At 39.4% G+C, this 288358-nt stretch overlaps 1 protein-coding gene across 1 annotated transcript; it reads left to right on the top strand.

The window, feature by feature from the left end:
* Positions 1 to 48646: 48646 nt before the first annotated feature.
* GUCY1A2 (guanylate cyclase 1 soluble subunit alpha 2) lies at positions 48647 to 184813 on the top strand. Its single transcript, XM_066313002.1, has 8 exons — positions 48647 to 48907; positions 63084 to 63145; positions 63628 to 63749; positions 75835 to 76553; positions 125293 to 125778; positions 143669 to 143812; positions 172891 to 173045; positions 183863 to 184813. Exons 1-8 carry the CDS (start codon positions 48647 to 48649, stop codon positions 184068 to 184070), a joined length of 2157 nt encoding a protein of 718 aa, XP_066169099.1. The 3' UTR covers positions 184071 to 184813.
* The last annotated feature ends 103545 nt before the right edge of the window (positions 184814 to 288358 follow it).

Genomic DNA, 288358 nt, shown 5'->3' with positions numbered 1-288358 from the left:
AGGTAGTGAAGTTGCACATCTCTGAAGTAGGGGATAAGTAAGAAAGACATAAACTTAGGAATCATTACTGCAGAAAAAAACCTGATGAAAAATTTCCTTTCAAGTCCAACCAAATGACTGCAACTTTCCATGTGAGATTATAACACCCATGCTACAGTGTTAAGTAGTTATCCAGCAGTACCTGCTGAGTCTCACTCCTATTAGAGGTGTAAGAAATCCACTGGTGTCCTCCCAGACTCTAAAACCCAGCTGGAAGTTTATCAATGAGTTACCTCAGAGGTGGCTCACCTTGAATGAGGTACAGTGTCACACTCTTGCTTGTTAAGCAGGCTTTTATATAAGTGTTATGGTTTCCATAGAAACATAACTAAATCTTTCCTCCAGCATAATCCCCAAAAGCTTTCACAGACCTGGAAAATACACAGTGAACAGTCAAATCATTTTTTTATGCTGACAAAAAGAATGCCACGGTTGTCACCCTGTCAGGTTTCCCACATGGGGCAAAATAAGTTTAAATCCCACACAGCAGAATTGCCTTGCAGCATTCAGAAGTTTTTCTGGAATCCCATTTCCCTGCAAGTTCAGTTTTAAAAAGCTCTAGAGAAACCTTACAGAACTATCCAAGCTATAGGTGTGAAAGACCTTAATTGGGTTCCCAAAGCATCTTGGTGAGTGCAAAACCCACGGGAACAGAAACAATAATTGTGCTGATGATCTCTTCCCCAGGCCCAAATTGCTTCCAGATGTGCATTTTCAAGTGTTCTTCATGATGAGTTTTAAATGTTCTCCTTAATAGCTGGGACTACCAGCATGTAACAGGGATTCTCTAGGCAGAAAGATTTCCCCCTAACAGTCTCTTTCCTCTTGTGCAGTTTCACCCCACTTCTCTTAACAGTTTAGGACCCCATTCACTTTTCCTTGGTCATGGCTGAAGATTTCCTTCAGCTTGGAGAAAAGGAGACTCAGGAGGGACATTATTGCTCTCTGAAAGGAGGTTATAGCCAACTGGGGATCAGTCATTTCTCCCAGGCAACCAGGGACAGGACAAGAGGAAATGCCCTCAGGTTGTGCCAGGGGATCTTCAAGTTAAACATCAGGAAATTTTTTTTCCAAAGGGTGGTCAGGGAGGTGGTGGAGTCACCAACCCCGGAAGTGCTCAAGAAATGACTGGGCATGGTACTTAGTGCTGTGGTTATTTGGATGATGGTGTTTGGTCAAAGGTTGGACTTGATGATCTTGGAGGCCTTTTCCAACCTTAATGATTCGGTGAATTCTCTAGGAGGATGACTTCTTACAGATCTGTGTTTAAACCTGCCTACTCTTTTAGTGTCTTCAAGAATGTGAGCAGAGCAAGTTGAAACAAAATCCAGACAAAACTAAAATGATTCATCTAATTAATACTGTATAAAGTTCTTTTTTTTTTTAAGTTTAAATATACAATGCTGCTGCTATTCATTTAAGCAACTGAACTTAAGTTTAATGCAGGTGCATGAATAGTTTTGCCACTTTCAAAGCTTAAAATTAAACAGAAGCAGGTGTTGGGCTGACTTTGCTTGCTAGAATTATTTACTATGAATGACAGATATATGAACTGCAGTGCCCTCAGGTGGAACTTACCTGAGTGAATATGGACACTTGTAATTTATAGTCCATCAGTGACAACGTCCTTGTCTTCTGCTTCTGTTACAGAAAGAGATCTGATGTTTAGCAATAACCTAACCCTGCTTGTTCTCTGTGTAAAGGGTGAAATGCAGTTCTTTCAGCTTGGAGTTAAGTTATACATTCCAGGCAGAGAAAGAAAAATCTTCCAAGGAGCTGATTCAGGGCTGCTGGTTGTGGGTGACCAATGAGTATTAATGGCAACTGATGGCTTAGTGACAGCCCCTCCGACACTGGGGGCTCTCTGTGCACACAGTCCCTTCTGCAGAGCAGATGGCCTCGTCCACAGCCAGGAGCCAGGTGGGTATCAAGAGCCAGACACAAAACTCCCAGACTCTGCATAATCTCCTCTTCATGAGGGAGCACAGAACAGTTGTCAGCTCTCATTACATCCCTCTGAGTGAACTCAGTGCCTTCCCAGCTGGGCTAAAGCAGGACTGGCTGGTAGAGACCTGAGGAATGGCAGCTGCTCTGGGAACTCTACTTCCATGGGGAAAAATCCCTCCCTGGTTCATTGGCTGTCCTGCACGCTTTCCTTGGGGCAGAGCAGACAGGGAAGGAGAAGGGCTGTCCCTTTCATGCTCCTGGCATGGGGAGAGAAGGAGGGGGGGTGAGCAGCTCTTATTAGAGCTGTCCTCCTTCATCCTGGGGTGACACCCAGCTCATGAGGACTCAGCTTAGGGGGAGTGAGGAAGGCTTGAGAGGTGACACAAACACTCAAAGCTAAAACATATTGAAAAACAGCTGAGATGAGCTATTGTTTCATGTCCTTATGGTTACCTCAAATAATAAGAGTTACTTCCTGAAACTTTGGGGGTTCTTTTTTAAATCAATTAATTCAAACTGTAGTTCAATATGCCTAATGTCAGAAAGTCTCAGGCAGACTGGCAGTTGATACAGATTTACTCTGGCAAGGCCAGGGTATCCTAGGAGCTGGTTGGGAACTCTACAGGAATGATCTACACATCTCTGCCAGGGTTATGTTCCAGTCAAACTGTTGAACCTCCAGATGAAGGGACTGACGGAGGAGCTGAACCCACTACACAGCATCAGGTAGGGTGAAGGGAACCTGTCCCTTGAGGCAAGATCCCAAGCCCCGCGTTGCATGGAAGGATGTATGGCAAAGAGCAACCCCTGAAAAACTAGGGGATGAGGAGTCCTGTGGTGGGATAGACTGAATGCTTGTGAGATATGGCAGCAGGAGAAAAGCATCTTCATCACCTGGGCAGGCCCTCAGTAGGTGAGACTAGAGGTTGTATTGGGGTAGGAGTCCAAGCTGGTTGAGCGTGATCCATACTCTGGACCAGTGTGAGTCTCTGAAGTGGCATTTGTCACTTCCTATGAGTTTCCTGCTGCTCTGGTTCTGCTCCTTTACACTGGGCTTTTCCAAGAAGAAGCTGATCTGGGTGCATGTTCCTGAGCTGCAGGTGTCAGAAGGTAGCTGCAGGAAGCACTATTAAATGTGTTGTGTGTGTTCCCACTGTGAGAAACCATCCTAATCTCAAATAGCCTAGAATCAATCAATGCAGGAAAAACATGTTTAGGCAATTGTGGGTAGTGAGGCAGTGTCTTTGATGATGTCCAAAAAATCAGTGGAAGAAACTGGCATAAAAGCTGCAGGAAAACCAGGAGTGAATAGGCAATTACAGTTCAAACTCCTCTTCCCAAGGAGACCTGTGGTCTTTTTGCATAGATATTTATAGTATGCAGTCTGCATTATAATCCTCCTTTGAGGGACTAAGCTTCATGAGCTGAATAAAGAACAGTAATGCAATGATGTAATTTAATTAGAGCGTATTTCATATAACAACATGACAAGTGTGTCCTGTTTCCATTCACCCTGGAAGCTGTGTCCTTGATTTCAGCACTGATAGTGATGCTGCAGGAAGAGCATCAAACTGGTGGTGATATGGAGAGCCAGGCTCTCTGCTGTGCTGGGATGGATGCAGCAGCTAGGAATGGCACTGCCAGACACCATCACCTCTGGATGCAGACAAATGCAGGCCACAGCCATGGATTTTGATGGCTTTGTCTGATGAAAAGTGGGTCTCTGAGACATGCTTTTATGAACCTTTCTCCCAATTTCTGCTAGAGACTGTTAAATTAGAAGAGCCACTGTCATGTAGGATACATATCTCAATTAAACAAGGAACAGAGAGCTCAGCAGAAAGAAAGTGCTTCTCTAGCATTACTGCAAGTGCATGCCACCTCCTGGGATTGTGAAAGAAAGAAAAATACATCACAAAATTCCACGAGCAGAAGTTAAATCCTTACTAAAGACCTGAGGCATGCAAATGCCAATGTCTCCCTTTCAAGTTTTAGAGCTACCTACGAAGATAAACCTATTAATCAGGGAAGCTGCGAGTCGGGTCTCATCCTTTGGTTGATCCAAATGGCCAAAGCTGGATGAGACTTAATTTCATTTGAGGTGAGGTGATGCCACCAGCTCTCCCAAGACATAGGACTGCAGAGGCATTCCTGATCTGGTGAGGAGCCCTAGTCAGATTTTTCAGATGTGAAAAGAGTGGAGCAACAAGAGAAAATCTTGATCCACCTTAGAAGGGAAGTTCACTGTCCCTAAGACAAAGCAGACCAGTCATTGCCTGCAGCACTTGTCATCTTCCTTAAAGACGCTAGACACACCGGGGCACGCCTAACATACCAACAACTTCCAGAGTGCTAAGAATGTGTACTTTCCTTCTTTGTAGCAACATTAACCACAAAGAAGTCCAATTTCTGGTTAAAGGACAAAGGCCCCCTAGGAATCCAGCATCTTGGGAAAGAACTGTTTAGAGCCACGTAACAGCAGCTTAGATGACTATTTACTCTGATGTTGCAGTCTGAAGTGAATATTGCTTTTATGACCAAATTTTGATTTGGCACCAAGTGCCTCTTTGTTAAGTGAGCCACGGACCAGTTTGGGTTAGAACTTGATTTGGGGATGCTTTAAACCCCACTTTTTCTGGGCTTCTACTAAGGAAAAGTAGAGCTCTTTTCATGAGTTCTTTCTATCAGTTATCATGAGGGTACCAAGTGCTTTCTACAGCATTTTTCTCTTGTGGACCCTGAGAATCACCTTCAGGTGATCTTCAAAAGAAGTACTGGTTGGTGTATTCCCAGTCCTTTTAAGCACTCAGAGAAAAGGAATCATTTACTCATGACTGGAGTTTGAGATATGTCATCCGTGTGCTCACTTACCCTGTACCCTCTTTACTCTGTCTCTGGGAGCCCTGAATCATGCAGATGATGGCTGTGTGCCAACACTGGCAGCAGTCCAGCCATTAGTCACCGTGTGGAGCACTGAGGCCATAAGATTCATCTGAACTCACCAAGGCGCAGCAAAAGCAGAAGGCCTCCAAATGCAGGAGTCTCCTTCTGCATGCTGTTGCAGGGAAGGAGGAGGAGTTTCTGGGAAGGGCAAGAAACCTCCTGAAAACCTCCCTCACCTGCAGAAGCACCTCTGTGACATCTTGGCTCTGCCAGGTTGTTGCCTTCACCCCCACAAAGTGTCATTTTGAGGAGAGGAGCACTGGATCCCCGGTGGCAACCACTGTCCCCTCGTGAGCTGATTCATTTGTCAGCAGTGGCTCTGACTACAGAGCACAGCTGTGACCTCTGAGCTGCCTTGCCAACGTGCAAACCCTGGCTGTCTAAATGGACAGAAGAAAAGCAGCAAACATCTAACTTCCCAGCCCGGAGGGAGATTCCTCTCTATTGAGCTTTTAGCTGGGGCTGGGGGATCATGAAAAAGGATGTGCAAACACAGTGTGCGACACAGTGTCCTTCACAATCCCTGACCTGTCTTGAAGTGGTTTGCCTTGTTTTAGCTGATAGCACGAGTCACGTGCTATCACAGACACTGACCATGTACAAGGTGCATGACCCCTGCAAACAGCAATCCTGCTGGACTCACCAGCTGGACAATACCTAGGAAAGGGCTGCAGCAGCTTCTCCTCAGTATTTTATACTACACTACTACACTTTATGTACGTTCAGCAGGTGATTCTGAGCAGGGATGATGTGCTGCAGATTGCTATCACTGTCTCTCAACACAGAGCTCTTCTGCAGAAGGATGTTGATGTGAAATAGGCCTGGGAGATGGGGCTGGAGGAAAAAAGTTGAAGGAATGCAAATTGTATGGAAATGTATGATTTGGACGTGATGGGGCCTAATAAGCACTACGCAAGGATTTATAGGCTACTCTCTATGCCCAGCTCTGCAAAATGCACTGTCACTTACCTGTCACTAGTACCACTGGGTGCTCTTCACTTCTCACCTCTTTATCCCTTTAATGAGGATCCATCTTCTCTTCTGGCCATTCCAGCCAAAAATGATAGCAAGGGACATAAAATGGTATCTGCTGTTGGTCTCCACTGAGTGGTCAACTGTGTTTCAGCCCCTCTCCTGCTCCTCCAGACAGCTCTGGCATGCTGCTCTTCACCTTTGCTCTTCACAATATCTGTGATCTGCTCTGCTTAGGCTTCCCTGCACACCCAGCCCAGCAGGAAATCGCTGCCAGAGATCAGATATCAAGGCATGGCCCCGATATCAGAGATGAAGATGTGGAGCAACCAAAATATCTGGTAATACTCTGTCTGTGTTTCACAGCCCTGTTCCTCAGTTGCTGGTGTTTTACCAGACATTATCCCATCCAGGGATTGTAATAGCATGTAGGAATATGTGTCCTCTAACAGCTCAAACTTTAATTTATCTTAGTAAACAATTGTGCTCATCTCGTTCTAAGCTAAATATTTGGCTTAAAGAACTTAACTGCACAAATATAGCAAAATCTTACAAGAATGCTGGAGAGGAACTTTTTAGAAGAACATATAGTGAGAAGACAATGAGCAATGGATTTAAAGTGAAAGAAGAATGTTTAGATTAGATGTTAGGGAAAAATTCTTCACTGTGAGGCTGGTAGTCATCTGAGTCAGGATCTTCTGCTGTTGTTTTAGTCTCTGAAGGTGCTTTCAGGAAGCAGCATGTTGCAGTTTAAAGCATGGTCTCATAAAGGGTGTAGAAAGGCTCCTGAAAACACAGAAAGCAAAAAAACCTAAAAAACCCAAACCTCCAAACGAAAAACCAACCAACCAACCAACAAACAGACAACCCCCCCCCAAACCAAAACCAAAACACACCCCCCTCCCCCCCCCCCCCCCCCAAAAAAAAAAAACCCAAACAAAAACCCAAGATGTAATATGTAGAGGAAATGCTGAAATGTGGGAGCTTCAAAGGTTTTAGGATGTTCAGACTGCTGGAAACTGAAACATCATTTGATTGTGACTTGGAAAAACGTGATAGGAAGAAAATATCAGTTAGTGAATGGCTCGTTAAACCCAGGGCAGAGGAAGGTATGATGAGTTTCAGTAGCTGGATGCTCAAGATGGAAAATTTGAGTAGGAAAAAATAAAGTGCTGATAGGAACTTTGCATGAATAGCTATAAGAGCAGGCAGACAGGGAAAGAGCAGGGTCTCCACCTGTGGAGGACTCCCAACATCAGCAGGATTACTTCTCTGGAAGACTCTGGTTGAACACAGATTGCCAGGCTTGAGGAGGAGAACAAGAATATTCTGTAGTAACTGTGACATCTCTGGTGAGGTGAGGGAACTCCCTGTTTCAAAAAGGACTTAAACTCTCTGGATCAGTGGGCAAAAGGAGTGGGATCTCATTTCATCTTGCTGCAGTCATCAATTGTGTTGGAAGCCCAGTTTAGACACATGCATCAAGCAGAGGCACATGCAAGAAGGCTGGTTGAGTGTACTGCCTGTCACGGCACTGAGCTTGATACCTATGGGAGCTACAGAAATGCAAAATCTACTTATTAAATCAAATTAGTACCACTAAGGTGTGGATAGATAGACTGGTCAGTTTTCCAGAAGGATGGTTTGCTGCCAGAGGTGCCATTTTCTTTTAAAATTAACCATTATGCACCAAGTAAGCCTTTTACAACAAATACTGAGGAGTGGTTTGAGAGGAAGATGCAGAAAATAGGGCAGCCTAATCAGAGGCAGGCTGAAATCAATCTCCTGCTGTCCCTGACCCAGAGACTCTCTGTGCTGAAATCTCTGCTGCATAAAGACAAGGCACGTCCTTGCCGGTGCATTGCAAGGAAGGTCATCAGGGATTTACAGGAGTGACACAGGAGACTCTGAGATCTTACATTTGCATTCTCAGATTCACCCCAGCATTAACCAGTACCCTAGCAGAATGCACTAGTTTCATCTTTATGCCACAGGTTCCCCTGCAATACCAAAGCCAGGTAAGGGATTAAATTAACTGTGCAAAAAACCTGCATCTGTGCATTCAGACATTGATTTGGTGCATGCCCTAATTTTAACACTAACAGGATGAATGAAATAATTTTAGTATAAGAAAGAAATAGTAAAATTTGCAGGACCATAATGAACAAACCCTTTTGAAGTGGTCTGACTTTCTCTCAAATAAAAAGCTATTTTTGTCTATTTTTTAAAGAAATAAAAGTATTTTGGGTGACCAGCCAGTTCAGAAAATAAACTGCCAGTGTTATGCTGAACTGGTCTCTTCGTATGGATACCAAGAGGCACTCTGCTCTTCGTTTACATTGTGAAGGAATGGGTTTCCATGCTAATGCCCTCTTTCCATTTGTGTCCTACAAATGGAATCATAACAGCATCTTGCAGTCTTGCCTGGATGCTTGCAATTGTGTAAGAATCTCAGCAGAAATCCATGCTAAGTCCTCACCCTTGCCTCCTGAGAATGGGGCAGCTTTTTAAAAAAGATCACAAACAACCTCTGAGCACAGCAACCCCTGGAAGATGCATTATTTGTGTTCAATAATATTATTTTTGATAGGCTTCATGCCAATTTGAAAGAGCATTTTAAAAAGACAGCCGTTCCTTCCATAATTATTGCTACACCAGCTTAATTTACAAACTCCTGTAAATCTGTTGACACATGGTAATTGTGGTATTTAGTCTTTGTTCTAATATCAGATTTAATACTGGTTTGGTACACTCAGTGCCTTTCATTGCCAAATTCATCCCAAGAGCCCTTCATTTTTCAAAGTTGGGTAGAGGAAAAATTTCTCTAAGACTTGAGTGTCTGGAAATGCACCATGGTGGAGGTATTTATTCTCCTAGGTGAGTAAAATAGTTGTGTCAAAAGCTAGGGAAGGGAAGGGAAGGGAAGGGAAGGGAAGGGAAGGGAAGGGAAGGGAAGGGAAGGGAAGGGAAGGGAAGGGAAGGGAAGGGAAGGGAAGGGAAGGGAAGGGAAGGGAAGGGAAGGGAAGGGAAGGGAAGGGAAGGGAAGGGAAGGGAAGGGAAGGGAAGGGAGATGGCACTTAATTGACAACTGCTCAGAAACTTAGACTGGCCAAAAAATGCTGTCTCAACTATATAAAAACACAGACTTGTTTCCCCCTGTGATCCAGAGGAGTTAGTCATTCTTAGACACCCTTGAGAATCTGGGCCTGAAATTCTAATTTGAGAAACAAAATACTGAAAATGTACTCTCTTTTGCACCACAGTTTGCCCATGGAGGAACCAACAGATGCACTTTTGAGAGCAACAGAGTGCAGGCAGGTCTCTTAGTACTAAGTGAGAGCCATAAGTCAACTACTTCTGTTCTTGATGCTGCAGTTATTCAATGCATTCTTCAAACTATCATTTGCCCCAGAACGGATCATATTATAATCTCTAAAATTCAATCCCCAAATTCACTTATTAAAAAAAAAAACAAAACTAATAACCATCCCCACATAGCATTGCTTTCTCTCTTGCAAGCAATAATTCTTTTATCAAGAGGAGTAATAAGGTAAAGTATACATGGCTTTTCTTCCCATGATGAAATTCTTAGTTAGCCCAGAGCACTCACAGTGAGCCAGTGGGTGATGCTGGGTTTCGGACTAGTGAGCCTGATGTCAGCTGAGTTTGGCTCCCCAGGACTGAGAGAGAGCCCTAGGATCAGTAAGAAGTCAGGAGCAGTGGTGGGTGATTGGATGTGCAGCACAGTCCTGGGGTGCTTCTTGCCCCCTGGACTCACTCCAGGCAAACCTGGCCCTGGTGCAGCCGTATATTTGCATGGGTCTGGCACCCACTGCAGAAGTGACAGGTCTCCACCCTTGGGCTGAAGCAGGGTTAGTGAAACCTTGCTGAGAGTAATATGAATAATAAAGAAAAAAATCATACATCTAAGAAATTAAATACATGGTCTGAAATATTTTGAATATAATTAAATTGCACTTGGAGTTTTCTCTCACATCAATCAAGCTGCTATTAAATATTTTTTATGTGGGCCTTAAGAAGATTTGATGCTATAAACCATTAAACCCAGATATTATAATTTCCCCCATGGCCAGTATGAACATTGTATTAATCATGCAGCACCCATTGCAAGCTTTTTCTACCATACTGCTTTTGTCCAGTCCCCTGTACTATTACCATCCATCTACTACATAAATTTCCTGTAATGGATTGTAAGAAGTCCTCTGTGCAGCACGCTGACTGAGTGATCAAAAGAATTGGATTTTTTCCTTCCTTTTCAACATTTTCATGCACTATCTTTAGTGACTCATAGGCTTCAGTTTTTTCCAGGTGTGCTTTAGGGAAATATGAAAATAACCCACCTCCTGCATAGGCTCAGCCTCTTAGGAGAAACTGCAAGTTTTTGTTATTACTCTAAACAAGATTTTCTGTTGCAGAAGATCCAGTTAGAGCCATTACTGTTCCCTGTATCCTCTGGGCAGGAAGTCTCTTCTCAGGCTATTAATCGCTTGCTATTTTTTTCCTATGGAAAAACAATAAACGAAAAACCAAGGGATCCTCATTGGTAATGCTGTTCATAATACAGATTAAATTGTCAGAGGAAATATACAGTTTGTCATATGAAAATTTTTCTATGAATCTATATGTAAACATATAGATTTTCATTGCTGTCAGTGCAGCCATTTCCAGGTCTGCATTAAACAATGAATTTCAATGCCAGTGCTGTAAAAGTGTCACTCAGCAGCTCTGTTTCTCATGGGTCTGATGGTAATTGTCTAAGAAATCTGGACACGTTCATTTTGCCAAGGGATCGTGTGTTGCTGGAGGTAATGCACATCAGATGAGATGTCACACTCTCAGAAGAACTGCAGAGGCATTAAGACAAGCCAAATTCTCAGCTGTTTATATTCTTCTTTACCAATCAGGGTATCAGGATGCAGACTGAATTTATAAATACAGGAACAGGATTTGCTGCATGACAGAAGCTCTTGGAGAGAGAGATATAGGTTAGACTTTTTGCCTTATTATGTCTCAAAGAAAAATGATTATCTGTGTTCACAGTTTAAATAAAATAAATGTGTTTGGTTGTGGATTGATAGAGAGATTTCGGAAGAAGAGTGCTTCAGATAGCACATGCTGGGGGTTGACGGGGGGAGGCAGAGAACGGCAGCCGGCTGTGTTTTGTGCTGCACAGGTTTCTGAATGTTTCAGAGCAGCCCTGAGAAATGCTGCAAGTGTTTTAGAAACAACTGTCTCCAATGAACACTAGTTCTTGGCTCCCATCTGAAAGCCGGTTTAGGGTCACTAGTAACTTCCCTGGAGAAAGACTGAGGAGAGAAAAAACCCTCTGTTGGGGATTAGATGAGAGCCAGACACACGGCTGTAATTTCATTGAGGCTGTGGAGGCACTAGTGGAGCAGGGAGGGAGGATTGTGGTGGGATATTTTATTGGGTTTAGCTGGGGACAGCAAGAGCAGCCGCAAGAAGACAGAGTTTAACAGCATCTCCTTAGCCTTTTGCCTTTCAGTGTTTTTGCCTGTCAGGGTTTGACTAATCCTTTAAATATATTTTGCGTTCATTTCTCAAATAACCAGCAGACATATGGTGCTAATGAGAACTAGAGAGGGTTTGTTTTTTTTAATGAGCAAGAGCAGCTGGTAAGCAGAACATAAAATTAAAAATGGAGGGAAAAATAAGCTCAAGGGGATAGATATGGTTATTAATAACAGCAGAATTCCTCAACTCGCTCCTCTGATGAGAAGCATCAGGTGGAGTGGGACACTGGTGACCTTGAGACAAGTATGTGACAGCCTTTTGCACTAGGTGAAGAAAAAGTGTCTGATACATTCAGCTGTGTCACAGCTCTCCACGGCAGCAGAGATGCTCTGCCCTGTCCCCGTGCATGCAGTCTGGCTGGTGGCAGCCCCTCCAGCTGCCCCAGACTGTCACAGCATGGTCCTTCATTAGGGAGGGTGGCCTGAGACACCTCGTGGGTGCCATCCTCAGAGGGACAGGGGAGCACGGACCAGCAGTGATGCATCTAGAAAGGAAATAATTGGAAAATTCAGAAAAATTGCTCCAGTACATCGAGGGGTAAATTTGCCATTTCTGAGTGGAGCTGCATTGCTGGGAGGATTTGTGGCAGATGCTCACAGCTTTCTTTGAATGAAACCCACTTCATTTTCTGCTATTTAAACATGTCATCCTAAGCAATACAGAACAATAAGGGAGCTTCCCAGGATGCACCTCTGTCTGACAGAGAGGCTCAAAGTAACACAAAGAGCCATCCTGCCCAGCAGCTCAACGTTTCTGCTGCACTACACTGCTGTTTCCTAAAATCAAATCTATTTCATTTAATGACTTGAGGCAGACAGAGCCCAGCTCACAGCTTCAGTGCTAACTTATATTCACCAGGAAAAACACACTTTTCAAGACTGCTGAATCAATCTGCCCTTTCCACTCAAGAGAACTTTTCTGAATTGTCTTGAAGACTGTTCTTGCCAGAAGCCTCCTGCTCACCTGGTTACTGCTGGCCTGCAGTCAGGGTACATCCTAACCCATGCTAGACAACATCTGAGTCACAGGCATTATCCATCCTGTGATGTGGGGAGCTCCAGGCTCTCATGGGCCCTGAGCACCTCCAGTTGCACTGGTTCCATGGCTGAGGTTGTCCCTGTCTATCACACCCTGTGCTTTTTCCAGAGAAACGTGCTTTTCGTAGATATGTCTGACTCATAAAGTCAGGTTGTCCTCTGGTCTCTGCACATGCCTGGCCATGAAAGATAGAAATTATCTGGTCTAGTTCTTCATGTCTATATGTGAGCCAGTATGTTCCTGCAATCCAAGGACAGAGAAAGAAGGTGGGATTTGTCTCTCCTAATACAGACAAGCAGTTTGGACAGGTTAGTAGCTGTAGAGACTTTTCCCTGCTGTGGCCATGTCAAGGACAAAGGATAGTCCTATCCCTCCCTATGCTTGCTGGAGGACACTTTGATCCCATTAACTGTGGGACAGAAATACAATTGTGGTCTCAATTCCTTGCTCCTCTCAGCAGGCTAAGGGCATTTATGGGCACCAGTGTTGCTTTCAGTGTTGGTCTTTTCAGTGGTGACAATGGTGGGGAGGGACAGGCACGGCCCTCTAGCTAACCTTTATTTGAATGGATCCAGTTTGTATCTCCTGAGACACACTTTATGATGTGCAGAAAAAGTGTGTGGCTGCAGGGTGTGTTCTAGATCTGAACTGCAGCACTGGTGTGGATGTACCTTAACAGCATTTAACAGACTGCAGTATGAACCTTACCCATTGCTGGCTTCTGTGGCATTACTGATCTCATAGTTATTATGGTGAGGGATGATGATGATGATTTACACAAAACAAAAGCAGCCTCTTTTCTGGAAAGAATATTTGGCAAATTATTCATCCCTCAAATTTTGCCTACAACATGCCCTTAATTTCCAGAGTCATATGCATGCTGCAGCAAAGTGACTACTCTGAGCCTTCCCTTTTCCTCCTTGAGCAGTGTAGTCACCTTTTACTCCACTGAGGTGTACTGAAAATTGCTTTTTCTTATAATTGAGCAAGATGAAAGGTAGCACACTAGCCATTGTAACAAAGGATTATGACTTCTTTACAAGGTGAAGTAAGAATCTGGCTATATGAGAGAAAGTTCTTGTTTGAACATGTAATTTGAACAAGTAGCAAAGAGAATCCTCACACCTAAATGACACTAAGGGGCATTTTCTGTTTAATAAATATTAAAAATACCTGTCTAGATCAGTTGGATGAATAATGGAAGCACTCAAACTGTTTAGGGACACTTTTGCTGTCTTGCAGGATTGGATTCCTTTTGTATCTAGGATGAGAAGAATGGAAAGGGCAACAGTGGGAGATGACTGCTGCAGATAGAAGCAGTGAGGAATGAGTGTGGATGCATAGGGTTTTGTCCCCTACATGGCAGCAACCTTTCTAGGAACAAAGAGGTGCTGTGTGCCATGGGATTTGATGGAAAAGCTGGGTGTGAAACTTCAGGGACATAGCTGAACATGCTGGGTTCAGAGACAGGGGAAATAATTCCAAGTTCATTTGCTTCTTATGTCAACCTGTAAAGCCTTTGGTGAACATAAGCATCAGGCATGCTGTGGCAGCCCAGCTCTGTGCCTAGAAAATGCTCTCCTGCTGCATGCTCAGTCCCAGCAATCTCTTCAGGAAAAGACTCCACGTGGCTCACCCTCACCAGGACTGACAAGTGCTATTTGAGCTGTTTGTGCTGTGAGATTCCCACAAGCCCATTGTGGGGGATGAACATTTTCAAGATCAGGCTAAGGCAGCTCTCTCTTATTCACTCCCCTATGATAATTATAGTGATATTTTTTGCTACATACTGTGCTGAGAGGGAAGGGTCCCGTGGTGTGCCTGAATGTTGCACAGTGTAAAGCAACACAGTGCTCCCTCCTGCCTCTCCCAGACCCCCCTCAATCTCTCAGAAGGGAGAAAAAGGCTCACGTAAGAAGGATGTTTATGCTGATGTTATTCAAATGAGCAGTGAACAAATAAAATGTTATTTAGTCATTGCCTTTGCTTCTCAATACATTTCTTCAGGCAAAAAAAATACCCACAGTGGTACTTAAGCCTCCTTGGGGGTCTGTAGCTCTTGACAGTGTTTTCTTTCCTGCCTGCTTCAGTTTGAGGAGAAAAAAAATCCTTATTGTACTAGCACAGCCCACAAACTTACTGAGGCCCAGATGTGAAACTCTCAGAAAGAGCAAGGAGGAAAAAGAAATCTGAAAATAGGGAAAAATGTCAAGGGAAACATTGGCAGTTATACAAAGTTCTTCCTTGTGATTTAAATATTTCTGTAGCTTCTTATGAAATCCAATGTTTGTAAGTAAGAATAAAAACTCTTTGTATGGAACAGTTACTGGATAACATACTTGTCCAGAACAGAAATATTTCAGGGTTAAAAATATCAGTACTCAGAGGGGACTGAATGGCTCAAACTATGGGTACGCGAATGGAAGCTGCTATGAAGAGCTTAGCACTTTGAAATTCGCCCTGGTCAGTAGAAATGGAAACTAATTTCCGGCTAGCACCTTTTCTGAGGCCATTTTTTAGGACCTGTCAAGTTGATATGACCTCTCTTTCCAATCTCAAGAGGGCAAATGCTTCTATTTCCTATTTACAGGGTGTTTATCACCAGGGCAAAAAAGAGTCTTAGCCATTAGACTGGAAAAAACCCCACTAGCCACAAAAATAGATACAGTTCCTGCAAGGCAGGGCAACAGCATGTTGTAGGAAACTTGCACAGCCATCGATCATGCATTGGAGGACAGTTCTGGCTGTAGTCAAACTTCCATGAGCTTATGCAAGTACATGGCTTGGTTGATTTTGTGTGAGAGTCAAATTAGTAAATGAGAGGTGTCACAAATCACAGTCAGGAGAGGGGTTGCCTATTTGACTTTTGAGTCCACTTTGGTGTGAGGGATACAGGAAAGGCATTGAGCCTCACCACCTGAGCCAAGGATAAAGTACTCATCAAGGCAAGGTGACTGATTTGATTGATTACAGGATAGAAAGGGAGGAGAACAGTATTGACAAAAGATATTTTAAGGAAATGAAATTATTACAGAAGAGTTTTTTCTTTTACTGATTAAAAACTGAAGGGCTGCTGAGCATGGATTTATCTCAACCACGTTAATGTCTCCAGCATAGTGGACTGGCTTCAAAGAAAAGAAAAACCCCACTACTAAAATCCAGACAACTGTAATCTATCAACCATGATAATTTCACCATATGTTGGAACCAGGAAATTTTAGCTAACTGTATCTGGGAACTGTCTGAGTTGGTGAGGAGGTCTGTCTTTGCCTGTGGAGAAAAGCTCCTTTCTATCCTTCTGCAGCATGATTTTTATATCCCCCAAATAATATCTTCCTCTCAGAAGATCAGTTGGAATGTGCTGGCTGGGAGCAAGTCTATAGACCCGCAGGTAGCTGTGCTCTTACCTGTGCAAGCCAGAAGCGGCAGAGCAGGCAGAATCACAGCTGTGACTCCTCCGGTGACGTTCTGGAAGAAACCCTGTTGTGAGAGGGCTTGGTGGCTGTCAGCCCCTGTGAACTGCAGGACCACTGGGAGCAGGAAGTGTGAAACATCCCTCACCAAGTTCACAGAATCACAATCATAGAACATGCTGAGCTGGACAGGACCCATCAGCAGCCCCTGAGTCCAACTTCTGGTCCTGCACAGGACCACCCATCTCACACCATGTGCCTGAGACCACTGTCCAAATATTCCTTGAACTCTGTCAGACTTGGTGCTGTGACCACTGTCCTGGGGAGCCTGTTCCAGTGCCCACCCACCTTCTTCACCAAGGGTGAAGAACCTTTTCCTGATGTCTAATCTACACCTTCCCTGAAACCATTTTAGGCCACTCCCTCAGGTCCTGTCATTGGTCATGAAAGTGAAGAGAGCAGTGTCTACCCCTCCCCTTCCCCACATGAGGAAGCTGCAGACTGTAATGAAGTCTCTCCTCTTCTCCAGGCTGAACAGACAAAGTGACCTCAGCAGCTCCTCATAAGGTTCCTCCTCAAGGCTCTTCACCATCCTCGTTGCCCTCCTTTGGGCACTCTCCGACAGTTTAATGTTTTCCTTATATTGTGGCACTCAGAACTGTCCCCAGCACTTGAGGTGAGGCTGCCCCAGCTCAGAGCAGAGCAGGACAATCCCCTCCCTTTCCCAGCTGGCCATGCTGTGCCTGATGCCCCCCAGGACATGCTTGGCTCTCCTGGCTGCCCAGTTCCAGTGAGAAAATGTCCATGCCTGTGCAGTTATGGCTGCACTCACAGGCAGTGTAAGGTCACTGGCACATCCCATCTTGACATCAGTGACCCTGTTCTCAGTCATTGTGAGGCACAGGTAATGCAGAGCACAGAAATTTTTGAGATTGTGCAAGACTTCTCTGGAGTGGCTTCCTTCTCCTATGGAGACAAACTTGTAGTTTCAGATCCAGCAAGAGGTTTCTACATGTCAGATCACTTGGTTTCACTACAAATTGATGGGAATAAAGATGTCAAATTCTCTTTGCATGACCCACTTAGGAGAATACCATACCCTGAAAGTTCAAGGATCTATAGATTTAGTGGTTGCTATTCCTCTTTTCCCACTGAGGAGGTGCTTTTGATTCTGTAGCTCTCTCATTGCCTTCAGCCTGACCCACCTGAGACTGTGGGCAGCCTGTACCCTAGCTGCTACTTGAGCCTTACCATAAGTCATTCTCATTTACCTAGTGACCCACTTTCAGCTGGTTTTACCTGCAACACATGAGAAGTGGCCCGTGCCCCTTCCCTGCCTGAGATGAAGCCCTGAGTGTGTGCTGAAGGGCAGTGGGCTGTGCTCCCCTAGAGACTCCAAGCTGTCTGACAGATTCCCACCCTCCCTGTGTGCTCCTGGTAGGAGGTGACACTGCACCCACCACAGCACAGTCCCTTGGCAAGGCACAGCCTGCACAGGGTGAGACTAGTATCAGCTCATTGTGTTTGTTTCTTTCCTGAGCAAGAAGGAAAAAATACCTTCCTTTCTTTGCAAACTGACTGTATGTGCTGTAGATTGTTTCCATCATGCTCTTTGTCTGTATTACCTGCATTAATCTAGTACAGCGTGGGATGAAAATGTGCCCCTGAGACTAAGCACGTATGTGACTTTAACTACCAGCTGCCAACATGAGTGCAAAGTTGTCTCTTCAAACTATGCATAAAACCCTGTGGATAGTGACATTAAGTAGCTCTCTTTTATGCAATGCAGGCATTACATTTTTTTTACTGTGTTGACACATCATTATATTTCTCAACAAGGCAAATTAGAGCAATGATATGAAGTTTTGTCTTGAGAGCCTGAGCATTTTTTATGTTTCTGGGAGCCTGCATTAAGACAGACTGTAAAATAGGGTGTAAATATTATAACGATGAGTTATTTCTTCCTGCTTGCTAAGAAGCAGCAGAACCACTGGTAGAAGCCAGCATATCCCATATGGATTACGTCTATTATATTTTAACAACTGCTGCATGTGCTAATTGCTTTTAGTTCATAGGGAACAAAGATAATGTTATGAATACTCAAAGGAGAACTTGCATTTTGTACATGATAACCATGGCTAACCATCTCCTCATCTCCTTTCTCCTGCTCTTGCTGAGAAGACACCCAGGTGGGATCTTCCTTTTTTATTTTTTCTTTTTTCTTTTTTTTCTTTTGTTTTGTTTTGTTTTGTTCCTGTCACCAGTTTTGATGTCACTGTGAAGATGTGCAATAGTTTTGAAATACTTGTTCTAGCTGCATGACAACCTATCCCAGAGGTACCTACAAGGCTGGATTGTCCATGTCCCTCTGATTAGGGGCAGATGGGGTGTGGGTTGCCAGAGTAACTGTGGTACAACCTTGGAACTGCACACCCCTTTCTTCTCAACCCCAAGAGCTATGGGCATCATTTAGTCTGTGACAGCACAGTGTTTATCAAGAAAGAGGACTGGGATTGGGGAAGAGTGCAACCACCATGCCATGTTACTGTTACCTGTTTTGAGCACCACTTCTCCCTGCTAAGCACCTGTTAGCCCATCTACTTTGACTAGCTAACTGGTATACAGACAGACCTACTTTGACACTCCCCACAGAAAGGACATTTCCACACAAAAGCTGACCAAGAAAATGTAGAAATTAATATTCCACAGGACCCCTCATTCCCTGTGTAGAAACCTGCTTGGTTTCCCTTTTCTTGTTTCAAAGAGGTATAATTAAATACAGAAATAATCAGGGCTGGAGCCCCTGAGATCTTCTCCCACAAATTCACTGTGTCATGGACATTTGTAGTTTAAACTTGCATGCTGCTGGATGCTGGCATTTGCTTGGGCTGCACCGCACCTCCTCTTCAGGGGAAGGGATGGGTGAGCACAACTGCTCCCTGATTTTCCTATGGAGAAAGCCTGACCACAGCAGCAGGGCACAGTGCTGTGTGCTCCTAGCTCAGGAGGAAACTAGAGATAATCTCCTTGCATACATACATACTTAGCAGGAGTTGCTGTTCAATAAGTGCTGCTGATATATCATCCAACCTTCTGCAAACCACAGGGCACATCATTCTGCTTTGCACTCAGCAGTTCGCTTTTGATCACAGTAGGACTTGATTTTGCCACACATAATGTTCAAAAAAGCCATCCAGCCTTCATGTGACACTACAAAGGGGGAGAGAACATACCATTTTCTATGGTCATGTGTTCTGTTTGTTAACCATCTGTGTTATTATAATTGCATGCCTTATTTCTAATTTAAATACGTCTGACTTCTGTTTCTTGCTGCTGCAACTAATTTTTTTCTCTGCAAGATGAGGAAGGAATGTGGTACTGAGCATCTCTGCAGCCAGGTCACTCTCCAGCCTCCTCTTTGATACAGCAACAACAATGAGTGCTTTGAGCCTTGCGAGGTTTTTCCCGTAGTCCTCAAATAATTTTAATTTAATATTTTAAAAAGCCTCCTTTTTTTTTTTTTTTTTTTTTTTTTTTTTTTTTTTTTTTTTTTTTTTTTTGTCAGATCCCTGAGTTGAGCAAATTATTCTAGTAATAGTCTCTGGAAACAGGAATGATCTGAGTGGCCAGCCACTGCCTGCTTCTTTGAGCTGCTCCTGCCATCCCCAGTGAGACCTCACAGCTCTCAATCTTGTCCATTTTGACCCTTGCCCCTGGTGTTTCAAAAACCATAGATGCTGCATTGCTTGCTCTAAATGCAGAGCTTGATGTTTGACTGTTCCCAACACTTGATTTTGAATTTCAGGTGCTGTAGTTTAAGGTAAAGCCAGATAAACCTCTGAAGAATCAGACCTTGAAATCCAGGTTTCTCTCTGTGTTCCCTACTTTTATTAGTGGGCTACAAAGGCTTCTTTTTTTAATTTAGTTTTTGATTCTTCAAATGTACCCTCACAACTGGGAGGACAGAGCCATCAAGAGGAGTGAAAACTGGTTTTGTGGGAGCCCAGGTGCTATCCCAGGGGTTTGGGTATTCCCTCGACAAGAGAGCAATCAGTCCCAATTCATCCAGCTTGAGGAGGACTGAAATTTGTGTCTCCCCCTCCCTGGGTGATTGCTCTGATCACCAGCCTTTTCTACCACCTTCAGCATAAAAACAAGGACAAGGGCAGTGTTGTGTACCCAGAAGGAAGGTAACAACTTGGGAACAGAAGTTTTTTTCAGAAAATGCATCTCAGGCTCCCTTAAGTACAACAGTAGAAAGGCAATAAACTTAAATTTGTTCCAGACCAGACCTTAACATTTGAATCTCAGGAGGCTAGTCCAGGTTTGAAATCCTTAGTTGGGTGGCCAGAGGTGCTATTTAAGCCCTTTCATACAGCTAGCTGCTGCATGAAAGATCCCCAGCTTATCACACCCCAAAGACTGTCATATTGAAGCACCCGAGATGTGCAGACAGTGAGTGCCAATTATGCTTTCTTAAAGAACTTTTTCTTTTTAAATGGAGAACATTTCATCAACAATATCAAATTCCCCCAAATAGCAAGCATTTTCTCACTTAATACAACTATTAGTGATAATAAATCCCTACCTAACTAATGGTAGATACAATTGTAAACCCAACACAAAATTCTTCTCTTGTGGGCATCAGTGTCATTCTGGGGAGAAGGTAGTTCAGTGCTGTAAATGTACAAAATTTGGGCCATAGTTATTTGATCTTGGGTTTGAAATGTTTTATTTGATCTTCTTGTTGAGAGACAGACAACAGCTCCAAATGGGAAAATGGGAGGACATATGATCAAATAAATAATGGCCAAGAGCACACAGAATTCAAGCATTCATGCATTAAAGTATAATACTGTGCACACTGGCATGTCTCAGAAACACCTTTGGATAGAATGCTAAGTCAGCTCACAGCAAAGCCTGAAAGGTGAACCATTTGTGTTGAGTGCCTTTTCCTTAAAACAGCTTAGTTTTATAATTTGATTGTGTAATGTAACAGTGCTCTGGAGTTGACGAGGCTGAACTGTATTTCAGGAAAAAAAGAAACAGAGAGAATGCAGACTAGATTCCTAGATCACAGCATGTAAGTACAGCAGGTATCAGCTGTGGGTGCAAATTTTTTGTATTAAGAGAAGTTCAATAGGGAGGTCTTTCCTTTGTGTGCTGGGCAACTTTTGACTGCCATCTCCTTATAGTTCAATTATTTTTTTAAAATCTAGTGAGTTAAGACACAAAACACTGGTTCCTCGTCTCTCTTTGAAGCATTTCCTAGTGTTGTACACATCTCTGACTCAGCCAAGGTGTTCTCAATGAGAAGCTAAAATGAGTCTGCATTGATTTAATTAGTTCAAAGCAGCCTGCAATGTTTATCTACAACTGTGAATGGGCACTGGGGCTGGTTACTAAACTTGGGTGAAAATGAGTGTGCTGTAAATGAGATTGCTTATAAGCATTTGACTGACTTGAAGTAAAATCTATTTAGTTTGTGCAAGTTTTGTGCTATTTCCCTCTTTGGAAGGGAAAGTTTGGATATTCTTGAGCATTGCCTTTACTTTCCAAGCAGCACAACTGGACATTTAATGATCTGCAGAATATGATGCATGAAAAGAAAGCAGTCATTGACACCGAACGTTTATAAGAATGCTTCGAACAGAAAATCATAACAGAAAATCCCATGTTTTATTTCATGTGTCTTGTAATTCTGGAATATCCATCTCACCATTTATGGTCCATCTGGCCCTTCACTCCTGATAACTTCCCAAATGCATCCAGGGGCAGAGATAAATAAAAGTAAAAATAATTCCAAGTAAAGAGAGATTTGATTTTACCATTGCTTTTTTTTTTTTTTTCCAAAATGAAAGCATTTAGTTTAAAATTCTCATTAAAACCAAAGACAAGACTTCTGCTATCACTTGTCATCCAAAAGAGAAATTCTTCAGCTCCTACTGAAAGTCAGAACAGTATATAAAGGCTATTGGTCACCTATTTCTATTTCTGTCGAGTTAGTGGGACCAGAAGGAACTTGGATCTGCCCTAGAGTGGAAGTTGTTGTATTTTGATTTACTCTGAAGTTGCATTGAGGACATCAAGAATTGTGTGTGGTTTTTTTGTATTTCTGCAGATGAAGAAATGTAGGTTTCAGCTGTTAGGTCTTTATAATTTTCCATTAAATGTAAGAAATTGCTGTAGCATGCTTTAAAAGAAAGCATCTGCGTATGTCCTTTGTATATTATATGAAAGTAAGAAAATCCATTATTGAAGAATATTTGCTTCTTTGTATGCATAAGTTCATTATTCACTCTTCTCCTTTCCCTTGTGTCATGCGGATCATGTTTGGCTTCACATAACCTACACAGTCCATCACGCAGTCCAAAAATGCATTGGCACACATCACAGATGATCAGCTGGCTAAAAGTCACTCCGAAATAATGGATTCTATGGATTGCTTCACAAAACTTCTAAGATAAGGCCCAGATTCTTTAGGAGCATCCAATTTTTTGGTCATGAAAAACCACTGTTCCTGGGGAAATCTTCTCCAGCTGCTGCATTTGGGTTACAGCAGGCTGGGTCCATATTCCCTTTAGTTTTTCCTCATTTGAATGGATTGTGGTTTGTTTTATCCTTTTGGCTTCTCTGCCCAGAACAAGGTCTTTGCCTTTCTCCATCTCATCAGATGAAGATTTGCAGCCCAGCAGCCCCAGACTGCCTCTACTGAAGAGGTGTCTTCAGATTGCAAATGTTTAAATACATTTTTTTTCCAAGATATTCTACCACAAACAGTCTGAATTTACAATTTAGTCTCCAGGGACAGATGCATAAGAGCAAACTGTGCCCAAGTTTTGTAGATTCTTTCAAAAAACCAGTCTTGCTTTTAACTCAGAGTTGTACAGATTGCTGCTCAGCCATAGAACACCTGTACACAATTCAGTGCCTCATTTCCCTCCTTCATGAGTTGTCTGGGAAATACAGTGCACTTCTGCAGATGGCTTCTTCCTCGACATGTCTTCTGCAGCCCATCTCCTCCCTCTTTAGCTGTTTCCACGATGGAAATAACCTCATTTCTGCAAAAGTGGATCCCTCAGCTCTTCTCTCCTGCTCAGTTGCCATTTACTGAATCCCTCATCAAGTGACTTGTTCCCTACTAGACCAGTCAGTTAGTGACTAGTTAGTGAAATCCAGCTTTTAGCAAATTATTTGCTGAACCAAGGCTTTTCCCTTCCTCTCCTCACTCCATAATGTAGGGTCTCTTAAATGGTCAGTCTCCAAATTTCATTCAGTTTTCTCTGCTGGTCACAGACAGGTGCAAGCACTACTCCTGCCATCTTCTGGGGATTTTCCTCTGTGTGAGGCACCCCACTGAGAACACACAGCATCCCCTGAAAATACTGCCATGTAAAATGCCAAGAACTCAGAAAATTCCTCGGTTTTGGTAACTTAAGTGCTCTGTGTATAATGTCCAGTATGTTTTAAGCAGCTAGTTCAAGCCAGCCCTTTGGGACTGTTTGGAGTGTTCCGTTCTTTAAAGCTTTGTCTTTCTGAGGAGGAATGAGGGCAGTTTTCAATTTTTAATCTTTGTGACAGTTTTCAGTGAAATAAGTGTGATAATATTTCTGACTTTTCCTAAATCTGCTTTCAATCCTCCTTTAATAAACATATGTCAAGAGCAGCTGAGGCTGTGTTTGGAACATAATTTCTTCTTCCTTTACCTGTAGCATGACTGACTGCTGTAATGTCCTTGATTTGCACATGACTGCTAACTGTCATTCTGCAAAAGGCAAGGTCTGACCAAATGATGCCCTTGTACCTTCCTGTTGGCAAGCACAGTCACCAAATACCTGCTTGTTTTGTATGTGCCAGGTTAATTTGTTATGCATATATGACTTTGCTTCAGAATCCCTACAAAATATAAATTCCTTTTACCACACAGGCATAATTTTCTCATGCTTTAGCACCATCTGTTAACAAGCTGCTAAATAATGAATAAATTAATAATCAATTTAGAAAAACCACACAGAAAAGTAAGCAGCAAAAGAATGGGTGATGCTCCCCAGCAATCTCAGCTTTTTCATACTGCACAGGCTTTTTCTTGTCTTTTTCTTCCCAAGTCAACTTTCAGAACTATTTCAGACAGATGCCCTAGTAATCTCTGATGTTCCCTACAGATCTCTCCTTGAAACAGAGATTATAAAAGCCGTACTCTCAAAGAAATTGGAAACCTTGTATTCTGCAAAAGCTCAGTTCTTGGTCGTCTCCAAGGAAATAGAGTATACTCTAAGTGTCTACTCTAGATATAACAAAAAGACCAGAAAGTGACAGATAATTTGTTTTCTATACTACCTAACGTTATTCCTATATTTATAAATCCTCCTTTGTTAGTATCTGCACAATGTAAAAAGTGAATGGAGGTGGTAAGAGTTATGTTTTGTTCATGTCAGATGAGCTCTGAGAAAAATGTGAGAGAGGTCATGGTCACTCAATAGAAGATGAACAAGAGGCTTGGATTCCCTTGGATGTCTGCCAGTGGATATTGGCTGATGGTCTTTGGACAATTCACTTGTATAAACAACTTTCTTCTTGCAGCAGGTGCTTTGAGGCTGTTGACACCCACAAAGTGGTCAGGACCTCAACTACGCATCTCTTGTGAGGGTGGACCCTTGTTTGGCTCTGTAACCAACGGTGTACGGAAGCATTGGTTCATAGTGCCACCTACAGAATCAACACTTCCACTTGATGATGAATTGCATTGCCTCTCTCTCCTTTCTTTGTTAAGACTTACAACTTCATTTAAAATTATGAGGAAATTGTGAAAGAGAAGCCTCAAACTTTAAGTGTTAAATTACCAAAGATTTTCAATTATCCAATGTAACAGGGTATTTTTAAGCATCTCCCTTTAATCTAGGCTGTGATGTGGATATTCCTACCCTGGAAAGCAGAATAAAATTGAACTCAATTTCAAGTGGAAAAAAGAAAGATCTGGAACATTAAGAAAAAGATAACCCCCGAGAGAGATGTGCAGATATTGAATGACATAGGAAAACAAGTAACTTATTAGACTTGAAAATGTGGAATCTAGTTTTCAAATCAAAATATTGAAGGATATTTTTATTTTTAAATATCAGAATCTGACTAACGTACCTGTTTCCAAAAATGAAAATGCACCCTTTATAAATGGAATCGTATGTGTAGGATAGGATTATGTGTAGCAATATGTGTACAGAGATGATATGTGCACTTGGAGAGGGGCTTTCTAGAGCTACAGTGTAAAGGATATTCATGACAAAAGCTACAAACACCAGGCTAGACCTTGAAGAAGTGAGACCTGTCATTGGCACATAAGATAATGAAAGCTATTTTAAAGAGGGCTATCCAAATAATATATTGGTATGATGAAATCTTCTGGAATGGCTTACTTTCTTAAAGGTTAATGCATATAAATATATATAAATATATATAATATAATATAATATATAATATATGTAAATCAAGACAAGTAAATGGGAAAATATGGAAAATTTGGATTCCAGACCTCTCTGGATTCCTTTTGTGTTAACTTATGCTTGCAAAATTGAAGGTCACTGTGAAAAATATAAAGATCCATCAACTGAGTTTGAGAAACCCACTGACATCTCCAACAGAACATTCATATTCATCCCTTGTGTGACCAGTTTTTTTGTATCAAGCAGGAAAGAGATGCTTTTGTTAAGATAGGATGATGCATGGTATAGAATGATTTCAGTTTCAGACTTGTTCTCACAACGACTGTTTTCAGCAAAAACTTACACACAGGTGATTGCACAGCAGCAAACACACTGTATGGACAGTGAGGCAACACTAACTGCTTCTTGTTCCAGGTCAGGCCAGGTGCTGGAAAAGAGGCAAGCTCTAGTTTATCTTTATTTCCTCTTCCCTGGTGCACACCACATGCTGGAGTAAGTCCTCCTGTGTTTGAGTCCTGGGTACCTGTCCCGAGGACATTTGCCTGCCTCTGGTGTGTATGATGACAAAGCCCTGGGAAAAACCAATTGACTGCATCTAAAGGGGATGAATTGAAAACAACAATATGTGAAGTCATAGCATATAAGCGTTTGAGTGTTCCTGTTATGCCAAGCATTAGAGTTGGAGAAAATTTTAAAAGTGATTGTGGAGTGAATAGAGTGAATTAATCAGTGTATGATTCCTTCCCCCATTGAGAGTACTACTTGAGTGGGAAATCATTTAAAACAGGTGGAATAGAGTAGGTGTTATCAGTCTGACTGTCATTCTGTTCAGATTGGGGAATCTTACTGGTCCCTAAGGAAAGAGAAATCACATTCCTTGACTCATGCTGTGCTGGTAAGGGATGATATGTTCAGATTACTGGGAACATGTGTTGTATTCAATAGATAGCAGAGAAAATGAAGAGCTCCCTTAATTAGCATCCCACTTTCTGAAGTACATATTGGTACAAACTGGGCTGAAAATTTATGAAATAGGAAAGAAAGAAGGAAAGAACAAATAACTGACAGAGAATTTTTTCAGCCCCTCTGTGAGTAGCTACAAGCTGCATTTCTACTAGGTTATCAATTCTTGCACCTTTTATGCGTGATCTTTTTAATAATGAAGGCCAAGATCAGTTCCTTCCATTCACTTAATGTATGACAAGCTGTAAAATCAAAATACAGAAGGAAAAACTGAATTTAAAACACCCTTTTATTGCTATAAAGCAGACTGAAGTTGTATATCTTTTCTCATGCTTGCCCTTTAGCTTTTGATGCTCTTTAGATTTATGGTGAAGTGCTGAGTGAAAATGATAAATGGGATATAGATACTGGAAAATGAAAATATTGGTTCCCAGCCTGAATAACATGAGCATCCATTCATTCACTGGAAGATATTCCAGGTTTAAATGTACTTTTCGATGCTTCTTCTAGCCCTACATTTTTTATTTTTTAATGCTTCTTAAGAGATACCATCTTGCCATGAGATACTTGCTCTAACTAGCAAACCAGAAGCTCAGTTGTGGAAATTACTTTCCATTGCTCCCCTGGAGATGTGTACCTCTCTGTAAGAAAGCACTGCAGCCTAATTGGAACAAAACCTTGGAGCATGAATATGAGGATGGCTTTGTTGCTAAATAGTCAGATCATTAACATAGAGAGGAGCCATAAATGATACTTTTTTTGCACTAATTTGGGTTTGTACAATTTACCCAGTGATTGGGTACTTATTAATTACCCAGTAGCTCAATAAATGTGTGATAATGCAGTACAAACTGAGAGCTCCATGGTGCAAAGACCAGGACTCACATTCTTCCAGTCCTAGGTTAAGTCCCATGATCCTTTGCAGTCATGGAAATAAAATATAGAAATTTAACTCAATCATATATCTTTTAAAAATGGAGTGCCCTAACATGTCAAGGATAGCAATAGCTTAGAGTGAGGAAGTCTGGGATCAAGTCTCCTTTCTGTTTGAGCCAGAACACATTTGCAGTGAAGGTCAACTACATCTCTAAGATATGTCAGACATGTCATGGGGATGAATTTTTCTTATCTGTTTTGTTGAAGCTGTTCCAATTTATGTCAGAACTTAAATACTCTGGGGCCAGAGAACAAATGAGAATATACAACTCACTAAACTTCATACATAGGGCACTCAGATGAGGGAAAGGGAATGCTAATTTGTATTCACTCTGTTTTCGAGGAATATGTCTACATACAAGAAAAAACATCCCAAAACATCTGTGGTTGAACATTCCACAATGTCTGTCTTCAGAAAGCTGATTCTCAGTGCAGCTGTTTCTCACAATTCATGAAGGAAGAAGTCTGGTGCTAATCTAAGACAATAAAAAAGAGATCAGTTATGTGGTATTCAGATGATTATATATCAAACTTCCTGTGTATTTTATGTATCAAATTTCCTGTGTATTTTAGGTACCAAAGGCCCTGAAATGCAAGGGTGCTTGGGAAAGAAAAGTGACTATAAGAAGTTTTAGTTTTGTTTTTTTTTTCTTCCGTAGTGTTGAATCTCAACAAGTGCTCAGTTACTTCCACACTCCCAGAAACATGAAGTTTTTCCTTTTAAAATACCATCTACAAAATACTGATATTTCCAAAACATTTTCCTTCTCCTGGAGGAAAAGAGGGCGTGTAGAGTAAGGGAAATGTGAATAAATTCCACCATACCCACACCACACATCAGTTTGAATATAATTCATGGAATCATAGAATTATTTGAGTTGGAAGGGACCTTAAAGATCATCTAGTTCCAACTCCTCTTTTATGAGCAAGGACACTAGACCAGATTGATCAGAGCATTCCCAAGGACAGGGCATTCACATGTTTTTCTGGGCAACTTGTTACAGTGTCTCATCACCCTTATTAGTGTAAAGATAGTGAAAATTTTCTTCTTTAAAAAAAAAAAAAGATTGGTAAAACCAAAAAACATAGTTTTGGTAAATAGCTTACTGATAGCCTTTTCCTCTTTCCTCCCTTTCCCCGAAGTTAAGAATTCCACAAACTCACAGATAATGTAAGAAGACTATAATCAGGAATGCCAAACTAGACTTTAAAACAATGATGACTCGCAATCAGTGATTAATGGGCTCCTTTTATTTGCCTTCAGTTTTTCTTTTGTGAATTTCTTTAAAAAGAACTTTGCTGAAAACAAGTTGACCAATGACTCCTCAGATTCTGTAAGAGAAACCCTACACTTAAGCCAATGGAGAAATTTCATTATTTCTCTCAAAATAAAAGGGTGATGAACACTGGGGAAATTACTATTAATCATTTGTCAGCTTCAGCAGCGATATAATTTATTTTTATCAGACATTTAACCATATGAGGACAAGAAGAGCAAAGGGCAAATTTCACCAGGACAGACTGCTTAGTCTTTCACATAGTTTCTCACATGAAGTCTTCACTGGTCTGACAGAGGGGAGTTTGCCTTGGGGAATCACTGGTGATGGCTATGCCTGTGTGCCAGGTGGGTTATCAGTGAACAATGTCAATACTGGAGTTAAGGTTAGTGCCTGGGAAATGTGAATCTTACATACAGGAGGGTGGCAATGCCTCTGCTTTCCAAGAGAAGGCAGGAGAGACCAGCTAGATGGCTGGAGGTCAGAAGGGATTAATTGTTTCAACACAATTGCCCTGAGGAGAGGACTGAATGTCTTTCAAAGAAAAGGGGAAAAAAGAAGGTAATTTGCATATCAGAGGAATCCAGTAATGAAGACTGATCTTAATGTGTTAACTTAGTAAATGTGAGAAAGGTGGGTGTGGGGTTGTCCAATGGGAAGCAAAGATCTGAGAGAAATGACCAATTTTGTCCCATAACAGTTACCTCCATGGTTAGCAGTTAGGAGGCTTGACAAGCATACATCTTCCCCCAAATCCCTGACTTCTCCCACTGCAAACAGTCTTCTTCGTTGTTCATGAGAATAACCAAGGTCTACTGAAACTTACTACACCTGCAAATACCCCTGAGCTGGTAATATTTTCAGGATATTTTTCACCATGGAACCACCAGAAACATTCACTAATAACAAGTTTCCTTGACTTGTAACAAGTGTGACTTGATTTTCATCAAGCTTTCATCAAACCCTCATGGAGAAGTTTGAGTTAGAAGTGTACTGAAAAGAATCACAGGCTCTATCCATACTACATAATTGGTAGGATCAGGGATTTCTGCAACCGTATTTCACTGAGTTCCTGAGGAGAAGGCAGTATGCTCAAACTCTTCTCCTAAGGTATTTTTTTGCCTCTTGGAGCATCAAACTTAAACATTTCTTGAAAATGGCCTTTTTGTACAGAAGTCATCATTTGATACAGGCATGGTAGCAATTCTCTTTTTGTAGCAGCCCTTACTGTTATTTCACAGGAATGGTCTTCTGTTCCCTTGAGGGCCTGCAGAGCTCTTAGCAATTGTGTGGGATATTTCTCAGTGGGATGCAGAATCACAGAATGACAGAATTACCTAGGCTGGAAAGCACCTTTGAGGTCATCAAGTCTGACCTATGACCTAATACCACCTTATCGACTAAACCATGGTACTGAGTGCCATTCAATCTTTTTTTAAACACCTCCAGGGACAGTGACTCCACCACCTCCCTGAGCAGCTCATTCTAATCACTTTTTCTGTGAATTTTTTTTCTAATGTCCAGCCTAAACTTCCCCTGGTGCAGCTTATGACTGTGTCTTCCCATTCTGTTGCTAGTTGCTTGGAGAAGAGACCAACCCCCATCTGGCTACACCCTCCTTCCAGGCAGTTGTACAGAGTGATAAGGTCTCTCCTGAGCCTCCTTTTCTTCAGGCTAAGCAGCCTCAGCTCCCTCAGCCATTTTTCACAGGGCTTGTGTTCCAGACTCTTCAGTAGCCTTGTTGCCCTTCTCTGTATGCGTTTGAGCATCTCAACACCCTTCCTAAACTGAGGGGCCCAGAACTGGACACTGCACTCAAGATGTGGCCTCACCAGTGCTGAGCTGAGGGGAAGAATCACTTCCCTGCTCCTGCTGGCCACACCATGGCTGATCCAGGTCAGGATGCCATTTGTCTTCTTGGCCACCTGGGCAGACACTGGATCATGTCCAACCCCTCAGGTCCCTTTCTGCCTGATCCCTTTCCAGCCACTCTGTGCCCAGCCTGTAGCACTACAAGGGGTTGTTGCAGCCAAAGTGTAAGACCCAGTGCAATAACGCTCATGTTTTCTGTGCAGCAGCAGCACTGGGACATATTCAGAAAAAAAAATACTGCTCTAAGGAAAGCTAAGAATTCATCTTCTCTAGCCTACTGCCCCAGTTAGTGTGTCTTGCTGTGCCTAAAACTTTGCCTGGCTTCTGGACTTTCAGCCTACTCTTAAAAATCTTCCCTGATGGAGACCCTGGTGTCTCCCTAGACAGGCTGTTTTGGTGCTTAACAAGAGCTTGACATTTCTTGCCTTGCTGCAACCATGGAGTCTACCCACTCTCCACACAGGTATGGTGGAACAGCCCACGGTCATGGCACCCAACCCCAGGCCTCCAGTCACAGCTCCCTGAGCAGCCATGGCTTGATGATGCAGGACAGTAAGCTGTTTGAAATGACACATTAGAGTCCTAATCTTCCTCTCTGAACAGATGAGTAGTCCAAGTGAGTTGCTTAGCTGCTGTGAGCTCTGACACCTCATTGCAGCATGCATGACTAAAGAAGGAGTGTGGCAAAAGTTTAAAATATTAGAACATATTTTTACCCTAATTTAGGCATGACTACACTGTTATTTCCAGCCTGTGAGCAGCCTCTCACATGGGGTCAAGGCACACTGGCACTGTTATTAATTGTGGGCCTTCATTTCTGGGTTTGCAAGGGAATGACCTGGGTTTTGTGACAGATGCCCTGCCTCTCGTGGGCTGAGCCCACCTTGTTGTGCATCTGACTAACACAAGGCTTATTGGTGACTGCAAGCCATTTCCTCCTTCCTTTCCTCAGCTGCTTGTTCTCCTTAAACTTGATCCTTACAGCAAACCACTCCCTCATCCCAAATTACCACTAAATCTGTTTAAATCCAGACAACAAAAATGACCTTTTAAAGTATTCTATTTGTCAAAATATGATTAATTGGGGGTGAGTTCTTTTATTTCTGAATAGTTTAAATACTTATAAATGAAAATTTAAATAATTACAGCCTTGTCCGGATATTTTAAAGAAAGAGCTATGAAGTATAAAGTTGAATTTTCAATGCCTCATTTAGCATGCTGCAAAGAAGGAAAAGAAGAATATTAAAATATTTTGTATCAGAGGTGTAGAACTGAAAAGATAGGCCTAGCATTCTGATTACTAATTAAGTTCACATTTAACACAAATAAAACATATAGGGTTGTAAGAAAGTTTGACAAAAAAAAGGCTACAGAGATCTGTACTTTCTGTGCTATAATTATATTGGTACTTCTATATTATTATAGTCATTATCTTGCCAGTACCCAAGACAAAAAGCCAGTATTAAATCCTCTGAAGTGGATAGTAGCTGCATATGTATGTCTGTATGTGTGTGAAAGTGTGAAGAGTTGTAAAAATATTGAGTGGGGTTCTGAAAATACTCCCAATTTATGCAACTACTTATCTGCAGCTACTGCAGCTTGAGTTTCACTTTGTGTCTGTGAGAAATCCAACACAGACTGACTTGAGAAGAACCTTGCTCAAGTCATGCATGGCTAACTACCCATGAGTTTGCAGGAATTCCACTGAGCCATGTGCCAAGAGGAGGCAGGTGAATCACTGGCTGCAAACCCAAAGCCCGATCCAGATATTGAATCCTACAGTTCTTTAAGGATGCTGGCTTGGCTCTCAGCCCTTCAACCACTGACTGTGAGCAATGTATCTCCAGAGAGTTTCTTGAGCATTGCTCTTAGCTGCAGGAAATGAACAACTGAGCATGAGGTGACAGAACAAAGTGATACTGCTCACTGTCCCTTGCCTGCAAAATGTGTGCAGCCACAGACAAATGAGGCCTTAGACTGCAGAAGCAGCCCAGTCTTACCAGTCAACCCCACTGGTTCCAACAGGGGTGTTCCAAGGTTACTTTCCTTCAGCTGAGGTGAGAACAGAGTCCAGTACATCTTACGTGCTCCTCTTCAACAGTCTCCATCATTCTTGTTATGTTGATTTTTATAAGTGTAGAAATATTTAATTTACTGAAGAGGGTAGAAATTATTTTCAAGTAAGACATGTAACCATTTTTAAGAACGGAGTAAGAGGGATTTTTAACAAATACGTTTGGCTTTTTCTGGAAAGTCCGTTTTTCTATTCACATTTAGATGCATTAAATTTCTTATGGAGGACATCATCATAAGTTGCAATGACATGAATTAGGGATGATGACTTTTTTAAACCGTAAAGTTGAATAGGATTGATCAATTATTCAAATGGCAGTTAAAGCTAACTGGAGTTAGGAGATTAATTTGAAAATGGTTTATGTATTTTATTTTCAGGTACCTTTATGCATTCAAAGTGTGAACAAACACTGGAAAATCAAGAGGAAAAGCGGCAGCTTGGGAAGACAACTTTTTGTTATTAGCATTATGTTTTCAGAATGAGATTGTGTGCAGACCTCTCCAGCTGTAGTTGGTGAGTTTGTTCATTTAGGCCAAACCTCATGTGACCTCATTTACAGAAGATTCTCCACAGTAGCAGGCTTCCTTTATTGAAGTTGCAGGAGGGACTCCCCCTTTCCAAACCCACTCTGTCCATCTCTGACAAAGAAGTCAGTCAAGCTGTGCTGATCATTCTGCACATCAGGAGAGCAGGGAAGGCCTGCAGTGAGGAGGGGATCAGAGTTACTGAGTGATTGTCTAATATTGGCCATGAGGTTCAGGTGCCACAGGGAGGCCTAGAGAGGTTCAGATCCCCACACAGACACTGCAGTAGCCTACATGCAACCACAGAATGGTTTGGACTGGAAGGAGTAAAAGATCATGCAGTTCCAACCCTCCTGCCATGGGCAGGGACACCTTCCACAAGAGCAGGTTTCTCAAAGGTGCTTGGACACTTCCAATGACAGGGTATCCACAGCTTCTCTGGAAAACAGCTTTTGTAGCATCTTCTATGAAAATCAGAATAAAAAAATGCTATTGCTATATCAAGCAAAGGTCCCAGACAGGTTTCCAGATGGAAGATTCCAGTTTAGTAGTTTTTCTTCCTTAACACTCAAATTGACAATACTTTGGTCATATGTGGCTAGCAGTTGGTAGATATCTCCACTTTGAAATCCATAGTATTTGCCTTCTAATCTGCCATCATTAATTGGCTTGAAGAGCCAGAGCCCACCTATGTGTGTGACCAAGACATACTTTGTCACACTGCTGCTGTGATCTGTGCTCCTTCTCTCTCCAACCCTTCCTGACCCAACACTTGCTTTATAAAATGCTACTGCTGGGTGGATTAGCTACAGAGCAGTTTCCTCACTGATAACAGAGTTCATGCCAGGCACACAGCCCTGTGCACCATTTGGGGCTTCTCCTACAGCAGATAAAGAATATCCCCCTTGATATTGTCCATGTTTTGTTAATGTGTCAGCAAAGAAGCCAAATAACAGCACATTTTTTGTCTTTTAGGACATTTAAACACCCAAGAGACAGAGAAAAGTGTGCTATTCTAGAGACTAGTCCATGCTTGTCGAGTCCATAAAAGGAAAATTAGAGTGAGAGGTGAATGCTGCAGCTTGCGTTCCTGCTGCCATGCACTCACAAAATGCATTTTCCATGTGAAGGCCTCCTGAAGGGATCTTTGCTGAAGCTATTAGTAGCAAAATGGCACTGTCAGTGTTTGTTTCACCGAGATGGCCAGTAGTTTGAATGGTAATAGCCTTTCCACCCTTTGTGCAGCCCTTGGCAGGCAGAGCCCTCCTTTCTTCCCCTCACCTGCCCCTCAGCCCTGCAAGCAGAGGGGAAGAGCCTGGGTTGCTGGCAGGAGATAGGGGAGCAACAGCAGGACTTTGGGCAAGCAGCAGCATCTCAATGCAAAGGGAATTGAGGTGGGAAGAGAGGACAGAATCATAGAATACAGTGAGTTGGAAGGGATCCATCAGGATCATCGTGTCCAACTCCTGGCCCTGCACAGGACACCCCAAGGATCACACCATGTGCCTGAGAGTATTTTCCAAATGCTTCTTGAACTCTGCCAGGCTGGTGCAGTGACCACTTCGCTGGGGAGCCTGTTCCAGTGTTCACCTCTTTCCTGGGTGAAAAATCTTTTCCTGATACCCAACCCAAAACTCCCCTGACACAGCTTCAGGCCATTCCCTTGGGTCCTGTCACTGCCACCAAAGAGAAGAGATCAGTGCCTGCCCCTCCTCTTCCCCTAGTGAGGAAGTTGCAGACTGCTATGAGGTCTCTCCTCAGTCTCCTCTTCTCCAGACTGAGCAAACTAAGCAAACTCAACAACTCCTCATAAGGCTTCCCTTTCAAACCTTTCATCATCCTTTGTATACCCTCTAATAAGCTTAATATTTTTTTATATTGTGGTGCCCAAAACTGCACACAGGAACAAGAAGGACAGAAAATCTGTACAGAGTATCCTGAGGGGAACCAACTATGAAGACTAGAGGAAGAAAAAAGGAACAGTGAGAAGGGAAACCACAGAGGAGAGAATATTTCATCAATTTTTGTCCAGGGAAGAAGAATTCCCCCAGCACAGAGCGAAACCAGAATAATTGTAATGAATGGCAGCTCATGTGCATTGGCCAGCAGGGCTGACCCAGACTGTGTTGGGGTTCTGACCACTTCCCACAGGTCTCACACCCTGTCAAAGAGTGCCTCAGATTCACAGCAAGGCACTAAATTGTTAAAGGTTACCTGGGAACTTTTCACACTCCGTTGGATATACTGCATGCAGAGGACATCTGCTTTCACCTGGCATTCTCTTTCTCAAAAGCATGACATCAGCCTAATGCATGGTTGTGAGCTGCATGGTATCTCCCTCACTATTAATGTTTCCCTCTGTACTGGTACATTTGCCCTTAGCTCATTGCCAGTTACAGTTTGCTGATTTCTGTTGGTCATTGTTTGGATTTTTTTTTCAGTAGTTTTGTGACAAAAACCCAGACACAGGTGAAAGCTGCTGTGCAAAAAGCAGCCAAGCACAAAGGGGGAAAAAACGCATTCTCCTCAGTGGCAGGGAGCTTCACTGTGATTCACTGTGCTGCTGCTGAGCTCACAGCTCTCTGCTGGGTTTTTAACTGCTGCAGGCAAAAGCCAGATCAATCTGTTTTAGGTGTTTGTTTCATTGTTGTTATTCTGTGCCGTCAGTCACAAAGGCAAGGGACACTCACCCAGAGACAAACAGATGATGGCAATTTTTGTTGTGCCAGATGGGGGTGTGCAATTCAACACTGAGAGAAGCTGCCAACCAGAAAGGCCATCATACATCATAGTATCCACATTTTCCAAATGATTAAGGTCTGTCAGGTCTCTGCCAGGCACAAATATCTTCAAGCATGCTATCATTTGAATTTCGGAGCACTTTTCTGCCCAATAAGTTACCATTTTATACCTGAGTACTCCTTGGAGACTAAAATGTTATCTGGGAGAACCCCTGTGAATACATGTGAACTGTACCTCCTGTTCTTCCAGGAAATATCAGCTGACAAGACAAATGAAAATTCTGCCATTGTTGCAGGTATTTATGAAATAGAAAATTGACCTTTGTCTTTAAAATTCAGACAAACATTGGCAGAATGGTTTTTTACACCACAGTCCTACCTAGTATAAAAGTCCATCTGACTCCCCTTTGACCCAGATATAGTGGCCTTGATTTGCTCTTCACGCTGTCATTGTACAAGAGAAATGTCAGTCTTACAGAGAGTTTGCCCACAGCTGACACTTAGGGAAAGGTGAGATATCTGTGCCCTAGGGGCTGGAGTCAATGGGCTGCCATCCTCTTGGACCCTGCAAAAGACAGATCCCTTTGGTATGGCCCAACACTAAAGATGTGACTCCCTAGTAGGGACCAGTTGTCAAGGTCACCCACCATTGTGACTTTCCCATGACTCTCTGTGCCTGAGTCTTACTCCAGCAGCTCTGCCACTCAGGAAGATGACAGTGGATATGACACAACAATGCAACACATCTGGCCCTAAAATATATTTGAGTTGTAGGTAGGGTTTCTGTCAAATAGGAAATTACCTCCAGGTTTGTTAAGATCCCAAATCTTATCCTCTTTCAATAATATCAATCACAAAAATTCTGTGTGTGTTTGTAGTGCTAGTATTAAACTCATGTGTGCAGGACTGGGTAGTTGTATTTGTAATGTTATTTAACATTTTTGGAGGCATTATACTGACTATTTCAGGTTCTAATTTAGTATGTTACTGAAGAAAATACAGTTTTGTGTTACCTATTAAACATCCTTATTAAAATCTGTTTGCTGAAGGGAACCAAAATCCAGTCTGTGAGCTGCAATAGGAGTTTACAGAGGAACTTCCACTGTCTTTATGAAAGATGCATGTAAAGATGAAGTGAAGCATCTTGTCTTTGCATTGTAGCTGGGGAGTAGGATCATCACATACAATTACAGCTATCTCTGGTATGAGTGTAAGTCACCCTAGGTTCCTTTCAGAGTCAATTGAGAGAAGTAGGTATTTTCAAGAAGTGGTTTCACTTGACCTATTTGTAGCCATCTATTTTAGAAAGAAATGATCATCCCCCCACCCTACAAGTACCTACTTCTGTGCATTGATTGTAAAGAACAGTAAAGGCACTACCTGAAGGGTAAAACATTGCAGGTTTTTGCTTTTGGCCAAGTGAATTAGTGTATCTTTAGATTTTATCTTTACTTATTCTTGGCTCGGTCACTAATGTTATAGTAATGGGTAGTTTTGGGACAATATAATCACACCAAGGACTGCTCTTTTTCTGCTCCTTTTGTCTCTGCCTTTCATATCTTCATTTTCTGTTTCTCTTTTCTCACTGTTGTCTTTCTATCCTCCCTGCAGCAGTTTCTAGTCCTTGTTTCCTGAAATTGTGTTTAATTAAATAAATAATACAATTTCTTAAAATATTATTAAGGCTTTTAAGGTAGTATGCCAGTAGGCATAATGGGAAGCAAGAGAGTCTATAACTCTCAGAACTGCTGTGCTGGTCAGATTTCAAGGTTATCTGGTTATCTTCCCAATCAGAGGGATGGAAATATGCATTGTAAAATAAAAGCTTAAGCTGTTCCAAACGTGGACATTGCAGAACCAGAATATTACACCAAATACACTGCATTCAGTCAAACATATTCCAGAGAAGCTCAGTGTGTTATTTCCATAATGTCAATTCCTGAAAATCATATTTCACTCCTGTGTTTTTACAGTTGCTATAGTTTGGGTATACTTCCTCCTTTCCCCTTTGTTGAACTGACTGCAGTGAGCCTGGCAGTGTGCAGGACATTCCAGCAGGACACTTGGGGTTTGCAGCACCTGCAGGGCTGTGGGTGGTGGCTGGAGGGTGACGGGTGCTGGGGCTGGCATTGGCACGCTTGCATCCCAGGAGCCCAATGAAAACAGGGACAGCTCTGTGTGTCTCACTGAGTCCTGGCTCCAAACTGCATTCCCAGTCCTGGGCTGTGATGCCAAGGTAAGTAGTGGAGCTCCCTGATATTTTTGGAGTGGGATCTCTCTCCACTAACTCTACTCACTTCTCCATGATGGAAGATGACTATTTCTGCCTCTGATTTTTTTTTCTTGCAAGCATAGTGGCTTATGCTTTTCTCATTTCCAACAAAATTATGCAAAACCCAGCATCAAGAGATTTATCACCTCATCTTTACAAAATTCTGTTTCTTTCATGCCTATGGTTCAGTTGTTCTCAGTAGTGCCTGATTTTCTTCCTGTTAGTCATGTTTGTTTTCTTAGCTGGAAAAAAACCACTTGAACTTCATAAATTTGGGTCCTCTAAAAGAATGAAACTCTATTATTTGTGTTGTCTTTGATGCAGAGTTGTATACACGCATTATGCATGTTGCTCTCTCAGCAACAGTAAAAGAACCCAAAGTATTTCAGAAGAAGAAATTAAGAATACAAATGTTGCAGCCCTTTATAACATCTCTTTTAAATCAAAGAAAATTAAGGAAGAGTTGCAAAGCTGGTGGAAGTTCACAGGAAACCCATTTCTGTTCCAGAATATGCTAGCAAAAATAATTTTAGATTGTTAATTTTTTTAATGCTGAATTATTGACAGATAGTCAGCTTCTGGTTAGGCTCATAGAAGATAATGGGCTGTCTATAGGAAATAGAGATTTCCTTGGAGTGGCTTCTTGTTTCATGGAAAGCCTTAACTGGTATCTTTGAAAAACCTCCAAAGAGGAAAAGAGAAGTTTACTCACGATTGACAAGTTTAAATTGGCAGAACTTTCCATTTGATAAAGTATATATGAGTACCTACCAGTTTCTAATTTCTCCCTTGCAACATCAAATCTGCTTCTCTGCCTGTCTCTCACACTTACATTTCTGTTCTACCAGACATGAGACTTTGCTCAGTAGAGACACTCCTCAGAAGACCTTTCACACTATTTAAAATCCAATTACCCTGAAAATCCTTCTCTTCCCAGCTATGTCTCAAGTGTTCAGGTTATGATGAAATTGCTCTGCTTGATTGTAACAGGTACACTTACCTTACTAATAGAAGAAGAGCTTTTGCTTGTTTTATATATATCTGTACATTTATACAAGTCTTCTTGAACCAAAACATTGCTGTTTTCAATATTTAATGGGCTGTATTTTTTTATAAATAACAGTGAACAAGACAGGAGAAAATGGGAAGGAAGAAGAGAACAAATAATTTTGAAACATTAAATATTTAGGAATTACTGGCAGCTGTGGACAAGGAGGAAGCTACCACAGAGAGTAGCACCGTGCTTCTGTTACTTATTCACAGACTTCCTCAAAGGAGTTCTGTATTTAGGAACTTACTGGTTGTATAAATTTTCAGATTCTTGATTTTAATACCAGTGGCAATAAATTCAGTGTTTCTTTTTCCTATCTCTATAATTTTCAATGTGATTTCACATTTTTTCTCTTTCTTTTTCAAACCTTGTCTGCATTAAGTCATTTTAATGCTTTTGCAGTAAAAAAAATTAATTTCTGCTATATGATGAACTGAATGGGGTAGTGCACGTCTTAGTTTTCACATGCAAAGAGTTCAAAATTCTTCTTAAAATCCAGGGAAGTGCTTGGCATTTGAGGTACTATGGGTGTTTTAAAGTTAACCTGCTTCTTTCTGCTGCAACGCATTTGCTTTGTGTTGCCTTTGTGTCCAACCAACAAAGCAATTGCTCTTTAACATTTTTGACACCTCGTTCATGTTGAGTCACGTTGTTAGGGGATGGAAAATATCACACTTGAAGACATAGCATGTGCATCACGGAAAAGCCATGCCATCAATTTGAGATTATACAGCAGGAGTACATTTTACTTCATGGTAAAAACCAGACAAGATACTTTGCAGAAACTTTGTATCATGCACAGATTAGTACTAAAAATTGTTTGAACCAACTGTATCAGCACTTTCACCTCTCTGGAATCAAATTCTCATTGCTTTGCAGAAGCATCTGTGGTTTAGCTTTAGCTGAATCTTATTACTAAAGAAGGAAGGGAAAATCTGATTGTATAGAAAACTGTACTAGTGACCTGAACTACAGGACTCACTCTCTTTAAAACCAGGCACTTGGCTGCACCACTGCAGTGAGAGAAAAGATTTACTTTGTCTTTTTAGAAGACATATTCCAGAAGTATTATTTACTTATTGGTCTTAATAGAAAAATGTCCAATTCTTTCAGGATTTTATTGGTATTTTTCTGTAAAAATCCTTTGCATATTTGTTTATCTATCTGAAGAGAAAGTTTTTTTTTAAACATTACTCCACTAGCAGCAAATGTTGGTAGATAGAATTTATTTCTGCATTGCTACAAGCAGACAAATTCCCATTATGTCAGTAAGTACCTCACATGTGGATTTTTTCCTTGTAAAAGATTTTGAGGTTGATTCACTGAGAGCTGAATTCAAAGAAGTCCTGAGGATTTCTACAAGGTGCTGAGCATCTTGGCCTGTATCAGCAGGGATGGAAAGTACAGGATTTGGCCACATTACTCTCAACTCCCCACTGAAACCATTCTTTGTTCAAGCTTATTCACATTGCATATATTTGCTTTGTAATTACTTGCAAATCACCTTGGGAAGTTTGAATGAAACATGCTGCAAAAGTGAAATATTCAGGTTATGGCAAGCATGGCAAGCACATTGCAATCCCTCCCAACCTTCCCTTGCTTCCCCAAGGTGTGTGATTCCCTCACAGTACTCTACCTTTTTTGGACTTTTTTTGCATAAAATATGTTGACATGAAAGAGAATCCATTAAGAGTCTTCCATAGAGAAAAGAATTGGCCTTTCTTTCCTGTATTTTCCATCTTTTGTTTGTTCATTTCCTCCCACTCCCGCTCAACAGAACATTTTAGAAATGTTCCAACTCAGATTCAGAAGCTGAAATGACACATATAGATATATTTGTTTCTAGTTATGTCACCATTACAAAATACATTTATTTAATAACTCTCAGTGCACAGCTTTCCTATTAGTATTCACACTAACCTCTGCATGGAAACATTCCTCTGGGAACCAACTGTCTGTTTTGCAAAGAGCACAAGAAACTGTGGAACAGGAAATTATGGTATCCTGATGCTGAGTAACATCAGCAAGAGTGACAGTGTTGAGTAGCAGAAGCACTCATATTTGAAAGTTGTGGTCCTTCACCAAAATAAAGTGACAAGAACTAATTTGACAGGAAAATAATTTACATTTATATTTGCCTGCAGCCTTTTTTCAAGGAGCCAAGTGAAAGCGAAGGATGAGGTTAAATGATCAATTAAATTTTCAAGGACTAAAGGTACAACAGAATGGAAGCAACAGAAAAGTGGTTCTGATCTGGTGCTAAAACTCAAGTCACCACATTTTGCAATGCTTTCAAATATTTCTCTAGAATATTAGGAATGTTTTAACACAAGTACCCACAAACATCAGCAGGTTGAACACCTGGAAAGGGTTCTGAAAACTATTAAGTACATAAAACTGCTATGCACTACTAGGCAGAGACAGACTGAAGTTCATATTGAAGATACATGTGATGAAAGAGGCTGGAACAGTCATTGTAAGCAGCCACGTACATTATATTTTACTGTGTGAAGAAGTTGCTTTCACAAGATCATTTGCTGCTTTTTGGAGAAATAGAGTAGATTTTATTACAGTAGATTTTATCTGGATGTTCAATAGGATCTTTCATTTGGACAGCATTTTGGCTGACTCAGTGTTCATGAATAATATCCTGTAGGTAGATATGGTAGATAATTTTTCATTTGTTCAGGTACTATCTTAATGTTTTTTTTATAATCTGCATCTATAGGTATGAGCATGTTCTTTCTCTCCCTCTCCTGTTGCTGAAACTATAAAAGTAAAACCTCATTATTCCTTTTTGGCCTTCATGGAAGCAAGTCTTTAGGACAATTAAAATAATTCAAAGAAGTTTCCAAGAGAAAATCTTCCCAGTCCCTACATAATACAAAGTTTAATTTTTCAACAAGTCTGGGTTAGATATAGTGGGATTTCCTGTCATTAAGGTAAAATACAAAAAGGTAATCTAATCAGACAAGATGTCAGTGTGGATTAATCTTAGACCAGTTGGTAAGGTGGTATTGCCACATTGGTGGCAGCAATTTACATTTTCAAACTTTTAAATTGGAAAATATCTGGTGTTTCTGGGAAGGAGCAGCTTCCTCAGACAAGACAAAAGGGGCTGCCTGGTGCTTCTGGGAACCACAAGGCTGCCTAGAGTGTGTTGTGTGAGAGACCACCAAAGGGAATTTCTACAGGCAAGCCAGAGGACTGGGAGACACATGAGGGGCACCCTGACTCATGGGCATCAACTCTGCCTCTCCTCAGGAGAAAAGGCAGTCCTACCAGATAGCTCAGGATTTTTGGGAGTCCTGGTTTAATTCAGTATCTGTATGGAGCAGAAGAAGCTCTTAAAGCTCTTTCCATTTTGGATTCTTGCCTTGTATGAAGAGTGGAAGGAGTTTCTTCAGAAGTCTGGAAAACGTGTCTATTTGAACTCCTGCTATGATCCAGAGGGTGCTTGAAAGCAAATTTGGTTTAATTTCATATGTATGTACATACCATTGAATTTTCTTTGGATTAGACTTGCTAATGACATTGATATCCTTACAGAAAACCTGCTTATAGCAGGAAGTATGTTTCAAAACTATGAAAATATGTTTGCAAGACTGGAAACAAACTGGCTTTCTGTAGGGAGCTATTATAAAAACAGTGGCTTGACAAAACTGCAAAGAGTGCTGAGGTGAGGTTGCTCTAGACCATAAAAGATGCTCATCAGCATCTTCTTCCTGTTTGAGTGTTTTAAATGAATTTGGATGGGGTTTATAGGTGACTCTGAGGCAGAACTTATGCTACCCCTGCTACCTGGCATCCTCAGGGTGAAATACTCAGGACACAGAAGAAATGCTGATCAAGAAATGCTGATCAAGAAAAGGTTTAGTTTATCTCACCCAGTGCTGAATTCAGTAAATCTGCCTCTCTGTGCAAGTGGAGTGGAAATAGGAAATTTTGAGTGTTGTGCTACAGTTTTTATTTTGCAGTTTATAATTTTTAGGTCTGAATGTTTAGCCAGCTGACTGTTCATTCTAGACAATTAGTTAAAATTGTATGTCATCACTTCTTCCTGAGATTTGCAATCTCAATTTGACCTACTCATCTAGGTCAAAACAGTTATTTGGGCATTCTTATTTTCCTCAATCCATCAGTGATTTTCTTCACGTTTTTTTTTTGGGGGGGGGGGTGTGGGGGTGGGGGGTGGGAGCATGGGGGAGAGCCTGTGTGAAATATACCTTAGCTCTTTCCACAGCCCTGACATCTAGTTTTGATCCTATTTTGGCAAGTCAGTATAGTGAAATCCCTGAATTTACAAATGGATCTGATGCTGCCCATTCATGTTTCCAACCAATTGATCCTAAATAAAGTTGTCTTGAAGTTAGATTAGGCAACAAGGAATTCCTGATTCTGCTATTGTTCTGCTAGGTGGTGTGAGTCTTGTGACATGCCATGAATGCTTTGCTTTGCTTGCTTTTCTCATCTACGAGAAAGAAGTCCTAATAGTGTGCTGAGGGTCACAGATTAAAGGTATTTTATGAGCATTAAGACTCAGATTCTTCTGCTTTCATCACACAATATCTCATCTTGCAGTGTAAAACAGATTCATTACTGCTTCAGTAATAAGCTGGATGCAAACATAACCTGATGACTAGAACAACAACTTAGACCAATGTCAATTTGCTGCACCTTGCACATAAACTATATTTCTGAGTAGCTGAAATATAGAATTGATTTGTTCTTTAAGCCAGTTGTAATTCAACAGATCATTAATGATGAATGGCAGAACGCCCCAGCCATCCTTCCAGGCACTACTCCAGATGGAAGTCATTGGATAAAGAACAGGAAGGTTTGGCAGAACTTGAAAAAAGAATAAATTTGCTACACATCATTCATTTTGCCTGACTGCAATAAAGTAATTGTAACACAATGTTGTCACAGGATAACAGTCTCCTGCTGCTTTAGAAATGCTTTGCAAAACAGATGTTTACTTTCTCTGTGGGGAGACATTGATCCCGTGACAACAATCTTTTCTATTAAAGGAAAATTAAGTACTTATAGATTCAGCAGTACTATAAAAATGATTATTATAAAAAGCCATATAATGTAATAGGTGAAGTGATACAAACAATATATGTGACATATGTGATATGTGCAACTAATGCCTAAGAGGGATTAGTTCAAATACTTTCTTTTAGCAGCTTTGCAATCAACATTTTTTTTAACAAAGGCAGATAGGACAATGCAAAGCACTATGATGAAGTTGTTTTTGTTATTTTAATCTTCCAAGGCTGTGTGAGCTGCAGAAAAACAGCATTTGTGAATAAAAATAATATCAAAACTCCAACATATAATGTTTGATGAGAAATGCATAGTTAATAGTGAATAAATAAAAATAATGAATAATTACCAATAAACTAACACACTGTAAATAATGGAAATTAAAGATCATGTATTTTCTGTCAGGACTTTGCGAATCTTGCTCATTAGCACTAAGACAAAAATATAACAATAGATTAAAAAATGAGATAACATTTGTAATTTTCATAATATTTTCCCTAGAATCACAGAGACACAGAATCATTTAGGTTGGAAAACACCTCTAAGATCATCACGTCCAATCTTTGACTGATCATAATCTTGTCAACTAAACCACAGCGCTAATCCATCACCTCTCTGGGCAGTCCAATCCAATGCTTAACCACCCTTTCTGTGAAAAAAAATTCTTCCTGATGTCCAGCCTGGATCTCTCCTGGCACAACTTTAGGCTATGTCCTCTTGTCCTGTCACTTGTTACCTGGGAGGAGAGATTGACCTTCACCTGCTACACCCTCCTTTCAGACAGTTACAGAGAGTGATGAGGTCCCCCTGAGCCTCCTTTTCTCCAGGCTGAACACCCCCAGCTCCCTCAGCTGCTCCTCACAGCACTTGTGCTCCAGACCCTTCCCCAGCTCCGCTGCCCTTCTCTGGACACGCTCCAGCCCCTCAATGTCTTTCTTGCAGGGAGGGGCCCAGAACTGACCCCAGGATTTGAGGTGTGGCCTCAGCAGTGCCCAGTACAGGGGGATGGTCCCTGCCCTGGTCCTGCTGGCCACACCATGGCTGATCCAGGCCAGGATGCCATCGGCCTTCTTGGCCACCTGGGCACACCCTGGATCATGTTCAGTTGCTGTCCAATGAGAAGAGTAATTATGCATTAGAAATTGTAATGGAATTAAAAGTACTCAATTTTTTTTTTTTCTGAAGTGTCTGCAATGTATGTAGGACACATACATTGTACTCTGTTGTAGTATGAGAGAAAAGCTGCATTGGCATTCTTTTAGTGAACCTTATTAATTTTACAGACATTCTGCTATTCATCCAATAATGTGCCAACTACAAGTTTGGGCTGATAAGACACGTAAAAAATAAGAATATTTGTTCTCTTATATGAAGTAAATGTCTATGTCAATAGGCTCTCAAAGGCATTTGATTGTCAGATGAAGCAACCCTTGTGGTATTTAGCTTTTGCCAAGGTTGTGTCTGGATCAAGAGAAGGAAAACGAGAAAATCAACTGGGGACTGAATGACTTGTTTGCTCACTAGACTCACCTCCAGGATCTGCATCACCTTGGATCTTCTGCTGTCCACTTTCATTTAGCTTCAGACAACTTACAAGGGTGTTTGGTAGTTTTCCAGCTGGTTCCTCTATTCCATTCTGTGCACTTCCTATCATGAATCCCAAACAGTTGCAGTATGCAGACTACTGATATCTTTAGTGCTGGATTGGGCAGGTATGAGGCTTATTTTCACAAGCTTTAAAGGTTGTATCTAGTCAGACCAGCCAACACTGTGTCTGGATTTACTCAAAGCTCTGCTTCATCTGAAGAAAAGCATACTTAAAGAACCTAATGGCATTTTTTGCTGAGTTGTGAACTTCACTATCTACATGTTGAAGGAAAATGCTTTTCACATTCTTGAAAAGAGCTGATTCAGTACACAAGTACATTTGGTTATGATGTCCTGACCTCAGAAATAGACACTGAGGCAGAGAATTTTCCTTTCCACTTCAGTATCACTATATTATAGACATAAAAGGAGTATGACCATGAGGAGCATGAGGAAAGTAATTTTTAAAGCTGTAAGGGTAACTCAGAACCAGTTTCAAATGCTACTAATAAGTTGCATTGGGAAGTGTTACTTTAAACTTCAAGAAAAGGAGGAAACTGAAGACCTAAAAGGTGTCCTTTTTGTCATATTGAAACCCTTCTTCTTAGTGCAGAATAAAATGCAAAATGCCTCCAAGCAAGTTGCTTACCCTACAGCTGAAGTGCTGCACATGGAACCAGTTGACACTTTGGTATTTTAGCAGTTTAGAACTTATAAATATGTATTTGCCTCTTCTGTGCTAAACTATGTGGCTCTTACCCAGTTGTCACTGTCACTGCAGCAGCCAGGAAACCAGTGGTAATTTGCTTCACTGAGGACTGTATGAAATGGTCTATGAGAAGGAAGTAAATTTAATGGAAACCGGAGCATGTGAAGAATGTTAACGTCTTCACACTGATGTGTTAAAACATTAACATCCTGTGCTAGGGATGATGTTTAGCACCAAAGGGCACCTTCCAGACCCCTAAGCTCCTGAGTCCCCTCAATGGTGGGAGCTTGGCCTGCAGCCTAGCAAGGGCTTCTGCAGCAGGTCTCAAAGAATCTGTGGAAATGAGGATTTCTTCAGAGGGAAGAAGACAAAAGGCAGAGTGACTCTTTTGCTTCCCTACACTCAGGTTAAGTTTTTTGTTGATCTCTCGAGGAGGAAACACAGAGGAGGACAACAGATCGGAAGGTTCCTGTGTGAATTACTTGTGAAGTCATGCCTGATTCACGTCCTAGGACTGCTGAGGGCATCACCAGGACTGCAAAAAGAGTCTGTGTAATACTTCCTATGGCAAGAAAAGGTAGCATGGAGCACTCTGGCTCTACTACAAACCCATTCAAGACACAGGCTTCAATCATCAGACTCCATATCTATTTCTATTAAAAAAAAAAAAAGGAAAAAAAAAGACAAGAAAAAGACACTACATGAGTCAAGGGAAGCAAGGATGACACACTGAAAGCAATGTCCTGGCAAAGGCTGTCGTGCCCCAGATAAAAGCAGCATGCTCAGCCACAGACCTGTGCTCCCTCTAGCCTGTGCTACCTGGGGCCACGCTCAAAAGCTCCTTCATACCTGTGGAAATCTCCCTAGTCCCTGCAGGCCTTGTTTAGGTTGCATTCAGACGTTTAAAAGCATAAGGTTGTAAAACATGTCATAATACTGTGAAAAGGTAGAGTAAAAACTATCTTAAAATCATTGCCTTTTAAAATAAGTTTTGTTTGAACAAAGGGAAAGTAATGACAAGCTGTCTTCATTGATGGTAGGACGAACTACTTCAGCTGAAATCACATTTCCTTGGAGCATTTTTGCTGAAGAGAACTTCATGGGGTTATCACTATTGGAATGAATCTCTAAAGGTGTCTTCAAACTGACAGCGAGGGTAGGGAAAGCTGGGAAGGAGACACCTTTGTGTGTCATCCGGGATCGAAGCTCCTCTGCTTCGGGTTGGTCCTCCAGCCCAGTCTTTTCTCCCCTCGTCAGGGCTGTAACATGGGAATTAATTTAGTTTCTTTGCTGCTATGGACATGACCTACAGTGTTAACGGGAGCAGCGCTTGCACAAAGACGCCAACTTTTGCTTCTGAAAGCTGATGGCTGGCATCCTGTCTCCCCAGCTTTTAAAATTATTTTTTTTTCTTTAGCTTCAGCTTCCCTAATGCCATTTCAAAAGTTCTCTGGCGGGGAAGGCTGGCAGCGAGCGCGTACCGGCTTTCCCGGCCGCTGGACCTGCCAGGGAGCTGTCCAGCACCGCGGCGGGACCAGCGGCGGCGGCGGGGCCGGGGCGGCAGCCACGGGAGGGCCCCGGCATCACCCCCGGTGCCCGCGCCGGTACCGCCGGGCCCCGCGGAGCCGTGCGGGGGTACCGGGCCACCTCCCCGCCTCCCCTTCATCCAGCTCCAAAGCGCCGGGCGCGGAGCGGAGCGCCCTTGCCGCCCTCCCGGCAGCCGGCAGCGGCTGAGCGCCGGCCCTGCCCCGGGCCCGGCCCGCCGGCGCTGAGGGCAGCTCCCGGCGCGGGGCAGCGCGGCCGCGGCGAGCGGGGCCGGGCGCCACAGGCGGCGAGCGGGGCGGGGGAGGCGGGAGGAGGAGGAGGAGGGGGAAAGGGCTCCAAACAACACGTGATCCCCGCGGAGCAGCGAGGGAGCCGGGGGAGGGGAGAGCGGGGCGGGCGGCCGAGGCAGAGGAGGGCAGCAGCCGCCGCGGTTGCCGCCGCCGCGGCTTTAAAGGCTCCCGGCGCGGCGCGGCGCGGCACCCGCGCTCCCGGCCCGGCGCGGACAGCCGCGGAGCGGGGCAGCGCCGCGCTCTGCGCCGGCCCCGGCGCGGCGGCTCCGCCGCTGCCTCCCGCCCGCCCAGGGGCACCCGCGGCCATGCGAGGCGGCCGCCCCCGCGCCCGCCCCGCTCGGCGCTGCCCGCCGCCGCTGCCCGCCGCCCCGCGCTGAGCCCGCCGCCGCCCCGCGCCCAGCCCGCGGCACCATGTCCCGCCGCAAGATCTCGTCAGAGTCCTTCAGCTCGCTGGGCTCCGACTGCCCGGAGACGAGCCCCGAGGAGGAGGGCGAGTGTCCCCTGTCCCGCCTCTGCTGGAACGGCAGCCGCAGCCCCCCCGGCCCCGCCGACACCCCCTTCGCCGCCGCCGCCGCCGCCGCGGCCAGCGCCGGGGCGCGCCGCGCTCCGCGCCGCCGGCGGGTCAACCTGGACTCGCTGGGCGAGAGCATCCGCCGCCTGACGGCCCCCGCGGTGAGTGCCCCGAGCCCGGTCCCCGTCGGGAAAGAGGCGGCGGTGCCCGCGCCCCCCTCCCGGCTGGTTCCGCGGGGTCGCTGGCGCCCGCTGCCTCTCCGTGCCCGCTCCGGCTGCCGGCTGCCGTCCCCGCAAACCTGCGGGAGTACAGCTCCCCGCAGCCCGGTGCTGGAAATCGGGTCGGGAGTCACGCTTAGGCGCAGCTGCCGCTTTGGCTGGGTTTGTCATTTCTGCCGAGTCTCTTTCTGAATGAAAACAAAGTCATACAGTGCTTATCACTGGTACTAGCAACGGTTTGAGATTTTTTGTTTTTTAAAAAAATATGTAAAAAGTTGTATCTGTATGATGCATGGCGTGCACATTGTTCCTGGACAATGAGGGGATGTGAACTTCTTACGTTTGTAGGGCTTCTCTGTACTGAATAGGGTAAAACAAAGTTCCGACTATGCGTTCGGAAATATTTCAGCAACAGATTTCCCTGTGCCTCCTGGATGAGCAGACATTCCTGACAGATCAGGTTCTTTAAAGTAGACTTCGAAATCCACGACTTAATGATTGTCTGGATAGCTACACCAGTAGCTGAGAGTCAGGGACCCATTGTCTGTATGCTATTAACATCAGGAGTGAATTCAGGTAGAGCCCGTAATATATGCTGGTATAATTTTGTAAGACTGTAATCAGTGTCTCAGGAGTTCTCGTAGATTAGTGTAAAAAGGAAGATTTTTCTCCAGCCTTTTTGTTATGATTGTGCTATGCTCCTGTGCATACATCTGTGATCGTTGCTAAAATTTCCTCCTAAAGTTTCAGCTGCAACTGAATGTTTGTTTGGTCTCTGAGATATTTTAATGCATTAAAGCCTAAAACATTGATGGCAACAAGTAGTCTTAATCTGCAGTACAACTGTATCTGCTATTGTGGCATCAGATCATCTTTTTTCATATTATTAGGCAGCTCTGGAAATTCCTTATGAGTCTCATCACCATCAACTCTCAGTTTGCATTGGTTTTAATATACTCTTTCTGTTTGGCGTTTAAGTGCTGGACAGGAGTAGACAAGCTTTTTAATGTGAGAAGTTTCAGTGCATTTAATAGCTAATAGTCATCCAGGTGAAGTGAAGACTTTTCTTTCCCATTGATTTTTTCCCTCTCCACTGGGGATCTGGTCTTGTAATGCGGATATTAATAGATGATATTTCGGGTGACCTGTCTTGTTTTAGTATATTAAAAAAAAGAGAAGCTATTTAATTTTATAGTAATGCAATGGTATAATTAGAGCATATGTTACCCCAAATATTTGAGGTATTCAGAAGTAGTTCAGTGCAGTATTTTGAGATAACCTTAGCATTTGTGTTTTCTAAGCTTTACTGTTAACCTCCTGTATTTTGTTGCTGTAAAAGACAATTACAGTTTACACATAAGTTGAAATTGTTTTCAAAATAAGCACATTCCTTGAAGTAAGACATGAATAAAACTCCAATAGATCCAAGTCCACTTTCTTCCCTGCTCACAGAGAAATTTTGTTTAAGAATGCAAAAATTCCCCCTGACTTGGTTTTGATGTCCCAAACAACAGCTTTTATGGTTTCTCTGGGAGGTAATTATAGCAACCCTTGTTGCCAAAAATATAGGTTATTTTAAAATTTTAATGTGATACACATTACTTAAATTTTCCCTTTTTATCTTGGCAGCTACAGCTTCATTCCCATCTTACACATTTTGGCATAAATTAATGTCATTAAGTTGAAGAAGTCTTGTTGTCCTGGTCTTGGTTTAAGAAAAGAACCAGGTCCCCTGCCTTTTCATTTTTCACTCAGAGGAACCACTGTTGAGATGCTTTCTTATTTTGGTGCTTTCTTACTGAGTTCTGTGATACTGAATATATACCTTCATGCAACAAGTCAAGTTGCCATCTGTCTAACACTTTGGATCTGATTATTTTTTCACATCTACAGATGTAAGTCAGGAATAACTTGAATTAGAAGTAAACCCCCCCCCCCATTTTGCCTATAAAATTGATTTAATAGGATTCATTTATGTCGTTTGTTAAATTAGAAGGGAAATCTGTAGAGAGCACTGACAGATGTTCTTTCTAAACAAAAAGCTCTAATACTTTCTTATAGATGTAGATAGATCTTCATTCCATAATGCTAAAGATAGGGGTCTCTGTTAAGTATAAAACCAGATTTATTTACATACAGATGTACATACTATATATCTAGCCTGCAAGGTTTAATGTTGTCTCTTCAAACATGAATTGCAGCAGTTATTTGTCCTCACCCCGACTTTCAAAGTTGAAGGATGCTACAGGTTCCTGTTGTTTATACTTAGCCATAGTTTTTCGTGATTTCCTTCACCTGTGACTAGAATTGGATTACTCAGTAAAATATTGTTTTCTGTTTCCACTGAAGAAAAACTCTGTGTGTGTATTTAACACTATTGTACCATGCAGAGAGCATTCAGTGGTAGCTGGAGCTACTGAGAGCTGCTCTGGGCATGTGGAGCGCCTTGAGCAGAGCAGGAAGGAGCATCCAAGGGGCAAAAGAGCATTAGGTACCCAAGAGGAGTGTCCATAGGGCAAAGCGGCAAGAAAGCTCTGCAAGGAGTGCTGTGTCTTAGGAGTGGTAGTCCAAAAATATATGTGAAATGTATCTCCTGTGCAATTCATTCATGAATTAGTACAGCTGTAGTGTCAACTGTACAAGATTCTGTAGAATGAAATGCAGTAATGTAGTATTTGAGATACATTACACTAAAATATAGCGAAAATAATGCTTTTTTATCACTTGTAGTCTTGGTCTCAGTTTTAGCTGAGTATGACTTTGCACAAACATTACTTTTTGTGGAACTGTGGGAAAATATCAAAAAGTTAACCCTGCTGTGTTGCAGCATTGAATCCACCCCATTCTCCTTGCTCCCGGACAACAACTTCTGTGGTGGCATGATATTCCACCTTTCTCTTACACTGGCTGTTGGAAATTTTTTTTGCTGCAGTAGTTATACTAGAGGATGTAAGGACCTGATCCTCAGTCAGCGCTGGTTCCTTTTATGTTCCTGTGGGTTGGTAAATGTTTCCCTACATGCCTGGATGGGAGAAGGATTGCTACTGTTCTTCTGGAATGTGCTCACTGCAAAGTGTCTGTTTTTTGAGCCCCAGAACTAGAAGGATGGTAGGGCTCACCTCCCAGCAAAGCAGCTGTGTATTTTGGGGAAAAGTGTGTGGTGATGAGACCTCCATCCACATCCCAGCACTGGCATTTGTGACTAGGCTGTGCTGGGGAAGCAGGGTGCGCTGGGCAGGGAGACAGAGCAGCAGCAATGCAAGGAGAGGCAGCTCTTCAGTCACAGCTGCCCTCAGCAGACTGCCTGTGCATGTACTGAACATTTCATGCAGTTGCTGCCCTGCTGCCTCCCCCAGTACCAGTTTGCTGCCTGGCCAAGCGTCCTGACATCAGAAGGGTGTAGGCACACCCCGGTGCCTCAGCCCGTGGGGTCGGGGAGCTGTGCTCAGCACCTGACTGTGAAGAGGATGGTGGTGGGACCAAACTTAGCTGCCCAGGGCTCTTGTGGCTCCATGGGCTCACGAGATCCTGGCAAGAGTGCTCCCTGCATATTGCCCTGTGACTGCCTCTGCCCTCTCACAGCCTTTGATCCCTGTGATGTTCCCACAGGGCTGAGTAATTGTGAAGGCAGCTCCTATCCATTCTAACATGTTCCTAAATCATGTTCCTGACAGAACACAGATGTCCTTCTGTCCTCCTTCATCTGAACCGTTGTCGAATGGTCTTTGGTTATGCGCTCTGATCAGAGAAATCTGGAGCCAGATCCAGCTGCTCTCAAAACAAACAGTTGCTGTTGTCACCAGGGTGGGTTCGGTTTATTGGAGATAAATAATAAAATGTTGGGAACTTAATAGGGACACTGATTTATGACTTTGTTTTCAAGAAATAACTTGATAATTATATGCACATCATAAGCAAATTTAATGAAACATTCTCCATTTGATTCCAGCTTTGTTATTGTGTTCCATTTTAAAGGATGAATTTTACACCCACAAGGACATAAGTTTTGATTAATTTTAAGTAGAGAACATGATACTATATCCTGTTCATTATCAAAATAATATTTTCTCTCCTTAAGAACTCAGCTATAAGGGAATGGTATCCTGGCACCAGTTGACGTAGCTTGATTCTTTAAAAGTGCAGTTTAGTATCTTACTGAATTCTAGTTCCTTGCAGCAATTTTCACATTTGCTCCAGTTCTATCTTGACTTGTATCCAATACCAGGCTGAAAATAGAATCAAAATCAGAAAAACATAATTTGTCACTGATTTGAAAAGTCAAATATTCTGCTCCCATATAAGAGGCATAGGCTGTCCCTAAAAGAGCTGGGAGTGACTGGGCATGCATTCAGAGGAGTCTGTGTACCCTTAAGCACTGCACTGATCTTTCTGAAGCACAAATTACAGCATAAGACACCATTAAACTGACTAACACTTCCATTTGATTTTATTTTCTGAAAGGCCAATGTAACGCATCACTTACAAAACTGTTAAGTGAAAATCATTTCTGTTATACTTTCCTGTTCATTTAGGATTATTTCTGCTATTCTTTAAAGGCCCAGTTCAAAACACATTAAAGTAAGAACACTTTTTCCCTGTGTTATTTAGGAAGCTGCTGCTGGCTGCCGCCAAATAGTTTGAATTTAATAACTGTCTTTTTGAATACAGCCCTTTCCCTGGCAGTGGAAGAAAAGTGAATCTAAAGGCAGTCATTTATGTTAGTGTGTAGGCTATGACTTATGTCACAGAACTACTGTAACTTCAGATTGCTTAATTGCAAGTGAACCCTTCAGTGAGCGGAGGTGGGGTTTTGGCAGAAAAGTTGCAGTGTAGCAGCTTATATCAAACGTGGCTCCATTATAAACCTCTACCACTCACTGTCCATGCATACTACTCCTTTTACTAGCTTTTTACTTCTGCTCTCTTAACAAGTTGCTGCCACTAGCAGGAGAGCTAGCAAATCGATTTTTTCGTAAGATTTTGGGAAAAATTTGTACAAGTAGTCCGAGTTCCTAATATCTTACATTAACATGTTGTGTATAGCTAAGCCCTACTGTTGTAGAAACAACTTCTGCCTGTCTTTCTGAATGGAATAAGGTAATGTCAAACGATACCCGTATCAGTGCTGTGATGAGCTTATTCACTTAGTAGCCCAGGCTGGATGAGCTTTACATGAGTAACATCCTTCTCAAGAATGTGGGTGTGAAGCATGAAAATGGTGAAGAGAGGCACATTCTATGAGAAACTTCTGATTTCTAATTTCCACAGCCAAACAGAATGATTTTATTTTTTTTCAGAAAGTATAATAAAACCAGACTCTTGCTGAGTATCTTTCAACTTAACATAGACAAAAGTCAGCTATGCAGAAGGTCACACAAGCAGTCTGTGGTCAATCAGTCTGTTATTTCATAGCCTGAAATAGAGCTGTGATGTCTTAAACTAGAACATTCAGGAAAATGTCATCAATATGAGCATCACAGTGGGTTTTAGTTGTTTGTCTTGTTCAGTAGTGTAATATCTCATGCAATGGAAATTCAGCTTCATCAAATAAAATACTAGAATAATTATCTGCACCCAAGGGCTTGCGGCATTCTATTGACCTTGATAAAATTTTATTGAGTCTGAGTTTAAGCATTTGACATCTAATTCTTAGACCAGTCACAGTAATACTGGCTGTCTTAATGTTTGTGCGGTTCCAGGCTGAATCTGAAGTTCCTCACAGTGTTGGAGAAAACGTGTCTCAGAAACATTCATACGTTGCAGACATGTTTGCTGCCTGGAAGCAGCGAGCATATCCCTGTTGGGGAAAAGGCTTGCCCACAGGCACATCTGACCCCCTGGCTGGTAGAGCAAAATGTGGCAGCACTAGTGGTGATCCTACAAAATTGATCTAAATAGCTTTGCACTTCTCTGCTTCTTCCCTGGCCAGGGTGTGCAGGTGCAAATAGAGAAAGACATAAGGGAGACGAGAACGTCATGATCATTAATATATGCCCCAGCGAAAGCAGTGAGCCCTTGTGGCTCCATCAAAATGACTGTGAATGTCCTTCATCTGAAACTGTTTGAGCAGAGCCAGTTACCACCTCACAGCAGTTGGTTGTACTCTGATCAAATGCGTAATGTTAATGCAGAAGAAAGCCTTCTCTTGCCTTCTACCTCGTGTGCTAATGTTAAAGGCTGCTGTGAAGTGCTTTGAGTAAAGGAAATTATTCCGTCTTGTATCCAGATTCTTTCTACATCTGTCTGTTTGCCAACTCTCAAACTAAGTTTCAGAATGAAGATGAAAAACATTTGTGGTTTGTCCATAGGTTTCAAAGAGATAAATACCTATATAGAGCTACGTATGAAATTACGTCCAGTTACACTGGGGAAATTGGTTCTTCTTCTATCTCAGCAAAAAAAAATCCTAGAGAAGGACCGACATATAAAGCTTTTCATTTCCTATCAGTCTGCTGGACTTGCAGTGATTATTTTATGTAGTAGGTATCAGTTGCACTAGAAGATGAACAGATAGTATTTGCAATAGATGATCTATTATATTCTTACCTACTGAACACGTTCTCTTTGCAGCATAGGATAGACCTTCTGTCCATTCCAGACAAGGCTGAAATGCAAAGATTAACAAAGTGATCACAGCTGGTGTTATAAAGGATAGCACCCTGAGATATTTATCCTTCACTGTCAAGGAGTTAGGCTAGATGATCTAATAGGCAATTTCCATCTGTAATGTCTGTGATTCTTCTAGCTAAAAGGCAGCTAGGGATGCAGAACTTATAATTTCTAATCATTATTTAGCTCTGCTTTATTTCTTCACAGTGCTTGCATTGTTGCCATGAAATAGTATTGGGTAAAATTCTTAATCTCCATGTTATTTATTAAATTAAGGCAATTCTCTGATGTGCACAAGTACTTCTCTGTGAAGAGGGCCCCAGTTTGTATGAACTGAGGAGCAGAATGGTCTCAGGTTTATCTGCCAGCGGCACTGAGCTCGGGCGCTGCAGCCTCGCGCGGTCCCGATCATCGTGAGCTGTTGCAGGCAGCTTGTTTTGCCTCCAGCTGTCAGTCACCCTGCCCTGGATCCCCAGACAGTCCACTCCTGGGGATTATGCATCTTCCTCTCTTGATACCATATCTGCTCCTAGTCATGGATGTCTGCAAGCAGGGTCTGCTTTTATCTGAAGTACAAACATCTGGAATTGGGAAGCTGGTCTTCATGAAGAAAATATATTTTTAGCTCAAATAGAAGCAGTTAAAGAATGAATGCATCTTAAAACATTCAGAGTCTAGAGAGCAAACCTGTATTTTTTCCTGATTACGTTATCAAAAGCAGTATTAAACCCCCGAAGATTATTTATTTTTTAAAATTTCAGATGGTTGCTTATGTTGTGACTGTGTTTCTCTGTTTCTGATTTCTGTCTGTTCCCTTTCATTCCATTCTTCAGCTATTGGGAATGGGACAGGGAGGGATGCTGGCTGTGCAGGACCTGCTAGGGAATCTTCCTCTTTTCTGCATTATCAGAACACTGCTGGATGCCAAAGGAGCCTTCCTTTTCTTTTTCAGTTCTGCTTTTCCCTAGCTGCAGCAATTTCAATGCTTATCTCTCCACTCCTGGCACTTGGGAGTGTTGATAAATGTTTGTCTTCAGCAGGAGCCTTGATTCTTTGTTTACAGTCTCTTTAATTCAATATTTTGCTGACCAGAAGGACAGGGAGGGAACAGTTTTTCACTGCTTACATGATCATGGGGTAAATATTAAAAATACCCAGACTGAAAATGACTGTTTTGCCATTTATCTTCTTTTGGATGGGCCAGATGCACACTTGCTTGTGTGTGCTTAGAGATCTGCAATCACCTGAGCACAAAGACTTGACTAAAATTGGTTTTGAAATATGAAAAAAGAAATGTTTTTCGTTAATGAATGATCACCAGCAGTGAATCTAGTAATTAAAATCATATGCATCTGCTGAGTTTGTGATTGAACACTTGAAATTTGAAGCATTTAAAACTTCCAGTGTCACAGTGCTGATTTGGCTGAGGTCCACAGGCTCTCCTGCATGCAGGGGTGTGGATTCCTCTGGGAAGGACTTTGCAACTCCCCAGGGCGCAGCAGTGTGGGGGAGCCCCCTGACCCGATGTACATAATTGAAGAAATTCTGATAGAAGTGAAGTGGCTTCTAGCAGAGCCTGTTATACTCTTCAGTGCTTCAACTTCCACGTTTAAAATTTTAAGCATTCCAGTTTTTAACAGCATGACCGCTGAAACCCTTCTGAAGCTCAGCTAGGAGCCACTTAGGTTTTCCAAGGAAAAATCTTTGAAACCTTGTTAGGGTTAAGGAGGAGCTGTCTGTGTACCTGGCTGCTCTCTTTGCAGCATCCTATATAGCCCTTTACTTTCCTGATTGTAGCTAGGTATCTTAGGATGCAAAAGGAATGGCATGGAGAATTTGAAACTGCATTTATGTAAATTTAGACTGAGTCATCTGGGATACTGTGTGCAGTTCTGTCACCTCAGTGTGGGGTTTGTCTGTCCTTACTTAAACATTTTAAGATGTCGAAGTCTGTAGCAATCACTCAATGTCGCTTCTAGACAAAAGAATGAAATGGGTATTTATAAAGACTGAATCCTCAAGCATGTATTAGATGCCAACCAGAGGATGAAATGAATCACTGTGGGTGCCTGCAGTTGGGCAGATGAGCTCTACCATTTATTTCCAAAGGTGCTGCAATCAAATGAAAGTAATTTTAGAGGCAACAGAAAATGGCTAGAGAATAGGCTAAAATCTCTGTCCTCTGAGAAGATTGGAAAGGTTATGTTTTATTGCCTTAAGAAAGACATTTGTAAGAAGGGATGCAGTTCAAGCGGAAGTTCTTTCCCCTTCGCCTTGAAAACTGAGGCAGTGAAGCTGCGAGAAGAGAAAACTGAACTCAGCAAAATAAAAAAAAAACAAACCACAGTTTAAACTAGAACCCTTTTCCAAAATAAGTTGTACGAGTTTAAAAACCAGGAATATTTCAAGTTCATTTAGACAAATGTCTTCATAAACACTTTCTCAAGTTAGTCATAAAAGGAGTTTTGAGGAACTATTACTCCTCTGTCTTCTTGAGCTGAACCAGTTTTGTGGTAGCCCTGGAGAGCAGGACGAGGTCTAGCAGGACGAGGTCTAGCAGGAAGGGCACATTTCTCTAGGAGTGCATCCTGTAAACAGTGGTGGCTGGGAGAGCAGCAGTGGCTGCTGGCAGGATTACTGTCTGGTGGTGCCAAAAGCTGGGTGCTCTGCTCAGAGAGCAGTGAGGTACCAGGGGGAAGAGCTGTTGTAGGTATTGAGCAGCCTGTACACATCAGGGAGGATGGACAGATCTTTCCAGAGGCCCTGTAGAGCCAAGAACCTGGGATCCACGTTGAGAGAAAGGAGAGAAAAATAGAGATAAGCTTTGAGAGTCAAGGGTGGCAACTTTCAAGATGGAGGAGGCAGGAGGTTGGTTACTGCTGACAGCATAACTAAGGCCTGTTCCACCTGTGATTAATCAGGTACAGAGAAGGTAAAATGCCCTGTTGAAGAGGTGGGAGAGATGACCCCCCTCCCTTCGGATGGGGCAGTAGATCCAGCAGAGCCTCAACCTTAGAAGCTTCCAGAAGAGGAGGGCGGTAGGTATCGGGAGCTCTCTCCTGAGGAGACAGAAGGCCTCACGTGCCAGCCTGCCATGCTGGCACAGAAGGTTTGCTGCTTGCCAAGAGCTCACACATAAGCATTGCAAAGAGGCTGCCAAAGCTTGTTTGTCTCCTGGACTATGACCACTGCTGCTCATCCCTGTGGGCACCAGTGACGAAGCCAGGGGAGACCTCGGTTATGTCAGGAGCGACCACACGGCCTTGGGCGCAAGGGGGAAGAGTGCACGTGCCCAGCTGGGCTCTCCTCCATCCTGCTGGCGGAGGGGGAAACGCTCTGGTTGGTGCAGGCACATCTAGAAGGCAGTCTGCAGCTGTGTTGGTGGTGTTGCTGGCAGGGCTGTGATCTCCATGGGCATGGGCTATGCTCTGAGGTATAAGGGCTGCTGAGCAAGAACCCAACCAAGTGAGCTGAGGTCATCTCTAATTGGCTGCACAGCCTTGTGAAGGGGGCTTTAAATGATGCTTATTGGGGAAGGGGGTTCATTCTCTGAAGAAAAAGATGAGCAGAAAGATGCAGTCTACAGCTAAACTGAACAGTGTGTAGGCTTTCCATGGGGTTAAAGGGTGGAAGAAGGATGAGAGGCTAAAAAGCTGAAAGATGGGAGTTTAAAATTAAAATTTTAGAAATGAAAGAAATGAGATGTCATGAGAGTGTTCAGACGGTGGCACAGGTTTCCCAGAGAGGTTGTGAGGCTGTCATCCTTGGAGACACTCTAGACTTTTCTGAAGAATGACCTGAGCAACCAGTTATAACTCAAATTACTTTGAGTAGGATGTTGGTTTAGAAGACCTCCAGAGGTTCTTTAAAACCTATATGACTCATTGTTCAGTCATTTTTTACAAACTATTCTGACACGTTAGGGTTAGCCGTGGCCTGATGTCTGAATTCAGAGTTATTTTAGGGAAGTCCTCTATTCTCTGCCATGCAAGAGATCAGTCTGAGTGTCTCCAGTGTTCCCTTATACCTTATAGATCATCATCCCATATGGAGCTTCGATGTGATCTGGTATGGCAATCCTTGAATTAATTTACAGTTAGGAATAACAATAATTTGTTTTACTTTGATTTGTCCTTAGGCATGTAAACTGACATGACTAATTGTGATGCATACAAATATTAGTCAATCATCATAATCAAAAGGAACTGTTGACATTTAATTTTTTAGATAATATTCACTGGCTTACATTTACATTAAATCCTTTAATTTTAAATAGCCATGAAGCTTTACAATCTCCTCAGTAAATTAGTGGCACTGAACACCTAAATGGCGTTACAGTGGAGGAGGAGTGTGGTTAAAGGCTGTCTTTTACCTCCTTGGGTGGTAGAACTCTGCTTTTGGGAGAGGTCATGTATGCCATGCTGCTAGGAGAAGGCTTTGCTATTTTGCCTCCATCCAGTCTTGTTACTGGATACAGAAAGGAGGTGGAAATGTTTTCCTGCTCTTTCTCTGTATCATGGGCAATACATTATCAGTAGTGGAAGAAGCAGTGCACCAAACTGCCCTTGTGGGCAGCTGTAAACAGGTGTCATATCTCTTCTCACTGTTTTGTTTAGACATGGCCCTGGTTACAGAAGTACATCTGTAGCAAAATGACATTCACCAGTGATGAAACACAGCAAACTGAGAAGGTGAGCATAGCGGCTATTTAACGATGCGCAGCAATGTGCCATAATAATTCTTGTCAGAGATGAAGAAAGACTTCGTGACTCCCTGGATCAGTTTTCATTCTGGCTCTGAGCTCATTATATTGAGCTCTGTTTATGATCTGTGTTTTAATAGTAAAAGCTATTTTTGCCTGTACTTAATTTTTAAGATTTGATAGGAGTTTCCAGTGAAAAGGGCTGTGAGTTCATGGGGTTTTTTAGAATCATCTGACAACATCAAGGCAACTGACTTAACTTTCAGGAGAGAAAGTTGACATGGGATTTTTTTTTTTTTTTCCATTCAGCACTGCAGAAGGGATGTTTACTAACGAAATAAGTTCAGGACTAGGAGATTGGTTGTATTGTCAAATATCGAGGTAGTCAAAATGATTTTTCTCTGGTTAAAGAGTGCAGTATGTGTGCCAGGCATGAGAAGGACAAAGACAATCTGCTCAGGTCTTCTAAACTGCAAAACTTTTCGAGGAGACATAAACCACTTTTTCTTCTTCTTTGCAGTGATACCAAACACTGCTGCATTCTTGCTGTAATTCATGTGCATTGCTGCACATGTTAGCTGTAAAAGCACTTTGGGACAACCAGAATGGAGATTTAATTTGGCAGTCAAACATTTCTATTATTCCCTTTTTCATGTCAGAGGAGTTACTGGTAGAGTGCTGCATGTAGGGAGTGAGGGAAATGCTGTATGAGGATGGGAAATGGCAGCACTCACTTCCTTGCTTGAAGCTATTCTGCTTTGCTTTGTTGGTGGTGTGAGAAAATACATCTCTTCCATATGTAAAGAGTGGATTTTTCTGCCTGCTGAGCACAGGAAATCTTCTGAGTCTCTGTGAGAACATGCCATTAAATATATTTGTAGCCCATTAGGCCTAAGGACTTCAGCACCTGCTGTATCACTGAGAAGGGGATGATTTTTTTATATGTGATGGTTTCACTCATATGGTGCTTCTGTTGTGTTTTACAAGAGAACATGCATCTTTTAAAGCCTTTTGGTATGGGTAACTTAGCTCCCGCAGAGAAGTAAAGCAATTATCTGATAATAGAGTTAACAAGAAAAATGTCTTTCAAGGTTTTTGTCTATGTGGAGCTTATTTTTTGTTCATAGGATCATAGAATAGTTTGGGTTGAAGGGACCTTTAAAGGTCCTCTAGTCCACCCTCCCTGGAATAAGCAGGGGTATCTTCAGCTAAACCAGGTTGCCCAGAGCCCCATCTGACTTGACTTTGAATGCTTCCAGGAATGGGTCACCTAACACTTCTCTGGAAAACCTGTTGCAGTGTTTCACTACCCTTGCTGTAAAAATCTTCTTTCTTATATCTAGTCTAATCCTCTTCTAGTTTTAAACCATTGCCCTTGTCCTACTGCAAAAGGCCCTGCTAAAAAGTTTTTCCCCGTCTTTCCTATAAGCCCCATTATGCTCTTGTTGAGTGCACACATTTCAGTTTTAATTTTTTACAATATAATTTATTTTTTTAATTCTAAAGTGTAGATGCTTTCTTGTAGTTTGGTATTAGAAAATAATTTTTTTGCAGTCGCACAAATCTAGTGTAGCCTGATACACAGTTTTCTCTTCCTACTGTCATCAGGACAGAGGACTCCTCCTGCAAACTCATGAACAAGAGTTTGAGCAAGGTAGAAAGCTCTTGAACTGCTGAATCTGTAGGTTGGTAAGCAAATTTTGAGACTTTCAAAGGTAATTGGTTTTTTTAGAATGAAATTCCTCTAATTAGAGGCATTTTGACTATTACTTTCTAACACAATTAGATGTCTATTCCAAAAGGCAGGAAAAGACCAAACATCTCTAAAGTTTCAGTATGTGTTGCTGTGAGTGTGATCAAAATATCCATGTGTGCTTTTGATACAGAAGAAAAGCTTATAAATCTCATTTATTTATGTCTGTCTGACTTCTGGCATCGGGTCAAAATACACAGGTGAAGAATCTCAGATTTGATACAAACCAGTAATTTTGGAGGAATAACATTTTGCCATAAGTGACTCGGAAAATTCAAAAGAGAAAATTGCATGGATATCACATGTGCTTTATTTGCCCAAAGATCTCTCATGAATTCATTCAAAAGAACAATAGCCTCAGCAGCAGTAATAGTAAAAAAATAAACATTTATGTGCATAAGTATTTTTGTGAACGCTGTAGAAGTGGTAATAATGCAAATAAAGACGATTATGCACATATGTATTTTGGTGAACACCTATTAAAATGAAATAGCATAGAAGTGCTTGAAGCATGTAATGATTTTCTTTTGATGAACTTGATTATCCTGGTAATCTGAAAGATGAATGAAAAGTTATAGCTTGTCAGGAAAATAAGCCAAAATAAATTGCATCTTCATAATATTCTTTATTAGAAAATGCTCTAGGGAGCATATAGAGTTTAAAAACTCAGTGCATTTTCCTAGTGATACTTTCATTACAAAATAATGGCTTTTTCTTGCAGACTATTTCAAATTATTAATTTAAATTAGTGAGATAGTTGGTAGGTGATAGTTTTTGAGAGCTGTTTTTGAGAGTGAAGTGGCTCCTTTGTTATGTGCAACTAGCCTTATAAGCAGTATTAATTATGACGCATTGTAAAACTCTTCCTGTTTAAACGGTAAAGTAAGATACAAGGAATGAATAATAATATTTCATATCTGTTGTTGAAATGGGCATATGGCTGGTAGAAGATAAAGAAGAGTAAAACTGGAGAAAAACAGTGTGTTAAAAGATCTGTTAATTGAACTGTGCTACAATTTCCTAATCTCACAATTTTTAAAATTATTCTTCCATAGCCCCAGACCATTCGGCAGACTCTTCAAAAGACCCTGCAGTATTTTGAGCATCAAGTTATTGGGTAAGTGTTAATGTAAGGTAGCAAAAGGTGCACGGTAATGTTTTGCTCTGTGCTTTCCAATTCACAGCCTTACATGATAAGCTCTTAAATTTAATTTTTAATTTTTCCTCTCAAATTCTTAGAGATGCTTTGGAATAGCAATACGTAATCTGGATGTAAATGGCAAACTGCTGTTCAGTCCTGCTTCTTTACAATCCCATCAGACGATGACTGCTTAATGAAATCTAATGTTTCTTATAAAAAGAGAATAGGAAATCTTTTTCAGTCACAGAATATCAAGTTGGAAAGGGACCTCAAAGCTCATCTAGTCCAACCTTTCTTGACAGAAGCCGTGGTCTAGACAAGATGGCTCAGCACTCTGTCGAGCTGAATCTTGAAATTGCCCATCTTTGGGAGGTCTTAATCCTTTGCCACCACTTTTGAAAGACATTTGTTGACTTTGCATTTGTATAAGGAGTTGTTATAACTCTTTTTTCCTGTAGTTACAGAGATGCAGAGAAGAATTTTCACAATATAGCAAACAGATGCTCCTATACAGACTGCTCTGGCAATGAGGAAACTGAAGATGTCTCAGGAATTCTCCAGTGTACGGCTAATGTACTTGGTATGTGTTTTTTTCGAGGGAATTTGTTTCCTTTAGTTGGAAGGAAAGTTTACTGACCATCCTAATGCCATTAATGAAACCAGAAATTTTTGCTCCAGCCACAGAAATTTAGGATCTAGGCATCAACATACCAGTGCACTGTTACTACATTTGTCTCCTTTTCTACATACATTTTGAGCTTTTAAGACAATCCAGACTTGATTGTCAGTGGAGACGGTGAATGTGTATTGTGCAATACCCAGTGATTTGAGAAGTTTCAAAGGCTTTTGGCAAGTGAACTTGTTTCTGTGCAGGCCTTGGAATTATCTCCAGTGTTTTTATTAGGGTTTTGCAGAACAACAGACACTTTTATCATCAGTGGGCCTAGTGGATAGAGGGCCTGAGAAACAACAGCAGGGTGTACCTGAGACATGAAACATTCTGGAAACTTAGATTTTCTTCAGCAAGAAACACAACACTGGAATCTGACTGTGTATGAAAACTGAAGATAAGTTTTAACTTCTATGTCAGGGGAGTTTGGTGAGGTGATAGTCTGCTCATGTTCTTTACCCTTGTATCCTGCTGACTTAAAATACTTTTGGAGGATATGCACTGTGTATCTGTCTTTTCTGCTGCAAACAGTTAAACAGACTTGTTGTGCTCTGTGAAACAGCAAACACAAGATCTAGTTTAGAGATGACTGTGTTTCACGGACGCTTAAAATGCCTTTTTTTTTTTTTGCTATCCAGTGCCTTATTCTGTAAAATGCTAGGTGTTGTCAGGGGTGTTCTGTGTGCCTTTAACTACTGCTAGAAGGTGATGGCATTTTGTATTTTGCACGTGTGGTCATGGACAGAATTCAGAACAATTTAAATTCTAAATGTGTCCAGTGTTAATTACTTTTTTTTAATTTTAAAATATTTGCATACTAGCTCTCTGAAACAAATGCTATGAGTGATAAGGCAGGACTCATGCAAAGAAGAGACTTTTCATGTTATCAGGTGCATATTAGTATTTTAAAAAGCCAGACTAGACATTCAGTGCTTGTTTCACCAAGACATAAAGTATGTGTTCTAAGAAAACAGTTATGAATAATTTTTCACCTTCATAGTGCTTTTAAAGAAATATGTTAGTCTTAGTACTTCAGTATGGCTGTGTAATGTGCAACCTGTTTCTTCAGTAGTATCCCCACAATGCATGTTTTTTAGGGCCAGATTGGACTTTTGGGACCAAAGTATAGGGATAACATCTAAGCATTACTATCTTGAGGAACTATTAAAGTGTCTTCGTTGAAAATTAGATTGCAGAGACTTTGTCTTGGACAAGTTCACCTCTTAAAGAATGAGTTCTTAGCAATAAAACCCCCTTCAGTATGAGCAAAACACTGAGAAAATTTAAAAGTAATCCTTCTCCCCATCTGGGATAGGAACATAAGGGAATGAGGAGTAAACTCAGCTTCTTTATTTTAATTGTGGCTCCCATCACAACAGGTAAACAATTAATGGAAGCTGTGTAATTAATTCTCACATACACAGTGATTTTTCATGTTGAATAAGGACTGGAAAGAGCTGCCTCTGTGAAAGAGAGATGTAACCACTGGGGTGTGCACCCTAGAGCAACTGGCATTGCTGAGGCAGGAGGCAAGCATGAATATGACTGTGATGAAGGCTAGAGAAACTGTTGAACCAAATCTGGCTCTTAGTTTATTTACATGAGCAATAAGGGGCACTTGCTGTCCAGGGTGGAAGAAAATCCTTCCTTAAAGATGCCTGGAAGCATCTTCCTGCTCTCTGACCTTAGATACTGCAAACACAATTCACCTCTTCCAGTCTTCTGACAACCTCTATAATAGTCATTTGGCATTCCTTATTCATCAGAGGAGTGCAAATTGGTATGCTTGGAAGACTGTGAGCAGATGCTTCACGCTGTGGTCCTGGTGCTTACACTGCTCACAGGGAAGTGCTGACTACAAGCTGTTCACTCAGCTCGATGCATGTGATTTATCATGTATGAATACTGCAATTTTCCTCTTGTCAAGTCAGCACTAAAGTGTGTCACCATCTTCCTGCAGTGCAAAGACCTGATTCTCCTTGTCTCCTTGCTGAGTTGCTCTGCAACAAGTCTAGACATCAATAGAAGTCTCCCTGCTTTAAAGCACTGTAATTAAAGGAACCTATGTCCATCATGTTCACATGCTGTAAACCGTGTATGGTACCAGATCAGTCACATCGTTTTCCTTTGCAATGACAGCTTCTGAGGCTGGAGTACTTAATTTAACTTTCAATCCTTTCAAAAATAGTCTGGACGGCTTCCTGATGGACTCTGCTTTCATTAATTGGTGCTTTTACACTGTCCTTCATAAGCATATAGAAACAGAGAATCCTTTAGTTTGAAAAATACCTTTAAGATCATGAAGTCCAATTGCTAATGCAGCACTGCCAAGTCCACCACTAAACTATGTTCAGAGGAGATTGACAGAGTTGGTTTGAACTTATTTTAGGAATAATGATAAGAGAAAGATATCCACGATGAAGTATGTTACATGGATTACTACCTCATTTCTTTCTTAGGTGACTATAAACTTACACTGAGGTATGTTAGAGGGAAAACTTGTATCTGAAGAGATTTCTTATTTGACCTTGGGCGAGATTTTATTCTTTCTGTGCCTCAATTTCCCATCTGTATAATGGAGATAACAGGATTTTTTTAAATCCTTTAAACCATATGTCAGTGCTATTCAAATTTCAACCTTCTCGAGGTAAAGACATTTTCATGCCCTTTGTACATTCAGCATTTTGAGCAATAACAGCAAATCTTGTTTGGGACTGCTTTTGTCCTCATGATTTAAAATAATTTGATTTCAAATAAGATTAGAGTGTGCATTTTTATTTAAATGCTGCCAGAATAAAGCAGAAGACCTTCATATAGCTGCAAATTAGAACTTTGGCCACAGGAAATTACAGATCAAAACTTTTCTTGTTGTTTTGTAACTGCTATTGTAAGGAATTTATTCTGGGACCTAAAGCCTTCATGACCTATCTCCTGTTTCTTTTTTTGGCAGATATTCAAAGGGAGTCTGTGCTATCAAGCTTTACAAAGCAGTGGAGAAATTCTCAGTTTTCCTTTTTGAACCCCACTCAGTACTTCCAAAATATCGCATGATATTTCTCACATCCCAAATTCACGAGTCAGATAAGAATTGTACAACCTTCCCCTGACCTCCTCCAACCACTCTTTTCAGACACTGCAAACCATTAATTTAGCCTTTGTGAACATGAACTATTTTTCACTCTTCAGTCCTTCACAGGGAAGAAGAAGAAAGGAATATTTGTTAAGTCACTTAACTTTCTCTTAAATGGCATCGGTGTTTCCTTTGGAGCCTCTTTGCATCTTGCTTACAGGAACTCTGTAATCCATCCTCACTTTGATAGTAAAACTAATGCAAAGTAACCTAAATTCATAAAATCATATAAAAAGAGCTGTTGTGCCAGCTCTGCAAAGTAGCAGTAGCTCTTCATACCCAGTGTCTAACGACATGGAAGAAGTGTTGTCTTTGAAAGCCTATTTGTTTGTTTTAGACTGCAATAGCTAAATTTCATGGACTGCAGCACTGTGTTAGATACACTGTATAAATAATACTTGGTCACACAGTCTGAAGTTACAAATATATTTGTATCAGATCACTATTTCAGCAGAAAGGCCTGGAGAAGTAATTTTACGTAGCTGACTTTCCATTGCTTGAGGAGAAAAAAAATTCTCCACTTTTTTTTTATTTCAAGCAAATAATTTATACAACAGAATTATTTTTTGTTTAATAAAAATTCAGTTCCTAAAATTTTACTGCAGTTATCTCATTTCTTTAAAAAGTGCACAGCCCATATCAATGGCTAAGTCGCTTCTGCATGTGGACTCAAGTGTATTGCAACATTTTTTCCTATTAGGCGTTTGTAACTTATGGGATAACAATGCTCTTTCTTTTGAATTTCCTTCAGAGAATGGTGTGAAGAATTTGCTTGCCTGTCTATCTATTTGGACATCTTCTGTTTGTAGGATAATTGGGTGCAGTTGAAATTTTCTAGGGATTCCCCAGTACTCTGGTGATAAGTTGTATGGAATCCTGGCCCAGAGCCCTGTCCTGTCAGGGAGATAAATCACATTTCTGGATTCAGCCTCCCCAAAACACTGAGGGGGAGGTGGAATCCATTGTTAGTGTAAGGTTTTACAGAGCTCTTGCTCTGGGTGACATTTGCTTGTCACTACCAAAGAGAACATGTGCTGCAGGCTGCTTTATATAGGGCAAATCACTTCATGCCTAAAAATATCTCGCAGGGCTGATCCTTCATTTAGTACAAAGGGCATAATTCTATAAAAGTCATTTGTTCTCTGTACATTTGTCAAAGTTAAAGATCTGTGTTTCCTTTATGAAACTAAGAAACTCTTAGGTCTTACATGGGGCAATGGCATGAAGGTGTGTCAGGGCAGGTTTAGACTGGCTGTTAGGAAAAGATTCTTCACCCAGAGGGTGGCTGAGAGCTTCGCTGAGGTGAAGGCTGTTCAATTTTTATTGCTCCACTGCTGAGCACGTGGAAAGTAGTCACAGCACCAGCCTGACAGAATTCAAGGAGTGCTTGGACAATGCTCTCCGGCATATGGTGTGATTCTTGGGGGTGTCCTGTGCAGGGCCAGCAGTTGGATTTTGATGATCCTTGTGGATGCCTTCCAGCTCAAATTATTCTATGATTCTATGATACTCTGTTGTTAAAGAGGAATAAATTTGGGATCAATCTGATAGCTATTAAATCACTACTGAGAAATACTATATTTGAAGAGGCAGGAAATAATTCAAAAGGAGGTTCCAGGACAGATCTTCGCTTACCATGAGATTAGACCAGGTGTAGCATTTGGAAAAGGTAAACAAGGGTTTGGTACACTGACTGCTTGGGAGGTGTCTAAAAACTGTAAATGCTTAGATATTGAAAGTATATAAATTTCTATCACTTCCTTTTGCAGTAAGAACTGCATATAGTCATTAGGATGCAACTAATTTAGGATACACAGCCTGATTTATAATTAAAGTTGTTGGTTTACAAAAGGCGTAAAAGGAAATGTTACATGGCCCAGAGGATTGGCAATACTAATGGATTCTAATAATACTTTATCCTGGAGGGTCTAAGTTATACACACAGGACTCCTGTTATTTAGCAGATGTTACAGTGCACTGGCAACACAAAACTAATCTAAACAGAAAGCACATAATTCATGTGATCTCAAAACTGCGATGAGTACATCTCAATTAGAAAAGGACGAACGTTTATACCAAATGGCCTTAGACATCCCACACTTCTCAAATCAGAGCTATTTATTGTTAGAAAGCAGATGAACTACTAGCAGATAATGAGTGGTTTGAAATGATGATGTACAATAGCATCTTGTAGAAGTCTATTTATAAAGAACATATTCTGGCCATGATTCATTGACTAAATGTAGGTGTTTGTCATTATCTGAGGTGCTGTGGGCTATCTTGTGGCCTCTGTCAAACCTTCAAAAATGTGTAAGTCTCCCTTAGGTCCCTCATCTTGGCAGATACAGTAACTATCTCTTTTGGTTCTTTTGTAGATGTCTTGGATGCCTTCTAGAAGACTCAAGGAGCACTAGATTTCTATATATAGTCAGATGAGTTGAGTCCTTTATATATGTGAGGAGTTATGAGAGATGATTTTGCGTTTCATGGAAAGAGTTTTTAGATTTCATTGTAATTTTATTCGTTCCGGGAAGTGCAGTTCTGCTCCCTATGTTAATTCAAAGACATATATATTTATTTTAATGAAAAAAAAAAAATCTTTATTACCTTGAAACAAACCTGGTCTGCCTGATTTATGGGAACTACCAATCTAGTGATTGCAGTTTTCATTTAATAAGCCCTGCACAAATATAAGAAATGAGCTTCCCAGGTTGAGGTGAGGGACATAAAATCATGATAGTCTTGCTTGACATAGCTTGGCTTTGCTTGCAGAATTGGCTGCTACTGAGAGCACTATATGGGGGCAAAACCCCCTTCTGCTGCCTCTTCTTAATATCTCATGTGAGCTTCCTGTGTCAACAGTTTTGAGCAGAATCTTTTATATTTATGTTGAGAACTGGTGATCAGCTCCTCACCAAGAGGCAGTAATTACAATGATATTTCTATCATTGGTCAGAGGACAAGGTAAGAAACCACCTCATTAAAAGCAGATAAAAGGAAATATTATAGGTGAACAAGTGTCAGGAATTCTTTTTAACAGTAGTTCTCATTTATATTCTGTGAAGTCTTGAACAATATGCAGGGGCTGCATGTCATTGTAAGAGAGTGTTGTAAAGATTTTTCAGCTGTGTCACAACCATAAAGGCATAAAATAGTGTTACTGTATTTATAAAAACCATCAAAAAGGTAATATAAAAATGCTTTCTGGATTCCCAGGATGATATAAATTCACAATCATAATGAAGTAAAATCAAAGTAATTTATATAGTAATTAGATACTGGTACTAGGCTCGCTTACAAGCCAAGTGATTAATCTAATGTACCTTCAGCATTAGTCTATACACAAGAAAGCCTTTTTTAATCACAGACTGAATGTTGCTTTCCTTACCATCTGAAATAATTCTTTGGAATTCTGAACTGCCACCTGTCTTTCTGTCCACAGATCTGTTTAAGGAAAAGACATTACTGATGCCAAAAATTTGATAATCCAAAAACATTTAGGAGATACTTGTTTTAACTGAAGGTGGCAAATTCTGCTTCTGTTCACAGTAGGAGGTCTGGAATTGCATATTTAATTGTTCCAGATCCTTAAGGTTTGATATTTACAGATTCTGAATGATATCTCAGAAAAAAAAAAGATATTTTTCAGTGCCAAATGAGTCAGATGCTGGCCACTCTGCAGCCATTGTCTTCATTATTTACTTTTGGGAAAAACTGGATGGCTTCTAACTGCTTCTGCATGCTGTACCAGTTAATGAATTATACTGGTTTTTTTATCATGTCAGATTTTTTAATCTTCTGATTGTTTCTCAAAAGCCTATGATTTGCAGTTTTCTTTATGGGAACAGATTCTTACCTAATTTCTCCACTTTGTAATGTACAAAATACTTAAAAATATCATGTTAATTCCTTGACATTTTGTAGTGTGTTTCAGTTTACATTAACTGCTGAAAAGAAAGTGAAGACCTTTTGCTAGCATGTTATTACAGGATGAAGTCATCTATTTCCGCCCCTGTTCAGTGAAGTACTTGATTTGTACTTTGAACCTGTGCTTAAAGACTTTGGTAATTTTGGATCTGGCCAGCAAATATAGGATCCCTTCTCTTAGTGTCTTTGAGACATGTTTTCAAAGAATAATAATTTTTCACACATCCAAAAGTGCTTTTTAGTGGAGGTCTATAGCAATATTTTCCTTCTGTGGTTGCTTTGCCTCAATTTCCAATGTGTTTATTTAATTTTTCTCCGATAAGGATTAGAATAAAAGTAAATGACATTGTAAGGAAAAGCAACAAAAAGAAACTACTAAGAAAATACATTAAACTTAAGACATAATTTGTTCTCCTGACATAAAGAAGTAGGAATGCAGTAGATCCCTCTCCATGACAAAAACAAATTGAGACTAAGGAATTTTTAGAACTTCATTCACCATATTAGTAGAAAGTTGGTAAAGAGCAGGAGCTCAAAATAATGAGTTACTTCAGCTGTGGAGCAGCAGAGAGTGTTGAGATGGGTTTTGGTTTATTTGGTATTACTACCATTTATTGGGATGTCATGGTGAAACCAAGGAAGACCTTTTCCTCTGTTTAAGTTGCAAGCCAGTGCTCGTTAGGAAGCCGTGTTGGGGTCATACGTGAGGTGATAAGGGAGTGCAATGGTCTCTGCATTTGGAACTGCTGGGCCCTCATACAGGTATCAGTTTTTTTTTTTTCTGGGAAGCTGAAAGAAAATTTTGCTTAGAGGTCCACAGCAAAACGGAAAGAATGGAAATGCTGGCTTTTCAGAATGGAATAGCAAATTGTCAGTTTTGATGAACAGAAGTTGACTCACATTTTCAGTGCCATATTCAGTCTGAATTATTCCACTGCAAAATCAAACAGAAAAACAATTGAATAGTTGTTCAACAATTGAATGTGAGATGAGTTTGAAAAGATTGGAATTTTCATGTAGATGCAGAATCTGAAGGTTATAAGAAGATTATTTTGATTTTTCTCTTTTCTCAGCATAAAAGAAAACAACCAGGAAGTACCATATATGTTGAAATTGGAAATCATACTGCATGCAGTATTTAAAGATAAGAACTAGCCTGTGCAAGTGTCCAAATGTAATAAAGTATCCACTACAGAGACAATGAATTCCGGGATGGTTTTTTTTTAGCATGAAGGTTTTTCGACTTGTAATAAAACAGTTTCCCAGTCTAATATTGTCCTGGATTTATCTAACACTATCTGGGATAGAGTTAATTTCTCCTCAGTAGTCGGTACATTGCTGTGTTTTGGATTCAGTATGAGAATAATGTTGATAACATATTGATGTTTTGGTTGTTGCTAAGTAGTGTTTATCCGAAGCCAAGGACTTTTTTGTGTCTCTTGCTCTGCCAATGGGGAGGGGCATAAGAAAGCTGTAATGGAGCACAGCTGAGACCCAAGCTGGTCAAAGGGACATTCCACACCATTAGAAGGTCACGTCCAGTATATAAACTGGGAGAGTGACCTGGATGAGGACAGGGACTGGCATTGGTGGTCAGCAATTGCACTGCGCATCACTTGTCTTACCATGCGGGTTTTTATTTTTGTCTCATTATCATTATTACTATTTACTATTATTATATTTTCCTTTTCTTTCAATTATTAAACTGTTCTTATCTCAACCTACAAGTTTTACTTTTGATTCTCCTCCTTGTTCCACCAGGGTGGGGTGCTGAGCAAGTGGCTGTGTGGTGTTTACTTGACAGCTGGGCTTAAACCACAGCAGCTATGTGTAGAAATAGGGGTAGGGAGAAAATCCACAGAAGATACACAAAAGATTGGGATCATTTATATGGTGGTAGGTGAAAACGTTACACTGAAGTATATACAGAATTAGTGCTAGGTGAGCATCTGTTCATAATTTGTTTCAGTGAGAGAGGCAGGAATAATTCAGTAAAAATACATACCAAATATTTTGTGCAACTGTACACGAAGACATCACTGAACCCAATAGCTTTGCAGAGGAATACGGAAAAATTTAGTCTGTGTGCATTTGTGTATAGGAATTTATTAAATAAATACTTTTAATTCAAAGATAAACATAATTTTTCATGCAAAAAATAATGTCTTATTGGTAAGACTAAGGAAGACACTTCCTTGATAGGAACATTACGATTTATGATTTTAAAGGTTGCTTGACTTGGATTAATTTTCTTAGTATATCATAGTCTGTTATTGTGGAGAAAATTCATGACTAACACAGACCAGCAGTTTGGTTGAGTTTGGTCATATCCATTTTTCTATTTTTCTGTTAGAGGTGATCTGATTTTCTGCTGGCACTGTGTGTAACTCAATTCAAAGCTCAAATGTTTTTAAAAGTAATGGCACGTCTTTGAGCCAGGTCATTTACCTGAATATCATGGTATAATTCATGTTGCTTGGAGTCAGTATGTTGCATCCAGACTGAATGGTCAGTTTTCCTGAGTGGACAACAAGACCAGTCTAAGACAATCAGCAAAATCTCAGGCCACATACTGAGATAGAGTTCGCAGTAATGATAATGAGGCGAGGCTCACATGCATAGCAGCAGAGTCCAGGAGTGATCAGTTCTGCAAACCTCATTTCCAGTCCGTGGTGCCAGGGCAGCTGCTTCTCTGTATTTGTATAATATACTTGAAAGGAGAGTTCACCTGTGCTGTCTTTTGGGCAGTTTTGTGGGATGTATTTGGCCATTTGTACGAATAGCCCAGGGGTTTCTGATGCTGTCCCGTTCCCCTCTGCAATCTTACAGCCTTGGGTGCCCCTGCTAGACTGTCACTTTTACACACAGACTGCTAACATTGGTCACGCTTCACTATACACAACAATGAGATTTAAAAGTATGAATATCTGTTTGTGTATATGTATGAATATGATGAATTCTTAGCTATTTGCTATTAATATCCAGTTATGACATTATTGGTACAGGTTATAATTTAATTATTTTTGGGTTATAGTGAGTATTTTTGGGTGAGATATTATCATACCATGTTATGCAGACGTAATATATAATGGTAATGAGTCAGGAATTGGCACACAGTCTTCTGAGTCAGGATATTAGGGGGCATTGTGTACCAGAGGTACTTTCTTTTGGCTTAGCTGCAGAGCTGACCATCTGTGGTCATAAAAGATCCTGTGAATATTTTTGTAATAACCTAGTTTAATGACCAAATTTCTTTATGAGTAATGGCATTTGAATGAACTTTCCCAAATTATTGCTATTACTTCTTTTATAAAATATGCTTTGTCATGTTCTTGTGTTGTCATATTTATATATATAATTTTATGCATTTTAATTTGCTATTAATCATATGTCATTGCAGACTGTAAAGCTGGGGAACACTGAACTCCCTTGTGAATATTGATTGTGTTAACTATGCCTGTGTACATAGGCAGTTCAGACACTGCCTTGAGATTATTAAAGGTTATTGTCTGCAAACAACATGACTTCTGTCCCTGTTGTGCTTCAGGTATAAAGTCACTAACCACTCTGTTTTTCCCAAATTAAAAGCCTAGAAACAGTCTAAACAATGAGATGTTCAGTGATCTGCTGGGATATTACCAGTGTTATAAAGCATGCTGAATACACATTAAAATAAAGGGCCTGTTGTGCCCTCAGGAAAGAAATAACTGACCTTCATTTCTGTTCAAATTCAAGATAAATGTTAAGGTGTTCGGCTAGTTAACTGATAGGTAATTCTACATGTAGTGAAGAAACTATGTTGTTAATTCCTATATTAATTTCTTTTGAAAACTCTGGATATTTGTAATTCACGTAGCGCTGATTCGTACTTCTTTTTATTCTGTTACATCTTAAAACAATGCAAACCTTGATTAATTTTATAATTCTACTATGATATGGGGATTATATCATAGTAGAGTTGAAACAATAGAGTGTATCTTCCTTGAAATAAGACAGAGGAAAATGCTTAGTAGCCATCTCAAAAAATATTTTTTGTAGGTTATTGTTAAAAGTGTCAATAACAAACTGGAATAGGATATGATGCAAATTTCCATTACTGGTATTTTTTCATCCCCTCAGCAATGCCAGCCTTATCACCTCTGTAAATCAAAACCTTCTGAATTTTTGTGGCAGAAACTTGAAGTGACATTGTGAGATATCACAGAGCTGTCCCATCTACTACTAGCTGTGTAGACTGCTCTTAAGAGGCAGGGGGTTGTTAAAGATGGGTGAGTGTAGGTAGAAGCTTAAAATGAAAAGGCTTTGCTCTCCTTTGCAGGCAACAAAAAAGGAAGTAATGATTTTTTGTATCTTGTGGCAGTGCCCAATGCTTATAATGAAAAAAGTATTTTGTCTAGAAAACCCTTGCAAAACTCACAGTCCTCCTTCGCCAGCTGTTTAAAAGTATAATCTGACTGCAGGGCTTTACATTGTGGATGGAAAGCCAAACAACTGACTTTGAGTCACAGTATCTTAGTCTTCAAGCAGCTGGGGAGAGCTGGTTGCTTTACAGAGGGAGTGAACAGAGGGGCTGTAAGAGTGGAAGCCTCTTTTGTCCCCAGGTCAGCAGTGGAAGGGATGCAGCCATGCCTGGGTGCCTTCACACAGTGGCCTGGATGTGACATGCAGAGGTCTGGGAAATTGTAATGAGACTGGCTGTCAGTGGGGAAAAGGAAACAGACCCACTAATAACTTGCTGGGACAGTTATTAGCTGAAAGAATGAGGACTTAAAAAAATGGCTTCTAGGGTTACTCCCAACCACCACAGAAACCTGTGGATAGGTATCTAGTGAAAAAGCTGCTCTTACTGCTTTGGAAAAATACTGGGCAAATAAGAGGAAAAAGGGAAACACAGTAACAATACTATGTTGTTGATATCTGTGTCTCGTTGTCCTATAGGTCTGAAGTTTGAGGAAATGCAAGAAAAGTTTGGGGAGGAATTCTTCAATATCTGCTTTGATGAGAACGAAAGAGTTCTTCGAGCTGTAGGTGGGACCCTTCAAGACTTCTTCAATGGCTTTGATGCTTTGCTGGAGCATATTAGAACTTCATTTGGAAGACAGGCTACCCTGGAATCTCCTTCTTTCCTATGCAAAGAACTCCCTGAAGGAAATCTCATGCTTCATTATTTTCACCCACATCAGATTGTGGGATTTGCAATGACAGGAATGATAAAAGCAGCAGCAAAGAAGATTTACCGCTTGGAAGTAGAAGTAGAACAGGTCACAAATGATAAGTTGTGTTCAGAGGGGACAAACCCAGGTAACTGCAGTTGTTTGACTTTCCTTATCAAAGAACATGAAAATGCAAATACCACAAAAGCACTTCCACCAGGAACTTCCCAGTCTCCCTTAGACCTGAGGATTAGTATCAGCACCTTTTGCAGAGCTTTCCCCTTTCACCTGATGTTTGATCCAAACATGCTGGTTCTCCAGCTTGGAGAAGGTCTTAGGAAGCAGCTCAGATGTGACGCTCATAAAACCCTGAAATTCCAAGACTGCTTTGACATAGTCTCTCCTAAAATTAGTGCCACATTTGAAAGAGTTCTCCTGAGGTTATCTACACCCTTTGTCATTCGGACCAAACTTGAGGATTCTGATTCTGAAAGTAAAGATAAGGTAAGAATATTAATTTGGAAGTGGATGTGCTTATATGTGTGTTGTGGGAGAGAATTTTTTGCTCAGAGAAAAGCAGCTCAAGTCCTGTGTTCTCTGGAAAGCCCACTCACGCCTTGCAAATGGGCTAAGTGATAGTCCCCAGCCAAGTGAATATTGTCCTAGATCATTTATAAGCTTTGCCAGTGCAGTTGTAGCAAATTGTGACATTTCCATTCAGAAAATTCTGCACAGTGGGGTTGAATAGTATAGCTTGAATAAAAGGGCGAGGAATTTTACAAAATACCTGTATCTAATCCATAAGTTCATTCCAGCTATATTATGATAAGAATAGTTTTAAAGGCATTTACTAGGGGCTTACTTATTCTGAAAGATTCTCACTTCAGGTTTCTCATTACCGCCTTACTGTATCTTATTTTCCTATTTTGGAATGCTGTTTTTCTATAGGTTTCTTCTTACCTCTCACCCTGCACTCAAGAAAACCTGAGCTGTAAGTGGTACTGAGTATCACTTCTGCCAGTTTTGTTGTGTTCCAGTCATTCAAACAGGCGCTTGTCCTCCTGCCTCTTTCCTCAGTGTTTTAGGAGAGAGCTACCTTAGCCACTGAGCCCTGTGCTGAGTTCAGTGCATTCAGCTGAGTAGCCTGAGAGACATGTCTTTAGTGTGGAGTTCTCTAGTGGCTGGATGGAATTTGTCTTAATGCCTATCCTTGAATTGCAGGAAAGTTTTTTGATGTGAAGAAGGGTTTCAGGTTTTATGCAGCAAAGTACTTGTACTTAATGCTAACATTAAAACTTGCTCGAAGACTGGAAAGACTGTGTGTGGAAATACTTTGGAAATACTGCTGCCCTAAGTAGATCTGGGTGATCTTTAAGGTCCCTTCCAACCCAAACCATTCTATGGTTTTATGATCTTATGATGATTCAAAATATAGTTACTTCTTACAGCAGCAATATTTCCAACTCCTCTTTGGCCCTATACTTTAGCACCAAAAAGCATATGTCTTGTCCATTTTCCTCTGGAAAATGTTTCCTGTTGGAAACAACATGTTGCCCCAGGAGAAATAAACTACTGCTTTTCATTTTGTATTAGTTGATGTAATTCAACCTTCTTAAAACCAAAAGGGAGTTTATTTTTCAGAATCTGTCCTCAGTGTCACCATAGCCTTTAACTACAAGAAGGAAAAGAGGTGTGAAAGGGCTGGAGGTGCTGGCTCTGAGCTACCTTAGGACACACTTGTTTCTCCTTTGAAAGTCTAGTTTCATGATGCTTCATGCAGAACACACCTATGCCTCTCAAAAACCTTCCCCTCCCCTGGGACAGAGGCTCTCTTCTGCTCTTCATGAATCTGCTGTAAATCACTCTGAAGAGGAAGAAGGTTTAGGTGGGGGAAGGTTACTTTCAAAGCCTTTTTCCCTACTTTAATTAAACACAGAAAATATTCTCTTACTTGGGCAGGTTTCATATGCTTGTGGCTTGCTCGTAGGAGAAGTGGCAGGAGAGGGGCTTGCTGGAGGCAGGATTTTAGATTAGACAGTACTAGCACCAGAGAAGCAGGTGGAAGGGGGTGGCAGCAAAGGAAATCCTTTGCCTGCCAGCAGTTGGGAGAAAGATTGTATCTTGAAGAGTAAGGTGAGGCAAAAGGGTCATGGTGAGGTGCAGGGGAGCTGTTGTGCTGAAGGCATGGGAATTAATTGGAGAACATTAGTTTATCTGAAGAGGTATTTTCTTCTGACTCACCCATTTGATAAGCATTTAATTTTTTTTTTTTGCATGTGAATAGTTAAAAATAAGCTCAGCATATGATGCATTTTGCTAGATACTCTCTCTCTTTTTTTTTTTTTATAATAAATTGCACAGATTCATAGCCTGTAGTTGGCTTGCTTGCATAGATTTTGAGAGGACGAACATAGCAATACAGTTTATGTCATGCTCAAGTCCTTTATGGATAAAAAAAGTAGACTGAGCCTTGGGAACTACATGCTGTATTATTTTCCCATAGCTCATGTCACTCATTTAGCTCATTTTGGAATTCTTTTCAGTTTGCCAACTTGTTTGGAAGTTGAAAATTAGGCAGGTAGATCAGTGGCTATAAGCATGCTTAAAAGTTGCCAATGTCCACTGATGTAGACATTTCCCTATTTCTCTGCCACACACTTTTATTCAGTTCATAGTGGAATTGCATCTCACTTAGAGCCATTTATCTTTTTTTAAAAAATTAATCTGACTCTGCAATAACTGACACTTTTCAGGCTTGGTTACCTTAAGTGGCAGCTGTAGGCATGTGACCTGGACAACTCTGCTGCCATGTTGGAGCTGTTTGGATGTCTTATTACATTTAAAAAAAAAAAAAATTCAAAACCTTTGCAATGAACAGAGGATATTCCAGCCTCTCTTCAAAAGATACTTATTTTCATTTCAATGCATAAATCATGTATTTTTTTCAGATTGGCAGTGAGAAAGATAGAGTAAGGAAATGGTTTTCATTTAGTCCTGACACCAGCTCTGTGTTCAGATAAAAGTAAGTCACAAATCATGATCTTTCCCTAACTAAACACCTAGAAGCAAAAAAAACCCCAAAAACCAAATGCCACTTGTCCTGGCTTTCAGAGTGTTTAGTGCTTGTCCAGTTCATTTAAGGACTCATTTGTGTTTCAATTTACTGGTATTTGAATCACTGGAATAACTAACACTATCCTAAATTTCTGATACAAGGCCTGTGAGGTCTGGGTGATAGGTAGCACTTCCTGCAGAGCTGTGGGTGCACCTTTGCAGAAGCACAGCCTCATGCATTAATATTTCAGCAAAGTTTTGTTAATTTGGTATGTTACCAGCTGTTCCTTGGAGCTCAGAACATTTACAGGATCCCGTTGTTCTAGGGACCAAATGAAAGAAAAAGAACTCCCCATCTGAAGAAGATGGACACCTAACTTTAAATGTGATGTCCAACACCATGTTTCCTTTTCCCATGCAGCTAAATGCTTGTTACTGGGTTTTTTCTTACGCTGTGGTACTACCCAGATCTCGAAGGGCCCTGTTGCTCTACTTCTTATACAAACATTCTGTTGTTTTTCACATTTCACTTAATTTTTTTTTAACCTTCACTAGCATCCAGTCAGATTTTCCAAATTTTGTATACTGTCTCAAAATAACAAGGTCACAATGCTTGCTGTCTAACCTCTCTAAGGAAACTCATTCTGTACCTCTCTGTGGGAACAATTATTTATTGCAACGATAAAAAAGAAATTTATTGTGACAATTAACCATTTGGGAATCGATATCTTATGGCTTCACACGTGGTTAATGCAACTGTATTTCACAGAAGCTCATTGAATGTTAGTGGAGTCACATATGGGAAAAGAAATAAAATTGAGAGGGCTGAGTGTGAACTCGTGGGATGGAGAGCTCTGAAATCCATGCCAGGCCCCTCCATTGAGGTGAAGGTGCTGGCACAGGAGGGAGCTGATAACCCAGCAGTGAGTTGTGCATGCAGGGCAGGTTGGTGTCCCCCACCATTTCCTCACCAGACAGGGGCTGGACGCTCCCGACAGGTACATCCTGAGTGCAGTGATTTTCAGACTGTACTAGTGAACAAGGCCATCTGTCACATGATATAAATACTCATCTCCTTGACAGTGCAGTGAGGTGGCTGGAGCTGCTTCAATTTTTAGCTGAATGGGAGCACAAGGAATGACTCTTCTGGCACGTTCTCCTCACGTGCTCCTCATGAGCCATCAGTGCTGGGCAGGCTGAGAGGGGATGGGGCTGCCCTCACAGGACCCTCTGGCCCTGAGACCTTCATCCAGACCCAGCCCTCTTGGAGCATGGACGGACGGGACGAGCCCTGCCAGCACTTTCGGTGCCCACCAGTTTGTGGGCTCACATTTCTGAAACTGGGTTTCAGGTTCCCTGCCATATGCTGTGCAGCTGTATTTTCCTTGTACTGCTGCTCTTCAGTTCAGACTAACAGCCCTTTTCCACATTTGAAAGTAATCAGTTTTTGTGAGGATACTCAGAGGCCTTTGACTTAGGCCTCTGAGTGCTTTAGAAATTGTCTAAGAATAAAGCTGGCACCTAAAACTGCATTACTGAGGTGTCCAGACTTTTTTTTCTGATGGAATGTATTTGCTTTGAATATTTTATTAAAAGCATAACTTCCCAGTTAAGAGTTCATCAAAATGTGTTCTGGCAAAAAAAATACTCATATACGTGAGTTGATTTTTTTCAGTAATTTTAGACACAAAATATTTTTATTAAGGAAAAAGGTTTACTTACCTTACAAATTATAGTACAACATTTAAAAAATAAAACACTGGGTTTGACAAAAAAGACCCTCTGAAATTTTTATATTGGAAGAAATTCCAAATCCCACATATAATTGAGATTTATGAATGGCTTGAAGCTGTGTCAGCAGATCTTTAGGTTGGATAAATTGAGGAAAGGTGCTTCACCCAGACAGCGTTTAGGCACTGGAACAGGCTCCTCAGGGCAGTGGTCACAGCACCAGCCTGGCAGAGTTCAAGAAGCATTTGGACAATGCTCTCAGGCACATGGTGTGACTCTTGGGGATGGTGCTGTGCAGGAGTTGGACTTTGCCGATCCTTGTGGGTCCCTTACAACTCAGCATATTCAATGATTCAATGATGAAAAGTCCATCCAGATCCTCATGCTGACTCTCACAGTGACCGACAGGCAATCCTTTATGGAACAGGTAAGACAAAGTTTAAGCCTGCAGCGTTCTTTTCTGTGAAACACTCTCCTCGCTTCCAGCTCTCATGAGATGAAAGCATGTCCTTGCAGTGGTATCCAGGATGTGGCATGGGATAGCCCCTCAGGACCAAGCCTCCATAATTTTCTCCAGCACCTCGTAAACCAGGGAAGGTTCATACTGTCAGCTTCTGTGGCATCCTGTGGACGTAAGGTCTACTGTTTACTAGCAACTTTCAGCCAGGTGTGGACATTGAGTATGGAATCAGACAGCTGGCAAAGAAGCCTGCTTGCCCCTTGCTTCAGCAAAGCACTTTCCCAGTGTGTTTACCCAAGTGTGTTTGTTCATCACTGGAAACTGTAAAAAAGTAATGCTTTTTAAGAGCTGGAAGTATGCTGTCTCCCTTTTTATACTGACAGTCAATTTTTTGTCTCCTTCTTTTGTGTTTTTAGTCTGGACCAACTGATGAAGCAAGCAGTCCTGACACTAGCAGATTAATTTAAAACCCACTGTACACAATCTTGTGTTTTGCTTTTGCTGTGTAACTGTTTTTCCTCCTCTCCTAATAAAATTAAAATGAAATGGCCTGAAAGTCATTCCGGCATAAGGGACATCTGTCACTTATGATCTAGGAATTCTAATTTTTTTCCTAGAGCTGATTTATTCGCAGTCAGCCAGCTTTTGACACTAAGCTCCCGTTGCTTTGCAGGCTCATGGAGCTCTTGGAATCCAATTTGTGTCTTCTGTTTCTACTAATGCTAATATCCCACCCATTTGCTTGTCAAAATGTGTATGGACTTAGATGGTTTTTGAGATGAACTGGATTGGCTGGCTTGGCTGCTTCTAGAGATTGTGGTGGGTTACGAGAAACAATAGATGGCACAACTATTTTATCTCACAAACAGCTGTGCATTGGAGAACTTCAATAACATTGTGAAATGGGCCCAGAATTGTTAGTGTTTCTGCTTTAAGACAGGCCAATGAAAATGCCATTTTGAAAGTGTTTTCAGTGATAGGACTGAAAAGGTGTAGCAATCTAAAGTTAAAATATTTCCTTCTTATTTGCATTAGCTGAAAAACAAAGGAGATGCTTGGAAAAATGTTCTGTCAAGTGAAGTGGCTATTAAAACAGTATGACTACATGATAAACTCTTCCCTCTTATGATTTGTATAATGTTTTGATAAGGAATTTGGTTGGACATAAAAATGTCCTTACTTCTCTATTTGCTGCAAAACTTTTGAATGGTTGTCTAAACTACACTATGTCATAACTGGAACAAAATGCATTTAATTAATTTTCACATTACAATATGGGAATACTTAGACACAACTCAGTTTGATTTTCAGGAATGCATTTTTTCCTACCGCTTTGTTTCACTGACTAAAATTAAGTGTTGGTTATTCAGAATACATTTTCATGCTTTTTCTCATTGCTTATCTGAGTTCTTAAATGACTTCATGGCATTTGATCTGAATGGGTGTGATGTCAGTAAAAAGCCCTTTACCTTGGGATGGTTGAATTAAAGCAGACACATTCAGTCACTCTTTGCCTTACTTCTTCCTGTCCTGGCACCTCCAGCTTGAATGCATGAAGTCAGGCTAAAGTTTTATTGATGTGTCTCTTTGCAGAGGCTGAGTGGACTTAGAAGGAAGGGGAACAGCTGGAGTGTCTCCCTGTGGATTGAGTGGCTTTGTGCAGGAGCTCTCTCAAGTGCATGGGTGGGAAATCAGAGCCTTGAAAACACCTAGCTGTGCCTCTGAGCATAAATCTTGGGTTTATTGCAGTGAGGGGCAGCGAATGCAAGTGCTGGCACTACTTGTGTTGTCAGCTTTCAGTATTAAGGCCACTTCTACCCAACAATTGCCAAATCTCCTGCTGACCCTACTCCTGTAACATGCTCTGTACCTGAAGGCAAGCCTGAGTTACTCCAGGCCGCTTGCAGAACTGTCTTACATGGTCAAAGAGCCTACACAAAAGAGGAAGCTTATCACTTTCTCCCTTCACCTTAAATTTTGTCTTCAAACCTCAGATTGAGACCATAGGATTCCCTTCCTGTTTGCTTTTGAGTGTAGCTTAGTGGTTTTAGACTGGCTTTCGACTACTTAGTTTGTTTCATCCAATCATGTCTCATAAATATCTAGTCTTTTGAATTTAAATTATAGTTGACAGCATGATTTGACTCTATGTTAATTTATTCATGCTCACTGGGCGTGCAACTTGTTTTGAATTTTTCACGCTTTATTTCCACAGAAGCAAAGCTCTGAAGTTTTGAGATTCTCTATGAAACAAAAACTTTGTTGATGTTTTGCTGGGCCATAGACCCAGATGGAATAGGCATTTAACAGAAAATTACTTTGCCTGAGACTTGTACCTGCATTTGAGGTGTTTATATTCTGGGAATGCAGCTGAATCAGACCTTGTAGATTTTGTAGGTTGTAAAACTCTAATCAAGGGGAATACTACTATTAAATAACACTTAGCTGGGTTTGCATTATGAATAGTTAGCAGTAGTATGAAAGAATGAGATAATCGTGATTTGCAGAAGTCAGGACTCCAGAGCAGGTGCTGATCTGCTAATACCTAGCCAGGTGCAGTGTTTTTGCTATTTCTAGGTGGTATTGGAGGTAAGTTTGACTAGGTAATGTTTTCTTGCCTTTTACTCTTGCCAAGGATGTGTGATACTCACCCTGCTCTGCTCCAAAGTCTTCCAAGAGACTGACACTGTCAGTAACAACAGATCACCTATAGTCAGGCAGGTGGTCCATGACCAATCTTTGTTTCAGGATGTGTTTTGCAATGATGAAATGGTTGAGGAGGCCAGAGTACTCATTCAGAAAGGATGAGCCTTTCCTTTGCAATTCTTTACAATGTTGAGGACTTTAGGCCTGGTCCGTGCCTGAGATGTTTGGTTTTCTGAAATTCCTTTCACAGAGAATTTTCTGTAAACAAGAGACATGTTTTTGTAATGGCAAAATTGTTTACATATTTTTCCCTAGGAGAGGCTCCTCTTGATGTCCTTCTGGTCTGACCAATGTGATTGAAGAGGTTTGTCTTCTTGTCACCAATCAAATTGTTCTGTGTAGAGTAGTATAAAAAGATAAACACTTCCCGAGAATAAAGGAATCACTTTTTCAGCCTTCTGAAGTCGGAATCTTTGTGTCGTTGTAGTGTACTACAGCGTCAGAGGACAGAGTCACAGTTCAAGTGTACAGCCCAGCCAGGCAGACCCAGTGGCTGGATTACTGGATTTGCTACTCTGGGAATATTCCTTTACTACTGGAGGGTTTTTAGGTCATGCTAAGGTAGAAGTTATCTCACTAAGCAATATATTAGATGTAGAAGTCACATAAACCACAAAGGTACTGCTTAGAGGGAACACAGGAATGAGCCCAGGTTCTTTTGCCTATGCTAAGCAATCACAAAGAAAAAAAAATAGAGATTTGTAATGTGCTGTTGTGAGGATTCCCCAAATTTTGTAATTTTTTTATTCTTCATTTTTTGAATATGTCTTTTATAACCATATATATTCATAGTCTCTCCAGCTAGAATATCTACAATACATTTCCTTTAAAAAATATAGCTTTTTTAATAGTACCCCCCTCATTTTGGCATGATTAAAGAGAGTGAAACAACTTAACCCATAAAATAATATTTATATTGTTTGCTCCTGTCACTAACCTTTGGCTTTTATAAGTGAGGACTTAGATTGAGTATCTGAGAAAAAAAATAAATGTTCTTTTTCCACAAACACAGGACACACATGCAAGATATTCTCAACACATAATTTTCCTCTTAAAAATAATAAAATTTTTTTTCTTTGCAGATTGCAAACAAATAATAAACATTTGGTACTTTAACGCCTCAGAGAGATGTAAACATTTTAAAATTTAGTCCTAGATGAAAACATATTTAAATGTTATTTTCAACATTTTGATCAGTGTAGTTTCTGTCTGCCTTGTGAGTTTTATATATATTAAGGTATACTCTTTTTCTTTCTTTCTTTCTAAGAACAGAAATTGATCTTCTTCAAACAAACTGGCCAGCAGCTTTTTTTCTGTAATGATTCTCATTCTGCTGTGGGCTCACTGGACGAGCAGCCTTTATGAAACTGTAACAGGAATAATAACATATTTCATTTTCATTTTCACATTACCTTTCTTTTTCTTTGACACTTTAGAGATTTAGTCCTTTTTTTTTCCCTTCTTAGAAGGGGCTGTTATGAAGTTATTGTGTGATCTTCATAAAAAACAATTTCAGGTATTATTTTCTGTATCTATCTGACAGCATCTTCATAAGAATATTCCAGTGGGGTTGCTTTAGTGGATTGCTGTCGACACTGGAGTTGGTAGGATCTGATCATGTCATGTCTCAGTACTTCAGTCTTGTACTTCCTTCCTCAAATGTTGGGCTGGTAGCTTTAGAAATGTCTGTTCTGATGAAAATGCAAGTCAAAAGGATCCTGATTGAGACAGGGCACATAATATATTGAAGTGTTTAGTAAAAAGATGGCTCACATTGACAGGTTGCAAAGATAACTGCCTCTGAAAATTCAGAAAATAAAAGCTTAGAGCATAAAAATGTTTGGGCTGTGATGTATTTGGAAGAGTTCGAAGGATGACCCCAAATTTGCAAATAGTCTATTAATAAATCAATTTCTTAAGCAGATATTTTAATGGGCAAAGATACTCAGACTGAGATAACTTTGAAGTCCTCATTCACGGCTGTTGAAGGGCAGAGACGCCTGTCCCAAAATGGAAGTGAAGTCGTGCCCAGTGGCTAGGAGAAGAAAATAAAAACAGGACAGACTTGTTTTTTGTTCTGTGTGTGATGGGGGTAGGCCCTCAGCTCCCAGCACCTCGGCACATGGTGCTGTTTTGGCTCTGTTTGAGCAGGGAGGTTCATTGGCTGTGAGACATGGGCTGCAGCATGGGCCCATGTGTGGGCCCTGTGAGGTGTGGATCAGGGCATGCATATGTTCCCTCCTTCCACTAATGCTAATGGTCTTTGCATCTTAAATTCTCCTTTTTATACCCCCCTAGAAGGAGTGCTGTATTACTTCAATTGTCAAGTAGTTTCTCCTTGTCAGGACAATCTTGCCTAGAAAAGGATGATATTAAAACTGGTCTCATACAATACAGCACAGGCTGATTTCTTGTATTAATGTAACACTTTTCAGTGAATGCTAAATTAATTAAATTTTAAGTACTTAACTTAAAATAATTGTTACTTTTTTTTTTTTTTTTTTTTTTTTTTTTTTTTTTTTAATAAAAACTGTTGGTATTTTCTGCTTGGTTACCTTAAAGGCACCCAACAGAGGGAATGTTTGAATGGATTAACATAGCCTGGGGATTGTTTGGCTGTGCTTGCTGTGGCTCAGAGTCCTTTGCTGTGCACTTCTGGATGACTCCTCTGTGAAAGTACATTCTGCCTGCATGGACATTGCACCTGGTAGAAGTCAGGCAAAAGTAATGAAGAGCTCCTGTATTCTCAGAGTTCTGTTACTGCCAGTAAAGGAGAACTACTAAGAAAAGAACAGATGAGGCTGTGTTAATTCCAGCTCTGCTGAGACCCAAGGGGAAAAATACCAGTGCTTGGCAGGTGTTAAAGGAGATTCTTCATATTGAAAGAACTGTGATTTTTAAGCTTCACTGAATTGTGTTTAGTTTTTAATTTTAAAGGAAAAATTGCTATAAAAATATTGTCTACAGCAGTGATGTGAGTGCAGTGCAGACAAGCAGTGTTGTTTAATTTTCATGTGAAAGAAGCATGGAACATATCATTAAGAGGGCATCAAATTTTCTCACTCATCTCAGAGGACTGCTGATTCAGTCTATTTCCTCTTTGCTCAGGAAGGCTTCAAATTCAGTTATTAGATAACTTCTGTTCTGTGGCTTGAACATTCAGTTTCTGGCATTTGTTCCTGGGAATAGGAGCATAAAATAACAGAGAATATTTTCTGTCAGCCAAAAATGCAGAAACATCTGAGAGGTTTCCTAGTTATGTTCAGCAGCATCACAGGGTCCTGAAAGGCTTTTGGAACCATTTTGGGTTTGGATGGGGAACTCCACAGAGAATTCCAAGGACATGGGAATAACACTAACAAATACATAAACAGTATTTAAAAATAACTGACTTACTGCTCCAGTTCTGTTTTTTTCCCATGGTGTCATATAATTATACTTGGGCTCACTGAATGTGTTGAACCCACCAGGGTGCCACACTGGACTAGCAGGACTTGAAGAACCATCTAAGCAACCCACTGTTTGCATTGTCCAGAAGTTACATATTTTTTTAGTAGAATGTTACCAGTTCATTCGGTGTAGTCAGGCGTGCAAAACCAAAGAATTTAAAAATGACAGCATAAAACCAAAGAGAAATACCAGTGACTGTGATCAGGACCTCCTGACCCGTAATTGATAACTGAAGTCAAATTACAATTCTAGACTAAGTGTATTGTGCTGCTGCTGTGGGTACTGGTACCTTTGCTCAGGGCGAGTAAGATGTTACATCTTGATTTGCCCTACTAGTTGTCATCAGCCCAGTTTGAAGAAGATTACTTTTGAAGAAACTATGTATTTTGAGTAAGGAGAAGAAAGTAAAGTCTCGTTTGACATTGAGAGAGCTGGGGGTGTTCAGCCTGGAGCAGAAAAGGCTCTGGGGAGACCTTATATCAGCCTTCCAGTACCTAAAGGGGGTTATGAGAGAGCTGGAGAGGGAATTTTTACAAGGAGATGTAGAGACAGGACAAGGGGTAATGGCTTTAAAATGAGAGAGAATAGGTTTAAAATAGATATTTGTGCCCATGAGGATGGTGGGGCACAGGTTTCCCAGGGAAGCTGTGGATGCTCCACCCCTAGAAATGTTCAAGACTGGCTTCAATGGGGCTCTGAGCAACCGGGTCTAGTGAAGGTGTCCCTTCCAATGGCAGGCTAGGTGGAATTAGATAATCCTTAGGGCCCCTTCCAACCCAAAACTTTCAATGATGATGATGGAGTGCAGAAAATGCATTTGGTGACTGCTCATACAAATGCTTTGAGTATGAAACTTTTGGTAACAGAGGCAGTCCATATGGCATGTTCTGGGAATTAGACTTTTGTTTCTAAATAGGAGTCGTTAATGTCGTCAATACTCTATTGCTGATTTTTTTTAGTTCAAGAGAGATGCAAGCGTAAATAATCCTCTTCTTTTCTTTTTTAGAAAAAAAAGACTTTGTCTAAAAACAGAATTTACCATTCAACAAATTGTGACTTAAAATGTTGTATAGGCTTCATATTTTTAAATGTGTTAATTTAAATGACATTTTAAGACTTCTTTCTATAGCCACTGTAGAAGTAGAGATTGTAGCATTAATTATGGGAAATGTCCAAAAAATCACCAATTAATAATCAGAAGTGACTAACATGTTGTTTTGCACTTATGCCAAGGTACAGCTCTACAAAATTATGAGGTGAAAGAACTGATTGATCACCCACCCAAATGTTTATTTCTGGATTTGTTTTAAGCTACAAATGGCTTTTGTAGGCTACACCCAAGGCTCCTTTCACTAAGGGATCTTAAAGTGAAGTTGTCAAATGCTGCTCTGAGTGATTACTAGGTAAGGATATAAGTTACATGTGAACTCAAGTATAATTTGACCAAGGAATATCTAAGAAAATAGGACAGATCCAGGATACTGTTTTAAGATATTTGAATTGAAATATTTGTTATAATGAATCCTAATATACCTTAATGCAGGCAATATTTTGCAAATTCATAATATACCATGAATTAACATGCAGCCTGCTAATGGAAGCAGTATCTGGGTGAGGTGTTTGAGATGAAATGAAAAGCTTCATCTGTTGGCTTTTTTGTGGCACAGATAAAAATGTTCTCTATGAAATATCCTATCAGCAAAGCTCTTGGCATTGAATGTTCACTCAAAGAAGGTGAACTCTGTGGGAACAGTCTTGCTGGGTGAAACTTTGAAGGACGTGTTAGCCCATTGCTGTGGCACACTGAGCTCCAGCCATTGGCAGGGCTGGCCGGGAGCATGGTGGGCACACAAAGAACTCTAAAATACACCACGTAGTGTTTTGCTGGAATTTGTGGGTGAGCTCTGTCGACGTGGAAGCTGGTGCCACGTGGCTAGTGACTGAGGAGCCAAGTCATGGCTGGTAAAGTGACGTGGTGCCTGAGCCATGCTGATCCCAGGGGTTGTTGGCTGAGCAGTGCTGCAGCTTTCCCCAACAGTGGGTCAACAGCCGAGTCAGTATCACTAGGAAAGCAACCTCAGGAGTGTCCTTGGCCATGGAAAGTGTCCAGGTTTCTCCCAGAGTGTGAGGGGCTGGTTAAGAGCTAATGATCTTGCAGAAGTGTGTCTGTCTCCAGGCTGATTCCATCGAAGAAGGGATGTTGTTTCTAGCTGGAAGCTCCGTTTCAAACCTCAGGCTTCTTCCATATCTCAGCTGAGTGAGGATGGCTGCTGCATGCCTGAGTCTTGCAGAACTGCTGTTGCTTTTTGAAATTATTACAGATACCCTTTTGTCCCATTCGGCCCATCCCAGTCTTGTTGCAGGTGAGCATCACTGAGTCAGATCAGTCAAATTCTGTATTAGCAGACAGCTAACACTACTTTATCTCAAAGGAAAGAGCCATGATGAACAATAAATGTGTTTTAAAATTATGTTGCAAATTAACTGTATCAATGAGTAGTTAAATGAGCTGACTGTATGTAAAGCAAAGAGCATATCTGCCTTCTCTGACCCTTTCACTCATTTTCATACTCCCCACTTTGCTTGACCAGCTCTCTAAACCAGGACGCTGGCTCTTCACTTGCTGTGAAGACTGGATGTTTTTGAAAAAGTATTCTGGGACATGTACCTCTCCATTGGTACACTGGTACCTTCTAATACCTTTGTAATTCCTTCTAGTTTATCTGTGTTTCATGAGAAGTTTGGAGCAGAGGGAATCCTTGTCCCTTCTCTTTGGGCAAGGCTTACATATGCAATATGCTTCTCCTTGAACAAAGCACAGCTGGGGTTCTTCAGGGTTTCCAGGTCCTTACCTGGTGAGAAGCTTCAGTGCTTTAGCTGTGATAGCCCTGGAATCTGGAAATAGTTGTGTCAGTTGGTCATCCAAATGAATGGAAACACCACTACAAATGTTTATGCCCTTGAATAGTCTTCACAGAAGCCAATACTCGGGAGTCTTCTTTCAGCAGATGCAAGAGTATTTTGGTACTGAGGGTCCTTTCCTGGAAGGAGACTCTTTTGTAACACTTTTCCCAGTTATGCAATATACAAATTTATGACAGAAATAGCTAGTTGCCAGGTTAGAGATGGCCTTAAGCTTCCCTCTGTTAATGGCCTTATCTGGTGGATTATGTGGGCAGCGTTAGTGGTTCAAGCAGAGCTTTCACACATGACTGGGGAAGCAGAGGGATTGCACGTGAAGGAAAAACAGATTCCATTTTTTAACCGGCTGAAGAGTTATTAACCTTTATAGAGTATCTGCATGTGTTTCTGAACTGTGTCTGCTGAAGTGAAAATTATACAGATGATCAGTGTTTGATAATGTGTTGTGGAATTGGAAAAAAAGAGATTGTTTTTGATTGCTGCATAGATTAAAAAAAATGAGGCTTACTTCTTTGAAAGAAGTGATGTGTGAATCACAAAAAACAATGCCTGGGGTGTTTAAGCTTAACAGATCTTTTCCTGTAATTTTTCAAGCATTTGTAATTTTTCAAGCATTTGTATTTGTCTGTAGTAATCTACCTAAAGGCTGCCTGGTTCTTTCCCCCTTGAGTTAGAGAAAATTAACAGAAATAAGGCATTGTGTTGAACAGGACTGATATCTCACAGGAGATTATAAAGGCCATGAGTAAACATATCTTCCCCTTTGCAGAATTAAGACTGAAAAATTAATTTAATTTGTAGGTTTATGGCCTTTGAAGAAATGTATCAGTAAAGGGTATTTCTCAATCTGCTACTGCAGATCTGTGAGAAGAACCTAATAATATAACTCAGTGTTCTTGTTCATGAAAGTGATCTAGATTTAAAATAATCTCTCCCAGAGGAGAGGGAGTGGAAGGTTTGTTTTAAACTGGGGTCAGAAACATCTTGAAAAGTTTACCTGAGTGCCCTAATTACTGGGACCCATTTACTAGTAGCAAGTTTGTTACAGATATATTTTTGCAAAAGGTGGGATTTGGAAAAAGCTAAAAAGCTGTAGGGAACAAATGAGTTCTTACATAGGCAAACAACAAGCAGAGACAGCCAGAGAGATTCTTGTACTTTACACTTCACTTGCACAAGATCTTGGTTCAGAAATGCTTAAAAATGCTGATCTTTGTTGGAAGAAATGTCCTGTCTCCACTATTTCAACAGGATTTGTGCAGATAACTATAAAAGAGAAAGGCAGGATTATAGATAAGATGAAAACAGACAAAAATATATTCCTTCAAATGCCCTTTTGTTGGAATTACAGACCACCATGCTGTACAACTAAAATCGAATTGTAATTCAGAAAGTCTGATTTCCTGTTACCTTGCATTTTGTTTAAGTGAGAATGACCAGAGTCTGAAAAGAAGAGGTGAAGAAATATATATTTTTACTTACACAGTTTAATGCAGTTGATAATCCACCAATGTCTTACTTTTAAGAGTACCAGTTGCTCGATTATTTTAAAAAATTCTCATTGAAGAGTTTTCAGTTTCTGTTTAAAGATTACTGCTAAGTAAATAGGAACACATGAGTAAAATCACCAGCACGTATTTTGGCTATACCAGTGTTGATATTTAAAAATTCAGAATTTTCTTTCTTCTGAGTTTTTTATTCATATAATATTTTAAAATTATATCTTAATTGATTTTAAATATGGCATGTATCCATGCTTGCATTCAGAAAAGCATAATGTGTGTAATCCTTGTGTATACCATGGATCACAACGTGTACATTTTAACACAGTGCACCTTCCGTAGACACTCTGGCAGTAGATGGAAAAACAGTAGTGAGGCCTTATATATCATTATTTACATATGCTTGTATCAGGAAAAACACCAAGAAATGAAAAATGGACATAAATTTTAGGAGTTCACATTGCAATAGTGTGTAGTGTACCTGTGTACTGTCTGGAATTTGCAAAAATTTTCTTTTCAAGAGTTTGCCTACCAGTGTCAAATGAAACAGTTCCTTCCTCCATCTTACCAAATAAAATCTTATTTATTTCCTGTTCGTGTAGGACATGTAAAGCAATTTGACATGCACTGCATTAAAAGTCTTCTTAGATGAAAGATAATACTACCTCTCAGTAATTTAGATTTTTTTTTCAGGACAGTTGGCATTGGAGGAAGCACCTATGAGGGGTAGAATTGCTCTTCAATTGCCCTTGTTACTTATTTGGCATCCCTGGTTTGTGATGCTACTGTTACTGGCTGAGAAATTCCCCTAATGCTTTTACTACCTAGCTTTTAATTAGAGTTTTAAAATTTTCTTCTCTCTTATTTTTGAGAATACAGATCTCTTGAATCATGTATAGTCCACTTGGCGTGTGATTTTCTTGTAGAATTAAGTGTGCAAAGTCTGTACGGCATTCTGTGTAAATCGTAAGAGTCTGTATATGTTAGACACTGCACAGGACTGAATAGAGTGGAGCTATTACAACTCTATATTCAAATCTGAAACAAGATATGAACAAATATGGTTTGTATGAAAAGAAAGTTCTGAATCCTTTTTATACATCTAGCAATCCTGCCATCTTCTCCTTCAGGACTGGAGGGAGAAAAGCCCTAAGCTTTTGGGCTCACTCATGAAGCTCAGCACCCAGGCTCCCAGTTCCGTAAGGCAGCAGGTGTCATGAATTGTTTAAGTGGGAAATATTTTTGTTTTCCGTTCCTTATGTCCATAAAGGGGCTGGTCTGCCACAAACCACCTCCATGGACTATGCAAGTCAGAAGTTTCATTGTTTCTTTAACTAAATGAAGTCATCAATGCTGGAAATAGGAAGGGAGAAAGGAACAGAGAAAAAACGTTTTAAAAGGTCTAAATTTTTCTCATATAACTTGATGACTAGAGTGTGGTTATAACATTTGACATTTTCTGTGGATTTTTTCAGTTATGATGTGACTGTCTAAATATTATTTGTTTATTAATGGAGTCTTTCGCAGGGGAGATAAGCTATAGTAATAAATACGATACTGGGATTTGAGAAAGTTGATGTGTTTGGCCATTTCAAATATCCATTAAGAACAAAATGTTTTCTTTGTTTTGGTATGAAACTGTTGGCTAAATACAACATCACATGATAAGCCGTGCTATGTGTTGATACAAGGCCAACCAGCAGTCCTAATATCATTTTCACAGCCCCAACCATTTATAGTTTGTTCTCAGATCCAGTCAACAAAGACCTTGAGCTGAATCCATCTGCACGGACAGCAGACAGCTCTTCCAATTAAAAGCCCTTAAGAATATCTAAGAAAATTATACCATATCAAACCCAGTAAGTTTCTTGGTTTTTTATTTTTCGATAAGTAAGATTTAATGGCAAATGAGCATCAGGAAAAAAGCTGTTGTAAGACAGTGCTAGGATGCTAGGAAGCACAAGTGTAAAGCAGTAACAAATAGAAAATTGCTTCAGCCTAAGGGAGACATGGCAATGCAGGACACATTCTGGACAGTCAGGGTAGCAGTGGCAGGTCTTAACAGTCTTTAGAGCTGAATCTGTCAGGAGAAAATAGAAAACTCAATAAAACTGTTAAAAAGTTGTGTTGGCTGTCTTTTGAAACCAAAGCAAAAATGGCCTCTGTGTTTTGCATTTGGAGGTTTGTATGCAAGGGCAAGCCTTTAGAACTAGGGACAGTATCTGAAATCGTGGTCAGCACAGCAGCCAGTGTGCCATGCTGTGTTCTTGCTCTGCTGTGAGGCACTCAGTACCTGGAGTGGCACGAGTGTGCATCTTTCATTTTGCCCCTGTTACAGTTTAGCTCATAATTCACTGTCTAGATACGCTGCTTTTTAGATTAACCACTTCTGCAGTATGGAACTATTACCATAACCCACATTTAGATTGGATCTTGGAATTTTCCTAGAATATCATATCTTTTGATGGGCATGAGGGAGACAAGGAAACAGAAATACCTTTTTGTTTATGGCTTAAGGTGGCTTAAATTTCAGTTACACTGGGGATACAAAGTGTCTGGGCTAATTCTGTCTCCTTCCAGGTTTTATGGAAAGGGACCTCCTGGGATGTAGCCCCCATGTACTACTCCTCCTCAGGAAGATCTGTGTAGTTTTCATAGTGAAGTTGAGTCTTAGAGGCACACACAAAAACTCTGCTTTATAGCTATCAGCAGGATAAGTATGCAGTGCTGCAACCAAAATCTGTCCTTTAATTCTTTGTTAAATTTGAATTGCTTTAATGAAGTAAAAGATATTTATGAATGGTAATTAATGACTGCATGAAGCACAATCCATTTAAGACAGAGTACAAAGGAAGAAATGGAATTTTAGATGAAAGTTTGACCTTCATGTCTGACAGAGAAAAAAACTTCCAACTTAATATGGACTTTATACTGTTTGAGGCAGGATCGTCTTTTTTCTCTGTTACATAGCACAACAAAGTACCAGTCTAATTAATTAGTTTCCTAGGCACACTAAAATGTTAAAAAATAGACTTAACTGATAAAACCACCAGAATCAAGGAATGTATAATTAATGGACTATGTTCTTCAGAATTTACGTCAACATAACAAAATTTATAAATAATAGGCACACCCCCAAATTTGTAAATAATAGGCACACAAGCTGTTTTTTCTAGGCTCCTGGGTCAGGAAGCCGTGTTCCTGGGTGCTTAGTGGGGTGGCTCTCTCTGGGGAAGACCATGAGGGTGGTGCTGCTCTGCTGAGTGCACCTATTCTGATTTCATTTCACAACACATGTGCCTGCATTTTAATCTGTTTTTATAACACTTGTTATGACTTCTTCGTGGCCTCATCTAAGGGGCTTTAGAGCCTTGAAAACATTTTAAAAGTTTCTGTTTTCCTCCTTATCCCTTCACATTTTTACAGTAGTACCTTAGTTTTAATAATATCAGTTAATGTAGTAAGTGTTTTATCTCCCTCCTTGGTAAAACACACAGCAATCTTTCTATGGAAATCTTTATGACTTAAATTGCATTTAATGTTTGGTAATGTCACTGTATTTCTGCTTTGCAGAAAAAAAGTAAAACCAGTTGTTTTGAAAGTTCATGACAAATAATACTTCCTTTTCAAATACAGAGTTTTGCTTTAGAGTCATTCTGTAGCAAATTAGAGACTGATGGGACACATTAGAGACATTAACTATGTTTCAGATCAGTTCTGTCTAGTAAAATGGGCATTTGTCCCATTTGTAATTAACGAGGATATAATTTGGAAAGAATAAATTAATTGCTCACAGCTATTAGGTAAGTAAACTATCTAAAGGACTGTAGTTATGTTCAGCTCATTTCTTCATTGCTTTAGATATATTCAACTGTTTTAAAACCTCTGTCTAATCTTCCTAATATACTGATCTGTAATTTACTCCTTTTCCAATATTCTAGGTATTTTCGTTTTCCATTTTATCCTCTGTAACAGTTCTTTTTGGGTTTTTTTCAGCTCTTCTGATTTTACTAAACAAAATTTTTATTGTGTTGACTGTTTTTCATTATAATCCCAGTAACAGCATATTTTTAGGACCCTAAAGGCTCCAATTTCCCATGACTGCAGCTAGATTTTTCATAGAATGAACAAGTACCATTTTAAATTGTTCAGATTGTATTTTTTCACCAGTTCTCGTACTTGCAAGAATGTCCCAGTACATAATAACTCCCCTGATGGTTGGAGTCATTCTTGTCCTTTTAAAATGTATTTGTTGTTATCTTGTGTGTGTTTGTTGTGCAGTGTTAAAGGTATTCCTAAGGCTCAGTAATCTAGGTCCTGATGGTTTCTTACAAGATGCACAATATAGATGACCATGGCCTAGGCAGAGGAGGATTTCATTAATGTAAAAGACTCACAGGTGATATATGAGATCAGTGGGAATAGTCATGTTCTTTATCCCCTTCAGCTATAATTGTAGCTTAGCTTATAATAGTTCTTCTATTCCAATCCAGTAAGCCTGTTGAAAGCTCAGAGTTTTGAGGTGGCATGTATGGAAAGCTGATGCTCACTACATGAGTTTGCATGTCTTGGAGCTTTATTTTAAGTGTGTGATGATTATGCTGGTTTTCTGGATGCTGTGTTTTTCAAAAGCCACATTTCAACAGAGGGCTTTCTATTAATAAAGAATTAGCTTAAACATTTTGCACTGCCATTTTACATCTATGACGTTCAGGGTTGCTCAGAACCGAACGTATTTGAATTAACATGCTATTAATGTGTGTTGAAAATCCCACATTAGATTTGTGTCACAATTATCGACAATTCAGAATCATAGCAGACCTATTTTCAAATAATAATCAAATCTTTGTGAATAAAACTAACACCATATTTGAAAAACAAGTTCCTCCTTTTGCAGCAGAATTATTCTACTCATTTCAGAGCAATTACTCCGGTTTACATAAAATGTATGTAATACTAAGATCAAACTTTTAATGCAGGTCCTAATTCTGTCTCAGGAAATACTGCTGACTGAAAGTCGCATAACTTTTGTTTTGGTGTTTCCAAGGAAACGTAGCTTGCTTCAATTGCCATGTGTGGAAGATATGTATTTTTTTCTCATTGTCTGGTTCTCTGGATTGCTTTAAAATTCCCTTCTGTGATTACTGCATATTTTACTCTGCATCTGCAGTGTCTTTGCATTGCATTGAACCAGGCTTCTATTCTAATCTTGGTTTACTCAGGCGCCGCATGGATTCAGCTGTCTTCCAGCCGCAGTACGTTGTAGCTGATTTTACATTTCGGATTTTTGTTACTGGTTGGTTGGGTTTTTTTTCCCCATCACTAAGTGCTTCCATCACTCAAGCTTTTTTGTTCCTACACACTTCTGCAAAACAGTTCCTATGGTGACATAGCTAAATACCTCTCTGCCTTACATTGCCCTCTGTCATCTTTGCCTTCAGAAGAAAAGGTGGCATCGTGACATCCCATCCACACTGCTTTTATAACAAAGCTAAATTAACCTTTTTGGTATTTCATTTTTTACACAGAGCATTTTCAGTAACATATTTATTCGTAGATGTTCTTCATTAAATAGCAGTATGCATGAACTTTCAGTTCTTGTTCACTCTCTTTGTGGCTTTGCCCATATTTTTTCACCTCTGTAGAACTCACTTGCATAATTGCTCTCTGACTGCAACGCCTGACATCTCTAATGCAGAGGACACCCTCCAGAAGATGGCCATGCTCTTGACTTTTAAAGTGCTTCAAAGGCTTTATTACAATTTGAGTAAATGGTCTCATGCTTGTGAGTGTTGCACTCATGCATATTTCTGTTACTTTAGAGGCACTGGTGTTATTTATAGGGTGTGCACTATGCCAACCTAACAGTTCACCTGCACACTCTCTGGGAAATATAAAGTAGCTTGGACAGCTTTTGATGATACCTTAGAATTATTGTGAAGTAAAGCATGCCCTGTAGCACAGGTTGTATTAGATTACAGCTGCTTTCTTCATGGTTTCTTCATGGTGTATTTTTCCTGTACCATTCCTAAACCTGACTTGGTTCCAAATCTAATGTTTCTGTGACTTTGTATACATTTTATGAATATTCCTCCAGCAACATGCCAGTTTTTTCTACCTATAGCTTGTTAAATGCGAATATGCTATAGACCTGAGAATTATTACAGGGTACTTTGGTTTCTTGCATGGAAAAGTTCACCTTTGCTGTATTTATCCCGATTAGAGATTTTTAATTTTCTTTTCATTTGTTATTTGGTATCTCTGACAAGATCTTCTTTACTTATGCAGTCAGTTGAAGTCTGAAATTTTTATTATTTCCATGATTCAGAAGTGAGCATAGGGAAAATCTTCTCCAGAAATACTGGAGAATTTTTAAAATTATTAAATATTGTCATTGATTTGGTATTTTCAGCAGGGTTTTTGCTGTACACAAAGTCTATTACCCTAACTTCTTTGCAAATTGAAGTTAAAAGCTTGAAAGTCACATAGGTACTTACTGCATCTTCAGTAATATGCTTAATAGTTCTCAGTTTTTAACTTTATACTGCTAGGAATTCTTGGGAGTTTTTGGTTGTATGGTCAATAAATTACTCAAGTGTGAGTGGGATTTTTTTGTGATATGGCAGAGTCTTGAAAGCTAGAGCTTTGCATTGTTAACTACTGAAAATATCAATAGTATTTCTGTATTGTAAGAAGAGTAGCTTAGTAGCTTTGCTGTTGAGCAAATACAAGGTAACTGTGCTCCCAAAAAGTGAGAAATATGCCTGAAAATACATACTTGGGAAAAGGTAGATTTTATATTATCTATCTATATATCTAGCTCTCTACCTTTCTCAATCTATATCAATATATCTATCTTATCTATTTTATCTTATAAATATTCTGATAAAGCATTCTGTTTGCATTTTATCTTTTTTTTTTTTTTTTTTGTTCCAGAAAGGTGGTAATTGTAGTATATGCTAAGCCATCTCTTCACACTGAGTTCCTGTGTTTTCATCCAGCAGTGCACATAGTATCTAAAGTCTGAAATTGTCTGTCCAGACAATAGCAACATAGGCCATATATCTGAGGAAATGTGCTACCAGCTATCTGATAAACACATTTTTAAAGGGTCTCTGCATCTGTTCATTTGGATGAGTTGACAGAATGGCATAACCACATGCCTGATACAGATGGTAAATTTCAAATCCATGCTCTTATGCACAAAAGTACTGGAAATCACCAATGTAAGGGCTGTTATTTTCTACTATATTAGTATGATTTGCTTTAACCATGAGGACTTTTCTGTTTGTTTGATGGGGTTTTTTTTAATGGCCCAAACCATTTTGGTTCAAATTCTCTAATGTCATGACAACCTGAGGGGATACTGGAAATGGAAAAATTCAGCCTGAATGGTTCAAATATGACAAATTTATGAGCAATGGAAAATGAGCTCTGTTAATTGGAAATGTTTGTCACCTTTAGTAGTAAAACAGGCTTGTAATTGCTTATGATGCAGATAGAGCAGCTTTTAGTCACTGTTTTTTAACTTTCTCAGCATGTGAAAGGTAATGCATTTGAAATGATGAGTTTGTTTTAGCTTATGACATGCAACAGTTCATTACAAGTGTAATTAATAAAATAGATGATGACCTTTACCATCTACTTAAGTTTGGTTTACAAGAAAAACACTTTCCCCACAGTGTAAGGACACAGGTCATTATGTGTTGGCAGCTTGATTACCTGTGAACATTTATACCTAAAATTCTTCATTCAACCCCCCCACCCCCACCCTCTACCTCCCAAAGGACCCCCAGGAGCAATAAAACATCATAAGTGTGCACGTGTCATGTATATTTGATGTATTCACTGAGATGCCTTAATCCTTTGAAGATATTCAGTGAGCCCCACACCTGAGCCAGTGGTGGCTTTGTCAGTGCTCCTGAGCTTTGTGTCTATCTGAAATAGGACATATGGGTTAGAAGATGATACTGAGGAGAAAAAAAGGCGAATAAACAGAGGCCAAAGGTGATGACTCCATCTCTATTACTCTTTTCCTGTGAGAGTGTGGATTTTAGGAAATACCCAAGACCCAGACACAATAAGTCTGTTGTCTGATGTTAAGGAATGTCATGGGGTGCCTAGTTTGAGGTGGGTCCTTTGGGCCCCTTTGAATTATGCAGCTATCACACAGGTCTCTGTAGTTGTGAGATCTGGATTCCTGGCAGTCCTGAACCACTCTGAGGTTCCTGGGATTTGTCCCCTTCTGTTGCAATCAGGACGTGAAAAGAGCCACTCTCCCATTAAGTTGAGAAGTGAGGAGAGAAAGTTTCTTAAGATTTGGGGTTTATATAGGGTTTGGAAATTGTCCAGGGATATGGGGATGAGAGGAACACCTCTCTCACCCCAGTGGTCAACTTGGAAGTCTATCAATCTGTCTTTCCCCCTGGAAGGAATGTGTATTTACAAAATATTAGTTCTTATTTATGTTACTTGTGTGAGAAAGCTCCAATCCAAGACTGAAAACACATTAAAAGGTTGAAAATCAGGGTGACACCCTTCTGTAAGGTTAACACCAAAGTTGCCTTAAATCTCTTCTGCCAGGAAGATGCCTGAAGATGTCTGAGTTACTGAGACATAAAGATTACCAGGCATTTGTATTTTCAGCTTGCATTACCATTTTCCAGGAGAATGTAATGGTCTGAAGAACAGCAAGATGTGTATTTCTGAATCATTTGTCTGTACCATATGACTGGCTGATTTAATCCAGGATGTTGTCTCTCTCAGTGACTGGCAGAATATAACTGGAGGCAGTTAAATGGAGGAATGCACACTAACTTATTTGGTGGGGAATTTTTTCTGACTTTCTGTCTAGTGTGAGGTGTGAAGGCAGTCTTTTATGGATTAACTTGCGATGTTTTATTATCCATATAAAGGATGAATGTTTTCTAGTGATTACAAAATCCTTTGCTTGGATGAATCTTTCCAATAGTTGGACAAGGTTATTTTTCAGTGTTAATTAAAAAGAATATTCCCTATCCTGCTTTTAACTCTCTTTCTTCTTTCATTGAATGTTGCCTTTCTCATTCATTATGACAGGCTCATTAAACTTAAAAGCTCAGTACCTTTAATATCTATATTACAGATCCCCTCCAGCCTTTCTGGCTGCTGCCTTTATAGTTGTAAACTCTTAAGTTTTGCCATCCCAATATCGCTGTGGGTTTTTTTTTTTTTTTAAAGATAATTGAGGGAAAACCAAATGCAATTCCTTTAAATATCATCATCCTAACATACCTCCTCTGAAAACCTGGGTAACTCTGTGTTCTCCATTCCATCCCTTACCCTACTTCTGAAATGACAGAATACCATCCTATCCAACAGATACATTTCCTTTCTATAATCTTATGAAAAACTTTGCCACAAGCTTTCTAAGTGTTGTACATGCTGTCACCTTTTGCTGACTGTTCCTTTCAATAGGATCCCATTCTTCGGAATGAAATACTTTGGAAAAATCATCATATTTGGATTCTTGTATGTGTGTCAAGGTGTGAAGTAGTTCTATTTCAGTAATTTCATAATGAACGACCTGGTTAGGTCTGAGCAAATGTTCTGCTCGCCTACAGTTCACATGATCAAACATGAAGCTTTTTAGCTGACTGAGCTGCTAAGGAAAACAGGAAGAAAACAATGCAATGTCTTCTTGAACTCAGCTGAACATTGGTGTCTTAAGAGTTCACAGACCTTAAGAGCACTCAGTACCTTCCCAGGCTGGTGGCTGTGATTATGTGGTGAATACACCTGTTTTCTTCCAGTAGCAGCTCTTCTGACATCTTTTTCAAACTATTCCTCTTTAATTAGAACTTCCTAACTTCCTGTTTATGAGGGAAATTATGATAAAGGCATCATCTTGCCTCCATGAAAATATCCTTAGTCTCCTTAGTGGAGAGTTCTACACCATGTGTTGGTTTGGTAGATCTGTAAATTCATTGCTCCTTCCACAAATAGAAGTGTGAGAGGATAAAAGAACTCACCTAAGTGATTTGGAAAGCTGCCTACCATCTGTACCTACCTTGCTGTGATGGGATTGTCTCCCACAAGGAACTGGGCAAAATCAGGTGGGAGATCTGTAATGATCCTCTGAAGAAAACTAATGAAAAGGATAGAAAAATGTACACAAAATGCCATGAGCATTTTATATTCACTCTGCTTTAGTGAACTATATGGTGAAGTGCAAGGTCTTGGTTTAAGTCTGAGACTTCATACCCATGCAAAAAAAGCATGTGAGACTGATAACAGACTATAACTTCTGTTCTATAAGTAACTTTTTAAAAACTTAGATAGATTACGATTACTAAAAAATATACCTATATGGGGGCTGGAAAAATACTCTGCTGTGTCTCAATGCCTTGCTAAAGGGCTGACATATTAAATATTGAATACCAGTTTTATAATGGATTTTATTGAAATTCAGGAATGGAAGAGCTAGGTGGCTTTGAAGACATAATGCTAACTCAGTTTATTATTTGCAACCACATAACATGGTGTGAAAAATTGATACTTGAAGTAAGACCAAACCTTAAGTGCAGTGGTAATCCAACAGCATTTTTGGTAGCTGTTTAGAATAAAGGCCAGACTGATACTTAATATGACTCCAGAACACTACACTTTGGATGGTTTTGAAAATCCTATGTTGTAGTCTTACGTTGTAAAACAAATAGAAATCCATGGTCACAGAAATGTAATGTTTTCTGAAGCAGTTATGTATTTGTGATAGATAAGCAGCACCTGCTAGTGGCAACAGGCAGTGTGGTTATTTGAGAAACAGAAATGACTCAGGGGCTGATCCTCTGCTGTGGCAGATCTCGGCTTCATGGACACTTAAACCTGGGTAAAGTGACATTTAGCCTGTCAGGAGTGTGCTGCATTCATTTACAATTTCCAGGATGACTGCTTGAGTTTCAAGGCAAGGAGGAGTTGAGGTCATGACAATTTCATAGCTGGTTTCCAAGCTTAGCTTTAGATACATATGCTAGCAAATTGGCATAAATTTGAACTGGCATAATGCAAGAGGCCTAAACTGCATGTCATAAAGGGCATGTTAGACAGATTAGCCTACACTAAATTAGCTCCTAAAATTATTCAAGAATTTTACTTTATATAAACACTGGATTAGAATTAGTCAGTCACGAGAGCTGACTGTATCTACACTGGCAAGCGTTGTTGAGTGCTAGGAACAGACCTGGAGGGCAAAACAGCAACTGTTGAGTACTCAGCACTGACATTACTTGTATTTCTGTGATTTTGACTGTGGATGGGCTCTCATCTGGTTCTGTGGGCTGGCTGCCCTTTGCAATGTGGAGTTCAGAAGGGAAACTCCCAGAGAGCAGTCTGCTCTCTAAGCCTGCTCTGCCAGGCTTTGCTTCTGGAGTGAGATCTCAGTCCAAATTAAAACACTATAATAGATAAGTAGCACCTGAATCTGCAATTTTACTGAAACAATTAAGCGTTTCAATCATAAGTATTGTGCTATGACCTACAGAAACTATTCAATCTTTTCTGTGCAGCCTCCAAGGTGAATTTGAAAGTTGCAGCTAGTTAGTTCAAATGAACCCTGATCTTTAAAGACAACCTTTGAGTAGATAGTTTTGAATCCTGAAACCAACTCGTTGGAATATCTGCAAATAGGAAAAATCTTAAACTTCAGATTTACCACTGTTTTATTACTGTTCTAGACACTCTGTCTGTCTGCTGAACAGACAGGCTTTTTAGTTATCTTCTTGAGGCACACATATCTCCCCAGGCAGTGCACAGGAAAACAGATACCCGAGGCTCAATTCAGTTTTCTAGTCTGAATTCATTTTGGTGTGACTGAGATGCCCTACAGCACATGAGAAGGTCTCGTAGGGCTGGTGGAACTGTGGGAGACCTGTGCTCTTTTGGAGCAGCAGTAGGAAGCCAAGAGCAATACCACAGAACACGTCAAATGCTGTTAATGCAAATGTGTCAGCCAGTGAATTTAATACCCACATTTTATGCTTTGTTGCACCATGCTTATTAGATGTAGAAATTGTTACTTGTGTCTAACCCCCAAATTCATGCAATTAGCAATGCCGAAAGCTGTGATGCTCCACTGCGAAATGATAAGACACATGATTGTATCATAGAATAACACCTCGTGACGATGATGGTTCAGCATGCATTTGAATGAGTAGTTAGCAGGGATTTGTCACAGTCATGACTATAGAAGTGTCCTTTTCATTCACTATTAGTGGACATCAGCTTGTTTTCTTTTGTGCTGTTTTGAGTTTTTTAAGGAAAATTCTTCTCCATTAGTTTGTTTCAGATTTACTAAGTTGTAAGTTTATGAAGTCTTACTTCGGCACAGCACAGCAGCACAGTTCTAGTGCAAGATTCTTAATCTCATCTACATCTTCTGTTGCCTTTTTTTTTTTTCCGGTTGTCAGCAGCTTAGTGTTTTAAGAAAGTATTTATTCCATTATAAATCTGTGGTTTGATATAGTTTGTTACTATCCCTTTAAAATTAGACTATATCTATTCCCTTTCTAAGACATTTGTTTCATAATTCAGCCAATTGGACTTTATGATCTTGGGGGTTTCTTCTAAACATGATGATTCTATGATTCTACAATAAGATATTGAGCTTTTAAATTTTTTTTTAAAACATGCTGGATCTTTAAATGTGTTTTCTAAGAATAGAACATCCATTCATTAGCTTCAGTTGGCTTTCCCTCAGTTTAATATTGATTTTAGTCAAGTACTGCTACCCATCAGTAGACCAGTTAGATTTAAGGATTTAAGGGCATTCTTGAAGGTTGGAGTATGCTTGAAATGGTTCTCTAAAAGGAGATTAATTGCCACAAATATACCAAATTTCAAGGATTTGACCACAAATAATGCTGTTTCTTCTCAAAAGATGTATTTGGTACAGAAAGGAGGTGTATTGACTCTCTCCTCATCTGGACAAATCAGAACACATTTAAATTATTTCCTGCAGAAAAGATAATACAATTTTTGTTATGAGTAGCAGATGATAAGCTTAAATTCCTAGTCAATCTTAGTTATTAGTGACAGAATCAAATACCTACTGCATGTTTGGAAACTGTCCGCCTGGCATGTTTCATTTTCTGTGAAGAGCAACTGGAATGAGACACTTATTTGCAGCATACTTCACTTTCATAGCAAATCCTAATGATGGTGACATTTAAAAAAATGTATTTTTGCAATAATGCTATTACAAAGCCATTTAGGCTTGATATGAGTAGCAGAGGTTATTGTTTTCTGTAGAAATATCAGATTTCTTCTGGAGGAGAAAACTGGTGTACATTTGTTAAATGTACCATAAAAGCACAGTTACCCAAGGTTTTTAATTTTCTTTTTTGGCAGTCCAGTTTGATGAATTGTCCTGATTACCTCTGAGGAAATTAATTTAAAAATTAGGTGGGACTCAGAAGGAGGAAAATAGTGACATGCTTGGGAATCGTTCCGACTGAATCATGTGAAGAATATGCGTCAGCTAGGAAGAGGCACATTTATTTAGTTTGTGTTATTTACCTCACACCCAGGATCCTGATAACTGGTTTATTAGTGAATTCAGAAGCAGAGCATCATTGCCTAACCCATGCAGTGGCCCAGATTGTATTGTCTTGTGTCCCATGCTCCCCGAAATATTTCCTCAGCTCATATGGGAGCAGTGCCAGCGAGTCTCTCATGGGACTGGGCTGGCAGCACATGCCAGGAGGTAGCAAAGTGGGCTCTGCCAGCCGTGACCTGCTCTTGGCTGCTGGACAGGACTAAAATCACAGGCCTGATCTGGAAGGAGAGTCAAGCGGGAACCTGGCTGCTGGAGACCCCACTGGGGCACCTCTGGGCATGGGTACAGCTTGTTTAGGGTCAGCAGGCAGATGCTCGGGGAACCCACATGTCCCAGACTGGTGTATGAGCCTTGCACTGTTTAGGACTTGTGCAGAAAGGCTGCTGCAGTGCTGTTTAAGTTGCCTGCATCCTTTATTTGGAGCTACCTCTTGGTTCCCTCTGGCTAACCAGCAGTAATAATTGAGATAACAGAGATAATGACTTTGTGTAGCTTTCTTCTCAAGCTGCACATTTTGAAGAAAGGAAAGAAAATGTATTTTGATGAAAAACAGCCTCCTGGTTCAGTTCTGTAAATCAGTAACAACAAAACAACTAAGGGAGTTTACAATAAAATCAGAATGTACGCTTTAATGTAGGTCCCTTCATGCACTCTGATCTGCAAATGACAGGCTGCTGGAAGACATTCTCCGTGTTGTCATGCATTTTAGCTCCTTAATTTGGCTATTCAGTTTGAACTACAAGTGCCACCCACAGTCTCTGGATTTTCAAGCCTCTTGACTAATCTAATCGATGGCTTCAGCATTGTCCTGTGCCAAAAAGGCATGCTAGAGGGTATGCCAAATTAACTTCATTTCTTTAATTTAAGAGACACACACTTGCTGCTGGATGACAACTAGTGTGAAATTCGACATGGCTGGCTAATACTAATGATGTAATTTCTTACTTTTGCTTTATTATATCTGCTAAGTACAAATTTACCTGCAGAGTTCAGCCAAGAGGAAAAATATCAAAAATATTAGTATTCAACAAAAAAGGCTTTTTTTCTTTTAACAGTTCTTTTTCTTCATAAGTAGTTTTTTAAGAGACTTATTTAAATAAATATAACTAGTTCTTTTCTATGACTCCAGAGATTGTATTTTATAAGTGTCCTTTGAACATTTTTAATCTTTTAATAGCTGGGTTTTTTCCTCGACAACATGACAATTGCTAATTGCTAGATTTAAAAAAAGAGCAGTTTGATGAAGCTTGAACGCTGGCTTGATCCCATTTCTATTGAAGTCAGGGAGGCTTCTTCAGTAAAAAGAGAGCTGGAATTTGCTTCATGTTTCTTTTCTTCTGCCAAATCCTCTTTCACTCATCCAAGACAGAAAAGAGTTCTGCTTTCAGTCACAGTGCTGTAAATCTGATCTAACTGCATTGACTCAATGGGCTTATTTTTGTAGATATCAGTATAAGTGAGAGAAGGATTTATCTCAGTTGGATTCATGCTTCTTGTTAGTCAGGCAATGTACTATATAATTGGTGCTATCAATAAGAGTTTCCCAGTATTGATTTCTTTTTCAGTATGGAAACAGATGGACGATATAATAGGGTGAAACTGATATGAAATATACAGTATCTTGCAATAAAAGAGAGTTTTTATTTGGCTGGGGCTTTTAATCTTTTGTCCTGAGATTTAAAAACAGCAACAAAATGACATGTTATCACCATCCATTGATAATTCTTCTTTTTCAGCTGTCCTAGAAGTTGCTGACAGAATTGTAGCTGTTTGAAGGGTTGGATCCTAAAGGAGGAAGTGCACAAGATGCTACTTATTATTTATAGCATCCACAAGGTGTTATGGATAGAATATCAGAAAACTCATAATTTGAATGTTAGTCAATTCACAGTTAATGAAAGAGAAGACAATGAAGATAACAACAAAATCTGACAAAACTCTCATGCTCATAGCTTCACTGAGAATGGAATTTTAGCTCGAAAAAGTTAGAGTTGAGATAAAAAATGTTCTCAAATATAGCTATAAGAAAACAGGGAAGGAGAGAGTGTTTTCTAGGCAGATGGGAGAGCTTTAATACAAAATCTTAGAAGGAGCCTTATATTCATTAACTTTGTCGAAAAACAGTTTTGAGTGGTTGCTTTGATAATCTGGGAGCTCTCAGGCGATCTCAGTTATTACATTTTAAAGCCAAGACTTCTTTGGCATGGATTTTTATATGGCCTTTGACATATTTATTTTTGCTGCAGTTTTTCCAAACCAGCAGGGACCATGCTTAGACTGTGCTTAGAAATCTGGAATATGTTCAAACAATAAAAGAGGGAAAAAGATAATTTTTGTTCTTGTAAGTACTGATATACAGAATAGCTGAAGGGGTCACTGACTGATGTGCTTGGAACGTCCTTTATATTTTGGAAGATTTATATATATATGTATGTTTATTTTAACTATCTGTTTTCCATCTGTGTACATGTTACAAGAATTCATGCAACATAAATTAGTATGTATGTGTGTGATATGTGTGTGATATGTTGTTTGTGAAGCAAGAGCCATTACACCATGTCATTTAGAGATTATAACACATTCAGGAAGTTTAAATTACTCATCTTTACAAAAGGAATACAAAATTAAATCCTGATTCGAGTGTGCCATTTCAGATCACCTTGGTTCTCATTAGGGTTCTGATAATCTAATGTTAGATTCATTACCATCTAAAATTGTTGCAATCTGCTGCCTTTTGTTTTGATTCAATGTCCATAATTGTTCCATGTGATGTCAGTAATTACTGAGGCTGCTTTAGGAAGATACGCAAAGATATGGCAAGAAAAGCTGATCAAGCCAAGTTTAGATTTGTTATGTGGTTGTACATGTGCGTCAGAAACTACATTTTAGTAGTGTATCTGTTTACACTTCATGTTGCATAGGTTCCAGAAAAGGAGGAATTATGCTGCAAGATAAGGCAAACAAATTAAATATAGTCTTGAATCATTCAAGATTGAAAGGAATGACTCCTAGCTGTATGAGGATCAAACTTCTGTTGTATTGAATAATTTTTTACTTTGATTTCTTATAAAGACAATATATGCTCTTTACTTTGTAGAACCTACTTCTCTTCGGTGCAAAACAGAATAAAACAAACACTCATACCTGCTGAAAAAGAATGTTACTGATCCCAAATTACATTGCAGTTTACAGAATTTGAAACACAAAAATATTTACTCTCAATATATTTACTATAGTAATCTGTTCTGCTAAGTTTTTCTTCTTTTTTGTAAATCAATAAGGCTGTTTTTGCACCCCTTATGAATAGGTGGAGGAAGAGCAAGGATGGAGTGAACTTCATTTCTCCTGTTTACTTTCATACAGTTTATTATGAACATTTATAGTAGTTAAATGAGATACTGCAAAGAATATAAGCATGAAATAGACATCCGGAGTAGTTTTCTGTAATAATGTAACACTACATCACAAACTGATCCATCATAAAAAAGTTACAGCGTCGAGGCAGCCTGAGTCCACTAAAGGAACACAACACTGTGGGTAATGTTGTGTCTCAGTTGTGTTTGGCAATGTTTAAGAAAAAGTGGATAAGAGAACTAAGACATGCAGATGTGATGGTGGGTGCTAAATGTGAAGTATTTGAAAGATATTTTTCATCACATAATTTTCTTTCTCTTAAAAATTCCAATTTTGGTTGGCAGAAGCAGATGCTTTTGAGAATTTTGATAATTTCCTCACTTTGTTCATTTGCTTGTTTGTGGTGTGAGGTTTGATTTTTGTTTGTTTGTTTGTTCTTTTCCCAGTACACATACCCACCTTTCTTTTAGAAGCTTGTATTCTTTTAGAGACAGATGAGACTTATTTCAAGTAAATCAAAACAGAATGTCTGGCTAGATGTACAATAGATTCAACAAATCTTCTGTGTTTTAGTTCTGATCCATCCAATTAAAGAACCTTTTATATTCTGTGGTTGGAATTAGAAGAAAGTAGCAGAAACCTGTGACATGTCAGAGTTCTCAAATATATGTGTATTTACTGGACTACTTAAAACAAGAATGACTAAGAAAAATCAAAACCTATGAAAAAAAGCTGTTAATTTTGGCTTTTGCATGAAGAAATGAAAAAGCATCAAGTTTGATGCCAGTAAACTGTCAATTTGTAGAAGCAGCTGTAAATGAAGTACTGCTTTATTATATTGCTGCACATTTGGAATAAGTTGTATTACTGCAGTGGGAATTATTTTACATTTATACTACTGAAAATGAGAACATGATGTTTCCTGAAATCACAAGCCAAAGTTTATGACAAAAGCCAGGATTTACTAAGGAGAAGAAATAAAGTAGAGAAAAAAAAAATCAGTGTTAAAATCAAATGTTAAGAGATTACAGTAAATAGCCTTGTACTTTTACTTAGTTCTTAGTCTTATTTTGTTAGGTTTAAGTGCTACCATTTATTTCAGATGATATGGAAGACGAAGAACCAGAATCAAAGTATGCTAGAGACAAGTATGACATCTGAACTGTGTTAGAAAAGCAAGCTCCCTTTCCAGATTAAAGATGTTTTTGCCAGATGATACAAATAGCAGATTGTTGTTGATTATCAGTAAGTATGATGAGAGAGATCTTTGGAAATTTGCCTCCAATCACCTAGAAAATTCAGTAACCAAATAGATGAAACCAGATTCTCTGGAGTCATTAAAACTTTTTTCTCCCACTGTAGACTAATGACAGTCATCCCATCAAAGAGTTTTCCATCTGTTTTTATAAGAAAGAGAAAGGAATTAGTGGCTAAGTAAAAAACAGATTACAGAACACCAAAAATTAGCTGCATTGAAACAAAGCCTAGAGCTTCTTACAGCAAAGCTGCTTAAATGGGAGGGAAGTTCTGCTTTTGCTGACTCTGAGCTCCCACGGGCACTTTGTCATTAGTGAGGGTTCTGAGCTTTCTAGCTTAGGTCAGTTTGTAATCCTGGTAACTTCCTCCTCACCTTGAGCAGCGGCTGCTTAGACTTCTTTAGGATAGCTCTCAGGGGAAAAAAGCCCCACAACACAACAGCAAAACTAAACAAAACCCTCAAAACACTTGCAAAACCCCCATAGGGGCAAACATGTCTCCTGAGCACAAAGTACATCGGCCGCCCTGGTGATTCAGTCTGGACTGCCTGGTGTTGGTCAACAGCAGACAGAGAACAGGAGAATAGAAGGACCATAGATTAGATTGATACAGCAAATCTAGTGCTGTAATTGTAGTGTTATCACAGTGCCAGTCAAAAATACATTATTAACCTCCTTTTGAAAAGAACACATTCTAATCCAAGGTTGATGTATGAATAAGCATAGGTAGATCATTACTACTGTGTAAAGAATTGAGTCTGGTTAATCAGTAAATGTGTGAAGCTGATACTGTTTGCCAAATACAGGCTGTTCATGGAATTGGTTGTTTAATGAGAGTAATAGCACAGCAGCATCAGCGTGAGAAAACACAGCATGTACTGTTTGCTAGTCTAACTAAGAAAAATATGGTCTGATATTACCTGGGTTGGTGTACAGAAAGTCAAAATGAAGACAAAGAGGAGGAAATAACTTTGGCATTATATAGCCTAAGCAAAGGAATCAATCTCTGTTAGCAGAATGCCAGCTAGGTTTGATAAAGAATATTCAGTGGAAAGGTATTTCCAGAATTCATCTGCAGTGTATTTTTAGATGTCTGCCGGGTTGCATCAGGACAGAGATTTTTTTATTCTTATTGTCCCAAATATCACTAAGTGAAATGTAATTAAAATATTTATAACCTGAACCTAACTTCAATCTGATAGAATTGATAGATCTGAAAATATGATTTTCTTTATCTGTTTATAGTAAGAGATACTCCTTCCAGTTATACAACCTTACCACCTTTTTTGATTGAAAGTGCCTGTTTCAATAAAACCATAACTTTTATATTTTATTACTTTATTTACTCATTGTAGGATTGAAGAGTTTAGAATTTGAGTCCACATGGATACATATTTTGTTTTATCCTTTGGCTTAAGTAATGTATACCTGTGAAATATGTCTCTTTCCTTGAATTATCATTTCGTGACACAAAAAGATATTTTCCTAGACATTTTTTTTTTTTTTTTACCAGCTACTGTCAGTGTCTTCTGTAGCTATTAAGAATGCATCTCCCAGTCTTACCTTAGGGAAGGATTATTTTTGAGGGTGACTGAAGAGCTAGCTAAAGTTGGAACATTGTTGGAACTGTGTGGCCACAACAGCCATGAATATGAAACTGTCACCAACTATGAAAACCAGTAATGTTTAAAATACATTTCTCAGATATATTGCCAGTTCGAAGTGTCACTCCAGAAGAAATAATTTTTTTCACTGATTAATTTCACCCTTAAGGTTATTTCTAGAATATTTATTTTGGTACAAACTAAAATATTTGGAGTAATCTTGCTTCTCCAATATTTTTCATTTCTTGTGGGATCTGATTTTAATACAAAATCAGAAATTTTAAGTTCTGTAATGGGAATGTCCTGATATAACAGATTACATGTTAAGGCACTGTGAGACAGCAATGTTGTAATTTCATCTTGTGTGAATCCAAGACAGTTTTCCTGATGTTGTTGATTTACACAGATGAAACTCAGAGGTTTGATTATCTTTGCAGAATTTAGGGATTTAGTGATTTGAAAGTGAGCAAGATAGCATATGGAAGCTGATCTCTGGAAACCTTTTACAGAATGAGCTTTGATTTCATTTTTCTTCTGACTTCAGTCGTTAACTGCTTTTGCGAAATACGGGCATTAAGATGTTGTGAACCTTTGCCATCAGCAGAGAATGTATTTTATTTATATGGTCATCCATGTCCAAATAGTATATGATTTCAAAGCACAGGGAAAAGCTGCAGTGGAGATCTCTCCGTAGTTAAGTTGGCTGTTTATCCATTTCACTGTGTCAGGATTTTTACTCTGGGGACTTAAAAGCGATTGAAACGCCTTGGTAATCTGTGATCATTTAACATACTTCAGCTGGGTTATTGTGTATGAAATACAGTGGTGCTTTCAATTGACTGAGAGGCCATCAGCCAAAAGAAGTTTGAAAGAAAGAAAGAAGTTTCATTGTTCCATCTTTTCATAAGTCGCTAATACATCATAATGACTTTTGATAAACAGTATCTTATTTTCTTGCCTGTTGAGCAAAGGGTGTTATTTCTTTTCACAAACATGTGTGGGAAGAAATTGGAGAAAATGGCTAGTTACACTGTTTAGCTATGACTGACAAATCACAAATGTCATCAGAGAGTTGTTTGTGCCAGGCTTTCCATTTATTTCCACTGATGCAACATATACTTGTATGTATGTAGATATGACCTAGAATGTTTTGTGCACTGCAATAAAAGGTGAACATATTTTGATCATTTGATAAAGGGAGGATTTTCTACTTAATTTGTGACCCTGTGTCCTAGAGCATACTGCTCTCCAAAACAGCCTCCCCATTAATTTCAAATTACTTCAGAGTAGGCCTTTTCACTGCTGTAGTTCAAGAGCATCCCTTCTGGGGATTTTGAAAGCAATTGGAAAATTTGCTTAAACAAAAGCTCTCATACTATCTTGTGAGAAAATTTGTGTCTTAACACAGAAATAGGCAATCATCAGTCTGCTTTTCTGTGTCATTTCTTCTTACCTGAAGCTGGGTAATCATCATCATTTTCTCTTATGTCCTCGACAGATATAAGAGTAGTTTCTTATTTTTAAGAAATCAACTGATCTGTGAATAATGCCATTGATTTAAATCAAAAGACTGTTGCAGTGTGATTAAGGACTACTAAATTTTACTGTCTTCTTAAAAAATAATTACTATTATTATTATTATTATGGAATATTGTGCAAGAATATAGTATTTGAGAGAATTAGTTTAACTTATTTTAACTTTATGAATAAATCATACGATCACACTTGAGAAGTCCGATATTCTGTATTCTCAGTACATCAAGCAGTGTTCTATTTCATGGGATCATCAGCCTGATAATGCAATAACATTTAATATTCCTTTAATTGTTTTCTATAGTCTTAATACTTCATTAAAATATTGTGAAAAATAATACAATTACAAAAATTAGGCATTCTGGAGGACACCATGCCTAGCCAAATATTGCAAGTTATATTTGAAAACTAGGGAAAGATTCCTTGATTTTGCATTTGTGTTAATTTGAGTACAACGAAATATAAACTGCTAATGTTCAGAGAATAGAGGATTTCCAGTGTAAATATGTAGGAAAAATCTACTTATTATAGGATATTACAGCACTCTAGCAATGGCTGGTGTCAATGCAAAATAATTTTAATGTAACACACAGCTGGGTGTGAGTAGGCCTCACACTAGTTCTTACTGCTTTTTGAATCCAAGTAGATCCTGACTTGTGCTGAAGGAAAATATTCACATTTATGAGAGCCAGCACATGAGTCAACAACAGGCCATGTAAACCCAAATAAACAAAAAATGCAGAACAGCTACTTGAGAACACAAGTATTCCAGACGCTCAGTAAAACTTATCCCAAAGTTTTAGCCAAAAAGGCTGCAGATTTACAGGTAGAGCCTGAAGAAAATAAGGTAGACTAATTTCCACAAAGAGAATGTTTTCTTTTTGGGTCTTCTCATGGGAGACTTTCGGGCAGGGTTCCCCTCCTCAGCTGCACTGGGGAGAGAAAGTTGTGGGTCAAAATAAGGATGGGGAGAATTCACTCACCAATTACTGCCATGGCCAAAACTGACTTGACTTAGGGAAATAAGTTTAATTTATTACTAATCAAATCAGAGTAGGATAATGATAACGAAATCTTAAAACCTTCCCTGCTGCTTCTTCCTGGGTTTAACCACTCTCGAATTCCCTGCCTCTTCCCCTCCTTCTGACTCTTCCAAAGGGAGTAAGTATCTGAAGCGTGAAATTTCTAGGTCTTAAAACTGACTTTTGGAATACAGGCTTTAGGCTTAAAGGCTTTAACAGTCAAAAGAATTGTAGGAATCAAAATGCTGAAAATGGGGAGGCTCATCAAATGCTCTGCTCTTTAGGGAATTCCCACCTCCAAATTAGCTGCAGGTCAGTATTTGCATTGGTTATGAATTGGTCCTGTGGATGTGTGTACAGACAGCTTTTCATTAGCTCCACTCAGCCTCTCAGCCTGTCCTGGGTAAGCTGGCCGTGCTCCAGAAGCGAGGTGGCTGCCTTAGTATCGTGCTGTGCCTGAGCAAATGTTTTCTGCTCCTCGGCAGGGTGCTTCAGCTGAGGCAGAGCACTGCTAGGGAAGTCCTGTGATTGCTGGGGCTGGCTGGCCTGTGAGCTGCCTACCCACAGACAGTCCTGGGAAGCTGTGCAAAGCTCTCCTGACAGGAGATCCAAGGACAGGAATCTGCAAGCTGAGGGGGGAGCTTCATGAGACAGCATTTCTCAATATTTTTAGACTGATCTCTTCTGTTGTCCTGCTTCACTGTGAAGGCTGGGTCTCCCTTTTCCATCCATACTCACACTTGCCCCATCCCACCAAGCTCCCTCCAGGCTTCAGTGGCCTCCATCCAGCAGTGGGGAGCAGCTAAGACCCTGGGAACATCTTATTTCTTGTCAGCCTATGCCATTGAAACAATTTGCTTAACTGCTTTCTTCAATTTGTGCTAGAAAAGTCAAGGAAATAGAGACTGACCATGTTTTGGTTTTAAAATATCACCTTAAACATTTTTTTTCCATTTTCTTTATTACCATATCAAGGAAAAATCAGTTAGGTGCAATGAAGAAAATGGAAGCTAAGCAGATACTTTAATGTGCCTAGAAACGTGAATATTCACTACATCTGACTGTTCGCTCTCACACTATGTTCTATTTATAGTTAGGTTAAAGGCATTTTAATGTCTTCATTTGCTTTTCATTTCTTGATGGGTTGTAAAATAAGTACTTTGTGGAAAATGACACCCTAAACTTGAGACTACTAAATCAGGCCAATGCATTCTTCCCAAATTTGTTAATGCAGCATGTAAGAGACTCCACATGAAGACTGTGTTTTACTGGTACTTCTCAAGTATGCTACTTAGAGCAGGTTATGGATGAAGGGTCTCCTGATGATGTGGAGGATTATGTTGAACACACTAAAAGAAATTCAACCTTTTTAAGAAATATAGAGAAAATGTAATTTTAAAGGCCTGGTACAGTTCTCACGAAAATCAGCTTGATACATTTACAGTGACTTCAGTGAGAGGTAGAATGAGTCTTTCTTATTCTATCTAGCTTAAGAAAGATTGGACTGGGAATAGAAGAAATTTCTTCTCCTCATGTTCTGAAAATTTATACTGCACCAAGAGAGCAGAATTGATTAATCGCAATATCAAATTCTCTAATGATAGAGTCTTCTATCAAAGCTGCAGAAGTACTTGATATGTGGGGTAATAAAAATCAAAGCAAAGTAAAAATACCAACAGAGGACTCCAGTTCTCATCAGTTCCCTTGGTGTTGTGCTGGCAGGAGTTTCGAGCAGATTTATATACTTAAGATAAATTAGGGGGAGAGTCAGATTCTCTAAGTCCTAAAGGTGAAAAATTCTGCAAGCTAGCTAGTGCATGGGCTAAGAGATCTTTTAATCACAGGAATTTTAAGATACCTAGGTTGGTGGTGAAATGTCATATCTCCTAATGGTTGCTATATATATATATCTGTTCTCATGGATCAAAGGGGAAAGCTGCTTCTGCTGCTCCTTGCCTACTGTTTTCATGAATAAACATATGCACTTGTTTAACCATTTCACTGCTTTTTGCTAAAATAAAATTTCCACAAAGGAACAAGTGAGCCTGAATCTGAGAAAGAAAAGTACTTAGCAAGAAGTATCACATAAGTAAGAGTACTTTCTGCTGGTAGGTCACCTCAGGCAGCTGGGACAGATCATGTTCAAAGGAGAAGCTCTTGTTAGAAGGTGAACTCTGCTAGTGGATTAGGTGAAGGACTGATTCATGAACCTGCACAAATCTTGGGCTGAAGACAGTAGGAACTAACCCAATAAGTAACAACAGTGTGAAAAAGGGCAACATCTCCACTCCCTAAAGTGTACTGACACATTTCTCCATAATCCTGCTTGGTTGACATTGACAAAAATACCTGTCTTTAACAAACTGACATATAATATTTGTCAGTTATAAAGCTTTTCACAGGCATGAGATAATTAGAGATTTAGTTATGTAAATATATATAGCATTTGCTTTTAACCCGATGTTTAACAAATATTAATTGGAAATGTAAGTCTTCCATTTGTCTTTCATAGAGAGGGAATATTAAATATGGGAAATTTCCCTTATACTTTGATTGATCTGTTGTAATTAAACTGTGGTGGGTTTGTAAGTACAAAAATGCATTTTGCTTTGAAATGCAAAATTAATGCAAGTGTATGGCTTGGAGCATGTTTATTGCTACCACCACTTTCACAGTTCACACATCTTGAGCTTGTTAACCAGAGGGGCTGTGGATGCCCCATCCCTGGAATTCTCCAAGGCCAGGCTGGATGGGGCCCTGAATAAGATGGTCTAGAGAAAGATGTCCCTGCCTTTGGTGGGGGGAGTCAGAACTTGATGATCTTTACTTGCCCCTTCCAGCCTAAGCCATTCTGTGATTCTGCTATTCTAAACAAATGTGCATAGCATGTGCATGTCTCTGAAAATTGTTTACACTCCTCCTTACCAAAGCAGACTTTTTTAACACTGATACTGCACATTTGTAACTGTGTTGTTGCAGTAAGATGGGGCAGCTGATATCTGCACAGGGTATCGTGGCTTTTAATAAAGTAGCAGAGACCTGTATTGTTGATAGGTAAAACTCTAGCATGCTAGATTTTTACCTATTAACAATAATTAAGGTATGTGCAACCTGAAAGCAATCATAGGGGATGAAATAGATTTTGCAGGGCCAGGGGTGTCTTGGGAGGCTGGACTGGAGCTGTGAGGCCAGTGGTGCCTTTGGGACTTACACAGGTCATGTTTAAGCATTTGAAGATCTTTATTCATGGAAAAAAATTCAATCTGTTCTCAGTGTGTTGATGTTCAAAGGGATTTTGAAATTCTCTTGGAAGCACTGGTGAGTTTCTTCTTGTTTTGGCAACTGTCTGTGTTGCCCATGCCATGTTCTGCCTGTCTGCTGTGCTGAATTCACCCACTCCTCTGCTTTGAGAGTATCTGTAAGGGAAGCTGACCAGGGAGCTCATTGGGTTCCATTCTGACTCTTTGCTGTCTTGTGAAGATAGATGTTCCTTTGAGGGAATCCTTTTCCCATTGTTTTTATTCCACAGGGCTAGATTTATCTTGGACTTATCCAAGTAGCAGTCAGGAGTACCTTCTTAAAAGCAATTTCTGTGTCTTGAAGCAAGAGAAGATAAACTGTAAATCGTCGTGACCTTTTTCAGGTGGAATCCACCGTTGCCTTTTGTTTATCTAGTCGGTTTGGCAGACTAATGTGTTAAGGATAAAGTCATCTTCTTTGCCTCTTCCCCTTTCCCCCTTTCATGTGTTCTTACAGATGGCTCCATGCTTTTGATATGTCATGCATTCCTATGCTTCTTGTGGAGCAGATCCCATCTGACCCTAATTTATTTGCTTTTAATCTGCCACACTTACTGTTTTGATACCAAGAAATTATTTTAGAGTTTCATATTAATGTTTCTCTCATTATCACTTTCTCTCTCTTTTACATTATAGAAAATGAATGTATTCCCACCAAAATTTTGGATTTCGTAAAGGTACAATATTTTTACTGCCAGTCTGAATTCAGGAGGTGTCTGTGGCATACAGAAAATGTTACTTTTGGTCACTTTGGTCTGAAGACTGTTGCGTGTTATGAAACACTCCAGGGTTTGCTATAAATAATGATAAATTTTTAACAGTCACTGCTGCTCTGTGGAATAATATTCTTTTGACAGTGCAGTGAGCTGGAAATACAAACTTGCAAGCAAATGCTGAGGGTTACAATTTCACAAGAACCCAAGCACATCCTGAGTTGTGCTGAGCAAACCTAGTCTAGTTTATTCAATTGTATCAGTCATCGATTGAAAAGTTTTTTTTTCATTTCTTTGAAGATGATATGTATTCCTCTTAGTTTTGGGGTTTTTTTTCAATAGAACAGAGATGTAATGGAAGAGGGTATTTTGTTATTTTTGTCTACAGATAAAATAGCAAATCAAGGTTTCATTAGAAAATGATTTTTTCTTATTTTCATGGATCTTTCTCCACAGCTAGTTCTGCTGGCTGTGGCTCTGACTTAGCCCACTCTACAAGCAGAGCAGGAGTATTGGAGAGGTTTTAATAGCTGTTCCTTTTTCTGTCTTAAGGGTCAGAGTCATGCTATACTTAACTGCTTTTCAGCAAGCCACAGAGATACAGTAATTTTAGAGGCATACCCAGTCTTCATTTTATTGAACTGAGGTTTGGAGCATTTAAAATAGACATTTGTTAGACCGATAGAGAACTCATATTTCCCTTAATGTACTTAATATATTGGCATTTGGGTATCTTTCAATACACAGCAGTTCATTCACTCTTAGGAATTAAGTTTATTCTGATAGGAGGTAGACTTAACTGACCTGTGCAGGCATGTATGTCCAAGCCTTTTGCTCCATTCACAACAGAGAAATGTGAGTATTTCTACACTTGGGGCATGACTTATTTGACTGTGACTTTGATGTCCCACATAGATCACACAGCTTTTATTCCAGAAGAACCTGTTTCTGTTGTTGCCTGTAGAAAGAGTCATAAACGGCTGAAACAATGAATTCCACACTGACACTACATTAATTACCCCGGAAATAACTTGTGTAGTTTTTATTTGAATGCAAAATGATACCCTACTATCTCTCTCCTTCCTGTTTCCATGTAGATTTCTGTTAAGTCACTGGTTCATTCCTCTGCTTTCCAGACAGACTGATCACCTTTGACAGGTTTCACAAATCTCCATTAAAGCATAATCCAACTCCTCCCCATAATCCAACTTTCTACCAATGATGTTTCCATTCTCACTCTCCCTGTGAATACAAGAATATCACATATTAACTAATTTTTTTCCAATTGAGCCTTTTACTTTTTGTTCATTTCATAGTCTGAGGTTGGAAGGAACCTCTGGAGGTCATCTGGTTCAGTCCTCTGGTTCAATGACTCTGGCTCAAACAGGGTCACCTAGAGTCAGTTTCCCAGGACCACATCCATGTGACTTTTAAATATCTCCAAGGATGGAAACACCACAATCTCTGAAGGCAACTTGTAGCAGTGCTTGGTCACTTTATATAAAAAACTGTTCTCTGATGTCCAGAGAGAGCCTCCTTTGGGTGGTTTATACCTGTAGCCTCTGGTCCTGTCTCTGAGCACACTGGAAAGAGTCTTTGTCATCCCTGATCCCTTCAGCTACTTATATACCTGTATAATATCATCCTGAACCTTCTCATTTCCAGGTCGAACAGTCCCAGCTCTCTCAGCCTTTCTTCATAGGGAAGGTGTCCCAGGTTCCTATCATCTTTGGTGACCTTTGTTGGGTGCTCTTCAGCATGTCCACATGTCTCCTGTACTGTGGATCCCAGAGCTGGACATAGTACTCCAGGTGTGGCCTCACCAGTTCTGAGCAGAGGGGAAGGATCACTTCCCTCCACCAGCTGCAACACCCCTCCTAATGGAGCCCAGAGTACTTCTAGCCTTTTATGCAAGCGCTCATTGCTGGATCATGTTCAATTTGGTGTCCACCACGGTCTTCAGGGCCTTCTCTGCAAAACTTTTGCCACTGGATTTGTAGAAGAGCTTGACCTCTGCATTGGCACTAAGTATTTTTGAAGAGTTTCACGTGCCCACCCTTTTTCTTTATGGCCCCCTCCCTCCTCCCCCCCCCCCCCCCCCGATTTTTTTTCTTTGGGGTAAACCATCAAATGTTTTCAAATTTTTTTTGTAGGTCATATTTTTTGAGACCTTTCATTGCCTTCATTGATTTTCACCATACTCTCCAATCGATCCACCTCTTTGTTACACTTTAAAAAGAATAGATTTGCCTCTCTGGTGTCTAAAATTTGTGGTCACAGCATAAGGATTACTTCCTGTGCTTTGCAAACTGTATTTTTGTTTACATAGTCCTGTATAGTGTTTTCTTTCCGAATGACAGCATGACATGTTGGCTTACATTCATTTGTTCCACTCTGTGCACTCTAGGCCATCTTCTTAGAAACAGTTAACATGCCTATACTTTCTGCATTTGATTATGTCTGCCTAAACATATTTATTGCCCTCATTTTGAATTCCAACTTTAGCCCATTTTTCCAATTTAAGAGATTTTTTTTTTTTAATTCCAGTGTTGTCTGTCATACTTTCAGCCCTTCTAGATGTGTCATGGAAGCATAGCAAGGAAGTAATTACATTTCTTTCTGCAAGTGTACTGTTGCCTTGTCCAGTGTTCACAAAATCCTATAAGCCTCTAAGTGAACAAATACTATGAGATACCTCACTGTAAATGTTCCTGAGGCACTGCCATGTACCCTATAGGACATTCAGTTTTAAAATTTAGATTAGCAGCTGGACCTTCTTTCTGAAAGTCACTGTATACTCTTTGTGCCTTGAAGTGATGATGGTGATGGTGTTCAGGTTCAAGCTGATTTTGCCTGAGTCTTTCCATCCTCTAAATAGCCATGAGATGGATAAGGAAGCAGCTTAATTATCTCTTACTGATTTTGTTTGTTGTATGAAATCAAGCATGCATGTGCAACTGTGTATGAAAGCATGGCCTAGCACTGTAAGTTTCTAACCTAATCCCTATAAATAAAACTAAAAAAGAAGACTATAATGACAGTTTGGGAGGGTTTGTGCATTGATGAAAATCAAAGGAGCAGCTCCATTGAAGTTTGTGGATTGCAGAGGGTGCAGAAAAGGTCTGGCCAATTAGAAAGAAAATCCTGTGTAGCTCCCCTTGTTATTTCTCAAGAATACCATCCTGTATTTCCTTAAGCTTTTTGAAGACATGTGCACACCATCTCTCAGTCACTATTCCAAAACACACATCTTTGTGCTGAGTAGCGTCCCTCTTCAGTGCAACCAGTGAACCTTTTCCCTGTGCTTTTCCTTAAAGATTAGGCAGTGGATTTGGCATTTGATTCAACAGCTTTTTGGTCCTGGAGTGGTTTGCATCCAGAGTATGCAGAGGGCGTGGAGAAGGTTGGGTATTGTGTACCTAATGAAGTAGCTGATGGTGCACTGTTCAGTAGGAGACTCTCCACGTTCTTGAAAAGCAGCTTGAGTATCTGTCAGTATGTCCGAGCTGGGTCTTCGGTGAGAGAGGCTGAATGAGTTCCTTAGAATCAGGAGCTGTTTGCTCCCTTTCTTTGCAGTGGGTCTGTGGTGGAAGTAAAATTCAGCGATACGTTTGTGGTTTTTCATCCTGCAGCTTCTTAGGCTGCACTGTGTCATTTCACAGCAACATAAGACTGTAAAATATGATCTATAATTGCTCTTTTCAAAATATTCTCTTACACCAGTGTAAATCAGGAAAATATCCTCTGAAAATGGTAGAATTATTATCATTTTATTCAGTGAGAATATATAATTAAAGAGACAAGAAGGCAATGAAATATGTAGCAGTAAATGAAATACAGCTGATGACAGAAATGTTCCCATCTTTCCCTGCTTAAAAGAAAGATGGATGATGCCATCTTGGTTGCCTGTAGGCTTATGGTCTAGGTGTAAAGCTGTCCATCTTTGGGGAGGTGCCCAGAAGTGTGACTTACTATGGCAAGCTTCAGGCAAACCTGATATCATATAATATCAGTTATATTTTAAGATATAAAGAAGAATATAAGAAGCAAGAAAAATCAAAGAAAAGAGATGGAGATCATGCTGGATCACAGTTGCAGACTGAAGTCAGCTAGAAAGTGTCTGAATCATCTCTGAAACTTCTTAGGAAAGGAAAGAGTTTTGCAAAAACTGAGAAGAATGATGCAGTCTTAACTCTTCTCTACTGTTGTTTACAAGACCTGAGTGTTTCTCCCCAGGAAAGCTGGGGCATTTTTTTGTCTGCTGTCCTGTTCCCTGATTTGGCAGCTTGAAAAGACTGGCAGGCCGTTTTCTAAAACATCCATCAGTCACCAAGAGAGAGCAGAGTCACTAACGTAACATGAAGGAAGCTATAGGAAACATCAACAATCCCTGTAAAGCAGAACAAGTGATAATAATATTCAGGGGATAAAGCTGAAATATCACTGAACCTTTGACAGTTTTAGGAAGCTAATCAGTTGTGAAGGGAGGATATGTTTGCAAAAGTTTCTATAAATGCTCTGGAAACACTCAGCCTTGTTGAAGCAAGGGGTCAGCTCACTTGGTTATTATTAGTTAAGTATTTCACAGGATTGTCTGTCTTTTATTGCTTTTCACACGTAAGTCTCAAACCGTGTTACAGGATGGTCAGTAACATTGTTCCTGCTGTGCTGAAAGGCCAAATAAGAAGTCAGGGTTGATAATTTGCCTGGGGTTACCCAGAAGCAGAGCAGAGGATTCCTGAGTGCCTGTTTAGTACATTATTTACTCAGTCAGTGTTTCCTGAGAAAAGTCCACCCGGGGAAGGTTGGCACAATATATTAACACAGACCGAGATCACATCAAAGAGTTTAACACCTCAAATTGACAGAGACGACATGGGAGCACAGGGGGATGCACTAATTTTCTTCAAGTTTCACAGCAGGTTAACAGGAGAAACACAGCTCCAAGCCAGGTGCCTTGCCTTGCTGACAAGCAGCTCAACCCCAGGCCAGGCTGGCTCAGCCAGGGTCTGTGGTCACACTGTCTCCTCCTGAGCTGAAAACACTGTTTTCACCTGGAAATGGAAGAGGCAAATGATAATATGAGGTACTTTTATTTTGTACAAGAGCAAAATTCTACAAACAGAAAACTCTCTGGCATGGGGGAACAAAGTAGGAAGAGAATTTAGAAATGCTGTATCATGTATTTCATATTTGGCGGTTTGTACTTTGGAGTTCAAACCATTGTACGTGTGCCCTTTTAAAAACATGAGGCTGCATACGTGAAGAAAGCATCCCATTTCCCAGGGAGACATGTTTCAAAAGTAGGAGAAAACCACTTGGCCATGGAGCATTAAATTAGCTCATGTAGGTAGCTGACTAGCCTTCTCACAGAGATGAATGTCCCAGAGTGAAGCTGAGGAAGCAAGGCTTAGAAATGTAAATATTAGTAGGTGTGCAGGAACATAAATTAGAAAATTTGACAATTTTAATGACTTGCATTTATTTCTACTTGCTGAGTTCCCTGGCTGACGTCAGAATCTGCATGTTAGGTTGCTAGCAGAGAAGGCAGAGGGCAATAGGGACAGGATAGGCTCAATTCCCAAGTTGCCATAGAGTTTGCAATGACAGCATATTACCTAATGTAAAAAAACTAATAGAAAGAGGAGCTTCCTAAAATCTCCCCCAAACATGGAAGTACCATGTAGGATTACCTGTCACCTCAGCAGGAGCTTTCAGACTGCTAGACACTTAAATCACATCATTATTACAGACACCTCTGGATTCCCTGATGGAGGTTTTTCTATTTTGCTTGGTAGGATTATGGATGGAAGGAGGATTAAATGGTAAGTGAATCATGTGACAGCAAGTAAGTGCCTACATGATGAAAGAAATGGTGACTGGAGGAGGCCTTTTCATTTCAAAAGATTATGCGGAATAGAAAACACAGATACAAGGAATTAGGGTGCCTAATAATGCTTAGATGCACAAGGTTTGTGTGTTGTGCCTGTGTTGACTATGAGATGCCATGAGTAAGAACTCTGAGTATTTTAGATCACCTAGCACAGTGTTGTCCTGGTCTTTGTGCATCCTGGAATGGAAATATTAATGGGGTTGTTTTTCATGACAGAGGCTATGGCAAGCTGTATTTACAAAGAGATACAGTTTGTCTGATTTAATTTAGTTTTCAGGGTCCATTTCAGTCTGGTGGTTTTATGCTCTACTGCCATCATGGAGCAGGAGGTAACAATCCAGGGCCTCAGTGATTATCAACCCTTGGACAGCGCTCAAAACATCTAGCCATTTAACAGGCAAATGCAAAAGCTATAAACCAGTGTGATCAACCACCTGATGCTCTTTCCCTACTGTACCTTCTGCTATTCCACAAATACAAATTGGATGAATCTCTATTACCAAGAAATCTGCAGATTTTAACTGAGTGTCAGCCTTCAACTCTGCTGCATGTATGAGAAGGAAAACAAGAAACAGGGAGACTACTATGATATTTCCATGCTGTTTGATATTTTATAGAGCTGTTTTTCACATCTCTTTTTATTTGATTCCTCTATAAAATCCCACAATTGACTTGTATTAGATATTTTGCTGCAAAAGAACAGAAGGCACTTAATTTTGCTAACCTGCTGTCAGACAGTTGCAATTTCTCTTTACTTTTTTCTTTTTTGTAATTTATAGCTAAGTAACAGAGAAAGAACAACTCTGACATTTGCTTCTAAGGCCAGGTACATTCCAGGAGCATTATTTAGATGGCACTCTGAGAATACATCTTAATGCTTTCTTATTTAATTGGGTACAAATAAAATCCAGCGTCTGATTTGGGAATACTTTTGTGTCAGTTTAGGTTATTTTCTGACTCAATTTGGTGAGCAGACTGTGAGTCTCATTAATTGAGTAGGTGAGTGCAAGAGGCTTCTGTATAAAAGGCTACAGTTAATTGTTTTAGCTGAAAAGACGGAGAAAGTAGAATGAGGATCCACATCTAAAGGCTGATTTTTCCTGTTGTCTGAACCCCCTCTTTTTTTTTTTTTTTTTTTTATTTTATTTTACAGGTGATGGAAATTAAAGGACAAATGATTCACGTGCCAGAATCAAACTCGATATTGTTTCTGGGTTCCCCCTGTGTGGACAAGCTGGATGAGCTGATGGGCCGAGGCCTCCATCTTTCGGATATCCCTATCCATGATGCTACTCGTGATGTCATACTGGTTGGGGAACAAGCAAAGGCACAGGATGGCTTGAAAAAACGAATGGATAAGCTGAAGGCAACTCTGGAATGTACACACCAAGCCCTGGAAGAGGAGAAAAAGAAGACTGTAGATCTCCTTATTTCTATTTTCCCTGAAGAGGTGGCCCAGCAGCTGTGGCAGGGGCAGCAGGTTCAGGCCAGGAAGTTTGATGATGTCACCATGCTCTTCTCGGACATTGTTGGCTTCACTGCCATCTGTGCTCAGTGCACCCCCATGCAGGTCATCAGCATGCTCAACGAGCTCTACACACGCTTCGACCACCAGTGTGGATTCCTTGACATCTACAAGGTAATAACTCAAGTCCTAACCTAGCAAAAGATAACTGAAATGAAGGCAGAAAAAATCCCAGTAGCTTTCTTCCTAAATTGCAGACCTTTCTTAAAACAAAAATATTGCCTTCATATTTTTCTATGTGCAAAAAGCCCCCAGATCTGAAATATGACCATTGAAACTCAAATGTTTCAATATGAAACTGTCATCATGGTACTCCCATGGGAATAAAGGCCTCATATTCCCTTTTTCCTACAGAAATATACATCTCCTGTATGATACCCTGGTTTCCTTTAGATGACACACACTAATAATGAAGAAGTGCACAGTGATGAATCCTAGCCCAAGCTGCAGCTCCTGGAAGGAACTTGCTTTCAACTTGAATGGCTTAGGGTTAAGGCATTTATCTTTCCATAGAAAGGACTAAAATTTTCCATAAGGAACTGACAGTTTGCTAAAAAAGTTATTATGAGAAACTTCAACTTCCAGTGAAAAACAGGAAGAGGACAGCAGATGTCTGTGCATAGTAAATGTAATGAATGGGACATGGCACTGGTTGCCATGCTCCAAAGGAAATGTCACACATGCTTGTGCCATTAGACAAGTCATCTTCACTCCTCTTAAATGGATATGGTGTCCAGTATGTGTTTGAGAGAAAAAGCAGGGGAGGTAGAATTTAATAAATGCACTGAAGATATTAGCAGTGTAATTATCATGTGAAACCTACAGACTGTTTTGTATGTGGAATGCCTTTAATTTCGTGATAGAAGCAATAGAGTGAGTTTCTTTTTATATGTTAATGCACAAGAGAAAAGAGATGTGGTTGTAAAATTATATGTTGACTTTATTATATGCCTGAGGTTTGCAAACTAACAGTTTTCAAACTATTTCGTATAGTATTCGTTGATAGGCTGTAGAGAAAAAGGTCTCACAAGTGTCCTGCCCCTTTCATTTCTATGCACCTTAATGCACTTTAAAAGGAATTGAAAAGTAATTACTACCCACCTAAATAATAATCATGGCTGAAAAGTTACAGCATGTATCACAGAGAGAACTGAAAATGGTATGGCTAAAGGTTGGTAGGGCAGTTTATCAAGTAAACAAGCATGCTGTAAAGAAGTTTTGGGCTTCCGGTTTAGGGGTTTGTTTTACTAATGCTCATCAAAGGCCATCTTAGGACATAAATGCAGTGGAAGGTACCAGCCTCATTTGAAAATTGTTAAGGTGATACTGTCAGAGAAGATGGTGAGTGTGATCTCAGTTTGTGTTAGTCTAATGTGGCTGCACTGGTTTATGACCCAGCTTCAAAAACAGGACTTGAGGAACTTCTAACCCAGAGTCAGGAGGGATACCTAGTGACCTGCTTCACGTGCTGTGAGTTCACATGGGCATACTCACTGTGCTCCCAGGTGATTAATGTCAGCTGTTTTGAAGCATTCAGAATATCCTTCGTTGCAAATTGTGGTTGCATGGGAATAGGATATAAAGTATGCAGAACTCTATGATCTAACTGTAAAGAAGGTTGGTTGAGTCCTGTGAGAACACTCAAGAAGGAATATTTACGCAGAGGTTATGACTGTTGTAACATTTAGACCATAGCTTTCTGCCTTTCACCTAGCTTTGGGCTACTGTGGCTTTTCTTTATGAAAAAACTGTCCTGACCAGTGAAATAAAGCCTGTTGAGGTAGGCAAGATGAGATTTATGAGTTTGTCAAAAGGAAAGCACTTCCATGTCAAGACTCCCATGTAATTCTGTGAGCAAAGATATGAATAAAACCTGAGGCTGACTACAGCTCTAACACCCTTTCTCTGCTGCTGCTGCTTCCATAATACAGGCAGTTCCCTCTCAGATCTTTTCCTCCTGGATTTCCCGTATCTCCCTACTCCCCTTGTCCCTGGATTCTTCCTACATGTCCCTTGATTCCCACCACCTCTGACTCATGAGCAAGGCAGTGCGCACTTTGGCTGTTTTGGAGCTGTATGTACCTTTTTTCTCCCCTACAAATGTTTTTTACTTTTTTTTTTAATCCAGAAGTCTAAAAAAATTTCTGAGGCGTTAAGTAAAAATTGTACACTTTAGGAGTACAGAATGAAAAATCTCAAGCAATGAACCCTTTTTTGTTTAACTAGAGAATCAGGCTTAAAATAAAATAGCAATCCTTTTGAAAGAAAATATTTGCATTTTAAAATGAAAGTAGCTTGTGTGTTTATATCTTTTTCATTTGTCTCAGGTGATACTCTGGAAGCAAATTCTGTTGCTAGGAATGATCACCACCACAACAATTATGATTTTAGAAGTTATTTTCAGGTAGTGAATTTTAGATACTTAATCATTGCTATTTGTACCCAGCCTGCCTCAAAGATATACTCGTGTAACTAGGCTACAGAAATTTATCATGTGACCTAAATACATCAGTTTTTAAAATTGCTTGTTTTAGGCAGCATGGCAAGAATAATTTGCAAGGATTATCACTTCCTTACAAACTACCACATTAGTGCATCTGAATATCAAATTCACCATTTTTTAAACAGAAAATGAAGTAAAATACAATAAATAAATTCCATGCTGTAAATTATTTACCCAGCTTTACTGTTACAGAATTTGGTACTCAGAACCTCCCTGCTTCTAATCTGACGATGAACCTGATATTTTGTCTCATGCTATTCATCCAGGGATGTTTATAGAGACATATGGCACAGAAAAAAAACAAAGATCTTCACATTTAACTAGTCAGACATAGAGTACAAGCAAAATGAGCTCTTTGATACAGACTGAAATACTTGGAGAGAGCTGAAGGGTAATGAGTTAAACTTTGAAATTTCTTGGAAATCAAAGTCGCTATAACTGATGAGGTAAGGAAAGCTTATCCAATGGATGGAGGCGCAGGTAAGCATGACACAGACAAGTAATGGGCTCAGAAAATGAATTTTACAGCAGCATTTGGAATGGATAGCGATGATGACAGATTACATTTGTCCAGGCTGAGGGAGAACATTGCTGTAATTGAGATGCACGGTGTTATGAGCCCGGGTGACAGTTCTAGAAGAATCTGTGTTTTAGAGAGTGAAACCTGGGAAAGAATCTGCTGACATACAGCCTTGTTGAAAAGATTAGGAGGGACATGTTCGTGATAATCCCAGAACAACAAAGATGTGAAAGAACTGAGACCTGGTGATGCATTTGGAAACTGGTGCTGCTGACTATCAGAGCTAGTTATATTTGGCTTGGAGTTGAGGAGTGGGAGAAAAAGTCAAGCAGGGAGTGCATTTCACATCAGTGTAGCTGCAGATGCTTGGCAAGCTGGTGTTTGTGGACATACAAGTAGAAGCATGGACTCCAGGAGCAGAAGTCATGGGAGAGATATCTTGGTAAATTTTGAAATCTGAGGCTTTAGGTTAAGTATGTACTTGTTTGCCTTACTGTTTTGACCTGTTCTCCTCTGGATCTGAGTTCCTGTTGTTTATCAGCCAAGTACTGGGAAATGAGGCTTCAGTTAAGCCATCTCTTTATCAAATAAGCTATTTAGATATGCTGCAGCCATGTCTTCTGGCATTTAAAACTTAACCCTGCAGTCTGAAATCTTCCCTGCTTAAGATTCCCACAGCTTCTGTTTCTCCTTCATGTAATGCATATTTGACACTGGCTCATTTAAAATATTTGTTTCCTGTTGAGTCCTTCTGCCTTTGTAGACCTGCTTTCTCAGCTCTTTCCCCCTCAGCTTCCTTTCTGAAATATTTCCCTCTTGCACCCTTTAACTACTGTGTAAAGGCAGCATTTATTATGCCTGTGGTTTTGACTGCATGGTCTTATATGTTGGCTGGGTAATCTCAAGCCAATCAGAGCAGAACCAGGCCTGATCCTGTAGGTGTTAGTTTCTTTGTCCTTTCTCTAAACGGGGCAGAATTTGTTCTTGAAGATATTGCAGATTTTCCCTGACACTTTATTTCATTTTCTGTGAAGTCCCACTTGCTTTCTCTAAGCAGAGAGTCCTAAACGTTTTTTGAAGATGAACTGGGGTCAGCTGCCAGCATTTCTTTGCTCTACATGTTCATCATAAAAGGTTTAATTGAAAGTTTATTGAGTATTTGTATAAGGCAATATAATGACATACATTCATTTCACAGTCAGAATCCACAATTTTGTTATATGAATTCCTGCTTTCTTTTTGGTTTCAGTATTTGGCTAAACTGGCATTCGCTCTGAGTGGTGCCACACACCTTCTTTGGGCTTTTATTTCTGGCAACATGATATACTTATCAACATGATATACTTAGTAAGTTAGATCTTTATTTTCTGATTTTATTTGCTAATACTGTATACAGCTTTAATGTTTGGTAAAGACCCAAGTTTTAAAGACCCAAGACTAAAAAATGGTGGGAAATCTGGACTGCCTTGCAATCATTTGAGACTGATACTCACCAGTTTTGAAAAGTATTGTTTATATTTAGGTTGTGATATAATGCCTTTAGAAACATAATTTTAGATTCCCATTTTCTGTGAATATCACATTACATTTCTGTACTGGTAGTTTAAGTTGCAGAAATCTGTATTCATTTTACAGAAAATGCCAGTACATTCTCAGTGCCATGATGTTCCCCTCTTGAGAACTAATACATCCCGTACTCAAATACATGTTCTCAACATTACTATCGGTACTATAATGACTAAGGAATACTGCAATAAGCAGGGTCATGAGCTTCAGACTATTCTGAAGTTTTCCATGCTTTATGTTTCGTAAGTTAAAAAACATAGTCTCCAAGTTTTCATGTAAAATCTGTGGCCACTATTTTTGCCATCTTTCCATCCAGTTTTAACCTTTTAAGTTCTGGGCAAATACAAGGCTGTTCTGAGAAGTTTTGAAATTCTAAATTTCAGCCTAGGCATTTGCAAAATGCAGGAAATGCAATTAAAATATGTAAAGTGATAGTGATAATCTTACATGAGCAATACAATACACATACAGTATTACGTGATATCTTTTTTAAAAAATTGAATGGTGCAGTTGTGAGGATTACCAGTGCATTAGGTGTTTCTTCTTCCTGATAATTTAAAGGCAGTGGGTTTTGAATGTGTAACAGATAAAAATGGGCAGTAGAAAAAATTTCCATTGCCCAGAAGCTTGCTCCCTCGTCGTTGCCACTCAGCCTGGCAGAGCTGCCTTCAGCACACTGCTCTGATTGGGTCCCACTACAGAGGGTTCCTGAACCTTCTTTCTCCTGTCTTTGAGCTGGCTACGACACTTTCTCCTCCTTGGAGTCTTTTCCCGTGCTTGGACGTGCTGGCACAATGGCCTGTCTCACTCCAGTGTGAAGTTAGAGCAAAGCCAGGGCAGCTCTCTCTTTGGGTAACTCAGAAGTGTTCTTGGGTCAACTTAAGAAAAAAAAAAAGAAAACCAACAAAAAAACAAAACAAACAAAAAAAAAAAAACCCTAAGAAAAAAAGGAAACACAAAATGTTCCACGTATTTTTCCTGCAGATCTGGTGCTACACTACCCAAGAACTCAAGAATATTTTAAGACTTCCCATTACTTTAAACATATATTTTTCTGCAGTCTTGTGGACGATTTACACTTTCTGTCTTGAGGGAGATCTGCAAGTGGAGCAAACAGACACTCAGGCTCCAGAAGAGTTATTCTTTGCTTTATAAACATACAGCCCTGCACAAAGCACTAAAACATCTGGGCATGTTCTTCTGCAATACATCACCCAAGAATCCTCTAAAGAGCCTAGGACTTCTGTTTCTGTATATAACTACTTGTCTGCTACTTCAGGAATACCATACTTGTATATAATTCTATAATTTTTTTCTCTCTCTCTTTTCGCTTTTCTCTCACCTGGAATGCACACATTTGTTTGTAACTGCCCTGGTCCATTTCTCTCAAGTTGCATGGGAGCCTTGGAGTCTATGTCCAGCTTGCAGGTCCTAGGAGCACTTTCCAAGTCCTCAGTTTGTACGTGAAGCCTGGCTATAACCTGACCTTTAACTGGAATAGGACCAAGAAGGGTGTCCTCCCTGCTGCAAATTGAGGAGCAAGCCCACATACTGTGGCCAGACAGGAACCATGACTAGGTTTTTATCTTGCAGCACATAGGTCTCTGTGATGCTATGTCCTTTGTTTTATTCTGGCCAGTTTTGCCACCTTCTAAATTTTAGTACTTCTGAGGGACTGGAGAAAACTAATTTCACTTTCCATCTGCTTTGGCTCTTTTCATTTTTAAGCAGGCTGAACTTTCATGTACCAAGATGCAGCATTTTCATTCCTGCAAATAGCTTTCATAACTGTACCTTAATTTATTAAATTATTTGAGTGAACATGAAGGATATTTAAGTCAACTTAATAGAAAATAGATAACATACAAATTTCAGGACATATAAATTAAAGCTTGTATAACCTTGAGGAAGATGTTCTGGTTTACTAGGAATTGAAATACTGGGCATACCTGTATGAAAATAAGACCCCACTCACATCGGGAGGAGGACAGTCACATTAAATGGAAATGTGTGTCTTGGGTCACACATGATTATTTTAATATTTTCTTATTTTGTTGAACAGTTCTGCACTTTGACATTGCAATAAGGCAGAATGCCAGCCAGGAAGTCTTCTGTTCATCAGAGATAACTGGCCTGATTTTTTCAATTTCATATTTTTGCAATTTTTTTGCAATTTCATATTTTCCTACAGAAGAGAGAAGTCATGTATACACTATGAATTTTTTATTCCATGGCTGATGGAATAAAAACAAACCTGATGCTGATGTCATGTAGACTGCACGTCTTCTACCACGACTCTTTACTGAAAAAAAACCCTCTTTAAAGATAATATGTAGTTAATTCTACACAGCAAGTACTATTTGTCTTTTTTCTTCTGTAAAGGAAGTAGCACTCTGAATTACAGTGTAGATGAAAAAGTTTCTCCATATATTGCACACTGAAAGATCTGTGCTTAAGACTGCTAAGTAGGTGCTGTAGAAAGAATTCAAATACAGCTTTCCCTGCAAAATGCTCCTGAACTTGCCAGTATGTAACATCATTCACTAAAAATAAGATGCCCTCAGGCCTGGTAAGAGCAATTGCTTCTTAATTAGGCTCCTGAGAAAGGAGCTTGGTTTTATAGGAAGTCACTTCTTTTAAAAAATGAGCTTTACAAGAAGACCAGACTTCTTAACTTCATAGGTGGATGCCTCTAATCCATCCCTTCTCACATGGGAGGAGTTTTCCTGAAGTATTTCTAAAAGCCGGTTGTCATGTAATAGAAGTGTTGCAAAGTTACCTTGAAACTTGGGCAAAAGATTTCACTGCCTAGGAGTTGATTTTGAAAACATTAGAGACAGAAGCTAAGAGAAACTGAAGGACATTCTTTGAAAACAAGTGCATTCTCAGATCTTATCTTGAAAACTTTATAATCCTTTCCAAAGCAGAAGGGTTTTTATAATATACCAGAGATTTGGAAATCTATAAATAGTGCTTTACTGCTGACTAATATTGTTAAGCTTCAATAGTTTTGCAAAATTCAACTGTTTCAAAGCTTTGCTGATAAATCTTTGCAGTAGAAAAAACTCAAAATATAAACAGAATCGATTTGTATTCACACAACAGCAAGAAAACCAAACAGGTTTTATTTAATTTCAAAAATGACAGTATTCACTCTTTGCATTGTAGACGGAAATGTGGATCTAGACCTATCTCAGGGTCAGGAATTCCTAGGCCAAGCTCAGAGGAGGCTTTTCTGAACTGCACTTACACCACCTTCAGAGACAGAGCACACACACTTATTAATGTCTCAGGGAAATAACCTTCACTGGTTTCCCTCTGGCATGTTTATTTGTTTTTTCTTTCCTTGGAATCTGTGTTTTACATTAAATGACTTGTTCAAATCTCTGTACCGTAAGCTGCCCAAAATACCTCAAATCTGCTCTCTCTCCCTAGAGATTAATAACATCCAATGACCTGCATGCCAAAATATGCATGGCAAGATCCAGGACATTTTGAGCTAAACAGGATCTTGCTGTTGTGCTGACAAATGGTATCGTAGCACCAGCAGTCAGCCCACTCATGCTGTCTTTTTCCTGGCTTGGGCTACTTCATGGGAGCAGGAACATGCCCACTCTGATGCACTTTAAAAAACACAGAGCTCCCCTAGAGTCTTTCAAGAGTTTCACAAACTAAGCCTGTGGCCCACATAAACCTGTTTTTCAGTCAGTGCCCAGAAAAGCATGCTGATCACAATGACATGGGAGGGGTCTTTCATGTGTCATCAAATGACAGGCTGGGCGTGGATGCAGGCAACTGAGCAAAGATGCACACATTTGCATCCTGCTGTACTAAATGGGATAAAAGGAGGTTTACAGAATTTAGGATTGGAATATGTCATGCCTTGAAAATCTGTTTTTCTCTTTCGTTACTATAGAAAGAGTATAGATGACGAGGTTGAATTGAAGCTTCATTTTTGTGTGACTGACACTTGGTAATGTGAGTTCCATCATGAACGAGAATGTTGTAAGGTCATTACTGTTCTGCAGAGATACTCTGAGAACAGCTTAGGTAGAAGGAAATATGGGAGATGTCAATGACGTCTTGAAGTGGAATATGAATATCAAATAAGTTCCTGTGATGAGTGCTGAGATTGCTGACTTAAAACTAAAATGGACAAAATCTCCATTTTCTTCAGTCTTTGTCCCATACCAATTAAAAGCTGTCCTGTTTGCTGCTGGACTAGAAGTAATGGACGGGAATAATGATAAGTCTGAAGCACCATTTTGCCATCCACCACAGCCTTTTCCTTATTCTCCTGCTGTACAACTTAGGGCAGAAAACAGATGAAAGAAAAGCCTTTTGGGAGACACTAATAACTTCAAAGGTTTTCTTTACAGTTATACTTGCAAGAATTTCCTCTTAAGGCTGAATTTCACTGTATTCCTTTGGAGAGAAAACTTTTCAGCTTTCCTAAAAGAAATACATCATTTTGAGGTACTGTCTAGTTCAGTCTTGCAGATGGAATGAAATATGGATAAACAGCATAATGAATATTTTGTGAAAGAATAGGACTTTACTGTAGTTCCTGATAATTTCCAGTGCCATGTCCATTCACATCCTGAATTTTGGCCTCATGCTGGGATGAAACTTATAGAACCATCTCCTTTAATATTTATATGGTACTGTGGAAATGCAGGCTGGGTGTGCAGGAAGCTAAGATGTGCTCATAGGCTGAGGAGTACGTATAGAACTTACTCTGACTTTGCTTTTTAAGAAACGAAATCCAGGTCTTCAAAACAAAATTAATATGCTAGAAGGCATTGGTTTTGTTATGATTATGATGGCAAAGGTCATCCTAAGAATCACTTAAGGTTCATACCTCCAATAAATGCTGTTCTGGATTAATCTTGAAGACTGGAAAGGTAACTGATCTATGGAGTGTAGAAAGTTTTTCCACTGGTTCATCTGACAATCTAGAGATCAGCTTTCCTAAAGGACTATTTGATTTTGCAGAACATGCCATGTTCTTTTAAAATTGACCTGCCTCTGTGACCTTCCAGGTTCAATCTGGCCTTCTGCCTCTTCACATCATTTTGTTAATTCTTTGCTTTTCTGGAGTTCTGAGATAGAGGTGAAAATATGCTACTTTTAGCATAGAGTTAATAATTTAGACTTACCCTCACAGTTGACAGAGGAAAGTTTGATTTTATAGGGTAAGTGTGAATTTTTTCAAGTGTGATTTTTTTTCCTGAAAGAGGTTCTTAGCACAAGTTAGATGCAAGAATTCCCATTCAGTTTGTTGATTATGTAGAGAAATGCGAGTTAATAACTCAAATTCAAATTGCTATACTAGACATATTTCTGGTTAGGTAAACTGAATCTCACCTGTGTAGATTACAGCTGCTACATCTTAGCAGCTTGCAGTCTGTAAGATGCAGCTGCAGCTGAAATATTACTTCTTCCCTGCTAGTGTCATCTACTCTTCATATGTTTTATTGTTATTTAATAATGTTATAGTTGGATGCCATGTTATGGTTAGTGCACAGAGTGTATTTTAACTGGGCAAAAGGAATTTTTACTGCATTTTCATTTCTCTCATACAATCAGCAGCCACTCAAGTTATTTCTTCCTACTTTCTTTGATTTTTGTTATAGTGCCAATGGAGTAACTCCCATCACCAGTGAGCATGGATATTCTGTCGTCTCTCAAGAGGGTCCCTTAGAACACTTGGGAGATTAATTCTGACTTTCTATAAGTTATACAAAAAAATGTGATGACTTTTGTCAAAACATCCCATCATTGCTCAATCCCATTGAAACAATTAGTAACATGATTAATATCCGTATTTGGGAGCAGGGTATACCATATAGTTAAAGCTTGGATTACCTTAGAATGTGCCAAAATAGTGTATAATGCTCTATGCTTCATAGTACTGAATGTGGCTGCTTAAAGAAGTACAACAGGCCTTGTGAGCTATTTATGAAAGGTCAGGCAGATAGAGCCAGTTTCTTTCTAGCATTTTCATTTTGAGATTTACCCCTGAAATAAAAAGATTATGTTCCTTATCCCTATATTTGCTAAAGCATCTTTGAAAATCTCCACTGTCTGCAGATGTTTGATTGCTTTAAAAAGCTTCTTCTTATTTAAGTAAGACCTTGTTTTCAGTAAGTTTCAGAGGTTTCCCTGTTTCCCAATTCATAAGGATGCTGATGTAATCTTCATCTCTTGCTCTCTTACCCTCTACCCATTGGAGAGCCCACTTCTATCCCCTCAAGTGCCATGAAACCGTCTCTGCTCCAGTCTGGACAAGCTCAGCTCTCCCAGCCTTTTTTTCCAGGTGCTTCAGCCCCCACCATCTTGCTTGCCCCTAGTGAGTTGGATCCAGTTTACCCATCTCTGTTTAGCACTGAGGCCCCCCAGGGTGGATGTGGTATCTGAGTAGGGGTTGACTGGCGCTTCCCTGGTCTCTGTCCGTATATCCAGATGTCACTGGCTGTCTTTGTTCCCAGGACTCATTGCTGGCCCCTCTGACATTTACTGCCCAGCAGGACCCCCAGGGTCTCTTCCAAAGTGCCGCTCTTCAGGAAGTTGGCTGTCTCAGTTCCAGAGAAATTCTTTCCCAGGAACAGCACTTTGCACATGTCCTTACTGAATTTCATAAGTTTCCAGTTTGTCCTGCCTGTACATGTCACCCAGGATGGCAGCCCAGCCCTAGAGCAAACTGACAAGTGACCTGTCTCCCCAGTTTGCTGTCAACTGTAGGTTGATGCAGGGCAGATAATGTTATTATCAGGAAAAACACCCCACAGATTTTGCTATAAAAGACAGATTTTAAAATCCTATATTTTTTTTTACATGCTGTGTTTTGACAAGTGTTAACTGCTCAGTACACATTTTATGCACTGAGAACACTGTGTCTGTATTATGGTGGGAGAAGGTTAACATGCACAGGCCACAGGAAAAAGGAGAGGCAGGTTAAGATGGAGAATAATGCTCTTTAGTGCAGGTAAAAAAAATGACCCACAAACGAACTAGAAAAGTCAGTTTTCTCAGAGAAAATGGTTAAATGATGAACAGAAGAGCATTAAACTGCAATTAGCTAAACCATTACCCCTTTCCCTGCTCGTTATTCTTGTCTTCTTCACTTTCAAGCTCTTTAAGAGGGAACCAATGTAATTGCAACTGCTGTTTGTTATTATTTCAGTTTTATAAAACAAAGTTTTATAGAGTATCTCCCAGCAGTAGGATAGTTTCAGGCTATTGGCAGATTACTCATATGTGATAAGAAACAATTTAGTAATGATCTTTTCTTCAGCTAAATATAGCATATACACTTTGTACACTGTGTCTGCAAACAGGGTGTGGAGCATAGAGAAATTGTTTAATATTCCAAGTTTCCTTGCCAACATAAAATTACAGTGATTATGAACACATACTTACTTAAGCAGAAATAAATATTTCTGGTGATTAAAATAGCAGAAGGGGGGGGAACCACAAGCAGGATTTGATGCATATGGAAATTCAATTCAGTTGGAAGAAACATCTGTTACTCTATAAAAAGAAGGGTAAGAAATCAAGACATGGCTGGAGACTGGTTATTCTGTCTAAACTTCTTGTGTATGTCACACTTGTAAAGATTACGTATATATGTCAGTGGAAAACACACACAAAAAATTGAAGCAGCATAATATATTTTTCCTCAAACATGACCCTTTTCTTGAGGAAGAGAAGCCCCGAACAAACATTTGATATGCAATTCTTACATATTTGCTTTGCAAAGTAATCCTGTATTCTGGTCATCTGTGTGTAACAGAAGTATCCTGTAGTTCTTTATCCTGAACTGGAAGGCAGTCTCACTTTTTATTTCCAAGTTATTTTGAGAAAAACACAGTTGAACAGGCTATAAGGGACAGTGATATAAATTATTTTAGGTTAAATGGGTACTAAATATTACAACCCTTGCGAGTGAAATAATAAATACGTATTCAGCCCTGTAAGTATTTTGGAGATGAAAACAATACTACACAAGTACCCTTCAGAGGAAGGTAAGGATCTACAAAAGACATACGAAGATCTGCAAGAGGTAGGCTTTCTTCCTGAAAAAAGACATAAACTTTTAAATTTTCAGACCCATTTTTGTATGCATTTTATTTGGATTTTAAACAAGGAAGCCTTATTAATATGAATATAATTTAACCCATTAAAAATACACAAACTACACTCAGTGAGTACTCCATTGTAATAATTCTAATACAAGCTATATATTAGGCTTTCACAGGAAACCTGCTGAGAGAGACAGGACTTAAACTAGAGCAAATTCTCCCTCCAGCTACTTCTTTCAATTTATTTAATATTTCTGTTTGCAGTAGGAATTTCAGATTAGAATTGCCATAGAATAACCCTTTCTATTATAGTTTTTTTTTTGTTTATTTCCAAGCTGTGCTTTGAAAAGGGTTCAAAGAAGGACTCATTAGAAGGTTTGAATTTCTGAGTATTTTAGATTAAAAATCTTTAGCCTGCCATTTCAGGTTTCACTTCAAAATTGTATCTCTGCCCCATGTATGTCACTCTGTGAAATGAAGTATGACACTTCAGTTCCTTTGTTTCTTCTAGAAGTTCAGAAACTTAATGGCTGGTGCATATTCATGAATTTGGGATGAAGGATACAGGGCAGGGATAGTACTTCAATGCTCCACATTTTCCTATAAAAACTGTCACTGAAACAACACCCTGACTTTATATCCACAGAATATAATTTGGCTAAAACTTCCGATTTCTCAGTTTAATAAGGAAAGACAACACAAAGTTTAGCTTCTGGTAGTTGGAAGAGACTTGCTGGAACAGCCCAGGGATCAGGTTATTAATCTCTGTTCTCTGAACAGTTTGTAATTGGATAAATTACATTCTGACCTCTGTGCTATCAAATTGATCTGCAAATCATATTCCATCTCAAATGGTTATGAATTAAGGATAAGTGACTGTAAGAAGATTACTATAGGGTTTATTTTCTGTAAAAATTACTGTTCACATCTAGAGCAGACATACAGTATCTACCGAGGACTAACAGAAGCTGGTTATATAGAAAATGACTTCTCAAAAGCAGAAGATATTTGCTTCAATCAGAAGATATAATGCATCAAGTGTCATGCATTATCACTCTTCAGTGTTCAGCAGTGTTGGAATAACTGTCTAGAAAGTTTTCCTGAACTGTAGAGTACACACAATCACTTCAACTAAATATTATCTTTAATACGGGATTTGTTGAGGGCCTGTCTGGAAAACATTTAGACAGTTCCAATGACTTGAGAGTTACAGAGGGCTTTAGAGGAGGCTTCTGTATAACAGTGTAAGGAGCAGCAGTATTTCCTGAATTCTTCATCTGTTAGTTAAGAATAAAAAATTCTATTATGCAGATTTTAGAGTTTTGTGAAATTTTGAAATCCAAGTTCAACTTCTCTTCTGTGGTGCTGTGTATTAATTCCCAATTAATGAAAACTCCAGTGAAGCTGGCTATGGTAAGCGTAAGTCAGTGAAAAGGGATGAAAAGTTGGTAACAGTAGGACTGGCAAACAGTGAGTAGCTAGAACTACTAGGAGCAGTAAGAAACTTTAATTTAATTAGGAAAAAAATATACTAAGTGTTATTAGTGGTAAACTGTCGGTCATATGCAAAGACAGCTTTAATATTCAGCACAGAAAATAGTTAACTCTTTTAAAGAAGCAGGATAAGGCATTTCAGTCTTACAAGATTGAAAGCAAAATATCTTTTCCTGTATATGTATCTAGGAAGGATATAAAAATGGAATATGCTACTACTAATGAATCTTAAAAGTCACACCACAAGGTCAAAAACTCAGAATCTAGTTTATCGCATGGTAGAGATTTCCTCTGGAGTTTCATTGCTGTATATCGTCATCTTGAAGAGTATCAAATAGATCTGAGTGCAGCAATTTTCAGACACTTTGAGTAGTGCATTCCTTTTCTTTTAATCCTATTGACATTGAATATTTATGGACTAGGTTGCTCTCTGATGCACACAGTTTCAGGATCTACCCAGAGGATACTCTGAAGCAAGCTATAAGCAGTGCTTTGTGTTTCTAGTCCAACTGCTACTCCTCAGCTGAGACAAGAAAATTCCCTCCTTCCCTGTGTGCATATGACTCACTCGGGGGCCCAGCCTGAAATTCTGAAGTGTGATGTATCACTCTTGTTGCATTCTCTATTTTAATGTCCTCATATACCCTTGTGAAGTTCAGCAAGGCCAAGTGAAGGTTCTGCAGCTGGGCCAGGGCAATACCCTTTATTAATACAGACTGGTGGATAAAGGGATTGAGACCACCCCTCTGAAAAAGGGCTTGGGAATATTGGTAGGTGAAAAATTAAACATGAGCCAGCAATCTGTACTTGCAGCCCAGACAGCCAACCACACTCTGGGGTGCATCAGAAAACTGGCCAGCAGACAAGGCAGGTGATTCCTGCTCTGCCCTGGTGAGACTCCCATCTGCAGTGCTGGATCCAGCTCTGGTGTCCTAAGCACAAAAAGGACATGGATGTCTTGGAGTGAGTCCAGAGGAGGGCCACAAAAATTACCAGATGGCTGGAGCACCTCTCTTGTGAAGACAGGCTGAGAGAGTTGGGTTGTTCTGCCTAGAAAAGTGAAGATCTTGTTGTGACCTTTGATGTGTAAATGTAAAATTTCTTATTTCTTATAAGAAAGATGGAAAGAGGCATTTTACCAAAGCCTGTTGTTACAAGACAACAGTCCTGGGTTATGAACCAAAAGTGGCTGTATTTGATATAGGAAAGAAATTCTTCATAGTGAAGCTGTGGATGACCCATCACTGGAAATGTTCAAGCCCAGGCTGGGTGGGGCTTTCTGCAGCCTGGTCTAGTGGAAGGTATCTCTGTCCTTGATAGGGGAGCTGAAACTAGATAGTTTTGAAATGTCCCAAACAAAACCACTCCATGATTTTATGACTTCTATACAAGTGGACCAAATGAAAATGCCATGAACAATCTGAAATACTAGAACTCCTGGAAGTTTTGGAAGATTTGTCAAATCTGATTTTGAAGAAGGATGGAACCAAGGTTAAAATTTGGTGGAGGTACTCATAATGAAAATTTCAGCTTAAATGCTTAGCTGGGGAAAATCCTAGTGTGTGACTGAAAATAAGGGTTACAGAATGGTAAATCATTAGGCAGGTCTGTCAGTGCTCATCACATCAGTTGAAGCTATCAGGTTAGTCTAAGCAGTTGTAGTCCTTCCCCTGGTTCTCCAGTGTTGCTGGCAGATGAACTCCATAGGAACCAGCACTTTAAAGAGTAATGGCATTATTATAATTTTTATTTTTATATAAAGATTATTATGAGACAGCTTCAGTCCCATTTTTCTGGTGGTAGAGTACATTCTGTGTGTGGAATTTAGCTGTTAAATTACAGCTATGGAGGTTTCCAAGGGGGAAGAAGCTAACAAAGTAAGTAGTTTTGTCTGAACACTGCAGGAACAGTATATGATCCCACATCTATGCAACCAACTTTAGTAGAAAAGTAATTCTGAAATTAGGTCATTCAACGGGGAGCAGAATTTGTATTTAATTTTTGTATTTGACATCATAGACTCAGCTCTTTCTGTAGCAACACCTTTGAGTCTATTCCTATTGAGGTTTGTTCATGATTTTGAAGAATGACAATGGATTTCTGCTAATACATCCTTCCAATTTAGAACATTTTAAAACATCTGTTTCTTCCAGACTCTTTTTAACTTCTGATACTTCTCACTGTGCTTTTTTTTTTTTATTTTGTGGGGTTTTTGTTTGTTTGGTTGGTTGGTTTTGTTTTTTGTTTTCCAGTTTCTACATTTTTTCATCAGCCATTGCAATATTCTTGCCCCTCTATTTGTCTTTGGAGAAACAAACTCCTAAACTGTAGGGCATTGGTAGTGTCTGCTTCTTGTGGACAGACATCCTGAGATACGGCTTGGGTAAAACAGGCCAGCACACAGCAGTATTGGTTGCTCCCACATGTTGTTTTTTTTCTATATACAAGTACTATTAGGAGCTTTCAAAGGTGTTGAAGGAGCTCTAATGGTTGTCTCAGCTCATGAGAAACCCTCAGCTTCCTATCTATGTTTAGCTCCTTCTGCACAATCAGCCGGAAAGGTTGAGGTGGCAGACTTTGCAGTGGGCTTGCAGCAGGTTAGATTGGTGGTGGGAAGTATTTGCTCATACTTCTGTTCTAGGTTCATGCTCTGGGTACATTTACATGTAATGTTTACCTTTTCCAGGTACTATTTGTATTGAGATACTATTTCCAGTTTATCAAGACAGGAAATTCAGCCGAGAAGATCCAGTCCCACTACTTAGTAGATTCTCTGCAGAGAGAAGAATCAGCTATATTTATTCTCTGAATAACTCCTTTCTCAGTCCTTGTTTTCTTCTCACCCTAGTCTTTGTGCTGAAGCATTTTCTGGCATTCCTGTAGTGTTGCGTGCAGGGTGAAAGCCAGATTAGTTATGTCACAAAACCTAAACTAATCCTTGAGGTCTGTTTGGGCTCGTGTTAATGGATTTTGTCCGAGAATGTTACAGATGTGTGAGCAAACAGACTGCAAAACACAATGCTGTAAATAAAGCTTCAGACCTTGAGGGCTGCACTGTTTCTCAGGCTGCCTTTACCCAGAGCTAGAAGGCTTCTGCAATTCATTTTGCTCCCACTTCCTCCTGGAGGCCAGCTCTTTTTAAAGCAAATCAGGATAAAAGAGCAGTAAGGCCTGCCTGAAGAGACCAGAGGGCTCAGTCTGCTGAATTTCATGCCTGCAGGTAGGGAAGGCAGAGTAAGATGGCCTGCCTGGTAGAGAGAGACATCAATTCTTATTTGAAAATAAGGGATGAAGGTGCAGTCAAAAGTCTGTAGCAATATTTGTAAATTATACTAGGAAGAGCTACCCACTAATGAGAAGTTAGGTAGTCCTCACTGTTTTTTGTGGTGATGTTTTGCTTTTGCTAATTCTCTTCCTGATATAATTTTCTAGCATATCAAATACTAATTACAAATTATAATTATGTAGCGCTATTCTTACCCAACAGCAAACCTCAGCCAGGATAGTATGTAATGAAGCTGCAAGCAATTTCTCATTAAGGAAAATGCAATTTTCTGTGTTACTGCTGTGGGAGAATGTTGCTATATCTCAGCTGATGCCATACACTGTTCTAGACAATCTTCATTGGTTATAATGGTGATAAACCACTGTGCTGTTGCATGTGGGGTTTTGACTACACCTGTTTGCAGACTCAGGTAATTATGCTTTTTTGTCTAATTGCTTATTTATGGATGTTTTGCTCACATGTTTTCAGCAACACTCTTTGATTGCAAGCCTAATGGCAGGATTCCCCTCTCATAATCACTGTGTAACACTGGGTTTGTCTGATTGCTGCAGGTGGAAACAATAGGTGATGCGTACTGTGTTGCAGCAGGGCTCCATAAGAAAAGCCTTAGTCATGCCAAAGCCATTGCCCTGATGGCACTGAAGATGATGGAGCTTTCAGAAGAGGTTCTCACTCCAGACGGAAGCCCTATTAAGGTAACTCCTTTTGCCCTTTGTTCGGACCAGATTCATTTCCTTGTGTTCTGTTGGTAGAAATCTGTTTATTGCTAGAGAATTTACACTTGCATCACCATGTCTGCAGCTCTGATGGGCCATGGGCCTCTTTTCCAAATTGGTGTAAACCTGCATAAAAGAAGGATCTGTAGACTGCCTGCTCTTTCTCACCATTGTCTGTCTCACCGCTATGTCATTTCCATCCCCTACTTTGATGCAGGAGGTAGCAGGAGGGGGAAAACCAGATGTCTTTTTGTAACATTTTTAAGTTCCTCTGCTGTTCTGCTTCTTTTGGTTCTATACCAACATATTGAAAAGAATACCATTCTGAAAAAATATGTCGGACTATGTGGATCTTGAAGAAAATTATTTTAAAGCTTCCTGTGAATATTCATTGAACACGAAATAAGCATTGAAAGACTGAAGATATTGAAGATGTGGCGTTTTCAGTTTCGATGTAAGACTATTTCCAACATATATTAATTTAATCCTACTAAAGTATGTGGTTTTTTGATTGATTGTATTTGTTTTTCCAATAACTATAGCAAATTAATATGTGCCGACTACACTGGTACCTGCTGGGAGAGCTGTCTTTCAGACTCTCTTCATATTTTCACTTTCTTTTGCGTCATTGCTTCAGATGTAGGGAAATTTTGAAGGTGCATGTTTTACTCTGAGGCTCACTGTTTTCATTACCACTCATTATTTTTCAGAGAATTCTTCTTATTTTCACTGTCTGCATAAGAAAACCTGTAAAAGAAAGACTATAAAGACATTGCAGAGGAAATATGTATAGAATAAAATGCTGGGAATAACCAAATACTTTCAAAAAATGCCAATAAACCTCCTTTAGAATTCAGAAGAAAAAGATCAGTTTGTCATAGTTAAACTGAAAGTAGAGGTACTGAGAAGCTCAGCATCATTTCTTAATTGTTCTGCCTTCAGTTTTAGGTGTAATAGATTTCTGGGCAGGAGGGGTGGTGATATTGTGGGATTTTGTTACCTTTGTACCTAACCTGGAAATTGTGCTTAAAAATAAAGCTTTTCTTTCATAGAGACATAATCTGATTTGTTTTGAAATTTATTAAGATTAGAATTCCTCTCATGTGGATATATTTACCCTGTAAACTATTGCAATAAGGACTTTTGGAGAAGTCTACTTTAGTTTGTCCTAGTTTAGATGTCTACTCTAAGATGAGATGAATAACACCCTAAAAATGTGTGGGTTTTCAGTTGTTTGTGAGGGAAATCTGTGGACTTAACCTAAATGTGGAAGTCTGCTGTGAGCATCTACACTGTCACATGAGTCCTCCTACAAATGGCAAGGAATGAATAGTTTTTCCTAGTGGCTATGTCAATGAATGACCATCACAGTTAAAAACATGCACATATTTATGACTTTTGCCTTCCAGACAATGTTCAATTGGCTAGAGTGATCCCTATTTTTATTAGTTTACAGGTTTTTACTTAAAAAAACCCATAAATCTTTGGCCCATTGTGCAACAGATTCTTATTAGTAAATGTTGCATGTGCATAAAAATGTCTTAAAGCAGCATGAGGAGAAGTTCAGATTGGATATAAGGAACATGTGGTCAGGCACTCGAACAAGGTTCTCAGGAAAGTGGTCATGGCCCCAAGCCTGTACATGTTTAAGCACTTGGACAGTGCTTCTTAAATATATGACTTAACTTTTAGGTTGCCCTGTGTGAAGGTTTATGGAATATATGTATTTTCTAAACAACTTTGCTGGATATATTTTGTTGTCGTCTCAAGGCTGAATTTGCCAGAAGGCAATAACTTACTTTTTGTGGTTCTTGAAATGTTCATCCCTATGATAGCAGTGGACAACTTATTAAGTGGCACTTAAAACCTCAAAAAGTTAGGATGAGAAAGTAAGTGAATTATTTTAGAAAATACCATATCACATAAACAGGAAATTAGCATAAGACTTTCACCTGTTAAGTGGATTAGCAGATGATCAAATGAGGTTTATTATCTGGGTACACAGTTATCATATGAAGGTATTCATTGTAGTGATCACAAAAATAACTTATTTGTACACCCATGTAGACTTCATGACAAGTGTGCCCCTTAGAGCAATGCTAGTGCAGGCGGTGAGCAGTGATGGACCTTGGGATGGTGACCAGGTGTATGAAGCAGGTCTGGTTTATATCCAGACGCTGTTCCTTTCTCCGAGTCAGAGCTCATAGCATGCTGATGAGAGCACCATGGTGTGCAGATGACACACACTCAGGCATTTGGCACTTCCCGCAGAGCCAGAGGCAGCACAGATGCAGAAGCAGGATGGAGACTCTGTGCCAGCACTCCCTGTACCTGTGTGAACAGCCTGGGACTAGAGGGGTAATGATAAATAAATAAAACTGTTATTTTGCAGAAAGAGAGAGTGAGCTGTATTATAGCAGCACCCACAAATCCTATCATCTGTGTTGTAACACAGCCTGCTGTCTTAGAAAGACATATTTGTAACAGAAAATGAGCTGATTATTCCCCTGTGAGTGATGGAGAAGGCTTCAGGTCCCCGTGTGATTTTTTTTAAACTCAATTCTACTAGAGGCAAAATGTCATTATTTTAGAATGACCTAAGGCCTTAGTACAGTAGAGGGACTTCTGCTGCAGACACTGCATGTGGAATTTAATATACATTTTTGTCCTTTCAGCATAGAATTTTACTTTGGAGGCACTCTTTTGATTTATATTCTGCACTACTCATTATATGTAGGGCTTTATGACTTTAGTCTGAAAATATTGATTTAAAATTGCCTCATACATTTAAGTGAGTGTTGCTTGAGTTTAGGATGTGCTTTGTATTTTACTATTCTTCTTTTTAGATGAAGTGGAATTATGTTAATATTAATAGCTAGAGATAATACTGTAAGAAGAATTCTCCAGGGCATTGACCTTCACTGAAAGGTTGCAATGCAGATATGGAATTCCTGGAGAATATTATTACTCCAATAACTTTTTATCGTGCTTCAAACTTACCTAATTAATCACTGGGTGGTGTATATCCCAAAGAAAGAGAAAGACCTCCTTTTCAGGCTTTTTTTTTCCCAAAGGGATGTTGTGACAGAACATACTAGTTTCCACTAATGAGATTTCCCATGAGAAAATTATCTGCTTATTTTTGTAGTGTATGAATTTTTATGTCATAGGGTCATGAAGAGATAAGAACTGGGAACTCACAGAGGAAAAGTAAACGATTTACATGAAGCTGCTGAAATCAACTGCAGTTATTTAGATTAATTGTGTGCAGGTGTTCTTGGCTAAAACATAAAGGTTGAGCCCTGCCACAGCAATTCAAAACACATTGCAAAATGTTCTGCTACAGCAGAAAAATGTCATGTATCTTTGAAATTATTTGTTACCATAATGTGAGAATTAGACCTGTAAATACTGTAATCCCAAACTGAAGCAAATACATACCCTCACTTTTCTTTTTTGCTCACTTTCTAATGACTGGTTTGTGAAATACTCTAAACAGAGTAGTGCAGAAAAATTCTAGCTGATACTGGGTTCTATTTAATTGATTTCTTCCCAGGTGAGGTAGGTGGGACCTTGCATTTGCACGGCACATAATCAGGTACTCGGCTCAATTGTTTCTTTATTATCAAGATAGAGTACTTGACACACTTGAACCTTCTAACCTTCAGATGAGCATTTCGAAGGCTATTTTATTGTTGGGTTTGTAGGCTGCACTCGAACAGTGTAGGCATTAACATTATCTAATTTCAAACACTGACAGTGTGAACAGGTGTGTTGAATTTGTTACTGTATTTCCCTCTTAAATGAAGAGAGTAAATTTAGTGTGTGTTCATCTGACATGCTTGCAGTGTCTACTTTATAATGAAATATATGAATTAATATTTGTCAGGTAGCTCCACCTCAGCAGTGAACAGGTTAATGACCTCTCAGAGTGGATGATCCCACTGGAAGGAGATGAAGTGAGAGGTTTACAACTTCAGTCAATCTCAGCTTTTCCATTTGAATTTTAGTTGTGATCCAGACTTTCTATACTTCATCTTTCCATGTATGGGTGACAAATAAACCTTTATGAGTAGAACCATTAGTTTAGCATGTCTAAGATGTATGATCTAAACTTGCAGCTGCATTAGTTTTGGTTTATGTTACCTATTTGAATACCTGTGATCATGATGACTGAAACAATGAAAGTCTGAGGTCGATAAATCTCTAATCTCTACTTGCCAAGTGGTAAAATTTAACTAGCATGAACTCTGACTCGTGACTAAGGGCACAGAAGAGTCAGAAGGACTCTGTGGATTGTAATGGTCACAGTGAGTGACACACTTTTCTAAATGACATGGGAATGGGCAATGAATTTTAGAGTGCAAAGCATCATCTGCTGGTTCATTAAGTATTCCCCTTTGTATTTCAGTGGTTTACCACTTGGGTCCAGGACACAAGTAGGAAGTGCCAACATTTATTTGTATAAACAGGATTTTTATTTTTTAAGTGAAGGGGCCATTCCCAAAAGAAAAGAGAGAGAGTCGCAAGTGTTGTCTGTGTAATCCTTTTCAGTGTTTCTTGCCTTGCTTATTATTCAGGTTATGGTATGCTGGTTTTATAGCAGTTTTGGTTCTATCCAAATGTACATCTTTACATAAGCAGCAAAAGGTTGTCTGGTTTGGTTTAAGTTGTGAAGGGCTGACTGCTGATGCAGGCATTCTCATCAGCCCTGTGTGAAAAGCTGCTGCGTTACTGCGATGCTCCTTGCTCCATCTGTGGTCTCCTAGCAACTTTGCCTTGTACCTAATGTCTACATCAGACTCTAGGAGGTATATAATATCCTACTTCAGCCTGCAGAAATTGAAATTAGAAATACCCTTGTGTTGAAAGAAAAAGTCAGAAACAGTTCCAAAAGAAACCTTTGGATTAAGAGACTTTCAAGAGCTCAGAGTTTCACAGGTTTACCAGCGTTAGAGCATCACAACAGCTTTGGGGAGCATGCAGAGCTGCATGTCAGGGAGTCTTGGGACTTTTTCTTGACAGCATGCTTGGGAGATGGTGAGGCAAAATCAGCCCTGGATGTGGGATAGTTCATGACTGTACTTCCTCAGTTTGGCCCAGTGCCTCTGGAAATGCAAAACTAGAGGAGCTGATTGAAGCACATTTCTCCAGGAATATGGGAAATTGTGAGGTTTTTTAGACTACTCTAAGAGAAAATTCACTCTCCTCAGCCCTCCAGTCATATTCACTCAACTGCTTCCTTTTGTGTGATTTTAATAATAGTCTTTAAAAGCTCCAAACTACACTCATTATTTGCAACTTCTTTTCTTTTGAAGGGACTTCAAATACAGTGTATGTTATAACCACTGTAGGACAGTGTTACTGCCTGTGTTGCAGTAATAATGCAAAGTGGGGTTTATATGACTACTGGGTCTGCACAGCAGCAGCTTTGTGTAAGAATCTCATCTGAAATATTAATATTAGACTGGCACTTAGTCTGCTGAAGAGGGAAGTTTCCCAAAGGGTTGGTCATTCATTCAGATGGTACACATTTCAGTTCTTAGGTGAAGTTCGCAGTAGATGCTAAAAGTAGATTTTCAAAGCTATGAAGACTTGATTCTGCACAGTGTAAGGATCTGCCTGCCCATGATAACTAGGATTGGCAACCTAGCATAAGCCCAGCTTGAGTAAACTTGAAAGCTATGAAGATTTTTTTTTTTAATGACTGCTGGGAGAGAGAGACATAAAAGACAAGCAAGGAGCTAATTAATAACATGAGGATCCTGGCCATTCTCCTCCCATGCCATTTGTTCTCTGACATTTCATCTCTGGCAAGTAGGAAACACAAGTGTTGTTTCACCTATTCTTGTCCCTGTGGCAGAGATTAAAGCACACTTGTAGAAGCCAGGGTAGTTACCTAGGGCACCTAGTGAACTTCCCCACAGTTGATTAGTTCACAGTGATTACTACATGTTCACAGCTCTTTGACTCACAGCACGTAGATCTGGCTGCGTGTGGAGCTGCCTCTGTAATTCAGTCATACTTCTGTGCCGTAAGGGAGACTAAACCTTGCTGTGATGGCTGCAGCTGCCTTCTAACTTTGTCCCGGTGCCTCAGAGTGGGCAGATACTTTCATTTCCTTCTCTAGGCGCTATAAGTACATGCAGAGGGAAAACCAGCAAGGATTTCAAGGTTTAGATCCCTGCAGGGGCCACAGGATATGCAGCTGGGTCGTGGGGTTAGCTTTAAGGTCGCGGTGTGACATCTCTCACGGTTCAGCAGTCATTCCAAACGCCTCCAACTATTGCTCCAGATGTCTGGCTAGTAGTAGAACTGGTTGGGAATTTTCCGTAGAAAACACTTTTTGGCTGAGAACCCTTTATGATAAAAAACAAATTATCTGGCATATCTACCAGATTTTGTTAAATCACTGATCAAAATTCTCTTCAGAGTACTAAATACCAGTATTTACTGGGACAATGACCTGGGGGGAAAAACTCCAGAACTTTTAAGAGAGTAAAGCATTGAACTTATGTTCTTTATGAGGAAAAAGGCCTCTGCATTCTCATTTGTCTAGGGTGGAAGATATCCTATGATACAGTTTGGCCCCTGAGCTTGGGTTGGGACATTTTTTTGCAGCTGCCAGAACTTCGCATTCTGGCTTTTACTGTTACAGCCAGTGAAGGACTCCACGCTGAAGCTGAAATTTTCTGTTGTTATTGTTTTACATTGACTCTTTATTCTGGCAAAAGTAAGCAGTAGTAACAATAGAAACACAACTCATCAGGTGAATAAATAATTAAATCTGTGGTGTATACAGCATTTCAAAAGGTTGATACTGTTGCATCTTTATGAAGGGAAGATTAGACAAAAAATCTAAAGTTAGAATTGCAACATGTACAACGATGTTATATGTTTATATATAATAGAGAGATAAAATTTGAAGTAATTCATGAATATTTAAAGTATCAGGCTAGGGAATCCAGGCTAGCTGAGTGCTGAAATTTTATTTCTCCTAAGTCCTAAATATATGTTCTCTTCTTCCATTGATATGTTTCTTGTCATATAAAAATTAAAAAGTCAGGTTTCCACTATACTACAAGAGTATTTTTTCTTATCTCCTGAGATGGAGAAGAAATGAAAATCATTACACAAAAATTGAAAAAAGTATGAGAATACACAAAATGCAAGGACTCAGAGAACATAAGCAGTAATACACTGAGAAACAACACAGACTATGCATAAAAATAGTGCTTGATTGGCTTTTATGCAGTAAGCATGACAGAAAATGCTAGGCTTAAATTGCTGCCTCACTGGGTTAATATACACAGGTGATCCCAGAGGCCTCAGAAGGAGGTGCAGAGATAAAAATGCCATGCCCTTTGAAGCTGTAGAGGTGTTTGCAGCTGCTGAGATGCTGTCAGGCAACTGCTGCCCTGTGCTGTGTTGTGTCTGCCTCTCCCTTAGGTGACTGAGCTGTCAGCCCCTGCTTTGTGGTTTGCCTGCCTGAAAAGCCTGTTCTGTCCAGTGCTGGTGATATTTATTTACTGTTATAATCCCAGTTATGTACATTGGCTTTTCTAAACTGGACAATATGTTGCTTTGGAACTACCATTAAATCACTGAAACCCTGTTTCTGTGTCTCTTCCATGGGTCTCTAGTTACCTAATCTGAATGGTTTACTTCACCTGGAGTTACAGTGTACCACAAATTGTACATTTCAGCAGTGATAGGGCAAATCTAGTTCATCCTTTGGTCTGAATCTCCCCTAGAAGAAAGAGGTGGTATTATACCTGCAGCAGCCTTACAGTGTGCAAAAGTTACACATCCTCCTGGATAATGCGGCTTGAGTGTCCATGGGCCAGGTGACAGTGCTAAGATAGCTTTTAGCTATCTTCTTTCTAAGCTCCTTCTTTCATCCAGATGCAGCCTGGAGGAAACGATTCAAGAAAGAGCCTCATCCCATCTAGTCCTTCTCCCCTCTCCCTTGTCTGCTACTGCTTGAGCAGTTTGGATAAGGTGCAGCTGGAAATAACCAAAAAAAGTAGAGCTGAGCTGCGTGCTGGGTTTTATACTGCATGAGTTCCATTACACATTTGAAGGGCATTTTTCCCCTCTCCATGACCTATTAGCTCTCTTGTCCCTTTAATGTAATTTTTCTGGGAGGATTATGCTCACTGGTAGAAAGATGCAAAGGTTTTTCACATTGCAAGGTTGCACCTGGGTTCTCCTTCTCTTTCCTGAATCTGGATTACAAGCAGAGCCTTGCGCTGGGTCCCAGAGGAGCTGCCTGTGGGTTGTCTCATGGAGATCAATGTCTTTCTCAGCCCCACTGGGTAATCCTGCAGAAATGTTAACCTTTATGCAGATCTGGCTCAGTACTCTGGCATCCACATTTAGAGCAGTTTTAGGAGCAGCTGCCAGCAGTTGCTCTGCAAGCTTAAGAAGAAGAAAGTACATTTGTTAGTGGCAGTTTGCTACTTGGCTTCCCCCATTCTCTCCAACGTGCACAGTTCAGAGAAGAAAAGTCAAAGTCTGCAGTTTTAAGCACCAGTTAAAAAACTCTATGGCATAACTGTTGTCATTATTCTGAGCTAAACAGTGAGTCATTACATTGTGCTATATTTGAGTGAACAGATAGGGGGTGGGTGCTGCAGGGTTATACTTGGCCTCCCGTTTGAAGCTGACAAGTTCAGCAACATTGTTCAACAGTTTCAGAATAGTTTAGTTCCCTGAGGAAGAATGCATTTCCTGTCATAAGTAAATCCATAAACTAAATGTTTCATGGTATTTCAGCTTCCTTTCATATGAGACATAGAGTATTTTGGAAAAAATGCCAGTACTTCTGAGGGATTTGCAACAGCCTTTTCTGTTCAAATGCCTCCTTTAAATCTAAACTAGGGTAAAAGTAATTCAATGCAAATAATTTTCTTCAGAGACTTCATGTTAAATAATTTGAACTTTTAAAGCTTTTTTTTTTAGTAAAACAATCTCCATATTTATATTGAATTTTGGTTTTGCTTTAGTATTTTAAAAAGAGAGGAGAGGCAAAAACTTTAGTTTTTAATGGAGGAAGAGGGAAAACAAGGCTCAAATAATCTGAGGTTATTCAGTCCTACCATGTTACCTATTTGATTGCATCAATAAAAAGAGAGGGAAAAGTGGCATAAGGAAAAGTGGGTTAAAATATACAGGGATTTTTCCACCTGACAGAACTTGGAGGGGTCAAAGTGATCACTATCCTGAAGGAAGACTTGATTTTTGTCTAGTATTGGAACTTCATTCCATGAAAGTAATCAACCCTGAGAAGGAAGATGGGAAGAGATATATTTCTGAGATCTCATTGTACCCTCCTGCAAAATCTCCAAAGCAGAAGCACTGGCAAATTTCTTGCTGAGATATAGTTTTCCTAAGTGGATAATTCTTGACATTTAGCTAAATATTCTAATACATTATTTTAGTATTTAAAATGCCAAAAACTGATTAGAACAAAGTTATCAAAAAATCACAGAACAACCTTTAAGGTTGGAAAGGATTTCAGAAGATCAGCCGGTCCAACTTTTTGTGCGCAGATGACATTATTAAGCACCCTGTTCAATGATAGCTTGAGCCCCTCCACTGATGGGGACTTGGCCACATCCCTAGGGATGTTGTTCCAGTGATTATTCTCACTGTAGAAAAATTTCTTTCATATGTTGAAATGAAACTTTGGTTGGTGCAAGTTGTACCTGTCACCCCTTGTCATGTCCATTTGTCCTCTTGAAACTTTTTCTGTCTTATTTGTATTGGCCTTTAAGTACTGGGATACTGTGATGAGTTTCTTCCCTTAAGTGTCTCTTCTGTGGGGAGAAAAGCCCAACTCATTCAAGTATCCCTCACAGGGCAGATTCTCCAGCCTCATGATCATCTTTGTGTGTTTCCTTCAGACACTCCAGTTTGTCTGTGTCTTTCCTGAGCAGTGGTGATGTCTTAGGAGGGCTGACTTGAAACAGAGACTGGACAGAGCTAAAGTAGGTATTTATTGAAAGGCCTTTAGGACACCTTGGGCAGGACAAGAGCCTGACCAGGGCTACACCCAAGGTGGACTTAAAATGGTCACAAAATGGATGACTGGTCACAAGGTCTTACATTTTTATAAGGTTTGGTTCATTTGCATATTGGGGTTTAATTGTCCAATTACAGCTTTAGGTTGTGAGGTCCCATCCTCCTTGTTCATTCCTTCAGTCCACCGTTTTTTATGCTTTTGGGCTTGAAAGTTGTTCTTGTTGTCCTTGGTCTTCAGCAAAGAAGGGATTTGTTTTGTCTACCTGCTCTGTGAAGAGAGCTCACCAGCACATAATACGAGGCACAGAACTACATCCCTAGGCAGCACTGAATCTGAAAAACACGAAAGCCAAAGCTTAAGGCATCAGTGGGGCCAGCACTGGGCACGGTGCTGTGGTGCAGCCTGACAAAGGCCGAGCAGAGTGGTATGGGGATATCTCCATCTCTGCTGGCGATGCCCCTGCAGATGCAGCCCAGGATCCAGTGCCATTCTTGCTGCAGCAGTGCACTGCTGACCCTGCCAGCTTGTCCCGCAGAGCCCTTTTAGCAAGGCTGCTTCCCAGCCATGCAGATCCAGACTTTACTGAGCTCTTTAGTTATTCTGGCCCAGGTACTGTGATGATAGGTTTACATTGTTAAAATTTGACATAACATGTTCTTTGCAACAGCGTGTGTTTTCACTTTACTGTAGAAGTAGTGACACTTCTTACAAAAATTTTAATGGAAAGTGAGTAATTAAATCCCTATGTGCCTTTCTGAAAATTTGTCTTTTCTATCATCTCTCTGCAGAATACCTGTTTTACTTTCTGTGACAACTTACTTTGTAGTAGGTCCATTTGTGCTGCATTTTAAAAAATGGATGAAGAAAAATTAGTAAAAACCTCTACCAGAAGAAAAAGGAGCCTAAAAATAGGGCGGTGTTTTAACTGCCATACAGTTGTTTAGAAAAGGGACTAACTGCTGTTGTTACTGCTTTACTACAGTCATTTCTGCATAGTGGCGCCCACTCTGTAGCCACAAAAAACACTTTGCAGAATTAGAGTTATTGTTTCCTTTGGGAGCATCAATATGATTTACTTAAAAGAAGCAGACTGTTACAAAACCTTAACTTGAAGAAGTCTTTTCTTTTTCTTGACTGTGACAACAAATACATAATATGAAATTACGCATGTATCTCCTTGTTATTCCAATAAGTTTTTCTGGTTGTTTTTTTTTTGTTTGGTTTTTTTTTGTGTTTTGGGTTTTTTTTGTGGTTTTTTTTTGTTTTTTTAATAAATGCTGTGATGTCAAGGTGTTATGATAGTAAGAAAATTATTGAGCTTTCTGATCTGAAAATCAGGCATCTGAGGGGCTTTTCAAGTAGGACAATGAAAACCACTGCACACTCCAACCTTTAGACAGTATACTCAAAAAGTTGTATTTATAGTCCATGGTTATAGGACTTTGATCTTTTATTTATTTGCTATTTCAGTTTGCATCTGTGTATTTTTTTTATCTTTTCCAGTTTACAGACCTGGTTGTATAGGCCATCTTGGTTACTGCACCTTCCCTATAATGCTTTAAAAATGTGATCATCCCACAGCACACTGGTTGCTTAAACTTAGAGAACAGCTTCATTGTTCAGATTTCTTTTTGACCAAAATGCATATTTATTTAATCAAATACGGTCCAGTGTTCGTAGATAGTTTCACACCTGATTTAGCTTAACTACACATTTGTACATGTTAGTGGTTTGGGAGCTGAACTCAGGCCCTTTTACTTGAGTATAAAATCTTTTGCATTTAGCTACCTTTGTTCAGACTTGTGTTTTCTGAGGAGAAACGTCATATCTGACCATTGCTTCATAGATACTGAAAGGAATATAAATATAGAAAGACTGAGCAGTTTCTTCTCTATGTTACAAGTCTATTTGTCTTCAAGAATTTGCTCATGGTGGTTAGCCTTAACTTATATTCACCAAGGCAACATGAAAATTAGTGACCCTTTTCCTATATAAACTCTGAAACACTAATTAATTTAATTTCAATACATGCTAATTTTAGCATGGACAAGGTATTTTTGTAGGATGAAGATAATTTCATTATTTCTAACTCCAAAATATCAGTCTCCTTTCGCCATGAATAATGACTTTTTCAAAGGTAAAAATTAAAGATGACATGGAGTTCAAACTTAGGATGTTTGTTTCTGTATGTGTTTATCACCAAACTTCACATCCCTTAGGAAGCTATTTGATGTTCAAATTTGCAGTCGCACTTAAACTTCAATGAGAACAAAGCATGATTGCATCCTGTTTGGCACTCCCTGGAACCTCTTCTCTATCATAACTAGAAAACAATCTTCAAGGGCTTCAGTGAATCCTTCATTTAAGCTCATTTGTCTCCAGGGTACCATCCATTGCATACTGGGCTCTCTGTTATGTCTGCTTCCAAGGCCACAGCACTGGACTAGATGGTCTTTTGGTGTGATTCAGTACAGTTGTTCTTACATTCTTATCTGATTTATTGCCTGTTCCTAGTCACAGATCTCTGCAGCTAAATGTCAACTCCTTTTACTGAAGGAATGACATATTTAATAGCTAGGATAGCTCAGATAACAAAAGCAACAAAAATTCTGTCTGCTGTAGCTGAGATCATGGTATCTATTTTCAGTGTGGTTACCCTACAGATTTTTATAGAATAGACTCATAGAATTATAGAATTGTTTATGTAGGGAAAAACTTTTAAGATGATCAAATCCAACCATTATCCCGGCACTGCCAAGTCCAGCACTAGACCGTGTCCTCATGGTTTGTTTATACATTGCCATTTCCTCCTCAACAGACTCGTAGGAAGCTTATGAAATTGCTAGTCATAAAAACATTGAAGACACTATAACATCCTTCTTCTGTTCTCAGAGCTTTCATGACTTTTGAGCATTTGCCAAAGAATTTTCAGCCTTTTTGTTTTTCATGAGCTCTTCCTTGATGTTTGCCATTTGTTGCATTGTGTGTATTGGTTACCTAAATTATGTGATGTTCTTGCACTCTGGACAGAAGAAAAGCTTTTGAGGCATGAGAATGAATGGGAAATAGCTGAATAATAAAGCCTACTCTTGTTCACACATGAAGGCTATTGTTTACAGGAGATGAGATTAATTTTGCTAAGACCTTTTCCCTTGTGAACACATTGAATAAGTTTTTTGGTCAAACTACTGACGACTAAAAATAGATGGACAGCCATTCAGAATCAGTGTGATTGTTTGCAAATGGACCTTCTGCTGAATGGAGAAACCTGTTCCCATAATAGAACTGTCTCTCCAGTTATGTCTTCATAAACTTAGGGAGCCACGCTCTGCAAACTGCAATCTTTAAGACAGTTCAGAGTTTCGTGTCTGGTTTTCAGTTGGGCTAAGCATTGCATCCTGGATAGTGGTAATGTAGGGTTCCACTTCACTAAGAAGTGTGAGGTAGGTGTATTTCATACCTGTTGTTGGTTTTAACAGCTCTCTAAGAAGAACCACCTGAGGTTTCTTTTTCCATTTGTTTTTGGTGAAATATTTTGCTCATGTTAAGCCAAGATTTACTTGTAAAATGCCTTTTTTTTTTTAATGTTTCGGGGTTTTTTTTTTAATAGATTAGGATATCTGGTAAGACAAAAAGTTATTAAGAGCAGCCAGTGTTTAAGGGGAATGAGGAAAACCAAGCTAAGCCTCTATGGCTTCCATTAGAAAAATGTGAGCATCCCACACTCCATCTGAGGGAGTACCATTAAGCCCCAAATAGGATAATGGCTGTTCTTGAGCCTGTGATTGTTTTGTCATTGCAGTTTTGTGCCTCAGAAAATACGTTTAAAAAATGTGATGTGTATGAAACTGAATGTTTTTCTTGCTAACCCTAACAGCAAGAATCATTATTGCACAGCCCACGTAAAACTAATACTAGAATGAAATCTAAGCTTTGAACAATGTTTTCCAAGAAGAATCAAAATTTTTTTGGGGAAATTGGAAAGTGGGAAATAAATGCATGTTTTAGAATCTCTTGTATGCTCAGTGGGCATTTGAACCCCAAAAAATTACCTTGTAAATGCCTCTGTTGGGGCTATGACCAAATTGCACCAGATGACTGCTTTTAGTTTGGTCTTCTGAAGACCAGAAAGCAATATGGAACCCTGTTGGCTTCCTGAAAGTTCTTCCTCTCTCCCTCACAGAAATGGAAAACAAGCAAAAAGCCAATAGGAAAAACAATTCTGGCCATCAAATCTACATAAATAAGAACTGAATAGCAGGTTTCCAGGCTATAGAAAGCACTGAATTTTGTGGAAATTTCTGAAATATCTGTAATACCAGTTTTTCTGTTGCTTCCATTCCAAGAACACCAGCAAAGAGCAAATCTTAACTGGAATTGTGGCTTCCTCAGTAAGATATATGTCCTACACATATGTGAATATGGGGTTGCCATCTATGTGAAGCATTCACTTGAATTCACTCTGTTTGCAAACATTGCTAAGCCCATCTCCTGATGTGTCTTAGACTCCCATGACAGTGTTATTATGAATTATCCACATGCAACTACTTCCTGAGCATATTGACAATTCAGTTGGACAAGGTTCCAAAATGACAGCATGACTTGTGTTCTCTCGTTAGTTTGGATTACCAGAAGTTGATACCTTTATAACTCAGTATGATTACAGGAATTACAGTTTTCTTATGGATACTGTGACACATCTGGGATTCTTACTGGTGCATGAAAAACAGATGTGCATCTTTTTCTGTTCCAACCAGGTTTCAATATGGGCTTAGCATACCAAAACTTAACTGTCACTGGTCCCCTTGTTCCACAGTCCTTCTCTTGCCTTCCTTTTGTTTTTCATTGAATTTTGTTTTTAAGTAGTTTTCTATAAGTGAGATTCTCTTTTGCTTCATGTGGTTATGCTCCATGAGGTGGCCTTAGGATTTGATAGCTACAGCATTTAAGATCACTGTGGATCAGTATGGATAAACAGGTATGGTTGTCTTTGCCATGAATGCCTGGAAGAAGGCCTGTGTTTTGTCTCATGTCACAGTCTGAACTGCCACAGGTCCTGCTTCCCTTCCCAGTTGCTGTTCTCCTTAAACCCAGACATGCTAAGCATCCCACAGCACACTGTCCACCCACCAGCTTGCGTTGCCCTCTGCTGTCCTACACTGCCTTTGACCCAAATCCTTTTACAGGCATCTTTTGTGTCAGTGGGAGTTCACTAGCGAGGTTTGAGCACTGCTCTGTGTGTAATCCAGATCTGCTGCAGCGTGCTGTCAGCTGTGGGTGTCAGCACAGGGTAGCTGGGTGGAAAAGCAGTGAGCTAAATCATGTGCTTTGATGCTACCTTCTGTTTTAAACTCTCTAGGACTGCGCTGAGGTGACGTCAGAAGCACCACTTGTGACCTCCACAGAAATGGCACATTTTGGGGAAGGTTTCAGATGTCTCCAGGCTGAGCAGAACTGATTCCATTCTTATGAAAATTATTTAAAAATTCATTGTATGCTAATTGCGTAATGAATTACTTCATTTAAATAAAGTCAAGGGTATGTAGAGGGAAAAAGGGACTCTTACTGTGGAGTTAGAGGTCAGGTTTATTGTCACCTTATACTTACAGCCAGGAGGGCAGACCAAGGGAAGAGGAGCTGCAGGCAAGTACACTGCCATCAATTAGTGCCTGAAGGTTACAACAAAGCCTCTCTTCAGTTCCATGAACATTTGAGCAGTTCACTCAGTCCATAGCTTTGAAAAATCTGCTGCAAAGAAAGATGACCAGAAATATGCTGGAACTAAAGGACAGGCAAATAATCAGAGTTACCTGCTCAGGTTTGCTTCACTTAGTTCAGGCAGTGCGGGCATCACAGAACTTGGAACTCAGGAGAAAGTGATATATTTTTACCTTAGAAGACTCAGAGCTGCTGGTTGGAAGCAAGGAAGGCTGGAAAGCTATTACTCTTCATTTGTCATGTTCTGATGAGGTTTTATGGGTGCTGAGCACTGCCATGGTTTGTGTCAGGACAGTCCTCCTTGGACTGACCCAGCAGCAGTGCTGTGTTTCTATGGCTCAGATATTGGGTCAGATTTGAACAAGCTTATCTTAACACAGCTTGGAGTCTGTGTGCCTCACTGAAGTGTACAGTGCAGGTAATAGCTTTAAAGGCATTTTCAAATTTAAAAAGAGCCTTTCTCAGTGTGGCGGAAATTAGAGATACAAACAACTTGGGTTTGCTTGGCAGCATTTCCTCATGATTAATGTGAAAGTATCCTTCCTTGTTAGCAGTTTCCTCGCACATAAGCATAATTTTAAAAAGAATCTGCATGCCTGTTAAGATACACTGTTCTATGATTTAGACAGACATTGATAAAATGCAGGAGAAGATCTGCTTCTATTTGCTCAAATTTGCATATTGTTCAGCTACATGAATTTGGATGGTTTCTGATCTGAAGAAAGCTTCTATTTATTTCCACAGAAAATAATTAATTTATTTCAGAGAAAAGGAAAAGAGTTTTCATTACTCTTCCCACAATTCTACAATAGGGAATGGTGTCTGTGGAACATGTAGTCTGACCATTATTCATCTATCCCATGGGGATTACTAGAAGTAAATTAGGTTTCTCTGAATTTGCTTACAAACCAAGATCAATTTCTAAGTAACACTAAATGAAGAAAAATTGTGGTGATTTATCAGAGACAGTGCACTGTAGTAGCTGCTTTATGACAAGCTTTGAGATGCACCATAATGCAGTCCTTTGTTTCAAGTATCTTTTGTACACACACTGCCTACCTTTTATGAAGTAGTTGGAATTTAGCGTGCTACAGCTTTGAAGTGTATAAAGCCAAACCCTTAAAGTGGGAAGCTTCTGGGATTAAAACATTTTTGCAATGAGAAATTTTAAATATTTTTTGAGTCATTTAATTCAAGGATCATCTACAGCATTTTATGTAAGTGAATCTGTTAATTTCATGACCGTTACCACTCTAATTACAGATGGCCTTGTTTTCATTTTACATTTCAGTGCTGAAATTTCTAATGGAACCGTAACTTTTTTAATTGGTGATGTATTTACTGTTATAGAATGTCAGTCACTAATTAGAATTTTAGTACCTAAATTTTTAAATTCATGATCACAGATCTGAAAGGCCAGTGTAACATATTTGGTTTTGCTGTTGCGCTGTCACTCATGACACAACAAGTTTGCCAGCCCTTCAAGTAGATCAGTGTAACAGAAAAGGATTGGTGGATTGATGGATTTTGTGCTGAGGCCCTTGTATCTATACTTAATGTATTTTGAGATTTTTACTTGGGGTGATTTTGTTCCTCATACTAAATGCCTCTACCCTACTAAATGCCTCCACATATCTGAAAGATCAAATGTTGATTTGCATCCTGATATGCCTGTAAGAGTTTGTCTTAACTTTGGTGTACATCTTGAGAAGAGCTACTGCTTTAATTTCCTCCACAGGGTTCTAGTTCATGCAGAACAAACCATTTTGTAAAGTTAAGCAATGTAGAGTAAATAGGGGCAGTTGGGGCATGTGCTTCAAAACCATGTAGAATGTAGCTATGTTGTACCTTGGAGATTTCTGCCCTTTATTCTTTCTGTCCTTCTCATGGAGGATAAGTGTGCAACTGCCAAACTATTTCCTGTGAAAGAGTTTGTTTTGATAGTTATCCACAGGAAGCTTAGTTGTGATCATCTGTGATGAGAAACAGACCAACACCAAAATAACATGACTAGGTATGATTGTAGTGTATTAACAGAACTGACAGTCCATCATGAAAGGATGACTGTCTAAAAATTTATGTTTTCTGTCAAGCTTACACTGGTAAGCTTGATACTGCAAAGTATGTTGTTGGCATTGATCATTGATCAACATGTGATTATTACATAAAACAAAGTTAAATATCTGAGTTTATAGCATAAGTAAAATTGGTTCGACACAGCTACTATCTTCATTTTATTCTAAAGACAATGTGAACCAAGGTACATTTAATTTCTCTTTGAACTGAAATTCAAAATTCTGTTTCTTTAAGTGGTTTCAGGACATTAAAAAATATTTATCCCACCCCATCTGTTCTTAAAGATGACGAAAAACCAGACTTTGTAGCAGTCATTTGAAACCCTCAAATGTAATACCACTTTTTAATTAGTTGTCCTTCAATGCGGTATGATGATAGAGTTAAAAAAGACACACATATGCTAATGCATCCTGTCCATCTTCCTATCAGCATCCTCACAACATGCTTTCCAGTGTTTCAGTAGTGCCATAATGAAATGATGCAACTTAGCATGTTTACCTCAGGAACCTGTCACTGCAGTACAGTCTATTTAGTCTTAGATAAGCTGGATATTCACCTATGTCATCATTTAAATTTTTTATTTAATAATTTAATTATTTCTAGGTGTGTCCCTATATGTCCCTCTTTGATATTAACATGTTGTACATACTTGTAGATGATTCTTACGCTTCCTCTATTGAGTAATAACTAGCCAAGCTGTAAATATTTACAGATTTTTAGTTTCCCTCTAATGAAATCCTTTCTGAAGAGATTCTTGATCTTCTCAGGAATCATACCTATTGACAGTACCTAGGTTTTAACTTAATAGGCTTGGTAAGGGTGACTAGAATTCTGTAGGAAGGAACTATAGATATCAGATGATGTTCATAACCCCAAATTACTTCTTTCATGTGGCAAGATTGCATGCTATCTCAAGTTCATTTTGGTCTTCACTCAGAATTTCAGTGTATTTTTAGTTCAGAGTATATTTCTAGATGCATTCAGTTTGTGGGATCCGTTGACTTGAATTGTTGCTGTTTATTGCAGATCATTAAAAAGTAAGTTATGATGAATTTTATTTATTACTCACAACTATGGGTCATATTTAATCTACTTTATTTCATTTATCCACAAATTTCAACTCAAGTTAGATACAAATAAAAATTATCCGATTGTCATGATTTAATCTTCACACTCATCTTCCTCTCAGGGACATGTTGATAAAGAACAAGGCACCAGAAAATAAAGGAATTGTTTTTCTGAAAACGCATCTTGCATGCATTTGGGAGGAAAGGAGTTAAGAACGGGACTAAGAGCTAAAGGACTTGTCAGCAAAGGTTGCACCAAGAGAGATTCTTCACCCACTTCTTGGTTGAAGAATTTGACTGAAAAAGTTTCAAATAAAGCATAATCACATAGGAGCAACAGCAGGAAAGAAGGAAACAATGAGAGTGCCAGATAAGCCAAATCCAGAGCTGGGGTCTGTGCCCCTCAGCAGCTAAATGCACCCAGTTAGTGTCACTAAAGGCTGGCTGGAGAGCAGTGATAGACAAGGAAGCTGTAGATATGCCACACAATCATCTTCTACTGCCTCTCAAACTAGGTTAGCTTTTCATTTTGAAAAGAACATGCAAGTATAACTGAGAATTAAAGCCTCTGGTTTTCTTTTCTGGCCTTACTCACACAAATAATAGCATAAGTATGCTTAAATTTTTGTCTCTATGTTTGTGGGTTATAGAAATAGGAATTAGTTGATAAAATCTGGTGAAGATGGGCAGAGATAATCTTGTCTTAGTATTTGAATTTTTGCAACTGCAAAATGCATAACCTATATAAAAGGAAATATTATAATATATGCACTAAGATTGCTATTTTTTTCAGAATTTGCAAGCCAAAAACAACTGTATATGTTGCCATGCTTTGTTCTTTGTCAGTGTGTCTCTGAGAGAGGGATGAGTGTGAGACACAGTGGGAGAGATCATTGAATGAAATGAAGGAAAGTCATTAGACTGAACATTGAAATCTTTCCTTCCCATAAGTGATTCACCTTCATCTGAGAGCAATTAGTCTCTGTTTGGATTTTTTCATATTCTTGACATTATCAGGCTTTCATTTGCTAATTTTTGAAAAAAAGATCAGAATCTTTCTAGCCATGAAAACACTAGAGCATTCAAATTTATCCTGAATCGTCTTCTTAAAATTGTAATGCTGTTAAGAATTTTCTCTGAAGCAATATAAACAAACAGTGAAACAGTATCTAATTTCTATTCATGGTGCACCTGATGTTCAATAACAATCAGATATTGCTTGTAGATTTCCACCTTAAGTCTTGGAATAAAAAATGGTGCATTTTGTATGAGTTGCAGAGTGTTTTTTCATTCATTTCATTAACGATTTTATTTACAAATTTCCTTTTTTTAACCTAGATTTTCAGTGAAGGTAACACAGCTGTACAGAACACTCTGAGTTCTGATCCTAGCTTTTTTATGATTGGTTTTTTGGTGTCAAGGAAGTTGAATTGACTTGCTGAAGTGCTGTCTATACAGGAATCAGGGGACTCACTAAATGCTTAGATAATTTGCTAAAATCCTCAGTTTAGTGCAAACCAGATGCCTTTCTCTTTGTGCTAATTCCCTTTGTTGTATGAAGTAGTTATTCACAACTCTTTGGATTTGCCTGTCTGAAAGACTTCATAAAAATAATTTTATGTGATTGTGTGTTTTGAACTCACTGAGGAGGAGATTCACTTTCCCTGCAGAGATCTGCAGCTTTGTGATGGTGAAGTACAAAGGCCAATGAGTATTAATAAACCCCTTCCCAATTATAGCCAAGGTGAAGTCTTTTAGTCTCTTGTTGATGGCATCCGTGCAGCCACAAAGCCTCATTTCCCTTTGTATGCAATCACCACTGCCAGCTGTGGAGACTTGCTCCAGGCATAAGAGTTGGGTAAATTTTGCAAAAATCATTGTCATCATCCTACATTGTTTTGTGTTCAATCTATAGAAATTGCAGTTCTTAAAAATCAAACTGATGAACAAGCAAAGGAACACAGCATTATTGTTGTTGTTGTTGTTGTTGTTATTATTATTATTAGTATTAGTATTTTAGAGGTGCTTAAGGGCTATCTAATGCAGTGAGCTGTTCAAATGTTGGAACCTGTAAGGTGTAAAGTATCTGTATGTCCCAGCTGTCATATGGAAACTTTCTTTACTTTACAAACTATTTTATCCTTTATTTGAGCGTGAGAAAGAGCTGTTATTCTGCACATTTAGTATTCAAGTCTCTACAATGGTAGCAGTGCTTTAAGTTTATTCACAAAGAAGCAAACTATTTTTTTAGCTATTACAGCCTGCAATTCTATTGATTCTTTATACACAGCTTGGGGTTTTCTCAGCCTTTCATCTTTCATGTGGTCATTCCTTGATTTACTGTTTCAAAAGAGGGCGTATGTTGACTTTTGTCTATATCACAGAGTCACAGATTCACACAGAATCATTTCTCTTGGAAGAGACCTCTTGGATTGTTGAGTCCAACCAACCTTTGGCTGATCACCACCTTGTCAACTAGACTATAGCACTAAGTGTCACATCCAGTCATTTCTAGAACAGTTTATTTGGCTGTGTTGTTTGTTAGACTGAGGAGTGCTGAAGGAAGTTGTCCCTCTGCTTTTTCCAGCTTAAGAACAGGTGCATTTTCCAAACCTCACCCACTGATTTTTTTTTTTTTTTTTTTTTTTTTTTTTTTTTGTCATGTCTACAGTGTCCATATGGAGCAGAGAGTTTAATAATTTTTTTATCTTGATGATGTCTGCCTTAGAGCTGATTACAAGAAGCTGGGGCATCCAGTAGAAACTATACACTTAAAATGTATCTCCTCTTGCTCCAAAAAGTAGTGACATACCTTGTGGTGGTAGAGGTTTAAATGACTGTGGTGACAATTTAGGTTTCATTAATAGTGTGGAAGCTGTTGGGAAGATTCTGATACATCATAATTGTAGAGGCTAGGTAAGGTTGCTTCCAGGAGCAAAACTGTAAGACTGTTTTAGATCAGTGGTTCCATTTTAAAGCTGCTATGATCCTTGTTGATTGGTTCCAAGCTCTTCCCAAAGCAGATCCATCTGACTTTGATCCATGGATAAGAACATGTGCTGTGGTCAAAAGACGAAGCATGGCTCTGCCACTGAAAGGTCATTTCATTTTACAGTTTCAAAGATTGTAGGCTAGATTCAAAGACCATTACATTAAAACATCTGGAGAAATTTCTGCAGTTCTACAAACAGAATGATCTTCTGATGGGATCCTGTCCATCAACACCAGTATTTTTGATGATTTATGCACAAGAGTGTAGATTATTTTAAGAAAAGGTAAAAGTGTGTCAACTTTGTCAGGCTGAGAGTTGGATTCGTCTTGCCTTTCTTTAGCTGTCCGTTTATGGGGTGTCCAGGGTAAAGTCATCATTAAATGTCCCTCTCTGTTCCACCAGGAGAGATAGACACCTTCAGGAGTGACTGATTCAGCCTCCCCTGTGTGCCAGTTTTAGAATGTGAAGAACTGCAGCTCTGAGGTTATTTACCTCCTGTGTTTAGCAGGAGTCTAGAAAAAAGAGCTGTTAACTTCTAGGTGGTTCCAATTTACCTTTAATTACTAAATTAGCAGAACTATCAAAGGTTGATTCTTGAGGTTAAAATGCTTAGGTCAAACGTCTTTTTTTTTTTTTCCCCACACAGTTTTTTTGTTCCCTTAAATATTTTGAGCTTGTGTCATTTATCCTTGTTAATAAATCCATTCAGTATATGTCATATGATGGCACTGTGAGACAAAGATGTCCTCCTACACTAGGGATCAAAGAGAACTTTCTGATGAATTTTTTTCTTTTTTGGGTGCCAGTGGAGGGGAGGCTGGGAAAAATCCTCCACTGCTATGTGGGCTTGTGTGAATGATCAGCTCTTTTTTATCTGCCTGAACACACAGGTTCACATAGTAATTAAATTCCTACAGTGGAAATTACTATTTAAAGAAAACAATTGAAGGTGTTTTTATTAAATGCCCCATCAGCAATGAAATGCAATGTTTTATTGGTGAGTGAGAAGCAGCTCATGAAGAGGCACATTAACTTTAATGTTTCTGCTTGGGAACCTTAGGGGAAGGATATAGGTTTTATTTTTCTGTTTAGCAGCTCTAAAAATTCTCATTTACATCATTTAACACCCACCTCTCCACTTGCAACCCCCTCCAGTAAATAATTTCAGGTCAGAAGTTTCCTTACAGATGACCCAAATAATCTAACCTAGACACTGAGCAGTGCCATAGTGAATTCACATTGTCCCATTTGGCTCAAAAATAACTTGCCCCAGTGTAAACTTTGCTTTGATGCTAGAAGTAATGAGGTCCCAAAACTAGTGTGAGTCTTCGTTTTCGTTTTTCTTTCATCTAATTCTACTTCATACTGCTGATGGAGACTCACAGGTGTGTAATTTTTCAGCACAGGTTATGAAATACAGAGTTGGGAAATAAAGGAGGCTGCAAGGATCCTCTGGAGGTTAACTGATCCAACCACTATTCAAAGCTTAGATCATAGTGGAAGAACTTCAAGGGAAAGAGAAAAATAATCTCATCCTTCAAGTCTGGGGCTTCTTTATGTAGAAATGCTTCATAGCTACTTTTTCCACATGCAGTAGAAAATGATGGTGTGCCAAGATCATAGCCCAGGGATGTACATATGCAATGTGCATCAAATTGGGTATAATTTAACTGCATCTTTTTTGTAGAAACCACTGATTGCTTCACCCGATAATTATTTAAAATGGATTTATTGATCCCAAGGCATTCTCTCTTTATTAGTTTATTTTTCATTGTCCTTGTGTAATTTGCTGTATATTTTGCTTCAGATGGGTTGAATAATTCTTTGGGTAAAAATCTAGGAAATTATGATTAGAAAAAAAGTTAAGTATTTATTTCTCCAAATGATGTTCAAATAGGGGGGAAATATATCCTGTAATTTAGTTCTATGGAACACCTTGTGAAATTCAAGTGATCTAAATTTTCCTCTGAGCAGGTCTGTTCCTTGGCAACAATTCTGTAGTGAGCTGTACTGTCATATGTCCCTTCCAGAAAGGCACTATTTATAAATCTATCTAAGAATACAGATAACCCACACACTAAAGCATATGCCAGGACATAGCTGTCAGTCCTATCAACTTGCAGTCCTTTGAAGAAGCAGAAAGGCACACTGAGTCACCAGTGTGTGGCCCTGATTTCAGACCTCTGAGCTCTGGAGAGTCTATTTTACATTAAGACATTTCACAAGTAAAAGTCCCTGTGTAAGGCATATGTTGAGATTTAGAGATAGCACTGTTGTAGAAACGGCTAGAAAATACTAGGACAGAAAACACAGTATTTGGCAGATTCTGTTTGAAAGAATCTGGCTGTGTGTCATGGGCTAATAACTAAGACACCCTGCAAGAGGTGACTTTCTCCTTTTCGAAGAACACTGCAAGTACAGATGGGAGAAGGTCCATACTGAAACACAGAGTATCAATCAGTATGTTAGGCCAGAAAGTGAGGGGTGCTTTTGTCTAAGAAATGTTACTGTACAGTTACCAATGTACACTGTTGAAGCTGATACCAAAAGTCCTGATCTATCAGAATGCTTCCCATTGTATTTGCTTTTCTGGCTTGGGCCATCCGTGTGCCTGGAACTGCTTTCACGCAGCCACTGCCGTGTGCCAGCCCTGAGCTCTGCTCAGCTCAGCACAAAGTCTTGAGCAGCTGTCAGTCAGTCACATTATTGAGGCTTGAAAAGCTCCAGGTTGGCTGAATAGGGGATCACTGCTGCCCGTGGTTTCTTTCCCAACTGTGTCACCTACTTCCTAGCCTACCCTTTCTCCTTAATCTGGGTCTGTTTAAGGCAGACTGTTCTGAGAAAATGGATTTTATGTCCTTCTGGATGCAGCTGACTTGTAGAGCAATCTGAGACTTCTCTTTCTAGCATGGGAGTGAGTTTTTCAGTGTGTGAGAACTGTTTAATAAGGTCCTTCTTTCTGTGTGTGCAGTGGGAAGAAAGAACGTGTGCTGAAATGTTATCGTAGTTCATATTAGAACATTGTGAACACCAAACACTTTTACTCTACAAAAAGAATTTCTTTTGGCTCAGGAAATCCCTAAACTAAAAATTACTGGTTGCAGAGAGAGAACTTTGGAAATGAGAATGGTTTTTTGCCCTGTGCTTATCAGAAGAAAGGTTACATGGTTACCTTTAGTGGGAGTTGGAAAGTCTGCTTGTGTGTTTTAGTGTCAACTACTCTTTGATGGAAGACGAAAAGAAAGGTACCCACAGACTCTTCTTCTTACTTTGCCTTTCAATTTATTTCAATAATTCCTTTATTAAATAGACCACAGGAAAATGGTTCAAGCTGTAATGACTCCTGAAAGGAAAATTGAGTATTAACATGGTGCTGTGCAAAAATATTTGCAGTCTTACAAAACTATTTTTAAAAGCATAATTCATGTTTTATTTAGAAGGAAAGAAACTAATAGGCAACAAAATGGAGAATTGTATAAGGGTTATGGCTGTGAAGAATGATTTCTGACTTGAAAAGAAGTGCAAATATTTTTGCACAGTACTGTCTACATAAGAAGCTTAAAGAATGATTTAAAACCCTCTAATTTTCCTTTCAGGAGTCATTACAGCTTGAACCATTTCCCTGTGGTCTAATTAATAAAGGAATTATTTTTTAAAACTTGTAATGCAATGTCTCAGTTTTGACTGAAGGGAAATAAGGTTAATGTATTCTATTGGTTATCAATATGCAAACATATATTGCTCAAAAAGTTTTAGATTTGACACTTTAAAAAACATTTTTGAGTAGACAAGTACTACTTCTCAGACTGTCTTTCCACTTGTATTTTAGTTTTTGCCTTGAAGATTATGTGGAAAAATATGGAAAGAGGAAGAAGAGTACATTTTTCAACAAGGTTTCAAAAACAGAATAAACTCAGGAGCTTTGACCATAAGGAAAATTACTGGATTTTTTTTTAATTGTGGGAGTACTGATTAACAGAAAAAGCTATTAAAAAACAAATTAGCAATGATGAAATTTACTTCAGGCATGCCACTGCATTTGTTTACTGTTATTAAAATATTTTTGCCTCTTTCCCATAAAGTCAGTTGTAGATGGGTTGTGAATTTTCAGTATTGCATTTACTCTCATCTTGGTTGGAATAGGCTTTATTTTGAAGTAAGAGTGCAGTTTTCAGTATGGTACCTAAGAAGGCATTCAGGCTATTGCAAGTAATTGAATTGCACGGCAGATAAAAAAGAAACTAAACTAAACAAAGTAAAAACCCCAGCTCTTCTAGATATAGAAAAGGAAAATCATGCTTTGGCAATGAGGAGCTGTAAAGAAGTAACATACAATTTTTCTAAGATTTAAGACATTAGAAAATTTCAGTAACAGAATGCTCAGTTCAGAAAAAGAACAAGTATTTGTGTGTTGTTTATCCTTTTTCCTGTTTGTTCTTGACTTTTCTCTTGCAGTCCAGTCTGGATTATCAGCTCTCATTGATACTGCTTCTGGCACATTTCCCCGTTAGATGATGACCACTGATCCTCTTCTTTCCTTATGAATCTTCTCTACCCCTATTGAACAAAATAACTATCCTTCCTGTCACTCAGATGTTAGACATTTCTGCTCTTTGTGCCTTATCCAGTAACAAATATCCAAATACTGCTACCTTCTCCATACAAGTTTTGGAATCTTCTTTTGCTTTGCACATAGCCATGTCTTTCCTCTCACATTACACTGATCAATGCAGGCTGCTTTTCTTTTACACCTCTGACTCATCAGCTTTTCTCCACTTCACTACTACCACAGCTCTTGCAAAGACCAGATTTGTTAATCTTTTTTTTTCATTTTCCATTGCATTCAGTTCAAGTTGTCCCTCTTTATCTAAAAGATCTCTCACAGGTCTCTCAGTATTTTTCCTACCAGTTTATATTTCTTTTCCCATTGTGCCTTCCAGTATCATGGAAATGTCTTTAGAAATGCTTTAGAAATGTCTTTGGCTTTTTTTTTTTTTTCAGTATCTTCACTGTTCCTTAACTATAGGTGGAATGGTATTTACTAGTTGGTTTTTTCACAGCTGTCTTCTCTTTGTGGTAGTTTCTAAAGACCCATCTTTCCATTTGTGTGCATAATGCCTCTGAACTTTCAGGTTCAGCTCCATAATTTCCTTTTATCTTTAGCCAATTAATTAAGGAAATATAGAGGAATGGTTGGGACAGATGAAGAGCATGCATTTTTATAAAAATGCTCCATTTAGGACAGGTAATAAATGTATAATTTGTACTATACATATATTAAAAGGAGTAAACAAATAGACAAAAAAAATGCATCCTAGTGTTGTCACCTAATTTTCACTTTCTGTGCTATTATTAATATATAATGGTGACTTCTGAGAAAGCACTGCTAAGGGCTACATGTAAAATATAGTTTGGGAACTATATATTTGTGTAACTGTTGTTGTTTTAAGTTATGTGATTTAGGCAGATTTTCTTTTCTGCATAAGTAATGTGAAAGGTTGATATATCCCAATAAATGCCTTCTTGTTAATAATTTGATCACACATTTTTGTCCTTTGTAAAAAAATGCCTTAAGCTGTTCACACAAGCGTTTTCAACTCAGCGAGGAAAAGCACCAGAACGACATGTCTGCAAATGAAAGTAAAACGTTGAAAAGACACATTTAAGTAAACATATTTCTCTAAAAAGTGCTATAGGACCAATGTAATGGTTATTCTCAGTATAATAAGGCACACTAAGGAATGCTTCATGACAAGGGCGTCAGTGTTTGCAGGCTCTTTTCTTGTAGAGAACTGTGTAATAAAGCAGATGTGGAGATTTATTGTAAGCCATTCTTCATGTGCGTTATCTTTAAGGTTTATTGAAAAAGCCTACATCAACTTTCTTCCACTCAATGATGACTTCAGCTTTTGACACTCTCTATGTAGTTTAACCTGTGTTTGTGAGAATATAGCTACCTTTTTATTGTAGGAGCACATGTTTTTTAAAAAGCTCTTAAGATAGTACAGAAGAACCCTCACATCTGTCACTGAAGCACTGAGTGATAAAAAACTACGTGGCCTTGTAAAAGGAAGCAATGAAAATGAAAGAATGAAAGGAACAAAACAACCAACAATAACTTCAGCTTTCACTGCATATATTGCAAAAGCAAATTTTATTTTCTTAGCACTTTTTTTCTGTCATATTTTCCATTCTCCCTATATGTATGCTCTTACCCATGTGTTTTTAGAAGAAAACAAAGCTAATATTTTTCTTACAGTTTCAGTCTGGCCTTTACATGTGATTGAATGTACCTCAGAAGAGGTCACAGCATACAGTTAATTTGTGATTTTTAATAAATGTGCAGAGTAGCAATGGAAAAAATAGGTTTCATTAGCTCTGTTCCTAAAATTGTGTGCAAAATTACTAATTCACCCCCCATCTCACAAGAATGATACATTGTAAATACGTTCTTTATTATTTATTGAAAGCTGACAACATGCTCACTGCTATGTGAGCAAGACTTCCTGCTCATAGTCTTTTACTGAGGGCAGGTACTGACCTCACCTATATGGAGAAGGGCTGTTTACCCAATTCATGACTTCAGCAGTGCTTTTTTTCACTGGTAATGGACAGTGGAGTTTAAATCTTCCAAACATTGGTGCCTCAGTCTTCAGCATTCTCACCACTACAATATTTCTCTGACAAAGTGAGAAAAACCTTAGACCTTGAAGAGTTTGGAAGAAGAATATAAAGGAGATAAAAGTAACTTAGTCATTCACTCCGCTTAACTATTCTTCCTGCCAGTTTGAGGAAAATTGGGTGTTTCTTTAAAGCCTATGTAAGAAGTGGTGGCAGAAATAACCTCTGTAATGTATTTATTTGTGTAATTAGAAGGCTGATATTGCAGTAACTTTGGATGATCCCATCCTATTCTGTTCATGATTTCTGTTTTGGCTGTCATGGTCTCCGGCAAATGTGTACAGAAGAAAATAGTTTTAGTGAAAAGATAATAATCTTCTTGCTTTTCTTTCTTTTAACTGCATCTGATTTAAAGTAGAGGAATGGAAGAGGCTGTTTTTTTCCACTTTACTCTTTCTTCTTTGGTTTATTCTTTACTTGAAAGGTTTGTTTAATGACATTCCCACTGGTGGCACAAGAGAGGCAGCCTGACGTGGATCTCATGTCTTTTTTCCAGATGAGGATAGGCATCCACTCAGGTTCGGTGCTAGCTGGTGTCGTTGGCGTGAGAATGCCGCGCTATTGTCTCTTTGGGAACAACGTCACCCTTGCCAGCAAGTTCGAGTCAGGAAGCCACCCACGCCGCATCAATGTCAGTCCCACCACTTACCAGTAAGTCCTCCTAACCCTTTCCTTTTCTTTTTATTTCAGCCTCTTCTCAGTTCCATCCTGTAACATCCTCTGTCCTCAACACATGAAATTCAAGAGAACGTGGGTAGGGCATCAGGAAGCTGGAAAGGGGTACGGCTTGGGGATGTCTTTCTTTTGTTTGTAGGTTTGTATCAGAGTGAGCAAAGAGTTCAGGCATTGGAGGCGAGGAGGCGCAACAGAAAACCCAGCCATTCCTGCCTAAAATAATATGTAACAGAAGAAATGGAAGATAATCTCCCGAAGCAACGTAGTTTTGTGCACTATTACAGCTTTTGACTGAGGATTTCAGTTCCACCCGCTAAACACAGTTCATGAAAGAAAGCATACTCCCATTGTTTCAGAAGGAAGTCTAATTTTGCCAGCAAGGCCAAGCTTACAAAGAGATTTAATGCTTTCTTGCAGAAAAAAATTCTTATTTAGCACTGTAAAGACACACTTGATAGAAGCATTCTCATAACATAGGAAAAAAGATTGAAAATGGCAAAGCATTATCCCTAGGGTTTTGAAGAAATTATGCAAATGGAGAGAAGGCTTGATTAAATCTGGTTATGAGGAACAGCTCCTAAATAAAAAAGGTGTTCCTTATTGTTCAAATTTGACAGTTTGACTATTAAAATTTCTACTGCTTAGATTACAGCTGATGCATTCACTTATTTTTGGCAGGATATCTCAATCTTCCAGTGTTCTGTATCTGAAGTAATTTTCTGAAGGTTTTGAGACTGTATGGTAAATCTGTACACAGTTGCTCAAACAATATTGCTTTTCTTTCTTTTTTTTCCTATTCAGAACTGTGAATCTCAATTCTTTTCCCCCATAGCTAACTATATAAATAAAATTTTTACATGGGATTTCTTCATCCAAGTATTGAAGTGTCTGCTGTGCTAAAATATGAATCAGTCAGAAATTAAAGTTAAGAGTAATTAAACTAGTGCATAAAGTGACACTCTTCTGACCAGCCCATTCGCTTGAGATCATATTTTGAGAATGAAGCAAGTGTAACAAGAGGTAGAATAACTGAATAAGCTTTGTATCATAAAGTGAACAGAAATAGAATCGTACAGTTGTCTGGTAACATGCAAAAGAAAGACAATCTATTATTCTCCAAATCTATCCAAATCCAATCTATTATTGTTTACAGAAAACATTTTCATTTAAATAAAAATAAATTCAATAAATATATTGAAAATTTCTGTTTGGAACTTGATATCATTTGAAAAGAAAATTGGTTTGCGACCTTCCATACACAGTATTCTACAGCCTTTGGCTCTTGGTCATCCACTGTGGGATAGGAGGAACCCTCTAAAACCTTGTTTGAATAGTCACTATAATTTTGTTTACCATTTGTAGTCCAGTTACAAAAATTACACAGTAGCAAGGCTTTTGGTGTGTGGTTTGTGGTCTGGCAGAAGGTGACCAAGGCCCTGTGACAGAAAGATGGACTTTCCATGAACAGGATCAGTTTTTATGAAGTGCTGTTCTCCAACCCAAGATAGCCTTCCAGCTATTCTGTAAGTGCAGTCCATACTTCTTCAGAAGAGAGATCTTAGTGCTTCACAAATGTGCTTCAGGGGCGTGATTTCACCTGGGGCTATGGTGTTGCTTGTTCATGTTTGTGTCCCTGAGAGCAGGAACTGGTGAGCTAGACAGCTTTATGGAAATATAACTAGAGAGTATCTGTGGGACCTGTGGTGCACAGAATTCTCTTCAGGCTGGGGCCAGAGTCACTTTCTGTGTGCTGGTGCACAGTGCCGCTTGTGTTGGATTTGGTATGACTGACATGGCACCTCCTCTGTGAGACAGAGATCTGTGGTCATCACAACAACCTGATCTAGCTGAAGATGTTTCTGTTCATTGCATGTGAGTTGGACTACAAGGGCTTTAAAGGTCCCCTCCATCCCCATTGATTCTATGGTTCTGTGACTGTATTTTCTTTTCATCACAGTGCTGATAAAAAGACTGTTCTGAAAGTTAGTTTGAGGATGGAGCTTGTTAGAAATCTGTGGGTTCGTGCTGCCCTTTTTCTGACTCTTGGTACATCGTAGCACAGAGAAGATGGCTTCTCTTTACCTGTGTCTCATCATTCCTGGCTGCCACTGGGTGTATTGTCCCATGGCAGGTCAAATGTGAGCCACCTTGGAGAGCATTCTTACAAAGTCTTAGGTACCAAAACCTGAGTAGATCTTCTCATCCTACATATCTTTCAGGTTGTATCAAAAATGGGTCTACAGTTCTTTTCCACTTCCCTTTATTCCTAGAAATCCAGTATAAATAGGAACATTTTTTTCAAGAAGGCTGAACTTTCACCTTATGTTCTTCATGTCTGTACCTACCTTGTAGAAAGTTACCAGTGTAGACTGTTGCTTCAAAAAGGGAAGAAGGTAGAAAAGTGACTGATTATGTAGTAATGCTATAACATAAAATTGCAAAACAATACACAACAAAATACAGAATTACTGGTATTTTTTATCTGCATTATTGTACTCAGTAAAAAATCTGCTGTCAACATGCTGAACAAATTCAGTGCTTGATTCAGAGAATTTGCAGTGGAGGCAACAGGCTAGACACATGGTTTGAGGTAAAGGAAGTAGAAATTGCAAGAAAATAGATGTTTGAATGAGATGCAGTTATTCAAGATGAGTGGCTAAAAGTAGTGATGATCAGGTTAGAAACAGTTTTCCATTACAGGCTTGGGAAATTATGTGAAAAGATAAAATGAACGTGCATGGGGCAAATTGAAAAGCTGATTTCAAGCCATACTTTCTGGCAGAGTTGAAAGCTTGAAAACAAACATGGAAGAAGTCAAGAAATGACACTGTTGATACAGTGGCCAGAAGAGGCTGCAATTACAAAATACTCAAAGGGGCAGAATTATTCAGAGTTTCCGAAAGTGATCTGTGAGATTTAACATAATATCCTGGTGATGTCCAAATCAAAAAGTAGTGATCTGATGCATCCATATATGACTTTTCTTAAATACAATTTATATGAGTATATATTTATTGTGTATAAGTAAAGTGATTCGTCACAAACTGAAATGTATTTGTATTTGACTTTACATTCTATTAAATACTTCCATTTGATCATACTGTTCATTTTGTTAATACTGCTGTTAATATTTCTATTTTTAAGAATCAGTGTTTCCAAAGTAGGTAATTTTGCAGTCAGTATGGAAACAACAGGATTTTCAATTATATGAAACTGCTGGCATTCATCATCAGGTGTTTGTGCCTACTATGGCCCCTGATGGAAGTTGTGATACAAGTTTTTTAAAGCATGCAGGTGCTGGTTACCAGCTTTCATTTTACAGTAAGGATGATGCATCATAAAGTGTCATCAGCATTCAAATAATAGTCACACTTCAGAATACCTATTATTGGTTACAGACACTTCTCTTCAAGGCTGTAATCTGCCTTAGTAAGAATGAGAGTCTAACATGATAAAGTACAAGGTGTGGTGCTTGTTGCTTAGCAGCAGGAGTGAGCCTGGGGCAGCCTTGCTCTGGTTACACCTGCCTGGGCAGAGCTCTACTGTGTGTGAAACAACACCTTTTACAAAGGTGGGCTTTGTGTTTTTTTGAATCTGAAACATCACTTCTGTTTGAAATATCCTGTTCTCTTGACTCAGACAAATCTTTGGACACAAGGATCACAGAGTCCCATTTGCTTTGCATCACTGAACATTGTGAAATTGAATCACTGGAATTGCACTGGTTAAACTTCAAGTGAAAAATGTGGAAACTGGAGAGGAAGTTGAGCATCCCAGACTGGTCCCTGTTCAACAGGAAAGAATAGGGAGAAATATTTATTTAATTCATCTACATTATCCTGAATTGAATAGAATTACCCTATTTTTCATAGTCAGGAAGGAAGCACAGTAAGATTTATGAGACTCTTCAGCACAGGAGAGAAATTTAATTTTTTTTTTGTGTTTTTTTTTTTTTTTCAGCCTTTAATAATGATTTTTATGAGGTATTAATATGATATACTCATGTTTGTCTTGTTTTCCTAGTAGTGTTGTAATGTCATGATTTGGGATTTCTAAGCGGTTCTCAAAAGTAGGTAAATGTAGTTTTTCCTGTTTGTCAAGTAACTCCTATTTAAGAATGAATTATTTTTTCCCTCTTCTTTCTACCTCTAGTCTTTTGCAGCATGTGTTTCTCCTGTGGAGAATGTGCTTCTGGCACTCAGTGCTGGGTACAGATACTTTCCATTATCACATGCTGGGCAATGCGTCTGAGACCTGAGTTTAGGCAAAGATGAACAGCCTGTATCCCACATCTTTATGTTGATTTAGGAGAGAGGGCAACCCAGGTGTATCTCCTTATTGAGCTGGGTGAGGTCATTGTGTGTTCATCTGCATAAATTGCTTCACAGCCTTTAAAATTGATTGAAACCAATGTATGGTTTTTATAGTTCTTTCACAGAAAGTTGTATGAAAGAAGCTGTAGGCAATTAAGAAGTGTTTCTATACTTCTCTCTTTAGTGGGATTTTAAATTAAAATTAGGCTTTTCCTTAAACTCCTTATTGATATTTATTTTTATCAAATTCTTTTTCCTATAGGTTATATATATTTATATGTATTATTTCTCCTAAATCTTATAGCTATCTGTGCATCTATATTTTTCCACCTTATATGGTCAAACCAATGGGCTTTCTCTTCAAGAGTCTTTTCAGATTATTTCAGATTTTTTTTCTCAGTATCCTTTAAAAAAGCTGAGGTTTTTTATGTTGGTCAATTCACCATGTGTGTTTTCAAGAGGTGGACAGACAATTTAGTTTTGGGCAGATTGGGAATACAAGTTATTCGAGGGCACAGAAAATTATTGCTAGTCTAATTTTAGAAGCACGGTCAAAATGCACTGTTTTTTATTGGGTTTCTGCTCCCACTGTCACTGCTTCTGTGAGGCTGCACCCCCATAGTCACTGTGTTTTGTGACTGTGGTCCTTGAGCCTCTGGTGTCTGTCTGTGCTTGTGCTTTGTGACCCTGTTTTTTTTTTTTCAAGGTTCACTTTTATTCAAGGTTCACTCTGCACAGAATGGCTGTGCCCCATCACTGTCCAGTAGTTAATACTGTATGTCACCACACAGTTTCACACATCTAATCTAAAGCTAAAACATGTTTAGGCAAAAGTTGGCTACACAACTGTTAAAACTACAAAAAGCTCAAGCCTGGAAAAATCCAGGCAGGTCCTGAGGCCAGCACTGTTACATCAGTGTAAAGCTTGAGGCCTTTTAGTAGCAAACCTGTGCACTGATCATCTGATGTCCAAAACAGAGAGCAGAAATCCAGTATTCTTTTGCTTAGGTGGGTGAGAAAGAAAACTATTAAAGGTCAGAGACTGACACTCACCATGCTGAGCTGCATGTGATATGCAATATATTCCATTAAAAATCATGACTGGCCCTTTCATAACCTTAGCAGCTGACCTGGACGTAGAAGAAACACCAATACACTAACTTCCATAGTTTAAAAAGTAATAAATGCACTGTGAAATTCATTAGATAGAGATGTAGTCTGCATTTTCTTTCCCAGTCTTTTTATGTTTATAGGATACACAGAAACTGAAAGAGAAATTCAAACCTGCTAAAGTTTAGAACCAAGTGTACTCTAATTTAGCAGTACAATAGCAAATTCATATGTTTATACAGAGTATTTTAAGAGCAGTCTTCCAAAATGTCTAATGAGTGTGGTAATAATTTATTATCTGTATTCCTATGGAAACAAATGAGCTGGTTTATGTTATCAAGAAGATGCCCAGTTGGCAAAGCAAGCAGCACTTATTGCCACAGAGGAAGGGAGCAACAGTCCAACACAAGACAGTCTTCTCATAGGCTGTTTGGAAAGCCATTAAAATTAGATTTTCCTGATTACACCAGTTAATGGGGTGATGTAAACAAGGTTAACTGAAGGTTTTACAATACTTTTAGGGTTAGGGCAAAAAGAATCTTTTTCTTTTGTTGGTATCTCTCCCTGTAAAAGATAACATTTATGGAAGATTGACCTGGCCAATGTGCTTGGTGCATACTATGTTTAGGAATGAACTGCATAGTCTCCTTTGCTGTAGAGCATTATATTTCTCTTAGAACTTTTGTTCATTTTTGGTCTATACAGACCAATTTTCTTAAAGGTAAAGTTCACATTGAAGTTAGTTCTGAGCGGGTGCTTTTGTGCTCCCAGTGCTAGCAATCACTGAAAAGTATAAAAGTCTGACATCTCTGAGAGATGGAGGGAAAAACTGGGCGTGGAGGGAGGTAAGAATTGTCATGGGAAACATGCACTCAGTATAGAGGGCTTTGCAACAAATAATTCTGCAATAGAAAGTCTCTGTTAGTTCAAATGGGAGAGATGAGCAATCACCATTTCTTAATTCAGATTAGAGAGCTGGCCCTGTGAACCATTTGAAGTTTAATAAGTGCAAGTGCCAGATTCTGCCTGTGGGACACAGCAGCCCTGGATGTACAGACAGCCTGGGGAATGAGGTGCTGCACAAAGGGACCTGGGGATCCTGGTCTGTGACCAGTTGAACATGAGCCAGCAGTGCCCTGGCAGCCAGGAGGGCCAACCCTGTCCTGGGGGGCATCAGGCACAGCATGGCCAGCTGGGCAAGGGAGGGGATTGTCCTGCTCTGCTCTGAGCTGGGGCAGCCTCACCTCCAGTGCTGGGGACACTCCAGTTCTGAGTGCCACAATATAAGAAAGTCATTGAGCTGGAGAGAGTGTCCAAAGGAGGGTGAAGGGTCTGGAGAGGAAGCTGTATGAGAAGTGATTGAGGCCACTTAGTTTTTTCCACCTGGAGAACAGGAGGCTGAGGGGACATCTCATTGCAGTCTGCAGCTTCCTTGCGAGGGGAAGCAGAGGGGCAGGCACTGATTTCTTCAGTCCTGTGACCTGTGACAGGAGTCAAGAAAAAGGCATGAAGCTGAGTTGGGAGAGATTTAGGTCGGATATCAGGAAAGGTTCTTCACCTAGACTGTGTTTGGGCATTGGAACAGGCTCCCCAGGGAAGTCGTCCCAGCACCAGCCTGGCAGAGTTCAAGAAGTGTTTGAGCAGTGTGCTCAGGCACATGGTGTGACTCTTGGGGATGGTCCTGTGCAGGGCCAGGAGTTGGACTTGATATTCATGATGGATCCCTTCCAACTCAGCATATTCAGTGATTCCATGGTTTCCTGAATATAGAAACTCTGATGAAGATGTGACTGTTCCGTGCCAAGATCATTTGAAATATAATTACTGTATCATTTCATCTATGTGAAGAAAGAGCTACAGCTTTTGAAAGCATCTTCAAGGTTCCCACTAAGTATGATCCCAACTTTGATTCACACACAGATCTCCTGAATTTTTTTCTTAAGTGAAGGAACTGAAAAGAAAAAAAGGAATAGGATAATTCTCAGATGCTATCTCTTTTTGTCTGAGAGCAAGAGAATTCCCATCAAGGAAGGGACAGAACAAGAATTTTAAAAGCTCTGGATGATTTCAAGTTAGGAGGAGAAGGTGTCAAGGTTAATCAACTGCAAATCAGTGTTTAAGAAATTCTTCCTCCCCTGAAACATCAACGAAGAAGATAAGCTGAGGGCGGACCTAATTCCAGGCAATTTATAGGAATGCCTGAGTACCCTGAGCCTCACAATTTGAGCTCTGAATTGTAAATTGTGTATCCAACTGCTTGAGTGAAACCCAGAATTTTGAACCTGTGAAAAACCTACTATAAAAATATCCTTTGCAATAGTGCCCTGAAGGGAAATTCACAGAAGTGATTCAGAAAATACAGCTAAGATAAATGCTTTGGGATATTTTCAGACTAGTTGTTATATGAATATTCCTGAACTGCGGAGGTTGTGTAACTTCAGTTTAAACTCTCTGAATATGGGACAATCTGGGAACATTTTTTATACAGTTTAAGCTGCAACAGAATTTCCTGAAGGTGAAGGATAAGATTGTGCTTTCAGGGTAGGTTGTTCTTTCAGGCTTTCACAACTGGCAGTCTGAATTGGTCACAAAGGAGTGCTCTGAGAATGATCCATGAGGTGAGGCAACCAACCACAACTGGGTGCCACCCCCCCGGAAATGTTGGAGGGCAGAAGGTTTGACACTGGATCTTCTCCTGAACCAGAGAGAAAGTGCAAAAAATGGATTGCATGGGATAGAGTGGCTTGGTCAGGACCTGGTGCCAGCCAAGATCAGCCCACCACAGCATGGCATGTCCCTAAGCATGTGCACTATTCATTCACCTGCTTGGCCACAAGGATCTTTTGAGGTTCTTTGTACCCATAAGAAGAAACTCAATAAACTTAGAAATGGCCATGGCTATCAACTGCTATTGATTTCTTTTTAACATCACATGTGGCCTAAAGGTAGGAGGGGAAATTTTGCAGAAAAATTTCTTCACTGATAGGCACTGAGAATTTGCACATAACTTGTTTCTTTAGTATATACACAAAGATGTAAGAAATTAAGAGGCAATTTCTGAATTATGATCTCATTCTCAGATTGGGAAGCCAAGAGTCAGGACTTGGCTTTTAAATTTAATTTTCTTTATTTAAAATTTAAAAATTACTTTTATTTTTTTAAAATATTTTAATAAAATATTATTTTTATTTAAAAATTATTTAATTTTCTTTGTTTAAAGAATTTGAAGAACCTGTTCTTTAGGAGAAAGCTAACAAGAGGTCATTTTCATCATGATGAAAATCTTTTTAGTAGTGTTATCCTATAAGCCAGATTTTTTTCCCCCTTAGAAGTGCAAGGTAGGTTAGATAGAATGTAATCAGAAGTAACTTCCATTAACACTTGGTAACAAAGGTTTCCTGCCATGCTTGCTTGAGAGCTGAAATGTTATCTCAATGAAAATCAGCTGGACAATTTCTGAGGGTTAGAGGCTGATTCAAGCAGTGCATCTAATACAGGGATGTGGAGTCTATTACAAGCCACAGCAGTGGAGGAGTCTTCAAAAGACTAATTGTCTATCAGTCCTCGAGCATTTAATTGTAACCGAGTTACAACTCACAAAGCAAGTGAAAATAAGATGAGTAATTAATATATTGCACTTTTTTGTTCTATGAGGATGTAGTATAAAATATCAACTTATCTTAGTGCCAGCCCTGACCCGAATCAAAGAATATAAATATATTTACAGTTTTGATTTGTGTGTCGTTAATTAGATCGTGTTAGACTCTGGTGAGGAAACCACTGATCTTAGGAAGGCCAGATGCTCCATAGTGAATAGTGAGTGTAGGGAAGAGTGGCAACAGTGAAAGTTTACCAATTTAGCTCAGAAAGTTTTAAGATTTCAGCTGCTACATGCAGGAATCTAACTTGGGAAGCTATGAAGAGTTATTTCAGTATATTAAGCCTGTAGTTTGGACTTACAAAATATTTGCTACAAACATTGCAAAGATGAAAAGAGAGAAGCTTCTCTGTAGGGGCCTCCACAAACATTCATGCAAATTAGAAAAAATTGCAGTATTTTGATCATAAAATTGACAATCCAGTCCTTCAAACTTCACATTAAATAAAGTTCTCCACAAAAGTTCAAAGGCAAAAACTTTGCTGTGTTTATAACCAAGTGATTATTTAAAAGCTGGCAAAAAAAAGCCTTTATATTTCAGTAAGCTCACACAAACTGTCTCATGCAACACTCATGAAAAATACTCAGTAAAGGAAGTGCCATTGCATATACTGGCAATGGGATTCATTCATTCATTCATTTGCTTTCCAGAAATCAGCTTTACAGACGTTAAATAATCTATGTATTATGAAATTCCACAAAATTATAAAGTTCTTCCCAATTATATTTTTGAGCTTCAAACTGATTGAAAGAAAGAATAAATATCGTTGGTGGGCAAAGGGGAAAAATGCTTTTGTATATCCAACTGTGCTCAGAATTTGCTCATTGTCTCAAAACTGCTCTTTTCAATGCTGTAAGGGATTGAACACCACTAACTTAATTTACTTTATTAACTGGAAACAAAAGGAAAATATATAGAGTTACTTCTTTTATTTTACAAGTCCGGCTAGTTCTGGGGAAGATACTTGATAAAGATGCCCTAAGTTTTCAGATCTAACCAGACAGAGTTTTCTCCACCATGGCTAAGATGGCAAATGATAGAAGGCAGCATAGTCAGGTCTGTGTTGTACCAGCTGGGCAGGCTTGCCAGGAATGGCTTTGTGGATCCAGGGAACCTGGATCCCTTTTTGACCCAACCAAATAGCCTAGATTAAACCCATGCATATTGATGATGAGTAGTGTCAGATTTGATTCGGCTGTTGAAGTTGGATTTGCTGTTTGAACCCAGTTTATAAAAAACAGTACTACAGAGTGTAAGAAAGGCACAAACTAACATCCCTGCTTTTATCTATGAGAGCTCCTCGGCACTGCCACCTTCATACCTGCCTTCCGGCAGGAAAACTGGTGGTAGAATTAACACTCTGAAATGTTAATTTCTGCCCAATAAAGTGTTTTAATTAAGCCAAATGATATGTTCTGGGCAACTATCATTATTAATTTGGTTCTCTTTCTGGTACATTACTTTCTGAATGCAGAGAATGTTTTTTTGAGCCATCCCTTCAGCTGATATCAGTCAACACAGCTCCTGGAAGTCAATGTTGATAAGTTCATATATATCAGCTGAAGATACTGACTTAGAATTTCTTTATATGTTATGTGATAGTGTAAACTCATTTTTTACTTAGTTGCACATAGGGTCCACCTCTTCCAAAGAGGCATTTCTGGAATGTGTTTTACAGTGTTTTATATCCCTCTGTTTTGTTTTTCTCCAGGCTCTTGAAAAAGGAAGAAAATTTTGTTTTTATCCCTCGTTCCCGTGAAGAGCTTCCAGAAAACTTTCCAAAGGAAATTCCTGGGATCTGTTACTTCCTCGAGGTCAGAAGTGGTCAGAAGCCGGCAAAACCTTCCATCACATCTGCCAGAGTGAGAAAGGTGTCTTACAACATCGGCACCATGTTCCTCCGGGAGACCAGCCTATGAGGCCTGCTGCAGATCAAAGACTCGTCACTAAAGCACAAGCCCAGAACTGGGTCATGGCCAGGGAGTTGGAGGTTCTTTGTGTTTCTCTGCCTGCTTCTGAACAGGCAGTAGAAAGCTCCATGTAATGTCAGGCAATAATAATTTTAAAAGGTGGGTAACTGCTGTCAGCAAACAAAGTGGAGATAGGGAAAAAAAAATATTTAAAATGTACTTCCACTTCCAGAGGAATTTCTTTCGTAAACTTCAGTCTGGCCCCTCTATGGCAAACAAAACAACAAAACCCCAACTCTCAAATTAGAGGTTGGTCTTGTTTTGTGCAGAAAGGATGATGGTTCTCTGTAGATTTGCACCAGCTAAGCAGAATTGAGAGTCAGTTCTGATTATGCATTCCTATATTTAATGTGTTCCTCAGTAAGGTAATGATGTTTTTTAACTTTATGAACAAGCATTTCATACATATACTGTAGAGCTATTGTAACCTTCCTGGCAGGAGGAATTATGACTCAGTACAAATATTGTAGGAATTTTACCTATTTTTATACATATTTCACTTTCTGGATAATTACATTCCACATACTGTAAGCTGAGTGAGCTTAGATAGCTTTTCAGAAGAAGTTACTGTATATTTCATACATTCTACCTATCAAACCTTATTGTTATAAAAGTGGTAAGAAGGCGTTTCTTGACTTTTTTGGGCAACAAAAAAATCAATATTTACATAATAAAACCCCCACTTTGGTAAATCACTTTATCTGGTTTTTATGCTAAAGCTTTAGATGAGCACTGTCTTCTTATGTAAAATAATGTTCAGTATTTGTCCTACAGTGTTGTATGTCCAGTCCTGCCAGGACAATGTAAACAAAGTGCAGAAGATCAATGCATGGACAAACAGAAAATTTCTCTTCAATGGGACTTGCTTTCCCTCTAAATTATCAGCCAAACTGATTTTTGGTATAAGCCCTGAATTTCTCTAAAAATTTGGTCTTGTGCAAACTTACTCTGAGGAATTCCAGCAGACATTGGAAGCTCTCTAGATGCTGGTTTTCCATATTTAATAGGACTTCTGCTCCTAGTCCAGATTGATTGTTGAAAATCCATTCTGTCAATAATTGTTCATTTGGAAACTCCCTCTGTTGTTGGATTGGCTGAAGGTCCCCTGCTTTATCTAGTTAAGATCAAAACAACACCAAAAATGGAAAGGCAGTACTTTTTCAGGTATAATGCAAATGGCAGCTCAAGATTTTTCTTAGTCCAAGACACTTAAGAAAAAAAAGTCCAATTCTTTGCTGTTGAAAATACATATATTATAATTGTAATATTGTCTTCAGCTAATCCAGTTCAAGCAAGATGAGTATCTGGCACATTTTCAGGCATTGTTTATTTCTCAGGTTTTATTTTTCAAAGGTGATGGTGGTCAGTTTTCCTGCGTGGGTGTGCTGCCTTTGGATCACACCGGGGTTGATGATGTTCTGAGCTTGCAGGTTGTTAGTTAAAATCAGTGCTGTGATTCCAAAGTGGCTTAGCTGTACATGGGCCTTTAATCACTTTAATCACTTTAATCAAAGATAAGACTCAGCAGCAACTAGGAGGCATGAGAAACTCTGCATTTCTCTAATCCAGAACAGAAATGAGTTTGCTTATGGATTTAGTAGTCATAACATGAGGCACCTCTTGAAAATACGTAAATAACTTTCACCACGTTTCAAGATTATCCAGCTGGATCTTTCTGTGAAGGGAATGACAGTTCTCTGTTTCTCCCCTTTGACCAGTAGCCCCTGTGAGTCAGCATGACACTGCTAGCCTGTACTAAATATGTTTCAGGCTTTCTTGCCAGGAAGCCTTCCTGGATGAGAAAGGACTGTCTTGAACTTTTACAGACTTCAGCATAGAACATCTAAACTTATTATTTAAATTTTATTATAAACCAGGAGTGGGTTTTTCCTGAGGAGGGTAGATGCATGGGAAGTAGCCCAGAAACCTCTTTTCATGAAAATTCCCTCACTTTCTAGTGGGATACTGACGTTAAAAATTTCTTACATAAAGAGCATATATGGAGTTCTGTGGCCTATCTGAAAAATGACTTACAGAAACTGTTCAAGCTTGAGGTTGTAGAATTTCCATCCAAACTACAGATCTGAGAATTTCCTGCACAGGATAAGAAGTTTTAGCATATAGTCATTAGTTTGGAAATACACAGGATGTAGCATGCATTTTTTACCCTGGGAACACCAGTGAGATGTCTAAGAATCATAAATGGATCAAAGTTCATGTTTCACCACTGAAAAAGGAATGCCACTTCCCAGCTAATAAATCCATAGTTCTGATGTCATTACTTTGTTCCCTAGAGTGAGATTTTTTCAAATAGCCTTTAGTAGATACAGATTTCAGTCTGACTTCCCTGGCACATCTTCATTGTTCTGTAGGTGCTGATGTCAGAGTCCCCAATCTATCTGGCTAAGCTTTTTTTCTCTTCTCATCACCCACAGTCTATGAGAAGAGTACAAATGTAGAGGTTTAGACCAGAAGCTTGTAGTTCAATAACTTGTTTCTTACAGCTGCCAATAAGAAATGGCCAGGTTAATTCTTCACCTGATCAGTGCAATCGTTTTCATAGCAAATGATGGATAAATGCTAGCTTTACTAGCAAATTGGAGAAGCAATCAAAACTAGTTTGTATCACCATCCTAATCCTCTCAGAGGCTTTTTGTTAGATGAGGAAATTTAAAATCAGAGAGATCTGTGTGAGAACTGAAAATTGGTATCAGTATCACCATGAATACATTGACCAAGTTTGCAAATAAATCATATAGCTCCCCGAATTAGAGTACACTGACTGTATAAAAATACAGTCTTTGTTTTTCATAAGCTTATGTAAAGGTAACATTTCTAGAACTGCAGTACAGATGCAGTTGTGTTATTTGTGTTATGATGAGGGAGGGATGTTAATGAAAAAAAGTTCATTAGAAAAAGGCTCTCTGGGGACATTTTTCTATGTCTGTGTGAAGAAAGTGTAAAACAAATTCTCAGCACTTTCTGAATTAGTATTTGCATCTGCTGCCTTTCATATTAAGCTGCAAGCTTATTTTGTTGGACACTTTTACAAAGTTAAATGAAACTTATTATCAAGATTGATGTTGTCATGTCAATTAAGTGGTAGTCAGACTCAACGTCTCTTCAACACTTACTTTTTGTGATGGGGAAAAGGTTCTCATTTTCCTGGTATTGTCTTCATAAATAGAAAGGTTCTCAGAATTTTGTACCTTGAGATGATGAGGTGGAGAGGGTAGAGGTGCTGAAATGGTTACAGAAATCATATACTCTAACTGGAATTTTCTTTCAGTTTTTTACTTCCTGTAAAACAGATGATCTTTGGTTCCTCTGGGTAAGAGTCTATATTCCTGTGTTTCTTCATGTAGCTGCAAGTAGCCACACCTGCTGTCTTGAGTGTCTGTGCAGAACAAATTGGAGATCTGTTTTGTATTGCATGTACAAGGCAAAGAGAAGGTGATGTGAAGACCTCTCTAGCTGTGTTCATCAATCTCTTTGTGGCTGGTTTCTTGTACAAAAACCAGTAGGCCAAAGTAAAGACAGTCCACAGTAATTTCCCCAGAATACAGATATTGTGTTAGATTTTTCCATCTGCTTGAAGCTTCCCATCACTCAGGCTTTTCTGTGATGCAGTTCATAGAGATCATGAACTCAGAGCAAAAAGGAAAGAATGATGAAGTGGTAGGGTGGTGGATAAATGTTGATCTGCATCCCTCCGGTAAAATTTGCGCTCAAAGACAAAAACCTCTGCATGGGAGAATTACTACTGAGCCAGGACTATCAAAGTGTGGTTTTCTTGCAGGATCCCAAAGGATATTTCATTTTTAATTCCAGAGAGCCAACAGTCATTAACTGTGATTGTGGTTTTGGCTACTCTGCTCATTCCCACATACGGTTTCAGATCTGAATCTGTTTTGAAGCCTGGAAACATGCCTCTGCAAACAGAAAACCAAAGCTCTTAAAATCTTAGAAGTCTTGTATGGGAATTGCCTGTTTTGAAGAAATCCTTGTGTTTGGGTCATTAACAATCCATGGCAGTCCATGTGTGTGTACATGCCATTTCACAGTGCTATCTCCTCCTGTGCTCACAGTGTTCCCCACCAAGCCAAACAGCAGGATTGGGCATATTTAACATCCGTCTTCCATTTTTTCCTGTATAAAGCAAGCAGTGCATAACCACGACATTCTGCCTGCATTTGAAAAGTATCAGCACTGCACTAAGAAGTAAACTCTGATAACCAATTTTACATTGTATATTTCTTGCTCTGAATAGACCCTTCTCTCAGGCAATTTAAAAATGAATAGAAAAAAAAATAGCACCAAAAACTATTGTGTTAAATTGCAAATGAGTCTGAGACCTGCATTGGTTGTTGGGGCAAGTTGAATTGCTGGACAGCTTTCTGATCCTTCAGCTGCCACAAGCTGTCTCATGTACATGCTTTATGCAGATTGTCCTGTCAAGGAGTCTGTAATCCAGCAGCAGCATTGCAAATTTAGGACATCTTCTGAGTTCTGCTCTTCTAGTCTCAGGCCACTGCCTCACCTCTGCTGAGTGCTCAGGAGTGCTCAGAGCTCACTGAGGAGAGCTAGTTCCCTGTCCTAATCCAGTCTCAGATCTTCTGGTTTCCTTTCTGGATTCTGGTGATCTTTTGCAAAACTGTACATGCATAGTATTGGAAATAGCAACGTGCTTAAATTAGCAACAAAACAAGAAGCTTAAAAAAGCTTGTCAAACTCAGAGACAGTTGGTTCCTTTCCCTCAAGGTAATACATTATTCATAATGCTGTACAGGATTGAGGGTGCCAGTGAAAAGAGAGGCTGTGGAATTGAGGATGCTGAGTGTGCAGTAGACTCAACAAGTAGGAGTTGATCAGCTTCTCCTACTGTTATCAATTCCATCATCTTGCATGCTATGTCCTGCTTTTGGTCAGGGTTCTACTCTCCAAAAGACCTCACACTGTATGTGACATAGTGAATAATTCCTGTTGTTGTTCTAATTAGCATGTATTGTTGACATGGCTGCTTATGTAAAGAATAACTGGGGTTAAAGGGCTGATCTTGCTCACAGAATCACAGAATGTGTAGGTTGGAACAGACCTTCAAGATCATCAGCCCTAACACCTCAACTAGATCGTGGCATCGAGTGCCACATCCAGTCTTTTTTTAAACACATCCGGGGATGGTGACTCCACCACCTCCCCAGGCACTATTCCAGTATTTAATCACTCTTTCCGTGAAAAACTTTTTCCTAATATCCAACCTATATTTCCCTTGACGCAGCCTGAGACTGTGTCCTCTCGTTCTGTCAGTTGCTGCCTGGAGAAAGAGACCAACCCCCAGCTGACTACAGCCACCCTTCAGGAAGTTGGAGAGAGTGATAAGGAGTTGTAGAGAGTGCTCTTCTTGCAGCAAAGACAAAACTGCTACAGTGACACAGCAGGCACTCACATCCTAGAGGGAAGTGACCACAGTGCAAGTTACCTCTGGTGGATTTGGGTGAAGTTAGTAAAATAACAGCCCATGGCATGTTTTTAGCTTCCCCAAGCACCAAATTTATCTGTGCAGATAACAGTTACTCATTAACAACGTTATTAATTTGCAATGCATGAGCAGGCTTAAAACAAAAATCTGTGAAGTGTTTAACCTCATATACATGATTGATCTTTTGTGGCTTGGCTGTTAATCATGCTTGAAAGCAAGAGAAACAGTGAAACTTAGGAATGCAGCAATTCAGTCACAGGAGATGGATCATTCACGTCTGCAGATGCTAACCTGTTCCTGTGGCTTAGAAAGGTTGACCTCCACTTGTCTGTGGTCCAGGTCAGTGTCACTGTGTCACTATAGCAACAAAATGGCCTCTGAAAACAGCGTGAAGCATGTCAGTCTGCTTCCCTCTGGGCTAGGGTTCATATTAGAGAGCCCAACACAACATGTGATGCAAAGTGGCAACTTTGCTGGCAGCCTTTATGAAAGGATCAGTGGAGGCAGATGTTACACCAGCTGTTTGCTCCAGGGATTTTAGTTTTCGTAGGCAGAGAGAGGCTGAATGTGTTTTAATTCGGACAGAAAGAGAAGAAAGGATTTCAGAGAAACCAGTGTCTTCCCTGGCTAACAAGGAGACAGTGGAATTAACAGGAATCAAGAGGGACATGCTGATTACCTTGGCTGCAGCAGCACCTTCAGCTGTCTGGCCCTCTGGCATTACGACAATCAAGTTTCTTTTGAAAACTGGAGGACAGTTAAGTACTTCAGGCACTTGTCCCTTCAGCTTTAGAAAGTGCATGAGGCTGCTTAAATCCTTGAGTGTGCTTAACTTTCTCAGTGACCACAGATGGCAAACTTAGACTAGACATCTGTTTTTTAAGATGGCCAAGATAAGTGAGACTGATCCCACTGAATTACATCCTTCTCAGCCCAAGTGCTGTGTCTCGTCTTGAATCTTCTGTTGTGCTGCTTTTCAGCATCTTGCACTGGCCAAAATAAATTGAATCAAATTAAGTGTCAGAGGGATAGATAAGCATATTCCAGGATAAATAAAATGTTACCACTGTAGCCATGGTGACTGTCGGGAACATGGGCTACTGCGGTTCTGCAAATCCCTCCTGGTGTCTGAACCCTTTGCATATGATAACAGTCACAGCTCTGGGATGCCATTAGGAGTGTGATTTAGAAAAGGTTTTGAGCTTTGAGCCCCTAGCCCAGTCATGCAAAATCTATGTGCCACATTCACCTGAACTGTATGCCAGAATGCCTGCAGGAGCCTTATCCTCTAGTCAAGATGGTAATAACATATATAGATTCTGAAGAACAGAGAGATAGTTGCCAGGTTATCATTAACACACATTTTTTGTGCTTTTGTGAATTTGTAGCCCCAAAATTAGCTTTCCATTAGCAGAAGGTCTCACATTGAGCTAGTTGTTTTCTAGGTAATTATTCCTTAGCAATACTCTCTAATGACTACTCTTGAAGCAATAAATAAAGCCATGCTAATCTCTTCTGTGTAGGCTCCTGTACAACACCTATCACCTTAACAAACCACTTTTCAGTGGGACATTAAATGGCAAAATAACACCCTGACATGTACTGTTTGTCCTTCCATCCTCTTCCTCAGAGAAGAAGAGCATGTAATGGAATAATCTGATTTTTGAGCTAGGGTTTTTTTTGTTAGTTTTCTAGAAGTATATGTTGCTACTTACTTAAATAAAGAAGAGCAAAATCAGAACTATAGACCAGAATTCAAAAAGAATTTTTGGTGTACACAGTACTTTAAAAGACGGCCCACTGAGTAAGACTAGTCTCACATTCTAGAAACACAGGAAGAAGTATGAGTAATAGATGTAAGATATATCCAGGAATGATAAATAGGAAAAATAAACCAGACAGGTATATGCAACGGATGACTTCTGTTTTATACACAATAGTAAATAGATGCTAAAACTGATTAATACCCACAGAGGGCAAATACTGTTTAATCCATTTTGGCATTTATTTATTACCAGTACTTCCCTAAGGTATTATTTTTTCCTTCCCTAATGAGATTGGAACATATTGTTAAATCAATATCAGAGGTTCTGAACTTAATGCAAAAGAACAAGCTTAGAAATAAATAACCATCAAGAAGAGATTTTTTTTAGATGTGAGCCATTGCGTGAGAGAACAGATCACATGGAAAAGGAAAAAGAAGGTACTGACAGGTGTATTTATTTTAGAAGTTTCTTTGATACTTCTGGTTGATTGAAATAATTTTGAAACTGTACACTGAAAGCATGGCTTTCCAGTTCATATAATTTTCATTTCCTAAGAAGAAGCAGGTAAAATTTTTAAAGTCACATTAAGGGGCATATTTCTCAATCCCATTTTCCCTGGTTAAACACAACATCTTTCTGAAAGTTAAATCTTACTTTGCTGAATGATCCTGAGGTTCTAAATGCCTAAGTTTTGGAAATGTGGGTTAGAAATCCTATAAGTTAAGTCCCATGTGCTTGTCAGTGTTTCAAGTGTGTGAACATTCCTCTCTGGAAACTTCTTGTAGATCCTGCAAGTATATAAATAAGAAGCATCTGAAGAAAGTGAATTCTGTGTGTAGGAGAGGGCAGCTGTACATAGATGTGGTGCTCATGTTAGCTTTTGTGTATGTGGAAGCTGGATGACTCAGAGATTATTCATACAAAGTGCAAGAAAGTATTGCACATAGTGTCATGAACTCTGAGGGTGTAAGGTTGAATTTTAGAGTTTATAATCCTTGAAGTTTTAGTGGAATACCATGAGAAATGCAAGATTTTTGAGTTTTTTTATTTTAAGTAAGAGTTCAGTCTCTACTTACAAAGAAAAATTGTGGGTAGAAAAATTGTGGGGGTAAAATTAGAAAAAAAAATTAGAAAAATTTAGAAAGTCTAAATGCAAAATGCAAAGAATGTCCTGCTTTTTTGTATTATTTGGCTTTTCTGGAGGTAGGAATAAAAATTCTTCTGTGAGTTTCAATACTGAATGCAACGCTAGATGTGAAACAGGGTAAGTGAGGTACTTTGCCAAGTGGAAAATTGGAGGTGGTGGTAAGAATGTCTTTTAAAAAGTATATAGGGATAGGTGTTAGCACTTCTTAAAAAAATGGAGACTGCTTTGCTCTGTGAGTAAATTGAGTAAAAGCTTGGAATACTGTTGTATCATAATAAAAAGTCTATGAGATGATCTGCAGTTCACACCCTTCTTTCAGAAACAGTCCTATATATGGCGTTTTCAAATGCACATTCAACCAAGAATTAGTTGTCTGTAGTAAATTTCCAAGGAAGTGGTATTTTACAAAGAAGCTTCTGCAGAAATGCCATGCCGATCACATTGAGTAAGGCTGAAATTTAACTCAGTTGTTTAGAGCTTAGTAAGAGATAGAGCATCCCAAAACCAAGCTTTAAATGTGCTTACTGACAGGACACTCTTGTGCCTTTTACTGAAGTCTAAACAAAACCTATTGTAGACAGAACTCCCATTCTAATACATGACATTTATACTGCTTTGCTGGAAAATTAGGACTTCACTAAGTTGCAGCCATTAATGTCTTTGATGTTAGAATATTCCTTATTGTTGTTATGTCTCACTGTAGCCAAGTTGTAGTGGGGTCCTGTAGAGAACTAAGGGTATGGGGAATTGCTGTAAATATGAGTGAAATTCAGCTGACCTGCATTTAGGTATCTAGAACTTACATCTGATCTGAGCTAGTCACATTAGTTCCCTCCACAGTCAGTGCAGACATCCTGGCATTTCAAAGATCGAGCTGTCCTGGAGAAAGTCTTAGGGGTGAGATAAACCACTGCCTTAGATATGCTCTTCTCCTTCTTCCCCAGTGACCGCTGTGTGGAGGTGGAGGACTAGTGCGGATTAATTGCTGTGCTGTAGGTGAGATGAATTCCACTGCTGTTAAGAATGAGAGGGTGTAAAGACTAGAACAGCAATACATAGGGAGACAAAGACACTGGGGCAAGGGCCAGGCTTCAGCCAGAGATTCAAAGGGATGTGACAGTAAAATTTTTATTAATATTTAAGATTTTAGAAGTCTGGCTAGGGGGTTTATTGTAGTTGTAAGAACATTCCTTTCAACTTTAAACTAACAATCTGTGATTGTTTCTAACTCCCCACTTCAACTCTAAGATAGGACTAGTGTATTTTCTGATGTATTCACCAAGAGCCATTTCTCCAAACCATAATGTTATTTGCTGCTCTATTCCCTCTTGGAATAGCTACTTGATAAATCCATTCATCCATCCATCCCAGAAATGTATGTCTTTTTTTTAACATTGAAATGATCAATTTTTCTCACCTTTTTTTTTTTTTTTTTTTTTTTTTTTTTTTTTTTTTTTTTTTTTTCTTGAGAGAGTATATAGGTCAGTGTCTGCAACCACTTGGGTAAGAAAGGGGAGCAGAGGGTGAGGTGCTGGCTGGACATTCTCTCACTATGATCAGAGTTACTAAAGCTGCTATCTGACCCGTCCTGAATCATACTTGTGTTGTTATGCGCTTGGAGTACCCCTGGTCTCCCACAGGAACTTGTGTCAGGCTCTGAACCGGAGAGGAGTGGGAAGAGCCAGGGCTGCCACTCTGCTGCACTGCTCCCAGACGTCTCTCTTCTGTTTGCAGTTGCCATTCTGATCCTTGGACATCTGTGGTGATTCTCACCACAGTCACAGTCCGTGGGAAAGCTCCTCTTGAGAAGAATCAATAGTATGCAGTCCTCCACACTGTGAACTGTTACTCTCCAGAGAAAAGGATTAGAAATAGTATTGTCCTCAAGAGCTGAGAAAACTTGCAGATTCTCCATGTACAGTAAACAGTTTCTGTAATTACCAGGAAAACAAAACAGAGAGGCAGAGCTGTGCAGCAGGGCCAGCCCATCTCATACACACTGCTGTGATAATGAAATCCAAACCCTGTGGAATTGCAGGCACATTATTCTCACTTGCTTTAAAGGTCAGCTAAGAAGCTGATTTCTCAAATGGGCTCATAGCTCTGAGACAACGTAGCGCTAGTCATTTCTTCCAACAAATTGCAGTTGTCACAGAAACTGGATTAGTAGCTCATGGAGCTAAAAATAGGCACTAGGGGCTTGCCAGAGAAGGATGAATTCAGTAACAGAGGTAAAGGTACATCAAAATACCATAACATCTGAAGGAAAAGTGACAAAAAATGCTCAACTGAAAGCAAGTTAGCCATCAAATTACATTAAAAACAATTGCAATCACGAAGAATAACTATGTTTAGTCTTAGTTCTGTTTTATTCCCCTTCTAAATCCACCTTGCAGCTTCTGTGTTATCAGCTGAATCAGTTTGGCAGCAGTCCCTTCAAAGTTCAATACCTCAAGTTCTGCAGTGAAAGTCATGTTAAAGCCATTATTTGAGTACTGAAAAAGAAGGTTTTGGCTTGACATTTACATCTTCTTTGCAGCAGGGAGGAGGAGATAATTTATTGCCGAATTTATTCAGCTGAAAAATATAAACTAAACTCCCAAAACCCAAATCTAATAACAGAGCTACAGTGAAAGCAAATTTCCAAACCTCAGCATATCTTTACTAAAAAGTGGGAAATTATTTTCCATTGCCTCAAACATTTTTTTAAAGAATTCTCTTCTGTGCCATGATCTTGGAAGTTCATATTGCTTCTCACTTGGATTTAACAAACTAAACAAAACAACCCCCTTCTTTATTCTTCATTTTTCTTCAATTACTTATTTTCTGCAGCAGGGGATTTCCACCACGTATGACCCTAAAGGAGCAGCAATTCACTACAGATAGGGAACCTCAGCCTGTTTGGTCAGGGTGAAAAATTCTTTAAGGTACAGGTCTGGGTCTCAGCTAAAGACAGGGCTGGCAGTAGTTGCAAGCAGTTTCTACTATGACTTCAGTAATTCTTTTTACTTACGTGTTCACAAACTGACCTATGCACAGCTCAGGAATAACCTTCACCACTTTCTTTAAAAATTCTTTCTGTAATATATGTGTCTTTTCTGCACACCTGTTATAAAATCTCTGCATTTCAGATCTGAGGCACTGACAAGTGTAGGGTATAAATAATAACTTACGTCAGCAAAGCAAATCACTGTGACAAATATTTGTAAAGTATTTGTGCTCATTGTCTTTTGGATGTCTTATAAACTAGAGTTCTTTTTGCAAATTTTTGTTCTTGCAGAAGTCCTCATTGTAAAAGAGGTCAAGAGTAGTCTTGACTTTGGGATTTAATTAGCATCAACGCTGTTTATCTGGCATTCAGTGTGTGCCGTTATTAGCAGGGTCTTGAGGTTCAGTGGTGGAACAGAAATGTCAGGACAAGCAGCAGCAGCAGTTATCTGCATTGCACAGCCTACACATTATGTACACATTCCATGGCATACTTTGTATTTTATAGAACATGATATCACAGCTTAAATTTGTAGACATATAGCTAGGGATAAATAATACAAAATATGTGGACATTGTCTGATAGCTATCTTGAAATATTACAGATATATTGTCACCTACCCCTGGGATTGCTCTAAATCAAATCATGCACCTCTAGCATCCATCCTTCCTTCAGTGAAAAGCATGGCCATCTTCATCCCTTTGGTTTTTAAACTTCAGTTTCTTTAAAGCCCAGAGATTAATGACACAAGTATTTACCAACAAAGTATTTTAAGACAATAGTAACTGTTTGGGTTTTTTTTCTTGAATATGGTGGGCTCCACTGCTAGGACTGACTACATTCCTTCTTGATAAAAAGTTTAACCTTTCTAACAGTTTACTAACAGTTTGCTAAAATTCTGCTAAAGTTCTTCTTTGCAGGATCCCATAGTGTTTTAAAAGGCTATGTGCATTCTGTTTGTGCAATTCACGGGTACAACACATAAATATTAAGGCATTCTCAGATCACCATCCTGGAGAGTCCAGCCAATTATTTCACAGCCATAAATAATCCCCTTACCCTCTTTGCCACTTTGCTCTGCCTCTGTGGAAAACCTTAGAGAAGGAACTGAACGTGACTAAAAATAGTCTGCTGGTTTATATTTATATATTACAGCAGGATTAATTTGTAATAAGGAGAACCTTTTGCAAAATAAGCTCATATTATAGGCATGAAATTCACAGCCTGGGCCTACCAAGTCTTGGTTCAGTCTCTTCCCAAAGCCTTTGAGAACAAATTGAACTTAGTGTGCAATAAGATGTGGTAATAATTTTCCAGTTGTCTGTGACTGTGATTCTGACTCTCCCCTCTAATCAGGAGTCGTGAAATTCAAGAAAGTGAATGGAAAGTCATTTCTGATACTTGTTTAAACAGTTTTTGCAGGGACCAGCTGAAATTGGTGATTTAACTGGTGATTCATTCAGGCTCATCTTCATTTCCTCTGAAAGTAATGCTAGAGGACAATTAAGTTTGATGCCTTAGAGTTGTATCTTTTCCCTTTAATTTCAGTGTTGCCAAAATAAAATCTGAGGGCTAATTCCTATTTAAGGTAGTCACAAACATCTGTAATAAAAGAGCCGGACATATGTGGAGATAACTTGTTGTAGGAAGATGGATTTTCACCTGAGTTCATGATGCTCAGTTCTGGGAGTGGGAATTTTAGGAAGAGTTATGAGCCACCGATTGCTGGTGTGTCATTTACTGAGAGCAGACCAAAGAGACAGAACTGTTCAGTAGAGTGCAGTTTTAATTTCAGCTTTATGAATGGTGAGAATTACTGCTTGTCTTGTTTCAAACTTTTCTGTTCTGGATGCTGGATAAAAATATTTGGTCCTCCTAAAATGTGAAGATTGACCACCTCAAAGCTTGGAGTCCTGTAGAAATGGACAAATCCATCACCTGGGTGCAAATGCTTTTTGTGTAGTTCCATAACACTGTTTGTATTGTTGTTTTATAAAGCTTATCTGAAGAGACTTGTACAGGCATTCTCCACTAATAAGTTTACAACCTTGCACTATCAACAGTGGTTGCTTAGCATTAAAATAATCTTGGATGCCATTAAAGAATACTAGAGCTCTATCAGGGTTTAGAGCACTGAGATGTTTGTGAACCTGAACCTGTTTGTATAAAATTTCTTACAGACAAAGGATAATCTAATTAATGACAGTAGTTCTATTTTAGTAATGCACAAGGGAGGTAAGGCAATGTCCCTGGAGATTTCTGTCAACTTAATGATTAAGAGATTAATTTTAGTACTCTGTAAATCTGAACATTATTTTAAAACATCAGCCTGTGATCTATTGGGAAGGGATGGAGTGGGTTAGAGTTTTGCTGTCAGAAAAGCTCAGAAAGCATATAAGCCAGGGTCTTCCCACACTAAAATCAAGGGATTTATTACAAAATTGCCTCTGATTACGTGTCCTGTACCTAACTGTTCAGCAAAGGAATCCACCTGCCAACAGAAGCGGAGTCCATACAAACTATTACATGCTGCATTTCAGTTTTTTTATTGGGATTTTTTTGGCAGACTTAGTGGTCTGGAAGTTCCAGTAAGTACCTCTGGTTGAAAGTTGCTATTTTAGTTATGATTGCTTCCCCAAACCAACTGAATTTGTTACTAACCAAAGACTTACCTACTTGAAAAAACAAAAACAAAAACAAAACAGTAAAGGTTGGTTCTGTCATTTGTGTCTTTGACTGTGAGCAGCTGAAGTGCATGATGTATGTACTGACCAGGCCTGTGCTGTGGCATTGAACAAGTTATTCGAGGCTGCAGCACCAGTATCACACATTCAGAATTCAGTATTAATCCCTGTATGGGAACACGAGTCTATGTAAAGACTTGATGTGCCATATGTGTAGGCCATGGGAAAATTGTGTGTGCAGTGAACTATATACGGTCTTAAAAGCTTTAACATTTGTACTGCTCTTCCTATAACAGAATGTATGTCTTGATAGCTGTTGATCCTATGAGCTTCTGAAAAAAAAAAAAGTAATTTAAAGTTTATTCTTCTTGTCTTAAAGTTACTGTTTTGTGTCTAACTGTTTACACAGACCTGCATACAGCAAAGGGTCTTTCTCTGTATGTTGCTGGGAAATGGAAAAGCAGATGCTATTTGTAAGTCTTGCAGGCTTAGAGAGATCAGTGAATGCCTTTCCTGAATCTCCTCCTGATAAGCTGCTTCTCTTTGCTAGCAAATGCAGACAGTGCCAATAGCCTGGGCCTTCTTTAGAGGAAACAAAAAAGCCTTGTTCTGTCCCACTTCTATTGATACTTAATTTAATCTTTTTGCCTCCTTTTGACTAGGCTTTGGTGATACAATTCTTCCAACGTGTAACTGAGGACAGTTTGCCTTTTTTACCCTTCTTTTTTCAAAGCCTCTGAAGGCCTCAAACAAGAAGAAAAAACTTTACAAAACTCATGCAGGTATGTTGTTAACAGGTAGCTGAAGGATAAAACAGCCTTCTCAGAATACCCCAGACTATCTTTTAACAGCATGCCTGCACTGTGTCGTGACTTGACACCTCGCTTTCATTGTGTGACCTGCTATTAATGGTGTTTGTTACAATGAGGTCCTTTTAGTTTGTCCTAAAAGATTTTACTTGTTTGTCATCATATTAGAAACATGTTGTACACTCTATAAGAAAAGCAATATACAATATACTATACATCTTCTATTTCAATGCCTCTAGTTTTAGGCTAGTATTCATATAAATGTTTATAATCAAAGTACAGGTTTTTCTTGTTCTTCACAGGACCAAGGAAAGTTTTGCCTTGTCTAAATACTAACAGTAACATTTCCATTCAACAAATACTCTTTTGTCATGCTTTTAGTTTACTTGTGGTGGGCTCCTGATTCCCCATTAATGCATTTGAAATGGAAAAGTAATGAGCTATTTCAGTGCATGGCCTTTGCAGCACAGTACCTGATTCATAAAGATAAATATATCCAAAATTTCATTTATGAGTTACTAGTGATCAGCAAAACAACAAAAGTCCTTTGAAGTTCAGCTAAGGAAATTTTGAAGTTCTTGCATTGCTTATTCAGTTGTGCAGTTTCTTGAGTCATTATAATGGATATATTTGATGAAGCCTTTGCCGTTGACACTGGCATCATCATAGAAGTTGTTCTGATTTCTGCTTCCAGTTATATGTATTAGTGTACTGTGGTCAAGAAATTATCTGGATTAAAAAAAAAAATTATACAAGTTTTCTTCAAGACAGTTTGTCACTTTATTTGACCTCATCCAATGGTAGGTATCTCAATTAATTCTTGTCATAATACTAGTACAATAGCATTTAAAAAATGTTTCTCCAGAGAAAGGTCACTCAAAAATACTTTGATCCTGATTGTGACAAGGATACCTCTATTTCAGAGCTAAGTCACTGAAGAGATGATCAAAGAAGACAGAATATTAGGACAAATCAAGAAATTTTTGTGTATATTGTTAAAAAAGTGATATGATGGGGAAGTTATTGAGTTGTTTTTTTCTCATTAAAATTTGCTGATATACATAACAGCTGCTCATAAAATATTTATTTCTTCCTTCACTCTCTTTCTTTTGAAGCCAAAAGATCTCCAAAGAAAACAAAAAAGTTACCTAGTGACTTTGTATGAATTATACAGCAAATGCAATCCAGATACCAAATCCATCCAGACTTAAGCAGTCCCAAAGGTAGCTAATTCACTGGGAGTCATTAATAGGGCTTGTTCTTCTGAACACTGTAATAACACAGTATGAAATGCACCAGTTCAGTTACATTGTTGGCTGCTCAAGATACCACCCAGACTGTATTTATTATTTTTATCCCATTGCCTGAAAAGGAGAAAAACCCCAAAAACTTAGGTCTGTGTCTCTGCATTATTTGAGTTCTCAAATGTGCAGACTGCGTCTGATAGTGTGTGGCAGACTTGCTTTCCCCTGACAGAGAAGATGGTTTATCTCTTTTGTGACACCTTTTTTTTTCCTGTCTGGAATTTTTTGACATCTCTTCAATCATGTCAGTAGCTTTTTTTAGGCTGCTCAATGCCTGGAAATCCTGGATAAAAGGCCACACTAAACACGTGCAGGACAATTCTGTATCTCAGGTGAGAAGTTTTGTAAGGATATTTTAGGTTTATTGCTAAGGGCAGACCAACTTTTTGAGTTCAGTGAGCTCACCTTATGCTGTAGAGCTGATGTGTAAAGGCACAACACGTGTTGGCACATTGCTCAGCTAGTGCAGACACATGGTCAATGCAGTTCAGCATGGCAAATCCTGAGAAAAACGGAATTTACAGCAATTGGAATTTCACATGTTGGCAGAAGTACATGGTTTGTACCACCTACTCTCTCTTGTGTCGTGAAAACTTTCTAGGAAATACAGGAAAATAAGAGGAGAAGAAGAAAAAAAAGGGAACAAATGAGGGCAATGGTGCGGCAGAGCTCATTTATCAAGTTTCATGTTCCAGAGGTGGAACTGAAACCATTCAAATACAGTGATCAACGCTGATCAGCTGTCTCATAGGAGTTCCATCTCAGTTTCCATACATAAATTTTATACTGAGCAGCTATAGTACTGCCACAGGGCAGGAGGTGTTTGACTTTTAATAACCACTGTTTAAAGATTGGTTGCTGAAGTGGTCAATACCCAAATGCCCTGCTGGGCCTTGGCAGGTAGGGTTCAGTTTCCAGCAAGACTTTGTGATGGGAGCTTTGAATGTTATTGTGAACCAGGACTGACCGGTGGTGGTCCTAAGCCTGCACAAAGAACACGTCCAGGACCAGTTTTTACACACATCCTACACACATGCCTACGTATTTTATGAATCAGGTCTGTGATCAGTGTTTCGAACAGTTTGCTTGCTGCAGTTTCACGGGGTTATTCTCTCTTCAGTTCGCAATGTAAATAATACTGTACATCTGCTATTTTATGATACAAATGCCATGTGAGTTGCTTATTTTTAAAATGTTATATAGCTCTGTTATGATTTATTTGCAATGCCATCTTACAGTATTGATTTAATATACAATGTATCTCAATGGCATGAGTGAAAATGCTTATATTTTGCAATGTCAAATATTTTATTTTTATTTTTTAAAATGAATACATTTCATCCTACGCAGTTCCATAAATGTTTCTTAAGTGGCTCATTATGTCTGAAAGTATTGCTTCCTCTCCAGTAGTTTAAGCATAAGAACTAGTATTCCTGATCAAAATCATCAGATATATCATCTAGCAATTTCAGATTAGAAATGTATGTACAAATATGTAAGTATTTATCATTAATCAGAACATCCACTATATCTTCCTTGTTTTTCATGTAATGATACATTTTAATCAATTTGTATTCTTTTTATTTGTAATTATTTGTGACTCATACACAGTGTAAATAACATGTTTCATTATGCAAGTTTTCTAGGTATTCAAGACTACAAAAAAGTTTGTATATGAAAAGAAATTGATAGATTGGAATGACATAAAGTGGTGATGACTATGTTCTATTTATACTGTTCATTTCCAAGTCGTCTGTTAAAAAAAACAACATTTCATTTGCCCTTTAATGTCCAATGGGTTATTTGAAGTATATTTACATCAATAAATCATGCAAAAGTCTATTAAAAGACATGAAGCATCACTGAAATTTTCTTTCTTTCTGTTTGTGTCTTACCTATGGAGAGCAGAATTTAAATATAGTAAAACCCAATTCAATGGAAACACTCCAAGAAGTCAGTGAAGGTATTTGTGGAAAAGAACTTTTTTCTTAAACATCACGTTTTAGCCAAATCCAAGTGTATTTTTAAAAAAACACAAACAAAAAACCAAAAAACCTAAAACAAAAACAAAACAACCCACCCACCCAACCAAACAAACAAAAAAAAGTTAATAAAAAAAATTAAACATGTTATAACAAAATGCTAGATGCTCAAATCCATTTTTTGTATATCCCTTGATACGTAATCTTTGGTTTTCATGGACATGGCCATGCTAAAACCTTACTAAAACCTTTGTTCTTGACTGAACTTCTGGCATTTTGAGCCAGAGCTTCTCAAGAAATTTAACAGATCGTTAGAATGAAAACATCTGGTGTGGATGATACTACTACATCTGATTCCTTTTTGGTGATTGTTCAGTTCTTGGTTCTGTAGAACAACAGAATAGAAGCAGATTTCTTCCTGGAGAGCAGAGTGAGAACAGGTGACTTTGCTGGGAAAGCCCAGCACTAGCTCCTTGCCACCAGTGCAGGAACAAAGGGAGCTGGCATGCTCTAGTGTCGTGAGCTTGACAAATGCTGCTTGTGTTGCCCACTTTTTCATTCCTTCTTAAACTTTTCTATATCCACAACTGAGAAAATGACTCATTCTGCTCTGCTATTTTTTTACAGAAGATCATTTACTAGAATTGTTTGCAATATTTTTCTGCAAAATTTGCTACTGGGAGAAAATGGAATTTCAGTCAATTCTGTATGTTGTCGGGGGATTCATTCTGACGTTTGTTTCCTAAATGTGCTTAGCTCTTACGTGGCTAAAGCTACAGCTAAAGAAGGTTCTAACCTGTCCTGAAATTTCATGGATTTCTGCTGCTTTTAAGCCTGGTGAACATTTTCTAGGGAAGAGACTGATAATTTTCCTATTCCTGTCTTGAAAATTACTCCAGAAAATTATTCTGAAATTATTAGATGGGAATTTTAATTACTCCAGTATGTTGGAGTCAGTTCTTGTCCACAAGATATTTGAGAATACTGTGTGTTAACCAGGAAATTATGATAAAGTCAATTACCAGAGACTTACTAGTTGTGAGAGTTACTCTTTTATGAATATAACACTACATTTTGAGATCTCACTTTCTCCAATAAAGTTTCTTTTATGTGACTGTATGAATGCAAGGAATGTAAGAAGTGCCTTCAGCTTAACATCCTGACAGAAGTATATAATGGGAATAAAAATTTGTGCAGACAAGGACAACAACAATTATGAAAGCTGTTGCATATATTCCAGAAACTATATGGGAAATAATTGCTCAGGTTTGGAGAGACATGACTATAATAAAAATCTCTAAATACTATGTTGAAAAGAGATAGAAAATTACTATTCTGTGTTTCCTATAATGACAGAATTAGAGGGCATTTAATGAGGTTACAGGCAGCAGATTAAAAAGAAGTAATGCAAAAGAAAGCACTTTTTCTTTGAGTGTGTAACCAAATTGTGGCTCTCAGTGCCAACAGAATATTTAAAAGATTAAAATAGAAGCAATTAGAAAAGCTGATGGAGGATAGATTCATCGGCTGATTTCAAACATGTTGAACTGCATGCTGTTGTCAGCTCAGAAAGCCACTAATCCTTTGTTGCAGGAATCTGGGAGAATGTCCCAGCCAGAGGTCTTGTAATACTTTTTTATCCCCTCTTTGCATACCATTCCCTACGGATATCATTCCAGACAAGTTGCTGGGTAGATGGAGCTTTCAAGAAAAAGCCTGGGCTTGTATTTTCATATGGGAGACACTGGAAGAAGAGAGTCCAGGATGATGTAAAGGCTGGGGGAAGAACAAGGGAAAGAGAATTTGGAAGTCATACCAGCATCTGGAGGTAGTGTAATGCACTGGAAGCTTGTTGCTAATATACAGTCTGGACAGCAAAGCTGATCTGGGGGAAAAAAGTTCATCTTCCTTGGAAGACCAATCAGAAAAGAAGATTTTTGCTGAAATGACTCAGCACAAACAAGTTTCCTGTGATCTTTCACAGCACTTTCCCTATGCCTAGGAAAAAAACCCAGAGGTATGGACTAAGAGAATAAAAAAAAAGACCCAGCAATGGGCCAAGGTCAGTTTTACAAGAAAGACTTGGAAGTCTGTCATCATCTTGATGGGAAAACCACTCTGTTGTGTGTTGACCCGAGTACCTGGGGCACAGACCTGGCAGGATAAAATCTGAGACATTTTCAGTAACAACTTCAGGTTGAAAGGACTGTTTATGTTTCCTCACATGTAATATTCCTCCTTAATTTCAGTACAGAGGCAGAGAAAATTGATAAATATACCAAATAAAGAAGCCATTCTTGTAGGTCTGCACACCCAGCATGTATGAGCAGATCACATACTTTAATTCTGTTTTATTGGCCTCCTAAGATGTGGGCTTGTTTGAGATGCACAGGCTAATACAGAAACTGAAGTTGAGGACCACTTTGATTCAGTATTTTCATTAAAGGCCTTAGTACAGAGAAGAAGAAATTACATCTGTTGATGGTACAAAACAGAGAGTTGTTACCAATACAGTAAGAGGCAAATGAAAGAAGGAAAGAATAGAGCAGCCTCCAGACCACATAAAATAGAGGTAGGATGAAAGGATAAGTGATGTCTGCCAGGATTAATTGCAGGTATTCCTGTAATAACTGGAAACTCGTAATTTAGAAGTGACAGTAGAAGAAAAGAGATGGAAGGGTGCTGACCAAGAAGTGTATGATTATACCCACTAATGTCCTGTGACAAAGAGAGAGAACAGTTTCTGATAGATACAGGGAGATAGCAGCAGCATAACATAAAAGTACTTATGTGATCGTGTCTGGAATACTCTGTGTAACTGATTCTTCAAATTCAGGGTATTTTTGTGACTGGCAGCAATGTAAAGCCTAAGGGAAGTATAATTATTTAATTGGCCTCTTTCTTTTTGAGTGAACCATACATCTTTTAAAGGGCATACACATAAAGTGTGCCTGATATAATTGTATGTCTTTAGGTAGAGAATATAGCATCAAAAATGTTCAAAATACTCACATTTCTTCCTGCTCAGTAGGCTAAGGAGGTACAAAGTGATACAGTTTAATAAAATAGCCAAGAGATAGAGGAGGCTGAGTATCTCTTGACAGGTCCAGGTTGTGATCTTCTTTAAAAGTTTTTCTTGTTTTATGTGGAGCTAGAATGAACTGGTGAAGGGTCTTCAGCCACGTCCTGCGCTTCTGACTTTTCTTAAAATGTGAGAAAGGAAGTTAAATTGCAATTTTTCTGCAAGGCATCTTGGTTCGTCTTCCTAAACACAGACCTTTCCTGCGCTTGAAATGTCCTAGTTCCCCTTCTTTGCCCTCTAGCTTCTGCGTGGCTGAAGACCTTTTGGAGGTTCTGGGCCATATTAAGCAATGCCACATTGACCTCTTAGATGCCATAAAACGGCAGTGTATTCAGACAGCTAAACTAATTACATGGTGCTGAGTTTACAATTGGTTTCCCAGACAAAAACATCACACTGCTTGAAGGAAAAACTAGCTAACCAGATGAAGATCATGGGTCATTCATCTATCAGTATATGTGATTAGTTTTACTAGAGTACAGTCACAAATGAAGAAACAAAGCTTTGTATATGGGCCAGAAATATATTAAAGGAAGTTTGAATAACATGCCTAACACAGTAATGTAATGATCTGGATACTTAAGCAAGTGAAACGGAACTGTGATATAATTTAATTTGTCCTTAATATATCTCTTTAAGTCCATGGAAATAGACATGGTATTGTATAATTTGCATTTTTTCCTCCCATAGTTGTTCCTGCAAATAGTAGTTTTTGATCTGGCTGCTATGTCTTGTATAATATGCCTTATTGTAATTGCATTCAGAAAAATCAATATAATCCTACAGTGCACACATCCTTGTCCTATTATGGTGGCAGTGAAAGAAAAAATACTGCTTTTATTTCAGTTGTCTGTCTGGAACTGACGGGTTATGATGCTGCACATGAAAATGGTAGCGTTGAGAACTGTGCAGCACTGTGGAAATCTGAGTGCAGTGCTCTTCACCCAAAAGAACTCCTGATTGTGTAACTGGCAATCTGCAATTCCCTGCCACTAAATCCCATGGCTGGCAGGATGTGGCTGCTCAGCTCTGAGTTTATAACCTTATTTGGTCTCTCTGCAGTGAGAGGGGCCTGGTGGTGAGTCAGGTAAGAGAGAGACCTGTGGTCACACACCTGAGTGACAGAGCAGGTCATACAGCTTGTTACTGATATTAATTCCTTGTTCCAATACACCTATGAAAACTTCCCAGTTTTAGGACTGTTAAATATGTCTGTCTTTCTTTCTTTCTTTCTTTCTTTCTTTCTTTCTTTCTTTCTTTCTTTCTTTCTTTCTTTCTTTCTTTCTTTCTTTCTTTCTTTCTTTCTTTCCTTTCAGGTACCTGCCTTGGGAAATGCTGTCCTGGAAAACAAAATATGACAAAATGCTTAGCTTCACTTTTCACCTCTCTTTGTGTCCCAGATGCATATTCAGTTTCTTACCCTTCCAGATCTTTCAGATCTGAAGACACCAGAGTGTTAGAGAAGTTATTTAGATTTTTCATTTACATTAATAAGCACTTTGTTATCAGAATTTCAATAAGGTGTCTTCTGCTATATATCCAAGGCCTCCAGATGGACTCAAAATTTCTCCAGCTCTCTCACTAACACACAGAAGCATTAAAAAATGTTCTGTGCGTTGAGAAAATACTCTTCTTCCAAGAGGAAGCAGAGGAGCAGGCACTCTCTTGATCCTCTTTCACTTGATCCTCTCTCTCTTGATCACCAATAGGACCTGAGGGAATGATCTGAAGCTGTGTCAGGGGAGGTTTAGGTTGGGTATCAGGAAAAGGTTCTTCACCCAGAGGGTGGCTGGGCACTGGAACAGGCTCCCCAGGATAGTGGTCACAGCACCAGCCTGACAGAGTTCAAGAAATGTTTGGACAACGCTCTCAGGCACATGGTGTGACACTTGAGCTCATCCTGTGCAGGGCTTCATGATCCTTGTGGATATTCCATGATTTTATGGTTCTCCAACAACTTAAATGTAGCAAAATGAGGCAAGAGTGCCTAGTTTGAAGTGGGAGCCATATCTTCCTCTTGTCTCTCTGCTGGAAATACAATAGAGCCAAGAAGAGACTGAATGGGAGGTTCCTGGAGTGTGTATGAGAGAACTTTCCAACATGCATGAAATCAGAGTTGAGTTATAATCTAGAATTGCACTCAAAATGAGTACAAAACCATCTGAAATAGCAGTCTAGGAAAAAATGGAAGGTAGAAGAAGGTGCAGTATAACCTGGGTAGGATTTGCTTAGGGCAAAAGAAGAAAAGAAATTATGCTGTCACCAGTAGAAAACTTCAGAAATCTATTACAAGGTGATGCTGAGATTCTGTTTAAATTGTGAAATAATAATTTTTCAGCAGCATATAAATCTGCTGCTGGAAACCCATCAATAACAGTAAAAACAATAATCTTGAATTTCACGATAAGCATGACTTTAAAATTAATTTGAACATTGAAGAGTGTAGTTTATAGGGAGAAATGAATTATTTCTTAATGTCTGTGCTGTCATCCAAGGGAGGAAGACAATTTTTTCTTGCAATAAAGAGAAGATTTTTGGTAGAAAAAAGAAGGTTTATTCTTCACATTAGGCTCAGATTTAGTATGCATTAGAATCAAGCAAAATTTTCCTCTGTCTCAGAAAAAGCTATGAATTTCTCAGATACTCTGCAAAATCAAGACCAAATCAATTTTAATTGTGTAGAGCAGATTATTACATCCAGCAAGTGCAATGCAGATTACTACTTGACTGAGTATTTGCCATGTACTCCAGGTCAAAAGGAGCTTGTATAAATGTCAGTGGCATAACTGATCTGTGACACTGGAAGTGTGTGGTGAATCAATACTGTTTAATTATGTTTTCTTGAGGCAATTATATAGTAGTTAGAGAAGGATGGTATATTTAGGTTTAGCATAATTTATAAAAGCTCGACTTTATAATTTATAAAAGCATCAGTAAATTTGTTTTCTATGCATCGTTTAAAAAAACCCCAAACACTAGAGGTTTTTCCATAGTGCTCCTGTACCTAGGACATTCCTGGTGGAGACTGTCATGGGTTCAGACCCACATGTCACTGGGCTGAAGTGCTGCTGTGGTGCCATGTTGCCTTTCCCAGAACAGGTGATGCCAAGGCTATTCTGGTTTTGCAGCACCTGGCAGCACACCTCCATCCATGAGGACATCACCACTTCCTTGCAGAACAATGCCTGCAAGAAAAAATGCTTGTTGAATCTTAAAAATAACTAGTCACCAACAGGAGCAGTGCAGGAGGAGCAGAGTCAGCCCAGTGGCTCACCTGCTCCTAGGCAGCACTCTGCTGAGTGGCTCCTCCTGGGTACAAAAGCAGTCATTTAAAATAAACGCTGAGATAAAGCCAAACCTCTTCTTCCTGAAAGCCACTTCTCACTCCATTGTCCTTCCTCTTTAATAAATGGTTAATGCTATGGCATTTTTTTGATTAAAGAACTACTTCTCAGATGCCACTGCAAAATACAGTGGTGAATTTCTGTACTACTCGTGCATGAAAAGTGCAAGATATCCTTTACAACTTCTGTTGTTACAGAGTGCAGGCAGCTCAGCTCACTGCCCAGCTCACTGCCCCATGAGAACTTCTCTGCCTGACTCATAGCAGTAACCTTCCTCATTTTCTACCCTTATGTAAATAATTAATGCCATGAAAATGCATTTCTTCTTTAATCTGTGTGCTGCAGTTTCCAGTGTCACTCTGTACTGTTAGGAACTTAATTCTTTAATTAGGCTCCAATGTAGTCAATTCTGAAAAACGTGGCATCTCACTCAGGAATGAATAGATGAGTGAAATGACTCACTTTAGGCATGCTTGTGAATTCCTACTCCCTCCCCACACGCCTCAGTAGATGGTGTGGTGTAAGTGAAGAAATGGATGTAGAAGAAAATGGTCTTAGTAAAAGAAATGTGATAGGAAAGAAAATATTTATGTATAGTCTCAGGAAAAAACAACAACAACAACAACAATGAAACAACAACAACAACAAACAGTTCTGAAAAAAGAGGGGAGAAGGCTCCAATTAACCAAAGTAAAATTACACAGAGCTATTTTAATAGTCCCTGCTGCAGAGGTTAAGGAAGCAAGCAGGTGAGAAGGCCAAATACAAGAACAAGGACAAGTGAGGAAAAACCTGTTCCACAGAAACAGGCCATAGTCTCATCAGACTCAGGAAAAGTAATGGGGAGGATGACATAAAGACAAGAAATGCTGTCCTGGTGAAATGTGCTTTTATCTTTTGTGCAGGTTTATTATTTTTTAAACCAGCTTTATTTGCCATTTCAAATATAAAACTGTTGTTCATAATTTAGCTTTGCTTTTCTTTATGTGTTCCTGATTTAGTTGAGCTGAATTTTCTTCCAATTTCTTTGTAGCAATTTCCATAGAATATGTACATTTTTTTTATTTAAATGTTTGCTTCCTGATTATTTGTTGAACATGACTCATAACTACATTTTTTTTTTCAGTTTTGCACATTTGCTATGAAGAATGTTTGCTGTAGATAATTCACTTTAGTAGTGGTAAAAATACAAAGATTCTTGGCATACCAGGAACTGAAAAAAGATCAGGGGAATTACTTAGGTGGAGTGAAAAAAGGAAACTAGAGAATAGGATTCAAACAGATGTGGCTTCAACCAATGAAAAATATAGTTGTAATATACCAAGAGCCCTCATGGATAATAGCGCGCTGAGGAACAAACCACATCTCTGTGTGAAGAGAAAACAAGGGCAACAGAATTCCAATCAGAACTGTCTGCTTTCAAAATGGCATTGCAAGTTGGGAAATGCCAAGGAGGAAATCGGTTCAAATTGCATGCAATCTGTAGAGGTTAGTGCAGCCTTTCATCAAGTCTTGTCCAAGGAGCTGATTTGCCTAATGGCAAATTGTCTTTAGCAAAATGTGGTCCAGAATACAAATTGACTTGATGACATATAGCAAGAGGTGTCAGAAGTTTTAGTGCCTTGGGAACAGACCCCTTTTTCCCTCTAGCTTTGCCTGTAGAGCAGCAGGGAATTTTTCTGCTGTGGAACCAGATCTGGGCTCTTTGCAATTCCTTCCCCTGCCTGTTCATTGCTTGCTCATTGCCAGGAGGTGGAGAGGCAGCCCTGGCTGGGTGGGTGGCTGCAGCAGCAGGTGATTTGAACTCAGCCCAAAGACAGCACATGCTTTGACATCCTCTTTGGTTCTTGCCCAAGAGAATCCATATCACTGAGTCCGGTCTTCATTTGATATAAAAATCTGTATCTAAAAGTTTATCATCAACACCTTATTTTTCTCTCCGTAGAAAAGGCCTTACACAAAAAATCACAGGTTTCAATGAAATGCACTGGCATAGGCCTCTGCAGGTTCATGTTCATTTCTCTACAAAGCACATGTAGAAACACAATAATCCACACTTGTAGCTCCTCCTGGATATTTTCTGCATCACCTTGACTGCGAGATGACACTGGATCTTTGAAAAAAATACAAAAACAATAAAACAAACACAAAAAATGCAGCAAGTCTATTGTCTCATGACAGGGTACAGAACTCAGGTCTGTCAGCTGTTAAAACTGGAACATTTAATTGTCCTTTCCTGTGGGACCAGAGTAAACCCAGGCACAGCCAGAAACCCTGGAAAGGAAATGATATTTCAGGCTTTTTATTGCAAAGAACTAAAATAATAAATAGTAGATATTAAAACCATGTACCAGGCACTGTTACATTAGCAGGTTTAATAACTTTCCACAGATATTACCTTGTTGTAATTCGTAAAATGACCATGACTGCATTAGCAGTGTGGGTGACTACTGTGGTGGTGAGATAGAGCTACTGCTGGGCACAGTTGCTGTCACCATGGGCTCACAGATAATAAACATAATTACCTCCACGGTACCAGCCACTGCTTCTGCTCACATAAATTATTTTGCAGCACTGTGACCCACCCCCATGTGCTGTGCCCTGCTGCTGTTGGATGTCATGATCCCATTTCAGCAAGGTATTACCTGCCCTGTATAGAAGACGTGGAGCTGTTGAGCACAGCTCCTAGAAGATTTTGGCCATTCATTTAATTCCAGAGAAGGAAAGATTAATTTATTACCAGAGCTTCAAGAGTGTCCTTGGTTTTTCATCTTGGGAATGTTGGGCAATTTTTTTCCTTATCCCCTGTAGCAAAGGCATGCTTATAGAATCTGATTTACACTTCCAGATTTACAGATATATATCTGATTTGCACTTCCACCCCCTCTCCTGGGACAGTCTAGACATCTTTACAAGATTGATAGACAGAAAAGTATCACAAAGGCTGCACTTTTCTGTCCAAAGCTGCTGAGATATTTAACACCTTTTGGCAATAGGCCCGAATCTGGGGGAGTAAAAGCAGTTCCTTGAAATGACATAAGCCCTTGGAGAACAAGCAGCGCATCAAACATACTCAGCTGGAAACTGTCTTACACACAATGCATAATATCAACAAGCTGTTAGACAAATGTCAGGTTAGCCAATCTCTGGGAACATGACTGGTTTTTGCTGCATCCTTTTTTCCTGCTTCCTAGAGTAGCTTTTCTTTCTCAGATCCCTTGTCACCTAGGACCAACAGCAACACCATTTTCCAGAGCTGAGACACTCAGATGCATTGTGTATTCATTCTGGACCAAAGCCTTGTTCTAGCAACGTAATCTTTATTTCTATTAGAGAGGGAACAACGTGTATATGACTTTCTATCTCTGTAGAATTAAGTCTTCAGAGAGATTGCAGCGTTGTCTTGATCATTCTCTGTTAGTGATCTGTCTCCTTTCCATCTCCAGTCTGACAACTGTCTATGTCCTACCAGCATCACTGAGTGGCCCCCAGGACTCACTTGCCAGTGGCATGAAACACAGGGAGAGCTTGTCATCCTCTGTCTTTTGGCTGCCTACCTGAAGAGCTTCTTGGTAGGATTTGATGAGGAAGGTTTGCATCTAGCCCATGCAATGCCTGACTGTGCACCGCGTCAGTAGAGTGCACAGACCTGCCTAGAGAAGACATCACACTTGCCCTTGGAGGACTTTTCTTAGAAGAGCCATTTGCTTGAAACTGCCTGGTATTTATCACAGAACATGCTTCTGTAACGAACTACAGTCTTTGTACTCTTCCTCTGAGATGTCATGGGGTTTTATACACATGATTTTTGCTTTGTCAGTCTTTTAGCATTATATTAAGAGCACAAGGCTTCTCAACTGGCTGCAAAAATTAAAATCTCCACTGGCATAAGCAGCCCAGGCACATTCAGTTCAGCCTGTGAAATGGCTGTCTGTATGTTTCTCAGAGTTGTCTGCCTTTATTGTTTAAATTGATAACAAAATCAAGCTGTTCAGAAATTTTGCAGGTGTGAAATTATGCATGAACTATAGAACAAAAGAAACTGGGCAAATAAAATCGCGGGGCGAAGAAGCAGTGCTTTACTATGCAGGGAAATAAATGGCATTTTACATTGTCATTAAAACAGTGAAATATTTATTTGATTTTCTTTAGCATCAGTAATTTAGTAGGCTCTGTCTGACAGAAGACTCAAATACCAATCTCAGTCCTTATTCTGAAGCTCTGGTTACCAAATATATCTACTGTGGCAGTTGTAAGTCTGATTTAAAAAATGAAGGTGGATCTTGCACAGTAGTTGAGTGATAGCAGGGATTTGCCTGCATGCATACCCAGTGCACTTAGTCACTTGTTCCCCGGGGACTCCAGGAACTCCCCAGCATCATGAGGACAGGGCTGGTTTGGTTCAGTGCACTAAGGTGTGACAGAGAGCTCAGCTGAACTACTGCCTTCACTATGAAGCATTTGACCAGTTTTGACAACTGCTCCCCAGGGGAGTTTGCACAGCCCTGCAGACTCCCCTGGGCAGCTGCTGCTGTGCACAGACCAATGGACAGGCAGTGCTGCAGTCCCAAAGGTTTCCTGAGGCCATTCCTGCAGCAGAATTGACCAAACTGAACACAAATAGAACACCTGCATGGTCAGTAGAAACTGCTTCTGCAGATGCAGGAATGGTCACATATGAAAGTGCTTTCTGTCTACTGGAGACAGGAAGAGCTTTTGCACAGCTGAAGAAAACCACAAACCTTGCTTGTGTGGGTGTTTTTGTGTGGGACCATGGCCCATCTGGATACGAAAAAAATCCCCCTGAGTGCAGTTTGGAGGGTGCTGCTGCAATGGTTCTCACAGAGTTCCATCACCAACCAGGCAGCAAGTGGTCATCTGTCTGAGACATTCAATTTCCCTTCTGAGTATTATCCTATGTAGAAATCTCAATGAGTCAGTCTAATCTAAAAAGCATTTTCTGTCATTGTCTGCACCACTGTGGCAGAAGCCTTATCTTCACATTTAAAAAACTAATGAAACATTAGTTTATATTTATAAATAAATATAAAAAAATAACTGGTATCTCTCAGAAATACAGTAATAACCTTAAAATAACTTATTTTAAAGGCCTTAGTACACAATAGTGGATGCTTTACTTCCTCACAGTGATGAAGAATGTTACAGGACAGACAGTTCCTTATTATGTTTGTTAATGATACCTCTTTATTATTTCTTCTCACAATAAATGTCATGGTGTCTTCTCATAAAGTTAGGGTGAAATTGATAAGTTCAACTCTCAGGAGACTGCTACTCCTTTAGTATTTATCACCCTTCCAGCTGAAGAAAGGGAGTTTGACCAGAATGGATAAAATGAGCTTGTATGAAAATAGTACCACAGATGTTAGCAGTTCAGCCACGAACATAAATCGGCTTGGCTTTGGTCTGTATTAGCAATAAAGATTGGCATACTGCACCAGTGTCCTAGAATCTCACCAGCTGGAACAATGCTAAGGGATTTAAAAATAAACAATCATATAGGTTTTCACTTGGAAGACGAAGGAAATAAAAGAGAGAGAATTGGCAGAGGATCAATGTGAAAATTTTCTTATCTGATACATAATTTTAATGTGTGAACAACCTTATAGATATGAAGAAGTTTCACTGGCTTTTTCTGTGAAAAACAGCTCACAACAGCCCACAGTGCTGTGCTGCCATTGCCTCTGCTAAGAGGGGGAACTGGAGACATCTCTCTGTGTTAGTCCAGGTTATCCACAACTGCTGTGGAGTTTGTCAGGAATTTCAACGAACTTTAATGTCTTCAGGAAAGGACACCCAAAGCTCCTTTAATTTTTTTCTTTGAAGTTACGAATTTACTGCCAGCTTTCTTCTCTTTCTCTCACATCTTTGTATGGCTTGGTGAGAAATACAGGGTTGGTTACCAAGTCAGCCTTTTGTTTACAGTGTCATCATTGCATTTCAGCTGCCTCAGAAGCCTTCTCAATCAAAAAGAAAATTCCAGCAATATCATGTTAAGCCAAAATACCATTTAGCCAAACAGCATACGCTACTTGCCCCCAACTCCCTGACCTAACCTGATGACCTCAAACACTGTGGCTGATCAGTATCCTGTAGGTGTGATTTTTGCCTGCATAGGTTGAATCTCTAGCCTGAGAAAAAGCATTGCAGAAAGGCAGAGCCCTCCTGTGTTGGCTGGGTAAAAAATGTGTGATTTTTCTCAAATAGTCCAAGGCAAATGGTTGGATCCCAATCAGGTTGGAGGTAGCTTTGAGTAAACTGGTCTAGTAGAAGGTGTCCCCATTCATGGCAGTGTGTAACTAGATGATGTTTAAGGTACCTTCCAATAAACAAGCCATTCTGTAACTCTATGATGATATGAAATCATCCATCTATGAGCAGGACTGAATCACTGGTGCTGACTGTTGTAAACAGAGTAATGTAAAAGATTTTAGTAATGGATACTGGTTTTTCTTCTTCTGGCACATTTTGGTGAGTTATAGTGATATTTCAGGAGATGAGAGAAAATCTGCATTACTAGAATTTGAGATCGGGGTATTTGGCTTGCCATTTTGTTCATGCACACAGGTTTTCTGTGTATTGCTCCCTGCCCAGGTGTTTTAATACAGCGCTCCACTTCTGGTCAAATCATGCAGTGCTTGTAGCAGGGAGAGTTTGTGTGCCACAGGTGCACAGCAGTGAGGAATGTGAGAGGTGTGTGAGGGACTAGTGACAGTGCCCCTCACCTAACTCCTTTTGCTGTTCGGGTGACATGCCAAATCCACCACTCTACTTCCCACAAAGCACCATGAGGCGCCTTGTCTTGTCCTTACTCTCATTCCATGTCCTGTACAATGTAGTTATTAAAAATTTTTTCTCACACACAAGCAGCAGGCACAGCCCTTTCAGTCTCTTCCACCTGCAGGTGATGTGTTGGTACAGCTTGATGGTACAGGTGTGGGAAGACAGCCTGTGTTCTTGTCCTCACCTGAGCAAAACATGAACAGGAACACAAGTTTGCAAAGGCCAACCACAAAGAACATACTTATGGGCAGCCAACGACCAGATTAGCCTCCAAAGGCAGAGCTGAAAGTGCATCACAGGTTTCTGACAGCTCAAACAACTGAGGTGCATATATCCCTCAAGAAAGGGATATATGAGTTTTTCTATCCCTGGTTTTTGGCTTAACAGTCATTCTTGCTGCTGTGAAATCTGTGTGGGTTTTAAAACATTGTGGTACTAAGGATATTTGATATCTAACGCATTCCTCAACTTGACAGAGATACCTACTGTTGGAGAAAAAATATAAAGAAACCTCAGGGGACAGCATGGTAGGACCATGCCAGAATTACCTGTAAATGCAGAAGCATGGGGTTTAGCTGCAGCTGCATTTCTCTACAGATTAATTCTGTTAATTCAGGATCTTTCTTTTTTTTTCTATTGAGTGAATGTAGATGGAGAACTGTCAATCTGCTAGTCAGGATGAAATGATGGTTCATCTCAAGGTTTAAGATTCCTTACCTGAGTCTGAGAGGTCCTGCTTTATGCAGAGTGGAGAGACTCCTCATTCACAACAGATCCTGAGTGAGTGGCAGATAACATGCTAATACTAATGGAATCCATCTAGTTATTTCCTTTGGATAGTGAACTCTCATCAAAGTTGCTGATTGAGGGACCAAATTGAGGGACAAGACAATTTGCGTGAAGTCTGGAGGGAGGGTCATGGACAGCCTGGAGGAACAGACCAATGGGAATTCCATGAAATGCATCATAGCCAAATGCCAGCCCTGCTCCAGAGCAGGAAGAGTCTGCTTCAGTAATGCAGGACATGAGGCAGTAACAAGCCACAGAAACAGTGAATGGTTCAGGGACTTCTGGAGGTGATCTGGTCCAACCCCCATGAACAAGCAGGATCACCTAGAACCAACTGTCCATGACTATATCCAGATGACCTTTGAGTATCTCCAAGGCAGGTGATCCTGACACAAAATGATGAGACCCTCCTGAGCCTTCTCCTCTTCCGGCTGAGCATTCCTGACTCTCTCAGACTTTCCCCGTATTTCAGATGTTCCACTTCCTTAATCATCTTAGATGCCCTTCATTGGACTCTCTCCAGTACATCAATGTCTCTCTTTTACTAAAAAGTCCAGTTCTACAGATTCAGCCTCACCAGTGCTGAATAAAAGGGCAAGGATCACCCATTTCTCCAGCTTGTTGAGGTTGCTCTCAAAGAAAACAAAACCCTCTGGCGTATCAGCAAATTCTTCCACCTTTTTGTCACCAGAAACTTGCTCATGGTACATTTTGCTCCAACATTAGTGAAGTTATTGAATCTTTTTGTGATTCTGTGGACTTCTAAGAACTATGGCTCACCACTGCATTCCTGCTCTCTCCAAGGAACACTTTTCACATTCCTTCACTCACCAACCTGTACTTTTTTTTACTGCCTTTCCCACAGTCCAGTGTATCACTGCTGTACCCATTTGGGTACTTTGAGTTATATTTGCTTGAAGGGCACTTGCTAAATCCGAGAGTGGTTTAGGGTGGGCTGAAACCCGCCTTTTATCAATAAAGAAAAGGACTTTGCTGTAGTTTTTTTTTCCCCTCTGTGAGGATATACATACAAGTTTGTAGAGCTTGATGCTCATACAAATACATTTACCTGTGGGAGGGGAGTGACTCATCTCTGGATTTTGAAAATGGAAGCAATGACTGAATTGTTTTCTGGAGACAGGCTTTTGCACCATCTGCAGTGCTGTCATGTTACTGTTAACAGACCCAAAATGCAATCGGAACAACATTGTAAAATAGACTGATGTGAGAAATTCCATTGGCCGTACTGTGGGAATCTTACTAATAGCAGTGAGAAATGCAGTTTGTATGAAATAAAAAGAAGCCTGGTACTGAGAGCCTCTACCTGTTCCTACAAGTTAGCACTGGGTTTAGGTCTGAAAACTGAGACTTCATTTTCTTTCTGGTATCCTTTCTGGCATTATTTCATGTAACCATTCAAATTTCATTCAACCTTGCAGAATCCTTGACCTCAATTGTACCTCTATCAATGCTTTCACTAACATTCATGATTATCTTCTGTAGGGAATAGATTTTATCAATTTTCATTCTGCCAGCTTTCAGGTTTGCTAGCATACCTCCATATTCTTGCATCACACAGCAGAGAAAACAAGAAATTCTCTATCTACCTTTTCTATTACATTATTTTATTTAGTATAGTTATTTCTCACCTCTTCTTATTAATCTCCTTCTAAAGGAAACAATTACACTATTTTCAATCTTCCCTTAAGTGTTTTTCTGTGTTCTTAATGATTATGCCTTCTTTCAAGCCCTCTATAATTCTGTTCAATTTTTCTCAAGAAATGGTCACTCGGGTTGTATAAGTAGCCACATAATTGCATTAGCTTCGCACTACTCTACTCATCCCATTTTGTGTGCATTCTGACATATCATTTGCTTTTTTCTGTCACTGTGATGCATTAAGTAGGTGTTCCAGTGATTTACCGATAATGATACACAGCTTTCTTTCCTCAAGTGGCAAAACCAGGAGATTTCTAATTCAACTGCTGAAGAACAAGTAGTTTAGGGTGATTCTTCATACTTATCAACTAAACATTTCCGTTGCCTATATAGTCTGTCCTGCATTCTAAAGTTCTTTGTCCTATTGTCATAGTCTGAATAGAATAAATAACATTATCAGGTTTCATATTTTGTGGACAGATTTTTAGGCAGAATTCTTTTACATCATTCTTGTTCTGTCCTTATGCTTTTTTCTTGTGCATAGTGAAGCTTCAATTTTTGGTTTTCTTGTGTTGGGGATGTTACATTTCTCCTTAAGTATGCAGATCTACAAACTTCATCCATTTCCTATTTTCCATTGGTTCGCCTACAAATAATACAACTCATAGATGGAGAAAGGAATAAAGGAAAAGGAGTTGAATGAACTTCCAACTCAACCTTCTGCGTTTTCAGATTATGAAGTAGAAAACATTCATTTAAGAGTTGTCTATAAAAACATCTAATCTCCATTCCATCTCCTATATCACCACAGGGAAAACCAAAAAAGACTGTATTTAAGTTTGTAAAGCTTTTCAAAATTTGAAATTTCACCTGCAGTGTAAATAAAAATTCTGAGAAGCATATGATCATCACATGAAGAGTAGCCCTATTCAAAGGGTCTTGCATTTAGTGCAGAAAATTTCTCAAGAATCATGATCAACCTTTTATAACTTGATCATCCATGGTACAGCATAAGCCCATCAACATGACCTTAAGAGAAGGAGGGAAAGAAAAAAATATTAAAGTATCTCATAGAAACAGTTATGAGGGTTTTTTAGTAGCACTATGTAGTATTTTAAGAACATAAAGCTCCAGTTGTATATATTTTATAAAAAAAAAATCATGGAAAGGTTTTAAAATGAACCCTTGGAGGTTAACTGTGATGCACATATCCACCTGCCATATCCTCCCATGGGTGATGCCATGCTGGAGCAGGATCCTGGAAGGACCTGTGGCCCTGTGGAGAGAGGAAACCTGTGCTGCAGCAGGTTTGCTGGCAGGACTAATAACCTGTTATTAGATGGTAATAAATTAGTTTCCTCAATTTGAGTCTGTTTTGTCTACAACAGTAATCAGTAATCTTTATATAATCTCTAATCATAAGCTTTTTTTCATCTATTTCCTCTTCCTGTCCTGATGAGGAAGGAGAGAATGATGAGGAAGGAGTGGGGCAATGGTAGGCAAAAAATGTCAAGGCCACCACAGGGTCCTCCTGTAACCTCAATGAAACACATACTTGCCAACAGAAAATATTTTTCACGCTAGACATGGTCAGTTATTACATTCAAATGCAAAATCATCATGCACAAACTCTTCCACAACTAAAGGCATAGTCTTCCCTGTATTGTACTTTGCATCTTCAAGCCTATGCCTGGTGTTAGCAAGCACAGATCTTTCCGTAGAGATATTCTAAAATGTTTCTATCATGGATACACTGCAGGAGGGAAAAAGGCTTTGTCTTTTGACACCACTGGTGTGTCATGTGCAGCTGTGCAGCCATTTCTATTTTGAAGCTGCATCTCTGCCAGAAATTGCCAGCTTGAATGACAGAATCAGAGGGACTGGATGATTGAGCCCATTAGGCAGTCTGAAAGAGACTTAACTTTCAAGGCCCCTGGATGTGACTCTTTTAATACAAAAATGAAGGAAAAATTTTTTAGTTATTCAGGCAGATGAAGCGCCATGAAATTGGCTGCTCCTAGACTCACTTGCTGCTATTCAGTTTAGGATTTTTAACACCTTCTGTAAGCACCCTCTAAAACCAGGCTTTTGTTTGTTTTTTTATTTGAGTTTTTGGTTTGGTTTAGTCTTTTTATATATTCATTTGGGTTTTTGTTTGGTGGGTTTTTTTGTTTGTTTTTCTCGCCATGTTTAAACTGTTTAGCAACTCCAGACACTGAACAGGTCAGGGAGCTGGGAATGCTGATCAAAGAGTAGAGCAAAGTGTCTTTTCTTTGCCCTCATTTATGTAGATAAGCTGACCAAGCTGAAAGCATACTTTCAGTAACAAATATTAAAACTGGAGCATGGAGTCTTGATTCTCCTATTAGAAGCAGAGGCTCCATCTCTTTTGCTCTAAAATGGTACGAAGCAGCAATTTGGGATCCAAACATTTGGAAGTTCTAACTTCTTCTATCGCAATTTTTACTCTTATCAGTTTCTTCAAAACCTCTTGAAAGCAGCCCGACAGAACTGATTTAGCACCAAGAGAACCTGATGTTAGATTAGACCAGTTACAAAGAAGAGGGGTAAAGCAGAGGAAATCAAATCACAGAGATCCTCTGAGGGAGAGGTGATGCATGCTGTGAAACACAGACAGCTAACAGAACAAAGAGGGAATTCCAGCTGAAAACAAAGCAGGCATGTAGAACTGTGATTGTTTTTGAAGCAGCGATGTTATACTGGTACTGAGATAAGGAGGTAAGAAAAGCAGTAAAACAACTAAGGCTGATGACAATAAGCAATGAACAGGAAAATCACTTTCTCTGCTATGAGATGCTGAGGAAAAACTGAAAACAAGGCCAAGGACCCGAGGAAAGAGTTTAAATTAGTTTCCTAGAAAATATTTCTTTCTTAGTGAAATTTTAAGAGTGGAACCAATACATGAATCGCCCTGCAATGGCTATTTGTATTGAAAATAAAAATGGTGTGTAGATTTTATTGGGTTGTCTCTGGAAAATAACATTAATTTTTCTCTTTTGCGTGCGTTGCATAAATTAGATTCCAGCTACTGAGCCATGAGAAGCAAAATCCTGTTTAATATAATATTCAATTTGAGAGGAGCAAGCCCCCTGCCATACTGTATAGCAAGAAGGAGTCTAGTGGAATGTATAATAACAACAGGGATGAAATCTGGAGATAACTGAGAAGTTCCCTTTTTATCCACCCTAGGTATACTTATCCTCTGGAGGGACTTTAAACCCATTCATTTTCCACTCAACACCCCATGTTTTGTAGAGATCGATTTTGTTGCACAGAGACATCCCTCACAATCTCTTTCCTCACTCTCAGGCATAATTTATCTTTCTGTACTAGAGACCAAAAGCCACTCTCACTATGCCTGAGAGTAGCTGGGAGTATTAAAAGCAGAGACAACTTTAGACAAAAGCATCCAGAAGCTCCACACGTTTTTCCTATTTGGAGGAGAAATCTGGCTTCAGGTCTGTACATACCAGGTTTCCAGTGTGCCTACACACATGACCATCTGTTAGGTGGCACCATGCCTGTTCTCAACAACGCAGTAGAAGTTCCAAGGAGGAGCAGGCACCAGCCAGAGCGAAGCTGACAAGGACAGCCTTCACATCAGCAGCACGGCCCTCACAACAGGCGGTGTCCATTGACGCTGTGCAACTCTGCAGGTGCTACCTCTGTGATCTCTCAAAACTCTTCTCCTTGGGTCAGGGGTAGAGGAGGACAGAAGTTACTGGAGGCACCAGTGGGCACCTCCCTCCAATGCCTTCTGATGATGCCTTCTGAATTAGTCTCTCTGTGGTGCCCCACTATATCCTATTTTCTCTTGGATACCTTGAAAACAGCGGAGAATCAGCGAAAACTTCTTTTGCAGGTAGTAAGGAAGTTGCAGCCCACTTAGCTGTAATTCTTTGGTCTTCAGACACTTCTGAGTTCCTCCTAAGACTCACTACCAAAGAAGCAATCTATGGAAATGTTTCCAGCATGGATTGGAAGATACTAGCTTTTATGTATGGAAAGGCAATCAAAAAAATTGGATTATTTTTTTCCCCCTAAAAATTGAAAATAGGAACTAATGAGTCATGCTTTTGGAATCTTTTAGGTTGGCTACCAGAGAGAGCTGCTTTCTCTGTACCTCACCCACTGGAGACATGAGCTGCACACTTGTGAGGCTGCTTGGCTGGGGTTTTCCTGGGAGGGAAATGCCAGCTGACCAGACACCGAGGTTACCCCAGAATAACGTGGGTGGATTGTTTTGAAAATGGCAAACTCTGTGTTGCAAAAAGGACATTGCGAGACTGAGGTCAACCTACACTAGCTGAGAAATCAGCTTTTCTTTAATAATTAGGCATTAAAATTAATTTAATTAATTTATCTAATTTTTCTCTTAAAGTGTTATTTTGTGCTAAGTTGTGTATTTACATTGACCTTACTCAGACTGCATAGGGAGGCTCTGAAGATGAAATAAATAAAGTATGCCAATGGCTCAGTAACATGGAGGTCAGGAACCTCATGTGTTTGAATTTGATGTCTTCTCAGTGATTACTCCAGTGGTTTGAAACTAATGGATCTGCTGAACTGGGAGGCCTTTTCCCCTTTGTTTCCAAGGATATTCTTGTTCTGTCTTACTTGAAAATTCTGTGAGAATTTTTCCTTGATTTATGAGAGTTCTTCCATAACTGGGAGAACACAGAAGATAGACATATGAAGTAAGACACAGTAAAATCCCTTTTGAATTGAGTTTTCATGATAACAGTTATGCTTCCAAATAAATTCTGCTAAATGGGGATTTTTCCAAAGTATTTCCTCTGAATTTCAAAGTGGGTATCCTTAGATGCAGAAGTATCAATCAGGAAGGACAAATATTTCTGCAATTCTCTATGATTCTGATTTGCTGCATGAAACCAGGAAAGAAACCCCTTTCAGTGACTAATTTATTGCTATTGCCTCTTATGGAATAAACCATAAAATACAGTAGAAAGATTTATTCCTGAGCAGAGGTACTTCTGCCACAATACTGACTTTCAAACCTTTGGCATGCAAGCTGGACCTTTATCTCACTGTCATATTAAAACAAAAACCTTAATAAAATAAATATTTTTCTGGGTCACTACAGTTCTATTGCAAGGCTGAGTTTAAAATGCTTATTCAGGGTGTAAAGGTATGCCTTTTTGATTTGTTTTTACTGTCAATAAAAACTTGCTTTTCAGCTGAGTGGCTGCCTCATCTACCTACCTATCCTGTATCTCAAAAAAATATTAGAAATAATTTTCTAAATCTTCTTAGGGTATGAATTGAACTGAAAAGAAGAAAAAGAAGAAGAAGCAAAAACAACTTGACATGATTCAACTTGATATGCCAGGAGGTCCTTTCCCTCAGATAACATTTCCTCTGTCAGTATTCAGTTTGACATGACCACAGCTGTATCACAGCTGTGATGTACCATGTGTCATCATCCCATGGTATCCCATCATTGGTTTTCCTTCCCATGCCTGGTCATTATCTCTCTGTGACAATGCCCCGATGACCAGCAGGTCTTCAGGTAAACAAACAGCACCAACCTTGTGATAGGCCCAGGGGAAGACTGACACTCAGACCCTTGTGTTTCTACACCAGTCATAAATGTTTGTACCTCACCACACTCATATATATTCTCTTTTTTGACAAATTAATATTCTCAATTGCTCACACCTAGTTAACATGCAATGCCTACTGGAGCACTAACCCTTTCAGGAAAAAAAATATCATGAGCTGCCAGAACTAACCACGCACTTACGAGTTTATAATTGAAATTATGAAAGGCATCAACAACAACAAAAAAGAAATTCAATTATTGACTAATTGTTTCAGCTAAAAAAATAATTATAGCAATTTATTAAAGGTTCTTTAAAGCAGAGATTGCTTTTAAACAGTCTTCCCGTTGACTCAGAGTAACTTGAAAGAAATTCACTGCAGTCTTTGCATGATAATTAGGGAAGGAGGCACTACAGCAAGGTAAAAATGGACCATTCTGAATTTCTTTAGTAGCTCTTCTGAAGTGATGTGTGGCTGAACTAGTACCGTGTGTGTTTTTTGTGTCTAACTTAAAAACATGCTTTTCTTGAGCACTAGTCAAACTATGTGTCAGTCAAACTTGTGGCTAATCAACAAAATGATGCCAGCTACTAGAATCTTGTACTATTGACAGCATCTTATCAGGTGGTTGATTGAGACACATACAAAAATGGATGAAACTGGAGAATCAACATACCTTCCTCCCCCAAAATCCACACAGAAGGATGATTTTGCCTTACCAGTACTGATAACTTTGGATTTAGAAAGGCATTTCTTTTTCATGGTTCATTTTCCCTTTCCCCTATTCCTTTCTCTAGAAGCCTACACTGTTAGTTGTGGCCATAATGAATTGGAGGTGTGACTTTTGATTTATTTTTGGAATTATTAAATACTTTTTTTAACAGAGTACTGAGAATTCTAGATTTAAGGGTAGGATTTAGATAAAGGTTCAGACATCTACAGATATGTGACACAATGCCAGACTATTTTAGAAAAGCCATCAAAGCAATTGAGGATTTTCCAGTTCTGCCAAGTTAGAGTGCTGCTCTCTCTCTAATTATAATGCAAAGACTCTCATTAACACCTTTAACCTCTGAGACAGTCATTTAAGCTCCCATTAAAATCAAGGGAGATTTGGTCAGGTCAGCCAATGGAGTGTAGAGAGCTATTTACCTGTCCAAATGCAGATGTTTGCTTTTAGAGGAGACAAATGGCTCTCCAGAGTCCATATCTGCACCAGCCAGATCCCTGTTGGTTGCCATCAAAGGTTCAATTTCCAGCTCATAGAGATACCTAAATTTAAGTGCCTATATCTTCAGGTAAACTGTCTGAATCTGGTAACCTGCAGTGTGTCTGACATTTATTCACACAATGCTGACATAAATCACTCTAAAAATCACTTTTCCCTGCAGCACACACCATTTTGTCCTGAGCAAAAACTAAGGAGGTGGTTAGTAGCATTGGAAAGTCCCAGCCAGAGAATGGTCTTTGTTGTGCTCAGAAATGTCTGTAAACTTTACAGAAGAGTCACAGCTTCATGCAGCTACCACATATATAATCCAGAGATGTAAGTAGGTCTATATTTATGAAAAACCAAAGAATGAAGAAAAGAAAAAAAAGAAGGCTGGAGGAATTAATCTTAAATATTTCTTTCACACTTGCAAGCTTGTATTAATTCTTTGCACTTGCATTTATCTGAACAATCTGCTGCTGTCTTGTTACTTTTAGAAGCTGGAAAGATGTACATTTGTAGTAATATCCTGCTTTGCATCTGTTCTTCCCCTGGAACTCTTCTTCCACAGGTGAATAAATTATATCTTGTTCATTTCTTATTTTCATCCCTTCTGCCTTCCAATTGTAGAGCATTCAGTCACAGTTTTTTCTTTCTTTGTAACCTAATTCTTACTAGTCTTTCCCTTGGTCTCTTTTTTCCCCATCTACTCACAAGACTCATTTTGATTCTCCGAAAAGCACATCAGTTTGAATTCCAACTTTGCTTATCAATTTAACTTTCTCTTTTTGATCTATGATACATCTAATTTAATTTTTTTAAGAGAAGAAGAAATTTCCATGGTGCTATCGCATAAAGGCAATATAAGGGTTTTTTTTCCTAAGCTTTCATCTTGTATTTTCAACTCCACATTGTGGTACTTCATTTCTATTGGGTTGCAGTGTAATTGTTCTTCACTGATACAGTGAAAAGGGAAAGTATAATCATCCTGCTGGCATTTCTCTTTTAGCTTCTTATTAAGTACTAATGTGAAATGTTGGTAATATGATGCAACATGTCTATGATATTTAAGTATGCTTAAATACATGACAACAAAAACAAAAAGAAAAATTGCAATCTTTTAAAAACCTGAAGAAGACGGTAAGGGATATAATTGCTCAAATGCCTGAAAAAACACGTTATATGACACATCTGCAGAAATAACATTGTAAATATGCTATTTGACTTACCTTGAAACACCAGAACATTTTCCTGTGTATTACACAAGCACATGTTGAGATTTATGTATTTGTTTTTCAAAGAACTCAATAAACCTGATCATACACTACTGGATTGCAAAAAGCCTAGGACATGATGGCTTAGTTTTTTTCTCAGCTGCATGTAACACAGGGAAAAATGACTATATCCCTGTGCCCTTCTCTAGCACAGGTGAGGGAATGATGTTACAGTGGGCATTAAGCTAGAAAAGTCTAGCTTGTCTTAGGAAACTTGGATGCAATATCTCCATCTCAATGTGTACAAAGTCAAGCAAAGACAGCAGCAGTTCTGCCCTCATGAGCAGGGGTCTCTTGGCAAAACTCAAACACAAAAAAGAAAGTGTAAAAGATTTGGAAGCAGGTAGAGGTGACCCAAAAGGGCTATAGAGGCACAGCTCAAGAGTGCACTGTTAGGAAAGCCCAAGCCCACCTGGAACTGAAAGTGTAAGGGATGTGAAGATCAATGAGAAAATTTTCTCAGTAGCAAAAGGAAGATGAGGGAAAATGTGAGCTTGATGTTGAAATAGGCAGAAGACCTGATGCTACAGGGCATGCAAAATACCAGGACACTCAGCACCTAGTTTGCTTTGGCCTTTATGGGTAATATTTGCCTTCAGGAATCCCAGACCCCTGAAATCAGTGGGAAAGTCTGAAGCAAAAAATTAAGTTGGGGAAGATTTACACAAAATCCAACATATGGAGGTTATTTGGATCTGATGGGATACACCCAAAAGTGCTGTCGGAGCTGACTGATGTGAGGCTGCTCTCCACTACATTTGAAAGGAGGATTTTTGGAATGAGCAGAAAGCAAATGCCACTCCGACATTCAAGAGAGGTAAGAAAGACTATCCTGGGAACAACAGACTGGCCAGCCTCACCTAAGTCCTGGGACATTCCTGGAAACTGTTTCCAGACTTATAAAAGACAGGAAGGTGATTGGGAGTAGTCAGCATGGAGACACAGGATAAATTTGGCCTTGGAGCACCATAATCTCCTACAAGTGAAATGAGTAACTTAGTAGAAGAAGGGAAAAAAGTGGACATTACTTCGACACTAGCAAGGCTTTTGCTCTTTATCATAACATCTTCACAGACCAGCTGACTCTGTGATATGTATGGAACAGAGAGTTTTTGACATTTAGGGAACAGAATTTGGTTTATGTACTTCTTACTGGATGTGTCCCCACTCAGTGGTTCACAGGCTAGTAAAAGATTTAAGACTTTTCTCTCTCACCTGATGAAAAGCAAAGGAGAGACGTCTGCATTACAAATTATCTCAATAAAGGTTTCTGATCCCAGATCAGACTGCTTTACTTGCATTAAGTTTGCAGATGTAGGAATCTGGAGTAGTTTGGATTTGCCAGCTCTTTTGAAAATGGAATCATTTGAGAAAATGATTCATTAGACTTTTCAGTGCCTATATGTAGACAGTCATCATTTTAGTCCAGGCCATGGATTAGGCTTCTGCTTCTGCTTTGTTCTCTTTTTTCTCTTATCGTATTTTAAAGCATATGGCTGAAGTTATTTTGTGCCTTGTAAATGTGTCATCCAAGCAACTCTGACACTTAAAATGTTAGTCAGATGGTAGTTTTCTATTTGACAAGTCAGGATATCACATTGTGAAGCTCTTGGTTTCTTAGATGCTGCTAAGTATATGCAAAATATTGTCATTTGATGGGAATTTCAGTTTGCCATCACCATGCATTGCATCAGAAAATATAAACAGATCGGTCATCTTGTGATAACTAGGAATAAGATAACAAAAGGGAGAGTGATTCTAGTTTTAGAGCTCTATAACTGAGGGCAGAAACTGGTTATTAGGGCATTTGCCGTCCAATTGGATTCCAGTTCCTGACTGTATGAAGCACACTGTGGAGTAAGAGCTACTGAAACTCACTTCTCATAGATTATATTATATTCATCCCCCACTTGCTTCCTCTGCAGCATCCCCAGGTTCTCTCTGTTCCTTGAATTTCCATGATACTATCTAGATTATCTCATGACCAATATCTCTCTTGCTTCCCCTACTCCCAAATAATTCCCTTGCTACTGTGTTCCCTGTATGTTTTCTGTTTTCAAGGCAAAAGAACCCAGGTCTTATAGCTAGGTTGGAATTACAAGCGCACTGACTGGCCATCTGGTACTCATGTCAGGTCATGTCAACTCTCAAAATAGATAAGCACTCATTCTACTTTCATTTTCATAATTTTTAACCATTTGTTGATGTTCACAAGATTTTTTAGCTCTGGGCTCTCTGTGGTACCTTTCCCAGTTTAACAGCAGTTGAAGGTAACCAACAGGTTTAGAGGTTACAAATGGAGTGGAATAAGGTATATTCCTACAACACAATGGATCCCATAAATATAGTTTCTGTTAGGATACAGGATAAGCAAAGCATGGCAAAGCAAAGAAGATAACCACAATAGCTGTGTATTTTACATTCTAGTTACTGGGAATCATTCTTTTCAAAGCAGAGAAGTCCAGGGATTGTTTTTTGTGGGGTTTGTTTTGTTAATTTCCTTGTTTGTGTACTTATTCTGTTTAATTTTTGACTATGTGTGGTGCTATGGAAGAAAAGTTATCATTGGTAGGATTCATGTCTTATATGTTTAACCTTATCTGTCTATGTCATTCTATAATAGGTGCAAAGGTGGATTTTGAAAGAAGATTAATTTTATTCAATCACAGGTCAAATGAATTTTAATCAATATTCACCTCTCACAGCTTAAAATTATCTAACAGAAATCCCATCAAGTGAGACTAAAAATAGTTCAATCTTTTAAAATTTAAATGTAAGAAAAAAACACCTCATTCTACTCTGAGTGATTAAACAGTGGAACAGATTTGCCAGAGAGGTGTGTGTCCTGGGTTGTAGTTTAGGATGTATTCTATCACCATCTTCAGTTAATGGCCCATCAATGCCTTGTGCGTGACTTGTGTGTGATAACTCCGGAGGGAGTTATCTCTCTTTAATGGGCCATCAAGGACCTCCTTTATGACTCATCATCCCATTGTGAGATGCTCCGCCCATGGGGAGGAGCCAAGCATTCTCGCCTGGATATAAGCTGGGATTTGGGGCAGTAGAAGCAGTCCTCATCCACTGGATTGCCAGAGGACTGGAGCTACCAGACCCTTCTATGAGATTACTGCTTCAGGAAGACCACCTCGTCTGGACTGTTTCCATCACCCTGATGAGGTTGTATTCTGACTCTGTCAGTGTTTTGTTTTTTTGGTTTTTTGTTTTTTTGGTTTTTTTTCCCCCCTTTTTGTATTGTTGCTTTTATTTTATTTTATTTTTTCCTTTTCTTCTCATTAAGTTGTATTTCTGACTTAGATCCTCTCACTTGATTTGTTTTCAAACCACAACAGTGTGGAATCTCCATCCTTGGACACATTCAGAATGCTGGATCTAGCCCTGAGCTACCTGCTCTAAGTGACCTTAGTTTGAGCAGGGTGACTAGACAGGATCATCTGCAGAGGCACATCTGAATTTCCACCATTCTGTGATTCTCTGATGCTGATTTCTTGTGCTATAAAATGCATGCCTAAGAAAATAGATTATATTGACAGATGTGCCTGCATCTTGCAATTCTCCTTTCAAATTCATTATTTATTCTCCTGCCAGACTTACTGCTTAAGCAGTGAAAGATCTGTACTATTGTATGCATGAACTAATGCAAAGTTGATTGTCTTGAAAAGATGGTGTTTACTGAAGATTTCTTGAATGTTTTCACAACTATCAGGAGGGAAACACACAACATCCTTACAGGAGATGTTTAACCACCATTTTAAATTTGAAGCACTCATTGTTTTCTTTCTCTTAGCTTATCTGAGTTCTCCTCTGAAGGGGTTCAGGGAGGAGGGGTGGGACCAGCAGTAAATGAAGACTGGGAACGCTTGCAAGGGCTTGACCTGCATGGGTTCATTTGACTGAGGCTGCATCCAAAGGTGCTGAGAGAGCGAATAAAGTCCTTGCAAGTCTTCTCTCTATCATCCCTGAAAATCATACCTGTAGAAGAAGGATCTCCAATGACCAGAGCAAAGTGTACTTTGCACTCCTATTCAGAATGGGCCAAAAGATCACCCTCAGGAGCTACAGGTTATTCTGCTTTGCTTCAGCCTGTGGGAAAATCAGAGTGAGACCTCCTGGAAGGCATTGCTGAGCACAGGGAGAACAAGAAAATACTGGGAACAGTTAGTGTGGGTCTGTCAAGGATAACCAGTCTGACTGTGATCATGGCAAGACATTGGAACAGGTTGGCCAGAGAGCTGTGGATGCTTCATCTCTGAGAGTGTTCAAGGCCAGTTTGGATGGACCCCTGAGCAACCTGGTCTAGTGGAAGGTGCCCTTGCTAATGGCAGTGGGGATTAGAACTAAATGGTCTTGAAGGTCCTTTCCAACCCAAACATTCTAGGATTGCCAAAATAAAATAAATATGTGATCTGACAAGATGATGGGACAGCCTGCTCTGTCAGTGATGATAAAACTGAGGTTCTGATCATTTACTTGGACAAATGGCAACTGAAATAAGGAGGAGGATGCTGGAGAGCTTGTTATCTACTAAGAAACACTTGTTGGAGCACATCTATATTTCATTATGGAACCTAAATCTTCACATAACCGTGACCTAAGGCAGCCTAGTAAAGATATACTATGGACGGTTTTTGGCTTGTATGTTTTTTTGGGGGGAGTTTGTTTTATTTTGCTTGTTTGTTGGGGTTTTTTTTTTAGCTTTAGTGGTTTTTGTTCTCTTTTTTTTAATAGAAAGGGTTTGGGTTCTTTTGTGCTTAATTGTAATTCTACCAGCTTTGCTGGTATAACTCAAATATCACTTTTTTTTTTTTTTTTTTTTTTTTTTTTTTTTTTTTTTTTTTTTTGGCCATAGAGAGCACTGAAACCTGAGTTAATGATCAGTCAGTGCTAGGAACACCATCTGAGGAGCAAATTGCCATTATCTAGACCCAATAGATCTGCTGTTCTTTATAGCTCCTCCTGACATGCCCACAGAGACTGGGTTCTCAACCCCCCAGCTCGAAGGCTTGGAACAGAAACAAAACTCATCCTCTCTTCTTCCACCTCACATAAACTAACATATCTAGCCACCTAAACCCTGATAAATTGCTTATCTACATTTTGCATTGCCCGTGTCTTATGATTGAGATGTACATGCATGCCAAACACTTTCCATTCCTTCGGGGAAATGAACAGAACGGGATAAGGATTGGATTGACTTGCATGTAAAGTAGCTTGAAGCCTTTCTCTGTTCTCAAATGAAAGCACTGAATCAAGCCTCTCATCTTTGCTCATCACATTAAGTCCTTGTGTTCATCAAAACCGGACCAACCAATCTGTCCTTAATTCAATTATATTTTCTTCCTAGATCTTTCTACAAGATCCATTTCTCCATTTTCCCTTTAATATTATTTTCAATGGGACCTAATATGAAATAAATTATTCTAAAATTAAAACCTCTGCAGAAGAATTCTTTCCCAGTTCAACTCTTTCATTGGCAATGGATTAATTTTTTCGCACTTCAAAACCTCTTCCATCATTCAGGTTTTTCCTTTTATGTGTACATATGTTGAATGCCATGAAAGTAAAAACCCCTAAACAATTGGACCAGTGGGAAAAAAAAACAAAACCAGAAAACTGAAGAATTAACAGCTAAAGTAGAGAACAGTAGAATTCTCTGAAATTCCAAATGAATAAAGGCTCAGAGGCCCACCCAGAAGTCACAGTACGATTTTCTTATCTATACTCCCATGGCTTACTAATATAGTATTGCCATTACAAGCAGCAGGTCACAGGGAGTGTACTGATTTGGCAAGGTTTGTTTAATTTTTTTTGACCAGCCTGGAGTTTTGTTTTTCTTTAATTGCAACTGCAATTTTTCTAATAATCAGCCAGTCATTCCTAACTTGTTTTGCTTATCTCTACATGATGAAACTATATTTTTATATAGATGGTAGAAGCAAGTAGATGCTCCCTGTAAAATGAAATATTTATGATTGTGACTTAATAACGTGGTGTGAAGAAATTCCAGTCTGTCAGATAGCAGATACCTGGAAAAATGGGTTTGAATATTGCAAGGAAGAAATTATAAGAGCTGGGTTCCAGCCCTTGCCCTACAGACTCCATGGTTCTATTGCAATGGGGTCTCTTACCAGTAGTTACCTAAAGAAATGCAGATGTAGATCAATGAAGACAAAACTATGTTTAGGAATAATGAAGTGTGGAAAGAAATGAGATGTCTAAAATGTACCACATACAGTAATTTCACATGTAACATGGTATTGTTGACCAGTGAAGAAAAATAAAGTGTATAGGTGAGCTAACAATCATGAAAATTACCCCACCTGGATCCTACCTAGAGTGAGGAAAGAAAACCCATCACCACTCGTCCTGGTGAAGGACCGGATGCTGAGAGAATGCTGAACTTTCTCCACCTACACCAGACTGACACCATCCACCTGTGATGAGTCAGAGGGGCTGTGGCACACCAATGAAAGGAGTGCTGTGCATGGAAATATGTGTTAACAACTGCAATCATATTATTATTGTGACTGAGATTTTCTTTCTTGTATAATGATTTTGATCATTACTTTTTAAAGTATTACTACTTTTTTAAAAAGAAATTTCCGTAGTTGTATTTTTGTTGGAACTTGCAGCCTATCACTTCACTAGTTTATATTAAGACAGAACAGCTCATATAAACTCTCATCAGCAAAAACAGGAGACTAGATACAGTGGTCCCCAAAGTCTAATCTAGTTCTTCTTTGTTTAATTTAATATAATGGCATGAAAGGAGCTTTTAAGTGACAATGGTTCCTATCACTCAAAGCTTTTTGTGTATAAAGTGAGCTTTAGTCAAACTTATTTGAATAAATCTCAGTATTATGAGACAGACTGCAGGAAACATAAAGGTGACCTTCCTCAGCTGTCATACCTGCATTTGGGTTGTAACTGTGTAATTATTGCTTTAACAGTCTTTTAAAAAATTACCATTCCAGGAAAAGGCTGTAACTCTAATAAACTAACCAATCTGAGTAGGAACTAACTTCAGTGCACTCTCTTTGGTTCAGACAGAACTTAGTCCATGTCTCAGCATAGTTCCAAATACAGAAAAATGAATGAATCATTGGTACCTGCACAACAGTGATTCCCTTCCCAATCATACAAACCCAAGCAGCCTTTTGGCAGGCACTTTTTGGGGGCATAAAAGAAAGGATTCAGAATTTTCCTGTTCACCTGACAGCCATGTTATAATGTGATGGAGGTAGGTGAGATATCTGATGGTCAAACTGAGCACAGTTGTCCCAGGCAAACTCCAACAGAGTACTTAGTTCTGTCCACATTAATGGATCATGCAGAGCTAAAGTTTCTCTTCTACAGTTAATCAGAGAATATCTGGGCTCTTGGGCAAAGTTTATGTCCCCACAGCAACTGAACCACACCTCTGGATTTCACTGTAGGCTGTATAAAAATTGTAACATGTTTGAGTCCCTGATTTTCCCTAGAGCTGTTCAGGCCTTGCTATCTGCTCTGGGTTGTCAGGACTAGCCTTTCCCTTCAGCAAAAATTTTTTTGCTTTGATTTCAGGAAAGGAGATCAGAAGCCTTAGGGGACATTTCTGTATATACTTGCTCATTTGCATTTCTTTGTTTCTTTTGTCAGTTTTGCAGCAAAAATGACCTAGGGAAAAGGCTTGCATCTCTCCTTGCATGGAGTCAACTTTGTACTTTCACACTGCAAAAACTAAAATAATTTATGTATGAGAGTGGAATAGAACTAGGGACGAAAGCCAGCATATTTCTAATGAATGAAAATGCATCACAACTACACCTTCTGTGAAAAAATAAGCAATCTCTTCTAGCATTTCCTTGATTCTACAAGCCAAATGGTACCACCAAAACAGGGACTCACCAGTGTGAGGGAGCATCATTTCCTAGAGGGAAGCATTGTGACATCTGTAGAACATGAAACCTGTACTGTGTTGCAACTGATACCTGCAAATCTTCCCACCTGCTGTCCAACATTTATTCTTTCTGTCTGACCTTACCATCCTTCAGCAGCATAGATAGCAGGACTCACTGCTTTTTCTCCTGGTGTCTAGCACAGAAGCTCTTGTTTGTCTAGTACAGTAGTCATGGTTTAGAATTCCTAGCTACCACTAAAAATAGAAGGAGTAATGTATTATTTATGAAAGGTTAGAATGTTGAACAGTAGTAGTATTTCATTTTGGCCAGCCAGTGAACTGAACACTTCGTGCCCTGACAAGTTACAATGTGGAGATACAAGCATTCAAGTGTGAGGGGAAAAAAAAAAAAAAAAAAAAAAAAAAAAAAAAAAAAAAAAAAAAAAGCTCTGAATATTTGTTGGACCAGTACATAAACAGCAAGTTTAAATGGTGGGGTTTTTTTGCTGCTATTGAGATATAGAGATATATTTTTCATAGGAAAAATTCATCACATGAATTACTCTTGCCTCCTTTATCACAGTGTTATGAATGTGCCAGGCAGGTCTGCTAAAGAACTAAATGGGTATTTCCTTATGCTGATGAATATAATTAGGGCAGAGAGGTCAGCATGTGGTGCCTAGGAGGTGGCATGTGATACCTAGAAAGTGGGCATTGCAGGGCTTATGCTTCTCGGAGGGTGCAGGGCAGCCCTAGGGCTCTGCTCAGAGGTGTGCCTCTAGCTTTGTGTATCTCATTCTAGGTCACATTTCCCCCTGTCTTTTATGGGTCATGATATTATTTCACACATTCACTGGTACCAAGGTCAGACTTGCAGAATAATTTTTTTTTCACAACCAGCAAGCTTGTGGCTTTGCATTCTCTTTTACTCCCATTTAAAAAGAAATCTGACCTTTCCAGTCCTCAGCTTTTCTGGTGAATTCCTAAGAGCCTGCTTTCCTCTACCTAGCATAGGTGCTTCTGAAAGGATCCACCTCTTCAGCTAGAGTAAGTCTGTAGCTTATTAGAAGAGCCTGAGATGACTCTCCTTTGATTGTCCTTTTCCTTTTCCCTGCACTTGTCCTGTAGAGAAACTGAAGGGACTGTGGAAATCACCCTGTCGTCTCCAGTTGCCGAATTCAGGCAGAAGCTTACAGAAGTGAAACTCTAAAGCAATGAACACTTATTGTGTTTTGAAACAGAAAGCTCCTTGCTGGCCTGGAGAGAAGGAAAAAAAAATCTTCCAGGCTTTCAGCTCACAAATATTTTTGGGTGAGCTGGAGCTAAGAGCAAGGGTCAAGCAATAGCTGTGTGTCTAATCCAACGATGGAGCCTGCTGATGTAGACCACAACTTAAACTTCTAAGTAACTCAGGAACAGTTATCATTTATGTGCTGGTGGTAGATAAACCTTTTCTTCTTTCTTGTCTGTTCTTCTCTTGACACTGAGAAGTTTTTCATATAGACATCTGGCAACCAAAGCTGTATTGTAAAGCTACGCTGAACCAAGATGATAGGAGGCAGATGGTTTCCATGGCAACTCCAAAGCAAATTTTAGAGCAATTTCTCCCCACTCTGGTACATTGCAGTATAACACTCATCACCTGCTGGACAGGAAACTGTGTTTATGGCCACTTGAACTGACTAGGTGTGATGAGAAATAAAAATAAAGGTGATCCAAACTGACTTCAGTCAACAATCTCATGCATGATGGTATCCCAGACATAACCCCAAAGCTCATCTCATCTCCAGGTTTTTAGTGTTTCCTGATGAAGCAGCTGCCAGACTAAAGGAATGACAAATCCCTCTGCCATGTCCTCTGTCGCATCTACCACGGAAGAAGTTTCTGACCAGGATTTTGTGTTTGTTCATCTAGTTTCTGAAAGGAATTTAAAGGCAGCATAAAATTCATCCCCTTTTGTCCATATATCATGGTTAAAATATTAAAGTAAACTTATCTAACAGCATTACAGGAAAGATGTCAAGCCAAGGGAGATGATCATACCTTTATCTGCACCTTTAGAGGTAAAATGAAAAAATCATCTAGACTTTGAGGAGCTTTAATGAAGCCTGAGATTCCAAAAGTGCCTGTACAGTCTGGAGATAAAATGTTGTGTCTTTTTTCTTTGTTTGTAGGAAAAATTTGGAAGCATAACCACTACATGAGTTTAAATTGACACGCCTGCAGGCAAATTAGCAAACCAAAGTTCTCAGACATAGATTAGTACAATAGCATAAAATTATGCTTGTCATGATTCTTGATAAGGTCAATAAATTCTGTATACATAAAAGGCACAAGCTACCCTTGCCAATATAAATGAGATCAACAAAGAAATCTTTCTATGGAAATTCCCTGCACAGTGTTGCATTTGGTATTGATAAAGTGCCTTCTGAAGCCAGGAAATCTTTAGAAAAAACACTTGTAAAGGACTAACAACTTTCCTTCTTAAAAGTGTACAGCTAAACACAATCACAGACATCTATTTTAGTTAAAAATTTTAATGAACAAGAATTAACTATGTATAATAGAATTTATGCAACAAATGTAATAATATTTAAATAAGATTTATTCCTTCCATTTTTACTTGATTAAAAACTGTAAACCTGTGTAGTGTCAAGCTTTCCTGTTTACATTGAAGAGTGGAATAGTCTGTATTATCTAGAATAGGAAATGAAGTTCATAGATTAGGATCTGCTTTGTCTCTGTGCATAAAATAACCTTGTAATGAGTTCTAACTGTTGAAAAGAATATTTATGAATTCTGTAAAATATTAATGCAGAGTTTTTGGTGCTTTTTCTGTGCTTTTTCCTCAGGATTTCAGTTTTTCTGTTAACCAAAATTTGACAGAATTTCATTGGAGAAAACATGCATACAGTGCTGCCAGGTCTGGAGTACTGAGCTAAGCTAAATACGTGTTGTGAGGTGCTGAAGATAGGATTTTTTTTCCCTTTCAAAGTACAGATGAACATTGCTGGAAACCCTGGGTACTGTGTGCCAACAACTGGGTTTCTAAGTGCCTTATCCAAAGGTGCCCACACATGGCTCTGAAATTTTAATTATCCACTCCAGAGTACACTTTTTCTCACTCAGAAGATTCAGGGAACAAAAGGCAAAGCTGATGTGAAGCTGTGATGAAGGTATGAGTTTAACTCTTCAGTCTAATGTGATATCCAGAGCTCTCTGTTCTTTTCTTTATACAATGATGAAGAGATGTACTAATAGCTCTCACAGTCTCTGTTAGCTTTATGCTATTGATGGAGTGGGATAAAATATTACCTCTGAACAAACTCTTCAGAGGAAAACTGCCTATACCAGACACTCCTGTTTTGGTACATTTTGTAGAAAATTTAATTTTATTATTCTCTTCTGTAAAGGAAAACACTACACTGGAATGCAGACATGAGCCAATATGTGTTTTGTAAGGACATTAGAAAATTACTATTGAAAAAAGAGGTGTCAGTTGAGGTAAAAAAGGAATTTTATATTGAGTATATTAAGTAGTTGAAAGCTATTTCTTGAAAGAGGAGTTGATGACAAGTTGGATGGGAGAAAGGTCTAACTTGTGGTAGTTTTTATTCAAGGATTTATACCGTGATCTTCTCTAAGATAACAGCCTCTTGGTTCAAATCCTTTTCTTCAGTCCTGCCATTTCACTTCTCTAACATGCAATTTCTATCAAAACACTTATTACACTCTTTTGGACTGATTAACAGCAGCATAATTTAGAGCACTTACGAATATTGACCTTACAGTTGACAATATAACAACCATTATTTTTGTTGCCAACAAAGACTGAACAGGAATGTCCAGAGAAGAGCACAAACCTCTGCAAGAAGATAATTCCCTGGGATGGGTCTACAGCAGGTTGGTCTGTCTGTGGAAGAGTCACAAATCTCTCAGTGATGGTTAGGTCGCATTGGGCTAAGAGATTGCTCTGCACTATGAAAGCCTTGAAGGACTCCTTGGGAGTGCAATTTACTTAAGGATGAGCTGCCTGTACTCATTGGCATCAGAGCAGCACCAGTGTTTGAATCCCTACAGAAGGTTGGCATGGAACTGCTGCTGGTACTTAACAACAACCCAAATACCTACTTGCAAAACGTGGTTAATCCCTACTGACAACACATTCAGACTTGGGTATCCCATCAAGCTGACTGTAGTGAAATGTTAATATGCTGGTGTCAGTGGGAAATGTACACATGTCCTCAAGAGGCTGTGTCTTTCTGACAGTGTGTCTAAAGGCTCTGTGTGGTGGTGCACCTAGTCAAACAAACAGGGTGACGTGTATGAGTGCACCGCTGCTACCCTTCTGCCTGCTAGGGCATATCTGAGACTCCCGGGGACATGAATGGTGGCTGTCATCAAAGCACTCAGTCACAGAGAGGTGGGAATTGCTCCATGCCCTCTCAGGCTTGAGTTAGCCATTAGAGAACTGAGCCTGACAATGCCTAAGTGACAAAACTAGGATAAGTCTCTGGAGGCAATCTATTCCCCTTGGTTTTTAACTTTTCTTCCTCTCCCTCCCAAGAAGGAGAATCCCAATCCTTCAAGCTTTTTAGGATTCTGGTAGTTATCAAATGCCAAGCTGAGGCTAGAAAGTAGTGCAGCATAATGGCAACCATTTGGAGAATCAAACAGATTTGAGGACCCAAAGTCTCCACTTCCAAGGCAGTTCCACCTGGACTAGTTGGATGTTGTCTGGCCCTGTGAGTTCAGGGCCCACGACTGGCCAGAGCACCACAGTGATGTCCTCTTCTGGTTTAGCTTTGTCTAGAAGAACCCATTTATGTTCTGTGAGGTCACCACATGAAGCTATTTGCTTCCAGACCACACTCTTGATCCAAACTACAATGCACTTAAAGTTAGATAGTACTTCAGAGTCCTGCTTGGGGTAATCTAGAAGTAAACTACCTACCATTCTGAGACAATCAGATCACTTTGAAGCATTTCTGGTGAGACAGTTAAATGTGAATTGTATCTAATATCATGAGAAACACATGCCAGCTCTGACTGCAAGCTAGGAGAAATTTAGACAATGGTGAGAAACAATCATTCCTCTTTTGCCCTTCTTTTCCAGGGAAATACTACTCACTGTTAATAATCTGTGCAGCTATCTAGTCAGAGTAATAGTCTTCAAGAAAACAGAGTGTGTTTTCAATTTTTTATTTTTTCAATTTTTCAACTTTTATAGGCAGCCAATGCAAACTTGAGACATAAATGAAATCTTGTGAATAAACTCAAAAGCAATAGTAAGTCAGATGCCAGAAAGCTGAATATTAATACACTGCCTAAGGTTTAAGTAAGCACCAGAAAAATAATGCAACTCCCTATAGTGAGGAAGAATTAATAAAATGGTCATTCCCCACAGGGAAATATTTACTAGGTCAAATAAAGCACTGCACATTTCAGGAGGCTGGTAGGCTGCCCCTGATCTGGGGCCATCAGATGTTCTTAAAAGAAATGTCCCACTAACTCTTGTGGCTACCAAGGTGCCACCTCTGGGGTTATATCTGTTGTGCTTTTGAATGCTTGGGTCAGAAGAGGTGTTGGTTTGGAGGTGAGGAAGAAAGGGATCCAGTGACAGACAGGGAAAATATGTTAAGAAGGATTTACCCTCTTCTGCTTTATTGAACTTTTGACTGTTGCAGTAGGGTGACCCAGGCTGGAGGATGCCAGGTACTCACCACAGTGCTCTATCACTCACCTCCTCAGCTGGATGGTGTGGGAGAAAATAAGATGAAAAACCACTTCATGGGTCAAGATAAAGACAGTGTAATAAATCAAAAGTTAAGGCTGTGTGCAGAAGAAGAGGAAATCAAAAGGTTTATTCTCTACTCTCTGTCAGCAGGTGATGTCCAGCCCACTTCCCTGGAAGTGGGGCTTCAGTACACACAGGGGTTGCTCCAGGGGACAAACATCACAATAAAAAATCCCCCCACCTCCTCCTTTCTCCTTGCTTTTATTACCAAACAGATGTCATATGATATAGAATGTCCCTTCAGTCCATTTTGGTCAACATTCCCAGCCATGTCCCCTCCCAAGATCTTGACCCTCCCAAGCCTGCTGTGAGGAGGGAAGTTGTAGAGACAGCCCTGGTGCTGTGCTCAGCAGCAGCCAGAACACTGCTGTGTTATCAACACCTTTCTAACCACCAATGCACAGCACAGCCCTGTGGGGGGGCTGCTTTGGGGAAAATACAGTCCATATCAGCCAGACCCAGTACAGCTGTATATAGGTACAGCAATATTGATCAGTGTCCAGCTTCTCTGAATTAGCATTTTGTCATCTTTCCTGTTTGCATCTACGCTCAGATTTCAACTGCAGTTCATGTAAAATTGCCATTTCAGGTTGTCTTTTGTTCTCCATAGCCTTAAATACTCCCAATAATTTAACAGATTCAGTTGACTTGACACGATCCTTGCTGTGTAGTCCATTACAAGGGCTCGTGATATTGCTTCCATTGCAGCTGAGCCATTAGCTGTGGGAGAAATTAAATCTAACATATTTAATCCACTGCAATCATCTGATGTAGGCAATGCTATTTCTTTCATATCCACAGTCACAAGCCTGAAATACTCTCTGATTCCTTAGCTAGCTGGAGCTACTGCCAAAGTAATGGAAGTAATGAAAAAATGTGATAAGGTTTTCAATAAACTACATCTTATGTATGGGGAATATAAGGCATGTCAGCAAGCATGGAATTACAGAAAATAAGTCTTATTGAGCAAACTGTTTACCTATTTTTTGCTGCATTTTCAGTTTTAGTTGGTAAATATATAGCAAATATAGCAAATACAGCAAACTCACTGGAGTTAGTGTTGACAAAATCCAAGATTTTAAAAATGCTTATTTTCATGAACCAGGTATTAAATGTTCAGAAATATTAATGAGAAACTGCCAAAATATGGAAGTTTAAAAAAAAAATGAAACTTTTTTTAGTTGAATGGACGTTTTCTTCTAGTGAAGGTGTGCAAGGCTAAAGATAAAGTCTCATGATAATAAGCATTTTTACCAGTAAGAAGTAAATATGGATTATGCAAAAAATCTCAGATGGCACAAAGTGATGAGCAGTGCCCAGTAAGGGAGTGGACTATGTAAAGCAAAGAATCTGAAAGGGCTAACATTCCGTTATGGAAAAGCCCAGTGCAGTGGGATGGGTGAGGGTAGAGGGAAGCCCTTCCAACAGAACTGGTTAGAGAGAGAAATTCCTGTTGGCATGAGATCTGCTGGAAGGAAAACACTATGGTATATAAGCAATCCAGGAGGCTTTAGGCATGAACTGACAGCAATTGGAAGCTGTTTTCAGACATGTCGATAGAAAGTTTATTGAGAAGAGTTGGCATGGGTGTTCAAGAGGAAAATCCTGCCCAAGCAACATGATAGCTGCCTATAATGAGACAACAGGATTATTGATGTAGGGAGAACAGGAAAAAAAATGTTAATCTTGACTTCAGATTTTGACACTTTTTTAAAAATTTCATTAACAATCTAGTGACGTGCCCCCTAGATTAGTGAACAGTGAGGAGGACAGAAAAACAGAACTGCCAGGTTCAAAGGGTTGTGATCCCTTCTACCTGTCAGTGGGAACTTCACTGGATTGCCATGACTTCCCAGCCATGGATGATGGCTTATCCACTTCACCCATCAGTTCCCTCAGCACCGGTGGATACATCTCACCAGGTCCCATGGACCCTTGCAGTTTCAGGTTCCTTGGATGAATCCTTGGTCTTGAATCTGATTTTTTCTTACCTGTGGTGTTGTCCATCTGCTGCTATCTTTGCATATGATGTATGTCTGGGTGGCTAGGTACAGCAGATATAGATATGGTCCAGATATGGTCCAGAGGATATACTATGTCTAGTTATGTTGTTCACACTTTAAAGTGTATTTTAGAAGGCAGAACGAGTGTGAGGGACACTCATGCTCAGAAGGACATGACGAGCTGTCTTTGTAATTCTGTGCTCCATCAAAGTACTCTACCTGCAGGAGATATGCCAGATGTCCTCAGTGTAAGAGCAGAATGTGAACACTAGTCATATACAGATTTACAGCACACAGATGGCTTCAGTACCTGGATGCCTCTGAGCTGTCAGTAGGAGGCATCCCAGCCAACTTCTGTCACCCTTCCTCCTCCCCTCGAACCCAAGGAGATGTTTCACAGTCAGGAACAGGCTGAGGGACATCAAATTCTGCCCTTGCCTGCTGATACAGCATTTTGCAAAAAGAGATTCAGTGGAGATACTCCATAATTTCCAATTATCTTACTCCACAGTGTTCTCTAGAGGCCAAGCCTGTTTAGTTTATGCTACCAGAGCACTAAAATGATCTTCACATGAAATATTCTTTCCTCTTGCCTGCAATTTTCATACAAAATCTTGGATGATGAGAGAGATTAAAGAGTCTGAGAAACCACCATCCCAGGTAAGAGCTCTAACAGTCTCATATTCTTTCTGTTCAGGCAGAGGGGACAGAAGTACTCCTTTTTTGATAAGTAATAGCTTTGCCTTTTTGATGTGATTTCTGGAGGTCACTCAGCTGAAGTCTATCATCTCATTTCTAGTTCAGCTTTAATACAAAGATTAAAAGCAGTTTTATATTGGTTTGATGTTTTTTTCCCCCTTTTTAGCCAAATGGGTACCCGGCTGTTGAGACAGGCTAAATATACTTTCAGGAAATTCAGTAACAAAAGATAATGTATCAGATAGTAAAAAGACACAGCCATTCCTTGCCCTTCCATTTTTCCAGACATGACATTTTTTATGGAGGAGGGAAGAATGTGGTGTAAGAACTGCTCTCTTGATTGTATACTGCACTGGAACACAGAAGAGCAGAAAGTCCTTAGGAAGTAAAGGCAGAGTTGTTAAATTTTTTCCTAATTGATTTTGAATTATATGGAGGTTTGTAACAACTGTTACAACACTTATAAGAAAATACATACACATGAAGTGGTATTCATAAGCATGAGCGGCAACATTAATACTTCCATGTTGTCCATATAAGGCTGGTTCCACGTGAAGTTTAATGGAATGATACCAACTTCTTAATCACAAGGAACTTTAAACTACCATTAAATCTGTGGTTATCATGTAATAGGTGGGAAAACTGCATCCAGACTCTGAAACTGTCAATCCTGCATTGACTCAGTGCATTATACAAGGCTGATGCGATCTCAGCTGACGACACACGGCAGTGTGCGCCTGGGGTCTGATTTTAAGCCCTTGTGGTCCAGAGGAAAGGGCCCTGCCCTCCTGCTGCGAGGGACTTCTCTGAATTACCAACCTTACCAGGGGTTAACCTGGTAGATTGTGTGAGCATGGGGGGAGCTGACTAGATCTCACCAATCTACTAGGTCACAGCAGGATATTTGCAGTTATTAGATCACTAGCATTGGGGACTTTTCACTTCATGTGCACAGCAAGAAAATAGGCAGTTGCTTTCAAATAGCTGGTCTTAGTCTCTCTCACATTATACAGCATTTATACAGGATTAATCTGATACAAAAGGGTCAAAGGGTTTTTTATCTTTGGTATATTCCCTGGCAACATAGATTATGGATGATTTTCCTCAATTATTCTTCTAAAATTAGTAAATTGAATTTTAATGCTTATCCTGTTTTGGTGCTTTAAAAAACTAGCACATGCCAGTCCACAAGAAAAAGAATATTCCCAGAAGAGCAGCTTCTCTCCAAGAAGTTGGGAGGCCAAAAACTACCTGCAGCTCTCTGGAGAAATTAACAAAAAGATCTGTAGATTTGGCTGAACTGTTAATCTGCTAAAAGTTCTTTTTTAAAGGACCTTAAGTAACTTCTATCTTATTGTGAATTCTTTTGAACGTTCTTGAATAACTTTTTCTAGTTATTAAGCCAGCACCAGAAATGACACAATGCTATTAGTTTTAGTAAACTATTTCTTAATTTTCCTGTGAAGGACCATAATTTGGATACACTGCTTCCTGATTATTTTGAAATAAGCTTTGTATCAATTTACCAATCATTATACAGTGGAGATCAGTGATGTCAAAAAATCTTTCTCTGCTTGAAATGTGCTTTGTCTCTTGATGAATAAATTTTGCTATATCTTGCATGATTTGAAAAATATTATCTTCACTGGTAAGATGGAAAAGAACATAGAAAAGTGCTCCTCTGTGCTTCCGTATCTGAATAATTATTTTCCTGTTGAAAAAAAAAAGGAGTTCATCTACAGCAATCAGAGCTACCAAAAGGATGAGTTCACATGTTTTTTAAGAAGAAGTGGCTTTCAGTTTGGGAAAGATATTTTTCTGTATCTCAGTGGACAGGGACAGATGGTATTTTCTATAGAAACTCAGCCCTTCTCCAGGTCACAAAATGGAAAGCAGAAGAGATGCTTTTGTGAAACTTTAAGCATGGCTTTCTTGAGGATTGGAACAGCCCATTAGACAGCTGAGACCCAACAAAGTGTGAGATCTCTGACTTCCTACTACATTATATGAAATCAATTTCCAGACTGGCAATTGTACCAATCAATGAGTGTATCAATTCTACTGTGATTGTATCCTCACTACACACACTGAGCTGGAGTTTGCTGATAACTCTCCATAGGGTGAGTGTAGGGAAAGCTGCAATTCCCTGTAAATTCTGGGAGCTGTATCTGATCCTTGTATGCTAAACAATAAATTGATATAAATATAATCATCAAATACTCTATGGTATGCTTCCACAGAGAAAGCAAAGTGTCTGTGTCTTTCTCTTTCAGAATGCAGTAAGACTGAAAAATCAGATCCCACACTTAGACCTTTTTTCATAACTATATAAAGGTTCTTCAGCCTTGTTGCTAGAGTCTTCGATTACATTAAACACAAGGACTCTTAGATCTTTTGGGGATGGAGACAAGTCAGAATGACTTCTTGAAGAGAAGCTAGTCCAAGAAACTACTCTGTGAGGTTATTCTGACCAATGTCTGGAGTAGACCATCATAAATAATTTAAGCTCACACTTCATTTAAACATGGAAAACAGAAAAACAAAAAGCTCTGAAGGACACTCTTAAGGACATGGAATAGTCATGAGACAGCAGTGTGCAGTCACAGATTGAACTTTGTGGAGACAGACAGAAATAGGAAGAGAAGGAAAATCACCAAGACTGGTGCAGAGAGCAGACAGAATTCAGCCTTGGTGAAGGACGTCTTTGGATTGTGCAAACTGAAAAGTTCATGCACATTATAAGGCTTTGGGTGAACAGATTAGTTGTAGCTATAAATATGTATATATTTATATGCAAGTACATATATATGCATGTGCACACAGGTGCATCTTAACTTCCTATCCATCAGACTACTCTGCAGTTTTCATGATGTGATTGCCCTGTCCAAAAATCAGTCTTAATTCTGAATATAATCTTGTTACTGTTTCTCCTTCCTGTAAAGTTCTTCATCCTTCTCGTAGGGAGAAGTCTTAACTGAAATTAATTCTACCCCAAATACCAAATCATGAAGGGAGCATAAAAGTCTTCCAAAGCTGAACATGCATACTTTTCTAATTTTCTGCAGGTTTAATAAGTAAGTACCATAGAAGTAATGTGTATTTTTTTGGTAATTTTTCAATTCCATTAACAGTAAACAAAAATATTTTTATGTATTTGGCTTTATCTTTCATAGGATTGCAATGTCCATTAACATGAAAATAAAATGAACTGCGTATTATCTATCTTCCTTGATATATCTCTCATGAGCACACTGGAGCTACATTAGGAATCATTCTGTCTTCTGTCTTCTTTGAAATACATTTGAACACTCTCCTCTCCTCTCCTCTCCTCTCCTCTCCTCTCCTCTCCTCTCCTCTCCTCTCCTCTCCTCTCCTCTCCTCTCCTCTCCTCTCCTCTCCTCTCCTCTCCTCTCCTCTCCTCCTCTCCTCTCCTCTCCTCTCCTCTCCTCTCCTCTCCTCTCCTCTCCTCTCCTCCTCCTCTCCTCTCCTCTCCTCTCCTCTCCTCTCCTCTCCTCTCCTCTCCTCTCCTCTCCTCTCCTCTCCTCTCCTCTCCTCTCCTCTCCTCTCCTCTCCTCTCCTCTCCTCTCCTCTCCTCTCCTCTCCTCTCCTCTCCTCTCCTCTCCTCTCCTCTCCTCTCCTCTCCTCTCTATTCTACTCACAAATGTGAAAACAACCATAGTTTGTACTGTGCAGGGACATTGCAGTATGATTGTGTCAGGTGTTTGAGATGAGATCATATCAACGAAATGTTGAAGGATCCTTTATTCCTGACCTAAATAACAGACTTAGGAAGAAAAGTGTTAAGTGGATTGTATAAAAGAAGTACTTCAGAAATTTCCCTTGGAAGACAGATGCTGTAGCCCTAATATGGGTCAATCTTAGTAATCCTTTCTCTTTTCCCGTTTTCTGAGGTCATTCACCATCTGCTTGAACTATTTGGCTGTGTGGCTTTACAAGTCAGCTCATTTCTCAGCTCAGGGGGAAAAAGTATCTTTGGAAGTTACCAGAGCAACCAGCTCTGAATTACAGAACAATGTCTAGGCAAGAGAGATAGTCTTTATTTATATTCTTTCTATTTTTAGAAAACATTGTGTCTTGCAAACCATGGATCTATTTTCTCTCATTAATTATGTGAAATTATAAATTAATTTTAACTACCATGAAAAAAATAAAGCAAGAGAAGTGAGACCATTGGCATCAAAGAAAGCAGCATCAAGCATATCCAAACATACACTCTGTAGAAAGGGTAGGACTGCAATTTACATGAATTAAACAGTTATCTATGGCTGCCTTGTCAGCTAGTCTTGCTTCCCCCTTTTGGCTGACATTGTCAGTATCTTGCTCTTTTCACCTCCATACCTCTTCCCAGCTCATCGCTTTTTCTCTGCAGCCCCCCCACCATTGCACCCCTACACTTTCCCTGGTCCCAGGGGTTTTCTGGTCCCTCCACCATCTCATGATTCTTACTCAAGTTCCAGCTACTTGTCTATTCCTTTTCTCAGTTATCCTACCCTTTTTTAACATGGTAAATTTCCCTAGCCCTGTTCCTTCCTTTCTTCCCACAGCAGAAAATGTCACTTTTACCCTTTTTCTATCTAACTCATTCACTTGAGTTGCCTTTGCCCCAAAGCCTATTTGTATCTGTATTGACAATTAAAATCCAGTTTTCCAGGAGTTTTTAAAATTTTATTTCTTCCTAATCTCTCTTTCCATTTACGATCTCAGCACCCCTTGTCCTGTATTTCTCTTTTTCCATTTTCATTATCCCTACTCTTTCTGTGACATTCTAGTCTCTTTCCTCCTTCCAGCCTTTTTTAAAATTCCTAATGATCTAAAAAGGAGACATCTTATCTCTAAGTAATATTCTTGGATAGTTTCAGTGAGAAGGGACAGCTGAAGGTGTGTGGTTCTTTAAAATACAGCAGAAAGAAAAAGAGAAAAAGGAAACAAACCAACAAGATTTTGGAAAGGTGTTCAGTTTGAATATATATTTTATACAGCTTCGAATGATATTTCTGTAAAAAAGAAAAGTGTGCCATAAAATAGACAAAGTTTATAACTTAAGGATGTGAAAAACTCTGACAAACAACTAATCATGTCTAAGTTTGGCCAGTACAAATTGTTATATTTTCCCAAAGCAGCAGTTTACAGTTTTGTGGTACTAAAATCATAGGCAACGAGTGAGAAAAGACAGTTTAACCAAGCCCTGTTTGCTTTATCTTAAACATGTGTGAAGTTTTATATTGTTTGTCATGTTAAATGTTCTTTCTTTTTCAGTGCCTAAGTGTGAAAAACTGAACCATATTATTGGTAGTATAATAATAGAGCTCTTTTGCCACCTGGCACCAAGCTGAACAGCAGCATTTTTCATGCATCTAAATAATTTCCCAATTTAGGCAGTGAATACATTAAAATGTCCAGCTAAACTACAGAAGAATAGCATTAAATATTAGGAATGTGTAAACTTGAGCTGAAAATAGTTTCAGTGTCATCTACATTATTTTGCCATTTCTCTTGGCTAGAATTTTTAAATGATAAGTGAGTTCTTAACTTTCCTTTTCCATCCCATCCAGGCACAATAAAAGGTCATGAAGGCAAATACATTGTGCATGGTTTTGAAAATCCTAGTGAAACATTTCTGAGGAGAAGAGGCTAAAATGGCAAAGCAATACACATGACAATTATATTAAGGGTTGCTAGGAAAACTGGTCTTGACATGATCATAGGGAAATCTGGGTTCAAAGGGACCTGGCTATTGTATGGTGCATCCTCCTGGTCAGGATTGTCTTTAGATTAAGATAAGGTAGTTCAAGGCAACCTTAAAAGGACATTGAAATCCTTAGATCTTTTAGGATGGTTTCAAAAAGGATGATATTTTTCAATGCCTCAAGAAGTCATGGACTTCTGTGTGACAAGAAAAGGAAAATACTGGAATAAATGGGGGTGTTGTGTAGAATTAGAGAGATACAGCCTCAGTGTCTACACACTGGGAGAAACCCAGTGAAAAATGCTGCCTTCTTATCTTTGTGAGGGCGTGTACAGACACAGGGCTAGGGCAGACTAGACAAAGACTGCCTGACATCATGAAGGAACCAATTGAAGTTTCTAGCAGACCATGCTTCCTCTGGACATCAATCTCATGTTTTGAAGGTAGTCTGGCTCAGTTTAAGGAATAGAAATGATTGATGTGTGTGTGCATAACACAGTTTCAGCTCTTTACTGTGGAAGACAGGGTAAATGAGAACCAACTTATTTAATATAAAATTTGGTGGCTGCCAAAAGGAGATGAGGAGAAAAACCCTAATGTCAGAATCCTCAGAGGGGAGCTATTTGTTCTCTGTCCTTTCCCAAGAAGCATCTTGTTCTAGAAGCCAAACTGAGCATGCACTGTGGATCTCTGAATCCCCATAAAAAATCCCACATGTGGTGAATGAGCTTTCCACGACTCTTCAGTACCGGTTGGAGTGGTCACTGTGATGAGGGAGCAGCCTGGTCCACGCATGCCACAACACATGGCAACATGTAATAAAGTGACAAGGAGGTTTAGTCGGCAAACTGTGCACGAGACCTTGTCACAACAGTGTCTGCTATGAACATCAGGTGATATTTGGATAAAGAGACATGATGATGTGGTATGATCTACCACAAGGTGAGGATAGGCTGGACTGCATGGGACAAATCCTATAGCAGTCAACTCTGCTCTCACAGCAGAACTCATCACCCTGCTGAGCCTGGGTTTGCACCCCAGTGTCTCTGCACTGGAATCTGATTTTACCCCTTTCTCATCTGCAGTAGTTTTTTTCTGAGAGAGGATCTGGTCATTCTTAAACATTTGTTTTTCTTATTCACAAATATATTTCCTTTAATTTTTTGCTTTTTCCACTTTTAGAGGAATGGTGACTACTTGCTGTCTGTTCATTGTGTTTTGCTTTCTGAATTGCAAGGATTGTCTGCTTATGATTGGTGACTGGCATTTTTAAAAGATGAAACTAGTGCATGAATAACAATTAATTACTTCCAGCTCTCTCTCAGTGTGAATGTTAATGTTAAACTTCATTAAATGTTTGGTAGTTATGTAAGCAATTATAAATGAATTTGTTGTCATCTAACCACTCAAAAAAAATTATTATTACACCACAAAAAACTATGTATAGAACTCAGTATGCTCAATTAAGAGGACATTAAAATAACCACATTTGTTTTGTCTGATCTCCTCTAAATATTTTTCCATAAATTTGGAGTATTCATTTCCAAAATTACATCACATCTTTCTTTCATATATGACCATACAGAGGGTGTCCTTTTAATTTGAATATCATATTTTGACAAGCAATTTCAAGGAAGGCATATTTTATAAGTGATTTTTGCAAACAAGTGATATAAAAACAATGTTCTGTAGTTTGGCTGAGTGTTAGAAATGCTTTGTCAAAATACTCCTTCAGCAAAATTTGAGGTTTTATTTTAAGGTGACCCCAAAATATTTAAGCAAACAAATAGGCCACTGTTCTAAGAAATGCATCTACTCATTGGCAGAGCAGCACTAATTATCCCTGATATATTCATTGCACTTATTTATTAGCCAGCTCTATTGAATTTCCTAGCAGGATGCCATTCTATTTTAAAGGCAGATGTGAGTTATAGCAACCCTTAATTTGTCTTTTACAATCCAAAAGTCCTATTTGTTTTTGGTGAACCAAAGCTGTAATCCTGCTAAACTTTGTCATTTTATTGGCTTTCATTGGATGCCTTGTGTCTTCAATGCAATGTTATCATTAACCTTATTAATGAATCAGATCAACCTATAACTTGGAATAGTCATCTCAGATTTGAAGGGAGGACTTTCTCATTTTATTTCTCCAAATAAAAATTACTATAACATTAACATTGTTTTTTGTTTTGCAGGTAAAATTGCTCTATTGAAATCTTTGTCAGTTGATGGGTATTCAGAAGTTCAAAACACTGTGTGTATTTGTGTTTTGAGGGAAAGTATCTATATCTGACTTTCATCCAAATATCTTGATTTATTACCACTTTTAATAAGCCACATCAAATAGAACCAACTTGTAATGAGTAACTTAAGAAAATATGGTTCTCACTCAATCTCCTCTAAAATATCCTTGGGAATTCCAAGGGTGAGAAAAGCAGATTTAAAGTTCCTTTACAGATCATATGAGCTATTGCTTATTAAACCACAGATTAATTACTTCTCTGTTGATAAATTACTTCTGACACATGTAATTAAAGCAGAAGATTCAATCATTAACTTCAATCACTGTGAAAGTATACTTAAAAGGAGCAAATTGTGATGCACAAAGGGTAATAGCCTAATGGTACACTGCTTTATATCTGTATATAATACAGATATAGAGGTATAAAAATATCTTTTACAGGAAAAGGTTTTTAAAAATTTAATTGTATGCATCTGATTTTTCATACTTCTAAAATCTTAAATCACTGAAACAACAAAAAAGAAAAAAAGCTTGAAAATGTTTTTCAAAAAAGGCTTTAGAGGGATAACGGTTTACCACACATCCCTGATGTTCATTAGGTGCAAACAAGCTGATGTCTGACATCGTTAGTTATTGCACAATCATGGAGAGAAATGTAATCTCTGACTCAGAGAAAGGTTTGTGACATTGATAACTGCATCACTGTGTGCATCCTCACACTGCAAGGAGAAAAATACTGCACTTACCTCAGAGACGGGCCAGTGCCTCTTAACTTGGCTAAATGGCTGCTAATGAAAAAACCTGCAGTGATTTTCAGTGACCTGACTGCCTTGCAGTATCTCTTGCACTGACTAATCTTGGTAAAGAGGTTCAACTTTGAAGTGGCAGGTAGGAACCAGCTCTGTGTCTTTTCCAACCCAGATTTCAAATATATTAAGTACATTTCTCTAGTTCAGTTTCATCTGATTGTTGTGTCATTGGCTACCACCAGGCTCAACAGCTATTCCTTGCTTATAAGTAGGGGCCAGGTAGACCATTACCCTGACTGTTCCCTCTGGGATTTGCATAAGGAAAGAATAGCAGCCTCCTGTGTTTCTTGCTTTTTCTGTCTTGTAGATGTCATGTTGTTGAAATCCACCTTGAGGAACAGAGCCTGCCACTGGGAAACTTCTCCAAGTGGTTCATGGAAAAGCTTCATTCCACTTCATTCTTTACATGAGAGACACCACAAATGACTTCCAACAGAATGTCTCCAGTGTTTCTTTTGCCTTCTGTTGTGGAATCTCAGGCTCTCAGCAGGGAAAGAAGGACAGACATTTTTCTCCTTTGTTAATGTCTGATACAGAGAAAGGGAGATAAATCTGAAGGATCAGTGGTCAGGCCTGATAAATATTTATCCTGTGATAGTTTAGAGGTATTTCAGTGGTGTTTTCCTATTAAATTAGGAATAGCATATATATAAAGGGGCCTTATAAGAAAGGTGAGGACAGACCTTTCAGCAGGGCCTGTTGCAATCAGACAAAGGGCAATGGTTCTAAACTAAAGGGGGGTTAATTTTGAGTGGATATAAGGAGAAGATTGGAGGAGTGACAAGGAGTGTGGTGGAACCCTGGAACAGTTGCCAAGACAGTTACTAAGATGCCCCATCCCTGGAAATAGTCAAGGTCAGGTTGGATAGAGCTCTGGATAACCTGATCTAGTTGAAGATCTGCTCATGGGAGGAAGGTTGGACTAGATGACCTTTAAAGGTCCCTTCTAACCCAAACTATTTTTTAATTCTATGATTCTATGGTGAAGTGAAAGGTTCTGATTGTCATGATGTTTTGAAGTCTAAACCTATCTCTAGATGTGTCTGGAGTAAGATAACAGTTTTAGAAAGGAAAAACTGGAGTTTGGGCACTAAGGGCAGAATAATCCATTTGGGAAGGTGATGGGAAAGCTGTAAAAACATCTTCTGTGCACTGAGAGACATAAGAAGCTGGAAAAAAAATTAATTGTTAGTGCTCAGATGTCATGCTGAGAACTAGAAAATCAGTGTAGGGAACAACTGGCAGTGAGGCCAGTGTGAGTGTGTGATGGAAGGAGGTCAGACTGGAGGGTCCATAGCAGCTTGTTTGAGTCCTTACTGCTCCTCAACAGTCCTAGATTTGCATTCTACTGCAGGAGGAAAAAAAGCAATTGCTCAATTTATAATCTCTGTTGTCATTAAAATGAATACATTTTATGACAGATGCCCAACTCTATGACAGATGCTCAACTTTTAAAAGCTAAAATAAGGTGAAATGAAAGTCACCCATAAAGGTGAAGTATTTGTTAAAGACCACAGAGGAAAACAGGAAATAAAAAGCAGCACATTAATCTAACATAGGCTGTAATGCAGAGAGTGATTGGGAAGAGTACAGCTCTGGCTTCATTTATGGAAATGAAGTTGCATCCACTTACACAAAAATGATTATAGCTCCCACTGTCCTAGATTAAACAACCCTCAGGTCTCATTTACCTAATGTGCCCAAAGTTCAGATTCACCCAGCCTTTCTTGACATCTGAATAGCAATTTGAGGCTTCAATTCTTTCTGTCTTTCTTCATTCACAGTTGCTAAATTCTAACTGCATTTTTTATGCAAGCAGTGCGCCAGTGCCTGACTTCCCTAAAGGATTTTTCCTTTATTTTGGGTTTGGTTTTTTTTGTGGTGGTGTTTGGCTTTTTGCTTGTTTGTTTTTTGGTTTGGTTTAGTCTGAGTTTTTTGGGTTTTCTGCTTTTTTGTTGGTCCTTTTTTTTTTTTTTTTTTTAAATTTTTTTTTTTTGAAGATGAAGTAAAGCAATCTCAAAAAAGCTTAGAATATTTCAGTAAAGCTAGAAGAATAAGGATGGATATGTTGCCTGCTTGTATCTACTTCCCAGCTTTTGATAACATGCTCATCAGATGTTTTATTCAGGTAGACCTTTTAAGTGTAACTGTTGCTACTCAAACAGTTTGGAAGTGATGCATATAATTATTTTCTGGGGAGAAATAAAAAAATCCTTAATATTCTATAGGTATTCTTACTAGCAGAGTTTCATAGGGTAAATAGCCAGCACCTGGCACGATGTGTAAGAAAACCCCATTACAACAATTAACTTCTGTTTTGGGATTTCCTACAAAAATGATTAACTCAAAATATATTTCATTTTTTATATTTTCTGGCATTTTGGTAGAATGTTATGGAATAAGATACATGGATTGGGGAACCGACAAGGAGAAGAAATTACTTTAAAAAAAACACTTTTAGCCTTAATTTTTCTTCATCATTTGTTAGTGAAGAGTAGTAGAATGAAGATGCCAAGTCAGAGAAAAAGTCCTTTTAGCCTTGCTCTGTGTGTCAAACAGTGGAGATGATGGGATCACAGGATAATTCTGGCACAGAGGGACCTCGTGTGGTCCCTGGTCCAAGCTCCTGCTTGCAGCAGATTCAGCTCTGGGGCCAAAATGCTCAGAACTTCTCCTGGCCAGTGCTTGCAAACCTCCAAGGACAAAGGCTGCAAAACCTTTGCCTTTGCCTGACTGTCCTCTCATGGGAAAAGTTTCTCCTTATATTGAGGGTGAGCCTCTCCTGCTTCAGTTACTGCTGTTGTTCCTTGTCCTCTTGCCCTGCACAGCTGAGATGAGCCCAGATACACAACCTTGATGATCTCCACATGGGCACTGGTGCCTGATGTTAAGTTCTCCCCAAGTCCACAGCTCAAACTGTGAAAATCCAGCTCCCCAGAGAGATACTGCTCCAGTCACACCTTCATGTCCCAGTAGGTAAAATAAAAAGGAAGACCTGAAGAAAAAAACACTATTTTTTTTCCCCAGCTTTTGTTGCAATGACTATTTATTTTTCTTTTGATTATCTTGCCTATCCAGTTTCTTATCCATATAGTTACCCACCTAGCTTGGCTGTGGTGTCCAGACATGAATACTGGAACACTGTGGGAGATGCTACCAGAAATCTTCCCAAAGTTGATGTGAATGGTATCCCTGCTCTCTCCTTGTTCAGGAACTCAGCCACGTTTCTGTAGAGGACAGTCAGGTTTGTCTGACATGATTTATCCTGGCAAACACATGCTCTTTCTATCACTTTCCTCCCTTCTCTGTTGTCAGAAATGTGCTTTAAGGGGATAGAAACTTGTGCTCAGGGAAAAATGCAGAGCTGGAGAATGCAGGAAGTCATAGCTACCCTTGTATGCATTCCCAGTTTTCAGCACACTTCAGGACAGAGGCTAACTGAATCAAAATTGGTATCTTTATATTAGTGAACGTTAAGTACATTATCTTCCAGTAATACCTCTAATTTCAACCTAATTAAACAGGTAGCATCTCCAACAACCAATGAAAGTGTCACACTTGAATTTCATGCTCTGTGAAGATGTAGATGCCTCAGCTTTGGGGTTCAAAGACTTCTAATTATCACTCTTCTCTTTACCTTCAGGGGAGAGAAGCAGGTTCCTAAGTAGGAGGAACAGTCAGGTTTGCTTTTGTTTTTTTTTTTTTTTTCAACAGACTTATTTATTTTAAAGTGCTTGCTTGGAAAAGTAAATAAAACGCTCATTTCTTTTTTAGATAGAGGCCATATAGGATCAAAGAATTGTATAGAATGAAAAAGTTGTTCCTTCCTCTGCCCAGTGACCTTTGTCTGGATTTATCAACATACTCAGAAATCATAATGATTTTTACTTTTGTTTGGGTTTTGATTTTTTATTTGATTTTCAATTACTTCACTTATAAATACAGTTTGAGGTCAGGGAGTTGGAAGTGCAGATGGAAGGTCTGGCTAAGCACGATACGTGCAGTTACTGAGCAGCTTCCATGGGATCCCCAAACCACACTGGTAGATAACAACTCTCCCTCTCCTAACTAGGATGCATCTCTTTGTTGTAGGATACCTTCTTTCCAAGGATTTTACAAATACTATATGAAACCTGCTGAATTCAGTTCCTGTCATTCAAGATGAGATCTGTAATTTGGTCACAACAACCTGGTGACCATTATTAGTGTTATCTGCCCATGGGCTGATACACAGAATTTCACTTGAGACCACATCAGCCTTAGCCACACACCCTCAGACTTCAGAGCATTAACCACAGCCAGTGTCTGTGTATACTTTACAAGAACTTCTTGAATAACCATTAATTTATGCACACCTGTCAACCTAATTTTTCCAGCTGTAAGAAGGTACAACATACTGAAGCCTGAGTAATTTTTAATATCTTAAGGGACGTAGAAGTGCTTTAATGTGTTAATTTTTTTTTATATACTTATATTTGATTTTATCTAGGCCCAGTGCTTTGAAATTTTCATGGGAATTACCAGTATTACTTCTTCACTGTTAACCTTGGTCAATTCCATAAATATTTCTGGGAATGGTCAAGCTCCTCTAGCTGTTAGCAATTTATGGCTGAAGCTGTATTTGTGACTAAAACTGCCTTGTTTTCTCAAAAAGCTGTCTCAGAAGGCAGGAAATGACAAATATTTGTGCTTGATGGAAAGATATGATGTACAGCTGTCAAAAATGTTTATATGGATGTCAAATTATCACATCTGTTCAGGCAGAGGTGTGTGTATGAATGTAACATGGTTGTATTTCATACATATAAAAGATAGTTAAGCATATTTGTTTCAAAAAGAATCCTTCTTTGTATAGAAAAAGGGTGCATGCATATGAATGAGGGTTTTAAAAATATATATAAATAGAAAACATCCTGCTGCTGTTTTATTAGGAAAATCAGCAGCTGGTCTTCAAGTGTCTTATCTGAAATATTTGGACAGGTTGCACTTTCAAGAACAAGGTTTTAATTTCTAATTTTAGAGTGCAGCCAGCAATAATAAAATTTAAGAAAAATATTGCAGTTTATATAGACATTAGAGATAAATTTTTAAGGCAGCAGCTAGAAACTCCAATTACTAGGTCATATGTTGTTGATTTATTTGATATAAGAATAAAAAAGATAATGTACTTCAGGGAAACTGAATGTAAACCAACCATACCTATTCAAGAAACATTAATCTGGCGGCTGATGTGCCAAATAAGTGGGATCTTAAGGTGATCAGTGGCTGTAGCTCAGTACACTTCAAAATATTTGTATTTAAGCGCTACATTTTCTTGTGAATTTTAAATATGATTAACCTACAGGCAATTGTAAAAATGTTTGTGACAGGGATGTTATCTTTGAATTGAGCTTGTGAAAAAATCCAATATGACAATGCTATTGCTGTAGAAACTATAGATTACATTATAATTCACCTTGGGTAGTAAGTTGAATCAAGATTCTCTCCTGCCTTGAGTGAAGGGAATAATAAAATTGCAGTTGACTTCCTTGGGGACAGGATGGGGTCCTGCCAGGCTTAGGATGATAAATCAAAACAATATATCAGCAGCAGATGGTTGCAACAGATGATTGAATAAGCACGATGTTTAATTTTTATGAAATAACTTTTTTTTTAACATACAACTTGTCAAGAAATTAAATCTGACTCAGATGAATTCTAAAATCTGCTATATTTTCATCATGGTATGTAGGGGGCAATTTTACTTGCCAAAAAAATCTCTATAGCAATAATATTATAAAACAGTAGCATAATGTATATACTCATTCAAAGACAGAAAAAAATAATGTGTGTAATGTAAGAAGTATGCCATGGAAATAAGGAGAGAAAGAACAAAGACAGAGTAGGAGGAGTTTTAAAATATTAGCCATCCAGACCTTTTTACTCATACTACAAGGGCATTAAGATATCTATTCCCTGTGAAACTGGGGGAGTCTGGTTTCTCAAAATGGTGATGCACCAACATACCTCTGTGGATAGGTCTCCTGCACACAGCTGATAGGGTGTTATATATAAAACAGAGCACTGAAACAGAATGGGTGTTTTGACTCATCCTGTCAACACACATTATAGACGGCAAGAATTGCACACATCCCTATGGCTACTGCACACACAGCTGGGATTCCCCAGCCACAGAGACCTGTGAAGCACTCTGAGCACACAGGGAGGGAGTTGGATCTGTCCTCTAGGCATACAACTACTGCTCATTCAGTGGACAAATAATCTACGCATCTACAGCCTCCTACCAGCCATCCAGCAGCTCCAGCCAGGTGTCCCCCAGCTGTTCTGGGTGAGCTGCAGGTACTCAGCCCCTTGAGGATGTCAAGAGCTTCCCCTCCCTTCTGAACAAGTCTAATAATTTCACTAATACATATCTGTCATTTGCTATAATCATAGAATTGTAGAAAGGTTTGGGTTGGAAGGAGCCTTAATTATCACTCTATTTCAAATCCTTCTTTCCATGGGCCAGGACAGCTTCCACTAGACCAGGTTGCTCAAAGCCTCATGAAACCTGGCCTTGGACACTTGCAGGGTATAGGCCATCCTTTACTTCTCTGGGAAACTTCCTCCAGTGTCTCACCACCCTCACAGTAAAGAATTTCTTCCTAATGACTTCTTCCATAATGCCTACCTAGGCTTGCATAGAAGCTGTGTTTATACTCTGAATAAAATAACAAGGCATTGTGTGTCCTCACACAGCTGACACTGCACAGACAGCTGGGGAGGCCTCACTGAGTGCATCTCAGGGACTTTGGAAACAAATATACACTGTGGTCATCCACTTCTGCCAACCCTCTGATTTCTGAAATATCAATATTCACTGATTTGTTTGGGGTGGAGGGGAGGGAATCAATTTGCTCAAGCCAAACTCATGCCATGGAAAGCACTAAATATTTAACAGCACACATGGTGATGCAATGTGCTTGAAACCCAGGCCAGACTCTCTTCAGTTTACTTATAAAGACATAGCAAAGTTGCTATAAATCTGTTCAAATATGTTAGAAAAGGAAGGAGATTTAGTCATGGACATAAGTTAATCTAGAAAAACCACATTAGCTAGGAAGGTTTTTTTCAGAGTGTTAAATTCATTTAACATCAGGACTAAAAGAACACATTATAAATTAGAACAAAAAGAACAGATTTATAATATCTTTCCTAGATAAAGCAAGCCAGACACCAAAAGTTTATTATTGGAGCAGATTTACGCACATAAATGCAGTGTCTGAGAATTGCATACTCAATGCACTCATGGCTGAAAGAAGACATTAACCAAATTTAGTGCAAGAATGAGCTGTGCCTTTTGAGAGGCAGTATAATAAATTACTGGGATGATGCATCAGCCGTAGTGGGATGGTTTTTGTTACTGGAACACTTGAAAGCAATACAAGAGAACTTTGTAGCAGCAAGGCCTCAGCTGAGGACTGTAGGATGAATATAAGCATTGCTGGATGGTAGATACATGGCCACCACAACAAGGAGAGGAAGGTCCATCTGGGTCCGTACTTCAGAGTCAGTTCTTTCTCACTAGAATGTCCCAGGTGAACAGATGATGAGTGATGAATTTGCTACCCATGGGTATGAGCCTTATTTCAGGTTTTTGATAGACAGCAGCCATTCTTCTATGATTTATGAACACTTTGATTTTAAGAAATGCTCTTCTGGCTGAAGTATCTGATATATGAAGTCATGGAAAATATATTGCAGATTTTCCAAAAGGCACAGGAGAGAGCAGCAGGTCTGAGCATTAAAGACGTTTTCCCTGCCTCCAAGCACTAAAGAGTTGTCATGCCTCAGTTTGGTAGCTGTTGGATTGAAACAGTCGCTGATCTAGGGCTTACTGTTCAAACAGATGTTTGCAATGTCCTTTGGGACCTTCAGGGAGAAAAATGGAGTATAATCAACAACTATTATAGATAGAAATGGACCCAAAGAGGCTCACAGACTCTGCACAGTATGTTCAGAATTTACAGAAATCTGTCTCTGCGTTTGCTATGAGAACAGCAGAAGAAATCTGAGAGTGGTCCACCTTCCTTATATTTCTTTTAAGAGTCCAGGTGCCCTGAAAAATGATCAGAATGTTTCTGGTTGCTTCACAGAAATCTGGATAGGGTCCAGATAGGGTAGAAGAGGAATCTGTCCATTTTTCCTACTTAGTGTCATCCTGTGAAAGGTGTTTGCCAGGAAGGGATAAACCATCTGAGCAATTTTCCATATTAATTTCAAGTAAACAGAGCTAACATGGTTACAAAGAGATTAAGCAATTACAATGTGCAGCATTCCGAGAAAGAATGGAAAGTTAAAAAGGTAAGTTAAAGGAGATACTCCTCTGACATCTATGAAGATCAGTTTTGCTTAAAAGAGATATGTGCTTTGGATGGAAGAGCAAAAGCTTAAACTCCATCCTCACTACCAGCTGGTCACAGTACAAAGCCTTTAATGTTGACTGGTACTCCCTTGGGAGCTGTTATGACTTCAATATTCCCTTGATAAACTAATTTCTCCAAGATGTTCCCAGGGCTTTTTGTACATTCTGCTTGTGGCTGCACTGATAACAAAGTCAAATTCTTCAGCTTTAAAAATCCAAGAAATGCATTGTTTTGTGAGATTTGTCTGCTGTGCCTTGGAGAACCAAGAAAGAGGACATGACATGACCTTTAGCATATAGCATGAGGACATCCTTTCATTTGTACATTGGGGATACCCACAGCTCCTTTCAGAAAATGTGTCTGCACAACCCACGCCACAAGCACGACCACTTACTTTGACAACATATGGAAAAGAGGCAGCTGAAGGACAGCATACTGTGACCAGTGCTACTGGGTGTTTAAATGGATTCTAGCTGTGTGAAATCCACCTCAGTAAAATACAGATACCTTATTCTAACAGGAAAGTCTACAAACAGAGCCTCTAGCCTGCTTAGGTTTCTAAGACATCACTGCTGCCTGTTTCCTCTAAAATTCTGCTGTGCAAACTTGTTCCTCTGCTGATCAGAGATTTAGTTGTGTTGGGTTTTTCTATGATTGCTCAGAGATTACATATATGAGGATGGTAAGTGAATGTTTCTGTCCTCCTCAAAGGAAAATCTCTAACCACTCTCACCTGTTGCTTCTTCCTGGTGCAAATCCTTGGTTCAAGTTTGATCAAATCTGAAGCCCCTCATGATGGAGTTCTCTGTCACTTCCCAGGGCACTGAACCTTGCCAGTCTGCATACAGAGTAGGAGCCTTCCTCTGTTTCCAAGTCTCATGTCTCCAACCTCCTCCATCCCTGTCATCCACTCCTGAACCATTACAGCTTCTGGCCATCCCTCCTGTGGTGTGATACAGGTTCAGTCTCTGGCCTCTCTAGGGTCCCTGTAGGGATCCTGTTAATCCTCCTGGATGCAGCTAAACCTGCTCACCTCCTCTGGCAGCTGCTTCAGGTGGCAAGTCAGCTCATCAACCACAGTGTGTTTCTAGCAGGTAGGACACCATTAGTCCCAGTCTCAGAAGCACCAGGCACGCCCTCTGGCCCAAGTCTTGGGTGGCCATATCCTCCCTCTGAAGATCCCTAATTCTCCAGAGATAGTTTATCCAGTTTATGAACTGGACTATGTACACCTTTATTAAGCAGCCACTTGCTTTCCTAATCAGTTCTACACACAATTTTGCACAAGGTGCTGGATCTGTAGATTTGAAGACCACGTTCCTGAAACCATGAGTCCTCAAGAAGTTCAACAAAAGGAAATGACAAGCAGTGCACCTGAGGAGGAATAATGTCAGGCATCACGGTGGGTTGAGACACTTATATGTCACTTATATTAGTTGGAGGAGTACTTTCTATTTAGAAGAAAAGAACAAGCAGACTGAAAAAAACCCCAAGGAAAACCAAACCAAACCAACCCAACCCAACCCAACCAACCTCACCAAACACACCTCTCCCAAAACAAACAAACAAACAAAACAACAACAACAAAAACCAGAATAAAGGCAGTTGCAACACTATTAATCATAGTAGACTGGATGGTCTGAAAAAAAACCCCAAATGTCACATCAACATTCCTGATGATATTAAGCACCAAAAAGATGTTTTCATGATAGTTACTGTTCCACTGATAACAAAGTGAGTCAGAAAATTGAAATACATCCAGAAATGAATGGGGGGAGGCAGGAGAATGTCCAAATAAAAAATTAGGATAAGGGCTAGTTTTCTCCCATAAGCTCATTAAATTGGATCTTTTGGCTGCAGTTGTATAACAGCAACTTGACAACAGGGAAAGCCACAATTTGAATACATTTATCCTAGTATTGGCCTTAGCTTGTTAGATTCCTGGAGAAAGTAAAACCAGGTCGCAATTCTATAATGTATTTCATTCCCTAATTTAACATCTCTGAAAATATTTTTTATTTCAATGTTGTGATCAATAAATGAGGGTTTCTTGAGGTTTTATTTCTAGGTTTGTTCCAAAGGATAGCAAACATTGATGACTATGAAGTTATCTCCTGGAGGACCCTCTGCAAGCCTTTTCTGAATATAAGTCTTTCAACCCCAATAAAATGGTTTTGTTTCTAACCCACAGTGCAGGGCTGAGTAGGCAAACAAATGGCTTTTACCCTCTCTCAGCTTAAATGGATGCCTAGCAGTTTGCAGTGACTCTAAAAGGTGGCAATCAAATCTAAATATCCCCCTCTATTATTCTTAACAAAGCTACGTTCCATTCTAATGGGGTCTAGAATAATGAAACAAATTTATTCAAAATTTACTTGCATTGCAGGAACAAAAGGGCAATGATAAATATAGTTACAGAGGACTCTGGAATTTGGCCCTTGGTTCCTATTACTGACCTTTCACATGTAATGGAAATTGTCATGTTCCCATCACCAAGTAGAGTTTTCATCTGAGCAAAAAAGATTATAGCAGTTTTGTATTTGTTTGATGGCTAATATTAAGTATTCAGACTCTTTTCTCTTTGCATCTGTCTATTAATTGAATCATTAATTGGCCTCAAGATTATTGCATTTCCTTTCTTTTCATTTTTGGAAGAAACTGGTTATTCTCTTTGACCTTAAATCTTCTAGCATTTCATCAGTACTCCTCTTGTTCTTTGTCAAGTGATCATCTCCAATTACAGCCCTGATTGCAGATTTTCAAAGGTCACAACAGGAAGTAGCATTCTAGGGCAGAAAGACTGGCTGGCCAGTTCACCAAAACAGAGGGGTTATACCTTTCCAAAAAATGTACAAATGTCACAAGGCAATCTATTAAATTAATCATATTTAAAATTCTATGGTGCAGTCTTATATTTCAATGGAATTATTCCTGAAATATATTAAATGACAGGCAGCTTAGTCTCTGTTAGTCACTCCTGTTTATGTACTTGAATGGTGTCAAACACAATCCTGGATCCCCCACTAGATCCTGTCTGCCTATCATGGTAAAAGAACCATAACTTTTATGATGATGTTCTAATTTCATAGTAATGGTAAAAAAAGCATAGTTCTTGCCCAGAAGTACTTGGAATCTCGTCTATTACCTTCTCAAAGTTTGCTTTTATTTTAGAGAAAGATAGTAATGCTAAGTGATTTCAGAAGCCTGATTTCTCCTCTCCTGTTATTCTAGTTATACACACCTGGTGACTTCCAAGGCCACCATCAAATGTTTATGAGAGTCCATCTTCAGGAAGAGAGTGATGAATTATAAACATTATCTAATTTAACTTCACAGGCAGGAATGTCTCATGTGCTAGAATTACTGTCAAATCTAGACAGCTCCAGATTTCATGGGCACCTCCAAACAGAGGAAAAACCAATTCAGTTGGTTAGCACCTGTATGCTCAAGTTTCCCAGAAGCGAAAATAATTTCAAACATTGTCAGAATGTTCATTTCCTGATCTTGGCATAAGGAAAGTATTTCAAGGTAAAATACTTGGGCCTCTGTTAACAGCTAACAATAGCAGAGCCACAAATCAGTCATGCTGAGGTTCAGCTCATTTACCTTTGAGTGCCTGCAATGGACACCTTGGCACATGTCGCAACACTGTACGCTTTTTGCACACTTGGTAGTGAGGAAGTTGCACTTCAAGGACATGGGCTGTTTCCCACTCTCTTTCAGATATCTACTAAAAGGTGCAATAAATTAAGCTTGCTTTTCCCTGATCCTGATTGCTGGCACTCTAGCAAGTGACACTGGGAGCTGGGTAACATGTATTGGCAGCCCTAGGAGAACAGAGTGGGAAATCTCATCTAAAAGAGGCAACTCCAGTGAGATCTTTGGTCCAGCTGTTCAAATTGTTTTTGCAAAACAGCAGAGATGTGGCAGCTAAGACACTATAACACAGATAAGAACTCAGGAAGCTGAGAGTAATTTCTTCCACTTAAAAGGCAAAACACGAAAAATACGACTTTTATTATCGTATTATCTTCAAAGGACAGAATTCCAGTGCATTTCTATCAACTGTTAAAAACTACTGACAAATCTGCAAAAAAGAATCTGAAGATTATTCAGTGTAAATATCTCCATATCCAGAGAGATAAGTGAAGTTTCTAATGTTTCTTCTAAAAACTATTTTATTTTCATCTATTATTTAGAAGTACTTAAGGCCTTTACAGCCTTTGTAGCTGCCCTTGCACATTTCATAAAGTAACGTGTTGCCTTATTGTCATATTTCATGCCTTTTCTCCCTATCTGTTTCCTACCAGTCAGTACTCCCTCTTCTTTCCATAAATGTAAAAAGGAATTTCAGGCACTGCAGTAGTAATTAAGTCACAAGGATGACAGCAGGTCAGTGCTCACACACACATTCTACCCGTTTACGTTACTGGTGCAGCTGCAACACCACTGCCACAGTTCCTGGAGGGAAACAAGCAATACAAGAGAACAGTTCATCATATGCCTATTTGTTTCCTCAGCCATCCTCCTGTAGGCACCTGTGCTTTTCCCGGAGCAGCATTTTCTGACTAGGACGTCCAATTTACAGATGCTGAAGTGGAAGCAGATGAAAAGTAGACTCACTTTCAAGCTGTCCAACCTTAAGACAGGTTGTTGGTACTAGGGAAGCAAACAGCGTGGGAACTATACCATAGATATTTAATTGCCAATAGTCCTAAATTAGGGAGCCAAGACAGAAAAGGCATTCTTTAAAATAATTTTCAGTGAGCTTAGATTCTAGAATTTTCATTAATCCAGATTGCAAGGAAAATTTTAGATAAGCATGCTGTCAATTTTTTGCTGGCAGACACATATGCCAGTGAGAGTATAGTAGATAACGTCAAATAACAGAATGGCAACCAATATGCAGATGCAAAAAACAGAGAATGTGACAGGGATCTTTTACAATAGGTTGAAAGCAGGAACAATATGAAAAATCTAAGAACAAAACCTGCTTTCACTGACTATGACATGTAGAGTAGCCTGGGCAAATGTGGTTCTAATGCCTGATAGAAGTGCCATTTATTAACATTGTTTTGAAAGGAGGTATTTTTCACACAAAACCTTCCAAGGGTGTTCAATGAATAGGGGGATTCATCAATTTCCATTAAATAAATTGTCTAATTATGACAAAAAATGTTTGCTGACCCTTAAAAGCTACATATTTCATTAGCTTGCCTTTCAGGCAAGCAGCTCAGAGGGCAGCAGAAGTCATGTAGCTGCAGATAATGGAAAGAGACTGGAGTAACTAGGCAGAGACAGGGCTAAACAACTTTTAAATGAGATTGGAAGAGTGGGCAGCAGAGGCTGTAATAGAGGTCGTCTCAGAGAGAACGCACTGCTGTGTGAGGTGCAGAAGTGAGCAGCCCCTGCAAGTCTAGATAGAGAGTTGGAAAGATGTTTCTCCTTCACTGGTTGACTGGAAAATAACTCAGAGAGTGTTGGTGTTGCACGCATGCTATCAATGAGTATTCTCTCATTTTCCTCTCTCTTGCTGCTTTTCTACCCTACATGAAGCTATGTTAAAAATAACTCAGAGTGTTGGCATTGCATATAAAAACGTGTAAGAACTAGTGTAATGATTAGCTATCTTACTGACATTGCTGTTTCATGAAAAGATGAGGGAGCTCCAGGAAAATGACTACTCAGGTTTGGGTTTGTGAACAGCAACACAATTTAGTGAGTGTAGAACATCAAATTGGGAGCAGGGAGTCTGGCAGTGCAATTGTCATTAAGGCTAATGAAATTTTTAGCTGTAATTTGGCTTGAGAGCAGAATTGGAAGTAGAAACTGTGCTAATCCTCTTTTTTCATTCAAAATTAGATGTCATTTGGATTTTGCACCAAATCTTAGAGGGTTCTCTGGTGCAATGCTTGCTGCATTCTAGCTGTTAAATGTTCACAGAGTTTGGCAGTACTTCTTAAAACTTTAGTGCTTGATATCAGAGTAAGAAATTGATATGGAAAATATTTTAATTGTTTATTTTAAGCTTAATCTTAATTTTTAACCTTGCACTGCAGACCCCAGGAATGACTGCTATGGCTTTCTTTTCCTAGATCACAAAATGTGTAAGAACTGATGCTTGGTCCAGAAGATGCATTTGTTCATGCTTGTCTTGGAACATTTAGACAATAACCATGGGAGAATATTCCCATATTTAGTCCATGATTAGGACCTCAAAAGGAAAGATAGCATCTGAATGCTTCAAAACACAGGCAAATGTGACAGTGTGGCAGCTGTAACACGTCCTGTTGGAATGCTTGATGATATGCAAATCCAGCCTCATGCTGTATGTATTACAGAGTAATGGAGGATTGTAAATTGCTAGAAGAAAAATGTCAGTGTGTCACTTCCAGGGTAATTGCCAGGGAGAAAGGCTGACTTCCTTGAAATGGGGAATCAGAGAATCTGGATGTTTACTCTTCATTTTCTGTATGCCTTTTTTTTCTTTCTCCAAAGGAATAGCGATGACAACGAAAGTCCCTCTTCTGCCTGTAAAATTGGAAAGGATAAGAAGACTTTGATAGCTTAAAGAGCCCTAAAAGTTTCTTATTTCTCAATGCACTACTCTGTGGGGGTAAAGAAAGCTGCTTCCAGAAAAGTAACAAAGTATTTAAAAGTAACTACATATTTCTCCTTTGTGTTTCAAAGCCAGCATTTTTATAAAACCATGGAATGGACCCTGTGCAAGCTTGAAATAACCCCATAAAATTATTTCCAAAAGTGGTGTAATTTTTGATACAGCATTCATAGGTTCAGCATAAAGTGGATAGAACATTCAGAGACTGAATAAAAGTGTTGGGGAAAACTGAAACTCACTGATGTAATCTTCCAGTTTGATAAACCCAAAGAGTATATAAATAATTGAACATTCTATTCACCTTCTGGCCACATTAGTTTTAAACTTGCATCTTGCACCTTGAAAGGCTAAGACTTTTTTTTTTTTTTTTACCAGTGAAAAGAAAGCTGAAAAACTGTCACATAACATGAGTATGCCAGCAGCTGCTACTCGTGTGAAAACACAATAAGTTTTGAAACCAAAATAAACCCAAAAAACTTCATAGATCACGTTATAGCTGGCTTTCAGATAAGAACTCAGGACTGAAGGTGTTGTCATCTTCTTGGAGAGGGCTTATGAGTCCTGACACAAATACAGTCCATATACTCACGTTGCTGCCAGCTTTGAAAAATCATACCATTTTTGGTGTTCTTTCAGCCCTTATCTGCAAATCCTCTACAAGATCCAAAATATACTAAATTTTCTGAATCACCGGTTCTTCTGTCCTGTCAAGGAATTTAGTTACTTGTCCCATGCTAATGAATACTGTGGATGCTGAAACAAGGCTCCTCTGGGGGCAGGCACAGCTCTGCTCCCACCTCTCCTGATGTGGAGACTGTAAGGGCAGGGAATAGTCAAACACCACTTTCCACAGGAGTTGAAGAGGGAGCAAAATTAACCAAATGCTCTAGGACAACTGTACTGTGCATTTTCTCCTCTTACCTGAAGATTGTCACATTAGTCTGCTCAGAACTGCAGAGAAACAAAGCCAAAATATGCTGCAGCAGGTAACCTAGACTGGGTTTAACATTAATAAAGTCTTCTGTGGGCTGAAAATTGCACATTATAACCTAACTGAAAGCCAGCAGTATGTTGACACATATGGTGTGGATGGGCAGATGTTGAAAAGACAGAAGACATATGAATGAAAACCAGATCATATAAATAGACATACATGAAATTTGTGGGGACCAGACCGATGACTAAGGAGGTCACAGAGCTGAGCTATTTCCATGCTGAGTTGAAGCAAAAGACAGCAAAACACCATCAGTTCTCATTCACACCTGCCAAAAGAGCTGGAGAGTCACAGAGAGGTGACTATGTGCCATGTTTAGGAAAGAGGAGAAACACAGCACACGCTCCCCTCTTTCTCAAAACATCTTTGAAGAGAAGTTGTTGCCTTGAGAACACCTTTGGGGGTTGATTATCCCAGTTCAAGAATTTGTTATGAAAATAAGACTAAGATCTAAGGGAAGACCTTGGGTTTTTCTCATTGAAAGCAGACTTTGCAAGTTGGGGATGGCTTCATTCAGGGCAGTGCCTACTGACTAGCCAGGAGAAGCTATTTACAAACCCCTGTGTACATTTATTCATGTCCATGTCCTCAAGCCTCTACAGAGCTCTCCTTTAGCTTCGCGGGGGGACATGAGAATCTGGGGGCGAGATGCTGTGAATGAGTGGTTTAGGTCACTTTAAAAAAGTCACTGGTGAGGTATCACCAAAAGCAGGTTTAATACAAATTTGAGGAAGTTCAATGGCAAGGTTCAGTCTATTGCTTACTGTGTAGATAAAGGACACGAAGAGAAGCCAGATTAAAAGCAGTCTACAATGGTTTATGTGGACACCTGGCACAAAAAAGGTAAGGAAGGAAAATAATAAGGGAAGCCCTGCCATTGAGTCACAAGGTTTAGAATAGACTTCTCTGCCAAACTTAGTCTCAGACTGGATCAGCAGTTTAGGTCTAAAGGATTCAGCAGCACTAAATCATAACAATATCAAATTCACACCATAACAGTAGCACTTAGTCAATTGACTAATCTAACACTTGTAAAACAACAAAATTTTCTATAAGCATAACAGTTCTCTAACTATAAATCTAACTTAACTACAAGTTTAGCACAATGTTTAATATTTAATTATGAATCTAAAAGTGCAACATTCTTAATGTGCACTCACAGAGACATAAACAAGCATGTGCAAAGGTATACCTATGAAAAATTCCCTTTGAGTTCAGTGAAATTCTCATGTTGGAAGCCTTTGCATCTTCTCGATGGGCAGAGTTGATTCTCAGGGGGTGGGGACTTGAGCTTAGGCTTCATCACCAGCTTTCAGCAGCAGTCATCTGCATAAAGCAAACTGGAGATTTGGTGATCTCCAGGAGTATTCCACTCAGAGCATGGTGCCCACAGTGATTCAGGAGAGGTTAAAAGACTCACTTAGCACTGCCCTTTGTAGAGTCTCAAGATACTGGGCTTTAGTCATCAGTGAATTTCCATCCTGGCCACAATCTGGGTCTGTAATTACTGGGATTTTCCTCAAAAACTCAATAACAAAATTTTCTTACTCAATCTGTTGTTCAGACAGAAAAATAAAGTCTCAAGACTACTTATTAGAAAAGAAGCTCATTAAGCAACAGAAGTTCTGAGACCAAGGTTTCTGATAAGCTCAAAGGGAGATAACTGCCCAGGTTTCATCAACTAATGAAAGCTAAGTCCTAAAGGAGCTTCCTGAGAACATAATGTGGTTGGGAGAGGGTAGGTGGGAAGTGAGAGATGTCAGATGTGGCGATGGGGGATGAAACACCCCATGAGGCTGTAGAAGTTATATTTCAGCTGCTGATTTAGGCCAAGTGAGATTTTTGACAGGAAAGAGTTTTGATTAAGTTCCTTATTAAAAACTTAAGAAAACATATATTATGGGAAGAAAGTTGATATTGTCCAAACTCTCTCTGTAAAAATGTAAAGAGCAGAGCAGAGCTCTGTGGAGTTTGTACCAAAGCACAAACATATGTAAAAAGCACATTATTAACCTGAGGGCATTAGGAGAAGCCCATTCACATTTGGGGGTCATTTATATGCCTTAGGAAAAAGAATCCTGGCTTTGGTGCTCCTCACTCTGCACACTGGCAATAGGATGTGATTCAGTCGTCAGAAACAGACCTTTTTAAGGTGAACTCAAATTAGCCAAATCAAGAGAATGGACTTTTTTTTTTTTTTTTTTTTTTTTTTTTCGCCCCCAGGAAAAGGCTAACAAAACTGACCACAGGGAAGAAGGAGATAACTATCCTGCATTTTCTAATCCTAGGAGCTGTGGTTCTTCCTTAGACATAGTACACCCAACAAAGCACAAACAGGCAGCTGCAGAGAATATTTTCATCTGTGCAGACAATTGTAACTCCATGACTGGGCAGATAACTAGAAAGGCATCAGAAGACCAGCTCATTTTTATACCTATAGAATATTTTCTGAGAAACAAACAAACAAGACAATTTATAAAATATCCTTAACTTTCAGTCATTTGGGTTTTTGGAGGAGGTGGTATTTTGTTTGGATTTTTCTTCCCCATATATGTTGTTTGCAAACTGTAACTAGATCCTGGATTTTCTAAGCTTCCAACTACAGCTGTCCAGAATAGAAACTCATTATCATTAAATAAGAAAAGTAAAATCAATGGATTTTGGAGTGGAAATTCAAAGGTCCTTTTATATCTATTTTACATACATATATATCTATATATTTATGCATTGATAAACTGTGTGACAACGTATGGAGTAATGATAGACTGACATTCCTGTTCTGTTGTTTTCATGGAATTTTGGGAAGCATTTCAAGAATGCCAAGGAAAGCAGTGCACCTCTCTACCTCCCCCATGCAACAGGGAACAAATAGGGATAAAACTACTTACACTGCACTGGTGAGAGACAGCAAAGATTCCCTGATCATTTGAGGAAAATTCAGGAAACATTCATTTAACTCAGAACTGAGTTTCTAGCAAGAAAATTTTCTGGAAAGTAAAAGGTTCCTTCAAAGGTTTACATGAGGCAAGATCCTGTATTGAGACCATGGCTGCACCTCTGGAGAGCAGTGTGTGATTTATTAAACAAGTTGTTTACAGACTCTGTCCGCTAGCATATGAAATTTTTACTTGCCACTGCAGATTCATTTGACACAAAAACTGTAAATGGTATCTATAGCTACAGGCAGAAGGGCATCAGCAGTATGATGCAGCACTTCTGTTTCTGGGCCTTTCATTGCCCAGAGAGGAAATATCTCCCACCTGAAGATGGTAAGACACAGTGACAACCATACCCACGAGTCTGTGACAGGTTTCTTTTATTGAGTGTCTTCCCTGGGACTTGTTCTCTATTCATTTGCAGCATCTGTATGCTGCTTTTAGCATGCAGCAGATGACTGCTCTCTCGAGGATCTAAAGAGAATCCATTGAGTAACTACTCTACTACAGCCATGAAAAAAGTGTTTTCTGATGCCTCAGAAAGTGTGTTTGGAAGCCACTGCTAACAAAGCATGTCAAGGAAAGGCATGACTGGGTATCCAGTGTGGAAAAGGCATCCCTTGGGAGAGAGCAAACTCAGCTTTAGAAAAAGTAAGGCTTGGTGTGATGTGAGCTCTAGAGACATTTTCTTAATTCCATGTACAAAACCCTCACCTCTCTCCCCATTACCTGGCACTCACTTTTCTGAAGTGCAGTAGGGGATGCAGAATACTAGTTGAAATATCTTCTCAAGTTAAAAAATGCTGGATTCTCTCAGATCTGCCTTATGAACCCTGCATTAAGCATCAGGTTGGCAAAAAGGCCAAGGGATGATCCAGGAGCAGGGCACCTGCTGGGGCAGTCAGGAGAGAAGTGAACACAGAGCTGCCATCCTGAGCCTGTGAGCTGAGCCAGGCTGGGAACAGCAGGGCTTCAGTCTTGTTAGAGCCCCACTGAGGGGGAATGGTCTCATGAGGGAGATCTTGGCTTTGTCCTTTGGGACTCATGGTTATTTAGGAGTTAGCCAGTGGCTTCTGACAGGATTGTCCAAGGAGGATCAAAGTAACCACATAAAAATATTTTTGTCTAATTGGCAGCTTAATGATATTTTGTCATGAGTCTGGAGCGATGTGGCTCATTGTGTGGGAGTACAGACAGATAAAATTCATGTTTTGTTCTGCCTGTGAGAGAAAACTTAAGAATTTGAGGAATTAATTCCCATTTGAGCTGAAGGATAATTGGATAACAGAGCCTGTCATTAAGATAATCACTGCAGATCTGCTGCCCATGGCATTTCTGGACAATACCTTACAGACCCCTCCTGCTTGGCAGCTCCTGAGAGCACCAGTCTTCCGTTCCAAATCCTTCCCATCTTCTGAATAGGGAAACAAAGAACTTAAGGGCAAACACTGCTCAGCCTTCACAGTGTATTGTGGAGTCCTTCAAAGTCAAAGAAATGCTTAAATTTAGCTCGTAGTTTAAAAGACTAACAGATGGGCCATAGGATCTGATCTACAGTTTTCAAAAATAACACATTTAATAATCTTAGAATGTGAGTTTTGGTTTAATACCCAAGGAAAATGGACTTTGATTAGTGCAGCTGCCTGGAGCTGGCAAGCTCATGTGACTGGGGAAGCAGAGAAGTCAAATCAGGCAAAATTACTGATCTGGAGCCAGAAGATGGGGCTCTTACTGAGCCAAAGTGGCTGCTAAGAGAACTTTGAAAAGATGTTTGGTGCCAAAAGGGCTCCACCACTGCCTTCTCCAGCTGCATCCATAGACAATATGCTGGTCTCTTGCACTGTTTCCTGCCTACCCTCAGTGAGGGATGGGAAGGATGGGGAATGCTGTCCTCTGAACCAGTTCCATTTTCAGACTCACTCTTTACCTCCTTCTCCTCAACATTTTCATCTGCCTTAGAGTGATAAATTTATTCCTAAATAAAACTTACCAGCCCAGAAATGATTGATTACCTAGAATCAATCAAAATTACATTCACCCTGAATTTGCATTTGATGTTTTTAAGTAACGTGTATGTGTGACAGGTTAAATGCAGCAAAAATATCAGAAAAATACAGTGCAAAACAAAATATATTTGCCAACATGTAATATCAGCAAACCAGCAGATCTATAAATGCTTTTAGATTAAGAGGTGACCTTCTTTCATGTGTTAAAAAAGTTCCATTTATTTTAAAAGTTCTTATTTTTAAACATAGTAAAAGCCAGAATTCTATCAACTAGTAGTGGCCAGACAGTCTCAATGCCTGGATTTTAGGAAAAAGCACACTAAACAGATGTGCCAGACTAGCTGGAGTGCAAGTGACTCGCATGATGCTTTCTGTGACATCGCATGACTTAATGTAAAAACTTACAGATATCAGGAGAGGTGTTCACATTTCCTGTCCTATGAGATCAAGCAGCCTGGAACAGCAACTCCTCTTCAGGGATGCTCCTTCAAGGCCTGCAACTCTTTGCATTGTTTCTTTGCTACATTTTCTAGTTCACAGTGTTTTTCAGCCCTTCAACTACTGGAGCTGAAATTTTGAAGGAAGCTCCTGCCTTGTCATTGAAGCTTACCTGAAATCAACAGAAACACACCAGCTGAGCTTGGCTTTGAAATTCTCCCAATGTGTGGCTTGAAGTAGGCATGTCTCGTTCAGCTTCACTTTGTGCTGCCAGTATCACAATTGGCCATACTCTGCAGTTTCCAAAGCTTGCAATTTGTATCTACTCAAATGATGCAACCTAGAGCTGCTTTCTAAACTCTTCAGACATTTCATATAAATGGGGTGTATGCAGCAGAGGGTTTATCAATACTTAAAAGAAAAGTGGTGTAATGTAAGAAAACTGGTTCTGGTTTTGTGGTGTTGGGGACACTTATATGGAGATTTTCCAGGCACTGGGAAAAGGGAGGAAGAAGTGGGATATAATAACAAGAAGAAAGAAACTGATAACTGGATTTTAGTTAAGAAACTTCGGAGGTGACAAGCAGATATTAAAGGTAGATAAAGGCATCAGGAAACTGTGCTGCTGGAAGGAGGAACTAGTCAGACAGCAGATCTGTGATAGAATGATGGGATTGAAAGCTGAAATAGCTGGGGAAGGAGAGGTGAAGTCCTTTGGAGACTCAAGGAGAATCAAAAGACTGAGAGAAAAGACTAATGGCAACTGACAAGGATGAATCTCGAGGCTAAGGCAAGTACTTGGGGATGAGTTAGAAACTAAAGAATTTTATTCTCACCTTTGACTGCTGCTTCCTCATCTTTTGGGACAGCGCTAGGATAAGTCCATGACTGCTAGATGTCCACAGACTGACCTGCCCTGTGCCCAGCTTAGCCTCTGCCAGCATGTGACAATGTTCCCATGTTCTCCAGAACACACATGAGAGGAAATTGATATAAGATGGTTCCTATCCCACATCCTTTCCTTTGATTGTAAAATTACCCAGAGAGAACCTGGCTAATATGGGATTTCTACAAAAGCAGGAGTAGGCTATTTAATGCAGTTATCCTTTCAGCATGAGAGGAGGGGAAACTGCTGAAAGGTGGCTACTAACAACTCCCTGACCAGCACAACAAAGAAGTTACATTGAGGCCTTCTAGAAATCCCTCTAACTATGCAACAGACCAAGTATTTCCCATTTTTTTCCACTTTTCTAATCTACATGCTGTCAGAGGAGAAGAGAATTTACTTAATGGCTTCCAGCTTCTGATTTCTGTGCTTCTGCCTTCCTTGCACCTGGCTTTTATACATGTGACCCCCAAACAGGTGACACCTCCCCCCCCAAGCACATGACTCTCCATACATCTCCCATGGGAGTGCAGGATAGCCCTTCCTACCTGCATGTCCTTTTTACTTGTGTATAAATGGTTTGGCTCCACCTTTCTGGGTAGAGCCTCTCACAATTGGATGATGTAATCTCTCATGTTATTGGTCAGCTTTAATTGTCCCTCATTTTAATACCCCACCTGCCTTTTGCAGCTGGTTTGTATCTTAAGAGTGGCCATCCCATCCCTCCTGTGGTTTCAACAGGTAAGGAAAAAAACGCCTCCCCAGGTTGGGTTCTGGCTGTGTTCTTGCTTCTTTGCTCCCTCTCTTTATGGTTCCTGTGATCGCCCACTTTGGGATGAGCTGCATCTTCAGGGTCTCTGGCTGCTGCATCCTGTACATTTGTAAACATGTTCAGAGTTGCAGTCTGGTTGGAGGAACAAATGCAAAAGGGAGGGTCTCAGGCACCTGTTATCCATTCTGCAGACCCATGTGCACCTTTGCAGCCATGCACATAATTTAGCCAGACTTTCTGGAAGTGGAAGACTTCAGTTTGGTGTTGGACACAGAGAACATACTCATCATTGCACTGATGAACAGGGAAAGATGATGTGTGGTAATATGGGAAAGGGGGCTTTCAAAATTCAATTCATGAAATCCCATTTCTCTCCTTGACACCTTGATGATTCTCTGGTTAGATTTCACTGCCTTTTAAGTATTCTATCCCCACCAATCAACTGATTTCTTTTTTTCTTAGAGAATCTCTTATGCCTCCTGTATGCCTTGTACATCATAGAAATTAGGTCATATTTAATATGCTGAATCATAAACATTAGAGATGGAAAATCTCATTGAGCTGTCAAATTCATTCTTAAGTGGAAAAAGGTTCCCATGTAGAACAGAATTTAATTTTTGACATATAGTATGTTCAGTCCTTCTCTTCTTGGACTGAGCCCGGTAATTCATTCAAATTAATTCATGCATGAAATCTGAACCTCATAATCCAATTCCTAGTAAGAGTTTTGGTGTATGAAGTCCATTTTATGTACTTCTACTAGTTTCCTTGGTAATATCATATGAATCCATTAGGCCTTCTAAGCTTAAGACTCCCTAATTTCGTAAATATTCTCAATATTCTCCAACCTGTTTCTTTTTTTTTTATCCACACTTCTGTTTTGAAACATCTTCCTTTGAAAAACCCCTGATTCCTTGCACCAAATAATTATTTATTGTTATCAGTTCAAAGAAGATTAAGAAATGTGAAGGAGCAGAAAAAAACACAAGAAAGAACAACAATGAATAGATAAATAAAGACACATTTTGGGCAATAGTACTCCAGTCTTCAAATTTAGCCCAGAAGGTGTGTACATATATTTTACTTGTGACTTCCCAGTAAGGATTTTTTAAGTGCTCTCATGGTTCTATACCTAATAAAACCCATGTTTTTCTATCAGGAAACAACCTGATAATGCTCTGATTTAATTCTACACTGGAGCAGGAGAATTATTTACCTTTCTGAGTGACCTTTATCAGCCAATTTACAGCTTTGGGGTTGTAATAATCCCCACCACTTTGTCACAGTGGTGTGTGACTTGGATATCCAATCTATTGTCAGGTAGTCCACAATTACTCATTTGTGAAATCATCAACAATTTATACTTCCCTTCCTTCTATTTCTACATTTGATGTTGACAACCAAGAGATGTCTGGGGTGGGATTTGCCCTGATTCTTTGCATTTTTCATACGCTCTCCTCGGTGGCTGCCTCTCTAACAAAGACTAGCTGTGTGACGTCATCAATGACTTTGCAACTTTCTGAAATAGCACCTCGAGAAAAAGCTCTACTGCAGCAGTATGAAACAAAAGACTTTCTTTTGCCATAACAGTCACTATAATCTAGGATTAAATATCATAGATCTGTTCTGCAATATCTAAGCAAGTTCAGGCCATCAGAACGATGTTTATAATGAACAAAGTACTGCCCTAACTAAATCAAAGAAACAATACAGTGATAGCATCTTACAATTCTGCTTTTGCAAATGCTGCAGCTTGGACTTTGTCCTGAGGTTTCCAAGCTCAGTTACTGAAACACAAATCACTAAATTTTGAACATTGGCAGGTTTAAAATAAAGAAAACAAAAACAGAGAGAAAAAAATTACTAGACAATGAAAAGGAGGTTTAACCAAAGTTTTGAGAATGGAAAAAGCATAAGGGAAAGGCAAATGTTAAAACAACTTATGCTTTGTGTGTCTGAGGTAGAGTTAATTTTCTTCACAATGGCTAGTATGAGGCTGTGTTTTGGATTTGTGCTGAACATGGTGATAGTAATTTAGAGATATTTTTGTTACTCCTGCACAGGGCTTACACAGAGCCAAAGCTTTTTCTGCCTTACATACTACCACACTGGCAAGGAGGCTGGAGAAGCATGGGACAGCCAGGACAGCTGACCCCAATTGAAAGTATTCCAGGCCATATGGCATCAAGCTCAGTTTCTAAAGTGGGGCAAAGAAGGAGGAAAGGGGTGAATGTTTGGGACAATGGAGTTTGTGTTCCCAAGTCATGGTTATGTTTGATGAGGCCATGCTCTTGTGGACATGGCTGAACACCTGCCTGCCCATGGGAAGCAGTGAATTTCTTGTTTTCCTTTGTGCTTGACTTTTGCTTTCCCTTACTTTAGCTTGTCTTTGTCTCAACCCACGAGTTTTCTGGCTTATACCCTTTTAATTCTCTCTCCTGCTGGCAAGCCAGTGAGTGAGGGGCTGCCTGGGGTTAAACCATAACACAAAAAATTAAGGCATTGCAAAAAATGTAATTTAAAAGAAACAAAGTGATAGCTGTTTGAATGAAGAGACACTTGTGTACTGCATCATGATGAGCTTAATGAATCACCTGGCTGGGTTAATGGAAAAGATTAAGTTTACATTTACAATGGGAGAGACCACTGTAGCAAATTTTGAGAGACTGGACTGAACAAAGGAACTTTGGAAATGTGAACCCTGCAAAAAACATGAGAGGGAAAAGCAAGCGAAAAAAAAAAAAAAAGGAGAAAAACTGTTGGGAACTTTTGCCCATGTGAGACAGTAAACTTGTAGTGAACATGAGAGAGTGAGGGTCAAAGATAAAGGAAGCAATGTTGAGAGTTAATAGCTGGACTTTGATACCCTCCTACTAAGCATGTAAAGAGCTATGGTGAACAGAAAAAACACATTCATTAATGCATATAGAGCTATCTACCTAAGAAAAAAAAACCCCATGTGATTTCATTTACACATACTAAACCAAAAAATTATTCTCAATTAGCATGTGAAACTGAGATCTCTTTTTCTTCAGGAGTTCACTCAGTATTATGCACTTTGAATGAATACGAATGAGTGACTGAAGGGCAAACCTCACCTTTGCTGAACCTCTCATCTACAAGCCATAAAGAGAATTTAGAAGTTTGCCTCTACCTTGAAAATCACATGACTGCAAAATTTCTCAAAAGAATTTCCTTGCGAATGGTCCAACATATTTAAGCCCCGCTGTAACATCTCCAGTTTCACTGAGAAATTATTTAGATTTCTGAAAGAGAAAAAAGGCTTTTTAAGTGTTAATCTTCAGGCACCCATTTTCAGATTTATTAATTTAAGTTAAGATAGTGTATGAGGAAATCTTAATATGGCCCAGATAGCATATGTTCACCTCACTTAGATACTTTCTATTCCTTTAGATCAATAGAAACAATAAGTTTATACATTTATACATGCTGTACAATTTAGCAGGGCAGGCACAGGGAGGTTAAGAGACCTGATAAAGTTAACAAAATAAGTAATGGCAGAAAAACACATGAAAAACTTGCAGCATTCTTCAGTTTAGAAAGTGCCATGTCAAGGTGAATTAGTATTACTGTTTCCCACCTCAATATTAAGTGTTCACAGAACGAAAGAGGTTGAAAGAAACACCAAATAGCAACAGAATTCATCTCTCCCTCAGAGGTCCCTGGCCTCTGAGGGCAATGTAATTGAAACACTCCCAAGAATGTACTTTTTAATTGTGGAATAAAAAAAATATTTCTTGAAAATTTCAATAAGGAAGTAAATTTCAGCTCTTTAGTCAGATATTTTAGTATCATTTTTTTTCTACTTCCTTTTCCATCTTATTTCAAGCTTTTATGCATGCTTTACAGCAACATGCAGTTGTATTTATCTTACTTTATGTCTCTACTTCAGTGAATAAACTGGCCATTGTACTGAGGCTTGTTTCATTCTGGCTCTGTCCTCTCTCTCCATCTCAAAATCACAGTGCCGTTTGTCTTTGGTTGAAATCCCTGGGATTGCACCTTGCTGCTGACCCTGTGGATTTATCTTTGGTGCTCATGTGTTTCAAACACTCTCAGAACACAGAGATATTATAAATTTCCTTTCTTCAGCTCTATTTTCAATTCTTTAAAAGAACAAAACCTAACATGTGTCTAAAGACATGTAATTTCTTTCAAAGTCTGTGTCTTGTAGCTGTGCTCTGTCTAACCTGTCTTCTTTTTGATTTAGTGTCTTATTCTTCCCACTTTTTCAACTGGAAAGACTATAGCTCCCTCTTTGATGAGGTCAGGATATGCTCATCCCTTCCTTCATGATTTGTCACAGGCTGCAGCAACTTTTTATCTCCTGTTGTTGTGCAGAATATTAGAGGAAAAGCTTTGTATGTGGCTTCCCACATATGTGCCCCAATCTACTGCACCTTGGTGAAATGGGATTGTGGTGCATGGCTATTCAAAACTTGCAACATTCTTCAGTTTAGAAAGTCCCATGTCAATGTGAATTAGTATTACTATTTCCCACCTCAATATTAAGTGTTCACAAAATGAAAGAGATTGAAAGAAATATCAGACAGCAACAGAATTCATCTCTCCCCACGTCCATCATGCTAAATTAGAAACTCAGGAAGGAAAATAAAAGAGAATTGAAAACAGAATTTACCTGTGGTCTGAGGGTTTACCACATCCCAAAAGGCCAGAGAAGGATTGATCTACACAGTGTAGTTCTAATGATTATTTGTCAAATCTGATTTTCATAATGCACATATCAGGACTAATGTTTTCCTGACAGTTTATGCCACACTTTAGTAGACGGTATTTTTCTGTTGTTCAAACTCATTTTTCCTCTTCTCAATTCTACTTCTCCATTGTGTCTCAGGTGAAATTTCACCCTAATTCAAAAAAAATTTTGTTCCAACTCTTTTGCCTGAAAATACTATGGAAATTTATCTTTAGTACATTTTTTAGCTTTAAACGTAACTTTGGAAAGAAAATTAATTCTGTTCAGCACATATCGTAACCTAGGTCCTTCCACCAAGAATAACAGATGTCCAGAGTTTGTAGAAAAAGCACTTTAGTATACATCTCAAGTGGAACATATTTGGAGCTCTCAAGTGCTGGACTTACACTTATTCAAGTAAGGTGCCTACATTGAGTACAGAGCATGGCAGCAAGGACTGGCCTCAGACTGTATGGCAGAGCAGAGGGAGAGCTGAATGACTGTGGGTAATGGCTCCAGCTGTCTGAGCAACCACAACTCTATTGTGGTTTTCTGTAATGGGAAAGACCAAAATTACTCCAGATTAACCAAAGATGAACTCCAACTCACATCGCAGAAGAAATAATGAGAAGAATAGTTTGGCTTATGTGTTAAGGTGCTGCCAGCAAACTACAGATTGGACCAGAAAAAAATGGTTTTTTTCTTTCCTGTACTGCTCACAGGTGAGGAGACTCTGACCTCAATGGTGTGAACAGAAGCCAACAGGAGCAGTAACTATTCCCCTACTACTGGTCATCAGATCTCATTATGTTCCCAGTAGTGTTAATCCCTCCAACATAATCAGACACACTGGACCGTACTCTCCTCCTCTGTTCTTACTAAAACACAATAGGAAAATATCTGGTGTTAGAATATGTGATGCTTGTTTAGCCTTTTAGCTCATATTGCATATTCAATTTCAATAGGCATTTGCACTGAAGCACAGCTGAAGGGAACTTAAGAGACTGGCTTTTAAAACACATTGTTTTATATTGAATTTTCTGAAGAAATATGAAAGAACTACATGCAAGACATTGTATAGCACACAATGTTTTGAAACAAAATATATTCAAAATTAGTTTCCAAAGAGCAGACAAAAAAGCCCTCAAAATGTATTAGACTGGAGAACAAAATGTGATTAAAATGAAAATGGCATTTGATAAATTGAATATACAAAATTAAATGAGATGTCATGGTCAAATGGGAGCAGTCATACTGTATGGAAACAGGGGATGCCAAATTGGAGATGATAAATACTGACCTGAGTATATGGCACTGAAACACTGACACCATTCAGCGGGTGAAGAGAATAGTATGATCTAAGGCCAAGGACACAAGGAAAGAAAATACCCTCTGATGGATACAAAGGCACAAGTTTAACATGAAGGCCTATCAAGTATGCCATATCTATAAACTATTAAGATACTAATGGAAAAAAATTCTGGTCTGAAAGCTGTGTACCTACCTCAGACTTCCAAAAGAGTTTTGCCTTTAAGTCTTCTGAGAGGAAAAGTCATGCAAATGAAATGTAAATGTGGAGAACTGAGACTATGATTTGCTACAAAAATTTGATCCAATCACAATGCACTGCAGAACACTGAGCAATATGATGGCAAGATATTACCTTATTCACTTGATTCTGATCAAAAAGCTATTTGAAAATATTTTCTAACATTACAAAGCATATATGAGAGTTTACCTGAAAAAAAGGAACTTTATTAACAGCTATAGAAAATACAGGAACAAAAAAACCCTCTTGTGATTGCTTTGAGAAATTGCAATCATGCAGTCATGAAAGCAGCATTTTTATTTCTAGATAAAAAAGGGGATGAAGAAAGTTTGTCACACTGCTAGCACAGCAATCAGTGCAGCCTGTGTCTTAACTGCATGCATTCTTTCTGCACTCACAAAGCGTATTTTCCTGTTCTCAGATTTTACCAAATCTCCTCTCCTCTGAGCTGCATTACAGGCTGTAGTGCGGCTACACACGCGTAAGGCCATTGCAGACAGACCTGAGATCCCTTTCCCTGTAGCCTAAGAAGGTCAGCTTCCCGTTGAAGATTCCTGGGCTGCAGCTAGGAAATCCCCAAATCTCTTGGTTTGAAGATTTGCAGATCATCAATGGGGAGCAAAAAAGATAAAGAATTTGAAGATAAAACTTGTCAAAACTAACTCTTCAGAAAGTCATTCCAAGTATTAAACACATTCACTGAAGGTCCTTTTGTTTTTTTCTTTCATTGCTCTGGAGCTGATAGAATAAGGGGGTGCATGACTGTGGGGTGGGTTCTCCTTGCAGTAAAAATATGTTTTATCCAGAGGGTCACAGCTGCTGTGACTATCAGTGCAGAGTCTGCCCCACTGCTTTTTAAATTCTCAGGCAGAAATGTTTCGAATCCCCGGCTGTCAGGATGGTAATCTGAGATTTACTAAATTTTGCTCGTACTTTGCTCATGTCCCGAGTGCCCATGTCTCCTTTTCACAAGAACCACGGCCCCAGCTTTTCTGCCACAAGGCAGAGCGATGGCAAACAGAAGGAAAAGTCGCAGCCCCCTGCTGCCCTCGCTGGTGGAGCTGTGGCCACCGCGGGAGGCCGGCGCAATGAGCCCATTAAAATGCAGGAGCCCGAGCCCATCTGCAGTGCATGGGAGAGGCGTAATCAGCTTTACCTTCTCATTGTAATGCTTAATAAAAATGGGTAATAAAGCATTTGAAGTACATTCGAAGCAAAATGCTTTTTAAAATGAACCTGACAGTAAAAGGCTCAGTGGGCTTCCTTAAATCAAGTGGCAGCCTCAAGCAATCAAAAAGGATTTCCCAAGAGCTTGCTTAATAAAGGAATAAATGGAAACATTTACTTCACACAGCTCATTCTGCTCATCTTCTGTGGTTAACTGTGCTTGTGCTTGGGACCCTCAGTGATGCCTTTCATCTCCCTGATGGAGTAGTAATGTCCAGCATCCTTTTGTCCAGGCAGGCTGCTCACAGACAGACAGGCTACTTGGGTTGCAAGTGCAGAAACTACCTCTGTTTATCAGACGTCCAGGACAAGCTTAAGAAACCTTCCAGTTAAGCAAGAAGAGACAGATAAGGATCAAGTCTTGTTTCTGCAGTTCTAAGTGCCAGGAATTTAGCCCATGGAGGGTACTGGGCAATAATTGCAAATGCAGGGCAATGTGCAGCTGGATGTGCAACATGAGTGATGTGCATCTAAAGGACCTACGGCCACGAGAAACTTAGGGTATAAAAATAAGTATTTAAAAGGCATAAGCACTGTCTTTATTTTCCAGATCCTTTTAGCTGTCTCTCAGGCTACAATATTTAGAGGGCTACTGCACAATGCAAACAAGATATTTTCCTTATTATTTTATTATACTCAACCATTCTTTGTTTGAAAGTGCATCCTTTAAGTGCTGCCCTTTTCTCAGTGCCGCCTGACCAGGAGTTGATAGTGGGTCCTGCCTGTAAACTGGGAGGTGGAACAGATCATCAGCCCAGACCCACCAGCAAAGAACTACCCTTCAGTCAAGCGCTATGCTTTGTCAGACATTGAATCCCTTCCAGCAGACACAGACTTTGGCATTAATCACACTAGACATGGTAATTTTGTCTTTCAATGAGATGAAAACTCTTTTAGTTTAAAAGGAAAAAGAAGCCTGATCTTCATTCCATTTAAATAAATGGAAGTGCTTCCTTTAACTTAAAAATGGAAGATGACTGGCCTTTTAACTCATTACATCATTTCATATGTAAAATAAGTCTGGCAAAACTTCTGTTTACCTGCAGTACTGAAACTTGTCAGGAGATGTTATGTACTGCAGGGAAAAGTGTCATGATGCAAGAGAGTATGTTGAACATCCCACAGGAAGAAGAGGAACCTTCTGCATGATGATTCAGACAAACTCTTGCAGACCTCTGACACTACTACAGTCATGGTGAACTATCACTGTGGTTTGCTTTTTTTTCCCTCCCTAGATGCAATATTTACACACATACAAGTTCTTGCTTTAAAATAATTAATTTTCTCTTTTTCTTATTATCTTACATCTCTGCCAACCATCAGTAACAAATGGGTGAAATCCATCTTTTCCTTGACGATTACCAGAACATGTTTGGAACAGACAGTCAGGAGGAAAGGAAGATGCATCTGTTTATACATTCCAGTCTTGTGTCAAAGTAAAATATTTAGCAGTTTGCTAATGAAGGTGGAAAATGGGATGTGTTCTGCAGAACAAAACAATCCTTTGAGAACCTGCTTAATGAGATAAAGGTTAGTTGATGACACAGTCTGTGGTTTAAAGTCCCAAACTACCTTTGTAGAGGAAAAGATATGAATAAGAAAGAAATTAAATACCCTTTTTTTTTTTTTTTTTTTTAAAGTCAGGGAAGGGGAGAAGATAAGCATCAGGTCCAAAAATAGCAGAAACATGAGATTCACACGTACATAAAGAAAGAAGCTGCTCTCATTTAGTACAATGTAGAAAAAAATTGTACACAATTTACAATGGTAAGCTTTGAATCTGTTTGCTGCAGTTGTTCAGTAATCTAATACATTATATTTAATAGCCTTACAATATGAACCCATATAACCACATAATATCCAGTATTATTCAGTTTGATCAAATTTAAATAGAAGGGCTAAATACAGACAACATTTTCTCCAGTGGAATTAACTGAATAAATGTAAGTATGACAAATATGGATGCAACTCACTTCCCTGAACTGCCTTCTAGAGTGAATCAAGGCCAGAAACAGCCTGTGCGTATGTGCTACTGAGTTGAATACTTATAACCAGAGCAAAATTTAGAAGCATTATATTTACTTAGACTAAAAGGGTACAGGAGCCTAGACTATACATTCTTCAAGGGCATATTGTCTTCTTCTTCGTGAGTGATAGATTTTGAAGGCAGGAAGTATTCGAGATGGAAAAAGTCAGTAAACCTACTGTTTCTATATAGTTTGTAAAAGACAATCTTTCATATATTGCTCTTGAAGGGCAATTTTGTATAAACCTCCTGTAGACAATGTTACCATCCAATTCTCAAGTTCATAGATCCTGTAAGCCAGTAAGACCCTTTTACACCATCTCATATTGTCTGTCTGTTCAGGTTTGCAGAAAACAGCAATATTGACCTCATAAGAAAGAGTTTTTAAATGGCTCTTGAAAGCTGAGTGAAATTATTGTGACATGATGCATGTAGAAGGTATTTTATAACTTTAAACTCCTCACGCCTCGTACTTTAATGATTGGGAGATGGCAAATGGTCAGTTCTGGACTTCCCAGTTATTTACTGTGTTGTGCCCTTGGAGGCTGAATGGAACTGATATTCCACTGTGTGTTTGGCATTGAATAACCTAATACCTTTTGCAGTAAATACTTAACCGCAAAGTGAATGCTGATTTTCAGTGTATGATGCAATTAATGATAAACTGATTACTTAGTGAATACTGCTCATTTATGAACCTGAAACATCTTTGTGTCCCTCTGTCCTGGTTAACTTCTGTCCATGTGTTCCTACAGCACTTAACTTCTTTGTCAAGAGAGACCAGGCATCTTAGCTTAATATGTTTCACACTCCCTAACAGAGCTCAAAGAACAGGAAAGCTGAAACCTGCAAATACCTTCTCTGTTGTTTATCTAGGGTGTGTCAGAGGGAGTGCATGCAGCACACAGAGCAAGAGACTCTGTTTTAAGGACGGTTTTTTAATACATTCTACTTGTTTTGTTTATTAGAAATGATTCATATGAATTATCCACATTCAGAGCCAGTGACTGCTACTTAATTATGATGCTATCAGTGCTGAACGAAGAATGACTTGATGGAAAACAAAATCCTTCATACAATTTATCAGTCTGAATAACAACCCCAAATAATTAGAACCATAGACTGCCACAGCATGCAGATGCTGCTGAGAAACCAGCTATCTACAATCAGTCCAATCAATACGGGTTTATCTTGGCAAGGGTGTTATTCAGAGCCATAGAGAAAGGCTGCCATGCTTCCGTTTTTTTGTGAGCTTCTATTTCCTTAAACGCTTGTAGAGAGGTCTTTTTACTTTAACCTTATAATTTTCTCTGCACATGGCATAAATGATGTTCAGAAAAGTATGCTCACATTCTATTATATCATATGACAAATGAACAGAGACAAAGAGAAAAGAAGACAAAACCCACAGACTAATTGGTAGGACTCAAAATTCCCATTGATTTTGACACAATGAGGAGGTAAAGTTAATAATTAAAAATTAAAAAAATCCCCAAACCCAAAAACATAAGAAAATCAAAGTTAAGGTTTCCTTGGCAACCTTACTTTGACTCTTTCCATGACTTAAAAGATGATCTTACATTCCTTTGTTCAGGCAATTCTTATCTGATATTTGATTTTTCCTCTCCCTTTAGTGTACAGTTACCATCCCCTACTTGCTGTTTAGTCATGTTATTGAGCTCAGTAAAGGTGGCTTTTGTGAAATCAGACTGAAGAAAAGGTCAATGTTTTAATTTTCACAGAGCAATAAAAGCAACCTTTATAATATTTTGACTGCATCATTATTATTATTGATTATTATTATTATATATTATCACTAATAATAATAATAGTAATGAAATATATTTTTTACTCTGTTCTGTGAAGAGTGAGAAAGGTCTGCAAGACCAAAGCTACATATCCCCTAGAAACCTAAACCAAGATTAAAATTACTGCTTCATCTAGTGGTGCACAAAAGTCTTTCTCACAGCTGATCCTGCAAGGAGTTGAATGGTGATACCATTTCGTTTTCCAGAGTGCTCTTAAGAGCATTGATTGTCAATAACACCTCATCTAATCAGCACGAAGAGGTAGGGACGGTCTGTCAGTCTGGATGCTTGCAGTGGAGAACTGTGGACATTTCTGGGGACAGAAGTAGCTCCTTGGTGGTGGTGGAGAGGGAGGCATGAGCAAAAATGGTGAAAGGGGATTCCTCCTCATCTCCTTGTGACAGCTCCTGGATCTCTGCACAGCCCTAAATGCTGAGTTCAGACCTTTTCTTTCTGTACCTCCTCCTGACCAAGGGCACTGCAGCAAGGGCACTTGGTCAAGTCTGGCTGCAGGAGACAAACTGAGCAAAATTGATTGCTCAGTGTAAAGGAAAAATTATGTTCCCCATGAGTGAAATCCAGACCTGCTGTAATAGAGCCAAGCTTCCATCTAGGACTACAGCTAAATCAAACAAGAAAGGCTGAAAAAAAAAAAAAGTTTTTTTGTCCTTTATTGCAAATTTGGGGAAAAATGCTTTGAGGTTTGTACAAATGGTCTGTCATGTATATGGCATAGACAGTGCTTTCTAGCCCTGTTCTTTATGCATTCTTTTCTTTTCTTTATTTGTTAATAAAGACTTAGCTCAAACATGCATATATATTGACATAATTTAGGGTTGTCATGGCAATGATGCTATACCAGAAATAAAGGCAGTGTGAAAGTATAAAGTAATTATAATCAGGACTCAGATTCAAAAGGAAATATTTCTGAGACAGCTTTAAATCAATACAATGCAAGTACCTTATTTGTATGCATTTGCAGAGATCTTATTTTTATAACAGATCCTTAAGCAGAGAGGGCATTATTGAGGCCACACTGAAGACAATCAGATTCTTGCTGTTGATTTTAGCAATTGTTCTTTCAGGAGTGTACACTCATTTCTCTTTGAGCCTGTGCTTAGCAAAACACAATAAGCATATTTATTCCTTTCAGCATTTTCATTTTCAATTTCCTCTTAGCTTCAGGCTCTGGACAATGAATATCAGGGTAGATGCAGGTGAAGGGAGACATTCTTACAGCCAGTCTGTAAATTCCCACCTCACTTTTACCTGCACACCAGGGCACGTAGAGGAGGATGTATGGAGAGGAGGAAGAGAGGGATGAAGATTAAATGATTTACAGTCTCCTCTGTGCTGTCCTTGAAAGAACAACAAGAAGCACAGATGAAGGGATGCGAGGAAATTGTGGCAGACCATGCACAAAGCATCTCTGGGCAGGGGAGGAGGATATATATCTCACATGCCTTAAGGCAGAAGCAGGTCTCATGTAATGGAATTACTCTTAATTAGTGTCATGATTTGGAAGGTAAGAGCTTGAAGGAGGAAGGTGTTTGATTTTTCTGAGCAGTAAAAAAAGGCTGACTTTGATAATACAAGTTCAGGATAGAGGATTGTCTCGTTTGTTACAGAAAGTCAGTCCCTGGCAAATATTGCTGCTGAGATGTCTGTCTGAACACCAGTAATGCTTCTGTCACACCCTTTAGGGCTATGCCTCCTCTTATGGCAGGTTTACCTCCAGTGAGTATGGCAAAGTGTCCCACAGGAGAGTCACAGAAAGACAAAAAATATCCATGGGGACAGTGCAGTATGCAGAGCTCACGCTCTGGTTACATGAAAAGGAGAGGGGAGGGGAGGGGAGGGGAGGGGAGGGGAGGGGAGGGGAGGGGAGGGGAGGGGAGGAGAGGAGAGGAGAGGAGAGGAGAGGAGAGGAGAGGAGAGGAGAGGAGAGGAGAGGAGAGGAGAGGAGAGGAGAGGAGAGGAGAGGAGAGGAGAGGAGAGGAGAGGAGAGGAGAGGAGAGGAGAGGAGAGGAGAGGAGAGGAGAGGAGAGGAGAGGAGAGGAGAGGAGAGGAGAGGAGAGGAGAGGAGAGGAGAGGAGAGGAGAGGAGAGGAGAGGAGAGGAGAGGAGAGGAGAGATTTCAGTTGGAAATGACCTACAACAGTCATCTAATCCAACTGCCTCAACACTTCAGGGCTGACCAAATAATAAAACATTAAGGGCATTGTCCAAATACCTCTTAAACACTGACAGGTTTAGGGTATCAATCTCCAGAAAGCCTGACGTGGTATTGATCATCCTCTTTGTAAAGAAATTCTTCCTAACATCCATCCTGAACCTCCCCTGGTGCAGCTTTGAACCATTCCCAAACACCCCACTACTGTATACCAGGGAGAAGAGCTCAGCACCTCCCTCTCCAAGTCCCCTCCTCAGGAAGCTGTGGAGAGCAATGAGGTTTTCTCTCAAAGCTCTTTTCTCCAACTAGACAGGCTCCAAGTCCTGGGCCACTCCCCACAGGCTGCTCCTTGCAGCCCTTTCACCTGCTTTGCTGCTCTCCTTCAGACGTGTTCAGGCGCCTTCACACCCTTATTAAATCGTGGGCATGGAGCTGCATGTGGTCCTTGAGGTGAGGCTGCAGCAGTGCTGAGCACAGGGGACAATCCCACCTTCTGCCTGGCGGGACACGGACTCCCAGCTGGCTCACACTGAGCTGTGCCCAGCAGCACCCACGGGCCCCTCTCCAAAGGGCTCTCCAGCCATATTCCTCTCCCAGCTGCATTTGTACCCAGTGTTACTCTGTTC

The sequence above is a fragment of the Sylvia atricapilla genome, chromosome 2 (genome assembly GCF_009819655.1).
Source record: "Sylvia atricapilla isolate bSylAtr1 chromosome 2, bSylAtr1.pri, whole genome shotgun sequence".
Lineage (NCBI taxonomy): Eukaryota > Metazoa > Chordata > Aves > Passeriformes > Sylviidae > Sylvia > Sylvia atricapilla.
The sequence above is the reverse complement of the archived record's forward strand: the minus strand, read 5'-3'. Positions and strand labels throughout refer to the sequence as shown.

Excerpts from the sequence above, each read along its gene's own strand:
- GUCY1A2 (XM_066313002.1), top strand. The coding sequence starts at position 48,647 with ATGTCCCGCCGCAAGATCTCGTCAGAGTCCTTCAGCTCGCTGGGCTCC. Across the intron at positions 48,908-63,083 it reads GCCGCCTGACGGCCCCCGCG|CCCCAGACCATTCGGCAGAC; the intron begins GTGAGTGCCCCG and ends ATTCTTCCATAG. Across the intron at positions 76,554-125,292 it reads ATTCTGAAAGTAAAGATAAG|GTGATGGAAATTAAAGGACA; the intron begins GTAAGAATATTA and ends TTTATTTTACAG.